Genomic DNA, 243,793 nt, shown 5'->3' on the forward strand with positions numbered 1-243,793 from the left:
CTCCAAGAGCAGTGGTGACAGTTCTACTCATTTGGCCTTTCACCTTAGTCACTTAGTTACACTGCAGTTGTAGAGGTGAAAGAAAGGACAAGATGGCATTCTACAAAGAGTTTTGTGATGTTATCAATTTTTAAAAAAAGAATTGCAGAGATTACATTCTCCTTCCAGAAAGAACATAGAGATTAGTTTGGCCCCTGGCCAGAGAACTGGAAATTGCTGCAAGCAAGTTCTTGCTGCCTCTTGTCTAGAAAAACAATAGAAGTAGCATCATGATTGTAGAACAGAAAGGAAGTTCATAATATTCCAGCCAGGGATCAATTATCTTAACACATGCCAAGAAGTTAAATACAGAGTTGCTGCAATTGGACAATAACAATGTGGAGTTTTTTAATGGCATATTTAAGGAAATTCTACTGCATTGGCTGTTTTCCTTTTCAACTAAATATTAGGTCAACTGTAGAGCCTTAGGCTGGAATGGGATATGAATCACACGTAGATAGATATGCGTTTCTGCTTTAATGCTCATATTATGAAACATGGATCGATGATGTAGCATGTTCTGCATTACTATTAGTCTGTGATCATCATATTGGTCACATTTCATAATAGCCAGACAAAAGAAAATCAAAATGGTGCTATACAGATGAAATATACCAATAGGGGAGACTACTGTAGCTCAGGGTTGAAATGAAGGGTCCTTAGTGTTCTCTGAGCTTCGTTTATTAGCCATACTAGGTAACAACATCATCAGTGCAATGAAGTAATGAAATATATTTACTATGAATGATCAGGAGCAGATTTAATTGAGTAATTACTGGGGTAAGGAACTTGCTTCGTTTTGGGCTTCCGATGAAGATGATTCTGCATTTGCCTTTCAAACTATTGTAAATTCTGCTGCTTCTCTTTGAACAGCTGTCCAAAAGCAACTCCAAATCACAGGTAGGACTATATTCATCTGGATGCATCATGTATTACAGCTGTGTTTTAAAGGTTTGCACCAAATTTAGTGCCATGTAAGGAAGGATTTTGTAGACAGGCCTTGTGTGCATACCTACTCTCCCTTTCAGCCTATAAACATGGGGGCAAAGGCCATTAGAAGTCTTCTATCTATGTCTATGAAGATTCTCAGTCATCCAGATCATAGTTATCCCAAAAGTGTTTTTTTGAAAAAGCAGGACTTCTATCAATGTCAGATTTCTTAAAAAGCCCCTAGTGATGTATACTTCCTCTCATCATGCAAATAAACCAGGAAGTGGAGAGATTTTGCATACAATGTCTATTTATCACTGCTGTCTACCCCTGTTACAGTTACCTGTAGAAACTCGCGGCTTCTCTTCCCTCGGGTGCAGCTTATGTATCACCAATGAGAATGACAGCTCATGCACCAAAGAGAATTAAATAAAACTAGCAACATTTCAAGCTGCCTCCTGACAAAGCAGGGATGAACTCCTGTAGATATGTGGCGGTCTGCCATAATATGAATGGAAAAACACAGTTTCACAACAGAACAAGAATCAATTGTGAAAATAGGCTGAACAGCAAAACAGGCGTTTTCTGATCAGGTGTACATGTATAACAAGCATCATCAAGAACACATGTACAGATTAGCTACACCACAGATCCTATAAGAACATTCCTGTGTGCTCCTCCATCTGCTTTTTTTATCCATTCCCTATTTTCCCTTAGATTCCATTTGGCTTTGGGCCTTTTACTAGAATAGAATAGAGTGGAATAGAATAACAGAGTTGAAAGGGAACTTGGAGGTCTTCCATTCCAACCCCTTCTTAGGTAGGAAACCCTACACCAGTTGTCCCATTGATTAATTGTTCAAATTGTCAGGAAATTTCTCCTCAGTTCTAAGTTGCTTCTCTCCTTGATTACTTTCCATCCATTGCTTCTTGTTATACCCTCAGTTGCCTTGGAGAATAGTTTGACTCCCTCTTCTTTGTGGCAACCCCTGAGATATTGGAACACTGCTATCATGTCTCCCCTAGTCCTTCTTTTAATTAAACTAGGCATACCCAGTTCCTGCAACTGTTCTTCATATGTTTTAGCCTCCAGTTCTCTAATAATCTTTGTTGCTCTTCTCTGTACTCTTTTTAGAGTCTCAACATCTTTTTTTTACATCATGGCAACCAAAACTTGATGCAGTATTCTAAGTATGACCTTACTTATTTCCATTGCCTTTAGAAAGTTAGAAGCAAATATTCTTTTCTTTCACTTTTCAAGCATCTGTCTTTCATTAAGGACGCTGTGGAAAACAAGCCATTAGTTTAGTTTAAACAGATTCACAGTCACATTTGCTAATCTCAATATTTTAAATATTCTGTTAAAATTGAATTCAGATGATTCCATGAGCTGTTCAGGTTATTTTCATTTATGACTGAGTAATTGGAAGGATTTTTCTGGAAAAAATATTTCTTTACAGATCAGCATAGTAATTCGGTAAATACTGTATGGGTTTGAAAATGCTTTTATCATAGTTATTCAGAACAGAACAAAACAGAAACTCACAAGACAGAGAGGTAATTCTAATTCCTGGCCAATAAGCTTAGAATTGAAGAATTGCTTGAATTAGTGGTCATTAAAATGTTGTTTTATTTCTCCTTGAAGTAGTACAGTGAAGACAAATCTGTGTGACATTCACGTGAACAAGTCTTGTAAGGACAATTAAATTTTATCATTTATGTTTTGTATACAGTACCAATTGATTCTATGGTGTGACATCATTAAGGCAATAAATTGTTGATTGAATAGTTCATATACAATTATTTCTGAAAATTATATGTAGACTTAAAAGTCTCCATTATTCATAGTTTAAATAAATGAATAAATACTGATTCCTGGGGAAAAAATTGATCTTGGGGAATGACATCATGGGACAGACACTGATTCATGGTAAGACTTAATGGTGCTGATAGGACTGTGATTGTTGTGGCCTCCCAGCAGCCAGCGAAGCTGGTGGCAGACTCAGACAGTGAGGAGGTTGGGGGGAACATGGGCCAGTCCTGGAGTCTGGGGAAGGCTCTGATGAGTACTCTGTGTTGGAGGCAGAGATGGGGCCAGAGCAGTTATTAGTGGCAGAAGAACAGCTGGAGCCTATTCCCGGTGTATGCATGTGCAGAGCTGCCAGGAGACGGGAACAGCTAAGGAATAAAGGCTAACTCGGGAGTAAGGTACAGGTCGATGGTGAAAGGCCCTCCCTTAAGGAATAAAGAGGAGCGAAGGGGAAAGGGAGTTTGCAGGAGACAATTAGTTCCATTCATTAAAGTGAAGATCTGTTCCTGACTTCTTGCCAAGTAATTGCTGCTAAGCGTGGCATTCAGAAGATATCTGGCAACTCTCCAAGTCTGATAAAGGTCTGTAATTGTGAAATAGCAATAGCAATAGCAGTTACACTTATATACCACTTCATAGGGCTTTCAGCCCTCTCTAAGCGGTTTACAGAGTCAGCATATCGCCCCCACAGTCTGGGTTCTCATTTCACCCACCTCGGAAGGATGGAAGGCTGAGTCAATCTTGAGCCGGTGAGATTAGAACCGCTGAACTGCAGATAACAGTCAGCTGAAATTGCCTGCAGTACTGCACCCTAACCACTGCGCCACCTCGGCTCTTATGAAAGACTGTTTCTCATGAAAGACTATTTGCTGGGACTTTGCTGGAGAAGAATTCCCTTTAACCTAAATAAAAGAGGTTTTGTTGGGTTGAGGAGTCTGCTTCATGATCTTGGGAAGCCAAGGTCAGAGCAGTGATAGAGAAAGAGCAGTGCTGGGTTCCAGATCCCGTTGCAACTGGTACGGTGCAATGGGGCTGGGCACCACCACATGAATGTGGGCAGCATGCGCATGCGTACTTACCACCTGAGATGTTCCATGACACCTCCGTGAGACAGGGCTCCGTGATGCCCCGTACCGGGGCGTACCAGTTGTAACCCACCACTGCATTAAAGGTTAATGTCTCCAGTTGTCGGGCTCCCCAATGTGAGCCCAGCAGCAGTAATCCAGACATTCCATATAGCAGGTTAGATAAGAATATTTTATTGCGTGCTAGAATGATTCCTGTGTAAACACTTTATGGCTTTCTATCAACATGAGAGTGCAGTTCCTTCCTGTAACCTTTGCAATTTAAATCTGGCATTTCTTTTCCATTGCTTAATGGATATTTTGTTTTGCATTTCTCAACCTGATGATTAGGAGACACTTTGGTTGCTGACATAGCTCTCAATATAACTTCCCAATTGTCTTTAATGGGATATTTCTCTCAGCTCCATTTTTAACTGTTTGCCCAACCTTGATTCAGTACAAAACAATGCTGGTGCAAAATTTGCTCTGGCAAATCATTAGTCCCTGCTCTGTCCCTCTTGAGTCATGTTGTCCTGATTTGTGACCACTAGTAGATGTGTTGGAAGAAATATCCATCTGGTTCAGTTCCAAGTATGGAGAAAGACACTGGAAACATAGAGGCTGGTTGGAAAGATGGTTTAATGGTGAAGCAGAACCAACAAGCACATATGATTCTGAGTTGCTGACCACATGGAATGGAGAGTGAGGGTTATTTATACCCTCTTGGGCCTTGCCTTTGAGCTTCCTGTTCCTGTGGCAAGAGCATGCATTCTATTGGCTGTAGTCAGACTCCCATGGGGCCACGTGGAGTCATGTTTGTCTAAATCAAGTTTGGTTGAACCTTGGACTGATGCAATATCCCTCAAGTGATTTTGTAATTCAGTGAGCCCTGATGCTAGATAATCCTATTATGTCTTGGAGATCATGTTTTACTCCCATCACCCTACAGCTGAAGGTTTTTTGTAGATAGGTTGGCCCAGTCCTCCACAATGGGCACCAAATATCTGCTGGGGGCAGGGAGCTGAGGCTCTGAGCTTCTGTCCCCCTTAAGATTTCTATTTCTCTTTTAGGGGAAATATAATATTCTGCCTTTTTAATATTTCCTAAAACATTTCATTCTTCCAGGAGTTGAAGGATGTTAATTTTCTACAAATGCAAGCAAAATTATTGATTTTTCTCCTCTGGCTTTGCTGCCATCCCTCTCAAGCCACCACCCAGCCAGGAAAGAAGTCCATCAAAAACATGTACTGCAGTGGAAATAGGAGATTCTGATTTCAAGATTGTCTGCTTCTTGTACTATGATGCATTTGTCCCTGATCCTTTTCCAAGTAAAAATACTAAGAAAGAAAGAAACAGATGGGAGGGAACCAGCCCAAAACAAGACCCAGAGAAAAGGGATGCAGAGCCTGCAATTAGCTTGGTTCTGTAGAGTCAAAAAAAACTGAAAATGCTGAGCAGCCGGCAAATATTCATTTGCTTCATCATGAGGGAGGCAGGAGTGATTAAAATTGACAAATAGGGGAAAACATAGAATATGAGTAATAAAACCTCAGTTCAACATCCTCTTTATTTTGGGGAGGGGACACTGTAATGAGAAATGGGGAAATGGCATAGCTGGTGCTACTTAAGAAAACTGTTAAAGTGAATAAATGCAAACATACTTCCTGTTCTTCCAGAAGTGAAATAGCCGAGATCTGCTTTGGTCTGCTCTGTTCTGTTCTGAAACCTGGAAAATTGCTATAGTAGTGACGTAGTGACCAGTGGGAGGATGGGGCCTTCCATTCCCCCTAAGCACACCTGTGATTATACCTTTTCTTGGTTACCTGATTTCACACTCCTAGACAAATGGGTGGCGAAAGATAATAGCTATTAGAAGGCTGAGTTTGAACAGTGTCAAATTAAGGAAGAAGGTACTTTTTAAAACTGGTTCTGCTAATGACATTTGAAGGCTGTCTCATCCAGGGGATGGAACTTCAATAAGTTTGGAGTCCTGGCTAAGGGGAGAAAATAGCTGTCAGTGAATAATTATGCCATGAGGACAGGCCGTAAACTTCAGAAAAGGATTGCTTTCTCCTGAAATGTCATCAGTCGGGATTGTCCTTCTTTCACAAAATGTGTCTCTGTTTCTATCCACAAGGGCCTGTCATGGAGAAAATATCACATCCTTCCGCTAACATATCTGCAAGTAATTCTAGGTACACAGATCACTCAAGGCAACATTGAGAATGTTATTACTGTCTTTCTCCATATATTATTCCCAGAGATTGGTTCTATTTAACAAGTGCTGCAACTCTCAGTTAGAGTTATTGTTCTGAAATCTGTAGGAAATATACTCGGCCTTGGTTTGCCTCAAGGGCCTATCTAGCATATAGATTAGGAGCTGTCCTAAATTCTTGTCTCATAGTCCTTCAGTTGAACATTTGTGTTACTAAGGATCCTATGATAACGCAAGAGCAGATAGACATCTTCCCCACCACTGGCACCTATGGTTTCTCCCTCCCTCCCTCCCTCCCTCCCTCTCTCTCTCTCACACACAGCACCACAAATTACGAATTCCTGAATATTCTGAGAAGTTGTTATGCTTCTATTTGCAGAGAACAAATCACAATAAAACATCATCTTGTTTATATGAACACATCACATAAACTTAATTTATAGGGACAAAGAACTGACCGTGTTTTCCTTGAGGTCTCTTGTTTTTTTTTTACATTGCAGCAAATATGCAACTGGATCCCCAGCTGGACAGAGCAACTGGGGAAGAGAGTTGGAGGCAAGATAAGAGAGTGTGGGAATAACCACGCAATGGTTGGTTAGATTCTCATAGTTTTAGCCATGTGTATAAGAAGTGCTTTTCAGAGGAGGAAAACTGATGCAATATATTGCAATAGTATACCACTCCAGCCTAATTTAATAATGGGAAATTATGTGTTTCCTGTTTCATGAATTACTCATAGTAAGCCTTGGGTTTATTACTGATCTCCATCTCTTGCATCCTCCAAAGATGAAGGTTAAATCATGCCCTTCAAACAGTCTATTTCCCAAGGAAATCTACCTGGGGGGAGGGGGAATCTGGGAGCAGGCAGTGGTGGGATTCAAATAATTTAACAATCGGTTCTCTGCCCTTATGATTTTTTCCAACAGCCAGTTCACCAAACTGCTCAGAAACTTAACAACCGGTTCTCCCGAAACCGGTGAGAACCAGTTGAATCCCACCACTGGGGGGGGGGGATGTTTGTCATTTTAATTCATGACTACAAACCTGGACCATACCAATGTTTCAGCAAGCAAATCATAATTGTCCAAAACTGAACTTCACAAGACTCAGTAATGATTTTAAAAATGGAAACTTCTATACTCCTCGTAAGAAAGAATGGATGAATGATTATATAAACTGAAAGTTCACTGCATCCTATTCCACAGCATCATGGTGGAGAATATGTGTCATCCAGAGGTTCCTGGCTGCAGTTCCCATCTTCTCTCGCTGAACTGCTGCTGAGGAAAGATGATGGGGACCAGAATTTGATAGATCTCTAGGAGCCGATCGATACAGCTCATTCCTGGAAGTGGTGGTTTTCCAGATATTTAAATGCTCGATGGCTATGGCCACTGAACAACTAAAGGACTTTCAACACAAACCTTTTGAAAAGATTTAGATTTTTTAAATCCTGTACTGATTAACAACAAAGTACTAAAAGCTCCAGTGAAAGAAAGTGATTGATGGAATTGATTTTTCTTTCTTTTCCCACAATTTATTATCATGCTTTTAAAAGGGCTTTTAATGAAAGAATCCTTGTAATAAGTGGTGAAGTAGAATGTACTGGCAGCATGAGGTTTTAGAATATAAAAATGTGTTTGGTATTTCTGCTTCATTAAATTTTTACTTCATGAAATTAAATACATGGCACACACTTAATCAGATGACATAGCTGGCACCCACATTTTGTACCATTACATTGGAATGAAAGAGGACAGTTTTGGAATTGAAGACAATTGAAATGGCTTCATTTCTCTGGTCTTTTTTTTAGCTCCTTAATAATACCCTGTTTTTGAGCGTATGTGCTAAAATAAGTCCTCCCCGAAAATACTGCAACACAGCAGCAGCCATGAGGTGACCACACTCGCTGCTCCCTGCAACTCAAAAATAATAAGACCTACACAAAAATAAGGTCAAGTGCTTATTTCGGTGGTTAAAAGAAAATAAGACCCTGTCTTATTTTTGGGGAAACACGGTATTATTTTTATAGAATAGCTTAAAGATTTTCAGGGACTCTGAGATATGAACCAAGAATTCAAGGTGTAAAGCAAAGCAGACAATTGAACAGCTTTTAAGCCCTTGTCAAAATACTCCGTAAGATATTTGTAAGATATTTTGTGTTGAGTGTTTGGAAGACTACATTCAAAAGGTCCATCTCAGGCTAGAAGGCAAGCAGGAAGTACAGAGGGGAAGTATTGGCTCCCTTAATGCTAGCCAATATTAAGCAGAATTATCCTTTGTAATGCACATTCCTCTCTTTTTACCCATCCTACTTTCTTCCTCTCAAGTGATTCTAGGAGGCAAAGAGCCATTCAGTGTGGTAATGCAAGCTAAATAGGGAATTGTCAAGGCCAAAATTAATTAAGGCTTCTGCAATTCTGTTCCTTCTAATGAGAGTTTTCTACTGGCTTCAGTAAGGTCAGCACTACACCACATGGCTACATGGAACTTTTATTGTCAGAAGAGGTAGTCTGCCATGGTTTAGCAAACAAACATACACACACATGCACAAAGAGAGAGAGAGTTCTTAAAGTTATTTTTGCAACCCATTTTTGCATGGGTCAAAAAAATGACCCATGCAATGGTTAGGAAGAAAATATGTCCTTTTAAAACTTCCCAAAATATAATGAATTACGAAATAAGATAGAGTGGGAAAGTATTAAACGCAACTGTTGAAGATTTTATGTTATGCTCATTACAATAAAATGAATTAAGGCAGACAACATGAAATAGGAGCTGCCAAAAGGATTGGTTTCAGGTAGGGTTTACCTGTCCTGTATATGCACCTAGAGAGTAAAAAGAACCTCTGAAATCCTGTGATAAATTAACAATTTGTACAGTTTTTGACCACATCTTCTATAATTCTTAAACATTGGCCCTGCTGACTGAAATGGGATTTGTGGAAACTGTGATTCAAAATCGAGAGGGCACCTTGCCTTAAAGAGTCACTTTCAGAAATTAGATAATACTGAGCTGGATAGACTAATGGTCTTCCTATATTCCTAAAATAAAAATGTCCTGGATAGCCAATTCTCTAAATGAAAGGGACATGGAACAAAGCCTCTGCTAATGAATGTATTGGTAATGGTTGCGGAGGAGGGAAAATGGTCCTTAAAAATAGTTCAGTTCCTCCGTCATAAAGTTTTCATATAGAATAATAATCAGTACATTGAATTATGCCTAGAAAGACATCAGAAAAAAAGCAACTCTGCAAACTGAGCCTCTCAGTAGAAGACAGGCTGTTAAAAGTAATGAGGCTATGTTTAGGAACATGTTGTGCTGAAGGTGCAAGTAACCAATAAGATTGTGGTTAGTCTCAATTATTTCACCTATTACTATTCCACTGAGAATATCAGTCACACTCTGTCAATCTATTCCATCATAGTTTTAACCAGAACTCTTTTAAATTGGATCTGAGAGGACTAGATCTAGATTTGTCCTATCCTTTAATCCAAAAATTGTCAATTAATCTAAAAATAACAATCTTTGAATTATTTTCAAAACAGGTTCACCTATATAAGTTTCTAAACATTCTGTTGATGTAAATGTAGGCATTAATGTACATTGCATTGATGTAAAATATGTGTACTTTCTTTTTTTGATTGATTGATTACATTTATATACGGCCTTACTCTGACCTCTGCTGATCCTCAGTAAATAGTTGGTACGTAACAACAACAAACGTCAGTCTTGTTTTATGGTAAAGACATCTGGTTAGAAATGAGGGGATGGTGAGTTCTAGTCTCGCCTTAGTCATGAAATCATCTTAGTAACCTTGGGCTAGGCACTTTCTCTAAGCCCTAGGAAGGAAGTAATGGCAAACCATTCCTGAAAAACCCTGCCAAGAAAACTGCAGGGACTTGCCCAGGAGGTCTTTCAGAACTGGGCATGATTGAAAGGAATATTCCAATTTTTCTTGCTTCTTTTCTTACCGAGGAGCTGAACAGTATTATTTTGCATGAACTCAGTTCATCCTCACTAAGAAATAAAAGGCCTGATTCATACAGTGATTCAGATCTCCCCTTCTGACCAAAGCTATTTTGAATATCAATTCAGTACCTCCTGACATGAGTGGGAAGAGTTGACTGAAAACCTAATTCATGATGCATGACAAGCAAAGAAAAAGCATATCTGCTTGCATTGATCAATGCAGGCTAAGCAACATGGATGTAGACGCAGAAAGACTAATTGTGGATTCCAACTAAGGCTGTGTTTGGTTAAACCAAACCTAATCACATTAGGTCATAAAAATTCTGCCAATGTTTTCAGATGAAGTATTTGATCTGCAACACAGACACTTTAGGATTGACCACTTTCTCTCTGGGGTTAGGGACATCTGATTTCAGAGAGAGGAATTCGGCATCAGTGCATACACCCAGTCAATTCCCACTGGCAAACTGTTTCCAAATCCAGAAAATTCCAACCTTGGAACGCCCCAAAGAAGAATAGGATCTGAACCAAACAAGAGGTGAAATGGGAGGGGGTTTTAGACCAATGAATCCAAGGCTCCAATTGGAAGCTAGTAAAAGCCTCTGGATTACGGCAGTGTACAAAATGTGAGAAATAAATAAAAGCTCTTCCAGATGCCCACTATATCATATCCCCTTCCATGGATGAGGAATGTTGGACTGCATGTATCACTGGCCTAATAAATAGATTCCCTTTTACTTTGAGCTATGGGAAAGAGATTCTTGTTTGTTTAAAAATACAAGTGGATTTTTATTCAAAAAAACAGAAGGCGGTCTTTTAAAACACAAATATGAATGATCTGGCAAGGAAGGCATCCCAGTGTGTGCCTTGGACTGTACTGCAAGCATGTATAACAGCCAGTAAGAATGGGATTTCACAACAAAACATCTAAAACGCTTCCATGATGAATAGAAAAGCCACCCCCTATTTCCAATGTAATATCCTTTTCCTGACCTAACTATGACCTTGACTTAAGCTGGCCAGCTTGCTAAGTAAGAGTCATCTTCCTGTTTTATTATATTCTTTTTCTTTAGTTCTTTGCCTTCCTGTCTTCATAGCCTTTGCTAACATGCTGTCTAGGAGACAAGAAATGGACAGAGGTTGTGGAGCTGTAGATTTAGCCACCTGTTAGACCCTATCTTTCTTGGCCAATCAAGGCTTCACAAAAGACAGTATGTGCTTGGGTCTAGGCAGTGATAAATTAGTTTTTGAGTAAGGCAGCAGTCTATCCATTCATCAAAAAAAAACATCATTGGACCAAAGAGTCTTGGACAATTTTGGTCCAATCTCCAATTTTACATGTAAAAACCATCAAGCTCTTACTTTAAATTCACAATTGTCTATATTTTTATCATCCCATAGAATTATAATCATCAAATTTCAAAATCAAAATTTCATTTCTTTCAGTTTTCTTCAAAAAATGATTTTTGTGTAGAAACAAAATTAATCAAAGCTTTTTCTTTAACCAAAGGTGTCAATTTTGCCATCTTTGCCAAAGTAACTCTCTTCTCTCTCTTGTCTACTTGAATTAAGATTCTAGATCCACTTTGGTGGCTGAAAGTTTGTCCTTGAAACTTACAAAACTTCAGATTTGAACAAGTTTGCATTTCTTACATAAGAAAACACATGCTTATTTCTGGTTACATTTTGCAAAGGTTTTGCAGCACTTTTTCAGTGCCACTAAACAATTGAAATCCCCTCTGCCCGAATATGTGCAAATATTCATTGTTTTCTAGAAACTTGATAAGTTAAGGCAACCAGATCTTACCTACAGAAATCTGAATGACTACTAAAAGCTATAAATCTATACTGATATCTAGGGAATATCTGGATTTTTCAGCCTAGATTAGATAACCGTAATTATATCATATATTTAGTTGAGGAACATATTTCTATAGGATATACTAGGATATTTTATAGAGTTTTTAAAGAGTTGAAATATTTTACTCAAAGTTCAGCACCTGAAGTTACATTTATTACCAAGAGACCATGCCTAACTCTCAATTGCAAATGAACTGGACTTAAACATTGAGTTGCAGATGGCTCATGCCTGGGGATTTTACATAAGCAATTGCATTGCTCATTCCAGCTCTTAAACTATGCCACGTTTACAGTTTCAGAAAAAAGAAACCCCAACAAGTATGCCAGATATACTGGAACAGATTGTCCTGAGTGGAAGGTCTAATCCTCATGGGAAAAAGCAGTGATTTTTCCAAATATTAGAGCCTTGCTTTTCTTTGTCTTTCATTTTGATTTTTCAACAAAGAAACTTGCCTCTGCATCTTAATCCTGCAAAGGGTAGCATTTTCCACACTACAAGCCAAATAATAGCCTGAAATATTGTTGGCGGAGATCTTTAAATGCACTGGAGAAGCATAGGAAGAGTCAGACTCAAAATGCTTTCCTAAATCCATCTGACACAAGAAGGGCATTCAAATATAACTTTGGACAAAGGACGGCTGCTTAGCAACCAAAGTCTGTGCAGCCTCCTTTGATCGTAGAGGAGGATTTACATTTTAATTAATTAATTTGAAAATGAGTGATTCAACTCCCCCTTGCTGGTTTAATTTTGGATTGGATGGTGGAAAAATCCTTCATGTCCTACTTATTTCCTCTGGCTACAACCACAGAGTTCAAGACTCTTACCAAATGAATTTACATGAACAGTCCCATTAAATCCCTGCATATGGCCGATATGTTTGCAGTCTTTAGCAAACAACAATATGCCTGAACATCCTACTAGCATTTCTGCCCTCCCCTATTCTACTTATTCCACTTCCTCAAGTCTTTACATGAGATATTCTTTTGGATCAGTGCCACTAACTAATTCTTTGTTAGCTTTAGCTTTAGTCTAAAATGAAAGCCTTCTTTCATTATCAGACAATGCTGTAGACAATTCATTCAATTCCAGTGTGGTCCTGATTCTTTAAAAAAAGGCTCTTTTAAAGATAAAGTGTAATTGCAGAATCAGACCTGTGAATATGTTATTGATTACTTCTGGATCACTTGCTATATCTTCTGAAAGTAGCTTTTAATTGTCAGTTTGGTGGTATTTAATTCCTGTTTCTCCCATGTTATCAGCAGACACTTTATTAATTGCTGATAAATTTATGATTTTAAGAATATAGTTTTGCAATTCCAAATGTAATAAAATAAGAATGTTCAAGTTCTTCATTAAGAATCATTAAGGGCCATGATAAATAAGCAAAAGGAACTGAAGGGCAAAATAACTTTAAAATGAAAGGGCAAAGAAGCAGCCACTAAAACTACCTTTAAATACCGATATCCCACTATTTTAAAATATTTAACAGAATAACAGAATTGGAAGGGACCTTGGGAGTCTTCCAGTCTGGCCCCCTGCTCAACCAGGAAATCCTATACCATTTCAGACAAATGGTTGTCAAATCTCTTCTTGAAAACCTCCAGTGTTGCAACATTCACAACTTCTAGAGGCAAATTGTTCCATTGACTAATTGTTCTAGCTGGACATTCCTCCTAGGTTGGATCTCTCATTGATTAATTTCCATCCATGTCCATCCATTTCTATCCTGGGTTTCCTCTGAGAGCCCATGGTGTGTATGGAGGGATCTCAAATCAACAACATGACTCATGTTGGGTTTTATAGGCTGAACATAAATCAGATCCTTATCAACTGTTATAGCACAAATGACAATTTTAGAGGGAAGAGAGCTAACAGCTGAGTAGGACTAATTGAATAAATATACATTGGAAAGGTAAGATTCTTTCATAATTATGGGGGCAGACATCATATTAAGTAAAACATGAAATCAATAGTTCAAAAACATATTTTAGCAAGTATTAATTTCTAGCTAAAAAGCACAGTTATTAAGCAAGAAACATACATGAATGTTTCACATGTAGTATCTTCTAGAGAAGGAAACCCTATGAAAAATAGAAACTGTTTTTTTTAAACATTAGTACAATATTTGTAGATTTTTCGGATAGCTGTGTTAAAAAACAATAGTTTTATATTTTTTACAATCTGCTACATAAGTGAAGAACTTTTATAGTTGATAAAAATCTTGAACATTGCTATCCTAGATACTGTTATTTGTTAAGATAACAGTACACAAAGGAACTGTTTGCCAACTAGGAAGAAATATATTGTCCATTTAAACCTGTTGATTACTTTATATTTCTATGTGCATGGTTTCTTTTAATTTTAAAAGCCCGTGTGAGTTCTAATTTCTTCTTCTGAATAAATCTATATAAAATTGAATGTATTCTACCCAATCACTTGCTTAACAGCAAATACTGAAAAGTAAAGAACTTTTTAGTTAATCCCTATGAACTGGATTGATAAATTACTTCTCCTTTACTGCAGAATAACATTTTTCTCTGTAAACTGATTCATAATCATAAACTGTATCTCTGGAATGACCATGAGGCCCATGGTTTCATTTATTTTCTTTCTCAGTTAAGCTGTGTGCAAATATTAACAGGAAACAGCTATGCTACCCTGACTTTTTTTTTACGTTAATAGACCCTAGTAACACAACAGTAGTAACACTAATGAGAAATCTTCTAAGAAATGTAATCCTCAGAGATCACAAGTTACAACAAGGTAGCTGGGAAGATTTACAATGCTAGTCACCTCAAATGACCTCAGCACTTCAAGGATATACCCTTCTCAGTGCAACAAGTTTTTCAAGCCTTACTGTATACTGTAAGCACTGGCCCTATAGTACTCAGTGAGAACGATGCATGTTTTGTATAAAATAGCACCTATTACTGGGTCTCTGCTCTTCCAGCCCTGGCCTTTGCTGAGAACTGACAACCAGACCAAGTTAAATCAAAGGAAATTGTAGGGTTAGGATGGTTGCACCAGCAAATGATAGAAATTGCAATGCAATATGTCTGGCGGGTCCTTGGTGGAAAAAAAGATTGCTTCAGAGTGCTCACACAGCCTTACAAAGATGAAAAAGCCCTCTAGCCCTGTTCTTTTTATAACATGTTTCTCTGCAAACTGCTTAATTGCTTTTTAGCTGCAGTATCCTTCAGAATGTGTTAATTACTATCATTTGCTGGTAGTAATTAACTTTTCAGAGACTGTAAAGGGTTGTTAATTTCATTACTTCAGTCAATTTCATTCTACCCCTTGCCTTCATATTTTCAATTTAAGGGATGCAGCACATATAAAAATAGTCGGAGATGTTATTCTAGGAGCCTAATGAAGGAGCTTTGCTTTTAGGTCCCAAGAACACAGGACAATAAAATACTGCATCTTTTTTATAGTACCCATGTTTCCTCAAAAATATGACCTACCTTGAAAACAAGCCTAGCCTGACTTTCACGCATGCGCTTAATATAAGCTCTACCATAAAAATAAACCCTAGTTAAGCCCCTGCCCAGTTGTATGAGGTGGAGTGAGGCGTATGCATAAAAATAACGCTAGGGTGGGGGTGAGGGGTGGAGCTGCCCCCCGCGCCCCCCGCCCACTTAGCTTTGGCTGCATGGTGGATCATGCTAGTGCTGTCTCTCGCAGCAGGACACCATGAGGCTCATCACATCAATGCTACCTTTTGCGGCACGATGCCTCAAGACTCATTGCGCTGCCGCCACTGCCATGAGCCTTGTGGCATACTTCCATGAGTGGCAGCACCGGCGCAATGAGCCTTGTGGCGCCTGCCGTGAACGGCAGCCTACCATATGCATTCTTGGCTCATATTCTTTTCTGCCCTCTCAGAAGGGAAGCAAGAGTGAAAAAAGTGCAGTCAAGTGGAAATGGTCAGAATGCACTTAGAGGAATTTAGCCAAAAAGAAAATGATAGCTGATGGTAGCTTTTTAAAACATTATGTGCTAAAACATAAAAATTATAGTAAAACAGTGCTGAAAATAAATTTCTCCACTGGATATTATAATAGGTTGCCTTTTGATGTGCCATTTATTGTCTTCATTCATAAAACTCAGAATGACTTACACAGAATACCAGATGGGCTGCCAACCAGATTAGCTGCGGCAAGTTAACTGCATCTTCTGCATTTGGAGCATAAAGTGAAACAAACCTGAACTAAATTAAGAATTCATACGCAATATTGAGCCAGCTTACAATTCTGCAGTATTTAGGCTATTGTAAGAGACAAGCTGAAAGCTCGAAACTTACTGTCAGCCTCTGCTTTGCTTACTTGCTATCAGCTGCCATCGAAACAGGGAGGGGGCATGGTATTTGGGATGGGAATAAAGGGTACAGGAGGTGATATGGGGAAGGGGGTTTTCTTCTCAACATCTTCTGTGCATGCTGGTGGCCGGTGTTTGGACCTGGTCAAGGCCAACCGTCCTGCATACCAACATGATGATGCCTTTTGGAGATGCAATCCACATGACACCTAAGGGAGTTTCAGATTGGACACTGGGGTAGAGTCATTGGAAGGAGGGGGCTGGGTTATCATTTAATATGTATTTGTTCGTGCCTTTCTGGCTCAGATCTTGCTTTACTTTCTCTGCTATCTTTTCATAACCAGTAAAAGTATTTTAATTCCACGAACAATGGAGTTGGGAGTTTTCTTTCTTGGTTATTGATGGAGGCATGCCTGACACTTACCGTGTTAGATACATTGTCCCAAAGATGCTTTCTAAAAGGAAACTCGACTTTTTAGTTTTTTTTCCCTTGAAAACATTTTGCTTCTCATTCTTGGAGGAGAAGCAAAATGTTTTTAAAAAGAAAGAAAAAAGGAAAGTACAGTTACCTTTTGAAAAGCACTTTTGGGACAACCAAGATCTGGATAATTGAAAATCTCCATGGAAGAGATCTCCATAGAAGATTTTCTATATTAGATAGATCCCATTTTTCTTTCTAGCAATCCCATGTAATGATTGGAAAAATGGGACCTGGGTTCATGCAATGACTCTATTTTATTTTTATTTTATTTATTTAGTTTGTCAAACATGTACAAGATGACAGGTATAAGTATAAACATGGACATGAACAAAGGAAATGACTACAAATATGTGGAGATAGTAGGACAGGGGTGGTAGGTATGATGGTGCGCTTATGCACGCTCCCCTTATGGACCTCTTAGGAATGTCCATGGTAGACAGTTCAAGGTTGAAGCTGCGAGGATTTGAAATTGTAAAAACGGAGTCAGGTAGAGCATTCCAGGCGTTGACCACTCTGTTGCTGAGGTCGTATTTTCTGCAATCAAGTTTGGAGCGATTTACCTTGAATTAGTATCTATTGTTTTCCCGTGTATTACAATACAATAGCAGAGTTGGAAGGGACCTTGGAGGTCTTCTAGTCCAACCCCCTGCCTAGGCAGGAAAGCCTATACCATTTCAGACAAATGGCTATCCAACATCTTCTTAAAGACTTCCAGTGTTGGGGCATTCACAACTTCTGGAGACAAGCTGTTCCACTGATTAACTGTTCTAACTGTCAGGAAATTTCTCCTCAGTTCTAAGTTGCTTCTCTCCTTGATTAGTTTCCACACATTGCTTCTTGTTCTACCCTCAAGTGCCTTGGAGAATAGCTTTACTCCCTGTTCTTTGTGGCAACCCCTGAGATATTGGAACATTGCTATCATGTCTCCCCTAGTCCTTCTTTCTATTAAACTAGACATACCCATTTCCTGCAACTGTTCTTCATATTATTGAGGTTGAAGCTGAAGTAGTCATTGACAGAATGTTGTACCAGACAATTTTGTGTACTATGCTTAGGTCAGACCGCAGGTGGCGTAGTTCCAGATTGTCCAAGCCCAAAATTTCGAGCCTGGTGGCGTAAGGGATTCTATTGTGAGCAGAGGAGTGGAGTACTCTTCTCGTGAAACACTTCTGAATTCTACATTCCATAGCAGAGTGTGATGCATACTCCAGTACAGTAGACCAAATGGGATAATCAATGGACATCTTATTGGGAGAGAACAGGTAACAACTAATATTCATTCCCTGAGGAGGAATAAAACAAGAGCCTGGCAGCCATGCTAGTTCTCTGGAGCATGTTGGAAAAATTCCCAGACTTTGTGGCATTTTTGACTTGGTGGCCTGCCTTCAAATTGGAAGGGCACAAGCTGCACAGACCAGTTGAAGACTTTAATAAATGTCCAGGTCACCTTATAATAGGCTAGCTGTAAATATGCTCCTAGTGTCAGTGCAAGCCCTGAGAATAAAGGTTAAATCCATCCTTCCCTGCCAGATATTAATCTAGCTTTAGAGAGGAAAGGTGTGCAGTGGGAAGATGTGCCAGGATGACCTCATTCAACTCCTCCAGGGCTGTTCATGTTGTGACAGCAATGTGTGAAGAAATCAATTTTCATTTCAAGTCGGATCCCAGGGACTGCTTAGCTTTAAGATGTGCTAATGAAAAGGAAAGTTTTATTGGAAGATATATTTCAGCTGTTTATGTATTCAGGTGTAGGGAAGAGGGGGGGGGAGAAAAGGAAGTGGTTATCGAATCTAATGGTTTCTTCTTTGTTGTAAAATTCAGCCTTGATGCTAAAGCAAGAATGAACTAACATGGGCAACCTATGGCTCATAGCTGCCATGTGATTCCTAATCTTTTTCATAATACCCACAAGGACTTCACATATTTTTGCATGAAATTCATTGGCAGCTGCTAAAAATCATTTATACTTTCCTTCAAATAGGCTGTACTTCTATAAACAAAAAAGAAACAAAACATATATTTTTGTAAACTTCTAACTCTCTTCTGGATCGAGACACTAAGAAATAACACATAACCGAAAATATTGTTCCTGTCTATAAAGAAGATTGCTTTATCCTATACAAAAGCAGTTCTCCCTTTATTTATCCTCTGTTTAATATGCTGCTGCTTCAAAAGTCCTATTATTATCCACCTTTAATCTCTGAATGGCCTGCTATTCCTCTGAATGTTCAGTTATTCAGATGACTACTTGGGCTTTCTACTAGAAGAGCCCTTTTCAAGTTGGCATCCTGTTATGGGGCACCAATGCCCGCTGTTCTCTCCAGCAAAGCCCTATCTTTTAAGAAGATGGGAATTGTCATTCAAGAAGTATGGCTTGGCATTTGTGTTCTTATAAACTGTCTCTTCCACCCAGACTCGGTCTGCCTTGTGTATTCATAAAAAGAGGATCTGTAGAGGGTCTTCAACATTTGTGGACTGATGTGAATGGGGGCCTGGAAATGTGCCTTCTTGTTGACGATTCCCGTTTTATAAAACAACTTGCTTCCATAGATATAGAATGCCTCTACCTTTTCCATTTTTCACAAGGTGAAAAAAACAATCCTGTTTTGGCAAGCTTTCAGCTAGAAAAGTACACCTGGGCTATCTTTATAAATCTTATAGGGATTACTTATATTCATTTCTTGTTTGCTGTGTTTATGTTGGTGAGTTTTGTGATATATCTAATCTGGTTAATTGGCAGTATAATTTGGTAGTATAATTTTTTGTTCATCTTTTCTGTTTTTATTTGTGCTGTACAATAAAACAGCCTGAGTCTGTCAAAGAAAAGGGTGGCTTATAAACAACTACACAAATAAACAATATCTGGAGAATGTCAGTGTTTGGCAAGCTACAGCTTTTTTTATTATTTGCTCATTTATTATTTTACTATTTGCTCTACAGCAATGTTATTTGCATGATGGGATCACACTGGGTGAGGTTTTTTTGGGGTGCTGGTGTTGCTAAGCAGAATTCCTTATTCTGTCCAAATCACCAATGTGGTGTCCAGTATTGAGTTCCAAGGCAAACACTAACTGCTACTTGCTATTTCAGTTGACACTGTGCTGAAAAACTGGGGGAGGGCGAAGGAGGAATAAACTGCAATGCAAATACTCATTCAACAAAAATGGGGAGAGAAGGCATAAGCCCACAGCTCATTTTGATTTTCTGAAGTGAAACAGAGAATCTTTGTTCAATAATAACAATAATCTTCACCTCTCAAAAGGTAAATTGTTTGAATTATCATGACCTTTCCCCAACTATTCTGATAATAGAAGCTTTAGGAAGTCAGATTGCAGAGACCCCTAGCAGAACACAAAATATTTTTTTTTCATTTTCCAAGCAATTATCTCACATAAACGGTATTACTATTTGTAATATCCAAGTCCTGTTGTCCTAGCAAACATTTGACCTCTACTTCCTTATCCTTGGCTTTGACCACAAAAGTTAGGATTTTACCTGCAGTGAATTCCCCTTTGTTTACCAAAGAAATCACTAACGATTTACTAGAGTCAATAGTACAATGGACATTTAGAGTGTTTTCTTTTACATAGTGTTTTAGTGAGGACTGTTCCCATGGAGATCAGCAAGAGTTGAGCCTAATTATACCTTGCCTTCTTTGCCCAACTGCCTAGTGACATTGTTATCTGAGTAATCTGTTGTATTCTAGCAGCCCAGATTACAGCAAGAAATGAGATAGGTTCTAGTCCGGAAGGATTGCAGACAAACATAACCTGATGGATCTCTTTGACTGTTTGTGGTGAAAGTAGCATTCTATAATGTCTGGTTAAGTGACATTCTCCCAGAACGTCCCATATTTTAATACCAATTTCCCTTCAAAGTATCAGTGTTCCAGAAGTAAATGTTCTATTTTAAGATGACCTAGCTGTGAGGGTTTTTCCTAATGGATCTTTTTATGAGTATGACCTTCCATTTGGGTTTGCTGTTTTTTCCTTATTGTCTTCCTAGTCTGAAGCAGTCTTTCTGATTAGTCATTTCATCTTCAGGCTCATAACATTCCATTTCCATTTTTGTGAATGCTGTATGACATTTTCAGAATGGCCATCTCTGGAAACTTTCATAATATCCATCGGCTATTGAAATAAATCTTTTACTATTAAGTAAATTTTCAGCGAGATTATGACAATACCAGCTTGATGCATATCAACGGCTGCATTTAGGCAAACTACGATTTAGCATAGGCAGTGGGCAATTTCTGGTCTCAGACTAATTTGAAAAGCTCTTCCCCATTCAGACCACTAAGCAACACTGATCTGTCTCTTCCCTGAAAGCCTGCTATATGACAAAAAAAAAAAAAGAAAAGAGAATGACTGAAAGAGAGAATACAATTTTAAAAAAAGCTATATCAGAAATAGCCAGTGAAGGGGTAATAGCTGGTTGACCTTAAATGAAGTTGAATAACTAAGAAGGATCAGATTATTGAATATTCCGGTGGAAAACCATAGGAAGCAGTGCAAAGACAACCAGATAGAAAATGATATTTCCATGTTGTTGTCAAAAATAAATGTCTATAAAATTCCCTGCATTGAAATTTGACTTGAAGGAATCTGTACATTAACAGATAAAAAGGACATGAGACATAGAACATAAGAGCCACAGTAGTGCAGTGGTTAGAGTGCAGTACTGCAGGCTACTTCTGCTGACTCTCGGCTGCCTGCAATTTGGCAGTTTGAATCCCACCAGGCTCAAGGTTGACTCAGCCTTCCATCCTTCCGAGGTCAATAAAATGAGGACCCATTTTGTTGGGGGCAATATGCTGACTCTGTAAATCACTTAGAGAGGGCTGTAAAGTACTGTGAAGCCGTATATAAGTCTAAGTGCTATTGCTATTCAGTCATTTTACTGTGGCCTCACTGACTCCTTCCTTCAGCCCAACCCCATTGGCATGCAATGCTGTCCCAAAAGATTATTCCTATAGGATTGTGATTCTGAAGAGAAAAATAATGTGTCTCTCTTATTTAGCATGATGAAATAAACTTAGGTGGGTCATTTCCCTTTGATTCTACTCTTTTAAAGGGTAATCCTCCCATTCCAGTCACAGTTCATCACAATTTAATGCAGTCTTTCCCAACCTGATGCCATCTAGATACGTTGGGATTCCAACTACCAAAAGTTACCATCGGCACAAGGAGTTTCCCCTAGTGATGAGTTCTGAGAGTAGCAATCCAACTGCATCTGGAAGACCATATGCTTGATCAGTCGTTTTCAAACTTCAAAATTATGGCCCTTGAAGTTCACTCATCTTCAAGTGTGCTAGATTTTGGAAGGCTGATTTAGCATGTCATCAACTAAACTAAGGAAGCATCTCTTTCAGCAATCTTGTTGCCTAGTCCATAGTATGGCTTGTTACAAACTAACCATAATTAAAATGGTTACATTTAGATAGCATAACAAACTGCACTGTAACCAACATTTTCTCCATCTGCGAAGATCTCTGCCAGACCAGGAGAAGAGTGTATGTATGTATGTATGTATGTATGTATGTATGTATGTATGTATGTATGTATGTATTTATGTATGTATACTGTACCTAAAGTTTACTGTTTCTCTCTTTTTTTGTGTCAGAAGGGAAAATGTTTGTTTTCAATTTTGATTAAGTGCAACTTCCCATCTCGTTTGTAATTACTCTTCACTGTCATTTGTTTGAAACAGGTCCCTTCCAAGCCATGAATTATGATGGAAGAGGAAGGCTGTCCTGGTGCCTTTTGAAAGGTTAATTACGGTAATAACGTAGTCTCCTTAATGTTAAGCTCAACACTATAATTTCATGGGCACATTTGTGCAGATTTTTGGCAACAGTACAGAAAATGCCTTTTCCCCATATGCTGTTTGACTTCCCACTCTAGCCTAAAACCCTGATATTTCCATGTAACCTTGCATCTAAATGCTAACCAGGACCAAACCTGTTTAATCAAAGTCTTCAAGTGCTGCCATGTCTCACAGCTAATTATGCTGGTTAAATAGGTCCTTCAATTAGTTCTTCTATATTTTCCCAGAAATTTTTGCAAAAGACACCATTTACTCTGTGGCATTGCTCTGTGACACTGAACAACACAGTCATGTCAGGAAACCAACATAAATGGTTCTTTACTCATGGTCTCTGTAAAGCAATATAACAGAGTCAGCAAAGCAATGCATGGATTAGATCTGTGAATCTGTAAATCTATAAACACCCAGTAACCACCACACTATGGTGTTTAATATCAAACACTGACAAAGCTGCTTTAAAATTTCAAGGGGAAAGGTGTCTGGAGCTGGGGTATGTCTGCTTTACTTCCTTATAAAGGTATAATGTGTATGTGTGGGGGAAGGAGGTTAGTCTGAAAGAAGCCTTTGCCTACAAGGTTACTGTTGTAGAGCTAAGAAAAGGGAAATGCCATGAGCCATTGATTCTCGACCTTTCCTTCACCATAAACCCCCTTTAAATACATTTTGTGCCACTGGTCTTTTAAGACTTGGCACTTCCGTGCATGCGCATGGCGTGTAAAGCACCTGCGCAACACTCTGCTGAGAAGCTGGAGCATCGTGGAGGCTCGCAGAGGCGCTAAGATGCATGTGTGCATGTGTGTGCATGCGCATGCACCGCGCGCATCCATGTGGACACTGCTGGGCCCATTCCAACCTGGTTGGAACTGGATCCAGAACTCACCACTGTCACACAATTATTATTACTGTTACTCTTATTCATAGTGCTAATAGTTAATGTAGTATTTATTAAATTATTCTCATAAATGGGGTAGACAAGCAATCTGGAACTTTGTAAAGATGTCAATGAGCTGAAGAGTTTAGGACCTTGGTAAGACATTCATTTCAAAACCAAAGGCAGAAAACAATTATTTACACAATGGCTAGCTAAAGTATAATTTGGTGCCATTAGAGGTGATTATGGCCACCAGCTTAGATGGCTTAAAAGAGAGTTGAACAAAGCAAGGAGGATCAGACTATCAATAGCTACTCATTTAGAGCCTCAGTGGTTAGAGTGCAATACTGCCGGCTACTTCTGTTAACTGCTGGCTGCTTGCAATTTGGCAGTCCAATTCCCACCATGCTTAAGGTTGACTCAGCCTTCCATCCTTCCAAGGTTAGTAAAATGAGGACCAAGATTGTGGTAGCAATATACTGACTCTGTAACACCACTTAGAGAGAGCTGTAAAGCATTATAAAGTCTAAGTGCTATTGCTATTTTGGTCTTTGTATACTCCAAAGACAGAACACCACAAATACCAGATACTATGGAACAATGGATGACTATTGCCCTTCAGCCCCTGTCTATGTTTCTTTATATACATAGATCTGCTCTAGCCCTGTAATTATTTTTTGTTTTGCACCTTTTCCAAATCTGCCCATTGTTTTCCAGTGATGAAAGAAATGTCCTTCTGGGTCTACCAGCCAATGCCATCTGGCTACTACCCGGGGGAGGGCCTTCTCTGTTGCACTCCGACCCTTTGGAATGAACTCCCCGCGGAGATTCGGACCCTCACCCCTCTCCAGGCCTTCCGGAAAGCCGTCAAAACCTGGCTGTGCCGGCAGGCCTGGGGTTGATGAGTTCCCCTCCCCTCTCAACTTTTATGGCCGTATGACTCTTGTCCCTCCCGGAGAAGGGCGGCATACAAATAAATTAAATCTGAATCTGAATCTGGTTCACCTCCAAGTGTGGGAAAAGACACTGGAGACATGGAGGCTGCTTGGAAAGATGGTTTTAATGGTGGACAGGATCACATGGCTTGAGCCCTGAACAGAAAAGATGATCACATGCTTCAATGTTGGTGGAGAAGATGAGAAGGAAGAACTGAGATGCTGAGTCCCTGGTTTTATGCCCTCTCTGGCCTTTGATCTTGAGCTTGTATTCTGATGGGTTGTCAGACTCCCATGGGGCCATGCAGGGGCAACTCTCTAGGCTGCGTTTTGAATCCAGGTTTGGTTGAGTTATCAGATGCCATGTGGTGAGTTGGGTAAAGTGCCAATATTATCATGCCTTAATCCCACCCCCTGGAGCTAAAGTGGAGAAGTCTTTATTATGTAAAGGGACTGGCTTGGCCTTCTTAATGGCCCATTGACAAAATGGGGCTGGGCAGGAAGCTACAGGGAGCTATTCTGTCTTTTAAAACATGTTTCTTCCTTTTCATATCCAGAGAAATATTCTGCCTTTTCAATATTTCCTAGGATATTTCATTTTTCTGGGAGAGGGCTGGGTGATAACTTCCTATACCAGTATGATGCTTAAAATTGTGTAGAGTGGTTCATTATACCTGTACATAATAGCATTGCTTTTTAAAGTTTTTAAAAATTCCATATATAAAATAGTCTGTTTTTTTTCCTTTCAAAACTCGAGGAATCTTGTTTTCAGAAAATCTAAACCAATGCTTTTTTCATATTTTAAGATGTATGCACTTCAACTCCCAGAATTCCTCAGCCACTATGCTTTAAATCCTCAAAACATCCTAGACATCCCAGTTACAACCATGTGCCGGATTTCATTACGTAACCACTTTTATGCTGCAGTCCTTCATCATTTGTTTTAAGAGCTGTTTGCAAGCAGTGAAAGGCTGCATCTCCCTGGTTTGTGATGGGAATTTTTCCAGCATAGATGAACACAGTGCCTTATGTTAACTGACAGTTTCTATTGCATATGAGAAGCTAACATCACTTCAGGAGGGAACATTCTTATAAATATATGTAAAATACTTTAGTGGATGAAGTGCAATTTGCTTCTTGAGATCAATTTTGATTTAAAAGCACAACTGTTCTCACCGCTGCAAGTTAAAAGGCAGTGAAAATGGAATGATTTATCCATTTTCATGTTCTGCATTTGGCCTTTGAGAATCCTTGTGACTAAAATGTCTGATACAGTTAAACTAGCAATGTGCATATAGCACTGCCCCCTGCTGTGAATACAACTGTTTCACATTCCTGGGTCACAAAACAGTTTAATCACATAATGGGATATTTATGTGTAAACAGGAAAAAAAAATAGGAGTAGAAGTTTGTTTTGGCTTTGTAAATTTCGTTCGTCATGTTAGAATGCACCAGAAACAATATTTTGCTCAAAAAGTGTAATCTTAATGAGAGAAAGAAAGAAAACATACGTCAGAGTCTCATCTCTTTTCTGCTGAATTCAATTAAATTTGGAAATGCCTGCTGGTAATAGATCCTGTGTCCGTAATCAACAACCAAATAAACAACCACAACGAACTAAACCAAAGTATAAAAACATAAGGGAAAAAGTGAGTTTCAAATTTTGTTCTATATACTTCAGTTGAAGAAATAGTGATGGCAAGAACAGGAAGCTATATAAAGCTATATAAACATAATATGAATAAAATAACATAACATGAGATGCGGCAGCTCAGTGGCTAAGACGCTGAGCTTGTCGATCAGAAGGTCAGCAGTTCGAATCCTTACCGCCGCATAATGGAGTGAGCTCCCGTTACTTGTCCCAGCTTCTGCCAACCTAGCAGTTCGAAAGCACGTAAAAATGCAAGTAGAAAAATAGGGACCACCTTTGGTGGGAAGGTAACAGTGTTCTGTGCGCCTTTGGTGTTTAGTCATGCCGGCCACATGACCATGGAGATGTCTTCAGACAGAGCAGGCTCTTCAGCTATGAAATAGAGATGAGCACCGCCCCTTAGAGTCAGGAATGACTAGAACATATGTGCGAGGGGAATCTTTACCCCTACCTAAATAAAATAACAGTTAATGCTAAAGGATCAGACTGAAGTCCTGGATCCTTTCCCAGAGTGGCCAATTTATTTCTTTGGAGAGTCATGTAGGGAGTAGTTCTTTCCTGTTATTTCTCCCCAATAACTGAGATTTAATTATGTATCATTGTATGCTGCATAACGTTGCATCAGCAATTGAGGGCCCCAATCTATAAACTAATTAAGAAAATAACAATGGACGGCCATTGCTAACTCATCTTCTACGAATTGTCTACTCCTCTTTGAAAGGCATCTCCATTTCTAGATCTCTCTGAAAAGAATTTTGGATAATGCAAAGTGTTTATTGCTGTCTGTATTATTATTTAATCTAATGGTGCTAATTTAATGTATTGTAATTATATAATCTCTTTCTAGATAGAAATCTGACGATTTTCACAAAAATAGGCCCGTTTTTTGCCAAAAAATGGCATGAATAACTTTTAGGAGGCTTGTAGAGTGCTCCAGGGTGCTCGGGGGGGGGGGGGGAGCAAGCAAAAAATGGTCTGCTTTTTGCTCATTTTTGCCCACCCCAGCCCTCAGGAGCACTTTGGAAGCCTTGTAAAGGCTATGCACGACCGTTTTTGCAAAGGAGGCAGGGTCTCAGGAGGCTAAAAATGCTATATTCAGTGTAAAAGACGCACCCAGATTTTCACCCTCTTTTTTGAGGGAAAAAGGTGTGTCTTATACTCTGAAAAATATGGTAATTTCTACCATGACCTAATGGTTGTTAAATATACTCTCATGATCATTAATAAAATTTAATCAATGGCTAAATATGCATTTTAGTAATGAAACATACATATAAGATATATAAATTTTTAGCAATTAATAATTTATGTTAGTTTTAATTAAATTACCATGTTTCATTGAATATGTGAATGACATCCACAATACCCAATAAGTGAAACTTATTTTCTTATAAGCATGATTTACATTAGGCTAAGCTTACTACTGTTATTTTTTTAATAGGAACTTCTTTCATTAACTTTCATTACTATATCTGTTTTATCCTGGTCCAGAATGAATTGTAAGGCAGCAGCTATGAGACTACCTACTTAGGCTATTCAGTGTTTAACTCATGTGACAAATAGAATAGGGTTGTTTGGGATGAAAACAATCTGTTTGTAATCTTGAAATGAGCCTGTGTAAACTATTTACAGAATTTGGAGTCATCAAGAATCTGCTTGATTCATGGACAGCTCAAAAGCCTGTAAACAGCAAAGAAAAGAATTTTACTTGATGATACCATATGGTTTTCTTCTTAAAGCTTACCCAAATAAAAAAAAAGTCTGAATAAACCGCATCCTTTGGCAAATGTATTTTCAATTTTATTCTCCATCAGAAATCACTGCTCTCTTCCATAACTAGAACCTGATCTAGAAGCTAACAATTTCCAAGTGATAGAGATTCTAAAAGAAATCCTAAATCTAGCATTTGGCCAGTGCATAAAATTGATAAAAAATCAAGGTCACTTAGTCTCCGCTTCTGGATTTTGTGATTGAGGTAGAAAAAATAAAACTTTAACTTTGGATTTTGCTGATTAAATAGGTTTGCTGTTATAGAGATGGCTAGTATATATTATGATGTAAAAGCAAAATGTTGATGCTGTATATTATTACTTAATTCCACTAAGCTAAAAAGAGAAGTCTATGCTTTTCTTCCCTTTTCTCCTTTTATTCTACACTTTTCCTCTTCCCTTTTTTTCTCCATTACTATTCCTTCATTTTCATTCTCTTTGTATTTTATATTTTGATAAACTAATAAAAATTAAATATGTGTAAAAGGCCACAGTTTCAGCGTCATTTTGCAACTTGTCATATTTATTCTGATGACATGATCAGCTTGTTTGGCCTCCTCCTGAGGGGAAAAGCTGCAACTACTTGTGGCTTTGGAGGTTGTTGCACCATTTGAATACGGCAGGATGACTTTTTGCACCTGGAACAAGCCTGTACAGAAACCCAAGTTGTGTTTCAGTTTCCTTTTGTTTGCTTCTTCTTGCAAGAACAAACCACTGTGGTGAATTTCAGTGCCCAGGCTCCTCAAAGTTAAGCACTGTAGATAATGTGTAGCCACGCTATTTGCAGAGAAATAACACTCTTAGCCAACCAGAAGTCAGGACAGCTGTTCAAGTGTTAGAACAGGAATCTGAAAGCCCAAATTCAAGTCTATTGTTAGCCTTAAAAGCTCACTAAAGCTCACTCCATTATTTTGGACAAGCCTCTCTCTCTCTTAGCCCATCCTACCTCACAGGCCTTTTTTAGTAGGAAAAATTGGAGGATGGAATTGCCATCTGCACTATCTTTCAACTTTCAACTTTAATAAGATTTGTATGCCGCCCACTCCCTTGGGACTCTTGAACTCCTGAAGGACAGGGGAGACATGCATTTAATAAATAAGCTCTAATAAACATATTATAGGCATTTGCTGTCTATCTTTGGCTGAAAATGTCAATATGATTTAATTGCACATCAAAATGTAAAGGAAAAAATACATAAACTGAAACATTATGCTACTGTTTACAAAGTTTACAACAGCTAAACCTGATGCAGCTGGAATCTCCAAGTTCACTCAATTCAAAAGAAGTTAATCAAGCTCTGCCTAACTCTAGATTCAAAACAGCCAATGGAGCAACCAGTCCCTGTCTATTATTCATTACAACTTGTAGTCTTAAGTATTTTTAACAAAAAATAAAATGAAATAAGTAGATCAGGGCACTCAGGAGAAGTAAAGAAATAACGAAACCAGTTCACTTAGTGATGTTTTGTCTGGGGATGATAAAGTATGGTGTAAAGTGAGATTTGGACATTAAGTGTGAAACCTACTGGGTCAGGCTGGACTTCTATATTAAAAAGCCACATAGGCAGAGTTGCAGCTTGCAAAAGAACAGGAAGCAAGTGCCTAACCGCAGAGTTCAATTGTCTCACAAGACCACAAGGGTCAGCTAAAGTTTGCTTAGAGACACGTACTTAGTACCTATGACCCAAGACAAAAGGAGAAATAAGATCCCATCTCCTTATAAGGCTTTCTCCTCAAGGTAACCAATAAGAAATGAGTTTCCGTGTTACGCTGCCTTTGAGAATGTATAAGAACGTGTCCTTCGATAATGAAGGTTGTTAGAAATTTGCAATGTTAGTTATTTTGCTAACTTTCTGAACCTGGCTGCCAAATAAACTTTTCCTGTATCCTGAGAAGTCTAAAGCCTGTCATTTTCTGCAACAATATTTTATAAAGGGTGCAAATATAATGTGTAAAGGATCTATTCAAAGGGTGGGATTGCTTAGTTCTTATATTATAAATGCAGAGAGACTTGTTAAAAGGACCCAAATACTTGCTGCATTGGGAGTCAGCCCAAATAACTCCCTTTGTCTGCTTTTCCCCTTATTCAACCTATTCTGTAGGTTGACACAGAAGGCCGGAGAACATAATGGGTGAATAGTCCTATTGTTAAGGCTACCTCAGACATTTTAACAGATTGCAGTTCATTAAGCATTCTTCTAGTGGGTGAGCCCCCCCCATCTTCTCTTAAGCAGTCACGTGCCCCCTCTCTGCTTTTGTGGCCTTCAACTGACACCTGTTTAATCCTGTCCCTCTTGTTATCAGCCAAGAATATTTCTCAACATTTGTTGGGTGCTGGGTGCCAATGCTGTCAGGTTTAATTTTCCCAACCCTCCACAATATTATTTTTTGTAAATCAAAACAACCAAAAAGAAATGTTTGCTTTAAGAACTAAAACATGGCCTGGATCAATAACTAGTTTGCTTTCAATGATCCATCAAGAAGGCTTTTTAGTTATACGGGATTCAATTAAAGCAGTTTAAAAAAAAAAAAAGCAAGAAAGAGAGAATAAACATTGGCTCCTCCTACCCCTCTTCAACAAGGAACTGGCTTCACTAATCTATATGGTTCACCAAAGTAAATCTGGCACAATTTCAGGAGTCAATTTCCACTCTCACTTTAAACTCGGAATGTCAGAAGCAGCTGCACAAGGGTTAAAAAAAAACCCCAATATGATCAAAGGCCTGCCCCTTTGAGGGTGCCCATATGTGGTGTGAAATGCTTCGATCCGGTTTGCACTTAATTCCAAGTCCTCTTCCACCTATTTCATCCTTTTTTCTGTTCCATCCAGCACAGTGGTGAAATTCATTTTTTTTACTACAGGTTCTATGGGCATGGCTTGGTGGGCGTGGTGTGGTTTGGTGGGCATGGCTTGGTGGGTGTGGCAGGGGAGGGATACTGCAAAATCTCCATTCCCACCCCACTCTGGGGCCAGCCAGAGGTGGCATTTGCCAGTTCTCCGAACTACTCAAAATTTCTGCTACTGGTTCTCCGAACTACTCAAACTTTCCGCTACCGGTTCTCCAGAACCTGTCAGAATCTGCTAGATTTCACCCCTGATCCAGCCTCCCTCATTTCTTGAGCATAAACTTTAGGGCTTCCATGAACCTACAAATAAGACCATTTTAAATGTGAGTTGTTTAGTTTGATTACATAAAGATTGGCATGCTTTGAACATTTTAGTTTTAGGAACATTTAATGATTCCTGTGATTCAGACATACGGGACAAAGCTTTCTACATGACGAGGTAAGCTGCAGTAGTCAGTTTAATTGTAGGCAAATGCACATCACTTGACTTAAAGGGAAAGACATAGCAGTCGGCAGCTTGTCTAGAATTAAGGGCCTGGCCAATCAATACCAGGTTAAAGAGAGTTGCAGTCTGTATCTGTTGGATAGGCAAGCATTACTATGGTTTTATTGCTGCTGCAATAATAAAATTACAGCATCTTTAAGTTGATTTAAGTAAGTAGATGGAAAATTATGTCCCTTTTAGGATGAAGTTGTCGAGGTACATTATTTGAAAAAAGTTGTGCTTATATCACCCTTTATTTCTTCTTCTTTTGCATATTCATTTATTTTATCCATTCCTTTATCCTTTATCTATTTCCGAAAAGATATATGTCCCATTCCCCTAACCACTTTATTAGCCTTCTTCTGAGATCACTTCTGTTTGTCAATGTCCCTTTTAGAGTGCAATAACCACAAAATAGGGGTGGGTTTCAAAAAATTTTACTACCTATTTTGTGGGCATGGCTTGGCAGTCATGTGACTGGGTGGGCATGGCCAACTTGATGGCACTCACCAGGAGATGTCATGGAGTGGGTAAAATGTGGTGAAGCTCATTTAACAACGTCCTTGCTTAGCAACCAAAAATTTGGGCTCAATTGTAGTCATAAGTCAAGGACTATCTCTGCCTTCCTCTGCATGGCAGCCTTGTCCTAGTAAACTCCTTTTCCTTTCTGGCAATTTCCCTCTCTATAGAGGAACCAAAATAATCCAGACAATGTAAGGTTTCCTACTGCAGCAGGGGATTGGAATAGATGACTTCTGAGTAGCCTTCTAGCCCTAAATTGTTGTGCTGTTTTTCTTTCTCTTTCTTTCTCCCTTCCCTTCCTCCCTTCTTCCCTCCCTCTCTCTCTCCCTCCCCCAATCTCCCTCTTTTATTTTTAAAGCTTTTTTTCCCTTGCCTGAACCGGCAGGGGAAAAAAACTTCTAAAAAAAGTTTCTGATGAAGCTCAGGGGTGTGGCCAGGTCCTATCCAGTATGCCGAATTTTTACTACCTCTTCTGGTGTACCATACCGGGAGAAACCCACTCTGCCACAAAAGGACACAATATTGCAAGTGGGACCTGAATAAGACCGAATAGAGTGGGACAATTATTTCCCATGATCTGGATTCTTGTGTTTCTGTTAATACATTCCAAAGTAGCATTTGTCTCTTTCGTCTCTATATCATGCTATTGTATCATGTTTAACATCTGCGCTACTAAAATATCCAGATCTTTTTCATATGTACTATCGTCAGACAAAGTCTCATCTATCCTTTGTTAGCCCTTTTATATTTTCTTCCAAGATACAGTATTGTATTACATCCCTGTTGAATGTCATCCTGTTCATTTCAGCCATGTTGAAACCTGCCAAGATCTGCAAAGCTGATAATTAATCTCAATCTTACTGAAATTTATTCAGGTCATTAATTAATTAAAATCTTAAGCAGCACAGGATGTAGGGCATTGCCCTGAGGTACTCCCCTTAATATCACTTTCCATATTGACATAAAATAATTTATGAGCACTCCCTGGATGTGGCTATTTAGCCCGTTATGAATCCATCCCTGTCATACTTTACCATATCATTAATATTTACAGTATGATGACTTTGGGAAATGTTTTGATGAGCTCAAAATGCAGTATTTTCATGGCATCCCCCTGCCTGATCTGTCAAGTTAATGATTTCATCAAATGGGAATGAATAAAAGAGATGAGGTTAGACTGATACAACTTGTTTTGACAAATTCATGTTGGCTATTATTATTGATTCGTTTCTATGCAAGTACTCACAAACATGCTTCAAATAATCCACTCAAGGATGTTCTCCAGTTATCTAGCTGACCATTCTATCATTTTCTGGATCCTCTCCTTTCTCTTTTTTGAAGATAATGGCAACCTTTGCTTTCTTCTGGTCTTTAGTATTTAACCAGGTTTACAGATTCTTCTCTACCATCATTTCATCTGCTGAAATTTACCCAAGAGAGCCACTTGTGCTGCAGGGATTAATATAGTCACAGTTACAGAAGACCGTCTTGTGTCCTTAGCAGGAAACTGGATAAGTCTGAAATTATTCTTAAAGTCATTTACATTCACAAGCAGACTGAAGATACCATTAGAGAAAATGGTAGGGTGGATTTCAGTGTATTGCCTTATTGGGTTAGGTTTTGCCTGAGAGTAAATAAGGTGCTTCAGTAAATTCAGGCTATTACTTTATTATTGGATCTGGGGAGAAGCGGTGGTCCAGTGGTTAGAGTGCAGTATTACAGGCTACTTCTGCTGACTGCCAGCTGCCTGCAATTTGGCAGATCGAATCTCATCAGGCTCAGGGTTGATTGAGCTTTCCATCCTTCTGAGGTTGGTAAAATGAGGACCCAGATTGTGGGGGGCAATATGCTGACTCTGTAAACCATTTAGAGAGGGCTGTAAATGCACTGTGAAAGCAGTATATAAGTCTAAGTGCTGTTGCTATTGGTGCAGTTTGGCTAGTTCTAACAGGGAAAGATCTATTGAGAGAGGTGTTATGTTCTATGGCTCCCTCTCCCAGGGGATGATACCATCTTTCTTTACCTCCTGCTGGAAAAAGTCTGTTTTTAGAAGTTATACAGAAATTTCTAGTCTACCATTCTTTTTCAAGATGGTTGAATGGGCATGGCTGAACAACTCAAAGCACTCCTGGATAATACTGATATATTGCAGGTCAATTTCTTACCAGGGTATGGCACAAAGGCAGCTTTGACTGTTCTAAAGGGCAATCTATTGGAAGATCACAATTTAGGAGAGGAGGGTGTTCTGTTTGATTCATTTTGCGCCTTTTCATAGAATCAGTCAACCAACCCATGTAATCATCTCAAAGTAGTTCAGGGAAGCATTGCTTTGAGATGGTTTTGCTCCAAACCTACCAGCTGGTTTTAGATGATAATACTGGGAGATTGCAGTTGTTCCCTAAAATCTTTGGCCTGTGGATATTGTAGAATTCTGTTCCATCCCACATTTCAATATTTACACGGAGTAACTGACAAGGAGTGTGCAGCTGGAAACATCTTCTTTTCCTTCTGTTCAATTGTGTCCAATTCATAGAGAGTGCCTGGAGAAGTTCCTGAAGTTTTCTGGCAAGTTTTTTCAGAAGTGTTTGCCATTGGCTCCTTCCTAGGGCTGAGAAATATGACTGGCCCAAGGACAGATTACTGGCTTTGTGCCTAATTGGTTTCCACTGTTCCTTCATAGGGCTGGGAGAATGTGACTGATCCAGTTTCCATCCTGATGCCTTAACTACTACAACAAACTGGCTCTTTACAAGAGTGATACGAAGATCTATTTCTCTTTTCCATCTTCACAAGGTGTTGGTTGCAGACTGCCATATGGACAAGAGATAATACACTAAAACTGAATCTGAAGAAGTGTTGGATGTTAGCAATAGCTTTATCTGACTGGAGAGGACTTTACCAACTCTGAATGAGAATGCATTCCCTTCTCAAAGACTAGATTCACAGCTTGGAGTGCTTCTTAACACCCTGAGAACTCAGCTAAGCAAAAGAATGATGGTACCTTCTTTCATCTGTAAATGATCTATCAACTTTGACCTTTGCTGGCAAAAACTGATGTAGCCTCCATGATCTACACACTAGTTACCTCCTGAATAGGTTGTTAAAATCTATTTAAAGGAATCCAGGAACTTGCAAGTTTAATAGTGTTGAAATGTTTAAGCAGTGAAAATAATAATTAAGTACAATCTTTATTTTAACCTATTAAAGGAGAAACTATATAGAATAAAGATTTTAAAGGAAAATAGAAAAAAAACCAACAATAATAGTTTAAAATCAATAATTAAACCTTCTACAAATGTCACTATTTTTCGATGACAAGAAAATAACAATTTTTGATCATACAAACTATTACAATTCATTTGTTTTTAAACAGCAAATGAAACCTAGTCTATTTTATTATTTAATCTTGCTTTTCTATTCATTCTATTCATAGAAAAAGTTAACACATTTTACTAATGCAGTTTTTACAATCTGATATATATATACTGTACTTTATCCCAGAAATATATAATTAATTTTTTCTCAACAAACCAAGGGTGACTGAACTCCCAAACAGACAATTCTATATATTTGATTTCCTAAATAAATAAAAAATCCAGTATTTGATATAATTTGGTACCATATTAACATTGTTAAACTTTATTTTTTTCCCTACGAATCTCATTGACCATACTATTTTTATCTAGTTAAGAAGGAACTGGACAAATCTAAAGCATATGCACTTATATTGCAAAAATTGGGTCGAGAATGCAGCAACTAGGATTCTGTTGGGCATTTCCCATCAAATATCTTGACAGTCCTGCTAGATTGGATAGGCTTTCCATTGTTTTCTGTCCCTTTCCAAGTACTTGCTTTGACATAAAAACCCCTTTACAGGTGGGATCCTGCCTACCTAAAGGAACAATTTCCCATTATATGCCATCAGGGAATACTGTACCAGCTCTATTCACTTAATATGGGAGCCACCTAGAAAGAATGTCCATCTAGATACAATTACTGGTAAGTCCAGGATCTTTTCCCAGAGCAGTGAATTTCCATCCTCATTAGATGAGAAATTGAGAGCCTACTTTTATAATCAAGAACTTCCTCTTTCATCTTAGCACTTTATAACTTCTGTTCTCAATTTTCTGTATGCTTTTTATTCCTATCATTTATTTTTTAAATTTTCTTTGAAGCTTTTATTCGTTAATGATATTTGATGCTGTTTCTTGCTGTAAACTACTGCATGTTGGCACAATCTGCCCATCACTTAAATGCTCCTAATTGACAATTGAACAATTTTTAAGTATGATTATATTTTTATTATTCTTTATTTTGTATTTTATTTTAATGTTTGCTATAATTTTTACTTTTATCTGAAAGCTATCACTGATATCCTACTCTTGCCCTGAAAGATTTTCTCTCATACCTTGAAGGAAACAAGGGTTGGATCTGAACTTCAAAAAGAGACCTTCCCCACTCTGAAAGTTTTCTATTTGGGCTGGTTAGATGCTTTGTAAGAGCTGTGGGAAGACAGCTCCCTGTAAACTTAGTTCCTGCTGGACAGCTCCTCAGCTGATTCAGGCCTTTGAACTTAATGTGCATTTGTGGTGAGATTGTGTTAGTTAGACGGCTTCTGAGTGGCAAAAGATTATGGGATAAAATGGTAATGAATAATACGACATGCACATTATTCCATTTGGAGGTAAGCAATGGTATGCAAGGCACAAAAAGGGAATAAAAAATAAACCAAATAAACTTAAAGCATGAACTAAAAGGAAAAAATAAAACTGCAACTCTTATTTGCACTAACACGATTCAGTATAATTCTCTATACCTTTTCATCCTTTCCTACTATCCTTTCTTTCACATCCGTACATCAAAATATTTATTGCCTTTGAGAAGTTTCTCAACTCTCTCTTTGGGGATCTCATCAGCAACAACCATTATTTCTCAGTCCTCCACTTCTTCTGATTCATCCATTCACGCTTTCTCTTTTATCCTCCCACTATGATTAACCTGCCTCAATATTTGTACCAGTCATGATGCTATCTCTTTTTTGTTTTAGCATGCACGTTTCTTTACCATCCCATTTAATATATACATAACTTGCATTTAATTTACATTTTATGTTTCTCCTGACAAACCCAACTCCTGTGACTTGTTACTTCCATGTAAGAAGCTGGGAAGAAGCATGCTGTTATATACAGCCAGTTTTGTTTATTTCAACAAACATACATTTGTTGCTACATACCACATACTTTCTACTTCCTTTCTATCAGCATTTGCATACCTTACAATATCTTCACCTACATTCCTGCTTTTAATACATAACCTACTAAGGTACACTATCATTGTTATTAAAACTTATTGCTTTTAATATAATTGCACTGAAATAATTAAACATTCAAAATGGGTATTATCAAACAAATGGATAATAAATGATAAATGTATTAGATGAACTTTTTAGGTATTGTGCACAGGTAGCATAGATAAAAGAACATATACTTCAAAAAGGAGAAATGTTTGCCTGTATTTTTGGGGGAGTTCATTTTTTCCCAGGTCATGGAATACACATTTTACTTAGTTATTTGGTTATTATTTTAAAGGTACTTTCCATTTATTTCATTTACTGTTCTGTATTGGATTGGTGTGCCAGGAACATACAGTCTGCAGAGTCTCCCCCAGGGGTTCTAAATGTAGTTTGGAAACTAGCTCTACAAGAAGAGAGCTTTATAATTCATGGGCAATTTACTGAAATAAAACCAGTAGAACCTTTTTTTTTAACATTTGTTCAGAACGCCGCAGTTCATATGCAAGGAACATTAACTTCGATAATTGCTCAACCAAATTTATCTGATGATTAAAACACTATAGAGGAGGTAAACTGCAGAAATCTATTAATGTGAGAAGAAACATGCCTAACAATATAAAAAAGGTACAGAGCAGAGCATCCTGACTGCAACCAAATAATATTTAGCCCATCTTTTTGTTATTCACAGTACCTAGCCAAAAACCCTCCAGGAATTCTAAAATGAAGACAGGAGAATAGTACCTGACTCCTGATGTGGTATTGCTCTGATTAGTATTCAGAATCATATTGTCCTGGAGTTGAGAGCTAGCATATGGCTTTCATGACCAACCACCACTGATTAGCCTTATTTTTTATGAATGTATAATCCCATATACATTATAATCCCATATCTACACCTTTTGGTGGATAGCACCATAGCATACAATATATTAATGAATTCCATTGTTTAATGGTGTGGAGATCCACTTGCTTTTAATGTATTTGGATTTTCCCATAACTTTTTCCATTGGCTGATTCTGAGCTGTCATAATGACTCAAGGAGAAAACCTTTCTCTGTCTATTTACTTCTCATCCAGCACTAACTGTTCAGAGTTCTATCTTATACTTTTATGATTCATCCTTTTTATAAGCTAGAGAGACACAAATTCTGAAACCTTGTCTCATAAAAGCAGGGCCTCAACCTGTTCATCTTTCAGAATGACAATTTAAGACATGGTAAGAATCTTTTGTTTAAGTTTGCAAAACTTATAAAATAAAGAGGAAATTCTGGAGAGTTTATGGATCTATTTCTGAATCTATTAAAGTAGGGGTCCCCAGCTTCTGGGCCATGGCCCACTAGAGGGCTGTGAGCGGTTTGCAACTGGGTTGCAGACCCAGCAGGCGAGCGCATGCACATGTGCTCCATTTGCATGAGTGGTGGGTGCGCACGCACGCCATTCACGCAAATGGAGCTGTGTGCACTTGCCAACCGCTCGTGTGAAATCATCCCTGTGGTGGGTGTCAAAATTTGTTAGAACCTCTTCTGTGGGTGTGGCCTGCTTTGTGGGAGTGGCTTACCAGCCATGTGACCGGGGGGAGTGGCTTGCCAGCCATGTGACTGGGTGGGCATGGCCAACTTGTAAAATGTGGTGAAGCTCACTTAACAACGCTCTTGCTTAGCAACCAAAATGTTGGCTCAGAAACTCTGGCATTTGAAGCACGCAAGTCTTAAAGCTGTCAAGTTGCACCCCTAACCCTTTAGGGGAAGAAACCCCCGGGGTGTTCAAACTTGACAGCTTTAAGACTTGTAGACTTCAACTCCCAGAATTCCTCCTCTTGCTCTTCATCTTGATGATGTGCGGACGGGTAGGGGGGAAGGAGCTGGAACCGGTTCTAAACGGCACTGTAGATTTGTGGAACCTCTTCTATAGAAGAGGTTAGAACTGGCAGGAACCCACCCCTGAATCATCCCCTCCTCCCATCCCGCTGTTCCACAAAGCCTGAAAGGTTAGAGAACTCTGCATTAAAGGGTTGCTGGGACTCCTACCTAAAGGAACAAGGATGCAACGGTGTGCAGCCATGGTGTGATGAGTCATTTGGGACAAATTCACTGAGTTAACTACTGTTCACATTAAGTTCTTTATAACAGCCAAGAACCTCTATTTTTCAACTTCCAGGTTTTCCCCTCTGCAAATTGCAATTACCGGTACCTGTTGGGTTGTGAGAGTGTGTCACCCAGAACAAGGCCAAGACCTATCCTCTCAACTGAGAGAGCAAGCCATGGAGTCACAGATTTAAGCTGCAGAAAGACAGAACCCAATTGAATGTTAGGGGGAAAATTGACAGAACAGCTTGACAGTGGAATTAATTACCCAGATAGGTTATGGCCTCTCCTTCATTGAATGCATTCAAAACGAGGCTAGACAGCCATCTGTCAGAAATGTTTTAAATTGGATTTCTGTGCTGAGCAGGAGATTAGGCTCAGTGACTTAAATAGTCCTTTCCAACACTGTGAAAGTAAGTTATTTAACCGCATATTGCTTTTCTTAAAATAATGTGGGGGGAATAAAAATAGGAAGATCTTTCAAAATAAAAGTCAACCTCCAATTTATTATAATCATATTTATCTCATTTCCAAATACTTAAAGTAATTCTGTCTAAGTCTTGTTTCATTTCTACCAAAATTGAAGTAATTAGATGAGAAAATTTTGTGTAAATCTATACTAAGATAAACAAAGGAATGAGCGTGCAGCCATCAACAAATAAATCAAAATTGTTAGTGAAACAAAATGTCAGCATATTTTTTATAATTTGTAAGTAATCAAATATAAGATATTAACAAGATAACATTAGTTTAAATCTTCTGGTTTATCTATAAAGTCTGCATTCAGCAGAATTTAAACCTGCCTTTCTTATTGTGATGTCTTTTTTTAGAATGTCTTTAAAACATATGTACTGTCTTATTGAATTCCCCTTTCAATTTTTTATTAGCTCCTCCATTCTTTCAAGGTTTTTTTCTTCTAAATTTAAAAAGAATAAAAATATCCAAATTGCTTCCCACATTGACACTGTTTATAAATCCACTAACCATAATTATTGGAACTTTGGATTCACCGACAAATGCGTGTTCGACAAAAGCGCGCCGACAAAACCACAGGGAGAAAAGCGCGAGTTCAAAATTGTGCCAAAGAATGAACACAGAAGCGCGCCGACAACAGCGCGCCGACAGAAGCACGCTCTAAACCTAACCCTAAAGGTAACCCTGAACGTAACCCTAAACCTAACCCTGAACCTAACCCTAACCCTAACCCTAAACCTAACCCTAAACTTAACCATAAACCTAATCCTAAACCTAACCCTGAACCCAACCCTAAACCTAACCCTGAACCTAACCCTAACCCTAACCCTGAATCCTAACCCTAACCCTAACCCTAAACCTAACCCTAATCCTTACCCTTACCCTTACCCTTACCCTTACGCTTACCCTAACCCTTACCTTAACCGGTTCACCGACCCTTACCTTAACCATAATGGCACTTCTGTCGGCGCTCTTTTGTCGGTGCGCCTTTGTAGGCAAGCTGTCGACGTCGCGATTTTATCACCACGGTTTTGTCGGCGCGCTGTTGTCGGGTGCGCTTTTGTCGGGTCACTGGAACTTTGTAATTGCTGCATTAGTCAAATTACCTGGTTTTGCACAACACACTGAGCTGCAAACTACCACATTGGTGGCATTGACATAACACACAACCAGACCACCACATTTTTGTGCAGCATGTTATCTGAATCGATTGCACACTGAACAACACAGTTTAAATATTTATAGTTCAGTCAGTCTGAAAGTGAAGGTTCTTACTTATAGTTGCTATTTACTCTGTAATAAAGAATTACAGTTGCAGTTTTAAAAACATTGTTAGATGTTTTTAGATTAGCTCATTTAAACCAAATTGGTTGGATTAAGTTTCAAAAGAAAACAGTGACACACAAAAACAAAGGAGTTTACTGGAATCCAGATGCATCTATCTGTATGGATTGTATTGGTTTAATAACTTAATTGACAATCACACTAAAATATGATTTATTTATGTATTGAAAGAATTGTACATTGTTTGTTCCAGTGGTGGGATTCAGCCAGTTCGCACCTATTCAGGAGAACCGGTTGTTAACTTTCTAAGTAGTTTGGAGAAACGGTTGTTGGAAGAAATCTCCTTTTGGTTTTTTCCACTTTTACAGGGCTAATCCTGTAAGGAAGGCAGGAAGGAAACATTCTGGCGTTGTTTCTAGCCTAATCTTTATTGCCCTGCTCACAGAAACTGCCTCTCTGGTTAACCCTTATTACATTAGAACAGCTAAAACAAAGCATCCATCGATGTGAGTGACTTTGAGTTGGCTACGCCCACATGGTCACATGACCACTGGGCCACACCTACCCAGCTGGTCATTAGGGCAGAGAACCGGTTGTTAAATTATTTGAATCCCACCACTGGTTTGTTCTAACCCTTATTCAAACAAACTATGTTATGGCTTACTGCTGGGCATAAACTAATCAATACATTTCTAAGATTTTTTTACACGAAGGTTCTTTGCTATTGCAACTGGTCAAGATGTGAGAGATTAGCATCACAAGCAATTAACCACCAGAAACAGCAATTAGAAAACGGGAGACTGCAGCCGTTACACATGGCCTAGCATGAAAATAATTAAGGCACTTGCACAGGCCACAGATGACACTGCAAACTCTGACTGACAGCAATTTGCAAGTCTGGTTCCTTTTTGGCAGCGGTCCCAGCAAACTTTGCAGGGTTTGTTTTCCAACATTTCCTGTTTATTTTATTCTATTCTGGATTTTTGCAAACAAAACAAAAACTGCATGGTTGCTCAGACAGGGTCAAAGCTGTACAAGTGGATTGGAGAGAAGTAAATCCTCCTCCCAACCACTCTATTTTCATGCAGAGTTCTGGTGCTTACAAACTGTTAAAAAGAAAACTGGAGGAACAGATACACTTCTATTGGAGTGGATCCATCTTGTGACCCTCATTATTCCACCTTGTTTTGTTTCTGGAGGAATAATAGAGCTGCTGAGCCATAAACTAATTACAAATCTAGCTCTGAAACACAGGAAGTCATTGTCAAAAGGCAAATTCATCCCACACGAAGCTTGCAAATAGCTTCAGTTAGATTTGGGACTTATAGGAATTCATTTTAAACTGTAGTGTATGTATATGTATATGTATATGTGTGTGTGTGTGTGTGTGTGTGTGTGTGTGTGTGTGTGTGTATATATATATATATATATATATATATATATATATATATATATATATATATATATATATATATATATTTGTTATATATGTTATATTTATGCTGATAAATTAATAAAGGGAGACTAGTATAGATCTATTTCAAGCTATTTAGCTCTCATCAGCTAGCCATACCCATATTGGGAATCGAACCTGTGCTCTATTGCCTCTTAGGCAGATGTGTTAACCATTGAGCTACAGAGCTCGACTCCTTATCAGCCAGCCAGGGTGAGAGGTATATATTTAAAGTCACAACCCCTGGTATGCCCAAATATGGGAGGAAGGTGGCACTTCCACTCTCTGTCTTCGGCTCGTCACAAGAGACCATCCAGACAGAAACCCAATATTTTTTACTGTTGCCTTTTTGTTACATTTGTTATATTTATGTCTCTTGTGATGAGCCGAAGACAGAGAGTGGAAGTGTGACCTTCCTCCCATATTTGGGCATACCAGGGGTTGTGACTTTAAATATATACCTCTCACCCTGGCTGGCTGATAAGGAGTCGAGCTCTAAGATATATATATATATCTTAGAGGGGGGTTCCTACCAGTTGTAACCTCTTCACAAATCTACAGTGCCGTTTCACAAATCTACAGTGCCGTTTAGAACCGGTTCCAGCTCCCTCCCCCTGCCCGTCCGCACATCATCAACATGAAGAGCGAGAGGAGGAATTCTGGGAGTGGAAGTCCACAAGTCTTAAAGCTGTCAAGTTTGAACACCCCTGGGGTTTTTTCCCCTAAAGGGTTAGGGGTGCAAGCGTCTTGTAACTTGACAGCTTTAAGACTTGCGTGCTTCAAATGCCAGAGTTTCTGAGCCAACATTTTGGATGCTAAGCAAGAGCGTTGTTAAGTGAGTTTCATCAACATTTTACAAGTTGGCCATGCCCACCCAGTCACATGGCTGACAAGCCACTCCCATAAAGTGGCCACACCTACAGAAGAGGTTCTAAAAAAAATTGAAACCCACCACTGATACACACACACGCACGCACACACACGCACACACACACACACACGTACACGTGGGGTTATTCTAAATTGGACCTATTCCAACAGTTCCAGAAGTCTCAACATCTGGAGAAAGCAATGGTGACTGAAAAGTTAAGCAAAAGATAAAGAGTTTATGCCATTAGGTAGAGCCAAGAAGGGAAAAGACCAACCAGTTGTTTCCCCAAGGCACCAACAACGTTTGCTTGACACAAAGTCTCTTTAATCTCTGACCCATCCCATTATTTATTTCAGACAATGTAGCTTTCCCACTTGTTGTGATTTGGAAATATTCCAGCTCCTCATTTCTCAAGGGATAGAAACAGCAGATATTCAGACAGAAGACTAAAAACATGCTTTTGATAGGCAAAGGCATCTTGCCATCCAAACTTAAATAGTGGATCTAGTTGTCTTAAATGACTTAAATGTGTTGAGGATAAATGGCACATACAACAACTAAGGCATGTTTATTTAGTGGGAAGAATTTTATGTTAACTGAAAAGAGGACAACGAATTCCAAAGTTCTCATTGCAGGCATTGATAGAACTCGATAGAACTTCCAGTTCCAATTCCACCTCTGACAGAAACAACTGAACTCTGACACTATGACGGTCAAGCAATTTTTTTTGAGTTTTATATCGCCTTTTTTTCTCATATACAGCTCAAGGCAGCAAGCATACCAATGCTGCCTCCTCCTCCTGTTTTCCCCACAACAACCCTGTTAGGTGGTTTGGGCTGAGAAAGAATGACTGGCCCAAAGTTAGTCATGTCTAAAGCAAGATTAAAACCCAGAGTCTCCCAATTTCCAGGCCAGGCTCTTAACCACTGCACCAAACTGGCTCTCAATTGCAAATTATTATTTAAATAACCAATTGATTGAATAATCAATTAAATCTGAACTTCATTCAACTTCATTCATTGACCTTCATAGAGCTATTTATATCCTAATCAATGAAAACACACATTCATCATTAGGAAAAATACATTCATAATTTATAGCCAAAAAGCCAAAACAAAGTAAACAAGCCTTAATTAAAATTTGTGGTACTGATTAATTCTGTAATAAATTGTAATAATCTCAAACAATAATGCTTTTATTCATACTGAGCTTTGCCAATTAATCAGCTAAACCTCAGCTGATAGTCAATTTATCAAATTAGTCGTCATAAGGGAATGGTCAATCCAAAATCTTTGCACAGTGAAGGGAAGTTATTATTAGAATTTTATGGGTAATTGAGTTGACAATCTGATCGTAGAAGAATATTCAATTGTGTGATGATTTGACAAATGGATATTATACTGAAAGGGGATTTCTTGGTTGATAATGAATCTAACCAAGATTAAGAGCAACCAAGACTATTAGGGGACTGGAGGCTAAAATATAAGATGAACGGTTGCAGGAACTGGGCATGGCTACTATAGTGAAGAGAAGGACTGGGGGAGACAAGATAACAGTGTTCCAATATTTGAGTGGCTGCTACAGAGAGGAGGAGGTCAACCTGTTTTCCTGACAAGGAATAATGGATGGAAACTGAACAAGGAGAGATTCAAGGTGGAAATAAGGATAACTTTTCTGACAATGAGAGCAAACAACTAATGGAACAGCTTGCCTTCAGAGGTTGTGGAAGCTTCATCACCAGAAGCTTTCAAGAAGAGACTGGACTGCCATCTGTCAGAAATGGTGTGGGGTCTCCTGCTTGAGTGGGGAGAGTGGACTAGATGATCTACAAGGTCCTTTCTAACTCTGTTAATCTAACCTAAGCATTCTCAAATGTTCTGCTGCAAACTGGGCAATTGTAGATGATTGCAAACTTCATTTGGCAAAGGCCAAAATATTGTTGACCCCATTAACAGCTGTGTATGCTGGTCTTTAAAGCAGATGAATACTACTGTTCCTTGACTCCATGTCACATGAATGGCAGAGTTCAGGGGCTTTTTCTTGGTAAGAGCTGACATGATTTATGCTTAATAAAGGTTACTTGGCTTCTGGAAAGCAGACTCAAGCCAACTCTCAGGCTTCTTCTATAGTCTTGTCTATTATCTTCTACCTCTGAGGTTACATCTCTCATCCTGGTAAACAAAAAGGCAGCTGTACGCTTGGCCAGCTCTGATGCAGCCCTTTGTCCAGGACTGGTACTCTGCTCACATCATTCATCACACTTGAATAAAAATGATCCCTTGGAGGACAAAACCAAGGGACAAGGAAGGGAGAGAAAGAGAGAGGAAAAGAACAAAGCCTCTTTATGTTTGCTGGCATTTGAATGGGGGCAGTGACAAAGCGACTGGTCCTCAGAAGCCAGGAGCAGTAAAAAAGTAAACAAACAAACTGCAAAGATTTTCTTACGAAAAGGAACTTCCGAATTGTGGAGGATCTGGGTTGGAAGTGGGAGGAGCCTCCAATATATGCAAGGAGGCTCAAAATCAGAGATGCCAAAGAGGAAAAAAAAAATCTGTTTCTATTCCTCCTACTGAAGCTGTGCGTGTTTCACTTTTATCGGAGGTAGTTCTGATGTAGAAGGAAGCAGAATTAATGAATGGATTTATCCTGCGGAAAATGAAAGCCTATCTATCATCTCATATTACATTACAAGCCTGCAAGGTCAGCTCTGGGATAGGTTGCTTTTCATGCAGACTGCGCAAAACTGTAGTACAAGGTATGAAACTCTCGAATCAGCTTGCGCGTCATTTTAGATTCTTACATAAGGAAGGAGAGCCTCTGGATGACATTGCAGGAGAAATGACCGTGGGCTCTGCTTCCAGCCATTCATATCCTCCAGCATCGCACGTAGGCATTTGCAGCCACAAACAACATGCTGCCTTTCACTTCCCCTGTAAGACTCCAGTCTTGCGGTATTGCTCCAGATTTGAGGGAGAGGGAGAGGAGTCTAGCAAGCAGGTACTTAAGTGCTCCGGGGATGGAGGCTACAAAGAGCAAAAACCTTGGCCTAGACCATCTTTCTATGGTTCAATTGCATGTACCTAATTTTCTCTTTGGCAGCAGGAGCAAAACTGTAGGCAGTGCTAGTGTTACCTATTTGAATTTCAGGATCTTATGCAGTAAGGAAATGTTGAGAAGCACACAACACAGAGAGGGTTTCTGTGAAAGGACTTGTTTGAGCAAAATGCACTGCCTCCCCTCCCCATACTCCCTTGTCCTATTGCATCCTGATCAGATGTCATAGGAGGGCTGGGGAAGACAAAATTTCCCATAGATGATAGTTATGTGGGTGAATGGGAGGGGGAGGATCTTTTGAATACTCGCACTACAACCTTCCTTTGTTTCCTTTGTTAACTGAATTCATGAAGCCCTCTATCAAGCATAACCTCATTTTGCCATTATGTTGCAGGATCAAACATGGTTTGCTGCATGACAGCGAACTAGTCATCTTTGGTTTATTTATTTGCTTGTTTATTAAATTTATATGCTACCTATCTCACTTCCTTACCTCACAGTTAAGGCAAATATATTATATCTAACATAGGAAACTAGCTATACTATGAATCAGATCAGTGGTGGATTCAACATTTTTTAATGCCAGTTCTGTGGGTGTGGTTTGGTGGGTGTGGCATGGCTTGGTGGGTGGGGCAAAGGAAGGATACTGCAAAATCCCCATTTCCTCCTGATCATCTGGGACTTGGGAGGCAGAGAATGATGGAAGCGGGGCCAGTCAGAGGTGGTATTTACCGGTTTTCCGAACTACTCAAAATTTCTGCTACTGGTTCTCCAGAACTGGCCAGAATCTGCTGAATACCACCTCTGAATCAGATGTAGAATATAGAATATAGAACAGTGTTTCTCAACCTTGGCAACTTGAAGATGTCCGGACTTCAACTCCCAGAATTCTGGGAGTTGAAGTCTGGACATCTTCAAGTTGCTAAGGTTGAGAAACACTGATATAGAACATAGAATTGGAAGGGATCTTGAAAGTCTTCTTGTCTATTCCACCACTCAGGCAGGAAGCTCAATATCATTTCAGACAAATGGTTGTCTCTTTTTGAAAACTTTCAGTGATGGAGCAACCCCAATTTCTGAAAGCAAGTTATTCCACTGGTTGATTGTTGTCATTGTTAAGAAATTTATCTGTAGATCTAGGTTGCTTCTCTCCTTGGTTAGTAGAATAGAATAGAATAACAGAGTTGGAAGGGACCTAGTCTAACCCCCTGCTTAGGCAGGAAACCCTACACCACTTCAGACAAATAGATATCCAACATCTTCTTAAAAACTTCCAGTGTTGGAGCATTAATATTAATATTAGCTGTGATCTATTTCAGCCTGAGATCTTGAACTTTAAAAAGATTCTGTGACTGCCATCACAAACCTTAAAATGCATGAGGCACAATATAATAATATAATGGGATTTCTGTTTTTAAAAGACAATGTTTGACATCTAGTGATAGTAAGGGAATAGAAACAGAGGTTCAAAAAAGGGGGAGGTGAGAGAAAGAAGAGAGTGTTAAATTCTATGGTGGGAGGCAAAGAAAAAGAAAGGAAGGACTCGAGGAAGAGGAGATACAGGTAGCTGCCCAAGATAATGTAAGGTAACTGCACAACCCATACACACATATGCAATTGTCCCAGTGTTTCAAATTTCTCCATCTTCCATCTACCCTGTTTGCCTGTAGGGATTGCATGTTGTGCTAATAGCAAAAGCCAATGTGTCATTTGTATTGTATGTATTCTGTGTGCTGTGCTGTGCTCTGCTCTACAATGAAGAGCAAAACGAAGTTGTAATTCAGGTGTCCCAACAGTTGTACAAATGAATCTTTTATGACACATATTTAGAGGTCTAATCAGATGCAACTCTCTGATGTTTCAAAGTGAAACTAAGAGAAAAGCCATTTTGCACTTCTCTTCCACAGTATAAAACCAAGAATGTTCTATTTTAAAATGGTAGAAGACTTACACAGTGGTAAGTAGTGAACAGTAGAAATAAAAATTTCCTTTTATGGCTATTAAAAAAGAGTCTAACTGTTGCATACCTAGCAGGGTCTGGGCTATTTTTCATGTAAATTGACATGTTATTCTCATATTCTGTTGAATCTCCTATCAGAAATATTATAAATAATTAAACGAAAATTTAGTCATATGGCCATCTGCTCTCATTTGTGTGAGAATTGCATTCCCCCCCCCCTAAAAAAGGATTGGTAAGCAGGGAAGCCTCATATATCCATTTGAATTTCACATGTTTCCTCCAATCCATCCACAAATGACTTTCTTTACTTTAATGCATATGCATGAACATTTCTACATGTAGGAACAATTAATTGGGTGGGACCGGAGGATGTTTGTTAATTTCATTGTCCCAGAACTTCTAGCCCAGGTTGCTGGATGTCCCACATTAGAAGGCAATTGGGATCCAGCTGTGGGAATGGAATAAATGATCAGAAAATATAGAACAGAGAGCCAGTTTGGTGTAATGGTTAAGGCATCAGCTAGAAACATAGAGATCATGAGTTCGAGTCCCACCTTAAGCATAAAGCCAGCTGGATGTCCTTGGGCCAGTGGTGAGCTACAGTCAGTACGCCCTGGTATGGGTGTACCGGCGTCTGCTGGGGGCACCAGATACCATTCCTGTATGGTGCTACAGAGGGCCCACCCACCTACCTCCCCTCCTTATCTGTATTTGACCCAACCCTGCCAGTTGCGCATGAGCACGGAGCATACAGCACCTGTGCAACGCTCTGCCGAGTAGCTGGAGCATTGCGGATGGTGGGTGTGCATGAACGCACAGCATGCATGCACATGGTGGATGCCCGGCCCCGTCACAACGTACTGGTTGTGACGGGATCCGGAACTCACCACTGCCTTGGGCAAGCCATATTTCTCAGTCCTAGGAAGGAGACAAAAGAAAACCACTTCTGAAAAACCTTGCCAAGAAAACAGTAGGGGTTTGACAACATGAGGCAGTCTCTGAAAATTGGACATTACTGAACAATTTTTAAAAAGCCATAAAACAGTCTTCTTCAGAAGAAAAGGCTTATCATAGTGTCACCACCACTACATTGCCCATGTAAACAAATGATAGTTGTGATGCCTTGTGATACAATGTGTTGCTGGTTGCATGGGTGTGGGTTTTAACCTTTCCTATCGTGGAGCCCAAGAATTGAGTTTCAGTTCCGATAATCTCTGTGCAGGTTAGGGTTAGGGTTAGGGTTAGGTGTCAAGTATTGCAATATGTTGGAGATTGGGAACGAGTGTTCTACGTTATAGGCAAGAAGCTAGTTAGAGGATACAAATCAACCATAGAGTATGAAAAGAAGAAATCATGCATACTGTCCCAGATTTCTTGGAAAAGGTATTACTATAATAGGCAAATTATTCTAATTTGATATAAAGCAGCTCTGTGGAAAGTTTACAAATGGGTACATCTAACCTTTCAAAATTCTCCACTAAAATTGTGTGCAGAAAAATTGGTTGTATGAGGGTTTTGTGGTTGTTGGTTTTTTTACTAATTTAGTGTACTGTTACTAAAAAGCGACTGGCAGAGTCCCGGGTGTCTTTCTTTAGAGCTGAATTTAAAACCTGTGAGGCCAGAGAGGTTGCAGATCATTGACGTGATGATCATACATTTTTTATTTGCATGAATATCCAGAGGCCACCTGAGAACTAAAATAAGCATGATGGCATACCCACATTCAACCCATTTTAGGAGATTTTCTTCTGAAAAACAAAATCTAAATTTAAATTAAATTTACACAAGATCAGATCTTGTGATTTCCTGGACTCCTATGTAACCATGGCATGTATGTGGTCTAATAATAACTGAATCCACCCTTGTATTCTTCTTCTCCTTCTCCTTCTCCTTCTCCTTCTCCTTCTCCTTCTCCTTCTCCTTCTCCTTCTCCTTCTCCTTCTCCTTCTCCTTCTCCTTCTCCTCCTCCTCCTCCTCCTCCTCCTCCTCCTCCTCCTCCTCCTCCTCCTCCTCCTCCTCCTCCTCCTCCTCCTCCTTCTTCTGGTGGTCATTATAAAAACTTGTCCTGCTATTGGCACAGGAGAGTGCAGTGTTAAGAGCCCTTTCTGCACCTTTCAAGCCTACATAAAATAGCTCAACACGCTCTGATTAAAAGCTGCTGTTCCTACCACCCCGCCTTTTCCTCCTCCCCCTTTCACAAAGCAGCACTAGATGCAAGGATTTGGTTCAAGGAGCATTCAAATCACAGCTGTCAGCTCCGAAACAAGAGCTTGGGTGGGATGAAGGGGGAGAAATAGGACACTGACATTGTGAGGGAGTTGCTATGGCAATTCAAACAGAAGGGTTGCTTAATAGGTTTTATTCCCAGGAAACCAGGAGCATTAGAAGGGAAATAGTGGAGCTAGCGCTCCACAAAAGCATTACCACATATTTTTTAATGAATAGCATCTCTATGGAGAATATCTTGGGCTTCTTCTCCTTCAAGAGCAAAGGAAGGAGACCTCCTAGTGGCCATTTGAAATATAAACTGGTGGCTCAGAAAAGGAAAGTCCATTCCAGAGCAGAGCTACCTGGAAGAATATAAGTGCAAAGCCCTCCATTAACTTATGGCTGAGAACCCTGGTTGTGCCCAGAGGTAGGGCTCAAGAGCAAGGGCCCAAGAGATCATGCAATTATGCCAAGAGTTGTACATTTCTGTTTTTGTTTGAAGGAAGCATGGATTTTCCTAATTTTTTTTATTGTGTTTAACCTAATTTAAGGAGCTTGACAGAGGAATGGAGCTGAAGGCTGATCATTAGTGACATACCGTATATACTCGAGTATAGGCCGGCCCGAATATAAGCCGAGGCACCTAATTTTACCACAAAAAAATGGAAAAGTTATTGACTCGAGTATAAGCCTAGGGTGGGAAATGCAGCAGCTACCGGTAAATTTCAAAAATAAAAATAGATACCAATAATGTTTTTGAATATTTATTTCAAAGAAAAACAGTAAACTAGCTCTGGGACATCGTTATGTGGCTGCTTGCCATAACAAGGAGGAGGTGGGACATCGTTGCAGAGCGGCAGGAGGGGGAGGAAGGGGAATCGTAAGACAGCCCTGCATTACATTAGAACGTGAGGAGGGGGGATGGTGCGGTGCGCGCTGCGTGGCAAACTGACACAGAGGGAGGGGAAACTCACAGGGGCGCCGGGCCATTCACGAGCGTCACCCAGCAGCATGGCCCCGCCCCTTTTTCTCCTCCATTACGGGCAAATTTTTCACTGACTCGAGTATAAGCCGAGGCGGCTTTTTTCAGCCCAAAAAGTGGGCTGAAAAACTCGGCTTATACTTGAGTATATACGGTAAGTGGATGGTTAATTGAGTTTTGAATAAGCATCCATGGGAGGAGAGGGTCGATGCTTACCGTATGTTTTAAATTTTGATACAAACTCCATTACTTACAATCTTGCCTCTGGCATTTGGCAAAAGTATGAAAGACCTGATTTTTTTCGTTGGATATTACAACACACATTTTTATTGTTTTGTCACTAGTATAGATGCTCAAATATTATAGAATCTGATTTGAGTATTTTAGATTCTCTTATATTACATTGACAAAATACCAAAATATACACATTCCTTGGTTTTGCATATAATATCAGGGAATCCATCTTGAATCTTTGAGGTGTTAACTGATTAGCATTTCCTCTCATGGAAGTCCTTAGTTGCTATCCCAGTTAAACTCTTTACAAACAATGCCATCTGGTGGTAAAAATTCTTGATACTGAAATTCCACCTTAAAGTTTAAAGTCTACAATGGAATTATCTCTAGAAACATCTCATCGAGATGGGGTTCACACAGTAGATCATACTCTTGGGATGATGGCTTCATTATTGTGCTTATGCATTGTATGTTTTTAATTAACTTCACACATTTACTATGGGTGTTTTAATTTCTATCATAAACATCTTTCTCCTGCAGTTATTTTGCAAACTGGTGGACTAAATTGTGATCTAGTACAATATATGAACACAGCAACTAAGCTGAACATCTAGATCTGAAAAGCGAAGCAATCATTTATATCACTTTACCATTTTAAAGCAGCTGAGTACCTTTCCTACATTAGGTTCTGCTAGATATATCAGAAGTTAAGTTTCTAGAATTTCTGTGACACATATAATTTTATAATGCTGAAATAAACTGCACCAAACAAAAATCTTATTGGGCTTTTAGAAAAGAAGGCTGAAGAGAACATCATAGCTGTGTATAAATCTGGAGGGAAACTTTTTTTAAACTTAGCAAATGACTTCTTTCTTTCTTTCTTTCTTTCTTTCTTTCTTTCTTTCTTTCTTTCTCTCTCTCTCTCTTTCTCTCTCTCTCTCTCTCTCTCTCTCTCTCTCTTTCTTTCTTTCAAACTGTCCAGTGAAATTTCTGGATAGGCTCCTTCCAAATGCGAGCAAGTCCAGCAGCATATTGTTCTTTGCTGATACCATTATGAAATATTGCTTGAATCTCAGAAAAGTGAACAAATAACTATCAGCTCTGCTCCTAACGCTTTGGAATTGCTTTCCAATTAGCAGAAATGGCTAACCAAATGATTAAAAAATAAAACAAAAAGTAATTTGTATGAGAAAAGGAAAAAGTGACAAGAAAAGAAAAAGCAGCAATCTTATAAATTGTTCCAAATGAAGTAAATAAAATAATTGTAAGTTAACTAATTATATATTATAAACCGGAATTAGAGCTTTAATTTCAGAATATGTGCACTGTTCATAACAGAGGAAATTGCCTGAGAGAGATTTCCTGCTTAAATGTTGCTACATAGACTTCTTTTTCCCCCCTAAAAGCAAATATTTTTTTTCCTTTGGGGAAATGTGTAATAATTGTTGCCAACGTTGAGATGCTTCATTTCCAAAGTCCAGGTTAAATCTAGGAGACAAAAAATATTCTGCAGCTATTACCATCTTCTTTGAAAGTCAAAGTTTGATTTTGAAAAAGCAAGGAACTGTACGGACATTTATGAATGTTGGTGTTGAGTGTTGGGTTGTTGTTTTTAGTATCTCTTCTGATGAGTTCATCAACATGTCCATGCAGCGTTCTTGACAACACTGTCCACTGTCTTCTGATAACACTTTCCCTCTTATTTCCCAGTCTGTCTTACAGCCTGAGATTTTATTAAGATCATCTACCATAGGGGTGTCAAAATCACAGCCCGTGGGCCGGATGTGTCACGCGCTGCCCCCCCCCCGGTTTAGCAAAAGGAGGGGGGAAGTTGTGATAGGTCATGTGACAACATATTGTCACGAATTTGGCATCCCTGATCTACCAAGTCTGACCCTGCTTAGATTTCCGAAATCACCTTAGATAGTAGCTACTATCATTTAGTTTGAATCCCGGACTTCTGGTGTCCAAAAAAGAAGCGGACATAAATATTTTACAGCAACAGCTAGTTATTTCTTCAAAAAGGTTTGCTTGGCACTGATATCGCTATACATTGCCAAAAGAAAAATGAATACTTTTTTGTTCAACGGAAAGTTAAATTGGCACGCTCAAGGTTTTCTCTGCTTGTATTTTTTGTCTTTTAAAATTTTACTCTTTTTTACAATTTACCAATGTCAATGGATTATTCTCCTTGAAATTGAATATAATAAAGGGAAGTATCCAACTGTTTTAAATAAAATAAATAAATAAATAAGGTTCATGCAGCACCTTGTTCGTGATTTTATTTTTGAAGTCCATGACGAACCAGCTTAATACTTCCACGTGATCAGTGTCAAGCCACTTAAGATTCCAATCTTACTCATAAACCTTAGGGATATAACTACACAAATTACACTCTTTGAAGGAAAGCAAGCTATGTGTTATGCTAGGTGTTTTATTTTCACAGCAGACAAATGTGTGGACTGTCAACCCTGACATCATTAGTAAAGTACCAACAAATTGCCAGAAAAACTAATTCCTCATGATGTCATACATAGTCAAGGCAGCTGACAAGAGGTCAAGAAAAATTCACACCTGACATCCATCACAATCTGAATCCTTTTAACATTCTTTACTATTTCTCTGCTAATGACTCAGAATGTGTTTATTTTTAAACCCCTGGTCCACTTTGCATTCCTAGTATACTGTTTGATTTAGATCTGTTCTGCTATCCACAATTAAACTCTTGGTCCTGGAAGGAAAACATATTTTAAAACAACTGTCAGATTTCCTTTGAATTGAATTTGACTCCCAGTGACTTCATGAACAAGTCTATGCAGTTTTTGTTGTTGCTGTTTTTGGAAGTCGTTTGCCACTGCCTTCCTCTTGGATGTTTTTCAACTACACAGTCCAGCTTACAACCCTGATATTCCCCGGAGGTTTCCTATCTAAGTATTGTACTAACAAGGCCGAACCCTGATTAGCTTCCAGATCTAGATAAAATCAGTTAGGTGCCACTTGCTGAAATTATTAATTTTCTGAGTAAGAACTGCATGAAAATGAGGCTCCACAGGTTTAAGCTAGCTTTATATGTTTGTAGCAGCTTTACCACCTTATCATACAGGCAGTGGTGGGTTTCAAATAAATTAACAACTGGTTCTCTGCCTTAATGACCAGCTGGGTAGGCATGGCTCAGTGGTCATGTGACTGGGTGGGCGTGGCCAACTCAACATCGCTCATGTCGATGGGCGCTTCGCCTTAGCTGTTACAATGTAATAAGGGTTAACCGGAGAGGCAGTTTCTAATAAAGATTAGGCTAGGAACAACATCAGAATGTTTCCTTCCTGCCTTCCTTACAGGATTAGCCCTGTAAAGTGGAAAAAAACAAAATGAGATTACTTCCAACAACTGGTTCTCCGAACTGCTTAGAAGGTTAACAACCAGTTCTCCCAAATAGGTGCGCACTGGCTGAATCCCACCACTGCATACAGGTAGTCCTTGACTTACAATAGTTTAACAATAGTAATTAGGATGGCTCTTTGAAAGGGTACTTTACAGACAGTACTTATGATAGCTGTAAAGCACCTTTGGCTTTTTAAAAACATTGCACTACCACCCTAAAGTCACATGACAACAGTCTGGTTGCTTGATACTTGTTTGCACATACGATTTGTTGCCAAGCGCTTCATGATCATATGGTTGCCATTTGTAATATCCTCTGCCAGCTTCCCCAGAAAGTCAATGGGAACCCGTCAGGGTAAGTTACAAGCTGCCGCCACCTGCCGCTTGCTAAGACAACTTCTTATCTCTGGGGTCTGCCAGCCAAGGAAAACTGAACAACCTCCTTCTCCTCCACCTGTAATCCTGAAGATTTTGGTTTCACAGCAGCACTCCTTTGAAGGAGTTTCCTTCTGTGCGTGGTATAAGCTCGGACAATGGCTGTGTCAAACTCCATATTTCATCCTCAGAAAGTGGAAAGATAGAAAATGCTGAAAAATTGTTACATGCTTACGTCATCTAGGCTGGAGCACCTCTTAGCTTTATGGGGATTTGAGCATGAACCTTCCAACAATATCTGGGTTATAAAGCTTATAAAACCAAAATGAAGCAGAAAAACAGCTTATTGATTTTTGTCATACCAATTCCTTCTTCACAGCTCAGACAACCAAAATGCTGACACCTATACATGGACACAGAATTATTACAAATATAGTAAGTGGAAATCTGACATTCCAAACATTTGCTTCTTCAATTCTTGTTTATATAATCCACGGAAAGATCTTTTCTTCCTGTATATGTTATATTAACTCTCTCTTGAAAAATATTTCCTTGCTCCTAAATCCAGCATTTCAAACATTATACTTTGCTGGTTGTCAATGATGCCAAATAAAATTTTGAAAATGTCAATGTTTTAATGAAATATTTTCAATGTTTTCCTGGCATGGTATTACAGTGATTCTCCTCTTTCCTTCAGGACTAATTCCAGTTGATGTCTATAGAAATTCTCAATCATCCAGGACATTGTTGTCCCAAAGATACTGTTCAAAAGCCAACTGAACCAGGGGTGGGTTCCAGCAGTCGCTACTGCCAGTTTACTCATGGCTGTGCTGCGTGGTCTTCATGCATTTGATGTGAGCTGCACACGCATGCACAGTGCAATAAGAATTGCTTTGCACATGTGCAGAAGCAAAAAAACAAGATGGTGGCCTCTATGGGACAGCCCAGAGAACTGGTTCTGGGGTGTGGCAGGCCTGGATTGCTGCCGGTTCCAGCTACCTAGGCCACCAAACCACTATCAGTTCAGCCGAACCAGTTCAAACCAGTAGGAACCCACCATTGAACTGGACCCATTTTTCAAACCAGTGGCCCTCTCTGTCCAGAATGTGGACTTTACTGTAATACATGGCACAATACAGGAGAACCAACCTATCAGGACAAGATTCAGCAGTCCACATCTGCATCTGAAAGACAAATGTAGCTCTTTTGAAGACAGCAAAGTCCGCATTCTGGACAAAGAGGGCGATGGTGTGTGTATACACATATATACACATAATGGCTTTCTGTCTGGATGGTCTCTTGTGATGAGTCAATAGACAGAGAAAGGAAGCAATATGCCTCCTCCCATATTTTGGCACACCAGGGGTTGTGACACAATACATACATACATACATACATACATACATACATACATACATACATACATACATATATATCTCAGCACTTAAATAGTTATTTTATAATATTAGGAGAAATCTGTATATAAAGTACAAATGAACTGCATCTATTAATAGTTTTTGATTCATTAAATATTTTCTGTTTTATTAGTACTACAAAATTTTGTGTCTGTAAAAAAAAACTTCAAGATAAAATAGGAGGCCATGTCAACTGAACGGAAATGTTGATTAGTCTTTACCAAATATATAAACTGAGTTTTTTCAGCAATTTTTAATTTTATTTTTGAAATAAAAGCTTGGTTTGTTGAGATATAACCTAAATAATAAATTCTTCAACTAGGTACTCTTTATATTAAAATTGTTTTAAAGTAAAAGTTGTCTTAAATGTCAAGATCAAATACTTGTCCTAATTTTATTCTTTATGAAGCATAAATTATAGTATCCTGACTAGTTCTAACTTTGAAAACTCAGGAATATGATTATAGCCTATGGTATGAACCAGACAGCTTATATTGTTTGACTCAGAAAGATGAAAGATGAAAGCAAAACTGCCTGAATCTCTGATCTATGTAATAGGTGCCAGAGAGTCTAATTCTTTTTTATTTTTTAATTTTAGCTTAGGTTTAATGGCAAATGTAAAGATTTTACTCCACTGTGATAGCGACATCGAGTGCCAAGCTTGAAGGAATGTATTAAGTTCATTGCATAGCCCAACATCAATACACTGACTACCATAGTTAATTGAATTACTTAAAACTTAATTACAGGAAGGAAACACAAGTTAATTGTATCATGAAGCCATTAAGTTCCTTCTCCAAAAAAGCATAAAGTAAAATAAACAGCCATTCTGCATCCACGTGAACATGTTTTCTTTCCTGGCTTTGCAATTTACTAGGGTGTAGGATTGTGTAATTTATCATTCTATGGCAGGATAGAATTGTTATTGCTAAGAATTATTTACTAAGCTATAATACATTGTGGGAATGAAAACATTGGTCTTTATTATTATACTCTGTTATTCCACAGAATTCTTCAGTGATATCAGGGATAACTATGGTACTAGCATTTTCTACAAGACAGTATAGTTGGTGAAATTCTTGTCAAGCACAACATTTTACATTTGTGGATGCTATGTTTAAGCATTATATTTATAATATATTCACATAGTGAATATACAAAACAATCAAAACTGTTGCAGTTTTATTTTTTATTTGAAACAGTATTTCAAACTTGAGGAAGCATACAATTACTTAATGAATCAAATACCACAATATGTTTACAAAATATTTGTAGTATAGAGTCAGCCTTTCTTTAGGCATGGCTGGAAAACCAATTTTGTTTCCGAACAGATTTGTTGCCACTGTTAAATAATACGATAATTTGTGCTTTGTTCAGACAAAAGATACATGCATTTCATGGATAGGGTGTTGCCCATGAGAAAACAAGAATTTTAGGAAATATGTAATGGGCTTACCTAAAACAAACTCAATTTCCACATACCACATACTTAGTCATCATATAGATAAAAGATCTCTGCAAACTGGAGGGTTTTAAAAACAAAATATCCAAAAATTTTGATTCTATAAAACAGAAGCCAATAAAACAAACTGTAACTTTGTTCTTCAAAGTTGGGGAAAAGATGTGATATTTGTTTTCTTCTATCACATCTGTGACATGTTCTCTTAATACATGGACATGGGGGTTGAGGGAGTTATTGTATTGGGTTTTTATTTTTGTAAACTGCCCAGAGTCACTGAGAGTGAGTGGGTGGCCATATAAATCTTCTAAATACATGATAGAATTACAGGGTTGGAAGGGACCTTGGAGGTCTTCTAGTCCAACCCCCTGCTTAGGCAGGAAACCCTACACCACTTTAGACAAATGGTTATCCAACATCTTCTTAAAAACTTCCAGTGTTGGGGCATTCACAACTTCTGGAGGCAAGTTGTTCCACTGATTAATTGTTCTAACTGTCAGGAAATTTCCCCTCAGTTCTAAGTTGCTTCTCTCCTTGAATAGTTTCCACTCATTGCTTCTTGTTCTGCCCTCAGGTACTTTGGAGAATAGCTTGATTCCCTCTTCTTTATGGCAACTCCTGAGATATTGGAACACTGCTATCATGTCTCCCCTAGTCCTTCTTTCTATTAAACTAGATGTATCCAGTTTCTGCAACCGTTCTTCATATGTTTTAGCCTGCAGTCCCTAATCATCTTTGTTGCTCTTCTCTGCATTCTTTATAAACTCTCCAGATCTTTTTTACATCGTGGTGACCAAAACTGAATGCTGTATTTCAAGTGTCGCCTTACCAAGGCATTATAAAGTGGTACTAACAAATAAATAGTATTAGGGTGAAAGTTTGTTCTCCGAGCTTCTGGGTTGGTTTCCAAACATTTTGTTACCAGGCTAGGTAAGTTTCAAGTTTATTAGAATTTGTATGCCGCCCACTCCCAGGGGACTCTGGGCGGCTCACAACAGACAAGAAACATTTCAATTAAAAATAGGAATAAAAAATAAAAAATACAATATTAAAATTCACATCACCCATTCCATCTAAGCGGGGCTGGATATCAATCAACAGCCCCAGGCCTGCCGGAACAGCCAGGTCTTGATGGCTTTACGGAAGGCCGGGAGAGTGGTAAGGGTCCGGATCTCTGCAGGTAGATCGTTCCACAGGGCCGGCGCAGCAACAGAGAAGGCCCTCCCTCGGGGAGCCGCCAGCCGGCATTGTCCGGCTGACGGCACCCGGAGGAGGCCCAACCTGTGCAATCTTGTAGGTCGTTGGGAGGTAAGTGGCAGGAGGCGGTCTCTCAGATAGCCAGGTCCTAAACCATGAAGGGCTTTAAAAGTAACGACTAGCACCTTGAAGCGCGTCCGGAGACCGATAGGAAGCCAGTGCAGCTCGTGGAGGATAGGTGTAATATGGGTGTATCTAGATACACCCCATATTGCTCGCGCGGCTGCGTTCTGGGCCAGCTGTAGTCTTCGAACACTCTTCAGGGGCAGCCCCATGTAGAGCGCATTACAGTAATCCAGTCTTGAGGTGACGAGGGCATGAGTGACTATTTGAAGTGCCTCCCGGTCCAGGTAGGGCCGCAACTGGTGCACCATGCGAACCTGGGCAAAAGCACCCCTGGTCACAGCCGACAAATGGTGCTCTAACGTCAGCTGTGGATCCAGGAGGACACCCAAATTGCAGGCCCTCTCTGAGGGGTGTATAATTTCACCCCCAGGCTAAGAGGTGGAATGTCTGGACTAACCTTGGGAGGCAGCATCAATAGCCACTCGGTCTTGTCTGGATTGAGTGCAAACTTGTTCGCTCCCATCCAGACCCTGACAGCCTCCAGGCACTGGCACATCACTTCCACTGCTTCGCTGAGTTGGCACGGGGCAGACAGATACAATTGAGTATCGTCCGCATATTGGTGATATTTAATCCCATGCCCCCGGATGATCTCACCCAGCGGCTTCATGTAGCTTCATGTCATCTTCAGTGGAGTTTAGTGGATGTTAGTGTCAGTGTTCTGCTAAAAAGGCTTCAGGTGTGGATGTGTCAAGTGAGGGTCTTGTAGTGAGTCAGCTGTGTTATAAATAGTGCATGTTTGCATAGGGAACTACCCAAAACAACAACTTGGAAGCAGCAAAGTAGTTTATTAACATATTTACAAACATGGGTGCACAGAACGTGGACGCAGAACAAAGCATAAGATCAACTTACATCCCCTTACAGAGACTCATCGCCCCCTCCCCTTGATAATCAGCACAGCATTCTGTTGAAGCGTTCAATCTATCTCCCCTCTCCCCCTAAAGGGCCCGTTTCCCTTACATTTTCACAGTTTAACCAACTTTACTTAGGATAAGCTCTACTGTTCTTTTTGTACTTCCTCTGCTTGCGATTTCAGCTGGCATCTCACTTGCTAGGCTTATAGTTTCACACAGCTGACATTTAGCTAGATGTCTGCTACATGCTGTTGAAGACAGTTTATAATTTTTCAGTTACATGCATTTTATGCTAAGCATTTTAGAAACAATACATGCTCCATCTTGTTTTGCATGTGGTGATTATATATTTGTATATATCATGATTTGTATATTTATCAGTGAGTCATCAGTGAGTCTTGTGATGGGCCTTTTGATGGGTCTTTTGATAAAGAGATTACATCAGGTCACACCATGGTCATTGGGAGGTGAACTGCTGGGGGAAGGGTTTGCATGGGTTGGTTGAGGGTCGGTGGTGTCTCTGGTTGGCTGTCCGGTTGATTTGGATTCTGAGAGGTTGATAGGCTGGTTGTAGGTTGTACACACAAGCTACAGATATTCACCACTATTGCAAATAAATAGTATGCTAACTTCATAGTTTTAAAAAAGGATAAAAGTTTCTCCTGCCAGTCATGTCCAACTCTAGGAATGATGCTCATCTGTGAATCACAGCCGAAGAACCAGTATTGTTATGATTCTGTGATCATGTGGCCAGCATGATTAGACACTGAAGGCTCATGGAATGCTGTTACCTTCCACTGAAATGGTACCTATTTAACTACTTGCATTTGCATGCTTTCAAAATGTTAGGCTGGCTGCAAGTGGGGCAACAATGGGAGCATACTCTATCATGTGGTACTCTATCACTGCAAACTTCCAGTCAATCAGCCCATCATCTTAACCGCTCAGCCACTGTGTCCCCTACCATCAGAGTATAGACCAGGGGTGTCAAACCCACTCACATCGAGGGCCTATTGTGAAGTATTGCTATGTTTTTTGCCGTTGTGGAGCTGGGGTGGGCCTGGCCACCAGTTTGACAGGCCTGGTATAGATGGACAAATGGTGAGAATAAATATCAATGAAATTATCACATGGCATTACATTTCTATTTCATTCTTGTATGAAGTAGAAGCAATTATTCATTTTATGAAATCTGATGGTCATGTAGACCGATCCTACCTTTTTTGCCTCACCTTCCTACACTCAGTTTATCCAACTGGCTTAGTTCTAGTATCACAAGTTGTGGATAGGATGGAAGACTATTTGGACAATTTGACAGAGAAAGACAAAATATAATGAAATAAGTTAGTGAACATTTTCTTATATTTACTAAAAACATGGCAAATATGTACTATTATTGGAACAAAAATAATCCTTATTTCCATAAGTTTAATTGAAAGAGGTGAATCTAAATTCCAACCAGGAAGAGGGAGGGAGGGAGAGATAGAGAGAGGGGGGGAGGGAAGGAGAGAGGGAGAAACCTAACAGTGTGTAAACTATCGTACAATATATTTATTTTCGCATTGTAGGATTTATTTATTTTCGCATATTTAGGATCGCTCAGTGCAGATTGGAAACCTTAATGGAAAGGGAGATCTCAGATATTAAGTTGATCTTAGAAAAAACTGAAGAACATGAGATACAGTATTATTGCTGATGCACATTGGATAATTGGAATAGCCAAATATTATTAATAGTTTGTTCATTGTAAAAAGGACTGCGATTATTTCAATCATATCAAGCTGTGGCAAATGCTAAGAAAAGAGGGAATCCCAGAAAGTCTCACTGTCCTTTTCCAAAATTGCACCTATATAACAGTGGTGAGATTCAAAAATGTTTACTACCAGTTCTGTGGGCATGGCTTGGTGAGTGTGATGTGGTTTGGTGGGTGTGGTTTGGTGGGCGTGGCAGGGGGAGGTTACTGTAACATCATTCCCTCCCTACTCCAGGGAAAGGTTACTGCAAAATTCCCATTCCCTCCCAATCAGCTGGAACTCAGGAGGCAGAGAATAGATTGGGGTGGGGCCAGACAGAGGTGGTATTTACTGGTTCTCTGAACTATTCAAAATTTCTGCTACCGGTTCTCCAGAACTGGTCAGAACCTGCTGAATACCACCTCTGAATAAGCTACAGTATGGATAGACCATGATGAATTAGACTGATTCCATATTGGCAAAAGATTGAGAGAACATTGTATACTCTCCACTTATTCTATTCAGCCTATATGTTGAACATATATTAAGGGAAGCTGAATTGGAAGATGATGAATGTGATTTAAAAATTGGAGGGAAAAATATCAATAACCATCCCTATTGAATTTTTATTTATTCAACTGTTATCTCACCCACTTCACCTGAATATGACTCAAGGTGACTTTGTTGATGTCACTACTCTGACAGCCAAATATACATATTACAATATACATTGTAATAAAAGGCAGGGTGCACACCAGGGGTGGGTTCCTGCCAGTTCTAACCTCTTCTATAGAAGAGGTTCCACAAATCTATCATGCCATTTAGAACCAGTTCCAGCTCCCTTCCCCCCACCCGTCCGCACCACGCTTACTCTGCCCGCCGCTCACTGATTTGCTGGCTCCCCAATCGCCCCGCCCGCCTCTAAGAGTCCTATCTAAACCATAAAGTCTTAAAGCTGTCAAGTTTGAAGATCCCTGGGTTTTTTTTTCTAAAGGGTTAGAGGTGCAAGGATCTTGTAACTTGACAGCTTTAAGACTTGCATGCTTCAAATGCCAGAGTTTCTGAGCCAACATTTTGGTTGCTAAGCAAGAACGTTGTTATGTGAATTTCACCACATTTTACAAGTTGGCCACGCCTACCCAGTCACATGACTGCCAAGCCACTCCCACTCGATCACATGGCCGGCAAGCCACTCCCACAAAGCAGACCACACCTACAGTAGAGGTTCTAAAAAATTTTGAAACCACCACTGGTGCACACTGAAAAATATGGAACTAAAATTAAATAAAAGGAAGACCAAACTAAATGACAACAGTGGAACAACCAGCCATAGAATGGATAATGAAGATATCAAAATGCTAAATTGTTTCTGCCTTTTAGGATCAATTGTCATCAGTAAAAGAACAGTCAAGAAAAGCACATAAACTAGAACTTGTTAGAACAGCCATGAAGCCTTGGAAAAGATATCCAGATGCAGAGAGTTTATCTACACCAACTAAGATCAGAATTGTGCATGCCATGATATTCCCTATTTTATAGTAATGAAAGCTGGATTTTGAAGAACCAGGACAAAAAGAGCATTGATACTTTTGAACTTTGGTATTGGAGAACACCCCTGAGAGTACAGCACACAGACTATCAATAAAACAAACCAATGGGTCATCAAACAAATCAGTCCAGAGTTCTTACTCGATGCACAAAATGACCAAACTAAAATTATCCTACTTCAGACATTATGATGTGAAGACCCCGCTGAAGAAGGCTCTAATGCTAGGAAAAATGGAAGGAAAGAGAAAAGAATGACTATCAGCAAGGTGGATGTAACATATCAGAGGTGGTATTTAGCAGGTTCTGACCAGTTCTGCAGAACCGGTAGCGGAAATTTTGACTAGTTTGGAGAACTGGTAAATATCACTTCTGACTGGTCCCACCCCCATCTATTCTCTGCCTCCCAAGTCCCAGCTGATTGGGAGGAAACGGGGATTTTGCAGTAACCTTCCCCTGGAGTGGGGAGGGAATGGAGATTTTACAGTATCCTTCCCCTGCCACGCCTACCAAGCCACACCCACAGAACCGGTAGTAAAAAAAAATTGAATCCCACCACTGTACCATACTCAGTTACAGTGTATTGATCAATCAATCAAGAGCACAATATTTATTTCATCAGGATACTCCAAATATTTTCAGCTTACAGTTTAGGATGGGGTTATTGAATTGAGCAATAAAAATCAGGCTTTTAGCATACTTTATTGTATTTTGTACATTGTTATAGGTATTTCCATTGTCCTCTTTCCTTTTTATTTGTCTTTCATTCTGTCTCTCTCCCTCCTCCGTCTCCGTTTCCCTTTCTTTCCTACATTCTTATAAATATCTTATTTTAAACCAGTATATGATGTTTTCATTGTCCAGTCAACTCCCTTAAGATTTCCGGCTCTTCTTGAAAAGTCACTTACTGCATAGTAGTATAACTATTCTTGCTTTGTCAAGAGTTTTTTTTTTTTAAAATAAATTAGTGTGCATGCAAATTGTGCTAGAATGGCTCGGTTATCTTGTTTCTTTGCAAATGAGACTATAATTAATTAAAACATAAAGGTAAGCTAAAGCAGATGTAATTTATGCCTTAATTCTTTTAATATAGTCCTTTTCTGTATAATTTTTATAAGGCAGATTTTCCTAGAGAACTCTTCTAAAACCTGATGCCTGCATGAAAAAGTGGAACAAAACCATGCAACAATCAGTCAGTCAGTCAATCAATCAGTCAATCTGGTCCAAGACTTCTGGCACTAATAATAAACATCATACAATAAAATTATTAAAATATTAATCTTAAAATACCACCAAAGAGCAAGAGTTATGCAATATAGCTTCATAACTGATGACAAAGCTTTGGTAATGTATCTAAATGCTCTATATGAGCTCCATTTTAACTTAAAAAGCAGGGCTGACCAAGAGGGAGGCTATACCAGATTACTGGGGCCAAACTTTGCTTCCTGGCAGGGGTGAAATCAACTTACTTTCGCTACCGGTTTGCAAATGTGAACACACGCCACATCCGCGTATACGCAGGACCTTTCACCAATGCACAGAGCGTCAAAAATGGGACGTGATGACACCCGGGCGGGTGGGTGGAGCCTCCCGCCGCCACCACTACCAATTCGGCCAAACCAATTGCACCAATGCTTCCTGGCCTCTTCCCTTCTACTCCCCATCCACCCTTGCAAATGGAGCACCAAGGTGATTGACCTCCAGTTGTATTTTAAGGTTTTTCTCTAAAGAACTCAAAAACTAGGGCTGGGAGGAAATTATAAATAGCATCTAATATACAATATAAAAAGTTGGAGGAATCCGAATTAGTACTGAGATTTACCATGAAATCCCAGAATATAAGGATGTCCTTGGGGAGGAACAAAGTTCATTATAATTGCTTCTGTAATCCAGTTCTTCTAACATATTTCCCAGGGAAAATGACACCGCATAAAATTGTTTAAAGAAGCCACTCTTCTTAATATACATATAATTAGGCTCTGACTTTTAAAAGATGCTTCTGTTTATACTGTCATACGTGATTGTAGGTATATTTATTAACATACCAATCTCTAAGTGAAATCTAGTTTCCAAATCTGAAAATGGTCTGAACCATGCTATGTTGATACTTTGCAGAAAATTAATATCCTAAAATATCAAATAAATGAATTATCTGCCATTTTTAAGTTTTTCTTTCTGCCAACTATCTATAGTGCATTAAATAGGTTTTAACTACAGTATGCAGGGCATAAAAATATAACTTCCCCTCCTATCAGTACAATTTTATTCTGATATGATCATTAAAGAATAGAAATAATTTAAAGTTCACCATCTTCTATTTCTTATGTCAAACCCCATGGAGTGGATGGAAAAGCAGGAGAAAGGAATGTTTTAGAAAGATGGAAGTAGAATTACTTTATTTATAATCTGCTGCCCCTTTGAAAATCCTTTTGACTGGGAAGGCCATTAAATTGTATTTAGTTGTTATAATTACATCACCTCTTTCATCCAAGAGTTCAAGTAGTTAAAACCTAGATAGTCAGATTCTAAGGTTGCAATTTTACATTTTAGCAATAATAATTTAATATGTGATGCCTGATCACCTTAGTAATTTCTGGCAACTTACAAAATCCAAATACATAGTGAAAGCAATTAAAAACATAAACAACTGAGAGTCCAGTTAAAAAACAACCAAAACAATAAAAACACAAGCAAGTAACTTGTGGGACAAAGGCAGGTCTTAAGATCTTTCCAAAACTGCAGAATGGAGGTGTCCATATCTCTGGGGGGGTATTCTTTTCCAGAGGTAGGGGGCAGTGACTTAAAAAGCATAGTTCAACTGCCCCACAAGATGTTCAATTGAGGAGAACCAATCACCCAATCAGCCAACATTATGGGTGAGCAACAACATTTGGAGATGAGGCAATCTTTCAGATATGAGCCACAGTGGCGTAGTGGTTAGAGTGGAGTCCTGCAGGTTACTTCTGCTGGCTGACTGCAATTTGGCAGTTCAAATCTCACCAGGCTCAAGGTTGACTCAGCCTTCCATCCTTCTGAGGTGGGTAAAATGAGGAGTCAAGATTGTTGGGGGCAATTTGCTGACTGTAAATTGCTTAGAGAGGGTGTAAAGCGGGATATAAATACTATTGCTATAATCAGACTCTGTGCCATTAAGGGCTTTATAGATAACAACTTGCACCTTGAATGGTACCTGGAAGCCTACTGGCAACTAACACAGTTTGGGACTCACAGGCATAATGAAAAGTGCCCATTACTGCTCAAGTTGCAGCATTTTGAAGCAGTTGAGCCTTCCACATGGTCTTTAAGGGCAACCTCATCTAGAGCACATTGCCATAATTATGAGATAATCAGGGTATGTATGACCATCCAGGGTCTAGCTGAGGAAAGGCTGCATTTCATTATATTATTTTGTTACATATTATTTCTAAAATTGTATTTCTTAACTAAAAAGAAAAGGCCCATTTTTGATAATTATATTTTTGTCAAAAAGAAGAAAATTCTAATTTAACATTCTAATGCCATCTATATATCAGCAATGGCTGTAGAGCATTATGTCAAAGTATAAAAAGTATTTTATACCCACAACCCACCATGCAACACAAAAAATTATCCTGTTCTGGAGTAAATTGTCAAGAAAGCAACATCCAAATAATTTATTGATTTCCAAATCTGTATATACTGAACAGTGCAATACATAAACATGAGATAACACACTTCTTCAAAAAACAGCAAGTTCCAGCCACGTGGTAGCTTGTTCTCAAGTTTAACATACAACAGAATATGTATCAACTACAGTCTAGTCCCAGAGAAAGCTTAATTATAAAAGCAGATAACAATGGTTTGCCAATCATATTGGAATAGTTAATTTCAAACTGCTCAAAACAAAATTGTTTCATGGTTGCTGGCAAAAATATCAGAAAGCTATCAGACAGCTATTTAGAGCAACAAACATTTAAAGCAATACAATCAAAATCATGATGTACTGTATTTGAGTGGAATTACATGTTTCTTACCCTAAATACTATGGCACTGCACAGAAACCTTTATGTTTTTTTAAAAAACCTCTGATTTGGTCCAATGCAGAAGAACAGAATCAGCTGTTAAATCATTGCAATAGAAAATATGTGCTGAAACTTACTTGCATGTTAAGTAGAAAAAGAATATTCTTAAAAGCACAAACCAAATTTACAATGTTTCATTTTGGTTTATCACTTACTTTTTCATATTTATTCATGCAAAAATCAGATTTATAAGTTATACCAAGTAACTTAATAAAAATCAGCAAAGCACACTTAAATTTGCAAGCCAGAGATTATTTTTAAATAGAAAAATGGGAAATTATGCTCTTACAATATCTACTATAATTTTATTACACATTCTCTTTAAAACCTGCAGCTTTTAAAAGGTGCAAGAGTCATGAGAACTGTAAGAATGTCCCTGTGTACTAGAAGCTTACCTGTTGAAGTTTAAAATAACAGCACTGCAGTTATGTGTAAAATATGAGCAAAAGGTTAATATAAATTTTTAAAGTTAAAATAACAATGTACGTAGTGCAAAATAGAATAGCTTTTAGTTGCATAAGGGAAACAGTTCTGAACTGTTTTTACAGTTTTCCATTCTTTATAAACCATGAAATTCCCCAAATCATTGCTAGACTTTCTTCTCTTCCACTACAGTTGGAATTTACTGAAAACAGATTTTTTTTTCATGCAAGATGCTAGTAACTACTAGCCAATATTAAGAATCTGTTTCTGAAGCGTAAACAGCATAAAAACTAAATCTAAATATAAACTTTATTTCTGCTATAGTTCCCAACACCAAATGTAATGCTGCTGCTCAAATACTGAAGCTTATTTTATGGAATCCAGGGAGGTAGAGAAAGAAGTATCAGCAGTAATCATCTTTCTCTTCCTTTCACAAAGGTATCTTCTGGTGAAGTTTTCTGTGAGGTGAGGGACAAGTAGATACACAACCAAATACTTATTTGTAGCCTAAAAACTGCATGTCTAATCTGCCATCTCATTTCAGAGTACCCAAATAAGCAATGGCTTCCACATGGAAGTTGAAGAAGGGGGGGGGGGGGGCTTGAAGAAAAACACTTGTATTACTGTTTTGAAAGTTGTATTAGTTGTATTAGTTCCAAATTATGTGGAAACTCTATCAGTGCAGAGTTTGGGATCAAAACCATGTAGCTAGAATGAAAACTTCCATGAAAGTGAGAATATTTTAATCTGATATGCGAAACAATTTACTAAGGACCCAAAGTAGAACAGTACAAGCAGTTAAAAGTAATCATTTTAAGCAATGAGAAAAAGGACAAAATGAAGTCACAGATGATGAAGCTACCAAAATGCTTATTAAGAATCCATTTTGGATTCTTAATAACTGTTAATTGACATAGATTCACCAAAATATTAGGACAACAAAAATACCTCAAGCTTAAAAAACCTTTTTGTGCAGCAAGATCAAAATTAATTTGAAAATAAATTAAGTTACTACTCCTTTTTACATCTTACAGAAATGAAACACACAAACACTCAGTGATTGAGCCAATGAGACTGGGCCAGGGAAAAAACCAAGTAAAATGGAGGTTGCTTTCATCAAAAGTTTTAGGCGTTTGCTAATATCACAGTAGAGACTTACAAATATGATAGCTTTTTAAAAGCTGTAACTGATAAGTAATCCATACTACAGAAAAAAAGCTTCACTGAAAACACCATGAAGTCAACTACAGCAATCATAGCTACAAGGTGCTACAAATTCAAAGGTCATTTAAAAGGCACTTGTTTCTCAAGAATAAGCCTTATGCCTTTTAATTCTATACTAAAACCTTATTCATAGACATCAACGTAATATCTCAACATGCATTAATCATGTATTGTAGAAATAATCTTCTACAAGCCATTAAGTTGGATTAGTATATGGAGATTGGATTAAAGCATATTATTCTACATATTAATTAACTGCAGGTTTCTGGATGATACTAACAATGCATTCTAAAAATATGATTGCTGTTGATTTCTCCTATTCCGAATTTATAAGTAACAGGGAAAAATTAGAGCTAAACTGACTTAAGATTGGTGTATTCAGAAATATTATGAGATACTGTTAATTAATTATGAGACTTCAGTGAAGACAAAAGTGGTGGACAAAACGTTAAAAAAACTAAAGCAACTTTTCCTTTTATACTCAGGAATAGCATATGTAGCCTATTCAACATAGTTAAAGTAAAACATAGCAATGCTTCTACTTTTTAAATTCTGTTTTCTGAAATGTTTAGTCATTCTGATGAATTGAAAGATTTTTAAAAAGTCAAAAGAAATATCTGCTGTCTTCATAAATAATGAACAGCCATTCAGAAAAATAAAATAGTTTTAAACAACACTCTAAACTGTAACAGCAGCATATGAAATCTTAGAAAAAGTAACATTTTGTGTCAAGCTTAGTCTGGAAAAAGAAATGATGAATCAATCTTAAAAAATGCAAAGGAATGTTTGACAAGTTGCCCAATACCTACCAAATCATCACAAAATTAAAGGAAAATATCTTAATATAGCTATTAAGATTCCAAATTCAGGATCATTGTTTGATTACTGAAAAGTTCACCATAATTCAGGAAATATATATTGTTCAACCTATGCTGTGCATTCTATCTTTAAAGTACCATTTCTATATTCTGGTGTTCCTCTAGTTTACATAATGAGAACTCCAGAATGTGCAAGGTGATTGACTGTAACTCTTTTAATTCAGAAATAATCCTATGGAAATCATGAGAAAGTATGCAATTACAATTTTTATATTTATATTTCAGATATGTTCATGTTTCATATTATGCCAAACTATTAAAAAAATCTCAGATGAAAGATCAGCAAGATTAAATCAAACACACAAAACAGCCATGAGTAATTTGCATTTAATCCTTTGGATTGCAACTGGATTGATCCAGACAACTGCAAACATCTAAACTGGTTTAAGGCTGACTGACATTTGCTCTGGATTTTCTCATTAGTTTTGCTTTGATTTTGCAAGACTGTATTATGTCTTGATGTAGGATTTTATATGAAAGCTTTAGGCAACAGCTAGAGATGCAGTTTTAGATGCAGTTTTTTCTTCACAAATCATGCAAAAACAACAGAAAACAGGCTATGACAAAAATTGTAACATAATTGGTACATGAACTGCCTTCACTGCCTGATTGCACAAGCAGGAAAAAGTTGCTGATTAACCCAATCCAACTTTTACTCAACCGCAAAGAGATGAGCAAATGATGGAACTGTTAGTCTTGTAGTTATGAGAGACTGTTATAAAGTGCGAGAGAAACCAATATCTAGCACACAAGACCAATATTATTTTAGTATTCCCATTCATCAGTTTTCATGTCCAAATAGTAAAGAATGTTCTGTGCAAGCTTCACTGCCTGTTTCCTGGATACTTTTGAGCGCTCATCTTGAGGATCTATAGCATCAAGTGCTAGAAGCTGTTTGGTGAGGAGCTCCTCTAGCCGCATGTAGTTCTTATCAGTTCTGTTCCCATCAAAAGACAACACCTCTTGCTGAATCTGAGCTACATTTCCAAGAATATTCCAAATTGCTTTTTGTGATGTGATGTCTGTTTCTGGTTGCTCTATAAAGGTTTGTTGCTTAAGAAGTGCCTCCTTTAAGTCAGTATAAGTTATGAGGGTTTGCACTTCTATCACTGCTCGCCTCCTGGCTTCTCGGATGCAAGGATTATTGCCTGGGCTTATTTCATCCAACTGGGCGATTAACCCTTGCAGTTCTGTCTTGGACTTTAGATACAAATCTGAAGCCTTCTCTATTTTTAAAAGGGAACCTTTAACTTCTTTCATGTTCTTGCGTATGTCTTCTATTTTTATAATGGATCCGTTTTGTGCCAAGTCATAAGCATAAGTGGAATCTGCTTCTTCTTCCAGATCCAGATATTTTTGCAATCTATTGATCTCTTCCACTACTTCTTTACGATAGTTTCTTATTTCTGGGTGGCCACATACATCTAAGGCATCCAGATCAGCTATCAGACCTATGAGTACACAGGATAAATGTCTACAGGTCTCATTGTTATTTACTCCCATTAACACAGCAATAAGAGTCCCTTTTGCTTTGTTCACATCTCCTATGACAGAATTAATTTTGGAAACGGAAGGATGTGCATCACTGGACAATGGCAGGGAAGGCTGCTGCTTTGTACAACGACTTATAATTTCTTGAACAGCACATATTTTGGTCAGGGTGCGATATCTGGCTTTCCGCAGAGAAATTTTCCCTCCGGTTTTTACTTGAGTGAGTCTAAAAATTATATCCTGTAAACCTTCTTCAAATTCTTCAGTTACACAGTTGCCTCCTTTATAAAAAGCAGTGATTTCCTGCTCCACCAATGCCTGTGCCTCATTAAATATGGATTCTATCTCCAGCCTTTGGGGATGGTTTGCATTCTGCTCTAGTTCCTTAAGCAGTTTCTCAGTTTCTTGGGCAGCCCTCTTTCTGGCTTGCTGAACATCACCTCTTCCTTCAGCATCCACAGAATCTATTTCAAAAAGCTGTTTAGTCAAAGTCCTTTCTAATTTCTTATAAGCTCTATCACTAGACAAACCACTGAAGGCTACTACTTGAGATTCAAACTCTTTGACTTCTTTTTGTATTTCTTGCAGCCTTTTGATAGATGGATGTTGGTTACCCATATCCATTCTTTTTCTTCATCCAGTTTCAACAGAACTAAAAACAATGGAGAATACAATAAAATGTAACAGATTGCTTAAAATATTCTAAAAACATATATGTACAGTTGGAAGTACTCAAGAAGCATTCCACTATTGTTTTATTCAAGAGACAATATAGTACAGTTACAACATAACATCTTTTTGAAGATATAATAGCTCTTGAAAGATTCTGCCAGTTGCTTTAAATCTGATGCATATTATGAATTTACAAAATATCTAATTGGTCTACCCCTTGCCAAAAGTAAAAACAATAAACTAAAATGTTCCAAGCAGAGTGGTTTCTTTCCCCAATCTCTTTAAATACCACAAGCAAGTCATAACAAGTGCTGATGTTTTGGGGAAAAAACAGTACCAACTTCCGCCCCATACAATATTCTTCTAGTATCAAAAGCAGATAAAATAAAGACAAAAACTAGATATATTACCCTTCTTTGATCAGCCCAGGGAAATACAAAGTTATTTTTTTGCCTTTTCCTCTTTTTTTCCAGAGATAAAGACAGTTGTCCTCATAATTTCAAACTGTACAAGCTACTGCACTCAGGATAACAATACTTTTGAGTTCAGTCCATTCCATCCCACTCAAAACACATTGTGTTCTACCAGTTACAGCTTGGTACAGAACAGTGGTTCCCAAGGTGGGGACCAGGAAGCACAATTTGATTTTTAATGGGGGCAATTTGAACCTTGTTTAAATCAAGTTAATGGCCTTTTAGACTTCCTCCATGTGAGTAGAGTTCACTTTTTGAGTAAAGTAAGAATTATATGTCAGGTGGGGGATCAGGATTTTAAAGATGCTTAGGTGGGGAATGGCCAAAAAAAAAAAAAAAAAAAGGTTGGGAACCACTGGTAAAGAACGAAGCTGCAACACATTCAACCCTGCCACTTATTACACACCAACGCCTCCCGGGTCCGTCCTACTCTTACCCAGTGAGAAGCTCTTTGGGGGAAGCGACTCCCCGTGCACAGAGCTTGATCCCCCGGCCCCTGTTTCAATCCTACATTCCTGCAGGAAGGTAGCCAGGAATCAGCCCCGAGCTCGGGCCGCTTCCCCCAGGTAGAGCACGCCGACAACCTCCCCGCCGTCCTCTCTCTGCCCCCCCCCTCACCGCCCCCCCCCGTGACTTCACAATGCTGCACAATCTAATTCCGCTTTGGCCACCGAGGCGCTTCTCCGGGAACGGCTGAAGGAGGGGATCGCGGGGGGGAGGAGGGGGGAAGCAAACGGGTTTGAATTCGGGTTCTGGAGGAGAGGAGAACAGAGGAATTCGGTTCACTGGACTCTGCCGGGTCCAATTCGGGTCCTCCCCCCCCCCGTTCCGAAAGACCTTTTATCAACCAGGAGTTATTTGCCGAGGGGAAGACCCATCCGCGCCGTCACAATCTCCGCACAGGTCCTATCCCCGACACGTGCCTCAATTCGCCCCCCCCCCCGACGCGGCTGTTCCCAGCTGATACCTAAATCTAGCCCACTCCCTGCCGGGACTCCGCCGCCGTCAGCTACGCTACGCTCAGTCTCCCACCCGCTGCTTCAACACCCGCCAGTAGTGCGGATTAGTCGCCTGATCTGACGCAGAGCGGGTCTTCCGAGAAGCCCCCCCCCTCCCCCGCTGCACTAAAAGAGGGGCTTGGGAGTCCCAGGACTACGAGCGACACGAGGCGAACAGCCGCTTGGCCTACTCGCCTTGGGAGACCAGGCAGTTCCCTTCTCCCCTCATCCCCCCGCCCCCTGGGACCTTTGCCTAATCCAGATTGGTCCCTCCACCGGATCCCGATAAACGAGGACTTCTCTCCGCCTCTTTCTCTCAACGGCCCACCTTGACAGTAGGAGCGAGAGAGAGAGAGAGAGAGAAGGCAGGCATAGGGGAGGGCGCCACAGGATGGACTGGAAAGGGCGGCAATTGAGGTCGTTTAGAGCAGCTTTCAGGTCACCCCCGTTGGCCGCCGAGCTTTCACCCCCACCCCTCCCTCGTTCGATTCGGCCCCCTGGCTCGCCAACTTCGCCGGGATGTCAGTCTTCACAATCGCCCACCAAAGCAATCTTACCAGGCCCGGCTGCCTTTGCTTTTCTCTCTCAGTTTGAGAAGCTTGGACCCCTTTCTCGCTCCCTATTAAACAACAACCATCCGGGCATGTTAACTGCAACTCGCCCAGCTCCTTCGCCCCGTCGGCAAGCACCGAGGATTCCTGCCTCTTCCTTCCCTCCACAAGTCTCCCCCGCCCCCCGCCTCATCTTCACTCCACACTCTTCCTCCTCTCTCCCGCCCCCCACCCCCGAGAAACCGAGAGTCAGGTAATCCCACTAACGTCGATCCGCTCCTTCAGCTCCTTTCCCTCGAATCGGCGTTGCGAGCTTCCCATTCTCTTCCCTCTGCATTCCAATCCCCACGTTATCGTCCTTCGGAAGCGCACGGCAGGATGGGAGCTGTCCGTAACACCTTCGCCGCCAACGTCCCTCCCGCTTCTCCCCCCCCCTCTCTCACTCTCTCACCTCAAGGGTGGCTCGGAAACGATCCAGGCTGGTTGCAACACTCCCGCTGCCAGCCCAGCTCGTGCGGACTCCCGGCGTTCGCCAACGCCGGCGCCATTTGAGGGAACGAGGAGAGCGCGCGAGAACTGACAGGGAAATCTCCCTCCCCCCGCCTTTTACGACGTTGCCGTAAATCGACGGGTGCGTTGAGGTCTTTGAGGCTGCCGCCGCTGTTTAGTCCTCGTCTCGGTCTGACCGGAATGGCGGCGCTCGTGAGGAGCCGAGGGTTTCTATACAGCCGAGGCGGTTGCCCCTACCTAGTCTCGAGCTGCTTCGGCTGCAGGTTTTTGTCGTCCTCAGTCTCCGGAGCGTCTTCGCTGAGCGAAGACCCGGAGAGGAAGAGCTCGCCCTCGCCTCCCAAGAGAAAGGTAAAGCGGAGGAAATAAGGAACTAGGGACCCGGGTGCCCTGTCAAAAGTTTCGTGTTTCCATTCATCTGGTTCCCAGCCAGCGTGACGAGACTGCGGGAGGGCACCTGGTGATGTTCTGCTCTCATAGAGACGATGGCTGGGTTCCCGTAGCCCAAGTTTTAACGATACTCTGGTTGCTTTTGCGTGTTTTGTAAATCCAGCTAGTTGTGATTTACTCGTCAAATCTTGGTAAGCAAATGAGAGAAATGAAGGAAACTGCTTGAAGTTAGTGAAATGATGACTTCTTATCCTGGACAAGGCACTGCACATAACTTTATTTTGTTTTTTATTTATTTGGTTTGTTAAACATGTACAAGATAACAGGTATAAGTATAAACATGAACAAAGGAAATGAATACAAATAAATGGGGACAGTAGGACAGGGACGGTAGGCACGCTGGTGCGCTTAATTTGTGTGTTAAGGTATAATATGGCTACTTTGGTTTTCTTTCTGTGAAATAAAAGTATTAGATTGCATCTTTTGTTGATGCGAGATTCTTTTTTCATTAAATAAAAGTGTTTCCTTCTGTTTAATGCACTGGCTTTACTGATCAGTGCTCTAGTACTAACTTCTCATCCAGATTACCATTTTGCACTGTGTGTAAAGCTGATTTTGAAAACTGTTTAGGAACTGATAGCAAGTGTCTGGGACTGAACATTCACTTCATTGTCAGTATGCTTTCGATTTAAGAAGCTGATTTTAACTCCTGAATCTCTTCATATTTTGGAACTCCATAAAGAATACATAGATATTTAGACCATCCTTCCCCAGCCTGAGGCTTGATAAGAAATGAATGGAGCACACCTACTCACTGTGGCATCGGTGGGATAGTGGTTATGCCATCTAATCTCTGTTCTGCCTTCTTTTTTATATGTGTTTATAAAGGGATGGGGGTTTTGGGTTACCACATTAAGAGTATTATCCTCCCTTCTGAAACCTTCACCAATGCTACTACCTGGTCGATAATGGTTCCTAGATCTGGAATGAGCATGGTTACTTTGTTAGCTTTTGAAGCTTTAATACAATCCCCAAAAACTAGGAGTAAGAGTCAGTAATTATATTGCTGTTTCCATTTAACTCCAATAATATTTTGGGTTGGGGTTTTTTGCCATGTTAGATTATAGTTAGATTAGTCTCAAATTTTAAATTACAATTTCCGAATACTGTATTACAAGTTGTCCAGAAAAATTATTTTGAAGGGCAGCTTATAAAATGATTTTAATATCCTCACAATTCATCTTCTGCAGTTAAAATTACAAACAATTGCTTTATGTTATCATGAACTTTGAAGTTCATGAAGTTCTGCATGAACTTTACTCCTTTGGGGTATTTTGTTTTGTAGTTTATTTTCTTTTTTTCCAATTGAGCTACTCCTTTATGGGGAGCTCAGTTTTTCACTTAACATTTTCTTATTAAAAATAGGATCTGAAAATTACAGTGGGGATGTTCAGCAATGCATGACATCATGGGTTTATTTATTTATTTATTGAATTTATAGGCCACCCAATCCCGAAGGACTCCGGGTTTGGAACTGAACATTTGAGCATTTGGGGGATTAAGGGCAAACTACAGATGTTAAGTCTTATGGAGACATATAAATACCACACCTGTTTTCTATCAGAGAAAAAAAGAAAATTTGGGAACTATGTATGAAGTTTGGAAAATTGTGTGCTTTATAGTGATTGCCTGTCTTTTTCTAGGTTTTAATTTGATAGCATTTTTTTTTGAAAAAAATATTTGCTCTGATTATTTCATTTCATCACCACTGTCCTATTTGATGTTTGCTAAACTACAAGAGAGACATAAGATTGCACTTTGTCCAGTGTTAAATGCTATTCTTTAAAAATTTGCTTAATCTTTTCTCACCTTTATAATTGTTTGTATAGCTTGCCTCTTTCATTGGGCAATATAATGTTGAAATAATTTGTGATGCTTTGTATTATTAACCCCTCTTCCTCTCTTTTTAAGGTTTCACATTTTCATCCTCCTTCAGATTCTTGCTGTGACTGGATGGGGCCTCCTGATCAATATTCAAATCTTCGACCAGTAATATTTTATATTCCTAAACATGAAACACCATTGCAGCGAAGACTGAGAGAACTTAGACAGGAAACCCAGGCTTGGAATCAAGAATTCTGGACAAATCAAAATCTATCATTTAGAAAGGTAGAAATATAAAACCACTAGGTGGCACTGGGTGTCCTTTTAAGGCTTGTAGCAGATTTGTTTTAAAGCAATGAATGATATTCAACTGTTCAATATACAAAACATTTTTTTATATTTGTGATATTTTTAATTTATTTTTCATTTCTAAATTTCTTCAATACCAATTATGAAGTCTTACTATCATAAACTTAATTATTTGTTTCCCCTAACCTAGAGCCAGTGTATTTTTTTGTAAGGAGGAAGTATTGCTATACAAATGTGTTAGTCTTAAGTAGGTCCTCTCTCAGTTTTAATAGTCTTATCAAACTGAATATACAGCTGCTGAATTGTTTGTTACAGAATTGCATATATTGAAGAAACATTAATCTCTCATTGTTTTGAAGAGAATCTTTCCCATCAGTTAAAATATTAGATGGAGTGGATTTTGCAATAAACTATTATGATTGATAATAGTCATTTATAAGATGATACCAATACACTAAGAACCAATATATTGTAATATTATTGAATTCTATTTCAGGAAAAAGACGAATTTGTTTGTTCTAGACTGAAAGCCAAGGGTATACAGTCAAGAGATGAAAAAGGTTAGATCATTAATATTATCATTTGGCACACATTCTTAAATTATTTGTGTTATTTGTGGATTTTAAATCTTAGAATATAATCTAAGTCAAATACTTATATCCCACTTTTGATCAAAGAAATCATGCATATATGACTATTTTTAATAAAGCCAAAACAAAAATGGCTTGGAGTATTATTTGGTGTTGATTTGCTAAAATTTTATTTTCTTATAGTGTTTCTAATCCACAAATTCCATTTGTATTTTAAAATAGATTCTATCACAGAAAATTTAGTTTTGGAATAAGAACATTAGGCTCTGTGAGAGTGAGGTTGTAAGTTAGAGAACTAATGACACAGAATAATATAACTAAAATTCAGTTACAGAGAAACCTGGAAGAAGTCACTTTCCATTCACTTTCCATGAATTTGAAATAGGTCTTGGTTATAAAAGAAATATTCTTCTTCTCCGCTTAGTATTATATTATTCATTTAACCCAGGCAACCCAACCTATGGCTCATAGTCCAAATGCATCCCTGGACACCTAATAAAGTATCCCTACAAGATTGTTAACTTTTAACAAGAAGTCTGTTATTTATATTCACCAACTATATATTTATGTGGCCCAAGATCATTCATCTTTACTCAATGTGCCTAGGCAAGCCAAAATTTTGGACAAACCAGTTATTACTAATGCTACTGCTTATAATTCATACAGCATTTCCATTTTACAGGATTCATATAGCTTTTAATGTGAACGTCCCTAAAATAATGCAACCATTCTGTGAAGGGTTGTTTGTATATAGAAGAACCGTAAGGAGCCATAAATCTATAAATATGGATATCCTGCCTTCAATTTCAATTTGATATTAAACCTGTCATAATAAATAACAAAGAAATTAACCATTAAGATTTGTTTTTTCTTATCTATACACTGTGATTTCATTTCCTTTTCAGGTCAGAAAACATCACTGACTGCAGAAGAAATGGCTGAATTTTACAAAGATTTCCTAAGTAAAAACTTGAAAAAAAATGTATACTATAATAGGTGAGGAATACTTTTCAGGATAGTTTTCTTTCCTTATCTGTCAAATCAGTTCTACCCTTCACTTTGTTGATTTATTTTAAAACCAATTTGTTTAATAACCTTTTTGGAACTGTTTCCAAATCATCAGCTGACTTTACCTGTTTCTCTGTTGCCATTCATCTACCAATCTGCGTTGTACTTTCTATATTCTTAATATTTCTTCATTGACTGTATTTCATCTAGTGCAGTAGGCTGCACATCAGTCTCATACTATGTAACTGATAATAGCAAGCCTTGAGGCAGATACCTGGAGGCCTAAAACATTCAATTGTATTCCCTGAGATTTGCAGATAAGTGGGGATATAAAATAAAATAAATAAAACATTGCTTTAAATCATGCAGTTTTTGCATACACCCACACACATATAGTACAGAGTAGGGTATTTTTCTAGAAAGGTACCTCCAACGGTACAAATTTGTAAGGGTTCATTTTAATCATTGAAAGACAGAAGATTTTTTTCTAAATATTTATCTTCTCAGGATTTTGCAGTGTTCTCTTGCTTCTAAATGTAGGGAATGGTACAAACGGAATTTTACCATCACATTCCTCATGGGACAAGTAGCATTTGAAAAAGCGTGGAAGAAATTTGGACTGAAATGAAGTACAAACTAACAGGTATCAATGTTGGGTAATTTTGACTCTTAAGTTGCAGCTTTGACATTTAAAAATACAAAACTAAAAATTTATGTTTCAGAAGTGCATGCATGCAGAGTTATCACCTATTATTCACATTTATGTCATTATGCTAATTTAAAACTAACAAGTTCTTTAAAAAATCACCCCAATAGTTAAATAGCAGCTTTTGCCTTTCTGTAGAAGAGCATTCCTCTTTTGGGGGAAGTTGAAATTAAGTATATTGCCAATTTCACTTATAGCTTACTGAAAATGGTCAGAATATCATCATTTTGAAAGCAATATTAATTTTCTCTTTAGATAAAATCCAGCATATATTATTTTTGTGGCTCTGTGTATTAAGATAGTTACATAGTAAGCATGCCCAAATATTAATTATAAACTAATTGTAGTTAATTTTTCTCTTCTTTCTCCTTTTAGTTTTTTCAACCAAAGATGAGACGAAGAATTGAGTTTCTGTCATAAATTATATCAAAGCATTCTGGTATATTTGTATATAGGTATTTTTATTTATTTATGTATTTATTTATTTTGTTCATTTATATACCAGATGCTTCCAGCTGAATACAATAAAAGGAAAAGGATTCCCAATCCCACAACCTAGGTTCATGCCCAGTGCCTTGTCAAAACATTAAACGGTAGAGGGGAAATGGCATTAAACAGATACATTGAACTTCAGTCACATAACTTACAATTTTCCTTTATTGAGCCTGGTTGAATTGTTTTCCTTCCACTGGAGTTGCTCTTAGTTTGTCTAAATATAAAAAATATTAACATTGCATAGAAGAACACTGCATATATCAGGAATTTGATACTCATAGAATAAGATTAATACTTAGTCATGGTGAGATTAGTAATTTGTTACTACTGTTTCAACTATAAATAATGCAAATAATTTAATATTTTTCTATGGAACTCTAATTATCACTCATGAATATGCCAGCATTATATTGTAATACATGAATATGATACTGTAATTGTGTCATTTACATCATGATTAACTGTGCAAAGTTTATAATTTAGGAATGGTTCTCCTAGTAAAGACTTTTGTTGCTGGGCATGAATTGCTTTGTCCTGCATTGCTTTATTTTAAAATTTGTGACCAAATGTGTAGAACATCTTGCTAAATGGCTGAAAATAGTATGTTAACAATACATGTTATGATGTGGCATGGGGAACATCTGAGAAGTAGAAATGCCAAACCTACCCCAAAAGACACACCTAATGCCCCCTTGGAACCTGCTTTATTGAGCTGGTCCTGAGACAAAAGGAATTATCTGGCTGCATACGAAATACTTGTACTTAAGATGTATTGGACCTACAGCATGGATCCCAGGAAAATATAAAGAGGAGTGGATTGACAATCCAGATGATCTCTGCTTCACCAACAGTGTCCAATCCTTTCATCTTTTTTACACATCATCAATTGCTAAATGACTGAAATATTTTAAGATGAGTTTGGAATTAATGTTGCATTTAATTAAATACAAAAAACATGTCTCCATTTTGATGCATTCTTTTTTCAAAATCTGATACTCAATGAGTACGATATTATTCATTCTAGAAGAAGTCATTGTGTCTGTCAATCTATTCTCACATAAATATTACCTTTATTTATTGATTTGTACATCCAATGCCTCTTTAATATATATATATGATAGATTGCATTAGTTTAATGGAAAAGCAGCGACTATTCCACAACTCAAAATATATACAGTGTGGCATGTCATATAATGATTTGCTCATGGTATTAAAGCAACTGACTTATTTATTCTGAAAACAGGCTCATTGAGATCGACTTCTGGCTGAATAGAAAGGTTCCTGGTCGATTTTGCATAGAGCAGTACTTCTGAGAGATTCAGATTGTGCATTCCTTCCACACAAGATTGCTTTTATTCACAGGCACATTTCCTCCAGTAAAGGAAACAAATAAGCAGGTGAAAGCAACTTCTATTATCCATTCCATCTCCTGCAGCCATTAGTATTATAATAATAGGTCTGGCTGATTTTATCTCTCTCTAGGGCAGTGATGACGAACATTTTAGGCACAGAGAGGGCTCTATGTGCCACCTCTGGCATGTGTGCCATAGGTTCACCATCACGGGAATAGGGAGTTGGTATACACAGAATGTACTGTATATGCACAGACCCACACCAAAGGCAATTATATTGGCCACAATAAAAATAAAGCCAGTACTGAGCATGGAAATCTTTTTGCTAAGAGTTACAGGACTGCATGTAAACTTAAGTTTCAGAAATTCTTCACTGGCAAGTTTTTTTTGTAAATGCTTCATTTGCTTTTTACCCCATTATCCCCTTCCCCCCTTTTTTTAAACAAACGAATTGCCTAGGTGAAGAATTATTCAACTCCTGAATCTTGCATTCTTTTGTAACCCTGAAGTAAAGATAATTCTGATCCAAGCAGCTTCTGCATTATAATTACTGATATTGTATCACATATTCAGAGTACTGTATGGATTGTTCAGAAATGATTTGCTCTGTAATGTTCAAACCAAATAAAGGAAGTATCACTGACATTGGCTTTATAGAGAAATAACAAAAATGTTTGATTTCCAGTTGAAGTTATTATTTTTTTAAATGTCCGGTATTTTTCAATAAGATTGTGAGTTCTAGGATGAAACATCTTGTTTGTAAATTCTACATGGTGTTTAATCTGATGGGAAATGATTATTGCATTCCAAGCATGTCTTTTATTTCCTGCCATTCATTGGATCTCTTCATTGAAGTATTCATCTCACTGGAATAAAAGAGGATGAAAGAGAAGGAAGAAGCTGATTAAGGCTAAACTAAAAGCTCTTATGAATGTCTCTGTGTGATTGCAACTGCTATTACAGAATGTGTGTTTATAAACCAGAGTATTTTTAATTATGCAAAAGAAGAGCACTTTCATGGTATATTATTGTCAGCATCTTAAGTGTTTCAATTTTTATATTACCAGCATCCTCACTCCTAATTTCTAACCCACTGGTTGTCTCATTTCCAAATAAAAAAGAGGATCTGAAAAGGATTGTATGTGATTATTCTGGACCCCTTTCTCCCAATTCCCTGCTAATGTGAAACAACACAGATGCTATTTGGTCTCAGATATCACTTTGTTGAATCCGGAATCCCAGTAGAAGAAGATTGCTCTGTGAATCCAATTGGATCTGGTAGGGAAACTATAATCTGCATTATTAATAATAATTATGGTCTGATCCAAAGAGATTCTAAAGTATATCATTCTTTTACCTGTCTACAAATACAGTGTGCACCAAATGCTATTGTTTTATTTTTGATTGAGTACTGTTCTGAAAAAGCAGACTTGTGAGGTGACCATTGTGTACAAAAAATAGCCCATGTTATCCTGAGATTACAAGATTTTCTTACACAAAAGCTGTATACCTGTACAGAGTAAGCTTAAAGCTGATGAAGCACAGGAGAAATACATTGTCTCTGCTCAAAAATGGGAATGTTTCCAAATTAGCATTCACACTAGTTATAGCAACTAGGCAACAACAGTGTTTAGCCTTTATTGAATTCTTTATTGAATTCTTTGAAAAATACTTCATTATGCTTAATTATACTAATATACTAAATAAAATAAATAAATTCCTAGCAATCATTTCCTGAACCCAATGTTTTTCTTGGACTACCTAGAAAGACAAATAATTTGAGTCAGTATTTCCTTCCTGTTTTGGGGGCCAAGTTAATTATTTTCTTTTTAGCCAGAGCTTTGCTATGCCCATGATTGAAAGCATAACTCAAATTCCTTCATATTTTGCTCTGACAATTTATTTCCCTGCCCTCTCCCCTAATTGATTCATTTGTTGAATGATTCATAAGAAGTGTTATATTCTCAAATTTCATTATCAGCATTCACAACTAAATGCGAGCAAAGTGTAATGAACAGAAATAACAAAGACTGGGTCAAGAGAACAAAAGCAAAAGACAAGAATATAGTGTGTGTGTGTGTGTTAGTGTTATAATAATATAATACAATCGAAAAACTAATTCATAAACTTTCCTGAAAAGAGTATCAACCGTTTAATGTTGGGTTTGCCTTGTTCATGGGAAGAGTTTGAAGGCGCTGCCTTTTATACAGGAAGATGAGGCTGAATCGTATCTTGTGGATTTTGGGTATATCTGCTTCATTTTTCTATCTGCTGCATGTAAAACATTACACAGATGACCTTCATGTCTCTCAGTAGCAATCTTTTGAGTACTCAGATTAGTAACACAGACTTAAAAAGACATGGACAGATGGGCTTGAAGGGACAACCCTCCACTACAGATGTATACTACAACTGAAGTGTAATATTAATGTTTTACAGTTGAATATAGGAGGTAAAGAAAAATTTAAAAACAGGTTTTAATAGCTCCAAAATAAGTGTTTAATAGAGAAATCTCTAGCAAAACGTGCTAGCATCCCAGAGGGATAAGCTTTTATTTACTTTTCCTATACTTAAGGAGTCAGCCAGATATCTTGCAAATAGCTGATAAGCCTGTAAAAAGCAGCTGCAAGATATAGTAAGTGTAGTATGAGAATATTTGGAGTTCTATGTAGATACTGACATAGTTCACACATCTAATAAAAAAATTATAGAGCCCGTTTTTATGTCAGGGTTCCAAATAGCATCCAAAAGTAAATCAGAGTCCAAGGCAAAATATTGCTCAGTCCCAATTTAGTAAGAGAGCCATGTTGGCACATCTATGAACACCTGAATCTGAAACTTCCCGCTTTTACCCACCCAGTTGAAAGTTCAAGATCTTGCCCCACACCCACAAGTCCATGGTCTAGTCTCCCACTGCCATGCTGGCAGTTCCTCCCATCCAATTCTGGTCAAATGCAGAGTACAGAGACAAAGGATGACCTTGGCTTTCTGGGAAGAATTTTGTTGTGGCTATATAGTATGTGACTCCTTACAATCCCCCCACCCATTTTTCCACAATAGAAAATGAACAGCAGAATAAGAGAAATTGTGGCAAGCCAAAGACCCAAAAGAAAAGACGGCTGCAGGCCTGACATTTTTCTTCCTAGAAATTTTGTTCCAGAAACGTCTGGTTGGTGATTTAGTAGAATAAATGATTATATACTTAGTCATATTATGTGGCCATTATTAACTTCTAAATGTTTTCTGATCCACACCACTTTCTAAGCTCTCTAAAAAGATTTTTCAAAATGGACTTTTATTATTTATTTTTTCCACTTAACCAAAGGTAACATTGTGCAATTTAGTGTGGATGTTTGTGCTTCTTTGGTATAGTTCCATCCTTTTATTTTTAAAATAATCCCAAGTTACCTTCCAAGGCAACCGTGAAATATTCCCTTATGACTTTCAGGGAGCTTGTAAGTTATAATGCCAGCCACTTTGGTTGGTAGGCAGGTGTTATCTAAAGACAACAAATCATTTAATAAAAAAAATAGATGTAGGGCAAGCAATTGGAATGTCTAAAATAATGTGTAAAGCAACCAGCATTTTAGAAACATATTATTTAAAAGGAAAATGAGGCAAATTTCCATAAGAAAAATTCTTATACACTTTTGGATACACAAATAAAATGTATGTATCATATATACAAATTATATACAACCAAAAGTCAGGTCCCATAAGCCAATCACAATCTTTTTCCCAGAGAAATATTACTGTAAGTGTTTACAGGTAGTGCTCGGTTTACAACCATGTTTTCAGCCACCCAAATTACAACAGTGAAGACTCAGGAAGGAACAGCAAGCATTTGTTTGCTCCTGAACAGGTTCAGCAAGCATTTTCACCCAGCTGCCTTCTCTCCCAGTTACCTGCACCAACCTTTTGCTGTCTCCTTTTTGGATTCAGCTTTTCTGGCAAACATTTTGTACATTCCTACTTTTCTTTTTTTCTGAAGACAGTGCTGTCTTCAAAAACAGGTAAGGAAAATAGAAATAGGAATGCTTTTATCCTTCAGCACATGTATTGTATTGACCTACTAGTGTCATGGTTTTAAATATTTAATAGAATAGTTAAGTAAAATGAATGTTTTTTGTAAACACACAGAAACGTGTACAACTTTCTAGATTAATATTTATTTTAAACACATTGTATAATACTTTCCCTTCATTTTATTTGACATAAAATGCTTCATTGTGTTGCAAGAGCATAATGGGAAAAAAGCTAGCCTGCTAGGATAAAATAGCTTCAGAAGAATTTGGAAATTTGAGAGCTAAAATGAAGAAAATAATGAACCAGGAGTCCTGGGATCCCAGATATCAGAAATATTTTCTAGACTAGAGGATTGTAGTCTTATTGGCAACAAAACAGCGAAGAACTTTGGAACACCATAAAGATTAACAAATTCATTATTCCCAAAATGTTTTTGGATCATAATTCATTTAAAAAATGAATTAATGGTTTGAGATCTGAGAAAGAATATTCTTATAAGGGAATGGTGATGAACTGAAAAAGACTGTATGGCTTTCCTAAATTATCAAGATAGTATCATACTTACTAGGATAAAAATTCTTGTTTTTTGTTTAGTCATACATCCGATTGAATATATTAACCCACTCAGTATAAAAATGTTATCACACCCAACTACTGTTTTGAAGTTATTGTTCATCATTCTATGTGACCATTTTCTTTTCTTTTATTCCCCCACTTTGAAAATAGCAGATACAATAACCCCACACACATACATTGTTCCTTGAGGCTTATACAGTAGTTCTTGTTATTTGATGCAGTGGATTGAGATCCAGAACAACTGAGTGATCTAAATTTATGTCACAATAAATATGTGCCCTGTGGAACATCTTATCCCCTGAGGTGAAATTGGCTCCCACCCTTCCGCAGGAGCCTGAAGACCTGGCTCCCCTAGATGGCTTGGTACCGTAAGAGGAGGGGCGGACATCACATTGGAGGTGGTTGTTGACTTTAGAGGCAATCCCACCGCCACCGCCACCGCCCCCTACTCCCGCGCATCCCGTTTCATCATTGGCATTCATGAAATGATGGCACCGCCATCTCCTAGAGTCGCATCGCAACGCGAGCCACCGACAACTACGAATATCAACCGGCCACAATTAAAACCCCGGCTTCTTCTCCTCGTCCGCAGCGTGACGCATGCGTGTTTGCGGGAAAGCCTTCGCGTATTCCTCCCTCGCGCTTCTTTCACTTTTCCAGCCCTCCGTCCGCCCTTCGCATCCCTGCTTCTCGGAACCAGTGACATCATGGCTGTGGGCACGCGCAGAATTGTGGGCCGGGAGGGACCGCCATTTTCGGAGAGGAGAGGGGTGGGGCTAAGGCCGGTCAGTCAGATTTGGGAAGCCGGGGAGAATTTCTCTCCCGGCCGTGAGAAAACGGAGGTGTAGGGGGGCAACGGCGGTGCCGGGGTGGCCTCCGCCCCGTGATTGACAACCCGGTCTTTCCACCCGGGCGGTGAAGTCAGAGCAGGGGTGAGTATCGGCATGGGTCCCCGCCGCCTTCCTCAGCATCCTTTTCCCTTTCTTCGCCACCAAGGAAACCCGGCGGCCTGCCGCCCATCAAAAAAAATGCTGATCGCTCTTAGGACTAAGCGGCCAAGGCGGTGGCAGCTGCGGGCGCCAGCTGTAGGAAGAGCTCCGTCCGTGTGTGTCTACGTGTAGAATTGGGAGTAGATGAGAAGGAACAAAGTGTGGTGCGGCAGCACCGAAAACGAGAAGCGGGTCTTAAGTGGGAGTGGATAGGTTCATGGGTGAGATGGAAGAAGGGATGTCACAGTGGGGCGTGTTGAGCATCTGAGAAGATGAAGACCAAAGGTGCTTTTTCCAAGAGGCAACTGGACTTTCTTGGGTTTTTTTTTCCCCTTTGAAAACATTTCGCTTCTCATCCAAGAAGCTCCTTCAGCTCTGACAGGATAGCGGGAAATGGAAGGATTTATATTCCTTGCAGGCAGCTGGTCATTTTTCATCCTTTTAGTGGGTAGTTGAAGCACTTGGAGGTTTATCTGTGTCCTCAGGGTCACCTGAGTAGTGCTCCTGGTTCCTGTAGCCTGCAATTTTTTCTTCTGGAAATCAAAGCACCCCCCCCCCCCCCAAGAAAGTCCAGTTGCCTCCTGGAAAAGCATCTTTGGGACAACCATGACCTGGATTATTGAGAATCTCTACAGATGAGAAGATGAAGAAAAATCAGGTCTGGAAACAGGATTGAATATTCCCAGACACAGAGGACATAGGAAGCCGATAGCAATTCTCTTTGTAAAGTGTTTTCCTTCCGTTGCCAATTTTTCATTCTACAAGAAAAGAAAAGGCTGATTTAGGTGTCTATAAATGCTGGACTGATCTCTGATGACAACAGCCATCCTTATTCTCCTGCTGATGTTGCTCTTCCTGATGAAAAAAAAATAGAAGCTAATTGAGGAAGGGAGATTGAAGAGGAAGGAACTAGTTTGTTAGTTGGGCATGTGTTTCTCTGCCCTTCTTCACTTCCCCCCACTTGTGCTTACTGTCCTTCCCCTGCTTTTGACAATTTTATGCTGCAATTTGGGGCCTGACAACATCCAGGAATGGGGACATCTGGTAGAATAATGAAGTATGATCCTTTAGCTATTCGGTTCTGTATAGTTATGGCCTATTTTTCTTCTACATTAAAAAAATCCCTTCAGGTTGGTTTTACAATTTTTGAAGTTTTTAAAAGCTTGCGTGTACCAGTCACAACTTCACATAACATAGATTTTATGTAGATTTTTAATATATATCATTATTAATATAAAGCTGTGAAAACATTGTTTTCCTGACATCTTTTTATTGGATAATTGTTTTTTAAAAAAATATTCTGTACTTTACTTTTGTTTTCTTCAATAGATGGATATTTCTGGGGTTTATGTATTTGTTTGCTTTTTCCTGGAATGAGATCAGAAAAATAATAGTTCTGTTTTCCATTTTTCTGTGTTTTGAGTTTATAGGCAGAGCCATCAGGGTTCCCCCCCCCTCCCAAAAGGCTTTTTATGGCTAGAAGATTTTGGATGGGAAAAATGTAATAGCCAAGCAATCTGTATGCATTATGAAGGATAATCTTGATAGGATTTCAGCTTATTTAATAATTTATAGAACTAAATTTTTAATAGCTAAAACAAAGCTGCACCTTTTGCTTTAGGCTACTGATATATGAGTTTTAAAGGACTATCTGGAAGTATTTATTTCCTTTTGCAATATGGAATATATTGCAAATATATTGCAATTTAGGAACGCTGTAGCATAAGTCAAACTCAACTGCCTGATACCAACATAAAGTAAAAATTAAACTCAGATTCCAATCTTGTATCTGCTTACATGTGAGTAAACCATCTTGAATTTGGCGGATTAATATGTCTAAGTAGGCATTTATACAAATAAATTATAAATGGAATTAAGTATGTTTTTGTGAGCTAATTTTGAAACCGTATATTAAATAAATAATAAAAGTATAAATGTTTTCCAAATAAATTGAAGTAATGCAATATTATAGAAAATATATTTTTCTAAAAATTGCCAAAACAAGTCTGGTAACAATTAAAAACTGAGTTACAAGTCTTGGAATGATAAAAAACAAAAATCATGAAGAGTAAAGGTCAAACAGATTCATTAGGCCGTGTTTATAAAGCAGTAACTGTATTGTAGCAAGCAGATTGCTGACCAGGAAAAATATGAGATGATATCAGGCTTGAAGCTTGGAATAGCGTGACCCTAATGCATACCAATTTAGAGAAGTTTATATGCCAAAATTTTATGCAATCAATTTTAGGAAGTCAGGATTGAATAACATTTCTATATTATATTGCAGAAATCTATCTTCTATGCGCCTGATAATAGGATTGATATATAGAATTAGTATGGCATTTTTGAAGTTGCTAAATGAAGGTCGCATATGAAAGCATTAAAATAAAAAGATCAACTGTAAAATATTAATATTTTAACAATCACATCATACTTGTGGCTTTTTGAAAGCGGAAAGAAAATGAAATATGGTTTAGAATAAGAAGGCTAAGAAAAACTAGGTCATTCATTTTTCTAATGTTTGCAATTTCAAATTAAACATTTAAATATGTAACAAGAAAATGAAACACCTCTATCTAACACGTTTTTAAAATGAAGATTTATAAAATGATCAGCATATAATATATAGTAGTGTATATAGTAGAAGCTTTTAAAAAAATGTTGCTTTCATTTTCTACTTAAGGAGTTCCCCATAAGGATCTAACCATATCTGCACCTACTTTTGTTTCTTATTTTATCTGTTTATTTCTCTTACTTCTGTCAGTGCCCTTGGGATGTTAGATTGTACCCTGTAATGCAGTGTCTGGCTTCTTATTGTAGGCTGAATTCCCTTTGGACATGTGGATTAGTGTAGTTACTTTTCTGGCTCCATTTCTTTGATCTGCTTCAAAGCCATGCTTTGAGATCCACATTTTAATTTTAAAAATCAGTACATACAATGTGACAACATGGTTCCTATATATTTCAGGATTATTATAATGATAAGAATGAGTAGCTCAGCACATAAGAAAATAGGTATCAAAACCATCTGAAAGAGCTGTTTCCTCTCTTGAATGGAGGAAGAAGGGAAATTGATGTTCAATTTTAGAACCTACATATCTTTTTGCTTTAGATTGTTCTTAAGAGGATGAAGTGTTTATAAGCTTGATAATATGTAGATGAATTTAAGTAATGAAATATTTTAGAAAAATTGTTACCAGTTTATTTTCCATGTTTGATTACTGTTGTGGAAATAGATGTTTGATCATAGAAAATATGGATTTGTTTTAGCTGCTTTTTTTTTTTAAACAACCTCAAAAATTGTTGCACAGCCAGTGATTCATTGGAAAATAATTTTTCTCTTTTGACTATTTTCAGATTATGTAATAAACATTCTAATATTTCTTGGAAAGTACTGTAAACTTGTATTATAGGTAATATAAATAAGCCGTTTTAATTAAAAAGCTGGAAAAATTATAACTAGACAAAAATTGCAGCTAAAGATTAGGATCGTAACATTTAACCCTTCTTTGTAAACAGCTTCTTTTCACCCTTATAATATTTTTGTAACATTTAATACTGGCTATATAGGTAGTCCTAGACTTAAAACCACAGTAGAGCCCAAAATTTATATTCCTAAGTGAGACATTTGTTAAGTGAATTTTGCCCCATTTTATGACCTTTCTTGACACAATTGTTTAGTATCACTGCATTTAAATTAGCAACATAGTTATGAAGTGAATTTGGATTCCCCATTGACTTTGCTTATCAGAAGGTTGCAAAAGGTGATCACATGGTCCCAAGATTCTGCAACTGTTATAAATATGAGTCAGTTGCCAAGCATCTGACTTTTGATCACATGATCATGGGATGCTGCAATGGTCATATGTGTGAAAAATGATCATGTCAGTTTTTCAGTACTGTTGTAAGTTCAAATGGTCACTAAACAAACTGTTGTAAGTTGAGGACTTTACAAGGCTGAATTTGTTTAAGAAAATTTATATGGCTGCCCAACTCACCCTCACTCTATGCAGTTTACAAGAATAAAAACCCAATATAAAAAACAATAAAAAGCAATAATCCCTACTCCCTCTGGCAACAACAGTCAAATAAGCCATTTGATGAGCTCCATCCCATTCTGGGGTCCCCAGGCCCATTGGAAAATCAGAACGTCAGGGCCTTACAAATGAATGTCAAAGTGGGGACCAATCTTATCTCTGTAGGAATGATGTTCCACTGGGAAGGAGCCACCCTGGAGAAGGCCTTCTTCTATTAATGCTTCTGAAATACATTATAAATTGCATTGTTTTTGATCTAATCATATTTATTGCTTGACAAATTTGTTTTGGGTTTTATATAGTTGCGTGATTTAGAATAATTTCATCAGATTCAACAGGGAAAAATGCATTGATCTCCTATTTTTAGGAAGTTTGGGGAGCTGAGATGAGGAGGCATCACTTTTCGCTAACAGTGCAACCCTACCAAGCAGCCTCTCAGAAGTGATCAGAGTAGCTCTCAACTTCTAAAGATAAAGTTATTTAGAAGATTCTAAAGCTGGAGCTGTTTCCAAGAGCCTTTCTCTGATTTTAGCATGCTGTCTTTCGCATTTATTTTATTATTTGTTTTTTTAATTGGTGTTTTTTGTCTTTTTTATGGAAGCTTGCACCATATATATTTTATTTGGTTTTGTGTAAACTGCTAATAGTTTTTTTTATCGTGATGGACTGGAAGTGAGAAAAATAACTTTTTCTGTAGAAATGGAAGAGTGTACGTTGTCTGAAAAAGCTTTCAGAGTAGTCTTCTTGAAAACATTTGATTGTCCATAGACTTGTCCTTGTTCACTTTCTCTTTCATTGTGCTCATTTTCCTCTTTTACCACATCTTAATTTTTTGTTACCTTTACTTTTAGGGTAGTGGTGGCGATCCTATGGCACGTGTGCCAGAGATGGCACACAGAGCCGTCTCTGTGGGCACGCATGCCGTCGTCCCAGCTCTGTTTTGGGTCTCTACCGCGCAAGCGTGCATGCCTCCCACCAGTCAGCTGGCTTTTGGGTCTCTGCCATGCATGCGTGAGGTGCGGGCACACATGTGCCCCGCCTTGCAGTTTGGGCAGGGCATGGTTGCATGCGTGGGATGGGCACGTGCATGCGTCCACATCTTGCAATTTGGGCATGCACCATCACTGTTAGGATATAGTTCTTAGTATATTACTGAAGTTTGAATGTGGCTTCAACATAAAACCATTGCCCACTGCTACTCTAATTGTGCCCAATTTGGATTATGTTAGTGTAATTTAGACTTAGTTCTTCATGACATGATGAAGGTTTCTATACAATTTTTTTTAAATGTTCATATTTATTCAGCTATGTCTTGTCCTGTAAAATTATATTTCTCTGTGAGTTTTGTGTAGGAAGTGATAGCTGTACTCAGACTCCAGTTAACCTATTTGCCAACAGCCCCAAAGTCAATTTGAGCAATCAAGAATGTTTAGGAAAGAGAGCTTTCACAAGAATAGCTATGCTAAACTGCATAATCTGAAGTGGGCTTTCAGAAAATAACCAGAGCTATCTAATTCTGAAAGGAATCTGTAGGGATTTTCTCTTTCAATTTCATGGGAATACTGCAAATCGGACTTTATTGGGAATTACTTGATTTTGCACAAGAATTTGTTTCATGCGTAATAATCCTCAATTAAGCCTAAAGAAGCATCTCCTGCTTTGTTACTTCATTATCTCAGTTTCTTAAATAATGAGTTCATGCACAGATTATGAATCAGATTATAACTGGGAAATTAGTTTAATCTTTATTTACCAGACAGTATCTGAGATCATCATATAGAGTAAACTGGGATTACATTCAGTGCAAGAAAGTGTGATTTAAAGGGAAATTTGATTTAAAGAGGCCAGATACTCTAAGGTAAACAGTATGAGACTTTGATCTCAGTTTAGTAGTAGTTGAATGAATTGGATGTGCACATCACTCTAAGCTATAACGTTGGGTTAGGGTTATTTTTATGAAACCAGTTATTGCAGTTTGTAAACAATTTATGGTATGTAGAGTTGGGACAACTGGGGCCCTCAGTGCTTCATGCCAAACTAAATGTAATTTTAAGGTAACATCCTGCTTTTGATTTTTAGAATAACTCAAAAGTCCTACTGTAGACTCCATCCTGAAAAAAGTTGGAAAAGGATAGTATAAAACATATTTGTTAATATCTCATAAACATGATATTTCAAAAGCATGAAATATCTACATTTCTCAATGTATGATAGTTCAGTAAGTTAATCTATTTAGAACATTAAAGCTAACTGTATAATGCTCTATAACTGTTGAAAAATAGTGATCAATACATGAATTCGCATAGTGATTTTTTTTTGTATCTTGCAAAAATCTACTACCTTTAATTTTTTCTTTATTGACCCCAGTTGGAACCACCAGTCTATTGTTAAACAAAGTGGTTGCTATGTGGGAAATCATGGGACTGCTTTCTTTTTACCCATTTCCCTGTCCTGTGGAATGCTCAATTTGCTACCATAATAGCAAGCTGTAATCAATTTAACATCTTTGACATTTGTTTGCCTCCTAATGATTTTACTTCCGTTTCCCATTTCCCCCACTCTACCTCTCTTTGGACCGCTCTCTCCAGTGATGGGATAATTAGCAGTAAGGAATTAATGTTTATAATTCATTGAAGAAGAAGTGATTGTAAGAGAGTAAGCAGATACACAATGCACATTGGAAAGAATGCAGTGGAGCCAGCAGTCCCAACTACGCTAGGCAAACAACTATTCTATTCCCCTTTGGGTTTCTGCTTATTCTCTTGTAATCCCTTCCTCTCCAATCTCTCTACTCTGCAAGTGGCCGGGGGGGGGGGGGGGGGGATGGAGATGGCATGGGACACAATGGATCAGTCAAAGGACAATGTAAATTGACTATAATGGTGATCATATGACTGAGAGACACTGAGAAGGTTATAAACATGGCCATTGTTTGTAAAGTTATTTTTTCAGCATCGTCTTAACATTGAACTGTCCCTGAATGAGTTAATTGGTAAATGAGGTTTACCTATAGTTGTCGAGGAAAAAAAAGAATATAGAACTTATTGCAGAATAATACTAAGGAGATTCATAATTTCTTTGCCAATGATATACTGTGTCTAGGTATGTATTCATGTATTGATATGTACAGAAATGATGCTTTTACAAAGAATACATTTAAAAAATGAATTGGTATTTGCAAATTTGATTTCTTATCTACTCTAAAGTAAAATACGTTTTTTTAAAAAATTGCCTTCAATGAGATGGGCAGCATACAAGTTTCATAAATAAATAAAAATATTAGATTTTTAAAGCGAAGTCCAGGCACTTTGGATCTCAGTCTTTTCATCCCAGCCAGTATGGCCAAATCATCTGGATGGTATCTGGTTTGTTAATAATACATGAAAAAAGGCAGTAGTTAAAAATAGAAAGGAAGAAAGGAAGTAATGAGAAAAGTTCTTGTCCTGAAAAATGTGGAGAATTATCAAACATAGAAGCTGTATTTAGGTCCACTCTTCTCAAGCAGTATGCTACGGTACCCTAGGGCATTGCAGCAAAATCACAGAGCACTATGGGATGTTTTACCACTTAGTAAATGGAACTGTTGGTGAACTGGGCTGTCACAATACATAGCTTCAGCATGGTGAATGATGAAAGTTTGGAAACTTCTAGTTTAGGTATTTTTAAGACTTGTCAAGGTAAACTGATTGAAGAAATAATATGTTGAAATTTCAATATTTTAAAATATTTCTAAACCTAATTGATTCTGCTGGGTTCATCTGCTGGTACCGGTACTTTCCTTGGGTCAGATTTGGGAATGACAGGCTTCATCCAGTGTTTGGTAACTTGGCATGATAGGAAGTATTGTTGGATTTTTGCTTACTAATTTATTTCATATATTTCAATATGCTGTTTAGCCAATTTATTTACTGGGTTTACAGTAAAATATAATAATAACATAGATACATGAGCAAAGCAAATAAATGATAATACAATCAGCAACAAAATTAAAATAGGTTAAGATCCAGAACTTTAAAACTTGGGAGGACAAAATCTTTTCAGAGATAAAAAGAGCTGTTTACCGAGAAAGTAAATACTATGAGAACATGGATCATATTGCATTTCTCAATACCGAATTGATAACTAATCATTTTCTAGTATGTACCAATTATGGAGGTTTATGCTAGGAGTATCAAATGGTAAAATTCTGATTTCAAAAAGTTACAATTCCATGAAAATATATGAGGTTACCTGGAATTTAGAGCATATGTTAGCTATATGGCAATTATAATTATTTTTTTCTTTATGATGTACACCAGTCTTTTTAAAAAGAAAGAACTGGACAAGAAATAGGAGTAATTTTAAACATGACTATTACTAGATTGAGAGGCAGAACAACACTGATTTCCCTATGTCTGGACTGTATTTGTATTTAATGAATAGAGTTAACTCAAATAGTTGCTGCTGATATGCTTTTCTTTTACCTGTTTTTTCCATTGAAAGGTAGAAAAAAAGAAAGGATTTCAAGCAGCATATTACTGGATGCCAAGTGCTCCATGATCATGCAGTCACCATTTGCAATTTCCTTTCTGGCTTCCTCAGAAAGTCAGTGGGGAAGCCAGCAGGGGAAACTGCAAGGTGCTTGAATAAGACTTTTCCTTTTGTGCACCCTTCCCCAGCCACTCTGCATTTGCTTAGCTTCGGCCACATGTGCACCTCCATACATCCTCTCCAACCTGCACTCCTCACATACTCTCCATGACCTACACTGAACTTCTCATGCGCACTCATGTACGTTATTTGACCTGCATAACACTTCTTGTGCATCCTCCTTGAACCTCCTAACCCACACAGTGTCTCTTGTGAGCCCTTATTTATTCTCTTCAACTCATGCCTGTCATACAGTCTCTCTGACCTGTATGTGCTTGTCATGCAACTTCCTCAACCCTCCTCCACATCCCCATACACCCTGTTCTTTCTTTCCCCCACAAGTCAACAGCTATTTACCTTCTTCCCAGGTTGGGATTGACTGGTTGTGGGAAGTGGCAGGAAGTTGCCTCGCCTAATAATTGTAGCATTCAGTTAATGACAGCAACCAGAATTGTAAGGATTGCCATTGCTAAGTGACCACGTAGCAATGGAATTTCCAGTGCCAATTGCTGTCATAAGACAAGGACTACTTGTTTTATATGTCAGAGCTGCTTCTCTGCTTATGGAATTATTTGTTGAGCACTTTATATTGATATGATTATTTCTGCTTACAACTAGAATCCTATTCAATATTGCTTATACATTAATAGAATCATAAAATGTCATTTGATGCTTCCATCTTTCTGAATTTTCCTGAGAATACTGTATATTAATCCCCATAAAGAGATATTACATGATTGGATCATCTTTTGGGGGGCTTGTGAAATGTAGGCAGCTAGATATTATTCCGTAAAGTCTCTGTAATTCTCTACTAGGGATTGAACTCCTGAATTTTTCCTTTCATGTGTTTTAGGATATTATACATTTTATTAGCTTTAAGAGATGTACTGGTGCTCAGTGGTTGTTGAATGTGATATCTAGAAATTATCACAATACTAATATCTCATAGCATGTACATTGTATGAAAATAGATAAATTTTCCCATCCCCAAGAGGCATGAAAGTCATGTGAAGCTCCTTACATAGGCATTTGACATAAAATAACAACAATCTCTCTGTTCTGAGTTAAGGGAAGATGAACTCTACATATATCATTGTGATCATTTCCAGAAAATAAATGCTATTGGGCATAATTATTAGTAAACAAATTGCAATATGGGTATGTGAGCTAAAACTTTAATATTCCAACAATGTATTTAGATGGTATTTAAATAATATCTCTTGGACTTATTTTTTCCTAGAATGTATGACAACATGTCCACAATGGTGTACCTAAAAGAAGACAAATTGGAAAAGCTCACTCAGGATGAGATTATTTCCAAGACTAAACAAGTGATTCAAGGCCTAGAAGCCTTGAAGAATGAGCACAACTCCATCTTACAGAGTTTACTTGAGACACTAAAATGTTTGAAGAAAGATGACGAGACCAATCTGGTGGAAGAAAAATCAAATATGATTCGAAAGTCTTTGGAAATGCTAGAATTGGGATTAAGTGAAGCTCAGGTAAATAAAATGAATGAAACTAGCCTAATTTAATCTCTTATATTCAAAATTAAGGTGGAAAATTGGTATTTTAATTCAATAAATATGATTGTATATGATCAGTGTATAACTTGACTCTGTGCTATGGATAATACTATGACTTTAGCACAAATGCTGTTTTTCAAAGTACATTACAATAATGTACTCTCTGTTTTCATCTGTCTTTAGGACAGTCTTATTTGTTCCTTGATGTCAGGCCAAAACTTTTACCATCACTAGGAGAATTTAAAAAATCAGTTGACATTCCTATGAAGGAAACTACTTTCTTTATTTTCTGATTTTATTAATTTACAATTTTATTTTGTTGTTCTAGGTTTCCCACATTGCATGTAGGTTTTATTTTTTGCCATATTTTATTTGTCACTAATCAGTAAACAGCTTTACTTATATATACTTACATATAATACAAACTCATGTTTCTAGAGTCTTGACATGTCTACTTCATACAGTAGTCTATTATTCAATAAATAAATAAAAATAATATATTATTCTTAAAGTATTTTTATTAAAGTTATCATTTTATCATAAATTATCTATTTTTAATATCCTGCTTTCTACACACTCCTGGTAAATTTCATATACACATTAATAATAAATGTCTTATAAATGTATTAGACTTTAAGGCATTTTTATTCTTAGTGTTTATGCATTGTTTCCTATGTCATGGTTTCCCAGTTTTTGTTTTGTTTTTAATGAAGACAGAGCTTTAATTTATCTCTAGTTAGCTATCTATCGTTTGTCTGTTTATCTAATCAATGTCCATTTTCTCATTGCTTTACAAAATGTTTTAACTGCTAGAATCCTGAATCAAACAAATTTTGGTGCATTCTAGGTGATGATGGCTTTGTCAAATCATCTAAATGCTGTAGAATCAGAGAAGCAGAAATTACGTGCCCAAGTTCGTAGGCTATGTCAAGAAAACCAGTGGCTAAGAGATGAACTCGCTAATACCCAGCAGAAATTACAAAAAAGTGAACAGTCTGTGGCTCAGCTGGAAGAAGAAAAGAAACACCTTGAATTCATGAATCAGTTAAAAAAATATGATGATGATATATCACCTTCAGTAAGTAACTTCAAATAAATTACATGATTTCCTTTAAATTCCTTTCCGTCACTGAATGTTACTCTGAAAATATTTAGAAATTTTAAAGCAGATTTGATTTCTTTAATATCTGTAAATATGGACAAAGACTGTTTAATCTTTCTACATGTTGTTGTCGTGCATACATATTGAATTCCATAAAATGTGTAATTTTGTAATATTTTTGTAATGCAGCCTCTTTTGAGTCCAGCATTTACTTGGCTTTGAGTTGGAAGCCAAAGGTCAAATATATGGGACAGGCCAGGAATTAAAGCAGTACATTTATATCTTTAAAACCAGTTAATTCCTACTTTCCCAAATGCACCTTCTAATCTAAGTATGCTATAAGTGCTATACATTTTATTGATTTGATTTGATTTTTATCTCACCATAATCTAACAACTCTTGGTAGTTACATTTTCACAATAAAAAGAAAAAAAAGGAATTAAAACAATAAAGGAGAACATTTGAAGTTCAGGGATGAAATGACAGGTCCTTGTTCTCTCTGAGCTTGCTTGTTTTCTTGCAGATGTTTCATTATCCAAACCATGGTATGTAACATCATCAGTGCTAGTAAGGAGTGCTGTTTGCTGTCAGTTTATATTCTGGTGTCTTGCCTGTCTCTGTGGGTGAGGGTGACTTAGAGATTCTTTGGTTGGTCTGTTTACTGATGGCTTACTTGATGATCTGATGTTAACCTTGGAGTTAATCTATGCTGATCTGAGTGCTGATTAATCAGTAATCAGCACAGATCAGCATAGATTAACTCCAAGGTTAATTTCAGACCAACAATCAAGTAAGCAATACCCCAATCAAGAAACTGCCAAAGAGCCATCAGCCCAACCAAAGAATCTCTAAAACCACCCCCATCCGCACAGATAGGCAAATCATCAGAATATAAACTGACAGCAAACAGCACTCCTTACCAGCACTGATGTTGTTACCTAGTTAGGGCAATTAAACATCTGCAGGAAAACAAACAAGCTCAGAAAAGCAAGGACCACTCAGAATTAAAACAATGTACAAACCAAAGTAAAAAAGAAAGTATATTTTAATTCAGCAATTTTAATAGTCTGAATATTCGGGATACATTTTAGGAGGACAAAGACGCAGATTCTGCCAAAGAGCCATTGGATGATTTATTCCCCAATGATGAAGATGACCAAGGACCAGGAAGTAAGTTATAGTTGTAATTAATTTTACCAGACTTACCAGACTACACCCTGAATTTTTTTTCATTTCTGACACCCAGTCTTGTCTTAGTAACCCTCCACCCAAAATTTGAAATTGGGGAGAAATTTTGGTTCCCCCCACCCCCCAGTTAAGTTGACTAACAATTACTAGTGAATGGGTCCCTAACCTTTTTCCTTTCATGAGCTGAACTACATTTTTCTAAAAATCAGGTAATTTGAAGAGAAAAGTGGTATGAAAGTACTTTTAACTTTGTTTACAGAACTCGTCCAAAAAGATGTATTCTCAAACATTAGCATGTCATATTATTAAGCGTAATAGGTATACAATATTTTATAGGTAAAAGATTAGTGTATATGCTACTAATGAAGGCCGGTTCAATGACATTAATGGTTTGTTTGTTTGTTTGTTTATAATGAGGTATTGTTAGTTTCAGTCAAGGCTACTTTAAATGATATACAAAATCAACAATTCCAGCTATTGCCATATTAAAATCATATACAGTAAAATATAAAATGATGGGTGAAATTGTATAGTATATCTGCATTGAGAAATGTATAGCTGTCAAGTCCCAAAGTCCTTCTGGAACATTCATATTTTTATGAGCTTCCAGGAGATTGGAAACTAACCTTGCCTCAGAATTTAATGGACTTATTCTGATTATTTTGTTTCCAGTTCAACAGCCACATAGCAGTGCAGCAGCAGCTGCCCAACAAGGTGGTTATGAGATTCCAGCAAGATTAAGGACCCTTCATAATCTTGTCATTCAGTATGCTTCCCAAGGTAGATATGAGGTTGCCGTACCACTTTGTAAGCAAGCTCTTGAAGACCTTGAGAAAACTTCAGGCCATGATCACCCTGATGTTGCCACTATGTTGAACATACTTGCATTAGTATACAGGTTAGTAAGGTTAAGAATATAGTTTAAAAATATTGTGTGTTTATAATGTACTGGTGCTGCAGTGCAATGTTTTATTTATAAGACAGTTAAAAACATCTAAATACCCCAAGCCCAAATGCTAACAGGAAAGGCCAGGTTTTTATTCTTTTACAAAATGTTACGTGTGGGTAAATTGGTCTAAAGAGGTAGGGCCACCATGTTTCCTCTCCAAGCTCCAAATGAAAGGAGATTTGGAATGTCTGCTTGTGGACTGAATCAACAAGACTGGCAAATTCTGTTTGGAGGAAATGGTTATGTAGGTTACCTCAATCAAAACTAGATTAGAGATCCATTCTAGAACTTTAAGAAAGCCAAACCATAATTAGGTTGATAACCAAGTAATCAATTCAGAATGGCAGTTTTATTCACAGGATTTCATTTTATAGTGTCACAAGACTATGTGGCAGAAATCTGAACCCAGAGGCCTGTCACTAGGAAGATGTTCATATATGCAAACAGAATAGCTATCTACAGTGTCATTAAACACAGCAATCTTATACAGTGTCAACCTATCTGGGACTAAGCCTCATTAAAATGAATAGGATTAGACACAGACTCTGCTATAATTAACATATTGTCTCTTCAAACCCAGAAAAAGATTAGCTATGTATATTATTGCCACCTTATCTTTTGCTATGCCCAGACTGCTCATCTCTTTGATAGTTAGCCAGTAACATTAGTTAATAGATAGTGATCCTTATTGTAATTCTCCAGGCATCTGAACTAGAAAGTCCAATTTATTGTGTTAAAGTAATTTAGCCTAGGGGTGCTTGTGCTGTCTGGGCTCTGGTGTGACAGAGCCTGACATGTTCTCCCTTAAGATGTGTTCTTTTAACTGAACAGCTGAAAAAAGATGTCTTCCCACTCCTCAGTAGCCTGCAAAATGTGTCCCCTCCCCCACCACTAAATGAGCTATTCAACCTAGAAGCTAGAATTTTACAAGTCTTATTAGCTCTACTATTCCAGGCACATTAATGTTACTTTTTTAAAAAAAATCCTCTTATTTTTATAGGTTTCCACAAGGCTAAGTAGTATATAGTTTTAATTCAGCTATGTCTGGTAGTTAAACCCAAGAACTGGATTCACTTTTATTTTAGTTTTATCTTCACCAATGCTTATGGTGGTTCCACAAAATCCTATTGTAAAGGTTCATTGCTAGCTTCACAAACAGCTACATGCAATATTTTGAAGTGTTGAATATTTATATAATATTTATAGAAAGCATTTATAAACTAGTGTATGTTAATGATTTCTTCCAATGTAGAGACCAGAATAAATACAAAGATGCAGCAAATTTACTGAATGATGCCCTGGCCATTCGTGAAAAGACCCTAGGAAAAGATCATCCTGCGGTCTGTATATAGAGCAGATTTTTGTTTTTCCCATCACAAATTCTTTTATTTAAAATTAATTTTAATGTTGAATTTGAAAGGAATGTTTTAAAGTTTATTATTAAACATAATTGAAATTAGAGGACCTTCAATTGTTTTGAATTTGTAATAACTGAATACAAATCTTTTAGCTCTATTTATTTAAATTATTTTATTCATGCATGCATCAAGTGTACAGAATATTCCTCTGCTGAAACAGTTGTCTATAATTGTATTTCTTGAATAAACAGTTCAAAAAACTGAATTGTTTACATTTGAAGTATACTAAAATATAAGTATGTGACCTATTTATCTTAAAAATCATTTCAGCAGGTGTAATAGTTGATCTAGTGTTTGGTTTTTCTTGCAGGTTGCAGCAACTTTAAATAATCTTGCTGTACTTTATGGGAAAAGAGGAAAATACAAGGAAGCTGAACCTTTGTGTAAGAGAGCTTTGGAAATCAGAGAAAAGGTAACATTTATTTAGTTTTGTGTGATATACAAAAAACCCCTCCTAAAATAATAACAACTTGCCACATACTTTTAGCAAACAACACAATAATTACAAATGAAGCCAGTAAAATTAGTTTAGAATTCAATAAAGAAATATTACTGTGAATCAGAACATCATTACATTTAAAATATTGTCCTCAGCTATGTTTGTTGAAGATACCTTACAGTTATAATATTGGCAGTACAGGTAGTCCCCACTTATGATTGAAATGGAGCTGCCCATTATGTTGTAAGTTATGACAGTTATAAAGCAGGTCATTCACATGATTGACCAGATTTTGCAACCTTTTTTGTGATGGTTGTTAAGTGAACACTGTGGCCACTGGGATTATCAAGTGAACCAACTGTTTGTTATGGTCTGGTTTGGCGAAACAAATATTTTAATGTTCTATAATAACTTGCAGAAATGCTGGTTTTTGGCAAAAATATCATAAAATATGATTATGTGACTACAGGATTCTGCAAACTGCCATGTAGGCCGGTTCCCAAGTGCTTAAAATGTGACTGTGAGGGGGCGGCTGTTGGAACTTTAGAATTGGGTTGTAAGTATCCTGGAGGATACTCTGGAGAGGTCTGTCAGAATTTAAAAGTTGCTAAGCAACCAGTTTTAAATTGAGGACTACCCTAGATGCATGCAGGCTAAAGAAGAAAACTATGCATGCAGTTAGGAGGTTTTTTGTTATAAATATTTGGTGTAATATGAATATATTGCAATTTGTTATTATAGAACATCAAAACATTTTCAATAGGACAAGGATGGTTGTTAATAAAGAATATTGTATAAACCTTTTTGCAAGTAGTTTAATAAGATAACCTACATACCCCTCCCCCCCAAAAAAACCCCACCCAACAGTGAAACTATTAGCACATGCTGCAGGGGGAAAAAGAGTCAAAACATTATTTTTTTAAAAAAATAGTTATTACATTAATGTCTTAAGCATATTTATCGTAGGATTTGTTTTTCATTCTAAGAGAAACTTCTAATTTCTAATTTAAAAAGAAAAAGATTGAGGAGTATTCCCACTTTGCTAGCTAAAATCTGAGAGCATGAGAGCAAAAAGGGATTCTGAAGAAAGCAGTAAGAGTACCTACCATGATGGAAGCTGGGAAGTTGGGCAACAGGGGACAGAGATAATAGGGGACAAAGATAATTTCCTGCAGAGTTTTTTTTCTTATCAACATTATGGAATAAAGAAGTTAATGAAGTTGGAAGGTATAAATAAATGAGAAGGAAGTCTGAAGAAATAATATGAGATTATATAACCAGGGAATTTCAATGCTTTATATGTGTGTGTGTGGTAGATTTAAATTAATATAATTGGCATATCACAACAATTTAATTGCCCAGCCTTTTGTTTACTGAAAATACACTAGATTAAATCCTTCAGAGACTGCAGGTAATCTTTGACTTACAACAGTTCATTTGGTAACTGTTTAAAGTTACAACAGCACTGAAAAAAGTGACTTATGACCATTTTTCACACTTACAACTGTTGCAGCATTCCCATCGACATATGATCAAAATTCAGACACTTGGCAACTGACTCTTATTTATGATGGTTGCAGTAGCCTGGGATCACATAATTACCTTTTGTAACCTTCTGACAAGCAAAGTCAATGGGGAAACCATACTCACTGAACAACTACCTTAACAACTGCAGTGATTCACGTAACAACTGTGGCAAGAAAGGTTGTAAAATGGGGCAAAATTCATTTAACTGTTTCACTTAGCAACAGAATATTTGCTAAGTGAAACTGTGGTCATAAAGTCAAGGACTACGTATAGTTTTTTACTCTTTATGTGTTCTACTGAAGATAGTATTTTTCAAACAACCCATAATTGTGCTAGAAAATTTGCTTTGGCCTTCCAATATATTTTTGCAAATAGAATCAATGGAGGAATCATTCATGGTACTTTCTTTTCCCATCCAAAATATCAGCCTTACCACCATGTAGCCCAGAAGGGAAACATGACCATAATTGTACTTTATTATAAAGCTACATTAATAGAACCTTGCAAATCTGAAAGTACAAAACTGCCGTTTCCTTTACAAACCGAGAAACTAGGGAGGGTCCTTATGAGCCTTTTGCTCCACCCACTATCCAGCTGCGAGTGGTGCCCTCTCTTATTTGATTATTCCCACACATCATTTCTTCTCTCCATCTCCAAAGGTCTTTTCCACATGCCATCATACAAAACTTCCAAGTAAAGGCACTGCTTATTAGACCTTTCCACACTTGTTTAACTGTAAGCAATTCTATAATGTTATATCTGAAAACCTTAAAGCATTTTAAACCGAAAATCATGAACCAGAATATCTTCTTAAAATCTGCATTGCATGTAAATAAATCCTCCTAATGCTGATTGATAAATTATGGGCTTGGGATATAATTAAATGGTTAATTTGAGAAACATAAAATTTATTGTAATACATTCATTATAAGGATATCAGTACTAGAGAAGTAAATGTGATAGCAGTAATTCAATCAACCATTAATTGATAAAAAATGAATACTAATACGTTCGCTGTCGAAAGAGTAGATAAAGATTATCTCCACACCTCAATGAAATAGATATTAGCTGTATCTGAGAAAGAAAAGAATTAATGTGGAATTCCTCTTTATTTCTAGGTGCTGGGAAAAGACCATCCAGATGTTGCCAAACAGTTAAATAATCTGGCATTACTATGTCAGAACCAGGGCAAATATGAAGAAGTAGAATACTACTATCAGCGGGCACTTGAGATCTACCAAACAAAACTGGGGCCAGATGATCCAAATGTAGCAAAAACAAAGAATAATTTGGTATGTTTGTATAATAGATTAAAAAGCAGAGAAACAAACCATTGAGGTTCTCATTTGCTGAAAATGTGCAACTGTGATCTTAGCTGCTGGCTTGTCCTACAAATGCTTACACAAGTGCTAATACTGATATTTAAATTTAAAACATGCTAAAGTAATGGTTTCTCTCTTCAGGCATCCTGCTATTTGAAACAAGGGAAATTTAAGCAAGCAGAAACTTTGTACAAAGAGATTCTTACTCGTGCCCATGAAAGAGAATTTGGCTCCGTGGATGGTAAATGTTTGTATTATGAAGAAATGTTAGACATGGATATTATTTTCCAAACAATATGATGTATGCTTGCTATATTTTTAAAAATAATACAATTTTTAGAAATTCTTATATTAAGAATTCGTTCTATATTAGTTCTATATTTATTTCTATATTCGTTCTGCAGATCTGACCATAGGTATTTTTTCAAGTAATATATATTTCAAATTGTACTTGAGGTATGCCCAACCCCAACCCCCCATTTTAAATTGAGCAGAATTCACTCTGTGTGTGTGTGTGTGTGTGTGTGTGTGTGTGTGTGTGTGTGTGTACACATTAGAAGCTCTGTCATGGTTGAATGCATTGAGGAATCTGATAAGAAAATACCATAGGTCTAAAATGATGACTCAGCGGGTCATGGGTTATTTCAGTACATAATAAATAAGGGATGGGAGAGGCATTTTTAAAAGCAAAACATTCAAATTACATCGGTTACAATTATCTGTCTGTTTTTAGGCCTCTTTTCATAAGTAATAGAATTCTGCCCAGTGTAGTGAAATACAGTACTAATAAAAATAAGACAGCTGAGTGTTGTTTCACACAAGAAATACAGATTGTATATAGTAATTTCAGTGTAGTGGCTTCATTGCATTAAATCGGTTATGTTAACAAGATGCATACGCTGTCAGAAATACTGTGATCAATGAAAAACTTTGTAATGCTTTAGCAGACAGCTCTGTTCTCTGAACATGCTATTTGAAGGCTGGTTGAGATCAAAGCTACTTTAAATAGAACAACTTGGAGTTATAGGTTCTTTTTTTCACAATGTCTAGGAAGGTAGATGCATTTTGACACAATGGGATGAGATAACTTTCTGTGGCATTCACCTTATTTAAAATAAAATAGAATTGGGTAATCTTTACTACAATAGAAGTAAGAGCTACTAGTTAACACTGATCAACATGTTTTAGAAACTAGCATAGTCTAGGATAGATATCACTATATAGTTATAAAATGTTTTCTTAACCATTATTCTGGAATTTGCAATTTTATTTCACAATTCAATATTTTACTCTTACATAGATGAAAACAAACCGATTTGGATGCACGCTGAGGAGAGAGAAGAATGCAAGGTAAGGAATTAAAGAACAGAAATGATTTTATAAATAAATATGTTGTTGTTAATTTATATTTCACTTTTCTGCTTCTTAATATATTGTTCTCACTTTAGGGAAAACAAAAAGATGGCATGACATTTGGTGAATATGGAGGCTGGTACAAAGCTTGCAAAGTTGACAGGTAGGTATACTTTCCCCAAATTATTTGTGGTGTTTGGCTGTTGGTAGTGCTACGAATGCTGAAATGTAAAGGAATCATAATCACTGTTCCCTTAAGGTGCGCGGCTGCGCAGCCGCGCACGTTGCAAGAAACCCCCGCACAGCAGTTTCTAACTGCCACGCAGATATTTCTACCAAAGCAAACATGGGGAAGTCCTTTGCAGGCGGCTAGAACTGGCCGCCTGCAAAGGACCTCCCCAGACTTGTTTTGATGAGCCGCCCGTGGCAGTGGTGCCTCTCCCTCCACGCGGAGCACCTGAGCTGACCCCTGCGTTATCCCTCCCCCTTCCTCCTCTGCCGTGCTTTTGAGGAGCCATGAAGCCGCAGGAGCTAGTAGGAAAGCGGCGGAGGTGGAGGCGGCGGCAGGGGTAATCCAGAGCCCAGCTGAGGTGCTCCGAGCGGAGTGGGAGGCACCACTGCCGCTGCCATGGGTGGGGGTGCCAGCGGGAGCTTTGCCGGCTTCACTGGCAAAGAAGGAGAAGAAGCAAGAGGACTGGCGGCTTTGCAATGCAATCCCCTGGTCCCGCCGGCCGCGGATTTGATTCGGCGTAAGCGGGGGCCGAACACATGCTGCGCCGACTTTGCGCTGCGTCTTTGCTGTGAGGCGGAGTAATTCAACACCACCCCCCCCCCAAAGAACGTATGTGTGTATGTGTTTGTGTGATTCTGCTTGATGAGATGGTGGTAGAAAAAGTATACAAATTGCGAATTGGATCAAAATTGGTGGCCAAAGGAGTGGAGGGAAGAAAAGGAAGGAAGGAAGGAAGGAAGGAAGGAAGGAAGGAAGGAAGGAAGCCATGCTCCCTGTGAAAAAAACTGAAGATGGAACAGTGAATGAATAAGGAAGCAATGTAAGAAAGAAATATAAAAAGCTCAATATGCCAAAACACTTATTTTAGTCTTCATTTAATTACTTTTATTGTAGTCTGATGTAACATCTTTTTAAAGTTAACATTAGTTAGAAAAGATAGGGTACAAAACTTAAATAATAAAAAAATTGTACATTCATTTTGAAAAATAAATGCAATACTTGATTAATTTCATATCTTTATTTAAAATAGTTTTGGCATGGCATATGATTTTATTGACTCAGTTGGAAATGATGTGGATGTTGTATCTGATTCTGAGGTATATATATTCTTAAGTAACATAACATATAGCATATTGTCCAAACTTGCTAGACTATTTAATTGATCTTACTACTTTAAAGGGGGAGAGTTTCATGATAAATTATTTTATTCCATTTATGTTGCATTTATATATTATATTTATTACATTTATATTCCACATTATATATTTGTATTGTTATTTTAGTGTTTATTGTCAATTTTGATAGATATATTGATATATCAATACTGATTTTAATCATACTAAATAACAATTACTGCTATTATTTATCAGCATTAAATATTTACAGTTTTTAATATTGAGTTAGTCATATTTTAGAATAATAGGATTATCTTTTAATAGGATAATTGGCAAAATCTAATTCAAATGTGATGGGTTGCATTCCAAAGGAATGTGAGAGGACAGGTTGCCTGCAAAATGCCAGGACCCCGGCTGTTGGTGCCATGTTTCTCTCTAGCCAGTCTAACAATGTAAAAGCTGAGCAGAGAGCCTTTTTTTCCCAGTGTGACCAGAAAAGTATAGTGTTTGAGCGGCACATTTTCATGCCTGGCATTCATCAGATTGAAACCTCGCTCGCAATCGGCGCTTGATGCTTGGAATGTTGCGCAAATGTCCAGCAGACGTGACAGCAGTTCAAACTGTTGCTCTCTTAGGTGCTCAGGCATGAAACTGTGCAGCTCAAACACTATACTTTTCCGCTCACACTGAAAAAAAATTAGAGAGAACATTGATCATAATACCTTTTGTTCCCACTGGGCCAGGCTCTTTTTGGAGTGTAGGGGAGTTTGACAGCTTTGGGCAGTAAGTTCTTAAAATCAGAAGCATTTGAGGTGTTTCCAGTGTTCTGAATTAAAAAAAAAGGCTGTTCCATCTGTAATATTTTCTGTAGAATATCTCAAAGTCTTTTCAGTTCAAAAACCATAAAACCATTCACCAGAACAGTATGGTCGAGAGAAAAAACTTAAACATTCTCAAGAACATTCCTGAGTTGCTTGAATACACTGTCTTGCAAAGCCCTCTGCGGTCAGTAGCTACAGACTGTTACTCTGCCAAGGGTGCAGCTAATGGATTTACTATAGTGATTAAAATCATTTTGTGGCTTAAAGTGGCTATGCTAGAGACAGCACCATAACCACTGTGCCTTGAGAGAAGGCGCGCCAAAGGGAGTAGCACTTTGTATATGTGTGTTATTATTGCTCTTGCTCTTTGTTTCTAATAATTCCTATTTTTAATATTGATGTGGCATTGAACTTGTAAAATGTTATTAAGAGGTGGTTTTACTTCTTTATTGGAATAAAAATGTTCACACTTGCTGTAAGGGACAAGTAGCAAAGAATGATAAATCAAATGTAGAGTATTATCAGATATTTTAATGCAGTTTTTCTTCTTTTTAAAAAAAACTGAACAAAGGTAATAAAGGGAAATTGATAATATAGTTTGTATGTTTTAAAGCTTCTGCTTTAGAACTATAAAATGGAGTAAAATAACTATGATAACAATTGGTGCCTTTTGCAAGTATGTTATGCAAAAATCACTTGCAATATGAAACCTGATTACTGCATCAACATTTCCATAACGAGCTTCAGTGCTCTTAGAAAATAAATGCCCATTAATTTATTAATACATACTGTCGTTGTGGTGCAGTGGTTAGAATGCAGTACTTCAGGTTACTTCTGGTGACTCCCAGCTGCCAGCAATTTGGAAGTTCGAGTCCCACAGGCTCAAGGTTGACTCAGCCTTCCATTCTTCCAAGGTTGGTAAACTGAGGACCCAGATTGTTGGGGGCAATATGCTGATTCTGTAAACCGCTTAATGAGGACTGTAAAGCGAGGAAATGGTATATAAGTCTGACCGCTATTGCTAATTAGGCTTAAGATGAGCATTGGCTTTTAATCTTCCAGTGCAGCTTTAAACAGGATTGTTGCAAGCTTGGGTTGTTGTGGACTGCTGTCAGAAATAATTTCAATTTTTAATTAACAGTCCAACAGTTACAACTACTTTAAAGAATCTTGGAGCACTTTACAGACGCCAAGGAAAGTTTGAAGCTGCTGAAACACTAGAAGAGGCAGCAATGAGGTCCCGTAAACAGGCAAGTATTATAACACCAAAAGGTTCTTCAAAATAGTTAAAGTGTTTAAATGTTTGCTATTACATCATCATTATTTTAGAGCAGAACAAATGTAAATTTAGGAAAGGTGGATGATATGTATTCCTTTAATACATGAAACACTAAAGAAAACCTGCCATAAACAGGCCAAACCAACAAGTTTGAGGATATCTTTGCAGCAAAATGCACCACTGACTACATCAGGAAATAACAATTCCAAACGCTCTTGAAAGTCATTGATCCCAAGTCTGTTCCCAGTACAAGAACCCACTGCTAGCATCTTTGCCATTCAGTATCTGTCTAAGCACCTCTGTTTAATCAGTGACGCACAATATCACAGTTTGCATACATCGGAGCTTAGCAGGCTGACCATAAAGGAGTCTTTTCTACATTTTAAAATTAAAACAGGTCTCCAAATCAATAAATAAAGGTCACTAGAGAATGAAGCAGTACATAGAAAAGAAGGACAAATTATCAGTGACAGCACCAAAGTAAAAAGCTTACAAGAGCTGTCCAAAAATCTTGCTTTTCAGATGCAGTCATAAAACCCCGAAACAACAACAACAAATCAAAGTGATCTTCATAGATTTTGGAGACAAATTTAAACTCTGAATAAAACAGTTTTTATTCAGCTATGAGTGAGCTCTCTCTACTGCCCTTTTGTCTTGTTGATTATGGAGCTTTCAAATTATCTTTGAAAAAGACAGTTGCTGCACATAGATTTTTCATATTTCGACATTGACAAGAAGTATTCAAAAACATGTATGGAGTGCACACACGTAACCAGCAAAACAGTCAGACAATTCATGGCATGATGACTTTGGCTGGAGAAGAATAAGCCTTCAGCCTGAGCACCAGTTTCATGCTCTGTACACTGTATTGCTTGTTCTTTGAATACATGATACCTCAAGGCAAGCACAACCTACTGTGAGCCAGCTGGGTTTGGGCCTGGAGTCCAGCAGCACTGTTACTGGCCATACTTGTTGAAGGTAGGCCATGTAGATGAATCATGTTCTAATGTATATTCTGCATGGACTAGGTAAACCCAGGTGGACTCTGTTGGAGTATGATGTTTATTTAGTGACTGCTCAGAGACTGAGAGGGACTCCTGGGTGAGCCATCCATTGTGCATTCAGTACGATTGAAAGAGACACAACTAAATCTGACTAGCTCCAGTGTCAATCCCTAACAAGTTGAACAAGATCAAGGAAGGAATTTTAGTACACAGATTCTAGTAAAGCATATTTAAAGCTACTCTGGGGATAAATATAGAATCTTGGAAACTATAAAATGAGTTTCTAATCTTCATTTATTGTGAATTCATTAAGACGGAGTGATTTGAAAAGCTCTTCACTGATGTTTGTTTTGTCTTTCCTTGTTGTAATAGGGACTTGACAATGTTCACAAACAAAAAGTTGCTGAAGTACTTAATGATCCAGAAAGTATAGAAAGAAGGCAAAGCCGTGAGAGCCTTAATATTGATGTGGTAAAGTATGAGAGTGGACCTGATGGAGGAGAGGAAGTGAGTATGAGCTTAGAGTGGAATGGGGTGAGTACAGTACACAGTGCAGTCAAGTTTTTTATTCTGTTGGCGTTATAACATATTCTTGGTTTATATTCATCTGCAGATTTGAGTAAAAGAAAAATCCTGCTTTTTCTATTTTAAAATCAATTGGAAAACACTCAAATGAGAAAAAAATCTAGGAATTAATATTTGAATCTTGCTGTGCGTGCTTGAATGCTGATTGAATGTCCTAGTTAATACACAGCCTAAATCAAGCTAATGGGTTTTTTTTTAGTGGAAGCAAAGTATGACAGCCACATGCTTGTATTCTTTATCACTTAAAAAGTTTGTTGATTTAGAAAACAAACACTGCTCTAAATTCAGATGGAATGATATAAAAGAAAAAAAAAGCCTAGACACTGTATTGTGAAAACAAAGTGAAAGTAACTTCTGTATAAATGAAATCCACTGGGTTTTCCCATACAGGTAATCCTCATTTAATAAACAGTCATTCAGCTTCATCGTTTAAAGTTACAGTGGTGCTGAACAACTAGTTTGGTCATGTGACTCAAATTTGGGTACTTGGTAACTTGGCTGTACTTATGATTGCATTGGTTCTTCAACTCCCCTCACTTTCCCTTCTGCCCCCACCCGTTATTTGTCTTTTTGGTCACCTTATACAGTAGCCTCTTTGGTGGCAGTGGTGGTGATAGTAGTGATAGTGGTGGAGGTAAAATAGGCTCAGGGTCTTTAGCTTCAGCCAGCCACACCAAGTCTACTCACGCCATTCCGCAGATAGGACTCACTGTTGCCCAAATTGTGCACCTGATCCCAATAACGCTTCGGAAGGCCTCAGAAGATTTCTGAAGCATTGTGAGAAGAGCATACATGATTTAGAGCAGTGTTTCCCAACCTTGGCAACTTGAAGATGTCTGGACTTCAACTCCCAGAATTCCCCAGCCAGCATTCGCTGGCTGGGGAATTCTGGGAGTTGAAGTCCAGACATCTTCAAGTTGCCAAGGTTGGGAAACACTGATTTAGAGAATGACATGAGTGGCCTTAGAAAGAAGGCCTGGCATAGTCAGCAGCTGCCTTACCTATAGCCAGGTTGGGCCTGCCTTATCAGCAGTGAGGAGAAGAGACGGTGCAGAGTGCAGGGCAGTGGTGGTGGCTGGGACTTTGTGCTGTGGCTCTAGTTGGCTGCAGGTGTGGGGCTTAAGGTGGCACTCCATGTTGCTGGCAATGCTGATGCTGAACTAGAGATCCAGGAATAGTGATGGCTTTCTGAGGCTGCTGAAGGCCTTGGGCCTCTTTTTTTTGTCGCTGCCACTGGGTGCGTCTTATACACCGAATACAGCATTTTTGCCTCCCGAAGCCTCACCCCTCCACCAAAATGGCTGTGCATAGCCTTATGGAAGCTTTCAGAGAGCTCCTGGGGGCTGGGGAGGGCAGAAATGAGAAACAAACGGGCCATTTTTTGCTCCCCCAGCCCCAGCAGCACTCTATAAGCCTCCATAAGGCTATGCATGCAATTTTCTTTGACAAAAAACAGGGCGTTTTCATGAAAAACGGGCCTTTTTTTGCTCATTTTTGCCCACCCAGGAGCACTCTGCAAGCCAAGGGTATTCATGCCTTTTTTAAAAAGAAAAACAGGCCTTTTTGGGGAGGTTTGCAGAGTGCAAAAACTTTTTTTCCTTTCAGAAAGCTGTTTGGTTAGAGGGATTGATGAGAATTACATTGATCAAGTGCTGTGCCAGCAGAAACAAAGTTTTAGGTGCTACAGGTTGTCAGTGATTTCCTTCTCCAGCACATGGATAAATACATCTGGAAACATCTACCTACCTACCTACCTACCTACCTACCTACCTACCTACCTACCTACCTACCTACCTTCCTACCTTCTCTCTCTCTCTCTCTCTCCCCCCCCCACCTACGGTATTTCTCTCTCTCCCCTCTATCTACCTATATACCTACCTACCTATTCTCTCTCTCCCCACACCTATCTATTGTATTTCTCTCTATTTTTCTCTCTCTATCCCTCTCCCTACCTATCTACAAACACTCTCCCTACCTATCTACTGTATTTCCCTCTCTCTCTCTCTATTTCACACACTCTCTCTATCCCTTTATCTACCTACCTACCTACCTACTCTCTCTCTCCCTACCTATCTACTGTATTTCTCTTTCTCTCTATTTCACTCTCTCTCTCTATCCCTTTATCTACCTGCCTACTCTCTCTCTCTACCTACCTATCTACTGTATTTCTCTCTCTTTCTCGCCCTCTATCTATTTACCTACCTACTTTTTTTTAAAAAAATTGCCTCTTCAAAACCTGGGTGGTTCTACTCTAGTGCATCTTATACTCCAAAAAATACAGTACTGCTTCCAAACACCAGGGAACTCTGTTGCATTTTTAGAAAAAAAAACCTTTTGTTTTATCTCATGCCATCTGTTCCTATTGGGTAATGGAAAACGTGCGCCATAGAAGTTAAAACAAAAAGCACTTTCTAAACCCAGTATTGTTCTTAAATAATTGAACCTGTTTTTCTATTTGTCTGATAACTTTTATCATTGTTATAATGATTCTTGCTTGTTATAGCAGCAGATAGTTTTCTAGCTTTGATTTGTAACTGGATACCCTGAGCAGATAGAATTATTCTTCATCATAAGCGCATCATGATATTCTTGTTTTTATAATATATTTGAAATCAATAGCAATTCATCTTGCACTTCCAAGTGATTAGTTTCTATAGTGGGATATTTTTTGGAGATTTCTTCTGTTGTTCTAAAATCTTGCCTGAATTTTAGAGCCCCAAAGATTTTATTCCTTTCTTCTTTGAATTTTGTTCCTGCTCATCTTTGACTTTTCTTTGACTTTCTTTCTGATTTAGTATTAACAGTGCTAAGACAGTCAATCAGCATATAATAGAAACACCATTACCTTATTATTCTTTTATTTTTCCTGTTGGAATTAGAACTGTGTACTGTACTCTTCCCTTGTTTTTCCCCCTTCTGCTTGGCATGCCTTCAATTTTCAAGTGCAGGAAGATGCATTGTTTGCATGTGTTTTACTTTTTATTAAAATATATGCAATTTGCAATTGATAGAGCGTTCAAGGAAATAAACAGTATTTCTAGATCACAAATAGTCCATATTTTAAAATATTCTGATCAATAAATGACTTTCTTTAAAATGGAAATATCTGCTTTGAATAATATGTGGTCTTTAGGGTTGATTTTAATCATGTCAAATGCAGCTGTAATTTAAACATATCCATCATATTCTTAGAAAACATTGCTAAATTTGAGATTCTTTTCTAAGAATATTAATCATTTTTTATTGTTTTAAAATGTTATTTTTGCCTGAAATGTCATCTTTAAAATAATCCTAGCAGTTTGTGATACTGAAATCATTATTTGGATGGAAATTTAATACAATAGGGATTTTCAGCCTCTCTCTTTTGCATTCCCAAGTCACTTTAATATCTCAGTAGAGAAGGTCAAAGGAGCTGATCTACTTGATGCTCCCTGTTCTTAGCAGCAAATTTCAGCTCTGCTTTTTGCTGAGCCATCTTCAATCTGTCATTTGTTCCTAGAAGTCCTCAAGGGATTGAAGGCAGGTAATTGCAATGGAAATAGATTTCAAATGCTTATTGGGATACAATATATGTTTATATATTCTGAATAGAAGGTACAAAAATTTAAAATCTTTGAGAACAGCCTCTTGATTAAGAATAGATGTTATATTCATTATATTCTTCTTTAAAAGAAGGGCTGGTTATCCTACCTTGACAGTAATTCTTCAGGGTGTTTTATTATTCATTCTTACAAAATTCTTCATTATAGAAGTGGTCAAGCAGTATTTTATACAATAAATACAAAAAACATGTTACTTTAAAACTGTAAATATTTAACATACAGTATTGCTCCTATGCTGTGATAGTTTTGGAAAGTCTACCAATAAGAATAAATGTGCTAACTTAGCTCCATGTGTATAACTGTTGGGATCCTCCTCGTGGATAATAGTTTTCTAATCTTTGGTTGTTTTCATTATTTTCTAAACATTTCCTCTCCCTCAAAAGTGCTTTAACAATCAAAGCTTGGGAGAAAACACATATAAATGTATGCATTTTTTAATCCCATCTTTATAATTTTAAAAATAACTCAAAGCAGCGAACATAAATTGTGGTTGTAAATTTATTACTATTTATGAAACTTGTATACCACCCATTTCGCTGAGGCAACTCTGGAGGGGTTTAGTTCTGATACTGAAAGCGTTTAGGTTGACTTTGTCATCAAAGGTAACCTAAGCCTCAGTTATAAGCCCTGGTGCTTTACTGTTAAATGAAATACACACAGATTTGTCAAGCCTGAAATTTGCCCAGGTTTTCATTAGTTGTTTAAGAAGAAGACAGGCCAATCTCATTGGATCTTACTAATAAATATGAGGTTGGTGTAAATTTAGAACTGTCACACTTCCCTCCTTGCAATCCAGGTGGAAAACAGTTAATCGAAGGAATGAAAAAGAAGGAATTGATAAATAGTACTTATTCAAAGAAAGGTTGAGGCCACAGTACAAGTATTCCAACAGGTATCTTTCAAATCTTACAGTATACTTCTGTTTAGGCAATTTATCGTTGCAAAACTCTTGCCATTTCTTTTACGTTTTTTTTAAATGTAAAGGACTGGAGGCTTGCCTCTTTTGGGAAAGCTGGGCAGTCTACATTAGTTCATTGCTTTGCTATTTTAACAGTATAATTAAGTTTTGGAATATTGATGCATTTATTATGAGCACATTTATTCCCATTGGTATTGTTCATAATATCTAAAAACTAAATTATTCTACCTTGTTCTGGGGTCTTTTTGATGTTTTTTGGTCCCTTTTGAATTTGGCTAATGTGTATTTTTAATGGAAATTCATTGGCTATAAAATCTATATATTTTCAATTATATTTGTTACACTCACAGAATGATTCTGATTCTTTCAGCATGTGAATACTAAGAGTTTTGCAATAGAAGACAAAGGCCTGCTTAAAGGCTTTTATTTTCATTTTAAAAATATATTCAATTTCCCCCCTCTTTGCTAAGTATATATACGGAGCAATTCACATAATTTTATGTGACCTAGAAATACTGTTAACAAGTATTAACAAGCTTGAAACTGAAAACTGTTGAACTTCCTCCACAACAGTTTCATCCAGCTTTTTCTCTCTCCATTTCTGTCCGACAGGCCTAGATGCCTTTTCTGACTCTAATACTGTCTCCTGCATGACGGGCGTACACCATCTTCAAGCTCTAACTTCTCTCCACTACTGACTGCTGTGTATTTAGCAATCCCTTAAGATCTTTGTCACAGCTATACTTCCTGTAAAAATGGCCACTTCTTCAGTGCTGGTGTCTCTTACATTTGGGACAGGGGATCCTCTTTCTCTTGTATATGTGTCGCTTTTTCCAGATGTAGTCTTCTAGAATGTACTCTTAATATCCATTACTGTGTAACAGATGAGTTAACAAAGCTAAGAATGAAAATTCATAAGTAGATGTTTCACTATAATGAAAGATAGTTTAAGTTATTACACAAGAAATTAAAATGGCATGAAGGTTACTTTGACAAAGTAATTAGTTAAAAAAACTCAAATTGTAAGGCACATGCTTACATTGTATTTAGACTTATAACAGGTTTTAACATCAATATAGATGTCTTGACTTAATGCTTATTCAGAAGTAGCAGTGCTGTTTAGTATTCATGTGAAAATGCAATTACGCTTTTCTCTACTAATCTTGGTGATGGGTGACTTTGTGTATTTGTCTAATAAACTCAGTCCAACTGACGTCTGTCTCTGTCTTCTGCGTAGTACTTTCTAAACTTTTGTGTATGGAAAGATTTATTTTCCAAAAACAGCAAGATATTAGTAACTTGAAATAAAGCATAAACAAGTTACTTAGAGAATAAAGTTAAGAAATATTTCACCATGTAAATTGGTCTTCGGGGAAATGAAATAACATCTCACCAAATATATTACTGTAAAATTATGGCCTTGCATCTTAACTTTCTAGAATACTGTTAAGGTTAAAGTGCAAGACCTTAAAATATTTTGTGCTCTCATATGCTTCTATTCTTAATATCTGCTTGCTACGTATAAGCCAAATGAGATTGAGCCTCAATAAAATCTTGCTCACTCAGTTGTTGTTATAATGCTACTGCTTGGTGGTGGGCTTTTGTTGTATTCTTATTACTGCATCATGGTTTGTATAAAACCATGTAATGGGTTAGATGTCTGTGCTGCTAACAGAAATGTTGACTATTGTGCAAGGAATTGCCTTTACCTATACTGTTTTGATACACGTCCATTTAACTTCAGTGGAAATGAGCAATTAACTGTTCAGATAATTAAATCATTTTATCTTATTAAAACTATCTACCAAAACTTGTTTCATTGAAATGTATGAGAATTGTAATTCTTGGATAACTTGTCATCATGGTTATGTTAAAGTGATGCACCCCTGATAGATAATATGTGTGCTTATTTTTAATCTGTTTATCTCAGAGCTATTATCACAGAATCTTAGAATTAAAGGTTCAAAGTGATCTTGAATATTACCCACTCTATCTGTTAAGAATAACTTTTTGTTAAATCTTGCTTATATACTTGCTTATAACTTGCTTATAACTTCAAAGATACTTGCTTATAATTTCAATGACAGCACAACATAACCAATTGGTGTTTAGTTGTGATCACTAAACTCTGACAAAGGATGAATGATTCTGTGGTTTTAAAAGTGCTCATTTTTTTCAGGATGGCACTGGATCATTAAAACGCAGTGGTTCCTTTAGCAAACTTCGTGCTTCAATTAGACGCAGCAGTGAGAAGCTGGTTAGAAAACTGAAGGGAGGAAGTTCACGAGAAAGTCCTGGGTAATTATTTCTAGATGCAACACATAGGAATTGAATTATGCCTAAACCTATCCTGCTGTGTAATAGGTTTATCTGCTGTGCGAATGCACCAGAGTTTAATCCGGAAGCAGTTCTCCCAAAACTGCAGTACAGAGGATGTTGTTGAAAATTGGTCATAAACAGTTGTAAAAAGTTTGTTCTTAATTTGATTGTAAACAGTATTATGGCTTTGTAAAGTTTTTGACATGATATAAATGACTAGTTCAAGAATTGACTGCACTGTCATCTTACATAGAATGACTAATGCACTTGGCTGGAATTTCAGCAGGTTCTCCTTAATAAGGAAATATGAGCCTTTTAATTTATTCTGAAAAAGTTATTAAGATTTCATTTACCATATATAAAATATCTCATTAAACTAGGTTATTGAATCTGTACAGATCTATTTAATTGGGTACCTGTTTACATTTAATAAACATGTAAACATGTAACATTTTTTTCAATTCTCACTTATTAATAAAAGCTGTTTCATCTACTTGTCTAGAATTCCTGCAAATAAACTATTGTTATATTAAAATGGACTGAAATTCTTTATCCAGTCCTTGTAATGAATAAAAGATATACTTGGTACCAATATCATCAGTGCTCCTTTTGAAATTATGCTCATTCTTCCTTATGAATCTTATGGTTTGAATTTGTTTTTTGTAAAAACATAAATAACTTTGTTATTCATTCCAAATATATAGAGATGTGTTCTCGTTCTCCCTCCTTCTCTCTCTCTCCCTCCCCCCTCTCTTTCTACACAGACACAGACACAGACACACACACACACACACACACACACACACACTGTTAGAGATATAGTGTTGTTGTTTCCAGGTCTAAGTAAATAAACTGTTACCGATTTCATTACATGAAAGTATTATTAACTGTTACAAGAAGTTACGCAATACCATTTTCAGTAAGAACAATGGAGACAATCCTTGTTGAAAATATAGAAACCAATCTACCTATGGTGCTTTGAAAAATAGGTAACAGTAATAAAGGAAAGGAAAATCTTTCTTTTAACAAGGAAAGCATCTTGATCAGATGCGATTCTTTTTTTGCTACAGTAAATATAGTTGCTTCTGGTTGTGATTATCTTTTGGCTTTGTCTGTAACCATCAGGGCCTTTATCCCATAATCTTTTCTATTTATGTCACTTTCTAGTTTGGAATATTTCAGTATTTAGGTTATTGATAAGGCAATTAAACTTTTTGGAGATACTTTTTCTCTGAACTACTAGATTTTCAGTCAATAAATAATAGCAAAATATTTCCAAAGCCACCCATACTTAAATGCACCTTTTGTTTCTTTCAAGAACATGTTTCCTTCTAAAACCAGCTTTTCTCTTTGTCTTTGAATAAAAAACAACTTTAAAATGTGAATACATTTTACAGGTCTTTTATATTGCTTTAAAATGTTGCATTAGCATAAGCTTTCATTTTAAAGAAAGTTTGGTTTACAAATAAAAAAAAATACTTAACTATTTTTATTGCTTCCCGAAGTGCATTATTTTATATAAACGACCATGATGATTTTTAGATTCAAAATAGCAGGTCTCAGAGCAGTATCACAAACTGCTTTTGACAGCAGGTCTTAAGAGGCTTACACTCTTGGAAAACTGCTGTTTGTGAATCATAAATCCATAGGTTCAAAACATGTAGGACATCTTGAATGCTCTTGCAAGTGGGAATTTACCCAAATAAAAGAATAACAAGATTCCAACCTACTTTCATTCAATGCAAACTCTTGTATAGTTTAACCTCTAACTAATATGTCATTTGAAGTGGTATCTATCCATGATGATATTTATGTGTGATCAGTAAAACATTGGCCCATAATGTCAATTTTTAGGGTTGGGTTTTTTTTTTTAATAGAACAATCTACACCACTACCCACCTCCAACTTAGAACTTGGGGCCAATGCAGTGGTGGGTTTCAAAGTTTTTTTGAACCTATTTTGTGGGTGTAGCCTATTTTGTGGGTGTGGCTTGGCAGTCATGTGACCGGGCGGGTATGAACAACTTGACATCACTCATGCACACTCAGTCACATGACCACCACCCCCAAACCATGTGGCAAAATTTTTTGGGTCTCCTATGAAGGGCGGGGGAAGAGAGGGGAAAACCTTCCAAAAATAGACAACTGGAGGATTAAGGGCCAAAATTAGGGAGATCGGAGAAGGCAGGACAGAGGGGAATCCAGTAGAAAGCTATCACATGCTGGGAAAAGAACTTTGGGAGATTGGAGGAGGCAGGACAGAGAAGAATCCAGGAGAAAACTCCTGAGCTTGCCGCTGCTGTCTGATGGATTGTGCCACTGGACCTCTCCATGCTTCTCTGTTCACCACCTCCACTCCCAGGTATGGGACTTGACACCGAATTGGGCTAGGATAGTGCAGATGGACGGGGTGAGCAAGCGATGGAGCTGCTTCCGGACGGGCGGGGTTGAGTGAGAGATAGGGCCGGGGCAGGCATTCCAGAAGTTACTTCCAGTTCCACCGGTCGAACCTCTTCTCACCGGATCGGTAAATTTCACCATCCAGTTCTCCCGAGCCAGTGCGAACCGGCAGAAACCCACCACTGGGCCAATGGTTTATTGAACATGCTTAAGGAAAACAAATTAACACTCAGCAGTAAATAATAGGTTTTTCTTTATCCAATTCTAGGCTCCACTAGGCAGAATATGCTCAGATCAAATTGACTAGATTTAAGTTTTTATTACAGACAAGAAGCCATAAACAGTGATTTTCCAGTGCAATGCAAAGAAGTCACAGACTGTGTATATCTGTACTCTATAGCCATAAGATAACATTCTAGGCTTCTTCCTCCTACTTCTCTAAATTAACCAGTAGGCCTTTTGATGCTAATGTCCTCCTCTCAAGACTTTATACACTCATGTTTTACACAGTCCTGTCTTTAGTGGGCTATTTAGTGCTGATATTAGTTAAAATACTCAAGAGTTTCCCCCCTGTATTTTATTGATTTGTACTTAAAGGAATGGTGCTGCAAGAATAATAGTATCATGACCTGGTTCCACATTCTAATGCAGAAGGAAATTTTGAAACACTTAAAAACCAGATTTTGTCTTGCTAAAGATTTCCCACCATATACTACACTAATACTTGTATTCCAGAACAATTAAATTTATATCACCCTGGGTATGAAGTCAATTTTTAAAAAATGATTATTTAATGTTTCAGTGTCATCTGTGGATAGTTTTCATTTAAAAACTGATAGATGTTCATATTTGTGCTGTGTTAAACATTTTTAGATTAACAATATTTGTATATATATATATATATATATATATATATATATATATATATATATATATATATATATATATATATATATATATATATATATATATATATTGCATGACTTACTATTTTACTACTTAAATATTGCATGACTTACTACTTTATGTTGATAACACCTGTATTTTAATATGCATGCACTGAAGTTCTTGGATATGCAGAAATATATTGTTATGGTTGGCACTAATACAGTGTAAATATTTCTTGTTTTGTATACCTTAGTTTATAATAAATTTATACGTATATATGTTGCTGGGACTGTCTTTTGGCTAATCTGTGCCAAAAGATACAGTGTTCCTGTCTATTGATATGGACTTGCTTTACTCACAACACAAATCTATAAAACCAAGTAATTTTAGCCACCATAATCCGACCTTGCCAGTGCAGGGAATAAACTGTTGCAAATTTTCCATTAAAAGTCCCTTATCTTGTAACTTATCAAGTGAGTAACTAAACTGACTGGGTAGTAATAGCCAGCTGTCTCAATTTTTTCATCCCCAAACATCCAAGTTTAATTAGTCACCCAACTTTATGGTTTTAGATCTTAAAGGTTCATAAAAATCCTAGCTGGCATATGTCCAGATTTTGCCTACATTTACTTCATTTAAAGTTAATGCAAATGTTTGCTGTGCGCAGCACACCAAGAGTTCAGAAAAATAGTAATTTATGTATTATGCTACTTGGTTTTAAATCTTTTAATTAAGTCTGCTAAAATTTTAGAAGCCCCCAAATTATTAATGTTGTAATTCAATGTAGGATAATTGTTCAAGAAATCTTGGAATATACCAGAGAAATACTACAAGGTTTTATAGGCATTGTTACAGCTAAATATGATGATGATAATAATAACATCCTCTGGAGCTTAAAAGTTGATTACCTTTTTTAATACAGTAAGATTTGATGCCAAATCTCTGCAGATTGTGAATTTCAGTTGGTTAATGTTAGAATGTTAAGGCAGAACTTTGACAACCCCTCAGTCTGATCTCATTTGCAATCCAGATCAGAGAAACTATCTCCAGAAAAGAGAATCTCTCAAAACCAATTAAAGCTATTAAGGGACAAGTCAAGATGGGCTATTATTTGTCCATTCAGTTATCAAGAATGAATGACATGTTCTTAACTAAAGGATTTTTTTAAAAGGTAGATACTGGCAGTATTATATCTACCTTTAAAATAATAATTTAAAACAGTATGATACCATTTGAGTTTTAGAAGCTCTGTGGTGGGATTGACCAGTAAAAAGAATTTAATAGTTAGTAAAATGGTACTTTAAAAAATCTTAAATTTTATGATCTTTTGTGATAAATATAGGAAAATGTGTGTATACTAAACTGTATTTCTTTCAGTCATAATAGTATTATTAGTGTCGGAGTTATTTTGTGTTAAATGTTTTGTGTATTCAGAGCTTTCCGTTTTCAGCTCTTCTGATTGGTTTATCATTGCATGTTCACTGTCCAGCATGAAGCGTGCCAGTTCAATGAATATTCTTAACGTGGGTGGCAAAACAACTGAAGATCATTTTCAAGTAAGAAGCCCTATAATATTCTTATGCAACTAGACGTTACTGGCAGGGCTCAAAATAGGTAAAATGATGAATTTGGGCATATCAGAACTCAACTCAGACATGGAACTAAGTTTGATAGTGTTTCATTCCTAATTTTATGTCACAACACTGCAACAATCTATTTCAAAGCTTCTAGTATGTAGGCCCAACAACTTTATTTAAAATGGTCATCAACATTTGCAGTTTTACCCTTTTATACCGTGTTTCCCTGAAAATAAGACAGGGTCTTATTTTCTTTTGACCCCTGAAATAAGTGCTTGGCCTTATTTTTGAGGATTTCTTATTATTTTTGAGGTGCAGGAGGCAATATTTTCAGGGAGGGCTTATTCTCGGGGGGGAGGGCTTATTTTAGCACATGCGCTCAAAAGCCTGATTGGGCTTATTATCCGGGGAGTTCCTATTTTCGGGGAAACAGGGTATACTATTGACTGCTGCTAATTCATTGCTCTTTCTATTCTCTGAATATTTTAGGGCACGAATTCCAGGGTTGTCATTAGAAACAATAAGTCTTTCATACAGATAGCAAATGAGGTGGCAGAACCATGCAGTTCAGACTACAATCAGGTGTTGTGTAATTGAACATGTCTTCTTGGGTTGTGGATTTGCATTTCTTGCATCTGTCTTACATATGCTTTTTTTGTAGTGAAGAGAGTAAGTCATAAATGTTGTATGAATGAAGCTATCTGGAGACTATGATAAAGATAATTGACTATATGGGGGACGACGACGACATATCTTATATTATCTTTCCCATAATAGGGAAGCAGAGGCTAATAGAGTTGTGAGAGATGTCTGTAAAAGTATTTATAAATACTTTTAGGTAGCAGACATTGTATTATCTTTATTGTCTTATGTATGGACAGTGTTATTCTGTAATGGCTTGTAGTATATTAAAGGCATTAGAAATTACACATAAATTCATTGATGTTCAAGTCCCCATCCCTTTTATACTATTTTACCATATGGTTTTTCAAAATCATCAAAATGCTTTTCCAGAACAATCCTTGTCTTCCACCTTTACTATCAAGGGAAAGCAGACAGTTGTTGGCTGCTTTATATTAACATTTTCTGAAGTTTGCAAGGTTTACTTTCATTGTCCAGGCATTTTAAGTGGCTATTGGAGTTTAGTGTCACACTGATTAGGATTAAAATATATCTGAACAACATCCAGCATACTGATGCACTTAAGTGTCAATCCACAGCAGTTTCTCAGTTGTATAAATTGGAGAGTTAGTCTAGAAGGCAATTAACAGTGGATGGAATTTTTTGTGGCTTTTCCTATTTGCCAGCTTTTGCTAAAGTCAGAGACTACTCAGAGCTTGGTTTAATCTCTAGAGTAACTTTAACCTGTCCCAAGGAGCAATAAATAAAAATAAGTTGTGCCCCTGATTAATTACAGGAAGATTTAAACTGGCAAAAATCCAACCAATACTTTTCATAAGGATTGTTTTTTCAAAGTTCAATTTCTACATAGTACTTGCTAATGAAAATCATTGGATAGGGCTACAATCTTTCATAAGGGAAAATTAGATCTTAAAATATTAACTGGGTCACATTTTAATAATGTCTGCATGAAGACTCTCCTTCACATGTCTTAATATTTGTCATGTTTGGTAGTCTTGTTTAAATGACCAATATTATATTGTGGCTGTTAACTAACCTTATAATTTCAACTAACACAGTTAACAATGTAGCAGATGTTTCAATAATAATGTGTAACACCAGGAGAGTAAAAACCTATACATGGGTAGTTCCAGTTGTCTGAAATATTCTTGCATTTGTATAAAGCCCAAAATAAAATACCCAAACCAATTAAGAACTTCAGTTTTAAAAATGGAACTATTTATAAATGCTGCCAACATCATGTGGAATATAATAACAAGGGTTAATAAAAGTAAAATAGTTGGAGGGATAAAGTTTGGAGGGACAAATCTCAGTTTTTGTGACATTTGTTTAATACGGTTGTAAGGGTAAATATTTAAATAGCATGGATATGAAAAAAATGTAAAATGGTTATATTTTTATAATATGAATATATTTGATGTGCATTTTATATTACAAATAATCATAGCTCTTAGCATTTTCAGGATGCAACATTGCATTTTTTCTTTTTTGCTGAAGTTGCTATATTTTTATGAGTTCAGTATCCTGTGGCAGAACTCTTTATTAGTCAATGTTATCATACAAACCATAGAATTAAGGATTTTTTAAAACTACTAAGATATCTTACGTTCTGAAAAAAACAGATTTGAAGATCTTTCATGTGCACATGCTATCTTAGAAACACATTCTTTTTAATTGCTCACTTTTTAAAACAAGCATGATAAAAAAATTGATAGTACAATTGGCTACTTTGTCTGATAAAAAATGATTTGACTGAACATGTGTTCTTCAATTAGCCACAGTTTGAGAACAGTTTTACACTTGTGGCAGAAAAAGATACTTTAATTAGGAGCTTTTTGGATTCCTCTTTAAGGAACTGAATCAGGTACTGACAAAGCTATGAAATGCTCTTGTTGCATATTGGAATAAAGCCTATCTATTAATTGAAAGTGGGCTGAATAATCTTGAAATTCAATTAAGATCCTAAAACTAATTTTAGGTAAACAGTATTAGTCTTTCTTTTTATTTTGGATTACCATACATTTTGTTCATTCGGCGTTTGTATTTTTAAATGACTGCAAAGTTTAGAATTGTATATAAACTCTTTCTGTTCTCTTTCCTATGCAGGGACGAACTAATTGTCTGACAGATTCAAGAGTTAAGAGTGTCAGTCACACTGATTTGGCCCACTGAGGTTCTGGAAGAGATGCTAGCTAAAAATGTTCGCGTGAATCATGAAGCACTGAGATTTACAGGTTTTGGGGGTCCACATTATGATCTTTTTAGCACTTTCTAGGTTAAAGACATAACAGATGGACTATTCCTAGGTTCTCTTAAAATAACTGTCATTTTAAAGAATCCTAGAGTTAGCAATTAGCTTCTTTCTGAAGCATGCTGAGTTTATTGTATTGTTACTAGCAATTTGGAGTTGTGTTACAGATAGCTGTATAGCAGTATTCATAAACAGAGAAAAATATGCCCACAAAATAGAAAAAGGAACTGAAGTACAAAAAATGCAAAAGCTTTCCACAACGTGCTGTTTTAAAACTGTTACAGGAACATCCATTATTAACTATGTATGCATTTGCTAGAATGAGATTTACAATAAGTTCATCGCTGTAAGGAATAAGGACTTTGTACACATTATAGATTACAGATACAAAAATTGTCATGTAGCTTATGACATTCAGGTTTTAAATCAGGAAGGCAAGATACTGGTTAATTGGAATGGAATAACTTTGACACCTCTTGAAAATGACAATAGCCAATTAATTGTGGCTATCTTCAGTTTAAAAATTAATGAAAGTGGTAGAGTTTACTTTAACGTAGAAGAGAAAAGCAGAATAAGCTAAATCCATCAGGTTTTTTGTCTTTTGATTTTAATCCCACAGAACTTTTCTTTTTTTCTCAGCCCAGAATTATAAGTACTTACTACCTCTTGAATCTGACTTCTATTTCAATTTGGAGTGAAAAAGAGGAAAAAATAAGTACTTTACTGTGAAGTTGTGGCTTGCAAGAGGGTCTCATAAGAAATTTGTCAGGATAAAAAAAGCCTATTAGTGGCAACTTTTTCAATCTTCCATTGAATCTTCCATTCAATCGTTTTTCTCTTCTCAGGGGACTAGATAAAAAGGATGTTTTATCTTTTTCCATTTTGCAATACTGTTATTTGCAAGCAGGAACTAGGAAATTTGTGCAAGTCATGATTGTATACCAAGAAAATTAAATCTCTGGCCAGTAGGAATAACCAAGCTAAATTAATTTTATTAATTTCTTGCAGTACAATCAATGTTAATGTGAACTGCAGAGGTTAAAGCACTAAACGGAATGTATTCTAGTTTTTAAAAAATTACATATAGCAAGATTTTTGGTTAAGCAGTCCAGTCTTTAAATGAAAAGTGAGAGCTGGTCAATGCTGCTGACTATGTAGAGGTTTTGTGAAAACATTGCATATCATTTGTAAATATCAGTGAATTATACTTGCTGGTTCACAGTGGAGTTGGTTATATTGTTCTTAACCATCTTAGTTAAATTCTAAAATTCTGAACTGACTTTGGAAAGCAAATATAAAGAAACCAAAAAGCTGAAGTAAGATACAATGACTCCATTTTTAAGTTATTGTATTTGGCATTCCTGTCTGAAAAGGCTTTACATTACATTGGTGGTATATTCTAATACAATTTCAGTCTGTTACTCAAAGTGGACTATAAATATGCCTTATTCAATATATTTTTGAGAATAAGAGCATAAAATCTAAAGCTCTTTGGAATGAAATGGTTAGGTTATTAAAATAATACTAGTCTCCCTTTTTTAACAATTTTTCCATTTTTATTTTCTTAAGGAGAAAAAGATGCATAAATAAAATGTTTTGTAAGGTAACATGGTTGTGAGTTACATTGTCCTTTGCATTTAATAACATTTTTTTCAAATGAATATTCATATTTAGCTTTATATTGTTATAAAATTACCTCTTGAATGCATGCAGCTTAAATGAAAGTTGAAAATATATGCTGCCAAAAAGGTGAAGGGGGCAGCCCTTTAATGCCATCTTGTTTTGAACTTATAACAAAGTATAGTAGTATGCTTAAAGGAATGAACCATAACAGCTGTCTCTTCATTTGGTGGGACTAAAATTTTGATCTGTCCAGTAGAATTTATGAATACTGTTACTTTATGTCCTCCAGATGAGATGAAATAAATTCTCAGAATTCTTAGGTCATCTAGACTTAAAATTCTGGAAATTATAGGAATAGCTATTTTTAGAAGGAAAATCTAGTATATTATGTATTATGAATAAGAGAATTGACCTAAAATATTAATATTCTCACATGGAAATACATATTTGTGGCTAATCTGTATGACTGTGCTAAACTTGGTTCTTAGTCATCTGATTATCCTGCCTTGCTTATTATGGATCTATCTGTGAATAAGAAATGACAGAAAATATTTACCTGATACTTTTCTTTGAAGCAGTTTACTCAGTACATTTGATTAGAAAAATGGATATACACAAATCTATGGCTGGACCATGCTGTGAGATGGGCAGTTGTGATAAGCTATCACTCTACTGATATACTATTGAGGAAATTATGAATATAGTATATCTTCTGCAATGTTACATAAAAATTACCATATATTTCTAGTTCATGATACAAACAGTTCAGCCTTTCACTAATTTAAGTGAGTATTGTGGAAAAATAAATCACATACCATTCATTTCATTAGAATCTTGTATTTGGTACAAAAATAACTTTTCTTTGTACATCTGTTGTACCTATTTGAAGAACTGAGTCCTCACCAGCAAAACCTATTATAAAGGGTTTTGTCCACTCTCAGAAGTAGCTTAAGCAACAATCTGTGTTTTGTATAATCTCTAAAGCACGATTTCTTCCCTACCAAGTACACTTCTTCATAATAAATGATTTAATCCTGTCTTAGAAATGTATCTGTGGAAACAACAGGGCCATCCAATTAAGTCCACATCTGTCAATGAATCCCTTTTAGACCTCATAATTGTAATCTGAAAAATAAGTTTGAGGTGTTCAAGTGAAACAAAAGGAAAAGAACATGATCAATAGCTATGTGGGTTTTCCTAACAGGAAAACCCACATCTTCCTGATTGCCATTTCTCACAACGCTGTGGTAAAACAGCAGTGAATTGAAAGCTCAATTGCAATATTAATCTATCTGACATCTGCACATTAAATGTCTTGGCAGCAACATTATTCAGATAGATTTTTTTCTCTTTAATTTTAATATAGTATAAGTGATGGTGATAATCTAAATTGCCCATTACATTATACATTTTCTTAGACAATACTGTTCATTACTACCCAAGTCACAATTTTATTTGTCTTATAAAATAAGTTGCAATATTAAATATAGTTTACTTAAGCTACATCTATAATAGATGTTCCTATATCTATTTAGGATGCTCAAGAATATAGTTAGCCCCAAGACAAGTCTTTGAAAGAAACATTGGGGTTGGACTAGAAGACCTCCAAGGTCTAACTCTGAAGAATAACTCTGTTATTCTGTTATCATGGTGATCTAAAACACTTGCCTTGATTCAGTAGTTATTCATATGTATATGAAAAATTGGCATTAGTAACTTCTGGTTTCAAGAAAATGCTTCATGGAAAACAATTCAGATGTTTACTACAGATATCCTTCTTTGCAAGCAGGAATGCTTTTTAGATTTAACAATGTTAAATCAGCTGGCTTTGTGTTACACTAGTAATTCCACTGATTATGGAAAATTAAGTATTTTTATTATATATATTTCTGAACAGATTGTGTAGTGTTTTACTGAATTTGTTTACAATGTTGAAATACACCAATTTGTTAACAAGGTCAATTTTCCCACTGAACTCTGCTACTATGAAATCTGCTGAAGTACAAAATACATACTTGTAACATAAATTCATGTAAAAAATATTTCACCAGAACATGTTTATATTTTGCTGAAGTTATGAATATTCCCTTTTAAAAATATGGAACTGTATTTCATTATTGTATATCTCAAAATTAAATTAGAAAAATGTTACTTTTAAAAACACATTACTGTAATTCTTAACTCATGTGTAATTATCAATGTGCAGTTCTTTTTCTTCAAATAGTAAATTAAATAGTTTTTGTACCCTGTATGTATGACTTACCGCATAACTGGATGTAATAATGGCATTTCATCTGTGCACTTTATGTATGGCAGCACTGATGGGGCTATTGTGTAGATATTCAGCTAAACTGCTGAAATGAGAGTAATTCACGTACTCTTTTGAAAATCGCTTAAGAGCACTTAAAGATACCATAATCAGAGAAAAAATCAACAAAGTAGCAGTTTTAAAAAAGGAAATAAATTGTATAGGTAGTCTTCAGCTTACAACAGTTTATTTAATGACAGTTTGAAGTTACAATGGCATTGTTTTTCACACAATTGTGGCAGCATTCCCATGGTCATGCGATCAAAATTCAGACTTGTGGCAACTGACTCACATTTATGCCGGGTGTAGTGTCCCAGGGTGATGTGACCTTTTGAGATCTTCTGGCAAGCAAAGTCAATGGGGAAGCCAGATTCATTTAACAACCTTTTTACTAACTTACCAACTGCAGTGATTCACTTAACAACTGTGGCAGGAAAGGGTGTTAATGGGGCAAAATTCATAGTATAGTTTTAACACTGGAAAATATTAAAATGGAAACAGTCTAAATCAATCTTAGATTTGATTCTACATATTTTATTTTTAAAATTTGAATTTACTCTTTAAAACAACTGAGGAATTTTATTCTTACATGAAGAAATAATGCATGATCAATTTATCTTCAAAACTAAAAAAAATGGCTCTTTTAAAAGTTATAAAGTTTGATTTTTTTTAATTGGAACAAAATATTTTCAATTTGCCACAACAATTTCTTTAATTTATTTCGATTCTTAAATGGATGTTATTGCAAAAACATTTGCCCTAGGCTAAAGAAGCAGACTTTCTTCAAAAGTGTATAGCATGGTGTCTCTTTTGTTTTGTTTTAATCTGTTACAGAGTTGTGAAGTATTTGTTTCATTTTTAAAGCTTTCTTGTTACTCTCAAAGTGTAAAAATAAAGAATCAAACAGAGTTACATAAATGTGATTTCTTTATTAAAGGAACGGAAATGTTCTGTGCATGAAATATTTACAATTAGTCATCAACACTGGTTGCTTAGCAACCATTGGAAGTTCCAACAGACCGAGAAGAGGGTGTGTGTGTGTACTTCAATCCAAGTTTGAAGTTCCAAAAGTGTGCTCCCCCGACAGCCAGAGGACTGCACTTTGCACACTCAAAACTAGGCCATCTTTACAGCCATTTGCAGTGTTCTGTGATCAAGTTTTACAAAATTTTGCTGAAAACCAGCATTTACTTCTGGGTTTTGGCAAAACCACACCTGTAGTGAACCATAAGAATCACTGCATTTGCTTAACTACCGTCACAAAAAAGGACTGTTAAAAGTGGGGGCTCGCTTAATGGCCATCATGAGTTACAACATAGCAACCAGCTATGAACTCTGGGAGTTGGAAGTCCCAACATCTTAAAACATTGTCTTAGAAAATAACTACGTTCACAGAATATTGTCTCCTTGTTCTTTCAAACAATTTTTGTAATTCCACCCACTGCTGTATATACATGATATGCTGCTATATCCAATCCATTACTTTGCATAATTCTCACAGAGGGCTGTATTGCCAACTTCTGTGTACCTAAAAAACAACTTGTGTGTCAAGATTATTGTGTACTGATCCACATTTCAGAGGAACGTTTGGGGAATTTATGAAAGAAATTTATCCTACAAATGTACAGTCTTGAGTAATGTTGCCTGTTTCTCCATAGAGAACAAAGTTTGTCCTTAAAAATATCATTAAATTGGGAGAGGATGGTATTGTCTTAAATACCCCGAAGAGTATTGTATTATAGACAATGACATGTTTTTGTTTAATTTTAACTGTTTGTTTTATCTTCAGGTCATTGTTCTGCGAAATTGTTATGGTATTTCTAGTTAGCTAAGACAACATGATGAGACCGGAATTAAATATTTACAGGAAAACAATCCAGCCAAAGTCAAGTGTATTTTATTATTTTGAAAAATTTCTAAATATATACTCAACTTTTAATCAGCCTGTAAAGTAAGTAAACATAGTTTATACTAGGAAAGCTGAATGTTTGCATTGTAAACTTAAATAACCTTCATCTTTAATTTAACCAAATGGTAATCTGAATTTTTGTAGTAAAATAATTGAGTTCTGCAGTCTGTTTAAAATGGAATCCAATGAAAGTTGTGTCACTTAATGCTTTGAGTCATGATGGAGATAAAATACTCCCATCAGTTATTTTCCAGACATTTCTGACATAATTAAAAAAAGATTCAGTATAAACAAAAATCTAACATTCTCCATTGCTGCTGCGGTATTCAACATTTGTTCACAGTATGTTAAAATGTTATTATCATCATCTATTTTAGTATTTACCTGACTTTTCGATAATCATTTTTACTGTCTTAAACATGATTTAAAGTACATGCAAATTGCTACATGGTATTAACAAAAACTTAAAAGCTTTTAAGCTTAAACAAAAGTTAATTAACAGTGTATAGATTATGAGGAAAGAATAATGTCTCATGTATTCCTATAGAGAAAGTTTATTTATTCGGACAAATAAAGAATCTAGGATGTATTATCCTTGAATAAAGCGTGGCCACAAGAAGCTGCTATGTTTTAATAATTTACGAGAAAGCATGCAATATGCTAACCAACACTTTGTGATCTGGAGATGTTTTAATAAGATCAACTTAGGCTAAATATTATTTGAACAGGACTTCCTCTGATAATGGGAATCTTTGTTTAAGTACAGTATAATAAAATATTTCTAAAAACAAAATACAAAGTGAAGGAATACTCTCCATATAATTTTCCATAAATTGCATTGAGAAGTTTCTTCAAGCAACTGCAGAAATCAATTACAGCATTTAGAAAAAGCATCTACCAAAATATGATGTTGGAAAAAGTGTATAACAAACTTAGGTATTGTATATAGGCACAATACTTGACAATGATATGAGAATAAGTGAAGTTTAAGCAGCAGATTGTCTCTGCTCATCCCATGAAATCCAACTAGTATGTATGGATATTTCAAGTCCTTCTAATGAAATAGTGTCATGTATCAGGATTTAGAAAGTTTGTCTTCTATGTTACAACATCAGCCCTATGGAATTTCATTCCCATCAGATTTTGATTATCCCAACTCTGTTGGCTTTCCATAAGACCTTGACAAGTTGTTTTTCTCCCAGGCATTGAGCCAATGCTGGATAAGCTCATTCTGAAATGACTTTTAATTTGAGTCAGTTGGGATTTGGCCTTAACCTCTACTGTGAAGGATTTAAAACATTTTTTAGCCATGTCTAAGCTCCCCAGAATTGCTAGGGGCAGCCACACAAATCCTTTAAACAAATAGTAAATAAATACGAACATTTAAGTCTTATTATCTTTCCCCCCCCCAACGGGACATGAGGACTTTATCTAGTAAGTTTCATCTCCTGGGGTTCTTGTGTATTTTTATAAATTTTATTTTTAGAAATTTAGAAAATGAAATTATTTTTCCCGTGTAGAGACTGCAATGGAAGTTACCTATATGTACATTTAGTGCACAGGCAGAATATAAATATTTCTTCATAAGTTAAAAGAGAAGAGCAAAAAAGTTAAAAAGACATTTTCATCTTTGTCATCTTAAAGGTAAACGGGACCCAACTAAATCTAGTCAGGAAAAGAATTCCCCAGCCATGCTAGTAAGCTGCATCACACCATTAATAGTCTACCCCGACTTTAAAAGAGTGCAGCACATTTAAATGGATCTCTTAAGTTATTTCAGCCTAGGCACTGAAAATGTAGCATGTTGATCCTGTGTTAAATACACATAAATGTAACTGGTGACAGCAAAGAATTTCCTTTCTAGAAATACAGTTTAACCTTCAAAGGTTTTTCAGTTCAAACTTATTTTATCAGATGTTTGTGATATATTTGTTTTGTACTGCTAAAGTGGATTCTTTTATATACTGAAGTTTTGTTGTTCTATTTTTGTAGTTTAAACTGGAGTTTAAATTGTTGTTTGCGATCATTCTGAGAGCACAATCCAGATCAAATAATACAAGCATTCTACTGAGCAAGCACTTTGCTGAGCAGACAGGATAATGCAATAGATAAATAGGATGATACAATCACAGCAACAGATTGAGGATTTTAAATATATGAGCTCCATTTTATATTGAAAATGGTTAAAAAATACTGCTTTACGTTTCTTCATAATCATGACTGATTTTCCCAACTCCTTTTACACCTTCTAAATTTACAGTATAATAGCAAAAATGCTGCGGCAAATGAGGTGCAAAAATAATTCTTAACATTCGGAGTTCACTTTTACTATACAGTGTTTCTCCACCAGTCAGTGCCTGGTTTACAGTACGGCACACCATCAATCTCATCAACAGCTGATTAGACCAAGTTATTCCCAGTGCTGGAACAACAGTCCTGGCTGAGCAGCTGAAAAACAAAGCCTGCAATTATAAAATATTCTACTCAATTTTGAACTAGGGGGAAGTAAGCTTTTTTTAAAAATGATTTCTTGGGCTAGGCTAATGGAAACCCTACAGCAGTTTTTACCAAATTGCATTTACAATAAACTAAATATTATTACACAGAGGAAATAAATAGTATTCATTTAACTACTGCATTTAAATTCCATTGTTAAATCTATTTTTTGTTGTTCCAGAAGCGTGCAGCTACCCACAGCCCCAAATTTACACAATCCTGGGACAGATGAATTAATGATATGGTTTGATCTAAGGCAGGGCTGCCAAACTTGCTGGCCGGGTGCGTCATGTGCCCATGCCCGATTTAGCAAAGGAAAAAATCCTGATATGTCACGTGACTCCACCATGACGATGCACGTTTGACACCCTTTATCTAAGGCAATTTTGTTGAACTCTTTAAAGATTAATGTACTCTTATAAGAGTGATCTGTTCTAGCAAATGTTATAACATATTAGATACTTCAGAATCACATTAGGGTAGAATGTATTCCATTGCATCATATTATTCTGTGAAAATGTGCTGTCTGTTGAAAACTTATTTTAACTAAAAAGAAAGTTCTGTTGGGTAGAGGTGTGATTAGTCACAGCCTCACTCATCACAGTTACTGTTTCAATGTAGCAGAATCCATATAAAATCAGGTGTTTACACCTTGTGTTTGGGGCTAGCCATAGAATCCAATAGCAATTCTTACATCATTCCAACTCAAAATGAGTTATTCTAGCTAAGAATCCAGTATCAGCACATGCACTCTACTGCACACATACAACATATATGAGATGTGTTTAGATCTTTCTCTCAGTTTTGTGTGCATATGTGTGCACATGTGCGCATACATATGTGCTTGCTGAATTTCTTTTTTCACTCACCTTTGAGTATTCCAAACAGCATCTTCTCTCACATTTATTGCATCAGTTACCTAGAATATATAAAAGAAATCAAGAAAAAATGTCCATTCAATGCTTTGTCAGAATGTAGTAATAGGAAAGAAATAATTTTACTTCAGATTATTTACTTCTAATAAAATACTTTGGCTAAATCATACATAATTAACCAACCTTAATTCTGGTGAGACCAGAATTTTACTTGCAAACATTCCATTCTTAACTAGGAATTTCATCTAAGTGTTTAAATCAATGTCCAGTCATACATTAAAACCAGTTAGATGTAAATAGCTCTAATGAAATTAGTGGGATGTTGCTAAGGCAAGCAAACTCTGCTATTTTACCTGATTAATGCATATTATGGGGGTCTGGAACGTGCAACTTAATCTGTGAAGTTTTGCTCCAAATTTCTGTAAATATTTAGCTTTCTGGAGAGAATCTGTAGCACTGAATTCACATCTGAACAAGGCAGCAATGGAGTCAATAATGATTAGCCGCACCATTCCTCTCGAGAGCAGCAAGCTAAGTCTCTTAGTAATGCATTCATGGAAAGTGTCCTGTAATAAAGAAATACAGCAGGATGCATGTCAAGTACAGAACAGTTGTTAAAAAAGTCTGGTCCACTGGATGCACAGTAATTGCTACAATAGCTAGAGTAATCCTTATTCCAAAAATTGTATTTGTTTGCAATGCCAGCAAACAGCAAATTGTATACTCAATCCATCAGAGCTTTATTGAGTCAGGAAGCTGAGTGAGAATTACAGCAATGTTGCAAAACTATGCACATTATCTTGAGACTAAGTTCCAATTAACCCTTCTGAATGTATAATAGGATTACATTAAGATTTTTACAGCAGGATTATTGGTATGGCTCCTCATTCTAAAACAAGAGAATAAATATCCTTTTCCCATGCTTGGAAATATGATTATTCAAAGCTTCTTTCTGCCAAAGCGGACTAGCATTTTTCCAACCAGTGATATTTTTCCATGGTGTCAGATAGGGGTCAGTCCCCTGCACATAGATCCTGCCTAATGTCACCATCAGCACTGAAATAAATACCAACAGGAAAGGATTAATTGTGGCCAGCACAAATTGATTTACCATACTTTTCATAGTATGAAACACACTTCCTCCCCCCCCCCCAAAAAAGAGGGTGGAAATGTTGGTGTGTATTATACACCAAATATGGCCATTTTTGGCCTCCTGCCCCGCATATCTTGTTTTTGTCAAAAATGGACCCATTTTTCAAGCAGAGAGTTTCGGAGGCCTGCAGAGTGTTCCTGGGGGTTGGGGAGGCCAAAAACAAGATGCCTGAGAGGCCAAAAACGGGGCCGTTTTTTTGCTAAAATGGGATGCACAGAGGGTTTGAGAGGCCTGCAGAGCACACCTGGGGCTGGGGAGGGCAAAAACTTTTTTTCTTGTTTTCCTCTTTGAAATCTTATACGCCGGTGCATCTTATACACCGGTGCATTTTGTAGTCCAAAAATATGGAAAGTCTTCTAAAATAAATTACCCCACTCCAAACTGAAATATATCCTACTAACTTCAGAGCTCTGCTGCATTACTATCAGTGAAACCCGTAAGCCATTTATAGAATGGTATAGAATCAATGCTTTTCTCTGCACAATTTTTATTTTATGTTCCTGATGGAGCATCAAATTGGGAAGTAAGGAGTATAGCTGACAAATCACTCCAGTAAAAAACCAAATGCAGGAGAAATATACTGGAAAGCAAGTTCTTATCAATACATGAATGGATTCATTTACCCTTCTGGCTACTGTTCTAGTAAGTGAAACAACCTCTTCCCCAATGACCCATTCCCTATTAATATTTAGGAAGGTGGCTAAAATGCAGTTATTCAAAAACACTTTTAATGTTTACATGTTGTCACTGGGAGATGCTATGTCAATGTCATCCTGGGTAAATTAAGACCCTGTGATTTTGTTATCCTGTGTTTTATCTGTTTTATACTGCACACTGCCAGGAATCTATATGGAGTAACAATACATCAAGTAAGTATGGAGGTCTGACCAAAAAAGCTGGTTAAAAAAGTTGCATTTACAAAGGTTGATGTGTAGTAAAAAAGCTTAACCTTGTATTTGTGATAAACGCCTAACTTTAAAAAAAAAATCATGGCCTTTTCATTTCTTCCAAGCTTTGTAGCAGCAATGGCCATAAAAGGAATTTGTATTTTCTTCTGTTTAACCAAGTCATGTGTTCCATGTGTACACACACACATTTTCTCACCAGGAACTTAATCAGGATATGTACATCTGCATTGCCCATCTGTTTGTGTCAGATGTCTAATTAGGATAGATCCATGGGAGTTGCCTCTGGATACAAATTTCTGTTCTTCATATATTGTATCTATTTGGCTTTCAATATGTGCGTGCATCAAAAAGCATAGGCCAAGCAGCAAACATGGTCATGTGATCAAGAGAAGGGAGGGGTTTAGAATAGGAGTGGTGGCATGCTGAATCATTGCCCATCTCCTCCTCACAAATGGATGCGTTGAGGTGTTTTTTTCTTGCACCCATTTTCTAAATCAATATTTTTTATTTCTTTTTTTCAGCTTTTCCTATCACGTCAAATATGGCTATATTATGTTCTGTTCGAAAGAATTATTCTTCTGACAGACAGATAACCATCATTTTGAGCCCTTTTAGGAAATGACTTTCTAATATGCCATTGGGTCAGAAAGAACAAAAGGAAAGCATTTGACGTACATTATTCTCTTGGGCATTCCACTTTTGTTTTCCTTTCCTTAAAAAAAAAAATGTTAAGCAAAAGGTATCCTGTGGAATTCCAGTGTATTTTCTCACAAAGGAAATGCTGAGTATGCCAGAGGAAAAACAAGCAACTGATTAAGCCAGATCAATTTCTCTTTAAAATCAGTACAATGCAATGCCTAGTTGGAAAGATTTTCTACGCCTGAAGCATAGTAATCAAATGCCAATCAATTCCACTCTCTGCCAATTTTGAAACAGCAAATGAAGTCTCCCCTATCCTTGCTTGCTTTTCTGTCTCACTTACTTCCTTCTAGTTGGATTTCTCCTCATTGAGGGCAGTGATGCCACACCCTTGTCTCCAGAGTACAAGTTTATGGAGGCCTGCAGACTAGTTTGATCACAGTCCCTGAGTTTTACTGCTGTCCACCATTTAATGGACCGTTTTAACACCAGAGGTATGCAGAGAACAAAATGCAAATTAACATTAATCAGTGAGGCAGACTATAATTTGCCATTTATGCCCGAAATTAAAATTCAAGGCAATAATATCATTTAAAACAATGTATACCTTTATAAAAATAGGCAGCGAATGATTGTGTGACTCATTTATCATCATTTATGGGCTTTATTATTGACTAGTTAATAACCTGGTGTTGCTGGGTATTTATTTTTCCCAATCCTGTATTAGCCAGGAACTGCTCGACGACGTAATTATTTTCTTGTATGTAATCTGAGTGAAGTATGTCATGTTGGTGGTGCAGGCAGGCCGAGTTGCAGTAATGTGCTATTGATCATGGCCATATATTTGTCCTGAAGAATAATCAAAGCCTTGTTGAAAATGTCTGGACCAAACGTAATTTCTAATGTTGGATTTTCCCCCTTACCAGAGGGAGCCCCTTTGTGGAATACTGTAAAGCCATTACCATGGCAACTCCACTGCGCTGTACAGTAGAAGCAATTGTAAGGCAGTACAGTAAAGCCATTTTAAGACACAACAGGCTGCATCTTAACAGAACATACACCCTGAGGGGATTCTTACCCCCCCAGTATTTTTTTTCCTGAGAGTAAGTCATCTGGGTACCAAGTTTGGCTGAAATTGCTCGAGGCGTTCCAGTTATGCTGGAACATACACACACAGCCATTTATATATTTGTGTGTGTGTGTGTGTGTGTGTGTGTGTGTGTGTGTGTGTGTGTGTGTGTATGTAGGGCCCAGCAGAATCCAGTTGAGCTGCTGATAGATTCGGATAGCGAGGAACCATATGAGTCTGCCAAGGAAGATGTGGAGGACCCTGGGCAGGGTTCAGACTCAGAGCAGGGACCAGAGAGGCTGGCTGGCCACCAGGAGGCGCCTGAGGCATGGAGCAGTGGGGAGGACTCAAGGCAGTTTGTTCTTGACGCCAGGCAAAGAAGGGCGGAGAAACGAAAGCAGCAGCTGTGGAGGCAGACTCATAAGAGATAATCAAGCCCAGGTGGTTGTGGCTTGGCCCCTCCCAAGAGAGATATAAGTGAGAAATTGGGAGGGGTCCTTTTGCAGGACACAACCATTCATAACAGTCTTGAGGAACTCTTGTCTGGTCTGTTTTGTATTTCTGTTCTGTTTGGTTTGGTTTGTTGCCAACCCTTCTTGCCTGAGAGTGTTGTCTGGGCTTTCAGCCATTGGAGTTGTAATTCCTGTGATTAAAGAGTGGCAAATAGCCAAACCTGTGTCTGCATTACTCACAGGTCAGAGCGGGGTGGTCAGAATATGTATGTATGTATGTATGTATGTATGTATGTATGTATGTATGTAAATCTGCTTTTATTCAAACTGGTTCTTTTAGTTTTCTCTCTGTAGCAAGATGTGTAAGATGGGTTGTGCAGGAAACCCGAAACAAGGTTCTTTAAAAATCTTTATAATTCAGTTGACTTAGTGCCAAAAAGTAGGCATATAACAGCACTGCTCTAGCTTCTGAGAGTCCTTCAACTTCGCCAGCATAGTTTCATAGCTCTGAGAACAAAAAGCTTACCTTTTTATTATAAAATAGAAAAAAAATGAACACTCATTTTTCAGAAGTTCTATACTGTTTCTCACAGTACTGAAGTTTAAACCTGACCTGTTGAATGTGTTCTATAAGTTAAGATCTTTTTAATGAAACCATTTTTAATGCTTTGCATAATTTAACTAATAGATGTTCTATATGTGTTGTTTGCGATCTTTTAGCTTCATATTGAGAAACTTTGAGGGGAAAAGCTAACTATATATTTTGTAAAAACAAATAAACCTCTTTTTTTCTGTAGAGATCTGCTGAGAAATGGCATCAATGGAAACAGCACTATAAAATTGATGTGAAGTGTTAAGTAATTGTCATTTTGATTTACAAAATGCGTATTCTACATTGGAATGTAGCACCACAGCTCTTTTTCAGCTGCATAGATGGAATCTAACCTTTTGAAGCACTGACAGCCAGATAAAATACTCACCAGGTCTGCTGCATGCTCAACAAATATTCTGTTTCCAAATTTTATCTTCTGCATCACCTCGGATGGAACGTCACTCCTCAATTTTGGCAGTTGCTCAATCAATTGCTGCAGACGTTTATTAGGAAAAACATCCTCTGTGCATATGTAAACTGCACCTGTAATGAAGCCAAGCCATCTGAAATTACTGGCTTCTCTTTGTGGCAGTCGGCTGGCACACACACACACACGGGATAATAATTTCCTTTTTTTAAAAAAAAATTGTTTATATGGCAACCCATTTCATAACTGTAACTGTGGGTGGCTAACAAAATAAAAAACTGAGTAAAAACAAAGTAATACCAATAGCAAAACCCAGTATAAATAGATAGTACAGAATGTTTGTTGAGGACAACAACATGCAATATAGTGAAAAACCACTTCACACACTGCCTTAACCTCATGACCCCCATGCCCAGGAAAACAGTCACATTTTTAAGGTTACCTGTAATACCAGCAGTGTCTTGCTGGATCCTGGGAATTATGATGTTCCAAACAGCAAGCACTGCAATCGAAAATGCCCATTTCCAAAGCTACAGTGGATACTAGTGCAGATATTCATCAACTTACAACAGTTCATTTAGCGACTGTTTGAAGTTACAATGGCACTGATAAAAGTGACTTATGACCGTTTTCCACACGACCATTGGAACATCATCCCCTTAGATATGTGATCCAAATTCAGATGCTTGACTCATTGCCTTAACCTCATGACCCCCATGCCCAGGAAATTTGTTGAAACCTGACAAGCAAAATCGATGGGGAAGCCAGATTCACTTAAACAACTGTGTTACTAATTTAACAACTGCAATGGTTCACTTAACAACAATGACAAGAAAGGTCGTGAAATGGGTCAAAGATCACAAATATCTAATTTAACAATAGAAATTTTGGGCTCAATTGTGATTGTAAGTTGAGGACTATTTGTACAGAAAGACCTGAGCTCATAAGGAGAACCATACTTGAAAATGAAATATTTGATTCAACCCTGGCAACCATAAATAACAATTTAGGTGATGGCAGCAATGCATTACACAGTATTTCATCTTTTGACAAAAAAGTAGGCTGAAAATTAGGATAAGGCTACACTTGAAGAAAAATGCAGATGGTTCTATCCTGAAGGGATACTTCTCTGAGTGCACAAAGCAAATTTCTATAGTGAAAAATTTGATTTCAGCAACTGATGTTGAATGTAATTGGTTTGTTTAAAAATTTAAGGACAAATACAGGCTTCTCAAACATGTTTTTTGGAACCAAACGAGAGAAAATTTATTACATTCTTTTAAGCTTTTAAAACCCAAACTCCTGGTCCTTATAGATGGAAATACCCAAACATGCTTGAACGTGTGAATACTGAAATCTTCAAAAGAATGAAATCAATCAAACAAACAGTCATTGATTGATTGATTAGAAGAATATTTTTAATATTTGGAGTTGAAACTTTAGCAAGGAGTAGACTGTATAGCTTTGTCACTATTTTTCCCGAAGATAAACAAAATTATAATATAATATAGGAGCCCTGGTGGCGCAGTGGTTAAAGTGCAGTATTGCAGGCAAACTTTGCCCACAACCTGGAATTTGATCCTGATGGGGCTCAAGGTTGACTTCGCCTTCCATCCTTCAGAGGTTGGTAAAATGAGGACCCAGATGTTGATGGCAATATGCAAATAATGCTTACATTGTAAACTGCTCAGAGAATGCTGTAAAGCACTACATGGCATTATATAAGCCTAAATGCTAATAATCATAATGCAATAGTATGTAACATGGCAGGGAGTGAAGAATACTGCTCAAAACCATTCAAAGAGATTAAAAGAGCATATTTCTTACCAGATTCTAGTCCACCATATCGGTATGGATACTGCACAGAAAGACACAGCTGCAAAGCAATCTGAGTCTTCCCAGCAGAGCTTTCACCAGCAATTTCAGTAATTCCTGTACGGGGAATTCCACCTCGGAGCAAACCATCTAGAAATGGGCAGCCCAGACTCAGCTTCTGGCCTTGGGAAGTGCTGGGGGCTTTGTTTTGAAATAGCTGGAGTGCTAAAACAATTTGACAGCAGGTTTACTTAATGCACTTCTATGTCACTTTCAATGTAATTATCCTGAAATGGTTGACAAAATAAAGGCACTGAGGCTCTTAATCAGCTGATTCAGAAATCCTCAGAAAGCATTCAGTTAAGACAGCCAGCGAAAGTACAATGTTCTATTTCGTAGCAGGAAAAGAATATAAGATGGAAAGGGAATAAAAGAGTTTAAAGAAGAAAAAAGTTGCCTTGTTACCATTTTATGACATAAACCCATAGTTTTACAGCAAGTTAAAGGATTGAATTAGATTTTAACAAAAATCTGGAAGATCAAATGCCACTATACCTTCAGTGTATAGGTTTCTAGTAGTCTAATATTTTTTTTCAATTGATTGTTTAGAAAAAAGTTAGTTGAAAACTTACCTGTAAAAACAGAGTTTTTTCTCAAAGTACTAGAAATTGTTCTTAGTAGATATTGTACATCTGTCTTGGATAGCTTTGTTAACCTTTGCAAATCTGATCCCGAAAGATGGAAAATGTCTTTAATTGATGTTATATTTGCTGAAATAAGAAAATTGATTCTATAACCAAAATAGATCTATTTATTTTATTTGAAAAGGGGGGATATTACAGGGCATAGACATGTTATTACTTTATTCTCTTGTTCTGGAATCCTATATCATATACCTTAGTATGCCCCATTCAACTCAATGCAACTTACTTTTAAGTAGACATAAACAGCATGGCATCATTAATACAGAGATTTGTTTTTATGCAAATACTTTTTTCTAATGCAAAACTGTGAAACTATAATTATTCATTGTTACTCAACTATTCAGAACATCCCTTACTACTGGCATTCATGCATGCATTCTTTTATTCATATTTCTAAACAGCAGGTGAGAGCAAGGCTAAAAAAATCCCATCAATGATCAGCTAGAGACACACTTGCAGATGTTTATTCAGAAGTGAGTCCAACATGGCTTGTTCTTACAAATTTAGCTTCTTTTCAGATATGGATATACCCAATCTCATCACAATCAGCATTTATCCACTTGCAACTGTAGCCTACTCTATACAATCCCTTAATCAAATGCAGCAAGGCAGTTTTCTTACACAATCAATATATAAAAATGGTAAGAGGAGTGACATATAATATGAAAACAAGGATTTGTAGTGTTGATGTACCTTTTTTAATAGCTGCGATCACTCTAGGGTTCATGTCAAACTTATCCCAGTCCATTTCTTCACAAATGCAGAGCCACACAATATTCAGTAACATAGAGGAAGAAAACTGAGTGAGATATAGCTTTAGAAAGATGCTAACAAAAAGACTTGAAATAGTTTTTCACATCAGCCTTGCTCCTTTGATCTCAGTATTATTTTTCCTATTTTTCTTTAATGCTTTTATGTTACTAGCGTTATATACCAATTTGCAATTGCTAGGCTCCTTGGCTTGTTTTAGTTACTTTCAGGTTACGTAGCATGTGAAAAAATATCAGAGGTGAAGACTGTTCACATGTAAATTGCATGAGACAATGGTACTTAGGTGGAAAAATATAAGGATATATGAGATTGGTCAAGACATGTTGAATGTTGTGAAAGTGGATGCAAGTGCTAATCTTCACACAGAATAAGATCCCACGAATAAAGGGCGTCCCTCCTCCATTCTTCTGGAATCAAACAGCCTAGCCTGTTTATCATCGAGTAAGACGTGCGTGGGAAGAATATGAATGACGATTACATTCTGAAAGTGAACAAAAAATTAAAGCTGAAAAATAAAGCTTCCATCTCTATAGGTAATAGTAAAGACATTTTAATAAATGAAAAAAATATTGAACTCTTTTGTTACCTATGTTTACTTCTTCCTAGGATCTTTATTTGCCATAAAGTTCCAGTCAAGCCCATGTGATTATAGACTCAAAATTCAAAACCACCTTGGAAAAAAAATGCCAATATTGAAAGCTAAACAGAATTCCCAAAAACGGACAGTCGAACAAAAGTCCCCCAACTCAAACTCCACCGAGAGGAGCCTATTAAGTAAGAATCCCTTTTAAATGATCTCCTACCTTCAGTGAACGACCCTAGCCTTAGAGAAGAGAAAGGCGCTAACAAGAATCAGCCTAAACCGCGGAAAGCGTGGGCCAATCACAGAATGCTGGGAAGAGTTAATAACCAATCACAAAGCCTCGCTGGTCATCGAGAACGCGTCCTCTTAAACTTCGCTGTCAATGTAAAAGGCGCATGCGGCATTATCCTCCAATCTCTGCGCGCACGCGTGCGAGACTCCTCTCTTCTCTTTTCTTTCTCCCCTTTTCACTTTCCTCTTTGGCCGGAGATGCCTTGAAGGGGATTGGCTGAGAAGTATATATCAATGGGGTGGGGTGGGGCCGACTGCCCACCATTGTAATGTTGAAAACAACAGCTCTGCTCCCCCTTCCGAAGTGAAACGTTTCTCAACGTTTCATTGGCCCGGAGAGACGTCTACCTTCAGTGAATCTGATGGCGATTGGATAGCTGGGGCGGGGCGGTGGCTTCGGATTGGGTGGCTGGGGGTGGATCGATGGTTTGGGCGCGTCGCCGTGTGGCGGCGGCTGTGGTACGAGCTCTGAGGTGAAAATGTCGGGGCGCCAGGCCCCTGAAGGCAAAAAGTTGATTCGCTCCCCTAGTGGGCTCCGAATGGTCCCCGAAAACCGGGCTGCGCAGAGCCCTTTCGGATTGGAAGAGCCGCCGTGGGTGCCGGATAAGGAGGTAACGGTGGTATGGTGGCTCAGGTCTGGACTCTCATTCAGTGTTCTCTCCTCCCTCCTTCCAGTCTCTGCCGCCAGAGCCTCTCCCTTCGGTCCCTATTCCTGTGAAGAGCAGGCCTTGGCGGAACTTCAGTGGTGCACTCCGCCTCATCTCCCCCCCCCTTTTAAAAAAACATTCAGGTCTTTTCTCCTTGCGCGATCTTTCCCCACCCCACCCCGCTGCGACGCTCAAAGCTCGCCCTGAATTCAGGCTTTGGGTCGATTCTTTGAACGTCTTGCCTTAAAATCGCTCTCGACCTAGAACATCAGAACAGCTTGCTAAAAACGGGGCCAGAACTTGATATGCTGTTCTTCGGTTCGCCAGCAGGGGGTGTTTGAGTAGAAAACAATGGTGGCTTGATTAGAGGGGTCCTTATCAATCAGTGGTTCCCAACGTGGGGCCCAGGCCCCACAGGGGGGGCAATTTGATTTTTAATAGGGGCAATTTGAACCTTGTTTAAATCAAGTTAATGGCTTTTTAGGCTTCCTATGCATGAGTAGAGTTCACTTTTTGAGTAAAGTAAGAATTATATGTAAAGGGGCGGAGGGGGGGGCACCAGTATTTTAGAGAGGTTTAGGGGGGGCATGACCAAAAAAAGGTTGGGAACCACTGTGTCAGTGCTTTGATTGGGAGCTACCCAAAATTGATTGTAACCTGAGTGGCTATATAAAAGCTTTAAAGAAATAGAATAGGGAAGTTCTGTTGAAAATATTGGAGATAATTGAAAGAATTGTCCTAGAAAAATAAGGTTTACTTTCAATAATGGGTAATGGATTAAGTACTATATGGGTGAGATATTTGAAGGGAGAAGTATTCCCATTCATGGAAATATTAAGGAAACTGATCACATAGCTAAAGAGACCTGGGAAACAAATCATAGCTTGGAAAGAAAAGCTGAGGTGATGGTAGAAGCTGCAGGATCTTAAGAGGCAGAAATGACACTGGTTGTTTCAGACTTAATACTACTGAAACAAAAAAATGTGCTCAGTAGAGCAGGCTACCACACACCAGAATTGACAACAGACATATAATAAATCTTTCTTTGCAAATGCTAGGTTGACACAATAATAAAAATAAGTCCTTAGCTACATGTGTTGTATGTATTTTATCAAATACTGGAAAACCATGAATTAACAAAAAGTTTCAACAATATTGCAAATAATGCCAGTTCTAGGATGTTTGTTAAATGATGTCAGGAATAGATATTTGTCTAGAAAGTAGGTCGAAGCCGGTTGGAGTTTAGAATGTTGTCCAAGAACAATAGGATAAAGTATATTTCACAGCAGCCATGAATGATTCATGAAAAATATTGGCAGTATATATTGTCCTTATGTGGATGAAGAAAACTTTGTGATTGAGACTTGTAAAATGCAAGTCTTCATAACAATATATGTGAAGGATAACATTCTGTAGTAATCTCTATTTCTTCAGGGCTACCTCCCCTTTTCCTGTAGAACATATTTTTATGCTCAATATAAATTGGTGTTTTTTATCCTTTTAAGTAAAATTATATTTCAATGGAAAATGTATAAAGGTGAAGACAATCAAGTGTCCAGGAATCTGCTCTTAAAAGCTCATTAAAAGAAATGGTAACATCTGAGATTGATTTCAAGCAGTTTTAAATCTGGACTTTAGATGTGGTCTCAGAAAGATGTCCTTAGCGGGGTCATACTAATTGTTCTGAATCCGAACTACAGATGATCTTGTATTTTTTCTTTTAGTAAGAAAATATTATGGTACAGAAAATGATCTCTGTAGAAGTGTTTTATGAGACTTACTCATGCAAACTAGTGAGGCTGTTTAAAATTGTGTCACATAATATGCCATGTGTTCGTTTAGTCTTTGGCTGAAACAGTCAAACTTAAATATCTTTGTATTATTATTTTATAGTGTCCTAGATGTATGCAGTGCAATACAAAGTTCGACTTCATAACCAGAAAGGTAAGAGTTTGGATGCAAGTTTATTGTAGAGCATTCCCCTGAAAGCAATAAAATGTCCTTGCTATAGTCAGTCACCTTTGAGTAGAATGTTCTGCAAACCAAATGAATGTGTTATAACTGTAGCATTTAGGATAGGGGTTGTTTATGCTAAAAAAAAATAGTGTAGCTTGTACTGAACATACTTAATAGTGAAACCAAATTTTCTTTATGTTTTTTCTATATTTTTGGAATTGCATTGTGAACATTTAATTTTTTCAGTAGATGGATTTATTTATTTTTTTCATCTTCTTAGTTGCATATCTCAACCAGCAACTGGGCAGCTTATTGATTCTAAAAAATATAAAAACTATTAAAACATTTAAAAATATTTAAAACAATAGAAACAACCAAATTATATATATACAGCAGCCAAGATTATTAAACAGTTAACATTTAAATTAACAGGAAATTTAAAAAAATGGGGCCCTTAACATATTCAGAGTTCCAGGCTCTGCTGGACTACAAAATGTGTATCATTTGCTTTTAAGTATAACCAAAGCCAAAATTACAAATCTCGCTATACATGACTATGGTATGCTACATATGCAATAATAAGAACTTTGACAAATCTGGCTCTCTCTCTTTTACATTGTTATCCTTATGGCTCATTCTCTAATTAGATTTCTTTTTAATCAGGCCATGCAGGCGATACATATTACAGTTGAAAACTACATATTGTGCATACACTTTTTTATGCTACTAATTTGCTGTGTTCACATATTAATTCAGATTATATTTAATTTTGATTTCTTGAATAAGAAACCTGCCCCGGTTATACTTATGTTTAACTTGGATTAAAAGTCTAACACATAATTTTAGGCCTAAATGAAATAAATCCAAAGTTTGCATGTTGTATGGATTTAGCTGTTTTGCTTTATAATTGTGTGTGTGTGTGTAGATTATATGATCATATAAATTATGTATTGTATCAATTATATGCTTCACAATTTCTCAAATAATGTATTGATTTCTTTTGTAGAAACTTCATTGAGTTTTTGGTAGGCAATTACAGTAGCAAAATTTTTCAGAACTGTAGATATAAGGATGCAGTACTGTATAGGACTACCAGAATAAAAATCTGGATCTGGACCATTTGATGGCACAGTAGCTCTACTACTATCTAGCATTCATTCAAGATTATTGCAATCTTGATCTGATAGCCCAAATATTTCTCATCACAAAAGATGTTTGTTTGACAAACATAATTTGAATAGGCAGTCTGTTTCAAATAGCGAAGGAAACATTTAGCTTGATCAGATGTTATTTTCACATTGTATGTGAAGCTGTAGCTAGCCTAACCATGGACTATTGAAAAATCCCACAGCTGTCTAATTCATAGAGTATACTAAACCTTATATTAATATAATTTTTACCATTCTTTAAGTATAAGATGTAATTTGTTTGCAGCTTTGTATGTTATATGAATACGTTCACTATTTAGCAATAGCAATAGCAGTTAGACTTATATACCGCTTCATAGGGCTTTCAGCCCTCTCTAAGCGGTTTACAGAGTCAGCATATTGCCCCCAACAATCCGGGTCCTCATTTTACCCACCTCGGAAGGATGGAAGGCTGAGTCAACCTTGAGCCGGTGAGATTTGAACAGCCGAACTGCAGAACTGCAGTCAGCTGAAGTAGCCCGCAGTGCTGCATTTAACCACTGCGCCACCTCGGCTCCCGAGGTTATATATTTATATATGTATGTGTATCTCCTTTCTTTCTTTCTTTCTTTCTTTCTTTCTTTCTTTCTTTCTTTCTTTCTTTCTTTCTTTCTTTCTTTCTTTCTCTCTCTCTCTCTCTCCTCTCTCTCTCTCTCTCTCTCTCTCTCTCTTTTGTATTAAGTACTGTTTATATTCTCTAACTATGTAACTTTTAGCTCAGTTAGGTAGTTAAACATTAATTATGGTTTGCTGATAGTTATTTATACTTATTATATTTCTACACCACCCATGTCACCTAAATTACTCTGGGCATTTGATATTTGAAGCTTGCTGAATGTGCTTGTTTTTTTAGAACAAGGAAAGGAAAAAAAACACTGCTTATTGTACTCTGCACTTTCATGGACCGATTGCTAGACTTCCATAGAAATTAGAGAAGTAGTACAATGTGATCTGCAAGGACAGCTTTCTTTGGTACATGAGAGTTCAGACTTAATTCAGACATTTTTCTCCATTTGTTTTTGTTTTTGCAAACATTCTGGTATTTTTTTAACTTGTCATACATATCAGGATTTTATCCTCTTTATACTCCTTGCATTTCCGCTACAGTATTTATTTCTCTTCTATCTGATAGAATTTGCAATAGAGCAGAATCAAATATTTTAAACATAATGATCTAATTTTGGTTAATCTCTCTCTTTCTCCTCTATTCCAGCATCATTGCAGGAGATGTGGAAAGTGCTTTTGTGATAAATGCTGCAGCAAGAAAGTGCCTCTGCCTCGTATGTACTTCGTTGATCCTGTACGCCAGTGTGCTGAGTGTGCTCTCATTTCTCAGAAAGAAATGGAGTTCTATGACAGGCAACTCAAAGTGCTTATGAATGGTAAGTATTGAATATAGATTATATAGACAATATATAAGAATTTGTTTGGGGTGATATGCTTCATAATAGTAATAAATACATGACATAAAACAGGATAGTGAAATTTGATTCAAAAATTACACTTTGCCATTAAGTGGTATATTGTGGTATATTGAGGGCAGTAATGGATAGTAGAAGGCAGAAACTATATTGTTAAATTTGGGTAATATCAGTACAAATTTAGTCATTATATATTTTCCCTTTAGTTATTACACTTCAGTAACAATATTTGCATGTCTTAGGAAAAGATACTGAACGTTGTAGGTCTGCATAAATTTTGGAGCTTCAGCTTGGGTTTTTCTGGTATAAATACATCTTTGGATTCCAGAATGAAAAATGGTAAACCTCTGCACATTATAATAGGAATAATCTGGATATGCCCAATTTTTCTTTTTCCTTTTAGTAGCAAACGTTCAGAGAAAGGATAATAGACAACTCTGTATAGTAAGATTGAGAGTTGCACTTTTAAGCTTGTTTTAGTTATATTGTATTATTAAAAATGTATCCTTAATTCTTTTTCTTCCAATCCTGGAATTTTGAGGTGCTACATTCTTCGTAACTCCAGGGACATCAGAAAAAACAGAAATGATGGTTTGTCGACTTTCCAACAACCAGAGGTAAGAAATGTGTTGTTTGCTATAAGGAATTGAATCAGTTGTAATCCTTTTCTGAAAAATATTATATTTGCTACATACTTTATTTTAACATTTTGAAAAATTACCTATCCAGCATCCCAGCCGTTATTTCCAAAGTGTTATCCGAGCAATATTGCTATGACTCGCTCTTAGCAGGAAATTGATACTTTTTCAGTTTCCATTTTTGAAGGTTTTGTCTGTGGTTGTATGTATTACTTTTTGTTTTTCTTATAATTAATAAATAGGCTAGTGTACCTTATTTTTGTATTGCTGATTGTATAAGCATGTTCTTATTGGAGGAATACATGTTAATATTTTGGAAAGATAGCTAATGACCAATATTTTTCAGCATATCAACAAGAGATTAATCTCCTTTAGTGAGTTAGGAAAATCAATATCTTTCTTTCATTATTTTATAAAGCTTTAAGGAGGTACCGTGTTTCCCGAAAATACGACCTATCCTGAAACATTTTTTGAGTGGGCAAAAATATAAGCCCACCCCTGAAAATAAGCCCCCTGGACAACCCCCCCCCCAGCCAGGCAGAGCACCGCTCACCGACCTAGCGGTATCCCGAAGGCACCAAGCCATGGGAGCCGGGGGGGGGGGGGAAGGAACTCACGCCTTTGGGATACTGCTAGGTTGGGGAATGGCATTCAGCCTGGCCGGAGGGGGGAGTTGCTGGGCGGCTGCTCCCTTGCGAGCGGGCTCCCGAAGAGCTGGGTACAGCCTCAGGGGCGAAGCAGCCATGAGGTGACCATGCTCATGAGCTACCGCCTAGCAACTCCCCTCTCCAGCCGGGCAGAACGCCATTCATTGACCTTGGGGGTATCCCTAAGGCACCAAGGCACGTGACGCTCTTCCCGCTCCCCAGCTCCCGTGGCTTGGCACATTAGGGATATCCCCTAGGTCAGTGCATGGAGCTCTGCCCGGCTGGAGAGGGGGGTTGCGTGAGTGCCTGTTCCGCCCCCAGTGGCTCTTCTGCCCCCATGCCTCCCAGCCTCACTATGCCCTGGCCCAGCTCTCCCTGCAGAGTCAGGGCGCCGCCCCCCAAGCGGCGCTCTGAGCATAACTACTTCTCCAGCTTCCAAACTCCAAAACCCGGCTGCCGAGTCTTCCAGCAGCGGCCGTTCTAGGAGTGCGCTGTATGGTTGTGGGCCAGCTGCTGGAAGACTCTCTGTCCGGAAGATAGTTTTGACACATGGTAATTTGTTTAAAAGTATAGAAGTGTTGACAGAATCTAGGAGAAGGTTTTCTTGGATGGCTTTAAAAGTGTTAGAAACATTTTCAAAATTTTTGTTTGAGAATGACTAGTCAATATATTCTTTTTGGAAACTATTTTAGTATATTATATTTTTTTTTACGATAAAACACTTTATTATGAAGTGATACAACAAAGCATAGGTACTACCAATGATGAGTAAATAAATTTAACAAATGTAATGTCTTGTAATTATATAAATGATTGTTTTATTTTCTAGTATGGGATTTAGCAATGTAAGAATTACTAATTAATATACATCAAATGAATTCTTTGTGTAGGTATCTATTTTTGGATGGAGAAAGCCATTATGAAATAGAAATTTCACATATCTCCACGGTCCAAATTCTTACTGAAGGATTTACTCCTGGAGGTAATTTGTTATTAAGCATAAATAGTAATTGGAAACCTGCAGCTAGGATCATTGGGTTTTGCCTTTCATAGTTTATAAGCCTTTAAAGTGTTGTTGTGTTTTTGTGACTGAAACCATAATTACAGAATTCCTCTATCAGTATCTATATTTCAGGCCAGACAACACGATACATTGCATCTCTCTTCTCTGCCTGATTCTTACTAGCTGTATATATTTCCTTTCACTTTCTCATTGCTTCTCTTTAATTTCTTTCTATTGCCATTTTTTAATTTTGCCTTTCAAATGTCTATCTATTTTATCCTGCTTTCTTTACCTAGTGTGTTTCTTGTCAAATCTTCCTAGAATTAATTGATAGTTAACTTCTTGGGATATTTTCTTAGATTGCTTCTTAATGGCAAGCATTATGCAACGTATTTGTCTCTTTTTTTCTAGGATACATATCTTACCTGAAATATAGGGTAAAAATCAGGATAGTGTAGTTCTGTGGTGGCCAACCTATGGCACAGGTGGCATACAGAGCCATATCTGAGGGCACACGAGGCATTGCCCTATGTCAGCTCTAGCGCGCATGTGTGCGCTGGCTAGCTGATTTTTGGCCTTCTGGGGGGATGTAGGAAGTCATTTTCACCCTCCCCAAGCTTCAGGAAAGTCTCCTGAAGCCTATGGATGGTGCACAACGGGCCCAATGGGCCCACCGTAAGTTTGGAAATGAACTTTTGGTAGGTCCGTTGGGGCATTTTTTTGTCCTCCCCAGGCTTTAGGAGACTTTCTTGGTGCCTGAGGAGGGCAAAGAGCAGACCTACGGAGCCCACCAAAAGTCAGGAAATGGGCTGTTTCCTGTGTCCAGAGGGCCTTTGGGGGGTGGGGGGGGCGTTTTTGCCCTCCCAGAGTCTAAGAAAGGCATGCACGCATGCGGGGGAGGCAGTATGGGGGGGTGTCATGCGCGCATGTACAGGTGAGCACACCGTGGGGGAGCATTTAATTATGGGCGTCGGTGCGTGGGAGTGCTTTTGGCACCCCCAAGGGGAAACAGGTTCCCCAGTCACTGGTGTAGTTGTAAGCTGCTGTACCAGGAGGTCCTGCTTCAAATAAGTCTCAGCAAGAGAAGTTATTTGGGTGTCCTGGGGCTGGTGACTCTCTTAGCCCACTCTACCACATCGGATGATTGTTGTGGAGGAGAAAATGGAAAACAATCTTTGTGAACTTCTGTAGAAAATGTATGTACAATCAAATAAATAAAAAAATGGGAATGGATTGCCTTTCTTCTGGAATCATTTTAATATTGTGAAGGAAGGGGGTTGGTTATTTAGATGGCAATAGTTTAGAAACATCCAGTCTGAGAATTTTGTGATATCATGAACTTACAATTGTTAAGATAATACTGAGCAATTACAGGGCCACACAGTACACATAGTCCATAGGATTTCTTTCTTAAGAATGTGATTGCTTAGACAAGTCTATTTTAATTCAATTTACAATGTTAGTAGTGATGGTCCTTTCAGATTAATGTAATACCTACACATGCTAATGAACAAGATTTTCTATGTGATTCAGTATAATTATTACATGCATACATCACATTTGTGCACAATGAAAGTACTGTTGAATAAATATATTAACTGTCAGATTCTTCTTGATTGCTATCAGAGTGGAGCTTGCAAATATTTATTTATTTAATTTTATTTCTTAACCACCCATCTCTCTCAGGGGCTCTGGGCGGTGTGCAATATAATCAATAAAATTTTAAAAAATCAGAATTAATTTAAACTTAAAATTATAAAAAAATATAAAATTTCAGAAAAACTGCAAGATGGGCACTTAGCAGTTGTTAATACAGGTGGGGGAAGTTCTCAAGCTGCACAACTGCCCAGTTGTATGGTCCTCTGTGTCCCCCATGTAAGGCTGGATAGCCAAGTTTTGACCCCTTTGAGGAAGGCCAAGAGATTGGAGGAGAGATTACTCACCTCCAAAGGTAACATATTCCACAGTATAGGGCAGCGGCGGCGAAGGCCCTCCTGCTAGACTCCGTCAGTTGAAATTGTTTGACTGATGGGGTCTACAGCGTACTTGAATGAATAAATGGGATGGGCTGATGTAAGGCGATGAAGCCGCTTCTGTAGGTAGCTTGGCCCTATGCCATGTAGGGTGTTTTATAGGTGATGGTCATCACCAAGGATTGGACCAGGAAGCAAGCTGGTACTAATGCAGTTTGTGGAGCAAAAGTGGTAATTGTGCCCTTATTTGGGCACTCAGTATGGTTTGCACAGCTGCATTCTGCACCATTGAAGCTTCCAGATTCTTTTCAAGGGTAGCACCATGGGTTGAAATAGTCCAGTTGGGAGATGACCAAAGCATGAGTAATTGAATGGAGGGGCCCCCTCTCCAGGAAGGGGCATAACTTTTACACAATGCAGCAGGAGCTGTGAGTCCAAAAGTTTCCCCAAGTTACACACCAGGACTGTCTGGGGTAGTGCAACCTCATCCAAGACCAAAGATGATAAACTCCTGGATACAGAGGGGCCCACTTCTTGTCAGGGTTCAGTTCAAGTCTGTTGTTCCTCATCCAGAGCCCCACAGCCTCCAGGCACCACAAAAGGACGTCCACTATGTTTTCATAAAAGCATTTTAGAATTTTTCCCTTGAAATTTTATTGCTGATTCTACTTCAGAAATCTTTATTGTTTAAAACAAAATGCAGTGTTTATTTACCTGAAGTGAGCTTGCTTATAATAGGTAAGAGACTTAGAACTTCCAATTTACTTGTGTTTCTTTATACTTTTCTGGATATAATAAAACATTTATTTTAGGGAATAGCTTCTGCCACAGATGTAAGCATGTAATTATGACTTGTTTCTCACTTCATTAAGCTAGCAAAAAAGGTTGATAGTGGCTGTATTTGCAATATGTTACAAACTTACAAGTATTCCATGAGAAACTCAGTCATTGTTTCATTCCAAATCTTATGTTTAATGTCTAATTATATTTTTTTCAAAAACAAATTACAGGATATTTGCAATATAAAAAAGGAGAAAACTACTGGCTTGATAATTAAGATAGAAATAAATATTAATTCAAAATAAACTCAAAACAAGAAACATGATGGGGAGTGTCGTGCAAAGCAGATACTATGAATTATTTTTGGAATGTCTAGGAGTTATTTTTAGCTGATATTAACAACAGGACGACTTCTTAAAGATGTGGCTGGTAATTAAACAAATAAGTGTATAAAACCTGTTGTGTTCAACTATTTAGAATCATTGAGAATCTGGTAATATGCATAATAATTGTTTGTAGGATGTAATTTAAAAATATTTATATTTTGTACATTTTAAAGTAATATGGAACTGAAATATGAACAAATATTAAGCAAGCCCTTTATTAAAGCACATTGTTTTAAGAAAATTTTGGATTGCAAGTAGCTCATTCCCCCCCCCCCCATAACATTGTGTTAGCCACAAAAGTAACTACTATATACATTCTTTCATTAATTCCAGTTCTTAAAAATACAATTTTTTGCTGACTTTTAAACCATTAAAGCTAGATTACATAACAATGTGGTGGTGAGACTTCAGGAAAAAAAGAATAGTAAAATTTGAGACCAAAGTTTCAAGTATTCTGTCACTGGATTAGATTGCATTCGTATCCATTTCTTCTCTGTAGCTTTCTGTATATTTTTCCAAATGACTTAATTCTATCTGTTTAATTTTTATGGCTATAAATTGAATCTTCATTTTAAACCTTCTGTATTTCTTTTATTAACATTTCTCTTCATTACTTACCTGCTTCCTTGATGTAGAAAACGACATTCATACTTATACCTGCCTCTTGGAAAGTGGATACATTATGGAAGGTCAGCACTGGTACTCATTACTCCTAAGCATGCTTTTTGTATTATTTCTTCAGTATATGAGGACGAGTGCAGACACAAGTTTTTTTTGTGGGAATATTTCTTTAGTGGCTGAACTTCAGATCCATTCATAATCAGCCATCTCAATGGCCAACTAACATTCTCCAGGCTACATCTAGCCACTGTTCTTTCCCCCACTCTTCGTCTGACAGCTACATTTTTTGTGAGCAGGGATTGGGTGGTTTCTGTTTAAGTGAGAAAAAAAGATGTGCTCATTTCATAATTCCAGGGTGGGGGGTGGGAAAAGGCTTGTAAAAAGGAAAACCCTTTCACTGGATGAATATCATAAATCCAATAGGAGATGGTTTCAACTTTGCTCCCCTCCCCCAGCAGAGATCTGAAACTATTTTGGCTAAGGAGCTGACTTGATGTTGGAAAAAATGGGAAGGATCAGGATTAGGAAAACACGAAAAGTTATATTTGATATACATTTAAAATAAGTTTAATGATACAATGTGGGAAAGATGTAATGCATTGCTTAGCATAGCCGCAAACAGCTGCGTACCCTATATTTCTATAGAATTGCACATAATAAATTTGATGAAATACTTAGGCTATGACCTCACTCTGGAAGTGGCAGAACTTACTATTGTTTCTGGTTGCTTCATCACCTTTCCTGATTCATTTGTCACATTGAGAAGCCTGTAATACCTCTTTGTTGCAACTCTACAGTCATCTATGGTCACTTCCCTTGCATGCATCACTCTGAGGATGGAGTTGGGTAGGTGTTAGCTTTGAACAGATGAATTAAAATGACAGTTTTCAGGCAGTGGCCACAATTAATTACCCGAGGCAAAGGATTCGTTCTGCCTCACCAAAAGACTAGTTTGATTACATCAGTTTGAACAGAGTGTATAAAGTGATGTAGGAGCTGATTTGTATATTCAGCCTTTAAACTTAAACTTAAAATGTAACATAGCTTCATACTGTTTGAATAATTGGCCTGTGCAACTGTTCAGATTCAGTTTCAAAGGGTGATTCAGATTTCTTGAGAGAGCAAATATAGTTATCTGTAATTTTTAAAACAGCCATGTCTTTCCCATGACTGCGTTCAGCAGTTGCCAAGTGATACTAGGAAAATATGTACCATATTTTTCGGAGTGTAAGATGCACCGGAGGTATAAGACGCACCAAGGTTTTGAAGAGGCAAATTAAAAAAAAGGTTTGCATTCTGCAAAACTCCCCAAAATGGCCCATTTTTTGTCCAAACAGGCCCGTTTTTTTTCCTACACGGCCATTTTGGTGAAGGGGGTGGGGATTCGGGAGGCAAAAAATGCTGTATTAAGAGTATAAGACGCACCCAGATTTTCAGCCTCTTTTTTTGAGGGAAAAAGGTGCATCTTATACTCAGATAAATATGATACTTGTTTTGAAGAGCTTCAGAAAACATACTCAGTTTAGGTCTTGCACTGGCTGAAATACTATTTTGGAATGAAATCCAAAGAACATACGGGTGAAACTCAAAAAATTAGAATATCGTGCAAAAGTTCATTTATTTCAGTAATGCAACTTAAAAGGTGAAACTAATATATGAGATAGACTCATTATAGGCAAAGCAAGATAGTTCAAGCCGTGATTTGTCATAATTGTGATGATTATGGCTTGCAGCTCATGAAAACCCCAAATCCACAATCTCAGAAAATTAAGAATATTACATGCAATCAATAAAACAAGGATTGTACATAGAACAATATCAAACCTCTGAAAAGTATAAGCATGCAGTACTTGGTTTGGGCCCCTTTTGCAGCAATTGCTGCCTCAATGCGGTGTGGCATGGAAGCTATCAGCCTGTGGCACAGGATGCTTCAATAGCGGCCTTCAGCTCTTCTGCATTGTTCGGTCTCATGTCTTTCATCTTTCTCTTGGCAATGCCCCATAGATTCTCTATGGTCAGGCGAGTTTGCTGGCCAATCAAGCACAGTAATCCCACGGTCATTGAATCAGGTTTTGGTGCTTTTGGCAGTGTGGTGCCAAGTCCTGCTGGAAAATGAAGTCAGCATCTTCTCGTCTGCGGAAGAAAGCATGAAGTGCTCCAAAATCTCCTGGTAGACAGCTGCGTTGACCCTGGACTTAATGAAGCACAGTGGACCAACACCAGCAGATGACATGTCTCCCCAAATCAACACAGATTGTGGAAACTTCACACTGGACTTCATCTTGCAGTGTGTGCCTCTCCATTCTTCCTCCATACTCTGGGTTCTTGGTTTCCAAATGAGATGCAAAAGTTGCTCTCATCAGAAAAGAGGACTTTGGACCACTGCCCAACAGACCAGGTCTGTTTTTCTTTAGCCCAGGTAAGACGTTTCTGACGTTTGTTGTTCAGGAGCGGCTTGACAAGAGGAATATGACATTTGAAGCCCATGTCCAGTATCCGTCTGTGTGTGGTGGCTCTTGATGCACTGACTCCAGCCTCAGTCCACTCCTTGTGAAAGTCCCCAACACTTTTGAATGGCCTTTTCCTGACAATCCTCTCCAGGCTACGGTCATCCCTGCTGCTTGTGCACCTTTTTCTTCGACACTTTCCCCTTCCACATAACTTTCTATTAATGTGCTTTGGTACAGCACTTTGGGAACATCCAACTTCCTTTGCAATTACCTTTTGAGGCTTTTCCTCCTTATGGAGGGTGTCAATGATGGTTTTCTGCAACTGTCAGGTCAGCAGTCTTTCCCATGATCGTGATTCCTACTGAATAAGACTGAGAGACCATTTAAAGGCTCAGGAATGCTTTGCAGGTGTTATTGCTTAATTAGCTGATTAGAGTGGGACACTTTGAGCCTAGAATATTGCACTTTTTCACAATATTCTAATTTTCTGAGATTGTGGATTTGGGGTTTTCATGAGCTGTAAGCCATAATCATCACAATTATGACAAATCACAGCTTAAACTATCTTGCTTTGCATGTAATGAGTCTTATCATATATTAGTTTCACCTTTTAAGTTGCATTACTGAAATAAATGAACTTTTGCACGATATTCTAATTTTTCGAGTTTCCCCGGTACTTCAGAAAACCAACAGCCTTGTTGCTAGATCAGTGTTCAGTGATAGTCATTAAAAAATTTTTTTTGTCTACTCAGGATTATTTTAGCATGTTGGTTTTTTTTAATCAGACAAAACTGAAAAGAATGCCATGTTAGTTTTACCTATTGTTGAATTATCTATATGCTGTTTAAACCATTAAATCACCGTTTAGGTATCCCAGAAAGCTAACTTAACTATGGTTCACAGTCAAAATTTAATGTTCAGACAAATACATGTATCATTGCATTAAAAATAATAAATTGAATTTTAGTATTCTCATATTAACACAATTTAAGAGCCATACATTTGTTATGTATTTTTAAAATATATTCTGAGACATTACAACCCCAAAATTGTTTTTAATACAGTTTCCATTAGTAAGTCAGCTTCATAAAATGCTAATCTTCTAGAAATAATAAATGTGTCTACAGAAAAATATGGTAGAAGAACAATTCTTCTTACATCACTCATCAGTCTTATATCACTACTCATGAAAGAGGAACATCAGTTCTTTTATACTACTATTTTATGTTCACTTAACGTCTGTAATGGATCCTGTCCGTTATGGTCTGAAGTTGTGACAATTGTAAAACAGACGAAGCAAACCAATGGTTCCCTATGGGCACTATTTTGCTGAAAATAGGAGGTCAATATCAATTTTTGACAAAACCCACATAAAAGACTGTTCCCTGATTGTGGGATGCTGCAAGCAGCCATAAATGTGTCTCAGTTGCCGAGCACTTGAAGTACTATCATGTGACCACACAGAGGGCGACCATCGTAACTTTGAATCTGGATCATAAGTAGCTCCCTAGTAGGCCCACTGTAACTTTGAACAACTGCTAAGCGACCGGTTGTAAGTCAACTTGTATTCTTTCCAATACAGTAGAATCTTGGAAATAAATTATGTAGAAAGACTTGAGAACAGGACAATAGAATGGGACTAAATTGCAAAAGAAAGATTGGATTGAATTGAACAGTATCAGGCAGAGGCTACGTAGAAAAAAAATACAAGAAAAAAAATATCTCCCAATGCTTCCCTAAGAGAGGCATTTGGGCAGAAGATTGACATGACATTTTCAATCATGTGATGGAAAGTATTGGAAAGTATTCAAGAAGACATCCTCTTGTGTGTGCTTTGTTATTCTCAAATCAGCAGTTTCTGCATTTCTGCATCAGTACAAATACGAAGATTTAGAACTGATTGATTTTTTTTCTACTAAAGAATAAATAGGGACTTTGTCTTTGTGATAGGATTTCTTTGACACTTCTAATGTCATAAACAGAGATGTAGATTTTTTAAAAACGAATTGTAGTGGTTTTAGTTGAGGTTTTCGAGTTCAACTCTGAACCACCAATCTCACAAAAAAAAAATCAAAATATATGTCAACTTGTAATGGATAGGAGTACAAATATTTTTTGTTGTTGAAGTAGTATTGAATTTGGGATGTACCATAATCATAAAGGTGGCCTGACTTAAACATTAATATCAATTCATGTTTTAGTTCAATTCAGTTTAATATTGTAAATAAATCTGCCTTTTGCAGAATCCTCATACTAAAAAGATGTTTAGAATGATTTCTGTATTGTTTAGTGGATTGAATTATTTTACGTTGCTCCATGTTTTTTCCATTGTTGCAAGCTATTTAAGGTTTGTCTCTTCTATTTTGTGACTTTTCACTAATAATTCAAGGGCATAGTTTTGTTCTGTTTGAGCATACATCATCCAAATAAATGTCTTGTATAATGCACATTCTCCACATATACTCTTGAATATGAGGCCTTTAAAAACACTGGTTCTGTTAGACATTTGTCTTATAACCTCAAAACTATCCAGTCTGAATACTTGCTTGGCCATAATTGTTTTGCATGTGGCTTTCTATTTTTTGATGTGACTATGTAACTTAGAGTTTAATACATTACTCAGTATTCTTTCCAGTATTTATCAGTGATTGGGGCTAGAAAGAGATGATGGGTTAACCACCCACCATTGTAAGGATAAAGCTATATTTGCTTTGCAGTGTAAATCTGTGGATTACATCTAATGCCACTTGAGTAAACTTCCACTTGCACACTGAGACGTCCTCTTGTTCTCCTTTTTCTAGATCTGGTTCAAAATTTTACTCAAATGTTTGGACTGCATTTTGGGATGTGTAATTTTTCTGGCGATAGAATCCATTCTGTAAAAAAAAAAGCTATGGTTTGGAATAGCCCTTTGTATTTGTAACAAATAAAGTATTTTCCCCATATTTCCTCCCTTAGGAGGCAATACTCGTGCCACAGGTATGCTGCTTCAGTACAAAGTACCAGGATCAGATGAATTCAAACAGATTAAATTTACTGGTGGTGAAGATTTCAGTTCCAATAAAAAGCTATCAGCTACCTGGCTAGCAGCAATGCATAAGGTAACTAAAGCAACTGTTAATTAAATCACACCTTAAATGTCTTTAGGAGTATTTTTAGATAAACCTAATCTACTGTTCAGTTATCAACATCCAGATACCAATAGGAAATTGGCAAGAAACACAGTTAGCAACTGTCTTTTCCACCAGGGGGATCCACTGAAGTTCAGAGTCAAAATCTGCAAAATGGTGGGTATGCCATTAAAATCAAAACCATGTCTCTTTTAAGAGAGAGTGTTTAGCTACTACAGACTATTAGTCATATACTAAGTTGAGGTAATCTTCGACTTATGACAGTAACAGAAACCAGAATTTCCATTGTTGTGATGCAGCCAAAACATATGACTCTACCATTTAAGATGGCAGTTTGCCACCTGCTTGCCATTGTTAACTTAATCCTATGGTAATTAGGCACTTCTAGCTGCTGTAAAATGTCACAATACCCCTCTCTCACAGTCATGTGACCATATTTTGGGCATTTAGCAACTGGTTTGCCTTTGTGGCTAATTGCGGTGACTTGCGATCATCTGACCATGATTTGAGATTTTTTTGCCCATCAACTGCTGTTGTTTAATGACTTGCAAAAAATGTAAAAAAGATGGATCTAGTCCCGACCTGCAACTGCGGTGTCTAAAATTGAAATTATGGTTCCAATTATGGTAGTAAGTTGAGGACTATCTGTATTATGGCCATAAACCAGCATAAATGTTTGTGTACAGATTTTCATATGAAGAGAATCATAGTTCTTTATCTTTTGAAATTCTAGAAAATTTTCCATGTACCATTTGATGAATTGGAACCTTAACATTTAGCACAGCTTGCATTGTGTTTTTCTGTTATTATAACAATTTGAATGCATTCAGAAATAATTCAGCCCCACTGCTGAACTGCATGTGCAAGTCCAATAGTTTCTAACAGTGACAATTCATATGTTACTTCTTCCTTTTTTGTTTTTTGTCATCTTACAGGCAGCAAAACTTCTTTATGAATCTCGGGATCAATAGGTAGTTTTTTGGAACCGAGGGGAAAAGATCAACTCTAAAAATAAGCTTCTTACTACTTGCTATTTACACATGGTATAGGGATTCTCCCTTCCTCCTTTCCTACATTAAATGTGGTTCATCATGTGAGCACTGGCCAATTATAATGTGAGTATTTGGACCTATAAGTATTCACTTATTTAGTGTGCAATATGTATACAGTTTATTAATGCTTTAAATAGAGCTCTGCATCTATGACTTTATTTTGTTAAATCTTATCTGCACTTAATATGTAAAATGAAGTGTGACTGCACTATTGCTAAATATATAGCACAATTTTTATAATGCAAATTATGTAATTCACTTAAAACCAATCCTCATTGTTCCAGAAAAAAGTTCTTCAGAAATGTAGATCTCAGGTTTTCCCCCCATATATCCGAATGATCTATCAAATCCGTCTTAGGTATTATTTTATATAGAATCATCATTTTTTCTGGTGAGGGGTTTGTATCATGAGATTAAAGCTTTTTTTGTTGTTGTAAAATTAAGATTTACCAAATACTACAAATAGTGCTGTATAAATTGGCCTTTTTGAATGAAACTGTCAGCAAAATTGTTTTTGAGGTTTTATGGACATGTTTGTGATAATTTGAGATTTGGCTAATAAAATCTTATCAAATACTATGTAAGTTTGTTTGATGTAGCACTATTGAGAATTCATTTAATACGTGGATTGGTATTGTCAATTTGAACTTGGTATGAAATCAAGTACAAATTAAGCAGGAAAAAAAGTAAAAAATAAATACAAATACAGAAAGTTTCTAAAGAATTCCGTTTGAAGACTTGATTTAAGCACATCATTCTTAAGGGCATGCAGAGAATATATAACACATGTAAGATGTGTTGTGTATATGAAAACTTCATAAATGACTTTCAGAAAAAGCATACATGTTAAAACAAACACCCGAAACATCAACAATATCTTTAGTAGTAGTTTATTGTGCACACTGGATTAGCAGTGTATTTGCAGGCTTTTTAACTTTTAATTTCATTTAGCAAATATTCTTTTACAATACCCTTTCACTTCTCATCACACAATATATACAATTGATGCTAAACAATAATAAAAGCAAGTCACAGCACTGCATGAATGGTTATAAATTATGCACAATATGTAATGAATAAAGCCAATTGGTCTAGAGTTTACTGGAAAAAAAACAAGCATGGTTACAACATAATGGGAAGTTCAAAATAGACGTCTGTATATAAAACCATGTACAATTAGTATTCCAGTGAAGTGCTTTTTTGCTTGAAAGTAGATACTGGGTTTATTGCATATCTTACCCTGGCAAGCAGGGTCACTAGAATCACAGATACTATTTCAGTCCAAAAAGCAAACTCTCTCCTTTCTCAGCCTCAGTCTATTGAATCAACTTGTCTTTTTATTCAATCTTTTAATCACCTTCCTACTTTCACAAATAAAATTTAAAAGTCCTTAAACTGAATCTTCTAGCTTTTATAGCCTATCTCTTACCATTTCCAACTATTGCACTTTTCTTTCATAAGACATACAAGTTCCTTAAGCCAGGATTGTCTAGGTAACAGAAATCAGGATGTGTTTGAGGAATGGTAATAGAATATTGGGAAGATCAATTTGTACTGTAAGCAGAATATCAAGAAGAAACATCAAGTGAAGGAACAAGTGCAGTTTTTAGAAGTGTGCAAAATCCATTCAGCATAAATGCTTCTCTGTCCTGTCAGAAACACCTTTTATATCAGAAGATTGTTCATTACTTCCAGTTGTCAACTGTTACAAAATCTTTAAGGATTTACACATTAAACTTAACATTCAATTGAATATTTTAATTGTAAAGTTCTTGACATAACAGGGCAGCTACAATGAACTATGACAGAGTAGACAGCGTATCTGCATTTTACAATTTAACATCTAGCACTTTTAATTCAATTGGCAAAAAATACTGTAGACTGTTTGAGTACCTCTCAATGATTGGCAGATTAATATGGAGCAGACCTCACTTACAAACTGCAGATCGAAAATCTCAAATGCTGTCTATCATATTAAACAAGAGCACCATTTAAAACAAGAATAGCTTTAATTTGTGGTGAAATGTAATTGCAAATGTCTCCAGTGTATACTTTCCATCTTCCAGTTCCCAGAAAAAATATTGACAAATCAAGTGATTCAGGCAAGTGTTCGCTGTCTTGGTTTTATCCTTGGGTATAACTGCAATAACATAAAATTGGAAGTAAACTTTAAAGTGCAAAAGAATGATCGATATGTAAGGACAAAGTACAGGTAATCCTTGAGTTATGACAGTTTACTTAGTGACTGAAGTTGCTACATAGCCCCCCCCCCCGTGTACTTCCGACACTGTCCCAAGATTATGAATGTCACCCTGATTCCTGGTTGACGGTGATTACATGGCTGTATTTTGTGCACAAAGTGTCCACATTTATGGCCATTTGCAGCACATCATGGTCGTGTGACTGCATTTTATTATGGGTTTTACCAAAACCCGGAAATATAAATTGCAGTCACATGACCATGATGTGCTGCAAATGGCCATAAATGGGGACACTTGCCTAGTGCCCAAAATGCAGCCATGTGACACCTCCACCCCACCCCTAGCATCACATTCAAATTATATGTATCCTGGAGAGGTCACTATGAAACCTGTTTCAAATGAAGAACTGCCTGTAGTCTTTTTTGATCACAGAGCCGAGGTGGCGCAGTGGTTAAATGCAGCACTGCAGGCTACTTCAGCTGACTGCAGTTCTGCAATTCAGCTGTTCAAATCTCACCGGCTCAGGGTTGACTCAGCCTTCCATCCTTCCGAGGTGGGTAAAATGAGGACCCGGATTGTTGTTGGGGGCAATATGCTGACTCTGTAAACCGCTTAGAGAGGGCTGAAAGCCCTATGAAGCGGTATATAAGTCTAACTGCTATTGCTATTTGATACAACAGGTCCTCTCATCCAAGAGTAACACTTTGATAGTATGTGTTGAAGATCATAGAGTCTACAAAACCATTTCTCTGAAAACTCATTACTTCTGTTAGTTCTAGACACAATTGTGTCAAAATCGGTGATTGATGGTTCCCAGGCTGCTTTGCAGGTTTAGCTACAGAGGGCTTTTTTGTTTATAAGCTGTTTTGCCACTCAAAAGGCAGGGATTTTTTTGTCCCTGACAAAGGGCTTTGAAAAAGAGGTCAGCTCGTAGGACAAAAAGAAGAGAAAAATAAGGCCCATGGTTTGCTCCAGAAATTTCTGTGGTGATCTTAGAAAAAGCATTCAGCAAGAATTATGCAGGTGTGTGTGGGAGCAAGATTCATGCCAAAATTCATTAAAGCTCTTGAAGATCAAAGCTCTACATGGGTACAGTGTCTGTGAATTCACTGATGATCACTTGAATATCTAAGTTGCAAGTAGATAACTGATTATTTTCAGGGGTTTGAGGAAATGATTATAAGTAAAAACTGCTAATATTGATTGAACTTTAAATTCAGAAAATGACTATGAATTGAAGTTTTCAATATGGGAAAACGGGTATCCTAAAGTAAAAAATTCAATTGATAAATTTAGAATTGCCCTATGGTAGCTATACCTCTTTGCATTACCTTAAGCAAACCAAGATATACAGTATATAATACTTTATATAGGAACAAGTTATTTTATTTCTGTAAAAACGCTCAGAAGTATTTTTCATCTCCTCACTCATTTTTTTTTACAATGCTTCAAAATTTGTAGAAATCTTACAATCTGATTATTTAAAAGAAAAAGACTCCTGAGATGGGGAGAGCTATAGTTAAACACAGATATGGTTTCTAGTGACGGGGCACTCATCAAGTTTCTGCACAGATCTATATATATGTATCACACAGACCATGATGAAGAACTGAAAGTTTCCTTCCATTGACCAGGATTCTCTAGCCCTTCATATGGATTATTATTACACTATGGTAATTTGCACATGTAATTATTTTCTAATGGTAGACTTTATGACAACTACTTCAAGCTATTAGAAGGTAAATCAAAATACATTATAAGCTGTAGATTAATCATTTTAATGACTTCTAATGTGGCTATTCCTTGTTTCAAAATAAACACCACAATTTGTAATGGCTTTGGTATGAACAATCAGATATTCAGCCTGGGCGCTATATCACAACGTAGGATAAAATATGCATCATACTTACCCCCAAGAGATTTTTAGGCACATAGCCTTCTTTGTCATTGAGCCGAGCCCACCACCAGTCTGTCTCATTGTCATCTTTGCGCCGCAAAATTGTAAGCGCATCTCCTTCATGAAATGACAACTCATCATTATTCTGAGCTTCGTAATCCCACAATGCATAAACTATGCATTTGTTCATTACTCCTAACTTTTCCTGTACACCTGTTAACAAATATTTTAACAAAAAATAACAATTTTAAAATTGGAAACTATAATTTCAATGATAAAATTAAATTTTAATCATAATTTATATAATTATAAAATATCAAAATCCCATGCTTCTGACCAGTATTAATAAAAATGTAAAGTTTATTACTAATCCCTACTTCATTGCTTCATCAGTAAAAATATCATTTATTTATTCATTTATTTGGCTTTACTAAACTCCCAACTTCAATAGACTTTGGGTGGACTTTGGACATGATTAACAGGCAAAAAAAGAAAAAAAATGTGGGTGAGCATGTGAAACTCCATTTGTGCAAGTAGCAGGTACACACACTCATGTTTAAAGCTCTATTTGCACGGAACTGTCTCCTCTCTCCGCCACCACCACCCCGGCCAGTCCACAAAGCTGGAAAAGTTGGGGACCGCTTCTCTAAAGAACCCAACTTACTCTACTTGGCCATGATTAGTGCATATTTGCATTATATGGTGCAAATAATTTGGTGCCCAGAGAAGAAATTTCTATTGATTGGAGAAGTGAATCCCAATGATATTGCTGATACAGCTATTTCTGATTGGGAAGTCTTCAAAATAGAGCCCAATGAGGACAGCAAAAAAGTCAATGTAAGTTTGATCTCATCAGATCACATTTTCAGTAAAAAGAGTGTGTTCATTTATATTTCCTATTTCTTAACTGCCGAACTCCCTCAAAGATACAAATGAATATTGGAAAATAATATATCAATCTGCTTTATAATCTCTCCATTCTCATTTAAATCCTCTCCCATACTGACATAATACTTGCACACACACATTTTCTTTTGAGAAAATTGAGTCCTGTCTATCCACTGGCCATACTATGTAAAGGTGATATTTTAAAGTGGCAGGTACCTGGAATCTTTAAAAGCAGTGGAAGTACTGAGCAAAGGAGGAACTATTATTTCTATCAACTGTTACAGCGGCCAATCTAAACAAAAGCTTTCTTCATTTGACAAATATGAAGGTTGCACTGCAATCTTAATATCTGAAGGGCACCAGATTGGGACAGATGGCAAGTGAACTTAGGTTTTCCATCTCTCCATTTAAACTATCAAATTCAGATAAGAAAAAGTACTGTACATAAAAAATTATGTCTATGTGCAAATATTCAAAATAAGTATTTTTTGTAATAATAACGTAAATACTAATACTACAGATTTTGAAATTAGTTGAGAAGAGACATTTAAGTTACGAATCTTCAAATTCTACACGGAAACATGAAACCTACCATATAGGAACTGGGAACACTGAATATATCCTTCTTCCATCTCCTCACATTTATCTGCTGCAGTTTCTATATCACTTATAGTTGAAGCAAAAATTGCTGCTCCAGATTCAACAAGTAACTTACAGAGGTGAACACTGTTGCAACTGGCAGCACAATGCAAAGGAGTCCTGAAATAAAATAGATATTGAAAAATCAATGTAAGGCAAATAAAGGATATGAATAGATATGCCAAGATGAAACCCAACTAGCATCTGGCTACTAGTTTTTCTTCTCCAATTGTTAGAAGGGTTATTAGTAATACCACATTAATACCTTACCATCCATCACTGTCTGCTGCATTAACGTTGACGCCAAAATCCAACAAAAATTTAACTATGTGGTGATGGCCAGCACAAACTGCATTGTGCAGAGGGGTAATTCCTTCATCATTTGGTTTGCTGGGATCATCCACCTAGGGGAAAAACAAGTATGACTACATGAAAATATTTTTATTTATTAAACCGCGCTGATGACTTTGATCCTATTTCCAAGCTTACCTCATATATGATCCTTTGCACTAGATCAAATTCTCCCTCTAGTGAGGCATCCAACAGCAGGGCCAAGGGATTGAATTTTACCCGCAAGGTATGACCAGTTCTCTCTGAGTCTGGTTTCTTCAAGTTGGTCCTTTTTGTCTGAACAACAATATGACAGTTACATTTAAACTACTTTACTGTGACAATATTCAATTTATCCAAATGAAATTTTATTTTATGTATTTATTAAATGTATATATCCCCATATCACTATCCAGGTCTCATTCTTCATTAGTTATTCAATTTATACACTGTTCATCTCACTATCTCATGATATCCACAAGCTAATGAAGATTCAATTTTTATTTCTAATGTGTTGTTAGAGATTAGAAATGAACTTGAGTTAGAACAAATAGAAGATCTATTCCAACTTGACCTTCACCTTTTCTTAAGTACCGGTATGTATAAAACACAATATACTGTATTCTCTCGATACAACTGAAAATCTACTTGAGCTATTCTAGGATCTTAATAATCTTTAAACATTGGAAAGAGACTCAGCTTTTTATTTCTCTTCTGCTTAAAGATGTCTTGAGTTATTGGTATGATCTAGTTTTGTTGGCTACGAGTGGATTGTGGAACATAAACCCTCAACTGAAAGTTTTGAATTATAGTCTCTAATTTATGACTCATTAAAGACAAATACAGCTCATCAGGAAACTGCTAGACTTCCGGTCCACCTATTTGAGAATGCGGAAATAGGAATATTGTTAAGCTTTGGCAAGTCATCATTATTTGACTGATGAATTATGCTTTCAGTCTTCCAAGTCACGTGTTAAGTCAGCACTGGAGAAGTTTGCTATAGAAAGGACATACAGCTTAAAATGATATGAGCAATGACAAATTAAAAACACATTCATTAAAAATATGGTTTTTAAATATTCCTGATATGAGCAATGACAAATTAAAAACACATTTATTAAAAATATGGTTTTTAAATATTCCTGTTTTATTGTAACTCACCACAGGAAGTGGAGGTGCAGGAGGAAGAACAGGTAGCACCTGCACTTCATCATCATCCGGGGAACTGCCCATGGGTGTTGGACTAGGAGGCCGTTCAATAGGAGGAGCCATAGCGGGATTGTTGTTGTTATCATCCTCAGTTGTCTCAGGAATTTGATTTGTAGTTTCTACACTGATCAATTCCTCAGTTGCAGGAGAAGGTAGTTCATTATCATTAGCATCTGATGAAGGCTCATCAGAAAGCGGAACTGTAGAAGGTACTGACACCGGAGCCTCAATATTGCCATTACTATTCATGTTCCCATTATCAACATCTGCCAAGGTACCGATGAACTCTTGTGAATTACTTGACTCATAAAAAGGGGCACTTTCTATTCCTCCTGCCAAAGTATTAAAGCGCTGGTATAAGAGTTTTTGAATATTTGGTCCACTGGGGCCTTCTGGCTCTGTGATAGAACTTCGCTTCTTCAAAGGCCTAGGAGCATTAGCAAGTTTCCTGCGAAGAGCTTCAAGATCAGCATCACTTTGGTAACGAAGGGGTGAATGAACAATAGGGGTGAGCTTTGTCGGACTGAGAGGACGAGGAATGTTTTCTACGTTACTGTTATCCCCAGAGGATGGAGTGCTTTCTTGCTCTTGCTCTTTTTCACTCATCTCATTTGGTGCTTGAGACTGTGATGTACTGGCAGGCAAAGGTCCTTGAAGGAAGGGAAGTGGTGAAGGAGATGTTGAGCCAGACTGTACAACAGGTTTCCCATAGACTGAGAAGAAAAGGTAAGAGAGGGGACAGTTAAAAGTAAAATAGAATTATATAATTTTAAATGAAAAAAAAAATCAAAATTACTTATGCTAGTGGTTGACTTTGTAACATTTCTTAATACACCTATATAACTCTCCAATCCCTTCTACAATCCTCAAAAATTTAAGTATCCTGAAGAGAAAGAAATTATAAGGCCAAACATGTCTGATTATTTCCCATGTTTATTTTATTTTAGCCCTCTGAAACAGGCACATAAACAGACATAAGACATGTTTTAAGCAAGAAACAAATTAACACACCAAAAGATAAGTACTTTTTGGAAGCGTGAATGAGAAAAATTAAGAAGTTAATCATTTCTTTTCTCTTTCCTTGAGCTGAACAGGTCAAGTGGATATGCTTGCCGCCTGGAATTATTTGTAAAAATCCTAAGGTGGGATACAAATAACTAAATAAATTTTAAAATGTTACCTACTTTGAAAATAAAATGTCTACAAGAAAATAATCACGCTCAGAAAGCACCAACGACCTCATTATATATCTTTCTTATCTCTTTTTGATATATATCTCAGAATCACTGTTCACAATTATTTAACTATTAAACAAAACAAGTCTGATCATAATTCCTAAAGGTTGAAACTTCTAAAGCATAGCCAGAAAATCAAAAGTAGCATAAAATTATTCTACCTGCTTTAACTGACTTATTTAGTGTACTATACACAGCTTGTTGATAGTTCTTTGGTGGAGTTGCTTGCTGCAGATAGACTGAATAGATTGAACTTGAATTCACAGTTTGAGGCCCTTTCCTAGGAGACTGGGGCCTTGAACCTTTTTCAGCTAAGAAAGGCCTAATGGCCACTGTTAAAGGGAGATCAGGCCTACTATCACCGCCTGGAAATAATGGTGCATTAGAAGGTTGGTATGTTGGACTTGGAGGCACAGATATTCTCTGCTGTATCTGCTGTGAAGAACCTGGTTGGTGAATGCTGCTTGTGGGTGGTAAAGGAATAGGTCTTTGCCGGTTCACAGCTGTAGAACTAGGCCTTGGCAGGCTGCCATCTTTTCGTCTTTCCAAGGAATTAGTGGAACCTGGTCCTGAAGGAACAGAGCTTGGATAGGTCCCATAGTTTTGAGGCAACTGTTTATTTACACCAGGAATAGTTGGTGGTATTTTGCCCACATCAAGACTCTAAGGGGAAAAAAAGTTTTAAAAGGCTGGTTAGACTGCTCTATTTCACACTGAAAACTAGATAATTGAAATATAAATCTAATGACAAGATGCACAACATTTTGCCAAGGAGCTCCATAGCATAACATTTTAACAAATGAGTTGTATACCGATTCTGTACCAGACTGTAAAAGCAATGGAATTTTCAATATTATGTGAAGCAAGAGGAAGGAAGGAAGAAAGGGAGGGAAAGAAGGAGGGAAGTAATAAAAAACATACCAGTTTATCAGTGCTTCCTAAACCTGAAGATGACAAAGGTTGACTGGATATAGTTCCTTGTTTTAAACTTGCATCCATGTTTGATTCTTTCCAGTCTGTATTAGAGAGTTGTGGTGGCTTTACCACAGCAGTTTGTTTAAGTGCAGGCCATGTTCCATCATTAGCTTCAAAAAAGGAAAATGTTTCATTAAAGATATAGTTGGGGAGTCAATCAAATAGATCTAGAAAAAAATATTTACATAAGGAAATAAAAGTGGTAATAGAGAAGCCAAGAAACAGATGTACTTTTAATTCTAAAGGTTCATTATGCACTGTTCTGTTCCATATCATGGTCAAATTACAAGCGGCTATAAACATATATCAAAATAATTACTTATTATTTAAAATGGATACATTCAGATGTCTCAGCTTCTTTAGCACAATAATAGTGGATAGAAAAAGTAATGCTATAGATCAGTGTTTCTCAACCTTGGCAACTTGACGCCCTGTGGACTTCAACTCCTAGAATCCTCCAGCTAGCTGTAGTAGTTAATGCATTTATAATCAATGATTTTGCGGAATGAATTGCACAATTTTGCTTATTTAAAATTTAAATAAGACCCATGACATTAATTCCATAGCTAGAAATCATTTAAAGCAGAATTATCAAAATATTTAATGGAATTAAAAAGTCTAAGCATATTTAGTTAACTAAGAATTTCTGCTTTAAATTTCTACCTGTTTTTAGTTTGATAGGCTAAAAGCAGGTCTTCCTAATTTTTTCAATCATAATTTTGTACTGAGAAAAAACGAAAAAAAAACATTGTTTATGGAATCTAAAATGAATTTAGCAAAATAGTAATTGCAATATTTTTTTAAGGAGAATTTCCCAAAAACGTAATTATATGCAGTATATATGTACAATCAATTTCATTGTATTTAAGTACAATGACAATAAAGATTATACTTATAGTACAATACTCATGTAGTAATAGCAAGTCATGATATAGCCATATATAAAAGACTCTCCTTTTTAATTTTAAATATTTAGGAGAGGATTTCAACACTTATAGCATATGATAGAATTGTTGTAAGCCAGGGGTGCCAAACTTGCGTCATCACGGTGTCATCACATGACGTATTGGGACTTTCCCCTCTTTGCTAAACTAGGCAGGGGCATGGCCAGCACTTGACACATCTGGACCATGAGCCGCCAGTTTGACACCCCCGTTTTAGACTATCTGCTCCAAACAAACCTTTAAAATCCCTTAATTTACTATTATTATTAAGTAATGTTAATTAACTTGAATTTAAGTTGATTCATAAAAATTTTCTGGTTCATTGTTACAAAATTATAATCTTGAGTTGGTCCTTTGTCAGCCTTAGGACATTACATGTCATGGGATCTGGTAAATTGAGGAACTGTCTGTCTCCCATAATATCTGCCCAGAAGATTTAATCCTGTAGGATTGTTCTGGATTCCTTCATTTATTTGGACCCCCAGAAGCACATCATCTGTTTATTAGAAGAGCTATGAAGGCCTGACTTTTGAGGAAGGAAAATGAGACCTCTTGTTTCATTCAATCTGTCTGTCATTGCCATGTTTAACTTCTATCTTTATCTTTTACCAGTTTTACTCTCATTACTTTGATAGTTTTGAATGCCCAAATCTGCAGCATACAAGTTTAATAACTTATTATATTAATAAGAAGAAAAACACTGATTGTGCAAAGAAGCAGAAGAAACAGTAGATCCTATACTCAGCTTATGTAAGACCATGCACACGTGCGTGCGCACGCACACAGAGCGAGTAAAGGGTATGTCTGGGGAAAACATTTTATTCTAAAAACAAACTCCCATATTCACTGGTTGTCACAAATTTATTTCATACTGCTGTACATGAATTCCAGGAAAAGATTCTGCTGAAGATGAAACTTAGAATATACCATTTTGTGTCTTAATTTAACTTATTTAAAACTGGAATAAATCACACTTTTTAGTTAATAAATGAGAATATAGTTAGAATACCACAGAGAAATTCTTCACCGTTAAAATATGTATTTTTTTATAGTTTGATAATCTGACAATAACTATATTTGTCTTCCATACACATACATGAGCATGATTTTCAATCTGTGTGATTAAATGTTCATTTTGTGATCTTCTACTCCATCAGCCAATATGTATATATTATAAATTATTACTGAATAATCTTGTTTTAATTAAATCTCTTTAATTAATTAGAAAGATAAACCTTTCAAGAAGCTGAATAGAATGCAAAAAACAGGGAATAAAATAAAATTATAATAATATTAGCAAAAATAATATTAGCAATTTTAAATGTTATAGATTTATCTTCAAATTTAATGTGCTGCAAAATAATCAGTTGAGAATGAAATGACTTGATTTTTGATTGGAGTTAAAAATAATTGAAGAATATAGTTGGTTTAAATATATTATGGTTTATAAAACATACATTTCCAAAACTGATTAGTTTTGGATACAATATAGAGCTGAATTCAGGCCTGACATCAAGGTCTGATACTGTCCATGGCCATCTATAACCATCATCTAGGATAGTACAAATAATCAGAAAATCAACTTTCTCTACCCGCTCAACACCTCCCCCCCGCTGCCATTACCGCAACAACCACCTTGATTTCATGCCTGCTTGCCTAGTAAGAGGAAATGTGGGGTGGTTTTTTTATTATTATAGCTGAAGCAGCAGCCAAAATATGTTTTATATTTAAAGAACTTTTTTCATGTGTAAAAATCTAGTGTAGGATTATAAGGCATCTTGAAATCATTTTCTGTAAGCAAACAATCTATATGAATGTATATAATAAATAATTTAGACACATATCTAAAAAAAGGGACATCAAATCTGTCTTGGAAAGTTAATAGTCAATTTAATATCAGAATATATATTAAAATGTAGGATAGAGACATGGCAGAATTCTGGCTTGTGGACTCTGTGTTGTTTTTTTTTACTAAAATTCCAAGACCTATTAGCAAAACACAAGAGCAGAATACCTACTGCAAAAAACGACTGAAAGTTAAAAGATGAATTGAGTCAGTTATTTCTGCATTCCATAGAATATAGACCATAATATCCAATATACTCAAATACAAACTGTATACTGGTGTAGTTCCAGGTTTTAATTTAATTATATGAACAAATTCAAAGTAATAGTTGTGAGAATCGTTTTCTCACTTTCATATCAGGCAAGACATATGCACATAGTCACACAAAATAAACATAAGACAAAGCACTGCTAAAGTCTCTTCAGTTTGATGCTCTATTGGTGCCCAGTTACATGGTGACAGACGGACAATCTGAAAAAGTTAAACCTTGTTTATTATTAGAATAGAGGGCATCATCAAAAATTCCAATGGTTATAACTAGATTAAGAAGTTGAGAAAATATCCTAGAAGTCAGTGACAAAGCACTTTTGCCCTGTTTCCCAAAAACTCTAATTTTACTTGAAGAAAAGTGTATTTTTCTTTGCCCTTTGGTGGGTGATCTGCTTTCTGAAACCATCAAGGGAATTCATTTCTAAATGAATGTTTCTAAAATTCTTAAGATAAAGAATGAATGTATGAACTTTCTTTTATTCCTGATTTAATTATTTTTTTAAAAAAAATCTCCAAACTATTCTATTCTAGGGTTTACAAAAAGATTAGTTTAAAATGTTTCTAAAATTACATCATTTGTTTTGCTTAAACACAGCAGAGAATATAAGTAAAGGTAGGATGAACAATGAATGTCTGTGGAGATTCTCAGTCATGGTTGTCTCAAATGTGCTTTTCAAAGGGCAACTGGACCTTTTTTTTTTCCTTGAGGAAGAACAAAACATTTTGTTTCTTGGATGAGAAATGAAACGTTTTGTTCTTCTTACTCAAAGAGTTGCCTTTTTGAGATGAACAACACATGCATTCATGTTTCTTTGGAAACAGATTATTCTCAGTATTTTGAAAGCGGCATCACAGTTAATGTTAACAAACTATTCTGTTTCTTCTAGATATATAAAGAGGGTATTAAGATTTGCTAATCATTAAAATGTCTGAATCATTCTCTTTTCTTTCCTCCTCCCAAAAACTCATGTACACATTTATCTAAAATACACAGGTGGATATGACAACATCTCTAAACATTCTTTTCTGTTTAACTTGTATCTGTATATAAGACATACCCATATTAAAATTGGAATTTCTTAATTTGTCAATAATCTACAAATTCATAACGCAAGATTTTAGAAAAGATAAGATGCTGAGTGAATATTGTGTACACCAGATTGAAGAGAGGGAGATAACAAGACAATTCATTATAATGTTTAAATTAGAAAGCTTCTATAGACCTGGAGTTTGTCCACCATACCCATAGCTTGTAACTATGGGAAATAACTAGTTATGATCACAAATAAAAAGAAGAGAAGGAATACCGGTAAGTTATGGGTAAAATTTTAAAAAAGAGTGACATAAAAAAACACACACAAAAAAAAACCCCAACCCCATCCCAGAAATTACAGGAACAAAAATGTGACATTAGATGTATTCTGAATGAACCTGATTTATGTACTTAGTATATAATCTTTTCAGAAATTGCTCTCAATTTAATTTACTAGAGAAAAAAGGCTAACTTTCCAAAAGAAGCATATATGTAATTACACGACTGAACAGCAATCTTACTGTTTTTGAAAAAAATATTCAAGTTATGTTTTAATTCTATGTTTCTTGCAATTAATTCATAGCAGCATTGTATAATGCTGCATATCTAGAAGATCCATAAAGGTACCAAACAGAAATATGAGACAGAGATATTTATCCCAAGATTATTAAAATCAAAGAAAGTTGCAAGTGCCATTTTGTTTTATTTCACTATTTTATCCCAAGAGATAGAGGGCCATTCCAAAGAAATACTCCTTTATCATCTTCCTCCATGCAGAACAAGTAGCAACAATAAGAGCTACTTACCAGATTTGGACCGTCCATGAGTTGTGCTAGCAGTAATTGTGAGGGACTGTGGTTTTACTGGGTCAAGGGGTACAGCATAGTTGTTGGAGCTAGGAACCTGAATGTATGGCCCAACTGCTGCAACTCTGCCTGAAGCATTCAATGAGGACTGTGGTGAGGAACTTCCATTTATCCGATTTAACTAAAAAAATAACAAACCCAAAGTTGTGTTAATATGCATTTTAAACAATAAATAAAAGCTAGAATTGTTTCATTGAAGTGCAAAAGTAATTAGTGCCATCTACTCCATTTCCTTCATTTCAATCTTATTGAACGTTTTAAGAGATAGCACATTTTTAAAAATGATTTTATGATGAACTCAGGCATACACACATTTATAATGTATATTTCTTAATAATAATGCCTTCAATGCTGGAAACCTTAAATCACTCAATGTCTATTTCAATATAGAAAGAAGGATCAGACATTATCTCATATATAATCTATTTTCTTCCAGTTGCAAGCTTGAAAAAACTGTAGCCTCTTATATGTTACAAAAGTACATCTGATAGATTTTTCTTGTGATTGGCCACAACTGCTGAAGGTTCTGCAAATTGTGGTTCAGCAAGTTATAGTCAGAGGTTTCCTGCTCACATTATACTGGTTTAAGCAAGAAGTATGTGGCTAGAAATATTAACAGATAGCTGATAGGAAAATCAGCTTTGGCAAGATAAGTGGTAAGTACATTTATTAAAAAAGTAAATACAATTTCTATTTTACTGTTCTGATTATAAGAGCATTCTATGCAAGAATTAGTATTTTTCAGATTACAGAGCATTCTCCCTAAGTTGTCATGTGTTTCATATGTTTCAATCTTTTATGCGATATTGAAAATAAACACCAGATTTTGCCAGCGTATGTAACACATTTTTAATCACACATGTATCTGTGGTGTGAATATTTTAAAAAGTTATACATTTCTCACTAACTTAAAAAGAGTATTTCCAGATATTAGAATGCTACAGCTGCATAAAAATGGACATTCACTGGGCTTTACAAAACTCACTGAAATGTGGCCCTTTTAATAGTTTATCTTACAGGGATGTTTTCTTTTTGACGTGCCTCAACTTTTTTCTTGTACAGGCGCTCACGTAGCTCATTGATTCGTTTGTCCATCATAGCCACTTCCATGTTACGTTTGTTCAAAAGTTCTTTCTGTTGCTGAAGTTTAGTGTTCTGTTCTTGATTAAGCCTGTTGCGAATCTAATTTTTTTAAAAAAATTATAATTATTATTCAAAGTTGATTCAAATTTACTCACAGATATTTAATGTGAAAAGAATTAAGATCCAGCAGACAAGATCTAAACATGCATGCTATGAAATTTATTTCATTAAAAAAAATATGAAACGACAATAGTTCATGTGTATCTCAGAAATTTCTGAAACTCAATAGTTTGGTAAGAGACTGTTGTTTACACCCAAACCTAAATCTTATTTTTCAGGAGCTGAGAGAAAAGTAAGGGAATTTCATCCACTTAAAGGGTATCTATGCAGGGAGATAGAATCCCATCAGAGTTTCAGGTCTAGTTCACTTCAGAGCAACTTTTGCAGAGCTAGAAATCTATATGTCTGTTGTGTAAAGACCAAAAATAATCTATATGCGATCATGTGAGGTTTTAAGCTAGTCAGACAAAGTCAGAATACTATCTAAATTGTGTGAGCTAATATCAGAAGTTCATTCTAGATTTCCTAGTATTCTACTGCTTAGCTCATTTCAGATGTGAGCAGAAAAGTGCTGGTGTATAATTTCCCTCCTCATTCTCTGTTTATTTTTGAATATACTGAGGAGCAGAAATGCATGTTGTAACAGGATTTAAAGTAATTTTAGACCAGTCTCGTTTTCCCTTAATTTGAAGACCTATGGTTTCTCCAGAAAAGCAATTTGTACCAAGCATACATTGCACATTTTCACATTTATCCTTCAATCTCACTTATGATTTTAGATCAAAACCCATAGTTGGCCTTTACGTGATGTGCTGGGCAACACTGAAAAATAAGTGGAGCTAACTAATAGGTTGCCCTAATATCTTGGCCCTGACACTTGGAGAAAAAGCCTAGTTTTAACAACCTTTTTTGGAAAGCCAATACAAATATGATCATCCAAGTCTCAGGAAGAGGCAATGCCCAATCAACAGGGCAGGCACTGTGACATAGAAGGACACCTCCTCATTTCCACAGGATAATAGTTTCATAGAAAGGACTTGAATATGCCCCTCCTATTGCATCTGGTGGAATGGGAGAAACTATCAGAGATACAGGTAGTCCTTGGGTTATGCCACTCATTCAGGAACCATTCAAAGTTACGTCAGTGCTGAATGAGAGGATCTTAAGACCATTTCTCAAAATTGTAGTCATTGCAGTGTTTCTATGGTCATGTGATTGCGATTCGGATGCTTGACAACTAGCTTGCAATTTCAACAGTTGCAGTATCCCATGGTCACGATTGTCATTTGTGACCTTCCAAATTGGTTTCTCACAAGCAAAGTCAATGGGGAAGCTGGTGGGAGGCTGTAAATCATTCCCAGCATTTTATCTCATGACCTGCACTCTGTAGAGCCCACTCAGTTGCCCACCTGTAGCTCTCACCCACCAACTTCTTTACCTGGAACTTCTGCCTCTCTCCATGTTGCAGCTACATGATGTCCTTGCTTAATTACCCATGTGGTCCTAAGGGTACAATGGCAATTAGGACTGCCATTAAACTTTATGATGAAATGATTTAGTGATGGAAATCATGGTTCCAATTGCTGTCACAACTCAAAGATTACCTGTAGGAGTTGACCAATAAATATCTATGGCTGAACTGTTAGTGAAACATAGCTGATGCATCCTGTTCAGCTTTGATAGATTCTCTATTTTTGTTTTATTTTGTTGTAGATAAATGATTGATTTTTAAAAGACCAAAGTTCAGTTCAGTTCAGTTGAGTTTATTTATAGGCCGCCCTTTTCCCTGAGGGGACTCAGGGCGGCTAACAACTTGTATGGGAGGGGGAAACATACAATAACATAAAAACACAATGTATAATTAAAACCAAGCAACATTCATACAACATTCGGGTGGGGGCGGACTATGGTCTTACCCCCAGGCCTGGCGGGATAGCCAGATCTTGAGGGCTGTGCGGAAGGTCTGAAGGGTGGTGAGGGTACGAATCTCCACGGGGAGATCGTTCCAGAGGGTCGGAGTTCTCTAAAGGAACTAGAGAAAAGACTTCTGCTAATAAATAAATATCTTAATTATTTACCTGTAGCTCTTGATATAATTTTTTTAATTCTATAGCTGCAGGTCCTGTCATCTGTCCATTATAAGATTGGAATCCATTCAATTTCCCTTTTCTTAGATCTTCTAATTGTTGAGTAAGCTGGTCCACTTTTAACACTGCAGCTTGTAATTCTTGTTGCTTTTCCTGGAACATGGCACTGATATGTTCAATTTCAGTAGCTACAATTAAAATGAAAAATGGGAAATATCAATGAGTATCACATGCAACACTTTAGAATTATATCTTTGCAATCCTTGCATTGTATGCTTAGTACCCTCTGAGCTTAGTTGTTTTCTTGCAGATGTTTCATTGCCCAATGACTAGCACTGATGATATTATTAATGTGGGTAATAAAACATCTGCAAGAAAACAACCAAGCCCAGAGAGCACCAAGGACGACTGATTTCAACCCAGAACTATAAATATCATCCTTTATTGGTTTGCTTTATATCTCTATGAGCAAAATAAGAATGAGAAATGTAGAAATGCTGATCTGACAGAAGTTCATTATAATATTCTCTTGCTGTAAGTTTTCTGATCCCTAAATAAATAGTCCAATTTATTTCTGTTCCCTACACTCAGAATATACAAGCAATAAGGGACAAACATGGGAAGCTGAGAATACTGACATGAAAACTTAAGCCCTAAATTGTACAATCCAGCTGCATATCCAAAGCATGGGTGCCACAATCATCCTATAAATTCCACAACCATTATGCCACAACCAGCCTATAACTTCCATAAACAAAGAAGCCTGCATTTGTACTTATGGACTTAAAAAAAATTGGCGTATGCATTTATAAATATTGTATGTTCGAAAGAAATAATATTAAGAGGTTCTCTAAAAACAGTAAAAATTGAAAATATTAATACTGAATAACTCTTCTGATTCGAATATGATTAATTGTGTGCTTTCCTTTTTGAATAAGTATAGTATGTAAATCTATAATGTCTCAGAATTATATTTATTTATGTAAACCTTTTGTATAGCTACCCATCTTAAAATCAAACTATGCCCTCTCCCACTAAGACCTCACCCTATCTCAGCGCCTGGAGGAAGAGCCAGGTCTTGGATACACTCTGGAAGATAAAAAGGATGGGAACCTATTGAATCTCCAAGATGGTGAACTATATGTAAAGTAGACCATTATGGCTCACATAATAAGCCACTTAAAAAAATCTAACTGAAATATATGAATTTCTTACATTGCTCAGATAATTCATACCAAGTTTAACACACGAACTTCATTCTTTATCAAGTGTGTGCTCACAAACATGCTGAAAAATAATGTAAACTTGGCTATATTCCGATACAGCAGTTGTTCTCTTTGTCATGAGAAATGGAGGGGGTGGAAAATAAAAGTGTAATAGCAGAAATGGCTCCCAACTAACTCCATGTTCAAAATGTTTCAGATGATTGCTTTTCCATATCTGAAGTACCACAGTAGTTTGGAAGGCATGTTACTGCATGACTATCTCTAAATCAAATAATGGATCAAAAACGTCAAGTAACAAGTATTACAGAAATGGGGAGAAATCGCTCATACACAAATTGCCATTCATAATTTTGCTGTAGTCCACCTGCCCCCTCATGGCACGGATTTTTTTCAGCTTAGTTTCTTGGGTCTCTACTCGTTCTTTAAGTTTCTGAAGCTTCTCACTCTCAGACACAGACTGTTGTTGACGGCGTTCTTGTTGCTTGAGATAACGCAAACGTTGTTCCTATCAAAACAAGTACAACATGTAATCATTCTGTCTTATTTTTAGAAAAATATTACCAGTCAGTCTGTAAGTATTAAAAGCATGCTGAGACAGCTAGCCTTTAAATTAGTTAACAGCTTTCTTGCCTGACGATTTTTTTCCTTTTGAGTCTAGAAACAAATATTAACTCCCTGTCAAACATGTAAGAAGATCAAACCTTATATACACTTTAAGAATCCAAGCAAACTATTCATTCCAACATAGTTGCAAGTTTCCTGTAAAGCGTGTTTCCTGCTACTCGAACATGCTTCCTTCCACTAAAAAATTGGTCCCTACACTCCATTACACAACTTCCCAAAGGAAATAGTGACTATCAGGATTACAAACATATAAAGATAAAGAGATCCAAAGCAAGATATATATTAGAATCACAGCCTATGAACTGAACAAATGCAGGAAATGCTTCCTTTTTTCTCATAGCACTTTGTTATTACACAAAACAAAAACTAAAATTTATTTCTGCCCTCTAATATGGCACATATTTTAGTAACATATGCTAAAATACTTCAGTATTAAAATATATACAATATCAATTATATTTCAATTGGGTTTTGGACAAATTGCCTATATACCATGGACAATTTTTACATATCAATCATGTCCACTTATTTACTCCTTTTCTGAACTAAATATGCAATAACCTTTGCTCACTGGGGATTCATTACAGTCCCTTCATAATATAGGTTGTTCTGCACCAGAACTGAACATGCTATTCATGTCCAGTTGTACTCTAAGCATGTTTAAAACAGTATGCTATTGTTAATTATACATGTTTATTGTTTAATTAGTCTGAAATCAATTGGTGCAATTAAACTATTTACTTTGGAACCTTTGGAAACTCAGATTATCTCTATTTTTGACATTCATGACATTTACAGAGCACTCCATGCTTAATTTAAAAGCACCCATACTAAATATTCAGTTGAGCTCAAATAAACAGGAGAAACTGGTCTAGCCAAAAGAAAAAGAAAAAGGAAGAACCAGAGGCGTTATTCTCAGAGATGAAATAAAGTCTGGCCAGGTTAATCCATACTACCTCCAAATAACTATTGATGAAGCAAAACAAAACAAAACACCTAGCTATGAAATGTGTGTTGTGTTTCAATTGCTGCCTTATAAAAAATCCTAGCCATTTTTGCTACATTGGTACAGTATCACCAATTATGCTACCTTCACTAAGAATCCTATTCACTTTTAATTCTAGAGTATAATGTGAGGTCAGTTGCATATGTACACTTGAAGCAGCATTTTAAGCAAGAAAAAACAATAGTGAATTGCATCAATTCTTGATTACATCATTTTTCATACAGTCAGATTAAAAAATATATCTTCTAAAGTATATTTTCAAAATCTGATGGAAGTTTTACCTTGGCAACCAACATCTGCTGCTGATTTTCAATTTGCTGTTGCTGCCTGGCAGCCATATCCTGAAGTTCTGACAGTGTGAGTTCAACACGTGGATTTCCAACCTATGAAGGAAAAAGATCAATTGTAAAAAAGGAAGAGCATTCAATGGAGATATACTAAAACAATTCCAGTTTCACAAGTGGAAAAAAATAAAAAGCTAGCAATAATTTATTTACTCAATCTCAAGACAAAACACAGCTCCAAAATGACATATACATTACATATGAAATATGTTTGAAAATTTAGCTTCCTGAAACTAAATATATCTTTTACGTGCCTGACACATCAAAGTTTCTTAATTTTTAAAAAAATGTTTAGCAAAAAGTAGACAATGAATTATAAAAAATACACACAATCCAGTAATATAACTAACAAAATCATAGAACAATCATAAATATAAAACAAATCCCAAAATAAAAAAACCAGTAATAAGTATTTAAATTATTCACATACTAAGAATATATTACATTGGATGCTGTACAGAAGTCATTGGTTTACCGAAAACCTATTAAAGCTCTCCTGTGTGTTTGTAACTTTCAATTAGCCCAACTGTGCGGCATAGCACAAACATTTTTGAACTGAGATAACTCAAATCTGATAACCTAAAATGTATGCAAAATCTGAGATCTATATTCATACACACTGAAATTTCTAAGATCTCCACATCATTTGTATTTGCAAAGTTGTAGCCACTGCAGCAGAACCATGGCTGGCCACAATCATGTGACTGTGATTGCCAATGCTCCCTGCAAGCTTCCCGCAAGCAATGTCAATAGGGAAGCCAACAGAAAGTTGGAAGTCACTCCCACTGCTTTTTTGCCCACATATTTTGTCATTTTGTTTCATGTTAATGTAATAAAATATTTCTGAAAGGATGACCCAATGGTTCATGGGCTGTCTGGTACCTTATAATAATGCATTATTATTAAACAGAAAAATAACAAAAATGATATTATTACTCTATGGTTGTAAAACATGAAATCTGTACTAAACAAAACATATTGCTTCATTTCTTGATTAGTGGAAAATATACTTCTTAAAAGAAATAAATTACACATTTACTAAATAAAGATTTCTGTTTTTACAACTTCATATGAACTATACTAAATAAACACACACACACACACACATACAAGAAGGATGAGGGAAATAAAAATACTAGCCAGTAAAAAGAAAGTTACTTTCTGTCCAGATCTATTAAGCCATGCCTTGGACTCCTTCAATAAGGTTTTTTTTTTTTTTTTACATAGATGTCCTAAGAATAAGTTTAAGTTGTGACTAGGATATAGTTCCAATTGCAATTTGTTCTCATATAAAAATCAGTAAGACATTAAAGAAAATTTGATTTAGCATTTTCCCCAAAATATTACAGTTAAGTGCATACATTTCATAATACCAAAGGACTAAATAACTAAAGTATCTCCAAAATATAGCATTTTACCTTCTATCCATAACAGCAAATTATGACATTAACCTTCTAAACACAAATATACTTTCAACACATTTAAGACAATTTTTTACCATTAATGATTATTCTGCAGTGGAATATGAACAAAACAGAAATAACAACAACAAAGGTTTAAACCTGTAGCATTATGCTTGGCTGTTTCCCCTTTCTCCACATGAGAAAAAGATGGTTGTAGAAGAATAGGAAAGATGCTCAGCTTTAGAGCTGCAAATTTTGAAGATCAAAACCAGTATGTTTGGCCCATCAAAATAGGGCAGTCAAGTCTTTGAAAATTAAATAACTTCATAATAAATTTGTCCTCAAATAATACCATTTTCCTGAAAAAGATTTAAGCTTTTAATTCTAATTCTTTTTAATTCAGTTACATTTCAGATAAAATGGATGAAAAATATCTGCAATTGTTCTCATCCAAATGAAGTCTTCTATTAGAAAACAAAGCTCAAAGAAAACAACAGTAAACATTTCTAATCCTGTTAAAGTCTAAGAGCCCAAGTAACTAAATATTGTACTCAAACTACTTATATAGTTGTTCTCTGAATGACATCATTTATTTTTCAAAACAAACTTGAGCCTATTACATGTAATACACAAAAACCACGTGGCACTCACTGACAGTATAATAATAATGCATTTCCAGTGTTCATAAAAAGCATTTTACATAGATAACTACTCCCACACACATTCCAAAAATTCATCCTGAGCTTCACTTTCTAACAAACCATTGGCTTCTTTCTATTAACTGTGCCAAATAAATTGAAGACTGGAATCTTGAAGATAGTGTTTTTATATCTGTTTAAAATCTGTTATATAGATGTGAAAAATAATCCATCTATGGAACAGCTGATTTTGTTTGTTGATATTGAAACTAAAATGTGTATAAATTTGATGTTTCAGTCCATGTCCAGAATACAACAGACATGTTTTTTTCTTTATTCATACAATGAAAAGAAATATTTTGATCCATGCAGAAATAACGTGTTAGGATGGTGGGAAAGAATATAGATGAATGAGAGAGGATAGAGATAGGGGAGAAGGAAGACAGTGAAAAAACGGGGGGAGAATAGACATTGGGATATGCTTAATTTGAGACTTATCAGAGGAAACAAGGGCTAAAAAGAAAAGAAGGTGCTATAAGATAATAGGGGACAGAACATGCCATACTGGAATTCCTAAAGTAGAAAAGGACAGAGAGGGGATGAAGTCCACCAGCCTTACTCTAACCGTAACCTGTTATCTGTAACAGTTTGACTCTGTTGCTACTGATGGGTAAAATAAATAAATAATGCTAGTTTAAAGTTTAAAAGTTTAAAGTTTAATAACATTTATATGCCGCCCAATCCCGTAGGACTCCGGGCGGCTTACAATACAAAATAAATCAAAAAAGAATAGAAGGAAAGAAAAGATAGATTTAAAAAACACGCCATACACTCCGTTCTAAGTGGGGCTGGACTGTATTTTGGGGTCAACAGGCCTGCCGGAACAGCCAGGTTTTAGTGGCTTTATGGAAGGCCAACAGAGTGGGAAGGGTCCGGAGATGACGAGAGCGTAAGTGACCATTTGAAGTGCCTCCCGGTCCAGGTAGGGCCGCAACTGGTGCACCAGGCGAACCTGGGCAAAAGCCCCCCTGGTCACAGCCGACAGGTGGTATTCTAATATCAGCTGAGAATCCAGGACACCCAAGTTGCGGACCCTCTCTGAGGGGTGAAGAGTTTCACCCCCCAGGCTAAGAGATGGAATATCTGGTCCGTTCTTGGGGGTCAACATCAATAGCCACTCGGTCTTGTCTGGATTGAGTGCCAGCTTGTTTACTCCCATCCAGACCCTGACAGCCTCCAGGCACTGGCACATCACTTCTACCGCTTCGCTGAGTTGGCACGGGGTGGACAGATACAACTGGGTATCATCCGCGTATTGATGATATTTGATCCCGTGCCAACGAATGATCTCACCCAGCGGCTTCATGTAGATTATCTAATGGTAGTGGATGGTAGTGGATCTGGCTATTTGAGAGACCGCCTTCTGCCAATTACCTCCCTGCGTCCCATCAGATCGCATAGAGTTGGCCTCCTCCGTATTCCATCCGCCAGTCAGTGCCGACTGGCGACTACTCGGAGGAGAGCCTTCTCTGTTGCGGCTCCGACACTATGGAACAATCTCCCCGTGGAGATTCGTACCCTCACCACCGTCCCGGCCTTCCGCACAGCCCTCAAGAACTGGCTAACCCGTCAGGCCTGGGGATAATCTTATTTCGCCCCTCCCGAATGCTGAGTGAATGTTGAGTTTTATTGTCTAATTTACTTTGTGCACATTTCTTTTTTCGTATTGTCCCACACTCCCCTTCCTTTTTTGATTGTAAGCCGCCCTGAGTCCCCTCAGGGAAAAGGGCGGCCTATAAATAAACAAATCTATAAATCTATAATCTATAGATGTTAAATAGGAGGGGGGACAGGACCGAGCCCTGAGGCACCCCATATTTTAGGGGCCTAGGGGTCAACCTCTGTCCTCCAATCAACACCGTAACACGGTGCCTCCCACTCCCACCTCTCCCAATCGTCGCAGAAGGATACCATGGTCGATGGTATCGAAGGCCGCTGAGAGGTCAAGGAGCACCAGGATAGAGGAATATCCTCTATCCCTGGCCCGCCAGAGATCATTGGTCAGCGCGACCAAAGCAGTTTCGGTGGAGTAACCAGGCCTGGAACCCGACTGAAAGGGATTTAGATAATCTGCTTCCTCCAAGGTCCATTGCTAAAACAATGACTGATGCTTTTCAAAAATTAATTCACAAAATCACAGAATCCATTTGGGAAGGAAAATATAAATTTTACAGTAGCAATAATTTAGCTTTTTGGAAAAATAGATTGACTAAATGTAGACAAAAAGAAAAAAACTATTTGGATACAAAAATCAAAACAGTGAAGATGGAACTTACTATCTAATGATAGTATACCAGGGGTGGGTTCCTGCCAGTTCTAACCTCTTCTGTAGAAGAGGTTCCACAAATCTACAATGCCATTTAGAACCGGTTCCAGCTCCCTCTCCCACACCCATCTGCATATCATCAAGATAAAGAGCGAGAGGAGGAATTCTGGGATTTGAAGTCCACAAGTCTTAAAGCTGTTAAGTTTGAACACCCCTGGGGTTTTTTTTCTAAAGGATTAGGGGTGCAAGGGCTTGTAGCTTGACAGCTTTAAGACTTGCGTGCTTCAAATGCCAAAGTTTCTGAGCCAACATTTTGGTTACTAAGCAAGAGTGTTGTTAAGTGAGTTTCACCACATTTTACAAGTTGGCCATGCCCACCCAGTCACATGACTGCCAAACCACTCCCACTCAGTCACATGGCCGGCAAACCATTCTTACAAAGCAGGCCACACCTACAGAAGGGGTTCTAAAATTTTTTGAAACCCACCACTGTATCATACCCAACCCAATCTGAAGAAAAATATGCTGCCAGCAGCAGAATATATTATTTTCTTTTGTCAGGAACCTCCATGTTCTGGGAATAACCTTCTAAGTGTTCCTCAGATAATAGGATGCCAGAAAGAAAGGCCTCTTCCAAAAGGTTCATATGAGAAAAGATAGTATTTCAAAGAACTTGGTGTTATTTCATATAAGTTATTATTTCTCATAACCAGTATTGAACTGTGCCTATAAACAGAAACGCAGACAATGAAGTAGTTGTAACAAGGAAGTCATATGCTTTTTACAACTGACTTTAATCATTATTTTGTGCAATTGAGACCTGCTGAAATTTCCCTAAAAGATAATACATTAAAATCTTTAACTGTGCAAATATGCTGCTGGCGATGCTGAAGTCTGGTACAAAGATTCAAGGATTTAAATCTAGGAATAAACCCAAGCTGCAGTTCAAAGAAAGTAGGTCAGGACTGTCCAACTAAGAAAAAAAAAATACATTATCTTTTTGTATGTTAAGCATAGTCTTTTGTGCATTCGGTTATATGTCCTCACTCAGTCTGCTGTCAGCCCTTCAAGGTGGAGCAGAACAGGAAACAGAGATCACAAGAACCATTAGAACTCTATGTCACAGGTTATAATAATATTCAATACCTGACATAAGTTTCTCTGTGTCCACTTTTGTACTCAAGAAAATCAGGGCATGGTAATCTTGAAGTTTTTTTTCCCCTCAACCAAATCTCTTTCTCAGGGTTGACTTCCTATTTACATAACTACCCTCACATTCTTTCTTAAAGAAAATCTCTGTACTCCTCTACTCACCACCTCCCTTATCAGATTTAGTCTACCCTCCTACCGGTGAGGGGGATACCAGAAAGGTCCTATAGAAACCAAATACAGAACTAACTTTTGCTCCCCACATTTGCTTGGCGATTCTTCAAGACTACTAGACAAGTCTTGCTTCACAGGGTCAGACAGCACGGGAAAGTGCTTGGACTTGGAAACAAGGGTTGAACAGAGAATAATGATACTTTCAGCCCTACCAGATAGGCCAAGACAAAACACCACAAGAGCTACATAAACTCAACTGGATAGGGTATTTAATAGAACTTTGAAATCCCAAAATTCTACCTCCTTTTATACCAAAGAGAATCAAAACAGGACAATCTTGAATATTTTCCTTGTCATTTCGTCTGCTTATCAGACTGAACTTCTTAATGATGCATTTTAAAAGAAGAGCATGAATTAGTTTTGTGATAAATATTTCAAAACAAGTAATGCCTTTTCTCTTTAATAACTGATAATCAGTTCCAAAGTTGTTATAAATGTAATCTAATTTTAAAGCAAACAGAAAAAAAGATAATCTCTTGACTGCACACCAGTTCACTGTGAAATGTACAAAAGATACTACAAACTGAAGACTGATCAGTGATGAAATGTTTTCCATCCTCCTTTTAATGAAACTGGAAAGAAATGCAAGCCAAAATATGAATGTTGTGTTTACTATAATTCATCACTCAAAAATAATTATGAATAATAGAAATTCCTCATTAAGCACTATAAATAAATACTATTCCTTTTAATTGTGACTTGCGAAACTGGATTTTTCTGGATGTTTAAAGAGGAAACAAAGCCATGCCAGTGTGATATGCTCTAACCTGCTATGATTAAGGCTCATTAAAAGATTCTGAAATACCATCGGCTTTACTTTATTTTTGTTTTTCCAACTTTGTGGTTAACGCAATGTTTATGAAGGTGGCTCAACCTCAAAAAACAGACATTCAAAACAGCACGTGATTAAATTTAATGCTACAGGCATCAAAAAGCATTTATTTGCCTCACACATTTTCATTACAACATTATTTCTTTTTCAGCTAAACTGTTGACAGTGTTTCATAAGAAATTTGTACAATTGCCAAATGTAAATATAATAATGCTTGTAGTACCATTTCTTTTATTTCACTGTTTATTTTCATAGCTAACTATGATTACTGAAACAATAATCAAATGTGTATTGTTAATATTAATAGTAAAACCAATGAGCTACAAAAATATTATTCACAAGCTAAGTTGGTCAATAACTCCCAAATCTCATAAGAAATAAGCTCTCATCCTCAGTTTGTGTAGATCTAATAAATCTCAGGTGGCTTTGTATCTTCTTTGATCAAAATCAAAAGTCCCCTTCTCTTATCCAAATCCTTCTTCAATATGAAAAACTGCCCCTGGCATTCATTGCAAATCAATGAATGAAAAAGTCTAGTGGATTTTGCTAGCAGTGAAAAGCCTAATCATGACAAGATCACATCAGCTGTCAAGTCTAATTAACTCAATGCATTGTCCTTTTCATAGTCAATGGACAAGTTTAAGCTCGTTCCATTTTTACACTTGACTATGGGTTTAAATTTCAAAACACAAACAATGCAGAATAGAAACTTTTACTGCTTGTACGTCTGTGTGGTTTTAAGTTTTTAAATGCTTTTACTGATTTTTTAAAAAAAATTCTATGCCAGTGATGGCTAACCTTTTTGCTATTGCCAAAAGCGGGGGGAGCGCAGGGGGGTCATGCATGGGTATGTCCACACCCATAACTCTATGCACGGGATCCCTCCCTCCCGGTTTTGGCATATGATGGATCGGTTTTTAACCCTTCCCAGGCTCCAGAGGCTTTCTAGGAGCCTGGGGAGGGCAAAAATGGCCTCCCCCCCCCCCGGAGACTTCAGAAGTCTCCAGAAGGGTGAAAAATGGCCAAAAATGGAGGGTGAAAAATGGCCAAAAATGGAGGGTGAAAAATGGCCAAAAATGAAGGCTGAAGTCAGCTGGCCAGCACATGTGCACTGGAGTTGACAGGGCAACCCCTTGTGTGCCCTAACAAATGGCTCCACGTGCTATAGGTTCGCCATCACGGTTCTATGCTATCCAGAGTCCACTGGCGTTAGATAGCTGAAGTAAACATTTATCACTGAAATAAAATAGCTATCTTAAATTTTCTAAAAAAAATTGCTTTTTAAAGAGTAAGAATAGAAACAACCCAAACAGGTTTTAGCAAATACTGAGTTCATGCATTTGCTTAAAAGCTGTCTATTGTGGGAAATGGGATGCTAATATGATTATATAAAGCTCTTTTATATAATATATAAGAATACTGCAAGTATTTCATTCTATGTACTAACAACAATGGCAGATATGTGGTATTTATTTCCAAGATAGTATTCAATACAAGAAGATACCACACAATCATAACAGCTGCATTGAAGCTTTGTGAAATTGTAAACACTGACACTGAATATTTAAAAAACACAGTTTAATTTTTTTTCTAAGGCTACATTACTACTATCGGTAAATTGTTGCAAAATAACACAGTTTTGGAATATATAACATATTTTTAAAACTTTTTTTGTGTATAATAGAAATATCAGAGGGTTAAATTCTTAAAAATATTCCATATCAAACTGTTTTTTAAAATGTTAAATTCAGGAGGGGGGAAAAAGGTATGCCGTCAACTGTCATAAATTTTATAAAAGAAATCCTTGCCAAATTTGTAAAATGTAAAATTGTTTGCCTTGGGGAAAGCTATGTAAAATATTTTACTTTAAAATGTGTTTTAGAAATTTTGAAATATATTATCTGAGAATGCCAAAATAGGCACAACTTGTCGAGATAGACTAATTAATCCTAATGTTGTTGTTGTTTTTAAATTCCAATGAAGACATGTGAGATTCTGGTATTCTCACATTAAACTACAGAAGATTGCAGAAGTAAAGTTACCAAAATCACACAAGATATTGCACCCTTGCAAAATGTTGGTTGTTATTTTATGTTACTTTGTTTATTTCTGTCTTAGCTATGAAAAATCGCCTGAGGATGCCAAAATTCCAGGTTTAAAAATACAAATCAACTTGAAAATACATATACTGTTAATAGGCAATTTGTCACATACCCCATTTTCTGTACGTTTCTCCACAGGTATAGAGATTCCATTTCTATGATTTTGAGTCTGACGTCCTGGGAAAAACACAATTATAACATTTAGGTTCTCTGTTTAATACTTATTTTAGCATTAGTAAATGTTTAGACAAGTTAAATATAAAGGGCAACCTTGTGTGTTAATTTGAACAGCAAAATTTTAGTTGTACAGAGGTTTGCTTTTCTATATCTGAGTAGAACCTCAGTTCAATAACAACTAAAATGCCACAGAAATTGACATTACCTCAGTTCTAATTACGTTGTTTTCCACTGTTATATAGCTAAGGTGATAAAAAGGTAAAATATTTGCTCACTATACCCTTTCCACAAAAACTATCTGCTACTGCTGCTGCTAATTTCAGCTACAGGTAATCCTTGATTTAACAACAATTCATTTAGTGATTGTTCTAAGTTACAATAGCACTGGGATAAGTGACTTTTGAATGTTTTCACACTTGTAACTGTTGCAGCATCCCCATGCTCACGTGATTAAAATTTGGTATGCTTGGCAACTGGCATATATTTATATCGATTGCAGTGTCATGGTCATATGATCCTTATGTGACCTTCTCACAAGCAAAGTCAGATTCACTTAACAATTGTGTTATTTACTTAACAATTTCAGTGATCCACTTAACAACTGTGGCAAAAAAAAATCATAAAATGGGGCAACTGCCTTGATTAGCAACATAGATTTTGGGCTTAATTGTGATCATAAGTGGAGGACTATCTGCCTACCTATTTGTAAACAACACTAATTGCCATCATACCATTTTATTCACAGAAGAGAATGTCAAAACTTTATTAAGCTTGAACTTCTACCAGCCACTGTGGAGTATCACTGCCCAATCTTTTCCATGTATCAACTTGCTTTCCACAATTGCTATTTCTCCATGAAGAGTAACAGTATGGCTAAGATTATAAAAACAAGCTGCTGATCTAAATAGTAAAGGTAAAGGTTCCCCTCACATATATGTGCTAGTTGTTCCTGACTCTAGGGGGCGGTGCTCATCTCTGTTTCAAAGTCAAAGAGCCAGCGCTGTCTGAAGACGTCTCCATGGTCATGTGGCTGGCATGACTAAACGCCAAAGGCGCACAGAAAGCTGTTAAATAGCCATACTTTAATTTTGTTTAAATGCAAATTCTGATAATTTTTTTAATTAAGAAATGGGAGTTGGCACGGTGGCAATGGATCAGAGGTTGGAAAACCAGTGGAGCCCTGTTGATATTTTCCTGGGTGGCAACCAAGTGAGACTGGGTCAGGGGGGTGGGTGACACCTCCACTGTGGAAGTTCCTTGGTGAGCATGAAGAGAATCTCAGTGGTGGATCAGCTGCCTGTGCTCTAACTGTGGAACTGACGCCAGAGGATGCAGCAACACAGCAGAATGAGCAGAAATAACTAGCACCTTAGAGTCCATCTTGGGTCTTCTGCCCCAGTGAATATAAACACAGGCTCAACTGGCACAGTATAAGGATGTGATCATGGCTAGGGAGTCTGTTCAGTGGAGAACCCAGTGGAGTAGAGTGGGGGGGGGGTCTCCAATCCCTGGTCTGCGGCATGCCAGAAACTGGGCTGCACAAACAAGCAAAGCCCCATCCTCAGGATGCAGGCAGCATGCAAAGCCCTTCAGTCCACAGAAAAACCTCTCTTCATGGAACTGGAGGGATACCAGGAACCAGTTTCCTGGAGTAGAACTCCATGAACCCTCTGGAGTAGAGAGTTCATGTGGCCAAATGTTTCATGGCAGCAGGAGCAAGAGAAGGAAGAAGGCAGTGGAGCTGTGGGAGGACAGTTATACCATTTCAGACAAATGGCTATCAACATCTTCTTAAAGACTTCCAGTGTTGGGAACTGCTGCTCAAGAGGCCATATATAAAGCAATTTCAGTGGATTCCCTTGCCTGTCCAGGAGTACCTGGGACTGAAGTTGCTGGCGTACAAATTAAGAACATTTTTATGGACCAGTGGCTTTAAAAGTTTTGACAACTGGAGTTGGGGCTTGTTGAAGACCACCTGTATGCCTATTTGTCTCGCTACCCTCATATGGCAGACAGGAAAATGCTGGGGCTCCTTCCTTCCAGTTCTTTTTTGGGGGTGGCTTCTCTGCTGCTTAGATCAGACTAGGGGACAGAGTGTAGGGGAGTAAAAGAGGAAAGTTTGGTTTAGGATACAAGAGTTGTGAGAAGGAAGGCATAGGTAAGATGATTGGATGGAGGGCCTGGTCAGGTACAATACAAGCAGAGTTGGAAGGGACCTTGGAGATCTTCTAGTCCAACCCCCTGCCTCGGCAGGAAACCTTATACCATTTCAGACAAATGGCTATCCAACATCTTTTTAAAGACTTCCAGTGTTGGGGCATTCACAACTTCTGGAGGCAAGCTGTTTCACTGATTAATTGATCTAACTATCAGGAAATTTCTCCTCAGTTCTAAGTTGCTTCTCTCCTTGATTAGTTTCCATCCATTGTTTCTTGTTCTGCCCTCAGGTGCTTTGCAGAATAGTTTGACTCCCTCTTCTTTGTGGCAACCCCTGAGATATTGGAACACTGCTATGTCTCCCCTAGACCTTCTTTTCATTAAACTAGACATACCCAGTTCCTGCAACCGTTCCTCATATGTTTTAGCCTCCAGTCCCCTTAATCATCTTTGTTGCTCTTAAATGCAGTGAGTGCCAGAACCTGAGCCAGAATCTATCTTGATTGCTTAGATTGGATGTGGATGGCTTCCAGTGCCTTAAGGATGGGAACTGGGATTGGGAAAGGAAGCAAAACAGGAAGAGAGGAGAGATGGTAGGGGAGAGCATTGCAATCATTATGGCATGGGGCGATATAGCAAGGGACAGGGCTCTCTTGGAGAAGGCAGCCCCATTGTTTAATACCAGTAACCTGTGTTCTGACCCCCCCCCCCCCGTGCTCAACCCCAAGTCCTGGTTTCCAAAGCTTTGGTGGTTCAGGCCTCCAGCTGTTGCTATGTAAGGCTAGGTTGACCTGCAAAAAGCTCATTGTGGATGAGAGAACCAACCTGGTTTGAATCATCAATACCTGGATGGGCAATTGGGGGCGGGGGAGGTGCCCTCTCTGAAATGTGCCTCTTGAGTTTCAAGTGTGGCAACAGTTGTGATTCCAGGCACAGGTGGCTGTGGTGCTTATTTTTGAGTCTTTTGTGGCCTCTATTATGTCTTTTTGTTTAATGTATTTGTGAATAAATGTATGAGAAATGGTTCTGACACTGAAGTGCATCATTTAGTTATATAGTATGTTGTGAATAATTATTGTAGAAAGAAGAAAAACTTGTTGTGCACAAGGGTTATGATAAACAAACTTGAAAGTTGCCTATGTCAGAAAACACATAAAAGTTAAATGAAATGGGAATAATGGGTACTTAAACAAGAAAATATAAAGTCAAACATGAATGGGTGTTGAATGAATGTAGATTGAACACAAAATGAACAACAAATCTGATAAAAGTTGCAGCTCCTTGTTCTGTAATAATACTGGGAGTGGTTGACTTAATGATAGTGTTGAAAAGAAGAATGAATAGAAATAAGAAATACGTTAACTTATATATGAGTTAAGAATAAAAGCTTTAAAAACACAACTGCAAAGAAGATGAAACACAGCACAAATTAAAAGGAAACAATTTTTATTTATCTATTTATTAAACTTATTGGCTGCTCATCACAGGTAAGTAAATACTCATGGATTAAAATCTAAGAGACTAATAAAGGAAAATATTTGTAGTTTAGGGTTGAAATGAGGAGTCCTTGTTGTTCTCTGAGCTTAGTTGTTTCCTTGAACATGGTTCATTATCCAAACTAGGTAACATCATCTGTGTCCTGACTAGGTAACTAACTCTAATGATGATACTTAGTTTGGGTAATGAAACATCTGCAAGAACACAACCAATCTCAGAGGGCATCAAGGACCCCTCGAAATTTAGGGAGCAGAACAATGACAATAAATTAATAATAAGCTTCAGGGGGGAAATTATAGATGACTTTTAATTCTAGTAGTAACAGATACAAGACTGGTTCTTATTTTTCTTTATTTCTGGTATGATATCCAAATATGTTGGGTGCAGAGAAGGATTTCCATTCTAAATTGATATACAAGCTCTACCTTTATACAGAGTACACCACATCTCTTTCAAATTAAGAGCTCTTCCTTAATATATTAAATCAAGCTTGAAAAGCACTTACTAATTTTTGAGTTTGCTTAATAGTATTGCTGATTTTGTAATGCTTGATTTAAATCCTCAGACTGATGGAAATATACTGGAAATATACTACTGTTATATGTCAAAGGGGGCAGCCCTAGAGGATTTTGTGTTTGCTGAACAGTTTGAACAGTTGACTGAACAGTTTCAGTGTTCAAGTAAGTTAAATATTTTGAAATGGACCCTAGCTTCATAACTATTTGACCTTTGATCTTATTAGCTATTCTTTTTATTCTTTTTCCTTTCAAGTAGTGTCTTATTATTATTATTATTTTTATAAAAGCACACTTAAAGTCTTAAAACTTATTTCTTCAGTTATTCTTAAATCTTCAGTCTTAGTATTGGATTTTTAAAGGTAGCGTGTGTAGTGTATAATTTCCAGAAGAACACACTCATTCCTACTTACCTTTGATGTCTAAATTTGCCCTTATCCCCTAAAGCAAAATGAAGGCTTTTATCTATATATTTAAAAAGTTCTGCTTCTCACTTCCTTTTTATAAGTAAGAAAGAAACAGAAAATCCTAGCTGCTTTTAAGTAAAACATGTCACTGAGATAGAAATTAGCTCGTCTAGGGCCTAAAAGTACTAAAAGTACTGAAAATCCACAAGCAGGCAACTGAAAACAAAATGAAAAAGCTTTTAGATACAGTAAGCATCCTTAGGAGGTAGACTAAACAAGTTTAAATCAGGATTATATGTAGTGTTTTAGACCTATAATTATACTGTGAGCAAAAGGTATCAGGTGGCAAAATAAGATTCTAAATATAGAATGCATCAATGTACAATGTCCAGTCCCAAAAAGAGTGAGAGATTTTTTACAAACCCACAAGATTTGTTTGAAAAGGAAAATGTCAGAGCAAACCTAAATATTTTAACTATTATTTTCAAGCATTAGTAAATCCTGATATTGTTTCACAGTAGTTAATACAAGATGGATTATTTTCATTTAAAGCATTCACTCCAAGTTTTCCACATTTAAAAACTAAGAATTAACTTATAAGAATTAAAATTAATTTTACAATTATAGGAAAATGCATTGTAGTATTTTGAATTCTCTTATCTTTGCCACTGAATATTATTATAAGTTTAATGTATAAATTGAATGAGTAGTGAAATAACACTAATATTTGATATTTGTTTCACATATTTCATAAACTAAATCATCCATCATACAATGTGAAAACATAATCTAAGAATTTAAGTAACCTTAGATTGAAAATGATCCAATTGCTGTTTACGTCAGACAACTGAATAGGTACAACACGTATAATTAATAAATCAATTTCCCCTTAGGTTCAAAAACTGGTTTCACCACCTTCAGCTGCAATAACTAGAAACAAATGTTTATTGTAATTTTTCATCAGTATCTCGCATCACTATATATACGAATGTTTGCCCTTTTCTCATACAAAAGGATAGGAAGCATACCTTTAAGGATCATTATCTATAGAAATACTTGTAAATAACATTTACCTAGAGTTACAGTAGTTAAAAATCACCAACACTACTTTATCACTATGCTGGCAGATTTAATTTAAACTGAAAAAAGTTGGGGCACATAAAAATTATATCCATGATACAGCAACAAAGATTATAGAATAAAAGAGTACCCTGTTCGTTGCTTTCTGTTGGGGATTCTTCATGTCTGAGAAAAAATTTCACTTCTTCTCTACGAGGTCCCCATTTTTGTAGATGGTCATACATCATATGATCAAAGGGTATGTGTCGTTCTGAATACAGAATCAAAAATCACTCATTAGAGCACTTCACTGGCAGTTTACTTAAAATAAGGGTAAACAAGTATATAAAATAAGATATATGTTTTAATTTCCTGTCATTTCCCCATCAAAATTACAATATTCTAGGGTTCCAATAGATAACCTAAATCTTTCTTCCTCCCAATTACAGAGCAATCTTTTTAAAAAAGTTCACAAATTGAAATTATATAATCTCTAAAAATAATGTCAGTAGTGCTTAACTGGATTGTAGTTTGCACAAGACTGTACTTTCGTGTGAGTCGTGACCACGTTTATATATTTAAAATATTACTTATTCATTAGATTTATATCCTACCTTTTCATTCAGGAGCTCAAGGTAGTGTATACAACACTCTCGTCCACTTTTTGCCCATTATAAGCATCATGTGTGATAGGTTGGAGTAAAAGGGAATAGCTGGCTCACAGTCATCCAGTGACCTTCTGAATGCCATAAGTATTTTACTCTTTCACAACTCAATATGTTAGAACAATAATGATGAAGGATTAATACCTCAGTGTTGGTATTACTCATAACACTGTTAACAACTACCCCCTACAGTAATGGATCTCATATTTTGCAACCAAACTTATAATAAATAGGGCTTTAGTCACTATCACTCTAGAAACAATTACACTGAAACAATTTGCAAGCTACCATATTCCACATAACCTATCAGCCTCACACAAAAGCCAAGGGGATACATCTCTATTTTGCTATCTGACAAAACAAGTTGTTGGTAAAAATATGACATAGTACTAAGCAGCAAAGAGAATGTCACTAAAACGTAATATCCTTTTGTTTCTTAATTCCTAAATATTTTTTTATTTGTTCTTTACCACTTTTTAAAGGATCATGGCAGTTTACTATATTTACCCACTGCTAATTTATGATAATCAAGATAATCATATCATCTTTTTTTTACCTTTTACTAAGAATAAACGGGCAGAAACCTCTTCCATTCAGAATATCCCATCAGAATTCTATTAAGGCTAAATATGCACATTTAACTCTATTCAGGTTCACACTAAAAGCATGCTATCTACAGCAATGATATTGTGCTAGACTGAATAGCATACTGTGAAAGTTTAAAGAGAAGGATGTAATTAGTAAAATACTGTAGAGTTCCATTTGTCTTTTACAGAACCTAAGATTTACATAAAATAACTGGGGGAAGTTAATTGCACCCACCTGTTTCCTTTTGGGGGCTTTTAAAAAGGTATCTGTTCTCCCTAGTTCTTAAGCATTGCAGTTCTTAAGCTCTGTGGTATTTACTGTAGATTAATTTATTTTTCAGACTTTTTATACTGCTAACTATTCAATAGTTGAAGCTCTCATTTTCAAAGTGGATTTAAATATGTGAATTCTAATTACCATATTTTTCAGAGTATAAGACGCACAGCAGTATAAGACCAACCCAGATTTTGAAGAGGCAAATTTAAAAAAAAAAGTTTTTGCACTCTGCAGACATCCAAAAAATGGCCCATTTTCCACAAAAACGGGTCAATTTCCCCCCCCCAAAAGGGCATGAATAGCCTTTAGGAGGCTTGTAGAGTGCTCCTGGGGAGTGGGGGAGGCCAAAAATGAGCAAACAACAGCCCATATTTGTGAAAAAAGGGTATGTGTAGCTTTTAGGAGGCTTGTAGACTGCTCCTGGGGCTGGAGGCAAAATTAAGCAAAAACCGGCCTGTTTTTCGCTCATTTCTACCCTCTCCAGCCCCCAGGAGCACTCTGAAAGCCTCCTAAAGGCAATGCACGGCCAGTTTGGTGAAGAGGGTCGGGTTTTGGGAGGCAAAAAAATGCTGTATTCAGTGTATAAGACGCACCCAGATTTTCAGAGTCTTTTGAGGCAAAAAGGTACGTCTTATACTCCAAAAAATACGGTAGTAAATATAACACATATATGAATAGGTTTTTGATTGATTTATGCTGTAATTCATTATTAAAAAGATATAATTGTAAATGAAACACTATCAATTGTATTAATCTGCTGATTTTTCATTGGAATTTTTCAAGAATCCCCCCTTCTCTGGAAAAAATATATAGTTTCAGCCTAAACTGTGGATAATGTGCAGTCACATAGTAATGTTTCTTTTAAACTGTTGTCGAAAACCAGTTGATAAATGATAATGCTTGACATAATGCAGCATAGATAAACATGGAATACCAAAGTATTGCTTACCATTTCCACGCCACACTTCAGAAAGATGGCAGCTACCTTCACCAGGTTCTTTGCAAAATTCCACCACATCTCGACAGGTTGTTTCAGGAGTAATTGGCACTTCAGTCAAAATTTGTTCATTATTGCTCAGGAACACTGTCAATATCATCTGAAAAACAGGAAACCGCTGTACAATGTAGATCAAAAATCTTTCAATCATGCAATCTGATCTGTATAATTTGGTGCACTGTCCTGTTTTTAAACCACAGAACAAGGATCCTTTATAAAATTCGGCAAATATTCACTGAAAAATGAAACAGAATAAAGATACGCCTAAAGATCAACAGAGTTAATACAAGAAATTACTCCCATTTAAAATAATCATGTTCTGGTGATATGTTATATCTGATTACAGTAGACTGGAAATAAATAAAAAAATGTTATGCTCACAGACTGGTAATCAGAATATAAGTCAGCAAAAACAATACATCTGATTTTCAATCAAGTACCAATTTAAGCAGTGCATCCCATTGAATCAAGAAGCCTTAATATAGTTTTTATTATAGCTTATATTGTTAAATTGCAATAAATGAGACCTTAGATAAATGTGGTTGGATCTAAAGAATGAATGGAATAAATCTACTCCCTAGCTCTCATCCAGTAACATTATAACCACTAATAAAAGAACATTGGTTTCAAAGGGAACTTGGGGTTATTCCTAAGATTCTGGTGCATGATTTGGCTTCAGCCTTGCTTGCAGGCTGGAATGAGCACACAAGGGCCTTGGGATAGGATCACACCTATATGGACTCTGTGATCATGGATCCCATAGGGCCCCCAGTTTATGGCAGAGCTCCAGAAAATGAAACAATACAAGAAACACCTAGAGAATTGTTGGAAGAAGAGGATGGATGAAGTCAACCAAGCATGTAAGAGCCTTTATTAGGACTTAACTTGTGAAAGTAAGAGCAGTGAAGTGCATTTATTTCTTTGCTCTTATTGCATCTGCAGATGACCAGGGGCTTTTATAATGACCTATTATTAAAAAAATGTGCCTTACAATTAAGCTGACAAAATGTAAGATAACACATCCAACATTAAAAAAAATATTTTAAGAAGATGAACCTAAACAAATTTATTTACCTATTATACTAGGCAACCTCATATAATTTCTTCTTCCTAGGAAATAGCAATAGTACTTAGATTTATATACCACTTCACATTGTTTTACAGTCCTCTCTAAGCAGTTTACAGAGTTAGCATATTGCCCCCAACAATCTGGGTTCTCATTTCCTCAGAAGGATAGAAAGCTGAGTCAACCTTGAACCAGTGAGTACTGCTGGCAGCCTGCAGTACTGCATTCTAACCACTGCACCACCAAAATGATAAAACAATGTAATTTTTTGATCACAAGAACTGTTTGTGAACAATTACGTCTGCTATTGAATGTATTTCAATAAAATTATAGTCTGCTGAAGCATACAACCTATTTAACTCTCTTTTTTCCTGCAGCAACAGCAGCAGTTTTGCTAAAAGAGAGGAAGAGGTAACTAGAAGTGTCTAGTTGCAATTTATAGACTCAGACTTACAAAATGTAGGCAACAGAGAATATGAAGTACAAATAATTAATTAAGAACAATTGTACAAGCATGATCATGTAAAATGCTCTTAAGTGTATGTTTATAAATGATATGAAGAGTGGCTCTGAAATGTGTCATGAGACTGCATCAAAATTTTTAGACATACATTTTAAGATTTAATGAGTACACTAGACAATTCAAATTTATTGTTTCATCTACAAATTCAGGAAATGCAACAGCATTTAACTGTTGTTAATAAAAATAACCTAAGGCATGACTTTGTAAATTACAATTGCAAGGTCAGACTAAACTAACCTTCTAAAACTATCTTGACTATACAATAGCCTCTTGCTCATTGCAAAATAGTGCATTATTTTTCAACTTGACAGATATTTGTCAGTTAAAAAATACTAACAATTGTTTTGCACCTTTATTCTTTGTAAAGTACCAGGAGGCAATCACTAAAATAATATACAGATGTCAAGGCCACCAGAGAATTCTCCAGATATGCAATAAATAAAGGATCCCAAATAGTAGAAAAATGAATGTTCTACTAAATATTCACATACAGATATTAAAGCCTCCAAAAATCCATTTTCTAAGAAACAACAGCAAAAACCTGTCTTACAAGCAGAATGCTTTTAATTATGGAATATTATAAATATGAGGGGAATGTAGAAAAATGCTATTTTTCAAAAATCTCTGCTGCCCTTATCAATATTTGTTACATAATTTTTAATTTGTAAGCTAGTATCTACAAGACAATGCGATTGTAACAATATTCTAAAAATATTAAGTAAAAAAAAATCAAGCACAAAATGTAAATATGCAAGTGAAAACAAACTCATGTACAAACAGTAAATTTCTAAACATAAAAACATTACTGTGTCTGTAGTACATAATAATTGCAAACCACCCCACAAATATAAGAATCATTGTGAGAGCATCACAACAATGAAAAAAAGCTGTTTTCATTCTCACCTTTTTTTTCATTATTTTGTTTACTTTTCTGTTTCTCTGATTTATGCTGTTCCTGCTATGTGGACAATCTTTGTCTTTTGAGAAGTTTACGAGGCTTTGGAGAATCATTCTTAAAAGGTTCATGTGTAAATCACAGAGGAAAAAGGTGGCTTTTTAAAAATAAAAAATAAAATATACAGTGAAAACTAGAATCTAAAATAGCTCCTGTGCACAGGCTGCAGTGAAAATCTACTTAAATGGGCATCTTCTGGATGTGGAGTAAATGAATACAAGAGATAATGACGTGTGAAGATAAGCCGCCCTACTGAAACAAGACAGAGCCTAGTGACAGCAGATATTGTGGATTGGGCTTCACCTAATTAGGTAAGTTTACAAGAAGAATTCACTTAATCAAATGTGTAGCATTAACCACTGCCTCAGTTTAGGAAATGCATATCTAAATGAGAGCATTTAAAGTAGACATTGAATTAAACAAAAAATAATAAAGTTATAATACAGTTACATACTGTATACATTCCAATTTTCCATCATTTTACCCCAATAAGAAAAAAATGAAACAATGATAAATTTTTATACAAATATCAGGATAATGATAAGTTTCATTTAGCTCGCTTCTCTAACTTATGAAGTTCATTTGCATCTTATTTTGTTTTTCATATATTTGCTATTTCATCCAAATTTTAGCATTTGCAAGTGTGATGTACATTCAGTTCATCTCATTATCCATGTGATTAATAAAGATGCTAAAGAACATAGTCCTGGACTCTGTTCACAATACTTTTTTTCCAGTTAGATGAATTAGCATTTATAAATGCTCTTTAATTACGCTTTTTGTTGTCATTTTATATATACATCTAATTGTTATGTGTTCTAGCCCACATTTACCTAGTTTGCTGGAGTTCTTTCTGAGCTGTAACCAAGATGCTTTTCATTTATAGCATTCCCACAATTACTAAGCCACTTATTTGATCCTGTAATCTAAGAAATTTATTTGATCAAAAAGATATGAGATATTGCTACTGTAACAAGATTTGTTCTTGACAAATCCATTCTAACGTCTAAAAATTGCCATACTGATTAGTATTCTGAAAACAATTGGATTAAGACCCGCTTTAGAAATTTCCAGGTTCTGATGCAAGATTGTTCTTATTTTATAAATCCTTTCTATTATTTTATAACACAGAAAAAAACTGTTGTTGTCCCATTTTAGGCTTCAATCTGGACGGGGTGCGGAATCATCATGAGCTGATGACACCCACTAATTTTAAACTCCACATTTAGGTCAATCAGAATGGAGCTGGAAGGGACATTGTAGTCTTCTAGTCCAACCCTTTGCTCAAGCAGAATGCCGAAAGGACCCATAATGCAATGTGCGTTCACCCACACACCCACGCATGCAGCCCACCCTCCCATCCATTTTTTGCTTCCAGGTTGGTGCAGGAGGCTTTCCAGGCTCAAAATGGGGACCTTGCGTGGCACCCCCATTCCGTTTTGGGCCTGGAAGGCCTCCTGCATCAACCAGGAACCCAAAACGGGGCTTGGGGGTGCCACGTGAGGCTCCAAAATGCAATGCGAGCACCCCCCCCCCCGTGCATGCAGGGCAGAGACCCGAAGACCAGTGGCCAGTGGGAGGCTTGTGCACATGCACGGTGGAGCTGGGCTGGGGCAACAACTGGTGTGCTTGCAGAGAGGGCTCTAGGTCCTCCAAGCCCAGATAATATTTCATGATTCTGGATTGGGTGGGACTCCCTCAGACTGAGTGGGTGCAATCTGGAGGTCTTCCTAAATGTATACCACTCAAATGGCAGTTGTGACTGGGAGAGGGGCTTTACACAGATTTGTCTGGTGCATCTCTTTGCACTCTTTCCTAGATTGGAAAGCTTTGTTCACAGTCACTCATGCCTTGGTCACTTTGTTTGGATTATTGCAATGTGCTCTAGATGCGGATGTCCTTGAAGACCACCTGGAAGCTACAACTAGTCCATAATGCAGCAACACATGGCAGTGATGGGTGCACCTAGGTTTATCCATATAATATCTCTGTTGTACAACTGTCCTGGCCCCCCGTTTCCTTCTGGGCTGGTTATTACCTTTAAAGCCCTACATGGTACAGGGCCAGATCAGAGGTGTGCTTCTGGTCCCTTTGCTGAAACATTACTACCTTGTGAGATCTAAGAAGCGTGTCTTTTATGTGGCAGACCCTGGCCTAAGGAACATCCTTCCCCTGAAGTTTGGCAAGCACCTACTCTCCTAGCTTTCTGAAAACCACTTAAGACCTGGTCCCCCCCCCCAAAAAAAAAACCACAACAACATTGGGATAAGGTGCTACGGTTTAGTAGATTTGAAGATGGGACTGCAGGTGAAAGCTTAGTTTAAAGTGTGTGAGTGTTAATAGATATAAGTATGTATAATGTTTTATAGCAATAGCACTTAGATTTATATACTGTTTCATAGTGCTTTACAGCCCTCTCTAAGCGGTTTACAGAGTCAGCATATTGCCCCCAACAATCTGGGTCCTCATTTTACCCACCTTGGAAGGATGGAAGGCTGAGTCAACCTTGAGCTGTTGAGGTTTGAACTGCTGAACTGCAGCTAGCAGTCAGCTGTAGTAGCCTGCAGTACTGCACTCTAACCACTGCGTCATCTTGGCTCTTATCATTTATGTTGTTTTAGTTGTTGGACGGGAACTGCCCAGTGTCTGATATAAGATGGATGGCTACATAAATATTTTAATTAATTGATTGATTTTGTCTTTTAATCCTAGTCTTCTCAGCCACATTTTGGAATATATGCTATTTTCAGAGAATACTAAACAAAAATAAGAGCTGCATCTCTTTTAGTTACATATTTTTATTCAGCAGATGATCTGTTTCTTTTTAAATTCTGAACACATCTGAAAAATTTTATAGTTGTTCATCCTCAACTTTTTGACACCATCTCTATCCTTCTGGGTTAGCTATATATTCTTTCGTGATGCCTATCCCTTTTCCCCCTCCTGTTATGTAATGTTCAGATTTTCAGAGTTATGTGCAGCTGCACATGTTTCTTCTGCTATCTTCTGATTTTTTCCTCACTGACACTGTTTTCAGTAGTGCTTTTAATTTAATATTTATTAAAATGTAAATTTATGTATTTATTTTTACAATTCCAATTTCTAAAGCTGTTCCAGCTCAAAATATACTCTGGCCAGCATAGAATTAAAACCAGTACAGTATCTAAAGAAAGTAAGCTGAATAAACCAGTTTCTGCTCTCACACAATTGTTTCCCCTCAAACAAGTCTCCTCTTTCAGTGAGTCAAAACTGCTCAGCCAATTGGGTAGCTTATTTATGCTAGTAAGAGTATTGCAAATTAACAGTTGAAAAAGATGTGAGGTATGCAGGTACATACCTCTGTTGGTTCTCATATGCATTTTGGTTTTTAAAAAGAAAGTTCAGTAAATCAAATATTCTAGTCTATCCTCCTGTTAAAAAAAATAGATGCACCATGCCAGATTCGGGTGGGCCTGGCAAATAGGAAGCCCAGCAGACCTTCCAGGATCAGACACTTACGGTGAAAAACTGGATGCACTTTCCATATGGCTAGACGCATTCAGCTTTTTTAGACAGTTATGTAGGTCCTAAGGAAAATGAGAGGTCTCTTGAATGGATGAGGGCTGGGAAGCATTTGAGGATGATAATTGTTAATGTAGTTTGAAAAACAACATCAGAATGAAGGCATGAAATGAGTTATAAGCAACTTCAACCACAAAAAAATACCAGGTGAGCTATTTTGCTGGTAGTTAAAGAGAACAAAAAAAGACATTATTCTAAGGTGGAATTTGCACTATTTCGCCACCTATTTGGATGGTGGGCAAAAAATGGTACATATAATACATGAAATAAGGCAGGTGTCAATAATTTCTTCTTTCACATAGGAGCCAGAAGCTTCTTTGTGCTCCATTTTCCAGGCAGACCCAGATCCTGGGCCCATCTATATGCTTTGTTCACAGGACAGGACGGAAATAGGATGCATGGAGACTGGGAAGAAGGAAATGAGAATTGGCTTACCTGAAGGGTCGTTTTCTGGGCGCTGCTTGGAGAGTCCAAGCGTGGGACATACCCAAGCTAAATGTCACTAGGGCGGGAAACTGTCGAGTCCAGGATCTCTCCACTGGTATGAATACCCTGAAGGACTCATCTCCCAAATGCCCCCTCCGCAGAAGCAAATTTGTTCAATGTGTAGTTCCAAAGACACAAGGAAGTCCAAGTTGCCACCCTGCAAATCTCCTTTATCAGTGCCTGGGTCACCCAGGCCGCTGTGATGGTGGCGCTTCTCGTAGAATGTGCAGTGATATGTCGTGGCACCAGTTTAGACTGGAGATGGTGGGCGAAGGTAATGCATGCCCGCAGCCAACGCCCGATGGTAGGAGAGGAAACTTTGTGGCCTTGGGATGCAGGTTGAAAAGATACGAATAGTGATTCAGAACGCAGCCGTGCGCTTGATGTACTTACGGAGCATCCTACAAACATCGAGCATGTGCAACCTTTTCTCTTCAGGATGTTTGGGATGTGGACAGAAATTTGGAAGGATGAACTCCTGGGCCAGGTGGAACCAGGAGTTGATCTCGGGTCCAGTCAGAGGATCACCTGTCCAGTTGCAAATAGTCCAATATTTGTGGAACTGTAGCGAAGGTCACCTTCACGCTATGAGCTGTGCACCAGTTGTCGAAAGACCTCCAGGTGGTGTCGTATATCCTGGTCGTGGAAGGCTGTCTGGATGCCTGAATGGTGTGAATGACCTTGATGGAGAGTCTGCCCCTACTCAGGAGTGCACTACTCTCAAGGGCCAGATGGCTAGTTGTAGCCACTGGGGCTCTGGATGTTGAAGCGCCCCCTAGCTGAGAGAGACCTCATGTTGGGGAATCTGCCAAGGTGGGTTGATGGAGAGACTCACCAGGTCGGCGAACCAAGTTCTTCTGGGCCAGAAAGGTGCCACAAGCAGGACCTCCGCTCCCTCCAACAGGATCTTCCGAATCATCCTGGGGAGAAGAGGCAATGGTGGAAACTCATATAGGAGTCCCAATGGCCACAGACAGTGAAGAGCGTTGACCCCCTCAGCTTGCGGGGTTTGAAACCTGGCAAAGAACCTGGGAATGTGCATGTTCTCCGGGGTAGCAAATAGGTCAACTGTGGCCCTGCTCAGCCAATCTGCTTGGATGTTGTTTACCCCGTAGATGTGCTCCACCTGAATCGAGCACAGGTCTTTCTGCCCACCTCCCCAGGTATTCGGCCTCTGCCATCATGGATCTGGATTGCATATCCCCCTGGCGGTTTATGTCTGCCTTTGTCACCACATTGTCCATAAGAACCATCACATGATGTCCCTGGATGCTGTTGTGGAAATGAATCACCGTCCTCAACTCCAGCCAATTGATGCTGTGTGTTGCCTCAGCAGTCAATCACCTGCCTTGCATGATTTGGTTGTTGAGGTGAGCTCCCCAGCCAAAGAGGCTGACATCCATCGTGATGGTGAGGCAGTCTAGCTCCTTGAAGAGGGTGCCCTTCGCCAGGGCAGGAAACAGCCACCATTTGAGAGCATGGCGTATCCTCGGTGAGACTGGAACTAAAGCCGGAGAGCTGCTCTTGTTGGTCCTCTGGTAAGGTAGGAGGTACCACTAGAGGCGCTGAGAATGAAGCCTCGCTCAAGGCACAATGGATAGGAAGGATATCCTTTTTCCTAAGAGCTGGGACAACTGCACAATCTTGGCTTGAGAAGACTGCTGCAACTGCAGAACCCGTTCCTTGATGCTTGCCATCCACTCCGGTGACAGGGAGACCTGACAGCTCATGGTGTCGATGATGGCGCCAAGGTGCTGCAGCTGGTTGTTGGCTCTAGATGACTTTTTTTCAAGTTGATGAGAACCTGTGGTCTTGAAGGATTCTCATTGTGTAATACAGGTCTTGCGTCGCTTGTTGGCAGCACAATTGGATGAGAATGTCGTCCAGGTAGCAATGGAGTCGCACTGGACAGGATCTGAGGAAGGCCATCACTGCTGCAAGGATCTTCGTAAACGTTCTGGGGGCCGATGACAGGCCGAACAGCAAGGCTCTATACAGGTAGTGGTGGCCTGCATAAAAGAATCTCAGGAACTTGCGGTGGGCCTTGCGAATAGGGACATGGAGGTATGCCTCTCTGAGATCTATGGATATTAGTAGATCCCCTGGCCTGATGCAGCCCAAGATTGACTGGAGGGACTGCATCTTGAACCTCCTGTAAGCTATGTGGTGGTTTAGCTTTTTTAAGTCTAGAATTCCCCTCCAATCCCTGGAATTCTTTGGGAGGGGAATAGAATGGAATAAAACCCTGATGTCCCTGAGATGAAGGATCTCTTGTTCCATGAGAGCTTTCTTGATTGGACATGAGGGGGTAGGGCATCAAATGAAGTGTTGGGGGGGGGAGAGAAATGCCCGGTTGCGCCCATTTTTCTGCACAACATTGAGGAACAATTTCTCGAAGTTCCAGTTCCTTCAGCCCTTCAGTAAGGTCTGCAGGATCAGGAGCCGCTTGAGCTGGTGGGGTAGAACCCAAGTGGGTCAAGGCCTTAGCCTTGTTCAAATTAGTCTTGAAATGGACATGCTTAAATAAACCCGTAAATGCAGGTTTGTCAAGAACAGCCCCCTCATCCCCTGAGAATTCAGGCTCTGGTCTAGGGAGACTGTTCTCCTCCCAGTCCGAATCCTCGCTGATCAGAGAGGAGTGGGGAGACTGTGATCGATGGGTCTCCTGAGAGGGATCCTGGGCCGGGTGTGGATGGGACTTGCATGGATGCTTGGCCCACTGCAGCATGCCTGCCTCTATTCCTTGGGAAATGGCTCTAGCAATGACATACTGCATCTCCATGAGAGATCGGGGCCCCAATCCTCCGCAGGGCGAGCCCTGGAAGGAAGTTGAATGACTGGCTGCTGGGGTGCGAGAGGACCCACAGGAACTGATTCCTCCTCAGGATCCAAGGAACATGCAAAGAGGTCGGCCTGGTCAGCCATTGAAGGCCCTGGAGAACCCACCATGGCAAGGGAAGCAGTGGGGGGAAACTCCTGCCCCTCATCCTCACTCTCAGATATGGAATGCCCATGTCTGGACTGGGCCTCTGGGGAAACTGGCCTGGAGGCCTGGGCCTGCTGTTGGGCCTTGCAAAACTGCTTCTCTAAGGCCTTCTGATGGTGAAGGGTGTCCTTGTCTAGGCCTAAGCCCTGCTTAGACCCCTGCCTGGAGTAGGGCTTGTTCCCCCTGATGGCCTCCTGGGCTGCCTTGCCAGCTTGTCTGGAAAACATCCTGGTGGAAGGGCCTGGCTGCTCTGAATCTTCAGGGGCCCAGTTTAATATGGCTGATGTGCTGGGGATTAACTGCTGTAGGCATGGAAAAACTACTCACCATCTTCACAGCTGTGGAATATTGGGCCGAAGCGCTCAAGAGTAGAGACACTGAAGGCAGGAGGGAAGCAAGGCCAGCCAAGCCTGAATAGAATTGAAACACCTTCCAGTGCAAGCTCCAATTGCTCCCAGCACCACGCAGGTCAGCAATCCTTGGAGAATGACCCAGGGCAGCCACGAACCTCCTCTGCCGCCACCCTAGCCGATCTCAAGAAAGGGGAAGAGTCGACCTGCTGGCAAACCGGCAGGAAGGCTCCAAGCGGTGACCTGTGAAGAGCCAGGCGACCAGGCAACTGCGGCAAATAATGTGGGAAAACGAAAGAACAAACAAAACGGTGGCCGCAACTTTTGACCTCCTCAAAATGGCCACAGCAACTGTCGACCAATCCAAAATGGCTGCTAGAACACCAACTGCAAAGCCTGGAGGCCCCGTGCGGGCTGCTTTAAACGAGCGCGGTCGGAAGCAATGGAGACTTCAGTGGGGAGCCTGATCACAGCAGAGCAGCTGCAATTGCGCGGGCATCAGCATTCCGACCCACACAGCTCCATCGACAGCTGCCTGCAGCCTCGTGGCGCCCGGTTAAACCCAGGACACCGGAGAGGCTGAGAGAGGTGAAAACGAGCCAATTAAAGGGAAAGGAAACAATTTTCTCACCAAGCCTGCTTGCAAAGGAAATTAAGGAACCAAAACAGGTAAAAAACAAAATTGGAGAGTCCAAGCAATCTGCTGGGAATGAATAGAAGTGCGTCTACTGGGATGATTGAATTGAAAAAAACTGGAGACTGGTCAGCGCCAGAGGCGTGTCTAAAAGTTTCAAGTCAGTCCTGGGCAGATTGGCTGTATTTAACCCACGCTTGGACTCTCCAAGCAGTGCCCAGGAAAACAGGAGAGGTCACTGCCTCTTCTTTGCCCACACAACTTCAGTTAACATGCATTCTGAGAATGGCTGCCACCACTATGTCTTCCTCCTTCCTTGCTCCACCTCACAGTTTGTTTCACTGGGCAGGACACTTGTTGCTCTAAATGTACCAAGGTATCTGATGAATCCATCACCAGAATGGATGCCCTCATTTTTTAGGACTGTTGCTTCCAGGTGGATAAAACATTTATTTTAGGGGGTATGGGCAAGATGATTTCAGATAGTGGGTCACACCTGACCGTGGCCCATAGGATGCCAATTTCTCAAAACAAATCGGTTAAAGTCTGCCATTAACTGAGTTCTCCATCAGAAATGAGTTGACTGAGCAAACTTTGGTTCTGAATATTTAAACTCTTGAGTTTCATTTAATGGCTGATGAAAGGAATAGTTCAAATCATTTCTATTACTGTTTTCATGTTTGCTAGTCAGATTAAAAAGGAAATTATTTGTTCTGTATCCAAATACCAACTATTGTGCTAAATGATTAAAACCATCTATGTAATTAGAACTTGAGATTTGTAATCATGGAGAAGGCAATTTTAAAGATAGAATTTTCTTATATTACTACTGCTGCTCAAATGTTTTTCTATTGCAATATAAAAATTCTCAGTCTCTTCTGATGCATAAAACATATCTATTGGGCAGCTACCAAGTACTACAAGAGTTTTACAGAATATTTTTAATTACTTTTTATACCGTATATACTCGAGTATAGGCCGACCCGAATATAAGCCGAGGCACCTAATTTTACCACAAAAAACTGGAAAAGTTATTGACTCGAGTATAAGCCTAGGGTGGGAAATGCAGCAGCTACCGGTAAATTTCAAAAATAAAAATAGATACCAATAATGTTTTTGAATATTTATTTCAAAGAAAAACAGTAAACTAGCGGTGTATTCAATGAAATACTTCACTCACCTCATGATGCTGATGTCCCGCTGTGATGATGATGTCCCGTGCAGCCGCGGGAGCGATGTCCCGCCTCCTATGACACACGGCACAGTGATTCCTATCATTGGATCACTGTACCAGAAGAGGTGGGACATCGTTGCAGAGCGGCAGGAGGGGGAGGAAGGGGAATCGTAAGACAGCCCTGCATTACATTAGAACGTGAGGAGGGGGGATGGTGCGGTGCGCGCTGCGCGGCAAACTGACACAGAGGGAGGGGAAACTCACAGGGGCACTGGGCCATTCACGAGTGTCACCCAGCGGATGGCCCCGCCCCTTTTTCTCCTCCATTTCGGGCAAATTTTTCACTGACTCGAGTATAAGCCGAGGCGGCTTTTTTCAGCCCAAAAAGTGGGCTGAAAAACTAGGCTTATACTCGAGTATATACAGTAAGTAATCTCCAACTCTGTTATACAGAAATATTTGAAGTTTCTATTAAGCTGTTGTTATAATTAAATGATAATACTCATTTACACTGTTGTAAGATTTTTAAATATAAACTCTTGTTTTCTCTATCTAGTATATGTCATCAGATATTCAAAATCAGTACATAAAAACTATATGCTATGCTTGGACAATATGCTAAACTAAAATATATTAGGCTAATGTGATAGTCACTGAGTAAATGTATCTATGTGCTGCTAAGGATTGAAAACATAATCACATAATCAATCAGCTGTGATCACACACACTAACCACTGAACCAACCATTATTGAATTTATTGTTTTCATACAACCCAAACCATAATTAACTACACATGCTAAACTCACACAATACAATTAAATTTGAATCTAATCTAATCTGTTGTCTAATCCAACAATACATTGCTTTTGCGTCAACACAGCCAGCATTTAAATTTTAGTATAAACCATTCTATCTTTATGGTCACTTTCATGTAAAGCACCTAAACAGGCGATAAAGATTGGAGTATTAAAATGAACTATTTAACAGACATTCAATAGTGGAAGTAACACTCAATTAAAATGTTCTGAAAAGGTCATAGACTGATTTACTGCATCTTTATCACATACTGCAATTTATCACATCTAAGAGATTTGAAAGGGGATTTTTGAAAGGGGAAGTTCCAGATGTTTTATGTGCTCATTATGTTACTTATAACAGCATTATGTTGTCAAATACTTAAGTCCATGTTTACATGATTCATTAAATACTGTGAATACAACAACATTAAAATTAGTTTCAAGAATGAATGCTAATTTTCACATATTTGTCATAAAAGTAATGGCCAGTGTGTTTCCGGCTTATTATACTGAATATTTTCTGGTTTTCTAAATGCAACTGTTTGATATATTTTGTTGAATTATTCAGAAGAGTATTAGAGATTTATTTTTTACAAACATAAGATTGATTTTTGCATTAAGATTGAAAAATGGAATGTAATTTTTCTAAGGTATTTCAGAACCTTAATTAAATTAATCTAAAACTTCAGGATAAGCAGGATTACTGTAAATATTAATTGCAACAGCAAATTAGTTAGAGATAATAACATATCTTGCAGAAAGATTTCTATCAATTTCCTGAACTATTCTCAAAGATGAGTTTAAAAGAGCTGACAGAGAAATTTGGAGGTTATTTACATGTTCTGAAAGCTGATAAGATTATGATTCACTGACTTAATAAATTTGAAGATTGATGTATACATAATGAATCCTTTCAAATAAGTGTGCATAATATACATATGATGTATAAAGAAAAAAATGGAATTATTTATAACACATGCAAATTTGAATTCAATAAATGTGAATAGTGATGATTCTTGCAGAACCAAATGATTTTGATCAAACTACAAATGAAAAATAAACTTTAATTAACATTCTTATTAACTTTTCAAACTTCGTAACTTGATGAATTGCTTTTTAGTGCAGTCAATCATATTCTCATGAAAGAAAAAAAATCACTTGGCTGTAGTATTAAGAGATTTTTTTTTACTCTCTCAGCTTTAAAGTCTGATAATGAATTGGGGTTGAAGGTCATCAACCCCAAATATGACATTAAAATGAAAAATAAAATAATTTTAATATTTCATATTTTATGAATATGTTTATATGCATGTTAAATATTTTATCACATTTAGAAAATTATCATTCATTCTTGAAACTAATTTTATTCATCACATTTTCTTTGTGATCGTACTTAGAGTATAATCAATTATTAACAGTACCAAAATACAATTACTTTAATAACATTGTCACTTTATTTAAAAAATGTCAAAAATAGTCATTTACACAGATGGGCAGTAAACTTATTCCAAATGCAAAAGTATTGAAAAGCTTAGTGCTATCCAAAAAAGGTTAACCATTATATTGGAGCCTGCCCATTAATGACTGAAGTCAGGATAAATGTTAAATAAGCCACACCATTAATGATCCCTCATCTCTGCTTTCCCCAACACATTTATTAAACAAATGTACAGGTCATTAAGTGTGTATGGCATGCCTCACAAGTAACTCTGGAGGGCCTAGTGCAGGCAGAAGCTTACCTGCCTTGCTCCTCTCAAGGTATCCCGTCTCCTAAAATACCCATACTCCACTTCCCACCCTCTGGAGTCCCCACACCCACTTGGGCTTCCTCTGCCCCTCACAATTGCTCACTTACCGTGCAAGATCTGCAGATCTCAGAAGGGGAAAGAAGGGAATGTGAGCAAGTTTTGAAATCTGAGCTAGCTCTGGGCAAAGCAGCCCTTTCCCCTCCATGCAGGGAAACCTCTGCATTTTGAAATCTGAGCTAGCTGTCAACCCTGGAGATGACCTGACCAAGGACATTTTGAGGCTTCAGTTTTGCCACACTGGAGCTGGGGGATAGGGAGGGGGAAATAGATATAGCTGGGGCTTGTAGCCAAAACAAAATACTTTCTCCTGGGAACCAAGGACATTCCCACAGGTGGTCGGAAAGAAAGAAGGAGTGAAGTTAACAAGCAACCAGACAAAACTGTGATTGGACCATGTGACTGATTGTTTGGGGAAGGGGGAAAACTTTTAGTTTTAATTAGGTGAAAACCGCAGGAACATTCAGAGTAAGTTTTCACCCACCAATGCCAATATGATATATCCAATAAAACTGTTCTTTGAGGAATTCACCTGACTCGGAGTTCTGTTTGCTATGGGCGTATTACTTGGAACCCTGACATTAGCTCAAATTTCACAACAGCTAAGCACCATGATTGGCTAGCTTGGGAAAGTTCTATGGTTTACAAAGAAATGTTTAATTTACCAGCAAACGGCCTTTACTCCTCCATGCAGCAAGACAGACCAGAACTAGCTCAGATTTCAAAACACAGAAGATTCTCTGTGCAGAAGGGAAAAGACTACTTTGCTGGTGAATTAAAGTTCTTGGCAAAGCACAGGGCTTTCCCTCATCATGCTGCTTATCTGCTTTGTTGCTAGGCTACAGGTGGCTGGGTCGAAAAAGACGCTGCTTGTAGAATTCTCCCACCTGGTCCAGCAAGAGAGACCTCCTCTCCTTCTCTTCCCCCACCTCCGGAGCTCTGCAGATCTTCATAAGGTGGTGATTGTGAATTGTGGAGGACTGTGTGGAATCTAATGGGGAGGGGGAAGCAGGCCAAGAGCAGGAGAGGATGGGGGGAGAAATAGATAGGTGGGGGCGCTGCAATATCTCTGCAGACAGTCATAAGGGCAAATGTCTAGGTGGACTCTGCAGAGTTTGCAACTTTGAAACAAAGTCATATGTAGCTTTTGGATGGGTCTATTATAACTTTCAACAGTCATTAAATGACCAATCATATCTGAAGAACTATTTGTAACTGTAGAGTTAAGATTTTAACATTTCTCCTTACAACTTCAAAATGTATTTTAATTTATTCCTCTATTCTGTATTAAAGATAACATTTTAGAAAAATATGGCATTACTTTTAAAAAATTAGATCAGTGATGGCTAACCTTTTTCTCGTGTGCTGAAATCGCCCACACCCATAATGCATTGCGCCCTGCCCACTGCACATGCATCACATGCTTACAATTGCTTACATACTTACAATTGGTCCTCAAAGTTTCAGCTGTTTCAGTACCTTTGCAATCATGATTCCAGCAACCAGACCAAATTTCTGACCTTCACAATGTCCCACAATTATGCAATCACAGTTTGTCCATTGGCTTTCCACAAGCAAAGTTAATGGGAAAGCAGGCAGGAAGTCAGAAATATTGATCACATGAGGCCCTCACTTAATGATCCGCAGTGTCTTTGCTTAACTGGGGTCTGCTTGAACTGCCATCACTAAGTAGTGCAGTCATGTGACATTGCATTTTATAACCATATCATTTAGCAATAAAAATTCATTTAGCAATATCTATCAATGTGAGAAAAAAATAATATCCATATTTAGTTATACATGCATGATGTCATATCTTCCCTTACTTATCTTCACTCCAAGCTTTAAAAAAAACACAGATGCTACATTCTTTCCTAATAGAACTACTGTCAAGAGTACCTCCCAGAATTCCCAAGTCAGCTTGGCCAAAAGATACTGCTGCTGAATGCTCCAAGTCTTTTGAATTTTCTTTTTTTACTCAATCTTTCTTTTAAAAGTTAAGTGAACTGGTTGAATGCTGATTTACTCTAACCCCTTGTTAGATTTTAACATGAATTTTTCAATGTTTTTTTCACGGTTTTACTCTGCAATTCTGAATTACTTTCATTTTTTTTCTGTATGGTAGTCAACATATATTTGATGGGTAGTGAAAATGACCTGTTTGGATTCACATTTGCATTAGATTTTCACTACAGGTAATTCACATTTTCTTAACTTTTAAAAAGCTCTTTTTTGATGGAAATTTTCCTTTTTCCTTTTCCCCCCATCCTTCTTTATTGTGAGAAACATCTCAACTTTTTCTTTGGCTACTTTGTCACAGTATAGCTAACTCCCTTGTCCTTGAAAGGAACTGTTTATGTCTGGTTGTAAATGTCAATTACAGGATTATATTAAAAATGCAAACAATGTACTAACTTAAAGATAAAGCCATTTGAGAGGCCTTGAGAGGGAAAATGTTTTTGAACCTACAAGTTCAAGTGGAATACTTTGGTTAAAAAATGAGAAAAATAATGTCCCAACATAAGCAATTGTAGTCAAACCCTAGACTCACAACTGGATGGATTGGAATCTAAACTGCTGTTGACAGATTTAAAAGGAAGTTGGTTTGGAAACTGTAAGTTCACTGAAGAAGCCTGAAAGAGATGTGGATTCTATAGATTTGGAGTTAACAGTATCAATGAACTGGACTTTCTTAAGAAGATTGATGATGATTAGGGAATGGACTTACTATACCTAACTGGAAAAAAAATTGAACTTGATGGGGGTTTGGGGGGGCGGGAGGAGATGGATTGACAACAGAGCTTTATGATTCTAGAATTTAAGATACAATTATTGAGAAAATTCTCAACCATAATCTTAAGGAAAACTTTTCTTATGAAGAATCAAATGAGGATATCTGCTCCTGGAAGGATCAGAAATAATGATTGTGGTGATTTATAATAGATAAAACGCCATTGTAGATTTTCTACGTGTTAAATACAATAATAGATTGTTAACAGAGGACTTTTAAGTTACATTTTGCTGTTGGTTCACCTGTTAATTACTTTGCTTTTATATATATAGTAGATAGATGACAAATTAGTTGCAAATAGATGTTGAAGTTTATAAATTTTGGGCATGATTTGCAAGGGAAGGAAACTAATATTGTTGTAACATATTTATCAGAATTCAACTAGAGGCGACATATATGTATATATGATTTTGTTCTTTGTCCTTTTAATGTACATTGTTATTTTTAATGCTTTGTAAATCTTTTGTTTTTGTAATTGTTTTGAAGTTTGTATTTTATCTTAATTTTCTGAATAAATAAAAATTTACTCAAAAAATAAACATTATATGGAAACTCATTGACATAATTTGAACTATAAAACATAGACATTAATAAAACCATATGTAAAAATGGATAAAAGAAACAGATTAAATAAGAATAAAATATAGAATGTGAACCATATTTCTACGTCACCACTATAATTTACCCAGGTCGGATCCACATATGCAGACCTCAACTAGACTTATTCAACTATAGAACCATGTTATATATGATTTTTGAATTCTGACCAGATATGAAGCGTGTTGTTTTAATGTAAGAATCCTAACAGGTGGTCCAAGATACTACCCATTCTCTTTCTTATAAAGTTGACATTGAAATAATATATGTGTTGTATCTTCTATCTCTGGAGTTCCACAAATTCAAGTGAGTTCTTTGCCAAGGACTTAGTTAAATCTTTCATTTTTAGGTACTGTGTCCAAGGTGTTTAAATCTTGCATTTGTAAACACTTCCATAAGATGTTTAGATTTTTCTGTGTTTAGATATTAGGCAATTGAAAAGTACATTTATAGTTCATGAATTTCTCATTCATTTCAATAGGCCAACCTTACTGAGGATGGGTATATCTTTTTGTGCTTCAATATCCAAAAAAAATATATTGTGCAATAATTTTTTTAGCTTTTTCTCCAGTTGTATAGGAGACAGGGACACCTCACTCCTAATATAATTTTTCAGTTGTACAATTCAAACTCAATTTTAATTGAGTTTTTGTCTATTCTATAACACACAATTTTGGGAGTCTGTTAGTTTCCATAGCATTAACTTTGGACCAAAAATTATATGCCCCGAATTTAGATAAAGAACAACTTGTATAAATTCCCGATTTAGCTTTATCTGTGGCAGCTGAAGTCTTTTATCCAGACCACAAATACTTCTCAAATGCTGTCATTATGTTTGTTCTAGCATTGATATTTAAGCACCAAACTTCAGTTCAATATAAGAGCACTGAAATGATCTTGGCCTTACATAATTTAATAATTAGGGGTAAGGAATCTGAATAGCTATGTTTTTTTTTTTAAATTTAGGGAGTAGATTCATTCCAGCTCTTGTTCTAAGTGAGCTCCTTTGATGATGAAGGAACCAAGATCCAGGCTCAGAAAAACTACCCCTAGGTAAGGAAAGATATTAACTTGCTTTATTGGCTCATCATCTAATAGCCACCTATGGCTATGGTGTTGTTTCCCAAAACCCTTGACTTTGATTTACTAATAATCAGAGATTATGACAATAAGGGCCAAGTCATTTTAGCAGCCTATACAATCCCACTTTTAAAAATAACAGCAGTATATTACCAGTGTACACTAGGGTATATACAATGTATATAGTATATAATGCCTTAGGCATGTGTACTTCAGGATTTTTCATTACTCTTGGTAAGTCAATGTATGGATTAAATAACAATGGTGCAGGCTGAAACAAAAAAAAAGTAAATAAGGCAATAATTGAGGGGACTTCACTACAGGAATGGGTGAGCCATCTGTTCCATGTTTATGGAAACTCTCTTCCTTGCTACTATTTTTTCCTGAAAGATCTGAAGCATTCCTTCATTAATGTAAATGTGATGTAATATCAAATTACCACAGTTGATGTATGAATTTGTGGATATAAAATATAGAAATATTAAAAAGAGTAGAAAAATTGAAAAATATAAAAATGCTAAAACATTTATACAACAGAACAATGTTTCTTAAAGTGTGGCCCTAGGACCTTGGGGGACTCCCAAAACCTTCTCAGGAGTCCTCAAAATCAAAATTAATTGCCAGCCTATGTTGAAAAATAATAAAATATTAAAATCCCATCAAACAATTGTAAGAAATGATGGTATTGGTGAATGTATCTATTTTAATTTTTAATATAGTAGATATCAATAGAAACAAAAGCTCTTTTGTGGTGCTCCATAATTTTTTAAAAGCAGGAAGGAGAGCTGAGAGAAAATGATAAACACAATTATATAGAAATCATACAGTACTTAGAAAACGAAGGTTCACTTCAGCGGTACAATGCCTTTAAAGATGATTAGGTTTCATTTTACATTTGCTTTCTAATAATGTTACGATCATTTTGCAAGCTAATACTTTGAAAGCAGAAACTTCTAAATGGCACATTTCATAAAATCACATCCAGTGACATGCCTTATACCTATTTATTGAATGCAATCTAAAGAACAATCTACTGAATGAAGTCAGGAAGTTAACTTCAACTGCAAAGACAGTCATTAAGTTTACATACACCCAAACAAAAAGACAGTCATGCCGATTCATGAGAAAAAAAACAAGTTAGGTAATACCTTAACTAAGACCAATCAAAATGCTACAAAAATCACTCAAATTTCTCAAAAATTTGAAACCATGCAAAATGTTTTGCAACATTTTGTGTCAGTCTAATAAAACTATCGCCCATTTATGTATTATGTTTGTAAATGTTTTCCATTCCAGAGATCTACAATCATCTGCATGTTCTGCAAACTCATTACCGTATTTATCGGCGTATAACACGCAGTTTTAAAACTAAAATTGGAAGCTTAAACCCTGCCTGCGTGTTATACGCCGATCTCAGCCTGGCGGCAGCGTCACACAGACTGTGGAAGGAGGGGGAGAAGGAGGGAACCAAAGAGAGCTTTTACCGAGTCTGCGCCCCACAGCCAGGACCGTCCTGGCGCCTCCAGCCGCGTTTCTTCCTGCAAAGCCATTCGGGCAACCCGAGAGTTCCGCTTGACGCCAGAAGGGCTTTGCAGGAAGAAACGCGGCGTTTCTTGTGTGTGTGTGTGTGTGTGTGTGTGTGTGTGTGTGTGTGTCTGTCTGTCTCCGCCATCCCCAACCTCTACACCTTGCAGGACTGCTGCGCCTTTGAGAAGCCGGGGTGGGGGGGAGAGGGGGACGGGAACGACGCCTAACCCCCACCCACACAACCCGGTCCCCGGGAATGCCGCTCCCGCCGTTCAGAAACCGAGGGGGAGAAAAGTTCAAAAGCCGCCGGAGCCAGCTGGAAAAGGAGCGACTTTCCCCATTAGCCGGCGCCCTCCGCCAATCCGCAACGGCCTCGCAAATTAAAAACCGAAGGAAGGCGGCGAGCTCAGCCAAGCGCGGCCAGGCAGCCAGCGGCGCGCACCGGCTTCCCAGCGCAGGGAACTTCTCCGGCGGCTGGGGGGAGGCCGTCAAGCGGAACTCTCGGGTTGCCGAGAGTTCCGCTTGACGCCAGAAGGGCTTTGCAGGAAGAAACGCCGCGTTTCTTCCTGCAAAGCCCTTCGGGCAACCCGAGAGTTCCGCTTGACGGCCTCCCCCCAGCCGCCGGAGAAGTTCCCTGCGCTGGGAAGCCGGTGCGCGCCGCTGGCTGCCTGGCCGCGCTTGGCTGAGCTCGCCGCCTTCCTTCGGTTTTTAATTTGCGAGGCCGTTGCGGATTGGCGGAGGGCGCCGGCTAATGGGGAAAGTCGCTCCTTTTCCAGCTGGCTCCGGCGGCTTTTGAACTTTTCTCCCCCTCGGTTTCTGAACGGCGGGAGCGGCATTCCCGGGGACCGGGTTGTGTGGGTGGGGGTTAGGCGTCGTTCCCGTCCCCCTCTCCCCCCCACCCCGGCTTCTCAAAGGCGCAGCAGTCCTGCAAGGTGTAGAGGTTGGGGATGGCGGAGACAGACAGACAGACACACACACACAAGAAACGCCGCGTTTCTTCCTGCAAAGCCCTTCTGGCGTCAAGCGGAACTCTCGGGTTGCCCGAAGGGCTTTGCGGGGAAGAAACGCGGCTGGAGGCGCAAGGACGGTCCTGGCTGTGGGGCGCAGACTCGGTAAAAGCCTCTCTTTGGTTCCCTCCTCCTCCTCCTCCTCCTCCTCCTCCTTCTTTCTGGAGCCCCTTCCTCAAAGATTTGGTACCAAAGCAATGGCGGTGAGGAAGTTGTGTCTTTTGGATTTTGCACTGTTGTCTTTTCAATGGTTCTCAGACTGGTTGAACCTTTAGCAGCTGGGGTGATATTCTTTACTGTTAAGGTTACAATTGGATGTGTTGGACAAATCTTAAAAGATGAAACTTTTATTAAAACGTTTGACTTAACTAAAAACGTCTTCCTTTTTCTTCTTCTTCTTAAATATGATTTATTTATTTATTTTTACTTCAGAAGTTTGATGACCGTTGTACAAACTAATCCAACCTAAATGTAGAGGAGGAGAAGAAGGGGGGGGGATTTAAAAAGAGCAGAGGAAAAAGAAAAGAAAGCATGAAGAAAACATAAAGAAAGGGATGGGAGGGAGGGAAGGAAGGAAGGCACTTTATGTTGAAACAGAAAATATTATATAAGGAAGAAAATGGAAATAACTTTTTGCTCAAAGAGGTGTTTTTTCATTTCATATTTGCCTTTTAAGAGGAGTTAATGTTATAATTCATGTTCTAATGTTATAAATTTTAATCCAACATTAAGTTCCGAGCTTCCAAGTCATTTATTTTTAATGAAAAAAAATTTTACTCAAATTTTTGTGTTAAAATGGGGGATGCGTGTTATACGCCGGTGCGTGTTATACGCCGATAAATACGGTAATTCTAATATCCCTGTTTTTCACAACTGTAAAATACCATCATCACAGAATGAGTGGGAGTTAACCAAATAGGTTTGCCTCATTCTTACTAAAATGCTGTATGCTACAGAAATTTAATCTAAACTATTACTTTATAATTCCACCATGCAGTCAACATTTATTTCTTACTCATATTCTCATGTTCAAGCAGTTTTTCAATGGTTAGTAATACAAGGAATCCTGCCCCTCCCTTATTTATTGGAAGTTAAAAAGAAATGTATAATTAGATATACTTCTTTCTAAAAACCATGCAATTTCTTTTGTACATCAAGAGCAATTCAGGAAAAATAATTTCCCAAGCCAAGCAAATAAGTAATGTATTATGTATGTATGTATGTATGTATGTATGTATGTATGTATGTATATGAAAATAAAACACAGCCATCTAACAGAAACCAGATTGCTGATAAACAGAATAAATAATTCCTATCAATGTTGAAAAAGATAAAGCACCAAGGCAAGGTCGCATTCTTTTATGTTGAGATGAGCAGCAAAACATTTTGCAAGCATGTTTCCAGGAGGCAACAAATTATTTATTTAAATAAATAAATAAATAAACACAGAAACCCAGAGAATGAACTATGCAGCCTCATCTAATACTTCCTGTTTCTGTTACATAGAAATCCAACTATTCTCAGTCATGAGTAAGGTTTTCTAGATTGGGATTTACTCATACAAAAGTAGACATAGGATTGCACCAAGAATGTGTCTCATCCTAGCTTTTCACCATACAGCTATTTATATTTTTCTTTGATGCATATTCAGATAACCCCTTGACTGTGCCTGATGAAAGACCAGAGAGCTCATACACCTCAGTTTTTCCCAACTCTACAAAAAACAGAAAGGACACAGCATTCCGATTATTAAAACAAAACAAAACCACCAACCTTTCCTTGAACCTAACATACATAGGAATGTAAGGTTGTGTAAGAACCTTGTAAGAATGTAAGAAGTAACAACTCATGGTTTGGGGGTGGGGATTGGCAACCTTTCTTAGGGAAGGCTGAGAGAAGCTAACTGCATGTGTGTGTGTGTGTGTGTGTATATACACATACTATATATATATATATATATATATATATATATGTATATGTATATGTATATGTATATGTATATGTATATGTATATGTATATGTATATGTATATGTATATGTATATGTATATATGTATGTATATGTGTGTGTGTGTATGTATGAAATATAGGAAGGGGGATTATAATCCGATCAGTCCTTCAGATAACCCCAACATCTAACCTTTTCACCTCCTACAGGAAAACCACCCTCAGCAGCCTGGTCCTGTCACTTCCAGCTGCTTATGGCACAGAAGGGTTGGGGGGGGGGAGGAGAGGGAAAATCCTTCCTGCATCTGTTGGGAAAGGAAGGAGGGAAAACCCCAAAACGTGCGGCGCGGTGCTCCCCACAACTGCCTCCAATTCGAATCAAGGTCTTAAGATTCCAGATACCGGATCGTTTCTAAGGCTGTTTCAGCGATTACCTCTGGCCGGTCTTTTTTCGTCGCAAACGCCCGGGACGGAGAAAAGCTTATTCCCCGCTAGGATTCCTCCTCCTCCTCCCCACAATAAACTGTACCCCTCTTTTCTACCCACCCGCAACCCTGCTTACCGGCATCATTTCCGGCGCTGTCACTCGTGCTAATCAAGACGCCGGCCGGAGGAACGAAGGGAAGGGGCGCAGGGCGAGCGCGGACCAGGCCTGGCTGCGTTGCCGCTCCTTCTTCTGGCTCTCGGGACCGGAATTAGAGGGGGTGGTTTCGAGCACGGTTGCCAGGTTCCGTTGTCCTATTTTCCCCCTCGCGGAATAATGTCCTGGTATTTTTTTTTCTTCTTCTCCTCCTTCCCGTCCTCCCTTTACGGGAGGAGATGACAGCGGCAGCAGAATCAAAAACGGGCAATGCAAGCCCCGGCTGCCTCTGCCGCCGCCTCGTCCTCTTTTCTCCTCAGAGGTTTTTTCTCCCCCCCCCTCCCTCAGCTCCGCTCTACTCCGCCTCGCCAGGGGTTAACGACGACGCTTCCCGATTGGCCGAGGCAGGAGAGAAAAGTGGGAGGGGCTTTCCCACTGCCCTTGGAACGAGCAGGAAAAGGGGAGGAGGCACAGAAAGAGAGAGAGAGGGAGGTGGGGGGACGGGGGAGAGAGGAATGCGAGGCGCGCTTAGTGCGTGCCCGCCTACCTGCTCTTTGGGTCGCACGTGACGCAGTCCGGGTTATTATTGCTGGTGCCTTTTAGGATGCAGGAAGGAGCCACCCTTCTAATGCGCCTGCAAGGTTTTCGCAATGGGGTGGTGGTGGTGGTTTCTGGTGGATTTTACACGAGCTTTGCGTGCACAGGAGAATCGACCCATTCCTTCCCCCCTCCCCTCTTTTTCCCCCCAGTGGGTGCGTCACTGCAGGATCGCGGAATTCGGCCTTCCTTTCGCGATCATATAGATTTCTGAACCAATCTTAAAAAGGAAGCTTTATGCTAAAGTCGGCCCCTGCTCTCAAGTCGACGTAGGATGTGTTTCTAATTAAACAAAAAAATATGACGGCGTCATCTTTTCCCCAATCTGATACCTTCCAAAAGGACAGTGTTAATAATGCTGTGTATGCGATCACCTCCTGCCAGATTGGGGACATTTAATGTAAATTCTGTACAATCGGAAAAGCACCAAGTTGGGAGACCCTGTCTGGAGCTTTTAATGGCCCCAGTTCGTTCTGGGTTTGCTGTCTTCGGGCTGTTTTTCCTGTTTTTCCAATTCTGTCTTCAACTAAATACGTCTGGCATCCTGCTAACTTCCTTTTCCTTCTAGTATCGTAGGATTTGCTGCTCTAAGCAAAGGCTGCCTATAAGTACTTTCCTCGTGGTCTGTTTCTTTTTTGCATTTGTTGCAGGATCAGCTGTACTGCTGTTTTGGCCGAAAAAATCATTTTTATATCTCCTCTCTGCTTGCTCCTCTTCTAGGTCATGAGGATCTGAAGATTAAGCCTCCTGTGATAGAATTATATACGTTAATAGAGATGAGGGTAAAATAACAACATTGAGGGGAAAAAAACCCTTTTCTTAATCATCTTCAGTATCTCATCTCCTTATTGCACAGTTCTCCATTTGTAACAAATACTAACATTGACTTAATATGAAAGTCTGTTTCTTTCTTACACTAAGTTTGTCAAACCCTATTTTTAAATGTGCTCACATCCTTATTTTCCCCTAGAATTCTGTCTCCCCAACTTGCTTTATGCATTGGGATTGATCACTATAATTGCAAATACCCTAAATCTCAAATTCATATAAATTGAGATCCATTCTACTACTGATCAATTAATTTATGATTCTTAACATTACCTCTCCCTGTGTTTAGCTGAAAGTAATATTAAATTTTTTCACTAATTGTGTTCACATAAAATTTGCATTATACATGAAATTAAACCACAAATTAGACTTCTTCCTAATAAACATAGTAGGAATGGAATACAAATGTATTTCTTTTCATTATACCCACCTTCCCCCAAACCCTGGCATATCAAAGGCTTCCAAGTGTTTCTACAGTGGTTTCCTTTTTCGGCTGTATTGTATAATTTGTTTGGTTTTTTTAGACCTTGATCTGGGCAATGGCTGGAGTGAAAGCTAAAATCTTGAAGAAAAGTAGATTATGTGGTGAACAAGAAACCGCATGTGAATTACTAAGGCATAGAACCAGACTTCTTTCATAGGCAACATAAAATTCAGAAAGGTCTGCATAATAGCAAATATGATTATTTTATTTTTTAAATTAGAATAAAACAGAACAAATAGAAACAACAAATGTTTTGAAATAAATGTATCTTACAATTCAGGAATCATTTGGGGCTCCCACTTTCTCTTTAGAAAAGCCCCAAATTTATGGATTCCTCAAATACTGAGGAGGGACGTGGTGGCTCAGTGGCTAAGATGCTGAGCTTGTAGATTGAAAGGTTGGCAGTTCAGTGGTTCAAATCCCTAGTGCCGTGTAATGGGGTAAATTACTTGTCCCAGCTTCTGCCAACCTAGCAGTTCGAAAGCATGTAAAACTGCAAGTAGAAAAATAGGAACCAACTTTGGTGGGAAGGTAACAGCATTCTGTGTGCCTTCGGCATTTAGTCATGCTAGCCACACGACCACGGAGATGTCTTTGAACAGCGCTGGTTCTTCGGTTTTGAAATGGAGATGAGCACCGGCCCCTACAGGTAGGAACGACTAGCACATATGTGCAAGGGAAACCTTTACCTTTAACTTTACAAATACTGACTTGATTTATATTTTCATATAAATCACACCAGCAGATTATTGGAAGGTGAGTTATATAATAATAATCCACATTCAGCAAAACCTGAGCACACCACAGCTAAATGTATTAATTCAATCTTCCAAATTTGCAAAGCAGGTCATTTTAAACTAACCACATTTGGTTGGTTTTCAAACTAGCCTAGACTAAAATATGATAGGCTCATTTTGGGGTTCAGTATACTGTATGCATATAGACAGCACATTCAGAGTATTATTTTTAACTTTTAATAAAGGCTCACATATTAAGGATTTGCAGCTTTGAGGATTAGGTTGCTTTAAGGATAAGCAGCTTGTTAGTCTTTTGAGATACCACAATACTTCCCCCTCCCTCACACCAGTGACATTGTTCCAGTCTGTCAATATTTTAGATCAGAAATTGGAGGCTCAGCAAATATTCCCGTAGTATAACTTCCAGAGGTCTAACTGGTAAAGTTAGTTAATTTTAGGCTGTGTTCACATGACATGGTAAGCCACTACAAAGACTTAGCAAGCTTGACAATGACTTCATGTTATCTGTAATAAGTGCACCTCGTTAGGAAAGGATGAAACTTAACCAAACCACATAATAATGACCCACTCAACATGCCAAGACATAGCTTGTCTTTATTTTACTAGGGCTTCTCATTTTGTCTGAACCCTGTAATGATGTTGAGAGTATTCCTTTCCAGCTACCAACACAGATGCAGAAAGTGGCTCCATGTGGCTGCTCTAACTGCACCATCTCTTCTCTTTTTGTTCCCAGTTGAGAGACAATGACAATTAAAAAAAAACCCTAAATAATACAAAAAAGGAATGAAGGCCAATTTGAATGCCACTGCAGAACTGGTAATCTTTATTTCTTGTTTCATATAAACCAGTATTTCTCAACCTCAGAACTTTAAGCCTGTGGATTGGGAATTGAAATCCATAAACTATAGTGCTGATGTTAAAAAAATACTAATCTATTCAAACTATAGGTAATATGTGGAAGTGCGAACTCAGCGTTGGGGAAAATATATCAAGAGGAACTAGAACTCCCATCTGAAATTTTCTGAGGGTTTTCTGCTAAGATCTGTTAAGAGTAATTGGCATTGGCTCTACTTGGATGTTATACTTAGTTAAACAGTGTCTACTCAATTATTCTATTTTTTTACATTTACACAACTCACTGTACATAAACTGATAGACTTGGATTCACAAAACTCCCTAGACTAAAATGTGGTTGATTTTTTTGTGCTTTGGATGTGTGATCACAGCTATAGTGCTATACTATACTATATAATTACTATACAATAAATAGATGAAAAATCAGTTCCGGTTTCTCTTTCTGCAGCTTTGTTTAGTCTTAATAGCAGATTTAAACATAGAATGACTCAAGCAAGAGTAATTCTTCCTGTCTTCCTCTATGTTACACCCTATGGGCTGAAGGCACAATGCACTTTAAAAGAATTTCTACAGCTGACAGTCCCTTACTACCAACTTGAGGTATGCAAGGAATGCAGATGGTGGAGCCCACGCCCCCTTCCGCTTTTCCATGAAGGCAAGGCCCTGGGACAAGGCTTTCATGAAAATGGGAGATTGAGATAGAGACAGATATTTAAAAACCCACTGGGTTGCACATGGTCTTAATTTAAAGGGGGGGGGACACATAATTTCCTATTGTTACTGGAGATTTGGAAAAGATACATGCAAGCTTTGGAAAGAATATATTTAGCGTATTTTAATTTTTTAGAAGTATTAAAAAATTTAAAAGTAAGTAACATCAGGTCAAATTTATTTTTGATGGTAATGGATTTTTCTGATCATGAAAATATTTAAAATATTTAAAAACTGTTCACTTAATCATGTTTTACTGAATTAAACCAATTTCTAGGCTTACTTGACATAGGTAAAGGTAAATGAAAGGTTCCCCTCGCACATATGTGCTTTTCATTCCCGACTCTAGGGGCGGTGCTCATCTCTGTTTCAAAGCCAAAGAGCCAGCGCTGTCTCCGTGGTCATGTGGCCGGCACGACTAAACACCGAAAGCACACAGAACTGTTCCCTTCCCACCAAAGCTGGTTCCTATTTTTTCTACTTGCATTTTTACATGCTTTTGAACTACTTAGGTTGGTAGAAGCTGGGACAAGTAATGGGAGCTCACTCTGTTACGCGACGCTAGGGATTCGAACCGCCGACCTTTCTGAACGACAAGCTCAGCGTCTTAGCCACTGGGTCACTGTGTCCCTTTACTTGACATGAGGAGCTGTAATTTAACATGGGTTATACACAAAGAACATTTTAAGCTAAGATGTAGTTGGCTATATATATTGTGTAAAATTACAGAGAAAGTAAAATATTAAGTGAAAAAATATTTTTGCACGCTATTTTAAATAAATACCGGTACTCTCTCTCTCAGCCTAACCAACCTCACAGGAGAAGGAAGGAGTATTAGATATGTTCACCGCCTTGAGCTGTTTATAAAAATCATAAAGGCAGGCTATAAATAAAATAAATACACTCAGCTCTGCATTACATAACCAAAGAGAAGAAAGATTAAAATGTATACTATCCATAATATATTTTTCCTTTTGTGATGCTTTGGGTTTTTTGCTTTCCTCCCCAGATCTTGCCTGATTTTCAAACTCAATCTTTCTTTTGCTATCTTCCTCTGCCAGACCAAGTCCTGTTGTATTCAATTCAAGGAGTAATTGTGCTGACAGGTGGGCAGAATCACGACCTGTTTAGTGTGATTTCTATCCAAGTTCTACCAGATTGGAAAGAATAAAAAGAAAAGTTCTTGGATTTTTTAAAGTGTGAAGTCTAATGAATCTTTGGGCAGTTGTAAGATGTAACCTTGATATCATAACAGCTTTCTGTCAATTTGTTCTTGTCTCCTTTCTCCACCAACCTATGAATATTAATTAGTTATGAAAGTTTGAGCCATACTTCTAAAGTAGCCTTTGTTTCACCTTCTGCTTCTTCTTCGGGGAAAACCTGTTCAGCTTCTTTGTGGCAGAAATTGCATATACCTAACGCTGACTGGCTGATGACATCCCAACCCTTCCTAGTACTGCTTATCAATTATTATTAACCTCGTTGTATTTTTAAATGTATTCATACATATGCCAACTCAGCTGTTTGCACAATAATCAAGTGTTTCTCAACTTTGGCAACTTTTAAGATATATGGATTTCAATACTTAAAAACTGCTGGCTGGGGAATTCTGGAAGTTGAAATCCTCACATCTTAAAGTTGAGAAACATTACTCTCATCTATTGCTTGACAATGACTTGCTCATTTAACCGGGTATTCACAACCTCCAGAAGCTTTAATTAAGCACACGGATTGCGTTTATAGTAGATGTGGTCCATCATGTGACATCCAAGGTATCATCTCAGAAAGTACCTGGTATTTACCAGGCTCTTGAATTTTATATGCATGAATTTTAAATGGGAAGCTGCAAAATATAAACATTTTTTTTTCACAGAATGCCTCTGGCAATCAAAGGGCTCTATAAGCATTTTTAGAAAATGCAAATGTGGAATGCTTGTTTGGAAGTGTGCACAGCAGCCCAGAGAAAGATCATCAGGAGTAAAAAGAAACATTTCATGGGAGAAAGTGGCATTTAATTCAAAGCTGATTTGTACCAAAAGTATCTGTAAGATTCTCTTTATATTCAACAGCTGTGGAACCTAGGAAAAAATGCATCTGTTGCCATTTCTTGTTTCCACTTAGTGATCCTTCCTTATATCTTTCCTTGATCTATTAGTCTTTGATATTTATTGTCCTATTGTATTTATTATTTCTGCACTTTAACTACATCCATTAAGTTCTGCATCTAAGCTTAAATGCTTGCATAAAAATGAATTTTGTAATTTGAAGAGGATCATTTTCAGACTTAATTCAAGGTTCTAGCATTGCATTGTATTTTCTGTCATGAGCCACCTAAAAGACAGAGGTCTGACCTACACTTACTACTTCAATGAGAGCTATGCCTTTTAGAACATAATTCTTGATAGTTATAGTAATTTGTGTGTTCCAGCAGTTCATTACTTATGAATAACAAAAACTGTTTTTTTCCACTTCCAATTGCAATGGGATCCTAGGATGTAGACAATTTTCTTAATGCAATTATAAAAGTTCAGAAGATTCTAATACAGTACATCTTACTTTATAATAATGAAGTCTTAACCTTTACTGTCCTGAGTTGCATGATGGAAGAAATTAATTACAATATTCTGTTTAATTTCATCTTGAATGTACTAAATACATAAATTTTAATCTACATTAGAAATCATAAAATATGGAAATCATTTATATCCATGTTTTTCCTCTTACAAAATTCAAGATGATGTGGGGGTTAAATAAGCTTCCATAAGATTACTGATTACATTGAGGTCTCCTTAGCTTTTACCAAATGGTTGTATTATGTACCTTGAGATCAAGTAATACAAGATAATGGATCACAAATTGCCTATATTGTAAGCCAGCTTGTTCTGCAAACCCAGGTTTGTGGTTAGATCCTGGTTCAGTGTCATTGAACCCAGAAATTAAACACATTTCCACCCTACTGTAATCAGAATGATTCCTAGCCTACATATAAATAGAAACAATTTTAGACATCCATGGCCGCAACTGAAAGTATGCAATGACTTGTTACTCAACAACCAATTACATTGAATAAACCATGTTTATGTTATCCATGTGAAGATAACCAAACACCTAGCTATTGTAATACGTAACAGAACCTGAGGGACATGATGATGCTATAAAGCTAAAGCTAAACAAAGGTTGGATGGGGAACTTTTGAAAAAAAGTCTATGCTATGTATTCAATGACTGAACATATATATTTGCACATAAATATTACAAGGGGCATTAGTTTCCAATGATAATACACAAGTAAAAAATGACCTACAGTAATAATTTCCTGCTGAGGGATTTAGAAATATAGAGAACAACTCAAAACTGTAAGACATCCCTTTAGATAAATTAATAATCAATCCAACAGATATCACCTTATTGAAATTCCTGGCATGAGGTGAATAAGGAAAACAAATCAAAATTGGCACAGAAACCTTATTTCCATAAACTTTGTCCTTGTCTTCTATTTTTAGCTTGTTTGGGCTTAAACACACATCTGTTTAAAACATCAATTTACCTGTATACTCAAAGAGGATATGACTGGTTAGTTTTAAAAACGTGTAATTTAGGAAACATCCATTTACTTCAATTTATCTAAACTTCTTCTGTTGAATTATACAGTAGAATTGTACTGATTGGAAGTTTTCTAAAGAGATTGTCTGCTCTTCTTTTAGTTAAATAAACAGGATGGGCAGCATAATCTGCCTGACAGTTTCTACTGCTAAAATATAGTGCTTTGCATTTCTGGATTTTTATTTTATTTTAGAGAGAGAAATCCAGCAGAAGGCATTTGTTATATATAACAATCTGCTTGAGTCATAAGATGTCTGTATTTCAAATTTACCAGAATACATACAAGCAGATGAAGCTGCAAAGTTTAAACTCTGCATTATCCGTCTTAACTTTTTTGGCCAAAATTGTAATTTTATTTTAATTACAGGTAAAATTAGGGAGTATGAAAGGGATGTTGATTATTTATACTTAATTGTATGTATTGCTTAACATATTATGTGCATACAATGTTAAAATTGGAAAAAATCACATCCTTTGAAGTATTACTAATATCTATGGGTGATTTGCATTTCTTATCCCACCATTTTGGGTCCTACTTCTATTTAAAATAATTCATCCGCCAACTATTTCCTAATCTATGTCTTCTGTTCATTTACAGAAAACATAATAAAAACCCAGCAAAGCAAAACACTATCTCAATAGTATTGAAATAGCAGCCAATTTACAAACGTATTCCTAACATTGTTTTTAAAAGATTTCCCATTTTTTATTTGATTTGACACCATCTAACTTCTAAGGGATTGCTCACAATATACAAAATAAAAATAATACAGTAAGGATATTGATCAAAATAGATCAAAGTAGAAAAGAAGAAAAAGAGCAAGATGGTGGCACAGTGGTTAGAGTGCAGTACTGCAGGCTACTTCTGCTAACTGCTGCCTCCCTGCAATTTGGCAGTTCAAATCTCACCAGGCTCAAGGTTGACTCAGCTTTCCATCCTTCTGAAGTTGGTAAAATGAGGACCCAATTGTTGGGGGAAAGATGCTGACTCTGTAAACTGCTTAGAGAGGGCTGTAAAAGCACCATAAAGCATATATAAATCTAAGTGAAGTGAAGTGAAAGATCGTGAATCTACTAGGTAGCACATTTACCAACATCCTGTGGGAGGCTTCAGCTAATCAAGCTCAAGGCCTGGGAGAATATGGCCCTCCAGAAATCCAGCAGGTAGGAATCATTATAGGAAGGCATATTATTGCACTTCTTTTAAAGCTAAATGCAGAATCTTCCATCCAATGGCCATGGGGAAACATCAACATAAAGGCCCAAATCTGAAAGAAGCTTACAAGATCAGAATCTTACTTTCATGACTACACAGTGCCCTCTAGGCTGAATTTCTCATAGTGCTCGGCTGTGGCTTCTTATAGTTGAAACCCCCACCGCCTCCCTTGCCAAAATCTGGAGTGTTCCAGGAAAAAGAATGGGCATATTGAAATGGGCATATTGACAAAATTGAATTATTTTGCATGATAATTCAAAATTAACAAGTGGCAGTTTCGTGGTTTTATATCACTATTAATACTGACAAAACTGACCAAGAACACTCAATTCAAGCTGCCATGGGGCAGAATGGTATTTATAGCTGAGAGTACTATATACAATATTCAGTCCACAAAACAGACTAGAACCATCAGTGCTTATTAGGTTTGATTTTCACAGTGCATTTGTACAACAGGTTTATAACCTGAACAATACAGGAATTTATCTCTGAACAAAACAAAAGAAAAAAAATATCCTTAGGGCAAACAAAAATGTATCTGGTGTGAAATTAAATGTAGGGTTTAGAGGTCAAGGACACTTAACCATATAAGAATATTCTTAAAACTAATTCATTCTATTTCAACAAAATGTACAAAAATCAAATGTTGATTCAAGATTCAAGATTTAATAAATTTATATGCCGCCCAAACCTGAAGGACTCAACTGGAGGATGTAAGTGAAATTTACTAAGTGAATGAACAATATAAATTAGATATTGTGCACTTTATATTGTGATTATGCAAAACCCATTAAATATGCTTCTTCAGAATTGGTGCTATTAACTGGATGCCACACTGATTGAGTCACCTTGTAGTTGAGATGGGCTGAAAATCCATTTAATAAATAAATATATAAAAAGTAAAGATCAACTCTCTATTTGCAAAGCCAACTCAGCCTAACTTCATTATCATAAATTTTAAGGTAACAAAATAGAAAAATCACTTGATCACATTTTTACTGAATACTTTTTTTTTGTTTTTTTACCTCATTTGTTGTCTGATTGTTCTAGGTGGACCAAGGTAGCGGCCTGCTGGAATCTCAGAAGAGATATGGAAAGACATGAAATTATAAAGGAAAATTATGCATTCTTATACCAAAAGGTTTTTTCCAATAAAGCTGGGAGTATCTGATTGTGTATGTGACTGAGATCCATGCCAACTTGTGGGAATGCACGCTACATGTTTTTATCTACAATCTAGTACGCAATTGATGTTTCAGTACATTCAGCAGTCTATATTTCTCACATTCCCCTCAGGTTTTATCTCTCCTCACACCTACACTTCAGGTTCATGCAACCTTGTAATTTTATCCTTGTCATCACTATTCAGTTTTAGGTACCAGGGTTAGCACATCTGATAGTCTATTGACAAAATACTTGACAAAAGGATAGAAAGAGCCAATCCACTGCTACTATCTAAAAGCCTTCAGCTTTTTTCTCTTGGGACTTAACTTTGTAGCTGTGTCAGTTGACAAACATTTTGCTTAGGTTCTTTAAATAGAAACTACTTTATTTTGGCTGGTTTTGATTGGTTAGATATTATGGTCTTATGTTATTCTACATCAGTGTTTGAGCTGTGCTGGCTGGGGGATTCTGGGAGTTGAAGTCCACAGGACTTAAAGTCGTCAAGGTTGAGAAACACTGTTCTAGATCCTGTTGTCTTTAACATGTTTTATCTACTATACTATGTTCTGAAGTTTTCTTTAGTGTATCCTGGAACCTGAACCCTAGGAGCGCTAAATATAGTATTGCATTTTAGATAACTGTATTGTATAATGTCATTATGTTGTACTGCATGCCAATTTGGGAGCTGGACAATTAAAAAAGTAGTGAAGAAAATAAATAAGTAAAACATATCAATTATGTCTAGGAAATATAAATTAATAAAATATTCAGCACACTTCTTGAACACCACATTTATTCACTCCATGACAGATGGCAGATTACCATTGTGCTAATGATGCACACTGCTTACAGAACACTTAGTTTCCCATGATGTAGCTCAGCTTGTTGACAACTAGGATGACAGTTCAAAAATTCATACTGAAGATTGCAAGTTTTAATGATGCTGAGGCCTGGTTCCTGAAATAACATAATCTTAATTAGATCAACAATAAAACATTTTTAATAAAATACTTAAACTTTACTGGAAAATTCTGACTTAAAATCATGGGGAAAAAATCTGCAACCAATCAATTATACTGTGTTTCCCTGAAAATAAGACAGGGTCTTATTTTCTTTTAATCCCCGAAATAAGCGCTTGGCCTTATTTTCAGGGAGGTCTTATTATTTTTGAGGTGTAGGAAGCGGCAAGCATGGTCACCTCATGGTTGCTGCTGCGTTGCGATATTTTCAGGGAGGGTTTATTTTCGGGGAAGGGCTTATTTCAGTGCATGCGTTCAAAAGCCTGATTGGGCTTATTATCTGGGGAGATCTTATTTTTGAGGAAACAGGTGTACTATGACATATTCCACTGGTCACTACCTAATTGCGTTTTCGCATCAAAAGATTGCACCAAATATTTCTCAATTTTGTTCCCCAAATCTGCTCCAGAGGGTCATGTAGACTTTTCATAGCAGACCTAAGTTACACATATGATATTGAAGTGGGAAGGAAGATCAGCCCATTCATATGATGTTACAGTTAGCTCACTATTTTAGATACCTTTAGTATGACAACATATATCAATTATTCTGATACAGAAAATATAACTATGAATTTTCCAAAGTTTGTTCCTCTTGTTCATTGGGCCTGATCAAGTCTGGATAGATATGCAAAACTAAGTGTTATTTGATGCAAACACATAATGTGCAACAATCTAGATAGAATAATGCTATGCATTTTTACTTGGTAATCAATCACACTGTGTTCAATATGTCTCATTTTGTAAAAATTACAAGCTACAGCATTTTTGCACATTATCCATTCCCTTCATTAATACATAGCTGTCAGAACCAGCATATGAAGGACACGATAACTGTATAATTATAATCAGCCCTTCTATTATCCAGTGGCAGTTTTAACAGGACTCAGCCAAGTAATAGATTTGTTTTTTCTAGCATGGAATTGTCATGACTGCTTACAACACAAGAATGTGAACACCAGCTGTAAAGCAACAGCTAGAATTGTAAATAGATTCTTTCATGTATCTATGTTGTGAAAGATAATACCGTGTTTCCCCGAAATTACGATATGTCCTGATAATAAGGCCATGCTACATTTTTCTGGTGGGCAAAAATATAAGCCCTCCCCTGAAAATAAGCCCCTGAACAACTCCCCACCTCCGGCCACTCTGTACGCTCGGCCGGCAGCTGGCCCACAACCATAGAGCATACGCCCAGAGCGGCCACTGCCGGAAGACTCAGTTTGGAAGCTGCAGAAAAAGCCATGCGGCTGCGGCAGCAGAGGTGCCCTGGCTCTGTGGAGAAAGCTGGGCCAGGGCATCGTGAGGCTGGCAGGTGCGTGAGCGAGAGCGGAACAGCCGCTCGCGCAACCTCCCCTCCAGCCGTGCAGAGCATCATTCACTGCCATTTCAAAGGCGCCAAGCAGCGGGAGCCAGGTGGCGGCGAAAAGGTGCTCACGCGGCTTGGCGATACCCTCAGGTCAGTGAATGGCGCTGTGCCTGGCTGGAAAGGGGGTTTGCTGGGTGGCTGCTCATGAGTGGGTCACTTCATGGCTGCTGTGTTGCGCTGCTGCGACAGCGCAACACAACCATTCGCACATGAGGCTGTGCCCGGCTCTTTGGGAGCCCGCTCGCAAGAGAGCAGCCGCCCGGCAACCCGAAAACAATAAACCCTCCCCTTATAATAAGGCCCAAGCCAAAGTTTGTGTGTAAAAAGAAAATAAAACCCTGTCTTATTTTCAGGGAAACATGGTAGTTTAATTAATTTAAATAATTTTAAATTAATTATGAATAAAATAATGTATATTAAAAAATAGTGCTATTTGCAACCCCCCCCCCACAAAAGTTGAAAAACATATGATTATGAATAAGAGTTTAAAATGCTATACAGAGAAGACAGTGACTAGCGTAATTTAATACCAAATGGACTGGATCCAGATTTTAAACCTATAAAAGTTGTTTCTCCTTGTTATAACATCTGTTTCACTCAGTTTAACAAATTGACTAGATTGACTCATCCCCTGAATATTTTATTAAGAGTTGCTTTGCATAATGAAATGGATAGCATATAAATTTAACAAATAAACTGGTTTGGATAATCCAATTTAATGGGTTAAGTAGAGGCATAGGAAGGGCATCTGGTCAGTAAAGACTCAACTTCATCCAGTCACCCGAATTATACTCTGAATTAAGGGATTACAGGGTCGTAAAAAGGGAGGTTTTTTATTGGGAAAAATAGAGGAAAGGGGATACAATCATAAAAATCACTGACAATTTTTAGAGTACTCCTTACTTTTCCATATATCACACTATTTTAGTTTCCACCATGGGTAAAGAAGGAGCCCAGCTAGCCTAGATACATGCCAAATAAAATCTGTATCTTATTTAATGGATATACATATTAAGAAAATCCTAGATTCAGAAGAAGAATCGTTACTTTCAGAGCTTTATGTACACATTTTGTACTAATGACAAATACAAAATCACTGTCAAGCTCTACATTAAGATCTTAATGAACTATGTAATTATGACAGATCTATATACATTTCTAATTATGTTAGCACTTACTCCTCCTCTTTTTTTCCGCTGCTCTTCTTTCTGCTGAATGTTCACCTAAGGATAAAAGAATTTCATTATCAAAAGACCAAACAATAGTTCCTAATATATTTGGAGACATAGATCATATCAGGACAAAACTATAGTCCAATAAAAATGTTTTAAGAGAACCCAAATAGTCAAGGCAAATATAATTACAAAAAAACCCTGTAAATTTGATTAATACCAGAAATTTTGTAGTCATGGATAAAAAATCTTAATTATTTTAATTCACACTTTATGATAAATACCAGATAAGCCTATATAGCACCATGTTGGGGAGAGAGCTGCCATACAGAGTTTGTCAATAGGAATGTTAAAACACAATTAAAAATCTATATCAAGGAATGTCACTGAAAGTTTGGATTACCTTTCAATGATATTGAATTATTTATTCAATTTAACAATGTATTTTTAGACATTTTGACTGTTGCTGAAGAATATATATTAGGTCCAAAACCAGTAACCCAATTTTATAAATTTGAAGAAATAAGATTATTGATATAGGTTTTGCAAAATTTGGAGCAAGTTTGATATCCTTTTGTATTTCTTTTTGTTTGAATGCTTCAGGTAACGTTTTATTAAAGATTGGTTGCAATCACCATAAAACAGTATTAACAATGCAATTCAGGAGTTGGAACGTTAATTCACATGGCTTTGTCTTGCTCTGCTCTTATTATATTTTTGTGCTAAAATCCACATAAATCTTTGAATTAGGGCTGAAGATGTTGTTCTTGAAACTTATGCATTTTTTGAAGCAGCAGATAGGTGATAAGACTGCCAGCATCTGAATTTTTTAATGAAAGGATCAGAAAAAGCTTAATGTCATATCATTACATATATTTTGTTGGTTAATTTTATATAATAGAAAAAGTAATTCCTTGACTGATCTTAAACAGCATACTTAAATTGCTGCAGTTATATAATAAATATTTATATACAATGAATATAATACAAGGCAAACTGGGAAGATACAGTAATCATGTATAATAAAATTTGATCTATTTTAAGTCAACTAAAAATATACCATAAAACAATTGGAATGCATAATCTTTTATTGTACTTAAGTTATTTGGATGCAATCAAAATTAAGACAATGAGCCTCAACCCAAATTTGGGAACAGTCAGGCTACAGATCATTTTTTAAAATTCCCTTGAAGCTTCTCCATAATAATAATTCCATTAATATCATCAGTTTGTAGTATATTAATTATTTACATTCAGCTAAATAAAAATTGTATGGATGCCAAAAGTCACTCAATAGCTGAGCATCATAACTTTATTTGTCTTCTATCCCAAATGAAGAAAAGGGAAAGAAGAGCCAGTTTATTAATTAAATTTATATGTCATCCCTCTCACTGTTACAGCAACTCTGGGCAGCTTAAAGCATAATAAAAAATACAAAACTATTAAAAATTAGGAAAGATTAAATAAAGACTAAAAACCAAGAGGACAGGTGACAGGGGATGGGGATTTTTTCTCTACCCTGTGAGCCACCCCAGCATAGAACGCCTCTATCGCCCCAAGTCAGCTGGCAGAGCCAGGTTTTAAGGTTCTTCTGGAAGGCCAGGAAAGTGGGGGCAACTTCACCTCCAATGGGATTATATTTCAAAGGGAGGAGCCACAGCAGGAAAGGCTCTTCTCCTAGGCCCAGCCAGGTGAAATTCTTTGGCAGATGGGATCTGAAGTAGGCTTCTTCTGCTGGAGTGAATGGGATGGGCTAATCCTAGTACAGTGAGATAATTCCACAGATACCCTGCACCCATGCTGTGCAGGGCTTTAAAAGTGACAACCAACACCTTGAATTAAATTCGAAAGCAAATTGGCAACTAATGCAGCTCGCACAACAGCAGTGTTAAATGTACCATCCAAGGGGTCTTCAGAACTATCTGCGCAACTATGTTCTGTAGTAGTTGTAGCTTCTTAATAGTCTTCAAGGATGCCCCACATAGTGTTGCTGTAATCCAAATAAGAGATGACTGCACACAGTTTAGTGTAGCAGTTAAGGTGCTGGCCTAGAAACCACGACACAGTGAGCTTTACTCATGCCTTAGGCATGAAAGCCAGCTAGATGACCTTGGGTCAGTCACTCTCTCTCAGCCTTACCCACATTACAGGATTGTTGTTGGTGGGAAAAGGAAGGAGTGTTAGGTGTTTTCATCACCTTGAGTTATTTATAAAGTAATAAATGTGGGATAAAGATCTAATCAATAAATCTAAAACTGCATACGTAACTAGAGTTCCAGAATACACACATATAAACTTTACCTCCAAATTCAATTTTGTAAAAAAGGTATCCTGTTAAGATCACAGAAACCACGAGAGGATGATATTCCTTTGCAGGTTTATAGATACTCCACAACTTCGAAATATTAGCCAGCATCTATAAGTAGGAACAAAACAACAGTAATTGAAAGTAAACTTGTGCTTACTGGTTTATTTATTAAATGTATGTGCTTTATATAATTAAATATGTATTTTAATTAATGACCTATAGGCACTCTTTATTTTTTTAAAAATCTCCTCCGATTAGGGAGGCTTTATTTAGAATGTAATTAGCTTGTCCTTCATTTATCCAAGAAAGTAAGAGATCACACGTGTGGCCATTGTAATTTGCTACGGTGATCAACTACAAGCCACCGAGCAGGAAACCAAAAGCCCACCCTTATTAAATTTAATTCTCTAGCTTAGTAAACAGCATCCCGTTTATTGGATCTTTTTATGAGTTAACTGTAAACTACTGTATTTTTCAGAGTATAAGACGCATCTTTTTTCCTCAAAAAAGAGGCTGAAAATCTGGGTGTGTCTTATACACTGAATACAGCATTCTTGGCCTCCTGAAACCCCACCCCCTTCGCAAAAATGGCCATGCATAGCCTTTAGGAGGCTTCCAGAGTGCTCCTGGGGGCTGGGGAGGGCAAAAATGAGCGAAAACAGGCTGTTCTTTGCCCTCCCCAGCCCCCAGGAGCACTCAATAAGCCTCCATAAGGCTATGACAAAAAACAGCCCCGATTTTGGGAGGTCTGCAGTGTAAAAACTTTGTTTTTTAATTTGCCTCTTCAAAATCTTGTTGCGTCTTATACTGTATATTAAGCGTACCTAGCCAATTGTGGATCTTTTGTGAAACTATGGCTACCCAAGCCATAGCTTAGATTCTACATGAGCAAAAGGCTCAGGATGAGGCAACTTTATGCATTATTTTCTATTTTCTATCCTTCAACAGACATCTCCAGGACATAAATAAAAATACAATGCATCTGTATACTACACTGGCAATGCCAACCTAGTTTCTAGAATAGCTTCATGTAGGCATAGTAAAAGGTAAAGGTTCCCCTCGCACATATGTGATAGCGGTGCTCATCTCCATTTCAAAGCCAAAGAGCCAGTGCTGTCCGAAGACGTCTCCGTGGTCATGTGGCCGGCATAACGAAACGCTGAAGGCACATGGAACACTGTTACCTTTCACCCAAAGGTGGCTCCTATTTTTCTACTTGCATTTTTATATGCTTTCGAACAGCTAGGTTGGCAGAAGCTGGCACAAGTAACGGGAGCTCACTCCATTACACAGCACTAGGGATTCAAACTGCTGAACTGCCGACCTTCGGATCGACAAGCTCAGCATCTTAGCCACTGAGCACCGCGTTCCTCATGTAGGTATATCCTCCCCTAATAAATTCATACAGTGAAGAGAATAAAATCTATGTATCAAAAGATGATCGCAGCCTCCACCTCTAGTGGCAATGAATTTCATATATTCTTAGGATTGGTTACCGAAAGCTCACTTTTTAACAGACACAGGTAGGAACTGTAGCTCGGGGGAAAACCTATTCCTTTAAATAGCTTGTTATTTGGATAAGATGCTATCAGACCCGAGGTTTTGCCAGCGTGGATTAAACAACGCTCTCCTACTGCAAGGTGGGGGGCGAGTGAAAGTGGGGTAGTAAGTGCTCTAATTCTTCCTCTATACTCCCAATCCTTCCCCGGCTGTCATAGCAGCTGGAACTGGGCTTTGAGTAAACCCAGTGTCTTTTGTGCTCCTTAGACTCATCCCGGTAACCTTCCCCAACAAACGGTGCCTTGATTTCATTCGCAAACGACCGCGACCCTCCCAAGGCGCACGACGAGCTCTGACAGGCAGCAAAGGGTTAAAAAAAAGCCTCCCAGCCAGCCCGCTATCCCCAAAAGATAACAACAAACCCACCTTCAAAGTCAGGGAAACCCCAGGAAAGGAAGGTCACAAACGGTTGATTGTAGAGTAAGGATGCCGCAAGGGTTGCTGGGCACGGAAACAGCGTCTGCCTAGAACGGCTCTTCATCCGGCTTCGGCCGCCTACAGCACCCCCTGTTCAGGAGGACCACGCTAAAAGAGTCGCTTCCCGCCCCGCAATGATTGTACGTTGCCGGAACCTTGCCAAGAAATCTTGGTCTGGCTTGTCTTCCCGCAGATCTTCTGAAGAGCAGGGACAATTCGAGGCACGGACACCGATGTGCAAGGAAGTCCTGTTCTTTCGGTTTTTCCACGGGCAGGAGCATAAGCTGCCACTTGAGTTTAGACAAATACGCTTACGATTTTGGTGAAATTCAGTGCGCAGAAAGAAATAAGACTGCCAAATTCAATAGAGTATATCAAAGAGAGGTTGAAATACCAAAGACGCTACTAGGCGGATTAATTCCGTTTTATTTTATTAATTGACGCTATATTTTAAGTCGACTTGAATAGGATCGGCTGCTCTTATGGGTAACGCTTTGTATAGTCTGCTTTGTCTCTGATAATTCATACTGGACTAAAACTTCTGATTTTCTTCGAATGACAAGCTCATATACATTCAGTGTAACTCTCCTTCCAAAAATATACATAGTCTTTGTTTCGGCTTACATTTACAATCAAAGCTTAAAGTATACTCTTTCCACTTCAAGAGTATGCCATAATGATTTCAATAGAATTTATTCCTAAGTAAAAATGTACAAACTTACTACCTTAAATCGTCACTGTTCTCTTAAAGCAGTATAGGAAGTTATCACCCAGCCCTCTCCCAGAAAAATGAAATATCCTAGGAAATATTGAAAAGGCAGAATATTTCTCTGGATGTGAAAAGAAAGAAACATGTTTTAAAAGACAGAATAGCTCCCTGTAGCTTCTTGCCCATCCCCACTTTGTCAATGGGCCATTAAGAAGGCCAACCCAGTCCCGTTACATAATAAAGACTTCTCCACTTCAGCTCCAGGGGATGGGATTAAGGCATAATATTGGCACTTTACCCAACTCACCACATGGCATCTGAGAACTCAACCAAACCTGGATTCAAAACGCAGCCTAGAGAGTTGCCCCTGCATGGCCCCATGGGAGTCTGACAACCAATCAGAATACAAGCTCAAGATCAAAGACCAGAGAGGGCATAAAACCAGGGACTCAGCATCTCAGTCCTCCATTCTCTTCACCAACATTGAAGCATGTAATCATCTTTTCTT

The 243,793-nt window shown here is 37.4% G+C and overlaps 6 protein-coding genes and 1 long non-coding RNA gene across 20 annotated transcripts; 3 read left to right on the plus strand and 4 right to left on the minus strand.

The window, feature by feature from the left end:
* Nucleotides 1-67,271: 67,271 nt before the first annotated feature.
* Nucleotides 67,272-74,975, minus strand: BAG5 (BAG cochaperone 5). 5 transcript variants are annotated; one of them, XM_087726861.1, is made up of 2 exons: nucleotides 74,856-74,975; nucleotides 67,272-72,362 (listed from the first exon to the last, which is right to left on the minus strand). In XM_087726861.1, exon 2 carries the CDS (start codon nucleotides 72,332-72,334, stop codon nucleotides 70,985-70,987), a length of 1,350 nt encoding a protein of 449 aa, XP_087582987.1. In that variant the 5' UTR covers nucleotides 72,335-72,362; nucleotides 74,856-74,975; the 3' UTR covers nucleotides 67,272-70,984. The 5 variants fall into 5 exon arrangements, with proteins under 5 accessions (XP_087582987.1, XP_087582995.1, XP_087583003.1 ...); XM_087726869.1 differs by lacking the exon at nucleotides 74,856-74,975 and adding an exon at nucleotides 74,672-74,797; XM_087726877.1 differs by lacking the exon at nucleotides 74,856-74,975 and adding an exon at nucleotides 74,411-74,519.
* A 41-nt stretch (nucleotides 74,976-75,016) lies between these two features.
* On the plus strand, nucleotides 75,017-81,251 carry COA8 (cytochrome c oxidase assembly factor 8). The gene is made up of 6 exons (XM_087726896.1): nucleotides 75,017-75,262; nucleotides 77,273-77,470; nucleotides 77,991-78,054; nucleotides 78,990-79,080; nucleotides 79,633-79,735; nucleotides 80,174-81,251. The coding sequence occupies exons 1-5, from the start codon at nucleotides 75,095-75,097 to the stop codon at nucleotides 79,718-79,720; spliced, it is 609 nt and encodes a 202-aa protein (XP_087583022.1). The 5' UTR covers nucleotides 75,017-75,094; the 3' UTR covers nucleotides 79,721-79,735; nucleotides 80,174-81,251.
* A 5,749-nt stretch (nucleotides 81,252-87,000) lies between these two features.
* KLC1 (kinesin light chain 1) lies at nucleotides 87,001-126,567 on the plus strand. 6 transcript variants are annotated; one of them, XM_087726907.1, is made up of 16 exons: nucleotides 87,001-87,179; nucleotides 97,143-97,404; nucleotides 98,276-98,506; nucleotides 99,622-99,700; nucleotides 100,391-100,616; nucleotides 101,920-102,007; nucleotides 102,396-102,497; nucleotides 105,170-105,343; nucleotides 105,515-105,614; nucleotides 106,674-106,723; nucleotides 106,822-106,889; nucleotides 110,036-110,144; nucleotides 111,550-111,711; nucleotides 118,463-118,581; nucleotides 123,379-123,445; nucleotides 126,215-126,567. In XM_087726907.1, the coding sequence occupies exons 2-16, from the start codon at nucleotides 97,144-97,146 to the stop codon at nucleotides 126,278-126,280; spliced, it is 1,902 nt and encodes a 633-aa protein (XP_087583033.1). In that variant the 5' UTR covers nucleotides 87,001-87,179; nucleotide 97,143; the 3' UTR covers nucleotides 126,281-126,567. The 6 variants fall into 6 exon arrangements, with proteins under 6 accessions (XP_087583033.1, XP_087583040.1, XP_087583049.1 ...); XM_087726914.1 differs by having other exon boundaries at nucleotides 111,550-111,684; XM_087726923.1 differs by lacking the exon at nucleotides 123,379-123,445.
* A 4,641-nt stretch (nucleotides 126,568-131,208) lies between these two features.
* Nucleotides 131,209-145,125, minus strand: XRCC3 (X-ray repair cross complementing 3). Its single transcript, XM_087726960.1, has 9 exons — nucleotides 144,904-145,125; nucleotides 144,687-144,771; nucleotides 144,023-144,581; nucleotides 143,258-143,395; nucleotides 142,638-142,850; nucleotides 140,772-140,926; nucleotides 135,924-136,136; nucleotides 135,565-135,614; nucleotides 131,209-134,647 (listed from the first exon to the last, which is right to left on the minus strand). Exons 3-9 carry the CDS (start codon nucleotides 144,114-144,116, stop codon nucleotides 134,398-134,400), a joined length of 1,113 nt encoding a protein of 370 aa, XP_087583086.1. The 5' UTR covers nucleotides 144,117-144,581; nucleotides 144,687-144,771; nucleotides 144,904-145,125; the 3' UTR covers nucleotides 131,209-134,397.
* A 259-nt stretch (nucleotides 145,126-145,384) lies between these two features.
* Nucleotides 145,385-163,445, plus strand: ZFYVE21 (zinc finger FYVE-type containing 21). Of its 2 annotated transcripts, XM_087726985.1 has the most exons (8): nucleotides 145,385-145,585; nucleotides 147,515-147,565; nucleotides 149,978-150,146; nucleotides 150,727-150,802; nucleotides 152,361-152,452; nucleotides 156,248-156,301; nucleotides 161,642-161,784; nucleotides 162,750-163,445. In XM_087726985.1, the coding sequence occupies exons 1-8, from the start codon at nucleotides 145,454-145,456 to the stop codon at nucleotides 162,783-162,785; spliced, it is 753 nt and encodes a 250-aa protein (XP_087583111.1). In that variant the 5' UTR covers nucleotides 145,385-145,453; the 3' UTR covers nucleotides 162,786-163,445. The 2 variants fall into 2 exon arrangements, with proteins under 2 accessions (XP_087583111.1, XP_087583112.1); XM_087726986.1 differs by lacking the exon at nucleotides 156,248-156,301.
* Nucleotides 163,446-163,740: 295 nt separating this feature from the next.
* PPP1R13B (protein phosphatase 1 regulatory subunit 13B) lies at nucleotides 163,741-224,840 on the minus strand. Of its 3 annotated transcripts, none has more exons than XM_087726976.1 (17): nucleotides 224,500-224,840; nucleotides 200,604-200,751; nucleotides 198,277-198,396; nucleotides 192,426-192,490; nucleotides 183,567-183,668; nucleotides 181,986-182,160; nucleotides 180,421-180,617; nucleotides 178,217-178,381; nucleotides 177,140-177,320; nucleotides 172,187-172,350; nucleotides 171,427-171,928; nucleotides 169,983-170,743; nucleotides 168,981-169,118; nucleotides 168,762-168,895; nucleotides 168,445-168,611; nucleotides 166,978-167,177; nucleotides 163,741-165,006 (listed from the first exon to the last, which is right to left on the minus strand). In XM_087726976.1, the coding sequence occupies exons 1-17, from the start codon at nucleotides 224,506-224,508 to the stop codon at nucleotides 164,965-164,967; spliced, it is 3,270 nt and encodes a 1,089-aa protein (XP_087583102.1). In that variant the 5' UTR covers nucleotides 224,509-224,840; the 3' UTR covers nucleotides 163,741-164,964. The 3 variants fall into 3 exon arrangements, with proteins under 3 accessions (XP_087583102.1, XP_013928393.2, XP_087583096.1); XM_014072918.2 differs by lacking the exon at nucleotides 224,500-224,840 and adding an exon at nucleotides 203,144-203,352 and having other exon boundaries at nucleotides 178,241-178,381; XM_087726970.1 differs by lacking the exon at nucleotides 224,500-224,840 and adding an exon at nucleotides 203,144-203,351.
* A 6,967-nt stretch (nucleotides 224,841-231,807) lies between these two features.
* On the minus strand, nucleotides 231,808-242,638 carry LOC106543557 (uncharacterized). Of its 2 annotated transcripts, none has more exons than XR_015698263.1 (5): nucleotides 242,526-242,638; nucleotides 240,593-240,707; nucleotides 238,298-238,342; nucleotides 234,594-235,689; nucleotides 231,808-233,620 (listed from the first exon to the last, which is right to left on the minus strand). It is a non-coding gene; the product is annotated as an uncharacterized LOC106543557 (long non-coding RNA). The 2 variants fall into 2 exon arrangements; XR_015698264.1 differs by having other exon boundaries at nucleotides 231,808-233,630.
* Nucleotides 242,639-243,793: the final 1,155 nt, after the last annotated feature.

Source organism: Thamnophis sirtalis, unplaced genomic scaffold (assembly GCF_051295495.1).
Source record: "Thamnophis sirtalis isolate CommonGarterSnake01/CBP01778 unplaced genomic scaffold, rThaSir2_p1.2 scaffold_1, whole genome shotgun sequence".
Taxonomy (NCBI): Eukaryota; Metazoa; Chordata; class Lepidosauria; order Squamata; family Natricidae; genus Thamnophis; species Thamnophis sirtalis.

What these genes read in the sequence shown, in the direction of transcription:
- ZFYVE21 (XM_087726985.1), top strand. Translation starts at nt 145,454, where the DNA reads ATGTCGGGGCGCCAGGCCCCTGAAGGCAAAAAGTTGATTCGCTCCCCT. An exon ending in TGAAGGATTTACTCCTGGAG is followed by an intron (nt 152,453 to 156,247) that starts GTAATTTGTTAT and finishes TCCTTGATGTAG; the next exon opens with AAAACGACATTCATACTTAT. An exon ending in GGCTAGCAGCAATGCATAAG is followed by an intron (nt 161,785 to 162,749) that starts GTAACTAAAGCA and finishes GTCATCTTACAG; the next exon opens with GCAGCAAAACTTCTTTATGA.
- BAG5 (XM_087726861.1), bottom strand. Translation starts at nt 72,334, where the DNA reads ATGGATATGGGTAACCAACATCCATCTATCAAAAGGCTGCAAGAAATA.
- PPP1R13B (XM_087726970.1), bottom strand. Translation starts at nt 203,266, where the DNA reads ATGAACCTTTTAAGAATGATTCTCCAAAGCCTCGTAAACTTCTCAAAA. An exon ending in GTCAAAAAGAAAACATCCCT is followed by an intron (nt 177,321 to 178,216) that starts GTAAGATAAACT and finishes TTATTTTTTTAG; the next exon opens with TTAAATCGGATAAATGGAAG. An exon ending in TGCAAAGGATCATATATGAG is followed by an intron (nt 168,896 to 168,980) that starts GTAAGCTTGGAA and finishes TTTTTCCCCTAG; the next exon opens with GTGGATGATCCCAGCAAACC.
- KLC1 (XM_087726907.1), top strand. Translation starts at nt 97,144, where the DNA reads ATGTATGACAACATGTCCACAATGGTGTACCTAAAAGAAGACAAATTG. An exon ending in AGAATTTGGCTCCGTGGATG is followed by an intron (nt 105,615 to 106,673) that starts GTAAATGTTTGT and finishes ACTCTTACATAG; the next exon opens with ATGAAAACAAACCGATTTGG. An exon ending in CAACTGAAGATCATTTTCAA is followed by an intron (nt 123,446 to 126,214) that starts GTAAGAAGCCCT and finishes TTTCCTATGCAG; the next exon opens with GGACGAACTAATTGTCTGAC.
- XRCC3 (XM_087726960.1), bottom strand. Translation starts at nt 144,116, where the DNA reads ATGTTACTGAATATTGTGTGGCTCTGCATTTGTGAAGAAATGGACTGG. An exon ending in GATCGCAGCTATTAAAAAAG is followed by an intron (nt 143,396 to 144,022) that starts GTACATCAACAC and finishes TTCTTATTTCAG; the next exon opens with CAAATATAACATCAATTAAA. An exon ending in ATATGGTGGACTAGAATCTG is followed by an intron (nt 140,927 to 142,637) that starts GTAAGAAATATG and finishes GCTTCATTACAG; the next exon opens with GTGCAGTTTACATATGCACA.
- COA8 (XM_087726896.1), top strand. Translation starts at nt 75,095, where the DNA reads ATGGCGGCGCTCGTGAGGAGCCGAGGGTTTCTATACAGCCGAGGCGGT. An exon ending in AAAATCTATCATTTAGAAAG is followed by an intron (nt 77,471 to 77,990) that starts GTAGAAATATAA and finishes ATTCTATTTCAG; the next exon opens with GAAAAAGACGAATTTGTTTG. An exon ending in ACAGTCAAGAGATGAAAAAG is followed by an intron (nt 78,055 to 78,989) that starts GTTAGATCATTA and finishes TTTCCTTTTCAG; the next exon opens with GTCAGAAAACATCACTGACT.